Raw genomic sequence first — 288358 nt, 5'->3', positions numbered from 1 at the left:
AAAAAAACTTTTTCCATGGGCAATAGACTACAGCCCACTGTAAACAGATGCAAATCATGCTTATTTTTATCAAAGAGAAAGGTGGTCTATTTTAGAAGAGATTTGAGATGCTGCATTTGGAAATGAAAAGAGAGAGAGAGAGATTCTTTCAAAAGAGAAAAATTGACATAACAAAAGTAGTAAACCTATTTCAGAAAGTTACAGCAATAAGTGATAGTAAAATGAGAACTTCTCAGTAAAAACAAATTGTTCATCAATCAAGAGGCAAATTAGCATAAGGCCACCCTAGGAAAAAGCAAGAGGGAGAGTAGATTGAACCGTAAATTCATACAATATAGGCAAAACCGTCCCCTTATCTGGCTCATAGGAGGAAGGAGAGATGAAGAACAACAGGCAACAGTGTATGTAAATGGAGAATTTAATCCTGGATACATAAAGCTATCTCATCACATTCATCATGGCAACACTGAGGTGATAACTGATCAGCTCTGTCCTGAATGAAATGGGTTAGCTGAAAATCCGGTGTCTATAAGTGTCTACACATACTGAGAGAACAGGCGAAGAGAATAAGTGGCATAAAAGCTTGGAATGAGTGATAAGGACATACTCTGACACACTGTAACATCATTTATTATTTTGCACAGACAAAAGTAAATGTTATCAAAAACATCCTGAATTTCATTGTCTTGTAAGTTGTTTTTCTTGAGGTTTGACCAAGGCTATTTAAAATATTCATGGTCAAAATTACACATGCACATGTGCACAGACAATCCACAAGCGTTGTACTGCTGTCACTACCTTTAGCTTGAACCTTATTCAGGTCAGCCTAGACCCTGTGGGACTGTGCTGTTGTTTACTGTCCGGTAGCTCAGACATGATTTTCTCTGGAGATGGCTGCCCAGAAACAGCCTTTCAACAGAATGGAAACTCTCTACCAAGAAACCCCCAAGGGAACAGCTTGAAGATCTCTGCACTAGCTTCTGGGAGGATAAAAACGTTTAATAATAGAACACCAGACCTTTCCTAATTGAAAGTGTGAATTTGTTTGGTTTCAGTTTATTTGCTCATTTGTTTGCTTAGAATGCCAAACTAGCATTCTTACAAAAGCAGTGAACCCAGAAATTTCAGTTCAGAGATGTGCAGCTTGATAGAGGGAATTGCAGAGGGAGAGCTTTTCTTCTGCTTCTTTGCAGCCTCAGTCTAATTGCTGTATCGGAGGGGGGGAGGGGGTGGGGGTGGGGGGGAAGAACAAAGGCTCACCAGAAATATCTATACATATCCACAGTGTGCAGCTGCTTGCCCTTGACATCTTGTAAATGGTGCTGCAATGAAACATAAAGCTCTAGCATCGTAGGAGATAAGATTGCAATGTAAAATAAGGAAAGGTATTGCCTTTGGTCACTGAAGGAGTATTCAGTTGTGGTAAGTGATGTTGTATAATTAGCAAAGATCAGAGAAAATAAAATGTGAAAGCATTTTACATCAGGAAGAACCTGATGCTGCAACTTTGTATACACACTAGTGCTTATCTCGCCAAGTAACAAAAGCTGTCCTAAAAGCTGACTCCTAAACTGCAGTTACAGGCTGTCTTGGGGAGTCTTTTCTTTTCTAAACCTATTTGTTGCTGCTATTCATGATCAATAGAATTTATAATAATTTAAGCGTTTATTCAAGATTTGAAAGCTTTCAAAAATCTTTTTTTGCTAAGCACATTTAGAGTGGGAGCACACAATGTCATTTTACTTACTAGCTGTGAAACAATCTTACTGAAAGCCTGTGCTTGCAGGGATCTTTTTCTCAGGATCACCATTCACAACAGTGGTAACGAATATCTGATCCCATAATATTGAAAACATACCTTTTGTCTCCACTAGCATCTGGGCTAGATTTTTGTTTTTGCTGTGCAAAGAAACCTGCTATTTTTGCTGTTTCTTTCTCCTCCACATGACTGTGGACTTTTCTTCTTAGTTTCCCTCCTTCCTAGTATTCAAAGTGGTAACAACTACAAGGGAAAATCAGGATGTGTTAAGCACTAAATCACACCTCAAAATAATTTATTCCTATGCAAATAAGAGCATTCATGAGAATTTGTACAGGATTTTCTAACCAGTAGCAATTTAGCACTCTTCACTTAAGCATGCAGGAAAAGGATTCATGTTAGAGACTTTGAACTCAAATGTAGGGCACGTACAACAAATGTCAGAGAGAGCAAGTAGTTCATGAAAATGCTTATGCATTAGTAACCTGAACACATTCAGACTGCAGAACAGGAGCAAAGAACTAGATACAGCTAAAGTAGCTAAATTCAACTACATGCTTTCAGGAAAAGGAAGGAAGGAAGGAAGGAAGGAAGGAAGGAAGGAAGGAAGGAAGGAAGGAAGGAAGGAAGGAAGGAAGGAAGGAAGGAAGGAAGGAAGGAAGGAAGGAAGGAAGGAAGGAAGGAAGGAAGATAAGGTTTCTGCAGATTGAAGAGCTCTCAAGTGCCAGTCTAAAAAGGATCATTTATTGACTGAAAATATACTGTACATACATAAGACCTCACATACAGTTTTGACTGTGAAATCTAAAGGTAATATAAAGGCATCCTCACCATTAAGACAGACCATTGTATGTCAACTCCAAAGAGCACAAAGTACTTGCTAGGGGGTATGCAAAGAAGCAAGAGCACCTTACAGAATGGTAAGAAGCTCTTTAAGGAGTCACCCTCAGGTTTTTGGCCTTCTGGTCCCAGCACCACCCTGCAACCGCAACACTGCAGTGCAGGAACAGCAACCTGCTCAGTTAAATGCAGGTGTGGAGTGAGAGGAACTGCATGGAGCCTGTGCCAGACAGGCAGCCATGGCCCAGGGAGAGGGCCCCGGCCTGGCCATCAGAAATGTGTGGCTGCTAGGCCATGGAGAAACGCTGAGGAGCCTGGCCCTACAGACAGATGATGCTTTTCTCACCAATAATAGGCCCAGTATCAAATCCAGAGAAGGGCAAGCTTGAAAATAAAAATTAACAAACATACAGAAAAGCAGTCAATAGTGGGCTTTATGTAACAGCTCTTTTCAGAGCCAAGTTTAGACCTGTGAATTTCTCCCTGATCTCTTTATAAACAAATAGCTGCTGGTAACAGTGGAAGGTGTGCTGTAAATATTTGAGTGGCAGATGATGAGTTGGCCAAGCGTCTAAACACATAAGTGTCAGAATTAAAAGCCTGAAATATGGACTGGAGCTATAATGGCCCTGTGTCTGTGGTTGATCAAGGACAGAAAGTACTAACCTGCAACAAGAAGGAGACAAAGATGAAAGCAAAATGGAAGGAGCATTGGGAGCAGAAACAGAACAGGGAGGAGAAGCAAACTACATGTCAAGGGAGGATTGGGGGTACAAGGAAATGCAGTGCAAATGAAGAACAAGGTGGCCAGATCAGACAGCCAAGGAGGTGGTGAGGCCTCTAAGTCCTCTAGTAAAGCTGCAGTTTCGTGTGGACAGAGGCAGCAAGGCTGACAGTAATGCAACATGAGCAAATAACACAGGAAAATCGTTACATTCATAACAGGGATAACTTTAAGAGTTCCATGCAGAGGTGGGAGAAGGGAACATTCTGTTTTGGCAGGTTCTCCTGGTTTGAGACACATTGTCATCTTTGTATAATGGTGGATGCCACAGGAACCTGAGGAAACTGGTAACCTAGAAAATCTCTTCAGACCTCCCCCTGCACAGCAGCTCCTGAAAACTAGCCATTGGAACTGTAACCTATTTAACTTAAGTAGGTTAACTTACTTAAATAGTGTGTCACAGAATAAATGCTTGAATTCTTATTTCAGCTTCAAGATGACCTTGGCATGTCAGCGTGAATATGTACGGATGACAGCAGACTCCAGGCTGCAGAATGAACTGTTTTCTGCAGTGAGATGCTTATGAACAAGCCTAGCAAAAGCAGATGACCTGCTCTTACAACATTATTCCTAGTCATTCATATCATTCAATCATGTCTGTGTATACTCTTCATTTCTTCATTTGCCTTCATTGCCATTAGTGATCATCAGGAAACACTTATCTGCTTTACCTCAGATCTACAGATCATCTCTGCTATTACATCATTCCCTTGAGGTCTCTCTGAAAACAAAGCATGTGTGTTTTGCAGCACTGAAGCTCTGTCCTTGAAGGTGAAACACAAGATTAATCTACTTTAAAAGAACAACGAGAAAGAGGTGAGAAATAGTAAAGGATTTATATATCTCTTAAGTCATAAGAAAGCTTTTCATGCCCCCTGTAGAATTTTATACTAAATGCATTTTGGTAAAGAAGCAATGCAGTTGCTATACCAGATGCCTATTCTTAAAAGTAGCAGAAAGTGGTATTTCTGAACTTCTCCAGCGAGCCAAAAACAAGCTAGCAAAATTCAGAAAGAATGCTGTGCTATGTGCTGTAGTGATAGACAACATTTCACTTTCCATCTTGTAACCAGAAAAACTAGACTGCAATTAGGCATGACTCCTTACTCAACCTTCTTCAAAAGAAATCAGAGATAAAATCCTGAACTTCAAAAGGTGAAGACCTTGATGGGAGTTCTGCAGAGGTACCGTCAGAGACAAGAGAAGAGAAAAATAAAACTACATTGAAAGCCACCTGTTGTGCATGTATGATTTAAAATACATTAGTATTCCTTAGATACTGCAAAAGTTTCTCCAACTTCATAACCCTTGCAGCTGATCTACATAACACAGGGCTGCACTGTCCTGTATGCTTTGCTGCAAGAAACTTGAGTGCAGATTTCACACTCTGGTTTGTCAACCAAGGTAGAGAACAATGGGAAACTCAAAAAATCTATAATTACAGACCAGATGCACAAGGCAATGGGCCTCTTCTGCAGTCTGTTGAACTCATCCTTTTTTAATGTGCCCATTTCTAAAGCAACCCTCCTTCCCTGCAAAGTCTGACATTTAATGAGACAAAACTAGTTTAGCTGAAGTGTCTCACCTAAAATTTGAATTTATAACCATTAGTAGAGATACCAGAGTCTACAGATTTTCCCGTTAATTTTTTTCTAATAGCAAAACCAAAGACTTCCTTTCTGCTGAAGCAAAGGGCAATTGAGTATATTTCAGGTAAGTATACCTTGTATATATGATCCAGAAATATGTAATAGCTATTAATGGTCTTTAAAACAGACCCAATATAGATTTACACTGACGTGATTTTAATACATTTTTGATTAAAATTTTAAGACAATATTTCCTTTCAAACTTTCTTTTCCTTCCAATGATTTAAACGAGTTTATCATTTTCATTATTTTCATGTTAGATGCTTTTTCTTGGTGGGTGAGGTAAGCAGCATGGAAGGAAACAAAATTGAGAATGGGAGAAATTGAACACCTCTAGTGCTTAAAAAAGATATTTAATTTACATAGCTCCTTATCACACAAAAACACATTTGTGCAACAGAGTCATCAGTGATATCAGCATGGGTCTGGAAAGAACAGTGTTTGTTTATTAACAGTTCCTGCAGAATTATAGGAGGCGAATGCATAAAAAGTTGTGTTTTTTTTTTTTCTTTTCTTTTATTTGTTTGTTTTGTTTTGTTTTGTTGTTTTCTGAGAGCTATCAAGCTGATGGCCAATGCTTTTCTCATATTCATTCTCTAGTCAAATGAGCAACAGCTATTTTAAAAGATATCAATGAGAGACACTTATAGCCAGATTTTCAGAACTGCTGAATACCCATCCCAGCAGGAATCAATAGGAGCTGCAGGCACTTGGCCTCTAAAAATCAGAGCTATAAATTTCACTAGACTTTCTCAATGTGCTATTGTAATGAGCTAAAGTAGGTCAAAATTTCCACCTACATTGTCAGTGACCTTTTATTATGCATTTTTTCCAACCTTGACATAACATGCTTTTTTTTTTCCTAACAAGCTGAGTTTACCGCAATTGAAAATATATATACATATAGCACATTTGTATATCTATTTAATATATACATAAATACCTGAAAAAGAACGATGAATGTTAGCAATCCTTGCTAGAGTATAAATGTGCCTCACAGAAAGCTTAATTATCATATACCAAAGTTTTATTTTGTCTCAGGGAATACAGGAAACTGATACTGAAACTGATAATGATACCCTGACTGATGTTCACAAAGGACAGCGCTAGTTCTGGTAGTGGGAATTCTGAATAGTGACTGAGATATTGTATTGTTAGACAGTAGAGTCTGTTCATGAGAGCACTTAGAGTTGTGAAATGTTGCTATGTATAGTATGATATCAGTAAAAATGCCATGAACAAAATAAATCAAATGGTGCCACACTCATGACAGAGGAATCATAAATATTAAAACGCAATATGAATTTCTCATAAACATTGTCAATTCTTAGTACATTAGATGGATATCAGCTGCTTGTGCAGACAACAAGCAGCAGAATCTAAGCCAGAACCCTGAAGGTGGAAGAAGAGATTACATCCAATGTTAAATCTTCCTTCCATTTTTGGCCTACGGATAAAAGACTTCAGTTATGAAGACCACAATTTTGCACTAAGTAGCGCCTGACACTTACCTATTTGTCACATATTTGTGACAAACATATTGTAGAATAGACAAATTACATATTGTAGAATAGACAAAGCTCCATTCCTCTCTGTAGAAGCTGTTATTTTGTCCTTCCTTTTATGTTTAGCACTGTGATTAAAGGAGGAAAAATCCTGGTACGTGGAAGAGCATATGTTTGTGTGAAATATATCTAATTAATTGCTTGAATAGCTGTAGGCAGAATTGATGAGCACTGGTAGAATAGATAGGAATTAAATCCAGGGTAGAAGGGATTATGTTCTGAGGAAATCAATGTTTCATATAGATATATCCTTAGGCTTCTCAGCTATTATTTGTGGAATGCATTTAAAATACATCATTCACAATATGTTCACACTCAATTCTCAAATAATTCATAAACGTATTCAAGTCAGAAGACTGGACATATTGTAAGTGTCCTCTATGTAGCTACTGTTTTTTATTTGACCTAAAAAGACAGTGACCTTTGCCAAAGCCTTCACTGTTGTTAGATCTTCCAACATCAAAGTTAAGTGAAATTGGTTTTTCAAATGGATGGTGTTCTCCTTTTCTTTCATGGCTTCTTTTGAAGATGCTTGTGGAATAGTGTGTAAAAAGACAGGCTGAATAGTACTGGCCCTAAAGGATTAGCATCTCCAGAATAAGGAGTTTTGAAATGAATATTGCTTTCTCAGACATATGTGGAGAAGAAAGAGATTATGTTAGTTTGTGGCTGGCCCATCCCAGCAGTAAATTAAAATTGTTTCTGTTCATCTGGTCAGCAATTGAGGAATGAAGCCCAGAATTTTCATGTTCCCAAAGCACATAATACAAAGGTCATGGTATGCCTGGCACTTCACAAAGGTAAACAAAAGTGTTCCTCTACTCCTTTAATATGACAACATGCAATACAAGAGCAGACTTGCACAGGCTAGGTACAAGTCTAATAGTTTCAACCAGGGAGTGTGACTTTTTCCTGATGAACAAAATTTTTCTTCCAATACCTTTATCTCACTGACCTGAACACATTATGTTGTGGGCAAATAAAGCAAAATATTTTAAGATTTTAATATCCATCTATTAGAAATACACATTTCAGAAAAAAATGTTTTGCCATGCGCTGCTTCTGTTTCTTTTATCTATGATGATTTATGAATTTCCTGTTAAAATTGACAATAATGCTACATTCTGAAATGGAGGGAATATACTACAAGTATTCTAGTAAATGCTCTGTATCAAATATGTATTTTTAAATATTATGGGGAATATTTTAAATTAAGAATCATAAGTGCTATACACAGCTCTCTAGGAGAGGTCATATCTCCAAATAGCTTCTCAGATACAGAAACGAAAAAGTCTTTAAAAATGCTAATAGTCTACTATGTTACAACTTTTAGTTAGATTTAGAATTAATTTGGCAGTGAAACAATGCATGTAAGTGCTAGGGTTTTATGGACAATAATTTATTATTTAATGGTAGATCTTCCCATCCTGACAGCAAGAGTAACATCAAATAGACAAAGAACTCTAAAATGTCAATCAACACAGTAGAAAAAGAAAAATTCCAGAGATAGAGTTCTACATTTTTGGGGAAAAGAGCTCAATCTCCATCTTGCTACAACCTCCATTAATGTAACTGTAAAGTACAATCATACTCCCTGCCTCCCGAGAGCATCCTTTCCTCCAAGCTAAACAACCCCAGCTCCCTCAACCACTCCTCATAAGACCTGTTTTCTAGACTCTTCACCAGCTTCATTGTCCTTCTTTGGACCATACTTCAGCACTTCCATTCTTTTCTTGAAGTGAGGGGCCCAAAAATGAACACAGTATTTGAGGTCTGGCCTCACCAGAGCCAAGTACAGAGGGACAATCACTTAGTCCTAGTCCCTAGTCCTGCTGGCCACATCATTTCTGATATAAGTTAGGATGCTGTTGGCGTTCCTGGCCACCTGAGCACACTGCTGTCTTATATTCAGTCAGTGATCAACCAATACCCCAAGGTCCCTTTCCTCACGGCAGCTTTCCAACCACTCATCTCCCAGCCTGTAGTTCTGCTTGGGTTTGTTGTGCCCCAGGTGCAGGACCCAGCACCTGGCTTTGCTGAACGTCATACAGTTGGCCTCCACCCATCGATCCAGCCTAGCCAGATACCCCTGCATAGCCCTCCTACGCCAGAGCAGATCAACACTTGTGCCTAACTTGGTGCTGTCTGTGAACTTTCTGAGTGTGCCACTCAATCCCCTTGTCCAGATCACTGATAAAGACATTGAAGAGAAGTGGCCGGCCACAGTATTGAGCCCTGGGGGACACCGCTCATGCCAGGCCTCCATCTGGATTTGACATGACTCTTTCAGCCCAGCCACTCAGCCAGTTTTTACCAAGTGAGGCATACACCCAACCAAGCCATGAGCAGTTTCTCCAGAATAATGCTGTGGGAAACAATGTCAAAGTCTTGTCTAAGGTCTAGGTAGACAACATCCACAGCCTTTCTCTCATCCACTAAGTGTGTCACCTAGCCACAGAAGGGGATCAGGTTTGTCAAGTAGGAGGTTATGTTTTTTTTATTGTCATACATTTAGAGACTTTTAGACGTAGTTTCACAATTATAAATAGGGAACTTATCAAAATAGAAAGAATAAGCCACCTAATTGCTTTAAAAGCATAAAGGAGATCAGTTTTTCTTTGATAAGGAGATCAGACATCTTTTTATATCATTGCTTATAAACCTAATAGAGAATTAAATGTCTTCTTATCATTTAGTTATATTTCAAGTCCATTTCTCCAAACATATAAACTGCAAGGTGTCTTCAGAGAGGATCCATGAATTTTGCACAGCATAAATTTCATGTTATATTCTACATCTATGTTATGAAATTTAGGGGAGGAAACAAGGTACCTTTATCCTTTTTTTATTATTTATTTGTTTATTCTCTCTTCAGAAGGAAAAGAATACTGTAATTTGTCCATCCAACATCAGACCACAAGATTTTAATGCATGTTATGAACTTGAACAAACCTCCAAAAGAAGTTGCCTGTAGGGCATCAGTATTTCCAACATTATCAGTATAAGGAAGGAGCTGTTCAGTACTTTCATCTATTACCTGGAAGTGAAAAACATACTGGGTGTGCATGTAATACAAAGACTGGCAGAGAGAAATGTACTCATGTACACAAACAATAGAAATTCAGAACAGCCAAATCTAGGGTAAACCAGAACTGTGATAACACCACTAGGATCACAGTGGACAAGAAATAGGACATGTACTTTCAGGCAGGAAAAAAAAAATAAAATTAAATTAAATTAAAAAATTGAATAGTTTAGAGAAAGGAAGACAAAGGCTTTTCCCTTTCCACAGTGCTTTGGTGATATCAATAACAGAGTAATGCATGCAGTCCTGGTCCTACTTAAAATTAAATATCACAAATTGAAGAGCTTGCAAAAATTGAGGCAGTACATGGGAAAATTGATGCCTTTGTAAGAGACTTCACTTGATCAAAAAATATGTTAGGAAAACATGTTGAAAAATGACTTGCTCCTTAATAATTGACCTGGAGAATGCGGTGGACAGCAGGATGCCCCCAGTTCTTGGGGGTCTGGTCTGTGGGAGATACTGAATTCTTTGCAGTCAAATGTCATGCTGATGGTAACATAGTCCAGAAGGACTTTACAAAGTTAAATAAGCAAAAAGGTGAAATAAGAACTTCAGCAGAGATAAATTTACAGTGATGCCTGTAGGGAAAAATAATCTAGATCTTGCCTGAGAGATTCTGAGTTTTAATTTGGCAGTTACAACTCAGGAATAGGATCTTGGAGCTGTCGTTGAGAGCTTTCTGAAAGCTTTGGCTCCATGTCCAGTGGCAAATAAGAAACTCAGGAAAGTGTTGGTCATCATCACAAGGGGCAAAAAGAGACATGTGGTTCTATCAATTCTTCTGCTGTCTAAGACTTTGGCATATTTGCATCTTGGGTACTATGGGCTGTTCTGGTCTCTGCATCTTAATAAGGTGCTAGTGTAGTCAGAAACAAGGTACTGAGGAATGTGACCTAGGGGATCAATGAAATGGAGCAACCACCCCCAAGAGTAGTTGTTTTGCCAGGGAAGGAGGTGGAAGAGTTTGAAACAATCAAAGTTTACAAAACAATAAAGGCAATAGATAAGGTGAATTCATAATAATTACTCAGCAAATCTGACAAACCCCAAATAGGGGACACCCAGTGAAACTGGGAGATCATAGAATCATAGAATGGATTGGAAGAGACCTTAAAGATCACCTATTTCAAATCCCCCTGCCATAGTCAGGGACACTACCACTAGATCAGGTTGCTCAGGGCCTCTCCAACCTTGTCTTGAACACCTCCAGGGATGGGTCATCCACAACTTCTCTGGGCAACCTGTTCTAGTGTCTCACCACACTCTGAGTGAAGAATTTCCTCCTAACCTCTGATCTAAACTCTTTTAGTTTAAAACCATTTCCCATTTTCCTGTCATTATCTGATTGAGCAAAAATTCACTGTCCATCTTTTTTATAAGCCCCCTTTGAGTACTGAAAAGCCTCAATGAGGTCACCCTGGAGCCTTCTCTTCTTTATGCTGAACATCCCCAGCTCTCTCAACCTTTCTTCGTAGGAGAGGTTCTCCAGCCCCTCATGTATTCATCTTCACGGCCTTCTTCTGGACCCATCGTAACAGATCTATATCCTTGTGCTGGGGGCCCCACACAGTACTCCAAGTGGGGCCTCACAAGGGCAGAGTAGAGGGGGCCAATCACATCCCTTGACCTGCCAGCCACTGCAGCAATTTAATGCACAAATAAGTTATTTATTTATTTATTTATTTATTTATTTATAAAAGGGGTAGTGAATATCTGGAACTTGTTTGCTGCAGATGGTCAGGGAGGTGAACAGCTTTTTTTCTATACTCTCAAAAGTTTCATATAATCACCAATAATAAAAACTCAGTCTGATATCTGTATGAAGCTGCCAAAATCAAAAATGAAAAACAAACAAACAAAACAAAACAAAATCATACCAAACAGAGAAAAAAAATAATCTTCAACATATACAGTAGCACTGAAAAAAGAGATCAAGGGATTTCTGCCTCCCACTGAGACTCCATATTTTATTCTCTACCAAATATGAAAGTAACACAACATTTAAAACATATGCTTATGATGATTTTCAGAGAACCTCAGAACTACTCAGAATTACTCTGATGTACTCTGATGATTCTTAACAGAATTACTCAGAGAATAGATGACCTTGAGGTCTCTTCCAACCTAGAAAATTCTGTGATTCTGTGATTCTGTGATATAGCTGGCCATACATAAAACCTGAAACATAATAATTCCAAACCCGGTGATAAAATTTTATAGCTGTAAAATTTTTTATCTATATACAGAAATATAGTAAGGCAGCATTAATGCCCATTTATCCACCTCCTTTACTTTTGTGGTCTGTTTCTTTAATTTAATCTCTGTAATTAGCAGCACCAAATATCTGGATGATAGCAATCAGGTAGTACATTTCAGATAAAAGGCAGAAATCAACTTCCACACAATGACTCATTAAATCATGACTTAGTGGAAAGTCAAATAAAGGCAAATATCATTTGAAAAATAGTTTTAAAACTACTATAAGACATGTGCCACAAATGCAGAGATACGTATGCTACTCCTTTTGTCAGTGTCAGCTCTATTAATCTTCTACATCAAGGAGATACTTTCATGAATATTCATGTTAATATACACAACATGTAAGTGCATTTTATCAGGCTGAGAGAGAAACCTATGGGCAATAGGGTTTACTTCTTCTGTGCACTGCTATCGTGATGTTAACTAAAAACCCAGTTTAACCAATTATAATACCAAACCAGAAACAAATATTTTCATATAGTGATTGAAATATATTTTCAAATGGTTCAGTAATGATTAACTTTCTAATATACTTTGAAAATGAACCTTTTTTATTATATACACAATTGCAAAAGTCTTCTTTTAAAATATCAACAGTAGCTTTATTTGGTAATATATGATCTGTTCTGTGTTATAAGATGTTCCCACGTGGATGTAAGTTACAGTAAGGTAATGGATGTAAGTACAGTAATGGTACTTAGGCCCCAGTTTATATCTTCATGCTAGTCTTTCTCATTTAGAATGTTTCAGGGTACTTTGGCCTACTCTTTTTTTAAGAGAGAGGTGCTTACTCCTTTACATTTTCTATCTTAAATTCAATTGACAAAATTCATGTCACCTTTGTATGGATTCTTATATGACTGCATGCTGTCATGATTGATATCCCTCCTCTCAGCCATCAGGAGAGGTCTGTTTGTATGCCACATCTACACCCACTGTTGTTAATGTTGGTATGCTCCAGATCTCATGCCCTGGACTAGGTGACTAGATGGGTGATAATAAATTGCCTCAGGGATGATCCAGATTATCAGGCCAGGAAGGCACCATTTGGCAATAGCACAGCAATAAATTTCACACCCATTCACAATGAATCAATTGCTGAGCACAAGACAAAAGTCCTAGCTCTCCATCATGCTACACATGTAAAAGAGTGATAAAAGGATGGATACAACCTTCTGTGGTTTCCATGCTCTCATAAACTCTTCATGGAGGCATATCCCAGATGTTTTAACCTGGCTAATGGTTTGTTTGTGCATTTCTGTGTCAACAGGAAAAATAAACACATTTAAGGCAAAAGTAAATATACTTACATATTTTGATTTTCTAATTCTTTTTTACTTTTTTTATTTTTAATATGTGTAACAGAAATAACACATGAAACAGTGATAATCTGAACACAGACAGGTTTATGGCATGATCACTTTGTTAGCAGATTAGTGAAGAGAATCCCATTTTGGGGATTTTTTTTTAATATATAATTGAACCAGAAAAGATTTTTCAACCTAACTTTTTATTTCCAAAGTATGTGGACCTAATGACTTAAGCACTGCAAAAATTAATGTGGATATCTGTTGTTTTATTCAAAAAAGACATTGAAAAGAATAAAACATTTTCATTTTTCAGTTTCAAAGAGATTTCCTTATGATAACTATTTCATTTATTTCACTTATACGTTATTAAAATTTTTAACCCAAATTGTCTGATGGGAACATTTAATTCAACCAAGACTTTTTTTTTTTTTCTAGCCTGCAAATGGTAAAGAAAAATAAAATACAGCCATCTACTTTAATGCTAGAGGATGTGATTAATATCTAGAGAATTCAGTGCTCTGTGAACCTCATACTCATCTTTCTGTTTACTAAAATATGAAAACATGCCCTTAAGATTATACTTTAGCTCTTAATCTCATTAATTATTCCACTGGATTTTGATTTAAATCAGATAGAGAAACCTCTCTTCCAGGAATCCTCATGGAAATGGCAATCTCTACCTAAATACTTTCAGGCATGAAAAGAGTTTCTAATGAAAATCTCTCTGCTTTCTGTCCCTAGAGACATCTCTTTCTGATGTCTTTAACATCTAACTCCTAATTGTAAGACAAGTTTGAGTGTTTCTTTTTTTTTTTTTAAACAACCATATAAACTTTCTGAAGATACAATTTTAAGCAACGTCTGGCTCCTCCTGTAAATCCACTATATATCTTGCCCTAAACACACACAGTTTATCATTTATTTGCTATGTTCTGGCCACAGACCCCTACTTGCATGTGCCACTTCTCCAGCAAGGTCATGAAAAAAGGACCTGAGCACTCTCTGCATGATGAAAGCTCAGGTCACTGCACATCTCCAAGGGATCTTTGTTTTTCTTTTCTCTTCCTCTCTTCTGGAATCTCCAGGCATGTCCTTCTGGTTTTGGAAATTTGCATTTCCCATGTTTCTAATTTTGTGCCAGGTTTCAGACTCAGGGCTCAAGATGCTCACTTGTCTCACTTTCTGCCATAAAATCGACGTAAGTCCTCTCTCAAAACCTTGCCTCCCTCCACCCCTACCTTCACCCCAATGCTCATGGGCCCTATACAGTTCTTCTTTATATTAAATATCATTTATTTTGGACCTGCTCACTTTTTATCCTGCTGTCAGGACTATACTAGCCACTCTCTTTCTAACTGTTCTAAATTGTGTTCATCTGGAAGTTCTCTGAGTGCTTGCATTATGTATTTGTTCCCATGCAAATGTACCATTTCCCACCTTGCCTCCCCTCTCACTGTTGCTACCTGTGTGGTTCCTGCCCCACCAAGTATTCCCTTGACACATGGGAAACACACTTTTTTCCTGTGACAGGTTTACCACATCCTGTTTTACACCTTATCTTTCTACTTGGAAAAAAAAAAATTAAAAGAAATCTTTGTGGTGACATTTCAGAATGATGTCAGCCACTATCTTCTAAGATACGGAGAACCGGAATAGGGAGAAGGTGTGCCATCCAGACACAGTCTTTCTCCCCAGTTTCATTTTCTGATTCCTGACAAAATTGACAGGATCACCCATTTTGCTACCACTTTGCACATACACAGAAACAGCCAAAAACTATTAGACTGCATTGCAGGTCCTCAGTCCTTGACTACTAAGGAGAACCCGGCAGCTAATATACAGTAACATATATTCTCAGCTAGTAGAGAAGTAATCTAAATATCTTAATTGAGCATCTTAATAAGATGCTTTGCTATTATGATATTGGCCTAATTTTTTTTTTTTTTTTTTTTTCAAATTGAACTCTTTCCTGTTTATCAGCAACAGTTACATCCTGAGCTAAAAACAAAATTGAGGCTGAGTCCTAAGGTGTTTTTTACCCAGGGATCATGCAATTATTAACAAGTTAACAGGAAATTCAAGTTATAATTATACAGAGAAGTCTAGTAATTACATCTTTGGAGGCATAATTGGCCTAAAAAATAATAGTGACGTTTTAGCTGTAAAAAAAAAAAAAAAAAAAGCTAAATGGAAGTGGTTAAATTAATTGTGGACCTACAGAAGATTAGTTGGGATCAAAGGACTCAATTTTAGTGTACCATATAAAAGTACCCATAAAGCCACTGTAAAGCTGTGAGTGAATAATTTCACAGCAGTCTTAAACAATAATTGATTGGTGAGATCACATAAAAACTGACTGTGCCATGGAAAAAAAGACTGGCATCTTTTACAGTACAGTCATTCCTTTTGACTATTTTTATTTTAACTCACTTAATTTTTACTACAGAGAGGATATTAATTTTGTTCTTGCATGTTTCTTTTATTAGTTAAAAAGAGATCAAAGAGAAGTGTCACAACTGAAATGAGAAACCATTATTATGAAGTTGTGGAAAACAAAATTTCTTATTACTGAAATCCAAATCAAAATACATGTACTTTAGGTCTTTCTAGGGAGACATCTTCTGTTTGCATATAATCAACTGAAATAATCTTGATCTTATTATTGCAACACTTATATGATCACTTAATGCTACTGATATCTAGATAAAACAGGTGAAGGAGAAAGGTGGGTATCCACCTGTGATCATCCAGTTCAGGACAGCCAACTTCCTACTGGGCCACTGCTTTTCCAACCCCCTGCCCACCTCCCCACCAAAAAAATACATATATAAATAAATAAAAATTCCATACATAGAATTCTCCAACCTTCAGCAAATAGGCTGTATTTAACCCCAGTTCCCAGAAAAACATTTCAACAAATGACTAGTCATTAACATAACTGTAAAGTAGAAAGAAAAGAAAAAAAAAAAGCATATTCTGGATGATAATTTGTCAAGTAACTAAGAACAGTGTTTACATTCCAGGTTTCATTTTTAGGCTTTCATCAAGCAATTTTTCAGCAGGGTTCATAGGATTTTCCTCTGAAAAATTACTTTTTTTTTTTTTTTTTTTAATTTACATTTTAAAATCTCACTGTTTCACTGGCTTGAAAGAAAAGGTATTTCAATAACCTGAAAATTGACTGAAGTAGGTTGGAATTTTAGTTTGCTGAAGCACATAAGACATTCTGTTCTTCCTAGTGTCAATGTGTTCCTGCATACACCTGAGGCCTCACAGATGAAGGGGAAATGAGGCAGTTCAGCTAACCATGCCAGGAGGCACTGAGACATTCAGCTATGTGCACACACACACAAAATGTACAACCAAATCAACACCAGAGGTGCTTCCTGCTGTGTAGCACCTCCACACCATGAGGCAAGAGTGTCAGACTGGAGCATCTGTGCTCATTTCACCTCAAAGGTTCCTTCTCCTAAAAACACATTTCAGCTTTTGGTCCCAAACACAGGTGAAAAGTAAATATCCAAGAACAGAAACACTGATCTGTTTATTCCAGTTAATGTTTAAAAATGCTTCTCAGCAGTATTGAAACTAATAGATTATGCATGGGAGAACACAGGCCAGCCATAGAAAACTGATATTTGGTTATTAAAAATTAATAGGTATCAGTTCCCTTCCTCTTGCTTTATTTCAATTTTAGTGCAAGCAGTTTCCCCTTCTTACCTACCAAGCAAAAGAGCAACAGTAATAATTAGCATAAACTATATAAACTCATAGATCACATTAAGTAATTTACCTAGTTTACGGACTCATTTTCAGTCAACATCCTTACAAAACCATAGTGCTTATTTGATGAGGCAAATGACAACTGTATCAGCTTATTTCATTATATTAAAGTACCAAAAGGAAAATGTAATAATCATTATTGTTGCACTGTTTTAAGTTTCCACTGTAATCCTGATTGCCTAAGTCATAGGCTCATATACCAAGCTATTTTTCAATGTTTGCAAAAACCTAGTATCAGTTATTTGTTACTCATTATTGTTTGTGTTATCATAACATGATGAAGCAGTAGTAAGGCATCAGGACTGCACTGCTCCTCTCCAGATACTCTTAAGCTGAGATAAACATAACTTGCATCAATAACCTTTATTCATAAATTAGTGGTTCATTTTTTAAGTATTTTATTCTTAAACTTCTAACAGTAACTCATTGCCCTAACCTTATATGAAACTTGGATGCATGCAAAACCCAAGACAAAGATTATTTTGTTATCAGGATCACATCACATTCTTTTAACTAAACTATTAAGAAATAACTACTTTTTTTTTTTTTTTTTTTTTTTTTTTTTTTTTTTTTCCCCTGATAAACTCATATATTTGAATATGTAAGTTTGGTATTGTCCTGGCTTCAGCTAGGCTAATTTTCCTCCTAGTAGCTGATGTGGTTCTGTGTTTTGGATTTAAGATGAGAATAATGCTGATAGCGCACCGATGTTTCAGTTACTGAAGAGAAGTGCTCACACAGAGCCCTGAACTTTCTAGCTTCTGGTGCTGCCCTGCCACTAAGGAGGCTGGGAGGAGATGGAACCAAGACAGCTGGCACAGACTGGCCAGAGGGATGTCCCATGGCATATGGTGTCATGCTGAACAATTAATATTGGGTGGCTGGCTGAAGGAGGGTGGGAGGAGTGGAGAAGTGGGGACACCGATGCCCAGGGACAGGATGGGCATCAGGTAGTAATCAATTGCATTGTGAATCACTTGTTTCGTACACATTATTAGTATTACTATTATCATTATTATTATTTTCTCTCCTATTAAACTGTCTTAATCTCAACCCACAAGCTTTTGCCTTTTTTTTTTTTTTCCTGATTCTCTCCATGATGCCGCTGTGAAGGGAAGTAAACTACTGTGTGGTACTTAGCTCCTGACTGTGTTAAACCACAACAAATATACAACCCATTTTTCTTCTTAAATGTGATTTCTGTGAAGGTCATTCCCCGAAGAGAGTCAACATGCACTGTTAGTAGAGTTTGAGAATGCAGAAGAGGACAGAGCCAGGCTCTTTTCAGTGGTGTTTGGTGACAGGACAAAAAGTAATAGAAACACACTGGAGCACAGGAGGCTCTCTCTGAACATCAGAAAGAATTTATTTGCTCTGCAGGTGACAGAGCACTGGCACAGGCTACCCGGAGTGGTTGTGGGGTATCCCTTCTTGGAGATCTCCAAAAACCATCTGGACAAGGACCTGTGCAACCTGCTCTGCATGGCCCTGCTGGAGCAGGGGGTTGGACAAGATGACCTCCATAGGTCCCTGCCAATTCCTCAGCCATTCTGTGAGTCTGCAGAAGTAGACATCCACTGCAGTGGACGTTTCTGAGTTGTTTGTAGGCATAGATTCTGACCAGTACCTTTTATTATTGTATTTAGATGTTGGATTTTTGAGCCCAAATACACAAGCCAAAATCCCTTTCCTTCAGCAAATGTAGATGTGGAAAGTTGGACCTTACCATAATTTTATGCCACCTCACTGTTATTGTAAGTGTGCTAATGATGCCTAAAACTGTTAATAGCTGCTCAATGAGAAATTGCTGGAGTGGAAAACCCAGCAATAATTTACTTTGGAAACATAAAGTTCATTTTTAAGGGGAAAGAGATTTTCTTATAAAGTTCTCTGAATTCTGTTTAAAAAATGATTACTCCTGGCATTAAAGCAATGAAACCTAAAAGTTGTTTTTTGTTTCTTTTTCTCCCTCTCCCTCCCCCTCTTCTCAACTGCTATAATTTCCTTCAAGTTGGTTTCACCATTGCACATGTCCTGTTTATAATTATTCTGCACTCTATCTTCATGAAATACTGTAGAGTTCAGGAATAAGTAGTAATCTTTCCATGTAAGTATTAAGTTATGTGAAAGAATGTTATTGAGGTGGAAAACAGGAGGCATGTAGGGAAAAAAAAAAAAAAAAAAAAAAGCTAGAATGAACACTGTGAGAACAGACCCTATAATTTTTGCCAAGTGAGTATAAAACAAATAATACAGATCAACTTTAGAGAATTTGGTCTTGCTGAAACATACATGAAACTCACGCTGGCCAATAATCTTATAAAGCTCATTTATACTATTTTTGTCCTCAACAAACAGCAAATATTTTATAAGGAAGTCTAGTTTTGTGTAAAACCCCTAAGAGGTCAAAAGAACACTGAATTACCAAGATTTCTCCTGTATACTGCATGGTTTAGGTAATATTAAATAGATATAAAATAAAATAATAATTATCCTATTAAGAAAAAAAAATCAGTTCTCTGTCCTCCAGACAAGAACCTTATTTCCTTCTACTAAAGAAAGAACAGCAATCAATTCTTCAGTGTGCATTCTGAGTTCAGTTCTGCTAGAAATTTCAAAGAAGGAATGATTTTACTTAATCCATTAGGCATAGGCTTTCTATACAAGTGAGATACTTCTTCCTCAGAAGTATATTCTCACCATCAAAAACGGGACTATACTTCTTACATAGAAAGAATGTTAAACGTTTCATGCAGATTAAGGGCAGGACATATATTACTGGATCTAGAGACAAGTTTATTACCCCTTGAGCTTAAAAACAACTAAATAATCACAGCCTAGTCATACCTTAGTCAAGCTGATCAAGAAATTACACCAGATAATAGAAAAAATGGTATAAAGCACAATTGTAATTACATTAACTGGGATGATATATTTTTACTGCTATTTAACTGCTATAAGGGCCACGATGTGTTGAAGCCTGGAACAGAAGAAATGCTGCACAAACATGTCAAAAGAGATGGGTCAAAAAAGAGCTTACAACCCAAGTGTAAAAAAAAAAAAAACAAGTAAAGAGCAATACAGACATGACAAGAGATGTGAATTGTATCTCCCTACCCTTACGTGTACTAGATTTCTAAGAAATAATTAACTACATGTGAACCCACTCAAACCCAGAAAAACAGTTTAGCTGTGTTAACTGGTGATCTTAGCAGGACTTGTTATTTCAAGCACATGTTTAGGTTGCCCATACATTCAGTGCAGATGCCATATCAATCATGCTTCAGTTTCACACCTCTTCTGTAAAGAAACAATATGATTTCTGCAAGACTACACAGGGGACAGGGCATAGATAGAAAAGAATGCAGCTCTGCAGGATGCCTTCCAAAGACATCACTGGTTAGCTCTAGAGATTCAGACACACATTTAAGCTGAGTGTACGTCTTTGGTAAAGTAAAAATGAGAAGCTGTGGTTACCTTTCTTCATTGTGAGTCTCTTTATCTCCTGTACTGACCCCTAACTTCTCTACATACACGATTTTGAAAATCATCTCAGCTTTCACAGTGATTTAAGACACATACAGAAATAACATGTAAGAGCAATACTTTTTGTTTGTTTGTTTTGTTTTGTTTTCTGCTAGAATGAACTTAAAAAATATTTTCAGTACTCTGATAAAGCAAAAGGAACTTTCACAGCAAGGTGTGCTTTGTCCTGCTTTACTGCACACATCAGGGAGGGATGACAGCATCTAGCAGAAGCTGGGTTTTGTACTGCCAAAGCAGGTGAATTGTCCAAAAAAAAAAAATAATAATAATCCAATAAACTAAAATCTTGCACACTTAGACCTGTATTTTTTGTAGTTACATGGAGGCATGACTTGTTCTTAATACCAACTTACTCTACAAATTTACTAGAACATCTGACACACAGTCTAAGATACAAAATGTAACATCACTTTGCCTCCCCATAAACTCTCTCATGCAAAAAAACCCTACGGTGCTTTATGTTAGTCATGATTCATTTCTGCTGGGTGCTGCATTAAGCATGGCAAGAGTTATTAAATTTATTTATTTTTTAGGATTACAAGTATCACTGAAATATGGCACTGTGAATCAATTTCCATCATGAAGGATGAAAATAAAAGGAAAGCAGTTATTTCACTAATTATTTAAAGAAACTGTTGTGACATTTACTTTTCACATAAGCAGAACTAATTGCAATATCTTCTGAAACCAAGTAGGTTGGTTGCTAAGGCTGCACTTAAAATAGTAGGCTTTTTCAAGTTCCCTCCAAATTTCTTTTCATCAAATGGCAAAAGAATGTTGCTCTGGCAATAAAATCATATCAAATCATTACTTCCACCAGTTTCACCATAAAAAAATTGTTATTATTCACAAAAATGCATCCTTTGCACAATTTTTGTGAAAAGGATCAGAAACAGATGTGCAATTTTAAACCAGAAGACTTAGGCAAATGTTTTTGAAAACTGGCAGTAACCTGCTTTCAGTAGAAGAAAGAAAACAAAGAAACTCATTGCATTGACCACGAGTCCCTTCTTACATCTCTGCTATGAGGTGAAATACTGTATTTTTTTTCCACAGCTGCTAATGTAAAAACCTATGAAAAGGTTACATTTTATTCTCTTTTTGTGCAAAGACTGTTCTTTTAGATTTGGATTACTCTGAAATCACACTGTGAATTATAGTAAGAAACAAGATGACAGAGCCCAACATTTTCCAGCCAATTTTATTCTGCTTAAGGCATTTCTGCTGTCAGGAGGAGTAAAATTTACTGCCACAGAAAAAGAATGGAAAATCAAATATGCTCTTCAAAAATTCAACACAACTTGCATATAAATGAGACCACACCCCAGAAGACATTTCTCTCTCTGTTTGTTGAAGTAGAGGTCAAACACCTGTCATACATCACCACAAAAAAAATGGGTGGCAAAGAGAGCTCCACTTATCATCCCTTTGCACAGCTAGGAAAAAAAAAAAAAAAAAGAGAGAGAGAGAAGAAAGAGAGGAGAAGAAAAACCCTCTGTCTTGATAAACAGAAATTGTTCCACTCAGCATCAGGAATAAAGCCAGTTACCCTGGCAACTGCCACATCACATGGGACTCCTTTTGCCTCCAGGCTCCGCATCCTGTTACAGAAACTTACCAGCTTCTGATCTTGAGAAATGGCTTACACTCACACAACACAGACACATGGATACACCAGAAGATGAATGTCTATGCAAGGAGCCCATTTATATTTCTGATTAATGTTTTGTGTGCTTTCCAGTGTTCCTACTTGGTTCTGATGGCCTGTTTGAAAGCTGACTGCAACATTTGTTAACTCTGAATTTGAGATGAAGTTAGTGCTATGTTGACGCAGAGAAAAACAGTACTAATTGAGACCATTAGGGTAATGGGAAAGCAAGAATGCAAAAGAATTACAGGAATAACACATGCAGAGATGCTTCAGAGTACAAGAACTACAGGAGTGTGCCACTCAGTCTAAAATAATTTGTCTCTAAACCCTTTTTCCCTGAGACAGCTCATTTTAATTACTGTAAGTAATAAAGAATTTGTGGTATAAAAATCAATGATAGGTTTTCCACTAAATTTTAAAAGCCACTCCCATTTTATTTACAATTTGGCTGCCATTAAATTTACTGTACAGTATCCTTCATTTATTTATGTAGCAACAGCTAAGGCTAGATAGATGTAACTTTATTGCTATTTCTTCCACCCCTGCCCAATAAAGCAAAATTTTTAAGATACTTAACTATATAAAACAAGTCATCTTGAAAAACCTGCCCTTAATAATTTCCTTTCAACCATTTCTACATTTCTCTGTTTTCATTTGCTAAAAATGTATTGAAAGTGATTTTTAAAAGTAACTTACATGTCATGTGATCCACCCAACAGCTTCTTAGCAGCCAGACATATGCCGTAAAAGTATTAAGAATCAGTCTCTCCCTTCATCTAGATATAATTTGCAAAATTAATGGAACCAAAACCGGAGCAATTAAAGAACCTCCAAAATTATCTTGCAGTTGTCACTAGACTTGAAACACTTATAAAATCTGCTAACAGTTTAATAGGGTACATCGCATGTCTAGAATCTACACAGAAACTAAAAGAAATGTAGACAAGCTTAGTTGAAATCACTTGTACAAAGTTTATAAAACAATAAATACTTAATGTAAATATCAGTTTGAACATATACAAAATCTATCTCAATTACATTTAGCTTTTTATTCAGTGCAATTACTTGTTTCTGCATTAATGCAATTTTTAATTTATGTGTTAATGCAATTTTTATGTGTGTGTTAAGGATAACAATTATTTCATGATGTATGTGTTAAGGATAACAATTAATTTATTTCATGATACATTAAAAATGTACTGATTAATATTTACCAGTAGTCAAACTATTTACTAACAAAAATTCATTAACATCTTTGTTGTATGCTATGTGCTCTTTTTTTCACCTGCATCTGTTTTACATCATTCTAGCAAGATAAACCAGCACATAAGCAACTGAGCAGTGTGACAGCTAACACGAAGTGAGTAGCGGCAACATGTGACCAAGAGACTGAAGGGGCAGTGAGTTAAAGCCTGAATTTATGTGGCATACTGGCCCACAGTATTGACCTGCAAAATGGCAAAATGCAGCATTGTCATGGTTTTGGCAGCATAGAATACCACAACTTTTGTGACATAACAACAATATTAAAACAGATTTATCATAAAAAATAAATAACTTTTTTTTTTTTTTAATTATTACATTCAGTAAATCAGGTGTTGGCATTCACTTACAGGAGGTGTTCAGTCTGAACTTAAATTATTTAAGAATACACTACGAAATAATATCTCACACATGAAATATTCTTTATAATAAAGCTGCTTCCCACAGCAAGCAGAATGCAAGTCAGTGTGTAAGTATTACATAAGAATTAGCCAGAAGAGAGAATCTTGCATCAAACTTCATCCTTAGCTCTGTGATGTTGATGCAGTATTTAATAGGCACAGGGAGTTTTCATACATTTATGAGAGGGAAGCATGTTTCTAACTATGTAGTACGCAGACTGCACCACCATGTAGAAAGCTTTTTGCTACATCTTGCACTACTGAACACCAGCACAACAATTGGAAGAAAACTATCTAAGTAAAACAAACTATGTTTAATCCTGTGTTCAGTCTATGGCTGCAGCTTGGCTCTTGAAAAGACAGGATACTTAAATACTGTCATACGTCTTGCTTAGGAAAAGCTAAACCCTAAAACTACACAATACCGTCTAAGTAAACCCTGGCAATTGTGTGTTTTAAAATTTTGGTTATAAAAAGCACATTCCCATTTTAATCAATAAAAACAGAGCTTCCAATTTAAAAAAAAAAAAAAAAAAAAAAAAAAGAAAAAGAAAAAGAAAAACTGATTTCAATATTATGTTTTAATATTGTTAGTGGCAGTGTAATGAAATGAAGGAGCAATGGCTGATGATGCAAGTTCATCTGAAAATGCCATTCAGTGAGAATTTATGAATTTCACACAAATATTACTGGATTATGTCCTAAAATTGGACTGGACACTATAGTGGTATCTCACAGCCTATAATCTTTCAGCCTTAGAACTGGGAAATGGCAAATGTGTTCCTGAGAGTGGGCTTCCTGGATTTTCTCAGAACAAGCCACTGTAATACCAGACTTCAATCTCACATCATTATATCACTCACATCACTTCATTCTCACATCATTATAAAAGCCTTCTTTTTAGGACGACCCAACCAATTTATATGTTTTGCTTATTCTTAACATATTGAGACAATCCGAAACAAAAAAATGACAACAAACAATATTAACTTTCCAAAACATAGCTATAACCTTTGCTTTCCATCAGATCTGGAAAAAGTTTATGTTTACACTTAGAAGCCAAGTCACATACTTCCTTCATGGACAGCTACCGAAAATGAAAGTTTTGTTTCTAATAAGTATACCTCATAATCATCAAATTTAGTTCAAATTTTCCAATCATATTTACCTCTGGACTGATAACAAAACAAAACAAATTGCAGTTCAAGAAAGATACAATCTGATTTGGAAAGCAAGAAAAAGAGAATGAATATAGAAATTCAATCTTCTATAAGGAAGTTTTACCAGCTCAAGGTTTTGGCCAATTAAAAATATATTTTGATCTGTAGACAAATCTTTAAAACAAGCAAGAATAATATAAACTGTTTTAAATCATATATATATATATATATACATATATATATATATACACACACACTTTCAAGATGGCTGCTTGAGCTGCTTAATTTAATCCCATGTGTGTAATTACTAATTGCTTACTCTAAAATATTTCCTACACCTTCATCCATTATCAGTCAAGGCAGTAAGTCCAAATCAAACCTTAGGATGTTCAAAATACCTTGAGCTATTATGTTTGATATGCGGCAAATGGTACACAGTAAGGAATTTTATTTGCTATTTTCCACATCCAAGAGATTGCAGCTGACATTAATAATTTCTTCTTTTTCATAAATTGCCATCATGTTATCACAAACATACATAAGGGTAACCACCAGGTTCCTTGGTATTTGAGAACTAGACAAATCTTCTCTCACTGGTTACTTAAAGATGTCCTATACCTAAGCTTATGTTCAGTTTTAAAAATCTTCAAACAAATCAATATTTTTCTCACATTTCACTATTAAGAAAAAAAGACTCTGTTTTTTCATTTTTTTCTTTCATGAGGGCTCTCCCCAAAAAACAACAGACTTCCAAAACATTCCTCACTTTCCAAGATCCAGTTCTGCCTCCTGTACTGTGACCATCCAGCCCTGTGGCAACACATAGGCTTTAGTAACCTCAGCTGCACGTTCTCACAAAAGGCTTTCTGAAATCCCAGTGGACTGGATTATTGTATGCTTTCTGACCCACTCAGGGAACAATAAGATGGGATTTTCCTTCAGAGAGACCACCCTGTCCTAACTGACCACACTAAGACGTGTGCTCAAGACTCTCAAGCAAATCCACACAGTCCTGGTGGCTTATTTGTACTGCATTTCTGTGCAGTTCAGCATTTGAATGGGTTTCCTCCAAACAAAGCCAGCTCCGCTGACCTTGCCACTAAGAGGATGCTAGAAGTGGGGATGGCTTAGTCAAATGACAGTCAGGAGCCAGCTCCGCAAGGGAATGTTGCCTGGTATTACCTTAGCAGCTGCCCATCCACAAATACTTGTTCTGACTACAGTAACTTATGAGTGGCTAGAACACTTTTTGAGAAGGGATTTTATCCCCACTTGAAAATGGGATAACTCCCTTCAGTAACCTGGTGTTTCAACCAATTAATTGATTCAGCAATTTAAAAATAAAAACCAGACTTTCAATCAAATTTCCTTGGGGTTAGCTTTCACGAAGTTTTGTCTCATGTTCCTAAATTAAAGACCCTGAATTCTCTAACATTTATAAGCAAATTATTCTTCAATGTTATGATAACTTTTTTTTTTTTTTTAATGACCTCTCTGCTACAAAAAACTTATTGTTTATATGTGAGAATTTCCCCAATATCTCCAGCTGTAAAAACTGACACAAAGAGTTCATGAAGTTTGTCTGTCATGGTCTCATCACCAAAGTGACCTTTTGACACATTTCCTCATGTGGTTTCACTGATCCCACAGACAACATTCTACTGTTGATGTATTTACAGAACCTTCCACTACCAGTCTTTTTCCTTGGCAAAGCAGTTTTAAAATCTTATGCTCCTGTTTACATTTGACCAGTTTGTCATACATTGCCTTGTTCTTTGCCTTTAAGCTTTTCATTCCATATGCATCAGTCTTTCCCCTACAATCCACATGGAGTCTTCTAATGAGTTTTATTGGATCATGTTAGATCACTTTGTTTTCTTTTGAAATGTGGCACAGTTTATGTGGGCCAATAAACTATTCTTAGTGATCTCCAGGTTGTTTGTAGGTTCTTGCTTGTTGGGTACATTACTTTTACACAATTAGAACATATGTTGGATTTATCTCATCTCTCTCCTATTACAATTGTAAACCTAATTAAATTTGTGTGTGTTGCTACAAAGTCTCCCTGTAGTATATCTTGAGGTAAGGTCCAAGCAGCACTGAAGGCTAAGTGCAGAAGCGTATCCTCGCTAAAATGGTCCAAGAACAGTTCTTGTACTAAATAGCTCATGTACTAAGTCTAAAAAAAAAAAAAAATTTTTAATCACTATATTTAATGCACCCTCGAATAAAAGAATTTTCCTTCAGCTACAGTGTTTAGTTTAGCTATGGTTCATGTTAGTGGTGATCACAGAATTAAAAAAAGGTAGCCTTTTGTTTTTCCAACTTCAGGATTAAATTCACATCTGATAGTGGGCATTAATCTTTTCAACAGTTTATACCACCCTGGTGATGTCATTTTATCTGTGTGATTAAGGTCAGATTTAGCCTTCTAATCAGACAAAAAATTCAGTCTCAACAGGAGCTTTAATCAGAACGATTATTTGCTGTGTTGAAATTGCCCCAGTGAACAGTATTGCTGACCTTCTTTCTGCCGGAAATTTAAGCTTCTGTCAATTGACCAGTCAGGATTACTGCCATTTCACCCTGGATCAGGATTAAATATGGACTTCCCAGATCAGAGATACTAGGAAAGAAAATCAAACAAACAAAACCACACAGAATAGGAAGGGACATACAAAGATCTTTAAGTCCAACTGCCTGACCATCTCAGGGCTAACCAAAAATCTTATTTGTACAAGATTTTTACAAGAAATGTAAACTGAAGTATTTGGAATATTGCTGATACCTACTTCTTTTGGTTTGTTTTCCTAAGTAGTCTTCAAAAACCACATTGGATATGGCTCTGGTTATCATCTGAAGTCATCACTTTCTATCCTATGATTAATGACATATGTAATTACTGCTTTTTTTTTTTTTTTTTTTTTTTCCTCCTCCCCTGGCAGGACTATTCTCTAAATTACTAATAAACATTAACTGATATCATTCTAAGATTTCTGCCACCTTCCCATAGCTCACTGTCAAATAAAAATGAAAAGCTACCAAGTCTCAAAGAACAAATTTTCCTGAGATAGGCAAATATCAGCTAAGAACAGTTTTCAAACAGGTAAGGCAAGCAATATTTTTCTTTCTGAAAATTGCCCACTTGAGAGAATCTCTGTTCCAAAAATATCCTGCCTTCTGGCTGAAGTTCTTCTAAATTAATCAGTGAAACCTCCACAAAACAGGAAATACTAAAACCAAAGCCAAAGCTTTGGTTTTCAAAGTCTAGATTCTGCATCATTAATGCCAGTGGTCACTTTCCTATTGGCTTAAATGTGTAAAGCTAAGTAATACAAGTAGGCAACATGATAACATTTAAAGAAATTTCTCTTTTTGAGACCAAATAAAGGTGTTACTGACAACTGCAATTACAGTTTTCATACCAGTTAACATCCTCGATTCAAGACTACTTTAGAAGTATCAGTGTATTAATAACAACTTTGTATTTCTGAAGTCCACCATTTCCTTTAAATAAAAGGTGCTGTTGCAGTTTAAACAGCAAGACAAGCGGTACCAAACAAAAATGAAAAGAGCAACTTCATAAATACATTTAAATGTCAGATCTTATAATTTTATCAAAACTCTTGCATTACTCTGCAATTCATTATATTTAATATAAGAATATTGTATTTCAGAAATATATAAGAATATGGAAGATTTCTATGATTTTGAAAATATAAAGATGTAAGGTGACAGCAAAAAGAAGTGTATCAAGGGTATCATTGAGCTTCTAAAACTAGAAGATACCATTCAAATATAGTAAAATAAGACTTTTAAAAATGGGTTGAGCTGAATGCTCAGGTTTTTCCTCAGTTTCTAACTTAGCTAAATAATCAAACACAACATACATCATCTTGAAAAATACAGTACAATGACCTTATTGAACTAATTCCTTTAATTTATAGGTGTAGCTGATCTTAATACAAACAGCTCCTTAATTCACTATCAACACTTAAAAGACTGAGGCCTTCTCTAGAAGCCCAGACTGGAACAGAAGAATTTGGTTAAAATTATAACATAAGGAAGAAATTCAGGCCTTTGTCTTTTTTTCTTTTTTCTATCCCCAAACAATTTTAAGTATATATTCTGCAAAGTCACTTTCCAAGACCCTAAAATTCATACCTCTAAGCAGTTCTTATAAATCCTATAATTCACCATGAAAAATTCTCACTTGTTATGCTCTTTTCCTTTCATAGCCAGCCATTTATTCTTTGAAGATGCTTTAAAGAGGATTATTTTTAGTTCAGGCTTATGGCTGCTGCAATGCCAGACTACCCTGAGATGTTAGTGTGTGGAAATTGATCTAGTTGATGAGAACTGAGTAATCTGAACTTCTAAAAACCCTTATGAATGGTGAAGATCTGATTTTATGAAGCACTTGATCAACTCTAAAACATGACCATGTCTCTCAGAATTCATAAGTCACACTAGTCTCTTTCTTGAGGTGAAAAAAATATTTTTTGTACGTTCAGTTCTACTTCAGAATGAAGTCATCAGTGAGACTGCCACCATTTACTTGAAGTTTTTTGTATCATTTTAACTGACACCATCAGCATTTCTAATATCAAACAGCTTCTTTATAGTTATCTCTTTACTGAAACTAATTCCGAAATAGCATAAGCAGAATGTCAATATGCTGAAAAAAAAATTAAGAGAATTAAATTCCACTGAAGATGGAATATAATATGTACAGATAGGTAGAAATCTTGCATACAGTCAGATGCATGGAGCTGTAGCTGTTCTTGATACCTTTCAGTTCTCCTTCATTAAAAAAAAAAAAAAAAAAAAAAAAAAAAAGGAAAAAACTATTAATAAAAAAAAATCCTAGTTAGAATCAAAACCATCATGGAACTAAGGCAGAAAAGAAATTGTACATTTACTTCTTTCTTCTCCCCACCCCATCGCATTCTCTCATTCATCTAGCTGAAAATCTTGGTGTTCTGCCAGTAAATATTCTAGCGCTCTGTGACATTCCCTCTCCCTCTGTTTACCCATTTGAAGACTGTAGTTCACACAGCGAAGCTCTGTACTGCAATGTTTCTGGCCTTAAATAGAATTCTAAATGTATCTCAGTACCTAACACATTTCTTGAACATTTTTTGAGTTTCTGAAAAATAGGTTAATGTAAAGCACTACAGAGAATCATGCCTTGCTCAGTTTTTCATAGAGTTCAAGCTGTTAACGCTGTTCTGAAAGTTCTTGCATATTTTAGCACTCAGGTCTCCTTCACCTTCACAGAAATAACAGGTCATCAAGAGTTTGAGGAGGCAAGAGTCTAGCAAAAAGGAAATAGGGCAATAATCCTACCAGACTTCATAGTTGGTACACAAAACCATAGTTGGTACTGGAATACAAAAAGAACCTTGAAGCCTTTTTTTGTTGTTGTTTACTGAAAATAATAACAAATAAACATTACAGATAAAACTTTTTTTTTTTTTTTCTTGCTCTGACAGCTTTCTACACTTAGCTTTGTCAAAGAACAGTGTGAAGTTGCCTATTGTCTCCATGTACAGCTGCAGGATACCATAGACACAGTGCATTTGAATTCAGATCATATCTGGATGGCCTAAAGTATTCAGCTTACTGTTTTATTCCTCCAGAAAACTAAACAAATCCTGTGAAGGTTCCTCTAAATTTCATCTAAGCATATGAGTATGACAGTTTACATGAAAGCTGCACAGCCCCAAGCTCCTCCTTTCAACCTTCACTGCAGCACAGCTCTGAACAACAGAATTTTGCTAAGATGTCCCATGCTGCTCCTCAATTCTCCAGATGCTTTCTACACTAAAAATGCCATCCAGACAGATTCGAGACCAGCACACTGCAACCCCTCTCCTTCCATATCTTTACTTGTTTTGACACTGAAACCATAAATTATTTCACTCTTCTTTTCTTGCAGTACTGCCCTAAGGTTTTGTTTTCACTTCTTCCTCCTCATATATTTTGATGAATTCTTTCTGCCCCTCCACTCGTTACAGAAACAAAAGCACGACAGAAAGCTCCATCCTTTCTCCTTCCCCTTTTTACTCCAGACTATTTCTTCGATAAAATAAAGCATTTATAAATTTAGACAGCTATTTCCTAAGAATCGATGAAATTGGATCAGTAAATATCTTCACCATTTGTTGTATCCTTTTGTTTTCAGTACAAGTAAGGTGATTTTGGATTTTTTCCTCCAGACTGACAGCTGTCTTCCCTCATCTCCTCGAATGCAATCTACTTATTTCCTCTGTGGGTTTGCCTTGATGCCACTCTACCATCAAGCTATTAGAGCTTAAGGAGAAAACAACCAAGTTAAGGAGATGTAAAACAGACTGATTTTTGAAATATTAGGGCAATGTTCCCCTCCTTGAGCTATCCCACAAAAAATGCACAGAATTAGGTTTAGCACTTTCACTATCAGAGCAGCAGCTCTGAATCTTATCTATTGTCACTTGGAAGCAGCCAAACTCAGCGATCAAAGGCAGCTTCTGAGGAAGTAATGTCAAAGACCGATCCTTGCACTCCGGACAAAGGAAATAATGTTGCTTCTGATTGATTTAAGTCATCAGTCTGAAAAGGAAAAATTGACAAAGAATTGCGTATAGTGATTCCTGAGACACAAGATAGTTTGGGTTGCTTTGTAGGTGGGTTATCTGCATCTCATAACTCAGCCTACACTCCATGATTAAAGTCAAACATCTATAAAAGCTCACAGAAAGATTTCTGCACAGAAGTACTTAAGTATTTAGCAACACCTAGATTTTGAGATAAGAAGCAGGTTCTGCATACAACTCAGGATTCCCCCTGCTGCTTCCCCTCCCTTCCCCCTCCCCCCCCCCAAAAAAAAAAATATATATATATAAATAACATATATATATATATATATTTTTTTTTTTTTTTCCATATTCTAGTCCTGAAGATAGAGCTGGATCTTCCCTGGGTGTTTTTATGATGGACTAAAGAGGGAAAATGGGGGAAAAAAAAAAAAAAAAAAAAAAAAAAAAAAAACAAAACACATTATAATCTAGGGGAAGCATATCTGAATGTTCTCAGTTACTCAGAAAATTGGAGTTAACTTCCAGATAAGAACTGCGCTGTGATACAGACCTAAAAAAAAAAAAAAAAGTTACAAATACATTCTTCTGACACTCGCTCAATCAGGCATGTTTTTGTTGCTCTATTGGAGTGTTCAGTGAACCACCCATCATGGAAACTGATGTCCCAGTTAACAGACCAAATCGCTGAAAACCACTCATGCAAATAATCCCCAGAAAAGATCATCAATAAAACTGTATTGGCCAACTCAGTCAACATACAAACATTGTGCACTTGTTCTGTTGGCTGCCAAGTTTTTTTTTTGTTTTTCTTCTTTAAAGATATCATCATTGTAGCAGTTCTACTTTTCCTTCATTTTTAGATCTGCATTTTTTCCTACAGCTGAACTGAAGTACTTTGTTACATCTCTGCAATGTAGCTCCACTTTAAGATTAGTCTTCCTCCTAAACCAATTTTTTTTCTTGTAGGTTTATCGAAGCAAATTTTTGATATTCTTTCTTCTTAGCACACATCTCCTTAAAATGCAGTTTAACATTAATAATTGACTTCAGCTTGACCAAGCTCCCAAGCATCCATAATGTCAAGTTTTGTACAACTTCTGTTTTGTATTATTTGGTACCATTGAAAAGAGTTGGAAAACAATAATTATGTCATGTATCAACAATTATTTGCTTAGTCAATATTGTAGATAATTTTTCCCTTCCTATCACTACAAATATACAGTTGGTCCATAACACTTAATATTAGCTCAACTCAACATTAGCTTAAGTGACCTTAACACTTTAAAAACAAACACCACTGAGTCCTCTGTTTTGCCAAACGAAATAACATTTTGAAACGCATTTAGAGATTTTACGCCCAGTTTTGTGCTCTGAATAGCTTTCTTATCTCTTCAGAAACAAATTATACAGTTTGACACCAAATAGCTTCTCCAATTAGATAATAATCCTGCAGATATTATGGATTTTTTTTTTATATATATCTTTTTATTCAGCTTATGGACTTTCTACTCTTCTAATTCTTCTTAAAAATTATATTGGCCTCTTCTCTTCTATATTTCCCCCTCTAAATAATCATTTACACTCCAACCCCTGAACTACTCAGAATCTTTCTCCACATCCAGACACCAACATCTGCATTTTGAGCAGTGTAAAACACCTCTCTCCATAACTTTGGCCTTCCAAGAACTCCCTGCAGTAGAGCAGCTTTGGAAGGCTCTAAACCCTGTCTGCTACCCACTCTGCCATACAGCCCAGTAGCCCTATTCAGCAGTTAACTGTCCCCACTTACAGTAAATAAGCTCAGCAAGAAAATAGTCTCCCAGGAACACCGATGATAAGTCAGAGCATAATAGATGGATCAAGAGAAGGTAAGTTAACACTGCATTTCCTCTAAGTGTTGTGTACAGCTGTAAATATGAACCATAACACAGCAGGAGTACCTACAATTTTTTCTCCCTGAAAAGGGAGAAAACACTAAAAAAAAAAAAAGGATTTCCTGCCAATCCTTCATAGTACAGTTAATAAAAATAACAGTAATGTGCCAGAACTTTAGATCTGACTCAACATCCCAGCTTATACATCTGTACTTGATACCAAATCTGCTTTGGTGATAATGGATGATTTGTGTTAGTATCCTGTATTGTTTCTGCCATCAGAATTTTGATCCTCTGAAAGATACCTTAAACTGACGATGAAATATTGTTTCTTTGAGTCTTTTTTTTTTTTTTTTTTCTCTCTTAATTTGAAGAATACTGACAACTCTGTGCTCCTGACAGGTAGTGAAGACCTCACTTTGAAAAAGTCATGTTCATATTGTTCATATTAATTTTAATAGCCAGAAACAATCTAATCTATGATTTTAACAGACTAGTGGAAGATACTAGAAACAGCAAAATAAGACCAAGACTTGAGGCTCTCAAATGCTAACACCCTATGAAAACTGCACGCATGTATCAGTCAAGCAAACAATATTTCCACGCGTGAGCACTCCGACAAACAAGTCATAGAGCAGATAAAAAAAATTACATTTTTTATGCTTGAACTTGGCAAAACAGACCAGCCACCATCCTATTAATTCAGCCAAACAATTATGACACAGGACTTCATTAGAAACATGATCAAATAATTAATAACTGCACGTCTTATTTCCTGAAACATAATACTAAAAATTAATTTCACAGAAATCCAAGCTTCCTGCTTTATACTTGTGTTTGCAAATTATTTGACTGAAGTTGTGTTTTTAAATGCCCTAATTCTCCTATACAGCAAAAGACTCCACAACAATAGGTATTTATTACACTTTTTATTTTTTTTTCAGCCAGAAATACAGTTTTATATGGTATTTCAATAAATAGTGGTGTTTATTTCTTAAACAATATCCCCATCTCTTTGGCATCTGACCATATTCTGTTTTTCAAACTAAAGACTATATAGGAAGAGACCATTATTCAATACATTAAATTTGCAGAAGCATAGTTAATTTTTAAAAATACACATGAGTTGTTGCAAAAATTCTAGGAAGTCTAAAAAAGAAAACCCAAACTAGTAAAATGCAGATAACCAGGCTGCCTTCATTTACAGCCATGGAGTTAACTGTCAGAATGAGCAGAACTCTTCATTTTCCACAGCACATGCACCAACTAGTGCTTCCTATTCATTCTGAACAACAAACAATTTTTTTTTTAAAAAAGGCATTGTACCAGAAAGAAGCGATCAAATAAGTTATGTTTCAAAATAACGTGATCTTAATTTTAATTTCTACAGAGGTAATCAACCAAAACCAAGTTACACACTGCTTCAGTAATAGACTGCACCTAAAAAAAGCCTAAAGACCATTTTCCATCTTCAAACATAAGTTACTAAAATGTTTTAAATACATCTAGGAATACAGCTGTCAAAACTGCTTTTGATGTCATGTTTGGATAAAAATTTCCTAAGCAACGAAGTAAGCCAGTGTATTCAATCTACTCTGAATAATCCAGGATCATCTCTTCAAGGCTGACATAGAAATACTTTACTTGCACTCCATCAGAAAAAAATAATCTGCTTTAAAAATCTCAGTAGAAGAGTTCAGTTCTTCAAATCAACTAAATTTTCAAAGCAATGACAGTCATTTCGCACCTTCCATTAACATACGTTATAGAAATCATGATTTAAAATTAAAACATTACTGACACACCAACGCAGACATTACAGTGTATCTACCGGAATCTAAAGTGAATCCTTCATTAGGTGTCCAGATGATGTAAAAAATAAGTTCCACTAACAAAAACTCCTCATCCCCAAAAAGATTTTTTTTTTTTTTTAAATATCCCACATATGTAACCTGAAAAATTTTATAGAACAGAGGAGGCAAAGCACTTACTTCCATGCAGGAACTAAAAAAATAATTTAATAGGATTAAAGTAGCAAATTAACTAAGGTTTATTTTATGAGTAGATCTCCCCCTCATTAGCAGTGCAAGCCCAGTTTCTAAACTAGACTGTTTAAATAACAAGTGATCCAATTTATCATATTCCTCTCAACGATGAAAAACCTAAATCATACCTACATTTTACTGTAGAATACAGTAACAAAAAGTAGAAACCAAAATGCCCCCAAAATTTCAGTACTTATCCAAGAGAAGTTTCTAACATCAAGCCAAAATTAGCAACAACCAAGCAGACATCACCAATTTTTCAGTGTTAAATTACTGTAAACACTAGATCTAACTGCACAAAAAAAAAATCCAAAAGCAAAAAAAAAAAAAAAAAAAGCCTTTTTAAAATTTTTTGTTGTTAAAAGATGTCTAGAGAAATATCCAGCAGTTGCACTCAAGTTTGCATTAGAAGCTGCTTTCTCAGGAAAGATTTCTCCCTCCAAGTACTTCTAACACATTGCATTGTCAAGATTGCATTCAAATAAATCTTTCTGTTAACATTTAGCTGACACAACCACCTATAATATGGACAGTCGTGTACACAGTACAACAGTGGATTTTTGCAGCAACAGAGCAATGATCAGAAATTGGCTCGAAGTTTGAGACAACAGCTCATGTGTTGTTTCTCGCAAACATACGGTCCCCTCTAAGGGTAAGGTGTTGGAGCTGGTATTGTAGCACTTCTGTGTCAGCAGGTTCCTTAATGCTCATTTTGTCTAAATTGAGGTAGTCCAGAGATTTTGAGTGAGCCCTTTTACCTTTTAAAAGGCAAAGAGGCAGAGGACCATGAAGTGCCTTGTAGGGTTCACACGGTAAAGCCTTAGTGCATTTATCCCCTGAGCTGGGCATCCGCCTCCTCCTCCTCCCGTTGACGGCTGGGATCTCGTATGGCTGATAGTACCTACTTCTGGCTTTGTACAAGCGGGAGGAACGCGTGAGTCCCGAATCAAGCTGTTTGGAGCGCAAGTTAGGCCCAGCTTCCCCTTTATTCTCTTCGTTTCCCATACGCTTCTGGGCTAATTTCAGCAGCTCCTCTCCAGTGGTGAAGCCAACCAGGTAGTTTGAATCCATGTGGAGGATCTGGTACCCCGAAACCGTCCGTCGCATGGGTGAGCAGGGCGTACTGGAGCACCGGGGCTTCTCGGCTTCCATCCTGCCCGCAGCGCTCACCTCTGCCAGCGGCACCGGGAGGGCGGATATGGCACTTCTGGACTCTCCGTTTACGTCCACTTCCATTTTAAACGCAGTGCTACCCTCCTAAAAACGAAACAGAGCTTGATCAGAAACAGAACCTTTAACAGTTCGAGGGGCTACGGGAGAACTGCAGAAATGAAATTTCATAGAGGCCAGGAGTCACGACCAGCACTTCTCCACTCAGTCATCTTACACACTGAGGGTGGCCTTGTAATCAAGCTATCAACCAGCATCTGTCTGCCTTTTAAAGTTATCTCAGGAGTTTTTTCAATAACACATACCATAAATATATCCCTAAATATGTTACAGACATTCGTGAGCAGTGTTGTACACAAAACAGATATCTTTTCAATCATTTTAGTCCACTTGATTCCTTACATCCCCCTCCTTTTGGGCCACCTACACCATTAGCATGTCCACAGTAGCTTCTCCCATCCTCAGCTGCATATTTTTCCCATTTACAATAGCCTCAGCAAACAAAGCTTTCAAGAAGTCTGTCTGACAGCTATGACCTCAGGCACGACCATGAAACAGACCTCATCTCCAGGGCACTGCAACATTTCCTTCTTCCAGATGTGGAAACAGCTTGTCTTAGGTGGAAAGGATGGCATCCTGATGGTTCAACAGCTGTCTTTACAGGCTCTCAGGAATTCCCCTCCAAAAAACTGTCACCTTATCCACAGCTAACCAACACCACATTGTTTACTCTGACATATTTCTGACAAAGGAAATGGTATCCTAGTGTTTAATAAATACAGCATGAGAGTCTTAAAAGTATCTTAAGAACAAACGGTGTTCTGATTTCTACAGTACCTGGTTTTTCTATTTGCTTTGGAGATAAACTGTTTTGCCCTACTTCTCCCTTCACAGCTATTCCAAATACACAGCTTGGTGCCTTTCCAGCGCAACAACTTTCTGCCACAAGCCATTACCATCTTTAACTTGGAAAGGTAAGGTTGATATCACAGCAAGTACATGCATCAGATGCCCAAGCACAGAGAAAGCTCAACTCTTCTTTGTTTTCAATGTCATTCACACAATCTCTATGCCACAGCCGTCTTCACAAAATATAAAGGTCCCACATTTCTAAATCCATGCTTCCTTCATTGTCAGCTTCACCTTTACTCTCAGTGGTAGCTTAGTGACTCCCTCACCAATGGGTTTCAGAAAAAAAACACAACAGCATAAAAAACCACAACAGCATAGCTTTGTAGTGTTTATAGGCAATGAGACTCGAAGAAAAAAAAAATCCAGTATGCAAGTGTCAAGCAGAAACAAAATTCTAAGCTGCACTATACATGACTGTTAGCACAGTAAGGTTTTCACAAATGAGACTGACTTGTAAAGTGTGCCATCACAAGTAGCAGCTTTAAAAGTTCACAAACTAGTTGCCATACTGAGGGACTTAGGCCAAAGGCAAGTGAACAAGGGTGCAAGAAGCAAGGAAGAAAAGTATCCCCACTATCTGCACACTTTGTTGAACCTTTTGGAGATAGACACAGAAAATCCCATCAAGATAACTCTCCATTCACTTCTGTTAATATAGCAGGTGAAAGTTGCGTGCAAATCAAACTCACAAAAACAAAATATCTGTCCTCATGCAAAATGTAAGCCTTTTTCCTATTCGGGTACCAGAATACAGCCTAGTCTCAAATCAACCTGCTGCTCCAGTCCTCTTGCAATAAATGAGTAAAATTACTACAGTCTTTTTTCAGCGCTTCTTATAATCATGGCTTTACTTAGGATTCTTCACTACATGCTTTACACAGCATTGCTTTTACAGATACATACACACACTTCATCCAATAAGGGTATCCGATTTAAAAATACATGTACATGTATCACAGCAGAAGATAAATGAAAATTGAAAATATCGTCATAAACCAAACACCCGATATTTTTTACTACTATATAAAAAAATCAAGAATAGGGTCCATTGTCTCTAGCGGACATTCTGAAATATATTTATGTAGTCATAAAGACTCTCAGAATAGCAGAGGCAGTTGTTTGTCTCCTGCTGTAGTAGTGTACCTGCCAGAGAGACAATAACATGGTGAGATTTCGGCCATGGCGTTATATTCATGAGAATTCCTCACGCAGCAATAACATCAGGAACCAAGGTTACTAGAAGCAATAGCATAGAAAAGTCTTGCACTGAAACTTTTGGCTACCCCATGCTCTAGCCAAGAAACATAAATATTTCTTTTAATTCCTAATTTTTACCCTGCAGTTCAAAAATCTTCCCAATAAACTTTAGAAACAAACAAAAATTGTTCTGTTAAAAAATACAAACAATACTAGAAAAAGTACAACTAAATTCTAGAACAGTCATACAGCAAAGTTAGAAATGCATAATTATCAAGACACTTGTAAACAGCAATAACCAAGAAAAAAAAGTAAACACCTGCAACAGTAATGCAAGCCCAAAGGAATGAGAGAGAGGGAAGGATGCCCCCATGAATTTCTTGAGATGAAAAAAAAACACAAAAACAACTTGAGAACTGGAGATTCCTTTCCTAAGTACAGCTTTAAACATTAATTTGTGTCAGCCTGAAAGATGGGTGTGTGCCCGGTAACAAAAAGCAATCAACTTCAAAGAGCAACCAGAAGGTGGGGGAAGAACAACGAGCCTTTACTGGCCAAAAACAGCACAAAGGAGAACCCAGAGGAGAAAAAGCCTTCAAGTCAGCAAGCTTCAGCTTGGTACCTCAGTCTGAAACTGCAGAGCTTCCACGTGCAAGCAGAACAGAAATCCGACAGACATTTGACAACAAGAGTGGCATCAGCAGCCAAATTGCAGGATTTGCTGCCATCAACATCAGAAGCTTACAGGAACAGCACTGCTCGCTGGTGCGAGGCATGACTGGCCAGCTCCACAGGCAGAGGTCCAAAACCCAGCGTGTATGTGTTCAGCTGTTCTTCCCCAAGATTTAATGTGACTTACTCGAGCTGCCATATGGCTTCAATATGCTTTGCTTCCTTATCTGGTAAAAAAGATAGAGCAACATTACTTAGGACTTCTATAAAAGAAAATCATCTGAGAGATTCACAGTGTCTTGTGAATGTAGACACCAGTACCTACAAATGTTTTTAACACTTTCTGATTCAATTTTAGGCCATTTCCATGGTTATACGACCACTACTAAGGAGACGACTACTACCAGGTTTGTTGTTTTACAATAGTGTGAGCTCGTCAGTAATTTTCTGCATCAGTTACAACACTGAAAAACAGCCCTTCAGCTTAAAAAAGGATTGGGTTTTCAGATCACAGTTGCCTTTTCTTCTCGTTTCTCAGAGAATGAGGCCATGTAATCCCTCCTCGCCAAGTAATACCAGATGAAGGTGTTTAACAGAGAGTGATGTTTCTTAAACTGGTACGGCCCTTGCAGCTGGCGATGCCCCTTCCTTGCTGGTTGGAGCCACAGACGAGTGCTGCCCCCTGACCCACCCTCGTTACAGGGATGCTCCCATCCAGCACGAAATGGCCGCTCCCTACCGCTGCTCAGCTAAAGCCTGAGCCCTGTGACACCTGTAAGGAAGCTGACACACGGTGTGACACAGATCACTTTGCTCTTCAGCTAGTAAGAACTGAAGTTAAGTTTAAGTACAACACTGCAATAACAAAGGCTATGTTTCCCTGTACCTTTGATTTTCACCTTCTCGCTAGCCAAAAATTCATTTTCAAAAAGTCATCTTCTCTCAAGTTTCAGGTGAGCTGACTTGGGGGTATAAAACAAAAAAAAGGCTCATCTAAAAATTAAACTGCCTTTTAAATAAGAAAAACAGACAACTTTTATTTATCTATTTATTTATTTATTAATTTTAAAGACAAGTTTCAGAAGCATGATGGATTTCGTCGAAGAGGCACCGACTTTTGCCTTTAAAACCCCCGAGCTGCTGGCGGCAGCGGGGTGCCCGCTGCTCCTCCGTCAGAGCGGGGCGGCAGCACCGCGCTGCCGTGCTGGGAGCGGGGCTCCGCATGCAGCGCCCTGGAGCCGCCGCCGTACACAAACACAGCGCGGTGCGTCCAGGTCCGAGTAGGCAAGGCAAAGCGATCTCTGCAGATCTCTGCGACTGCATTTGCCGGCCGGCGGTCAAACAACACGGCGCGCTCCGCAAGTTACGGGGGAAACGCCACGCGTAATCCACGCAGTGCGCTCTGTCGGATCTGCCCTGTGCGTGTGCTCAGCCCAAGCTCTGCCAGCGCCGGGCTCTTTGTCCCGAGGGGACACAGCCCGCAGCGGGCACCCAGGCGCCTGCAGGAGAGGTGCCATCCACCACCCCCGTACCCCGCAGGTCGCTTCCCCGCCCGCAGCCCCTCACCGGGCTCCTTGCAGCCGCACGACCCCGCGGGCCTCGCCTCCCTCCATCCCAACCCCTCCTCCATCTTCAGCGCCCTTCCCCGAGGAAGAGGAAAATCAGAAACAAAACCCGAGCGCCCCGCAAGCAGCGCGCTCCCGAGGGGCGGCAGGGGCACAGCCAGCGCGGCGGGGCCGCCCCCAGCCCCCAGCCCGCCGCCCCCCGGCCCGCGGCCGCCTCCTACCTGAGGTCCAGGGCGGCGCCGAGGCTGGCGGCGGAGCAGCCGGGGCCCCGCTCGGCTCCGCTCCACTCCCTTCGGCTCGGCCCGGCCCGGCCCGGCCCGGCGCGGCCCTGCCCCGCCCCGCTCTCGGCGCCGGGGGCGGGACGCGGCGGCAGCGTCGGGCCCGGCCCCCCCCCTAGCGGCCGCCCGCGCCCCGCCTCGCCTCGGACCCTGCCCGCGCCGCTCGCCCCTGAGGGAGCCGCGGGGCTCCGCGGGGCCGCCCCGGACAGGCGCAGGGCGGAGGGGGCCGTGGGGACCCCCCCGGCCGTGGCAGAGACGGGGGGAGCGGGAGGAAGCGCGGCGGCAGGGCCTGAGCGCCCCGGTGCGGGTTCCCCCTGCGGGTGACCCTGCGGAGCTGCAGGGCTGGGGCGGGAGCCGCCGGAGGAGCTCTGCTTACAGTCATAGAGTGGTTGGGGTTGGAAAAGCCCTCCAGGATCATCTGGTACAACCACCACCCTACCACCAGGGTCACCCAGTAAACCATGTCCCCAAGCACCGCGTCCAACCTTTCCTTGAACATCCCCAGGGACGGTGACTCCACCACCTCCCTGGGCAACCCGTCCCAGTGCCTGACTGCTCTTTCTGAGAAGAAATGTCTCCCCATTTCCAACCTGAACATCCAACAGCATGACTTGAGGTCATCCCCACTTATCCCATCACTAGTTATGTGCAAGAAGAGGCCGACCCCCAGCTCCCCACACCTTCCTTTCAGGTAGCTGTAGAGAGCAATGAGGTCTCCCCTGAGCCTCCTCCAGACTAAACACCCCCAGCTCCCTCAGCCGCTCCTCACAGGACTTGTGCTCCAGGCCCTTCACCAGCTTTGTAGCCCTGCTCTGGACACACTCCAGGGCCTCAATGTCCATCTTTGTTGCGGGTGTCCCCAGGAGCAACCTAGCAGGCATTGCTCCTTGGGACACAGAACCAGAGTGGTGGACAGACTGACAGACAGGTTTGCAGGACCCCAGCACAATCCTGCCTCATCATGGACACCCACAGGGTGCAGGCTAGTGTAGGACAGTGTCAAATGCTTTAAACAAGTCCAGGGTACCTCCGCTATGTTGGAACTTTACCCCTGAACAAATGCAGAACCCTGAAAACTGGTAAAATGTTTGAAAAACTTGTGCCATCACCCTGGCAATTCCAAAGAGTCGTGAATCACTGCAGCGTGCTGGGGCCTGGCCCATGCCTACTGAGCTGCACCCAAAACTGCTCCAACACCCGCAGTGGGCTCTGTGGCCACTCCAAACCCTGCAGCAAACAATGCAGCCACTCTCTTGGTACTGAAGCACAGCTCCTCCTAGCACCCTGACTACCAGGGCTGGGCTGGATGTTCAAAGGGAGGGTCCCCTCTAAACATCGTGCAACTGCTGCTACGTGGAGTAACTGGGTCAAACTGATCACACAGCGGGCTTGATTAGGAAACTCCAGTCACCCAGGAGTCTTGGAAGTGGTTGTGGACTGGCCAGAAGGCAAAGATTTCAGAATATCGCCACAGAAAGAGGTGAGGTACTGAAGAAGCCCCACTGCATAACAAGCTACCAGAAAATGAGAAGCAATGTGCTCTGTTCACTGATGGGTCCTGACATATTGTGGGAAAGCATTGCAGGCAGAAGGCTGCTGTATGGAGTCCTACAGGGTAAGTCACAGAAACTGCTGAAGGAGAAGGTGAATTGAGACAATTTGAAGAAATGAAGTACATCCAGCTGGCTTTAGATATTGCTGAACAAGAAAAGCGGCCCATGCTCATCTCTATACTGACTCATGGGTGGTAGCTGGTATGGTGCCGTGTTTTAGATTTAGGATGAGAATATAATGCTGATAACATACTGATGTTTCAGTTGTTGCAGAGCAGTGCTCACACAGTGCCCAGGACTGTTCAGCTTCTGGTGCTGCCCTACCAGCGAGAGGCTGGGGGTGCACCAGGAGCTGGAGAGGGCAGAACCAGGACAGCTGGCCCAGACTGGCCAGAGGGATGTCCCATGCCATGTGGTGTCATGCTGAACAATAAAAATAGGGGAGTTGACTGGGGAGGGCATGTGGCTGTTTCTTGGGAATCAGCTGAGCATTGGTCAGTGATGATAAGTAATTGCATTGTGCATCACTTGCTTTGTATATACTTTTATCATTATTCTCCCTTCCTTTTCTATGCTATTAAAATGTCTTTATGTCAACCATGAGTTTTAGATCACAGACTCTACACAAAACTTCTGCCATCAGGTAATGTACAGATAGATGCATGGTGAAAACTCAAATTGTAGTAAGTTTGCCGTTTACTGTGCAACAAAACAATGTTATTTTTACATGATCTGCATAGGTATCAAATAACCGTTCGAAGAATGTTTCCATGTTACTTGGACATCAGATTATACAGATCTAGAATGTTGCATTTCTCAAAAGTGTGTTGAATAAAAGATACATTCAGGCCCCCAAAAATCTAGTATACATTCCTTTCAGGCTAATGTTAACCTAATTTTGTAAAATACACCTGTCCTGCACTTCTCATTCACCACTTGATTAAAAACAGAGAATTTCTCGCTAGAATCCATCAACCACATAATTATGTTTGGATCAGAGCAAAACTGACTCTTTTTGAAAGTAAATATTATCAGTAGACTTAACGTAACTCCCACAGGAGTTCCTCTTTTCCAGCAACTTTATAATAGAAAAACATACAAAGGTCTCAGTATAGTTTGAAGACTAGAACATGATGTCTAGTCATGTTCAGTGTTATTTCAGAAAACTGTTTCTTCCCTTTCTAGCAGATCATATGAAAATTTAACATTCTTAAAAGTTTGGACTGGAGAGCTGTTACTGCATATTATGTTAGGTGGTGTGGGAGATGAGAAATTACTATTTGAAAATACTCACTGAGATTTGTCCTCTCCATGAAAACAGACAATATTAAAGCCATTATTTGAAAAGAAAAAAAGAAACATAAGTAGCTACTAGCCTTCATTTCTTGCACCACCTAGCAATTCCTTCAGAAATGACTTTTTAGGAGTCTCCATTGTTTTTTTCTTCAATTTACTTATGGGTCTACCAACAATATAACTGCTGTAAACCAATAAAGAAAACTGAAATAATAGATCGTTGTTAAATACCTGTTCTGCCACTTACATTGAAATGTCTCTTAGAAGTTTTAGTTACGGCTCCTCTGCTATATTCCTTTGAACTCTACTGATTTAGATGCTATTGATCTGATTGCATGATGAGTTTGATCATATGATTTTTTGTATGCCTCCCTAGCTATGCCTCTCTCTAGGCCTGTATCTATGGATTCCTACAAATTGTGCTAAGAAAGCACATCTGATTTCTCTCAGCAAAATTCACTTACTATAAGTAGAACTCAAATATATGTCTTTATTATAACAAAGAAGCACTAAAAAAAATAAATAAAAAAAAATTGTGCAAGTTTTAGCAAGGATTTTTGGGTTTTGTGCTGTTTGGTATAGATGCTTGCTTGATGTCTGAAGGAAACAACTGCTCACTTAAACTACGTATCAGTGTGGTAGCATTTCAGGAGTTACAGCTGTATTCAACCATTGATTTTCTGTGAATCTTTCAGACCTCTGTCATATCTGGTTGAAATAGGACATGTAGTTCAAAAAGTGTAATGGAAGAGAGAATCTAATTGCATAAAGAATCTGGAATAAAAATAGGTTCTGAAGGTCAGAACATACAGAAAATCAGCTTAGCACAGTCCACATTGTGCCTTATTGCCAGTGTAGTAAGCAGAAACAGAAAAACAGTGGTTTTATGTTTAATGTAATCAGTCAGAGAGGCAGGCACCAAGATCTTCTCGCTGGTGACCAGCAACAGGACCCAAAGGAACATCATGGAATGAGAAGGTAGGGTCAGGCTGAGTGTTAGGGAAAGATTCTTTACCCAGAGGTGGTCGGGCACTGGGACAAGCTCCCCAGGGCAGCAGTCATACCACTGAATCTGCCTAAGTTCAGTAAGTGTTTGGGCAATGCTGTCAGACACATGGTCTGATTTTGGGGAGTCCTGTGGGGACCCAGGAGTTGGACTCAATCCTTGTGGGGACCTTCCAACGTACATTCTATGAATCACTCTGGAACATTAGGAAACACAGCAGAATGTGTGACTACTTGACTGTTTACCTTTTTGAGGAGTGTTTTCAGCATAAAATGCTAAACTCCTATTTCTTCTAAGTTACGTTGCCTACCATCAGAAGTAATTTTGATGTATTTGTATATTAGCAGCATATTTGTAATGTTTTTTTCACTGAGACTACTGATTCAACTACTCACTGCATTTCAAATACACTCTTAAAAGAGAAAATTCAATGAACAAAAGTTGCCAGTGATCTTGTTTTTATTTAGGAGCACATAAAAAAAAAGTTATGCCACAGCTTTGGTTGACTGGAATGATATGCATACTTATATTCAAACAGTATTTTTTAAATGGTAAACAATGTGTACATTCAGTTGTGTGCAAGACAAACACTGTCAATAACAATTACACTACAAAAAAATGAAATGTTTTAAGTATATAGCTGTGAAACCCTTCATATTTTTGGTATTTAACCAGCATTTTTTAGAATTAGTGTGCCAAAGCTATTTCATGTGTGGTATACACTGAAAACAGATCCTGTGGCAAAGTGAATAGAATTATAGTTGCAATGGCTCTGGAAACAAGTGAGAGCCCTACTTAAAAATATTACTCAGAAGCTACCTCTTCTGCAACTTAAACGTGAAAAGAATCATTAACCTGTAGTTTATTAAGTCATTAATTAATAGTCAGCCACTTGAATTTACAAAAGTGGACAATACTTTCATATATTTGGGATAATTAATCATTAAATGATTTGTCATGCCACGGAAAATCTCAAGAACTGTTGAGACCAGATCATTACTCTACATAACCCAGTAACTCAGGGTTCCACTGAGATAATAATGCTTCTCACAGCTCTTATAAAATCTTCATTGTTCTTTTTCTTTAATGAGAGCTGTTGTTCACCCTGTAGATTGAAAGGACAGAAGGATGAAAATTCCCATGCTATAATGAAGCCTGAGTATTTTGCACCATTAACCACTGAGTTCTGGTAGAGCAGACTCTCTCTACTCTGAAGGGATGGGAATAAAGTATAGATGGAATATTTACAATTTTTATGATAAACCTACTAGCAGACCAGCTGTAACCATTTCTCTTTTTATAAATCCTGCTTTTTAATATCACCTTATTGTAGAAACATATGGCAAAGCAAATAAAGCTGTCTTTTTAGTAAACAAAAGAATTTTTTGATAAAAACATATAAAAGACAGTTTTATCTGCTGGATGATAATACAGGTACCCGTATACAGCATGTATACTAAACAACAGAAGAGAAGGTATATTTGAATGTTACAGGTCTGATGTAAACACAGAGTAAAAATAAGGAGACTCAAAAGTGAAAATACATTGACTCACTCCATCATGCCTAATTATTGCAGCATATATGATATAAAATTATTCAAATGCAGAAAACACCTGCTTATCTTTAAAAACAGGCAAAAGAGATCTCTTTGGAAATGTAGTTAAATTAAAAAAAGAAAAAGCTTCTATCCAAGATGTGTGTTAAAATTTCAGCCAACAAAATAAGTTCACAGGCAAATTATAAACTCCTGAAAATAGAAGTTTATAATGACAACAGACAATGCTTCATTATAGTGACATCAGCAGAGCCACTGTAACACATACCACTGGATTGGGATTTTCTCTTTTGTACAAGTTTACAGTAGATATATGAAGACACTGAAAAGGTTCATGTGCAGCTTTTCCATTGAAAGTGTGCAGTTCAAATGAATAAATATATTTCCTGAAGTTTTTTTTAGAAAATAAGACATTTGACCTAAATACACAGAATGCACATTAGTTAACCTTGTATAAACAAAAGATTAAGCGAACTATAAACTGCAGACAAGAATGGGTTCTGCATGATTAATAATTTAGTTAAAAGCACACTAAAAATTGTTCAGGAAGTTGTTTCCAGTTTTGTCTATCAATTTCATTTCTTTTCAGAAAGAGTGTCGCCACTAAGTTCTACATCTTGTGAGGCCTCTTCAAGCTTAACATTAGATACACAAACAGAAGATCCACTGGAAGCTGTACAGGTAAAGAAAAAAATCTATTAGATTTTACACTTAAGAATATCCATGCTAAAACACCAAAAGCAAGAAAATATAAGGAAAGTGTTACTTTACATGAAATGGAATACTGCCTTGACATTGGCACTGAGATACAGAAAGAACTAAGAGAATTACTGTTGATCTCAGCATGTCACTTTTTCAACAAAACATTCCTGCCTCCAGTACCACCAAGGGAAGGTGAACTTCCTCACAGAGGCCTGGAAGATCCTAGAAGACGTACTCTGCATTTTCAAACAGCACCTTCGAGAAAATCTTTGATCTAGTATTTCACATTTGTTTAAATAAATGCTTTTCATATTATAATATTAAATTTTAAAGACCCATTAGCACATCTGAAAAAACTAGTACTGAGCCAAAAAAAACCAATATATATATGTGTGTGTGTATGAACATATATATATATATATCATAAACATACTCCTAAAGCAAATACAAACAGGCTTCAACATAAAACTGTTTTTCAGATAAAGCACTATTAGATGAAAGTATGCAAAGCCAAGGATATTAAAAATAAACTGTATCCATAAATAGCGTAAGTGAAAATAAGAGAAAAATGCAACATGGTGATGTTTTAGTTTTAGGTGAAAAAGGTGTAATTTTTTTTCTTTTTTGCAAGTATGGTTGCAAATTCCAGGACTGTGTATGCCAATAAGCAGCAAAATAAATAAATAAATAAATAAAAACACAAACATTTTAAAAAAGAAAGCTTTTTACTGTAATGACACACATACTGTGTGTGTGTGTGATTTTAATTAGTATGGGAAAAATTTCTTGCACGCAGCAAGCTACTGTTATTAACAAAGCATTAACAATATTTTCAGCTCATTTTTATATATTTTCAATTTCTGCATCTACAAGTTTTGTGGGGAAGTTTCTCTTTTCTCTCTTTCAGCTATCAAAGCCCACATACAGTCTCTGTTTAAATTATCCAGGATGTTTTTCTTACTTCCCCAGTTTTGTCAATAGCAGATCTTCATTTAGGAATGGTTAACAGTTTTTGTCAGTTCATTATTATGCTTCATGGTGGATAATTTTTCTCCACTTGTCTCTCTTGGGAATAGCTAGAAATACTGTCATACTTGAAAACGAAACAAACTCCCATGAATTTAGATGCCACAGAAATACTTTCAAACACTTAGAAGATAAAAGAAAGTAACTATTAGTACAGTTTAACTGCTAAAACAATTTGTGCAATGCTGCTGAGTTCTAGTTGACTTGTAAAATGATCCCACCTACACAGACAAGTAAAGTTAAGAAATAGCTGCCCTAGGAAACAATGAAAAAAAATTTAAAAATCCCTACTGCTGGAAATAATTTTGTGAAGTTAGTCATTCTGCCTCTGAAAGAAGTTACTTACATGGGCTTGGTTTCTCTATTGCTAGCCTTTCAGGCAAGGTTTCAAGTGGTGTTGGTTGAATTTTTGCAGGCGTGTATGTATTTAAAGAAATTTTTTTTCCTGACAGGGGACTCATATAAGTTGGAGAAGCTAAAAAGCAAAACAAAAATAAAAGAATACACATGCATTAATAATAAAAATACATTAACCTTAGCAAAATGCTAAAAATAGCAGCCACAGAACTGTTATCTGTCCACAGTTACACAACCTGCAACTCAGTTACAAATTACTGACTGTAATTGTAACTTTAATGCATGAAAGACAAATACCGCCCTTTCACCTCAGTAAATTGACATAACTTCCAAGTGGCCCAGAAGGTTAAGCCAAATTTCAGTAATAAATGCTTTGCCAGAAGACTGGCAACATCATTAGTGCTTCTTCTCATAGGTTATGAAGATCGCATTGGAATAATTGCTTTTAATTCAAAACTTCTATTAAATGTGCATACAATAGACTACCGTAGACAACTGCAAATGTTAAAAGAAAGCAGAGGGGGAACAAAGTGCCTATGGCCTCAATTCTATCAAGTCAGATTTACAGCTACTCCTTTATACAGATTATATGGAAGTATTTTAAAAATACTGTCTTGCGTACTGTAAATTCTGAACTGATCTTGAAGTAATGCTATCTTCCTAACCAGCATAACAAGGCATTTTAAATAGCTGAAAACTTTGAAATGCCTATGAGACTCTGAATTCTTCCAGTGACATCAATTTTCTTAAATTGCTTATCTTCCTTCTCAGATATAGAAGTTCTACCCTATCAAATTAGCTACTGATTCAAATCTAAGATGTAGAAGCCTAAATAAAGCAACAGTAAAAAAAAAAAAAAAAAAAAAAAAAAAGAAAAATCCTTAACATCCACATCACATTTGAATCAATGTTATGCACAAACTTTCTTACTAACAAGTATAATTTTTTCTCACCAGAGAATGAGTCTTTAAGCATTTCTTCAAGACTGTTTTCCAGTCACCGGTTGTACAAATTGTAACAGATCTAGTAAGTGGTAAATCTAACCTAACTGAAACTGTTTCCAAAGAAAGAGCAGCACACTAAACACTGGTAAACCATCTTCCTGGACACATACCCGTGTATAGAATTCAGTTTGGATTTAATTTCAAGATAACTTAAATATTAAACATACAGCATAAACTATTATAAACTAAGTAACTGCAACTCTACAGTGAAACACTAAGTAATATTGAAAGAAACAGGGTATAACACAGTTTTAAGATATAAAAGGCAACACTCCTCTGCTGAGGTAAAACTATAAAATGCAAAGCCGGAAACACTGCATGCTCATTAAAAAGAACTCCTCGTCATCTAACTAACAATGTGGACCGTACAGTTGAGTCCTTAATGTGCTATTTGTGTGTAAAATAAACAAATTATATTTTCAGGAAGTCCTTAACCTACTATACCAGTATATATACTACTATAGCAGAGGCATTACTTTAATTGACTGTAACAGTGTCCTTACAGCAAGATGATACTGCAGAAATTAAAGTTATAGTTTACCTAAATTATTTCTTCCTTTTTTTTTAAACAAAATTCTTAGGTTACTTGTTACCTGTAGTATATTTGAAAGATTAACTAGACATAAGTTATTTAATAACTTAAAATGAATATAATTACAAACAAAATCAGTACATGTCTCCTGTAGACTTTCCCTTGATGGAGCAGCAACAGAGGCGAGAAATTCATCCACCTGCTTCAGAGACAGGGAGTTGTGTAGAGTTTCCAAAGGGCAAATAGAAGGCACCATGGAATACAGTTCAAAACCTACATGAAAAATAATAAAAAAAAGAGATTTCGAGACTTAAGACAGGATTTAAGCTATTGCATTGACAATTATTAATTCATGACAAAAAGTACTTATTTTAAATCAGCACGTGCAGACATAGTACTCTTGAAATCATGGTAGTAAAGGTTACAGGAGTTGGAACAAAATGTGCCAATTTCCAGGATCTATTAAATTCAAGGTACCATGTAGCATACTATGGGATGCTACACGTGCACAAAAAGCACCCTCCAAACTTTACAAATGTATTTTGGCAGAACACTAAACAGGTAAATCAATTGACAGCTACATTATCAACTGTTAGCAAAGACAAGAACTAAAAATGCTAGAACTTCCAAGAAGAATTATATTTGCAGAATTCACATTCTATCATCTTCATTATTCTGTGAAAAACTGTTGCCTTAAATATGAAAGGAAAACCACTATTACCACCTTTGTACCTTGCGGTTACACGTTTTATCTTTGTAAGACAGTTTTACACCCACCTTTTGGCATTTAAAAACAGTATTTAAATAGTGTAAGTTTCATACATTTTAACAGGTAAGTACACCAAACCAAAATCTAAAAACTTACTGGACTTCTCTATTAGTAATGATTATAAAGCAACCATACATATCCATACTACTAGTATACTCAAAAGCATTTAAATACATCTTGGAAAGAAAGACACCCTGCAGTTCTGTAAATTGATGCACATTTGAAAACTCAGTGAACAGCTCTTCATCCAATTGCATTTCAAAAGAGGAAAATACATCCATTAGTGTTTTCAACATACAGCTGTAACATTACAACTTTGCAATTCAATATTTTAAATTTACAGTTGCTACATTTTTATTTTTCAATATTTAAATGAAGAGACAAGAGTGAATGAAGTCATGTTTAGTTTCAGTTCAAGGTACATTTATTAGAGATACCATTAAAACTATGACCTGCTCCCTCCCCCAAAACAATAAGCATCAATATTCTTCTGGTATGCCGTGTTAATTACCCACTCCCCATTTAGTGCTTTGGATAGAGAAGTAACCAAAATTTCCCCCTGAAAATATCTGTATTTATATTCGGATCCATCTTGGCCATAAAATTCAAGGGACGGTCACTCCCAGTATACAATCATCTGAAGTATATTTATGTCAGCTTCACTTATACTACAAATAAAACAGTGTCTTTCATGGAAACTTTGTTTTCATGTATAAAAGAAACACCACCACATACTTCATTTCTATTTTCATGTAAACACAACAGCTACACTTCAGAGTAAGCACTAAAATATGTTTGGCATACATGTTAACATCCTAAATAACAATGCATGCATGCAAAGCGCAAACCCTTTCTTTGCATTACAGTAAGGTAAGACTTAGCTCTTTATGCTGACAGAAGAGTCAGAGTCATTTGGATGGTATATTTTTAAAAAAATTTATATTGAATGCAGTGGGACAATGTCAGGTTAACTTTTTAATAACTAGTACTGTTATACTGCAGTTTTACAGAAATCCAGAAAGGAATTTCAAAATACACCCACACCCTTTTCTTTCAGGAATTTGACCTTCTACATGTTTTTTTTTTTGGTTTTAACAATTCTTTTATCTGATAGCCATATTCCAGCATGTTGTTGCAACATTTTTGCCTCCGATATGACTGAAAAGTTATCCTGGAAATCTATCTGAACTGTTTTACAATAAAGTATACATTTATAATAAATATTTTTTAATTTTAATGATGAAGAACCCTGACAGTATCCCTTTAAAAAGACAATTTCCTGTAAACTACCAGCCTTTTATAGTTTTGTTTATATTGACTCATAAAGCGCCGTCCCCATCAAAATGCAAGACAATGAAAGGGTACACGCGGCATTTCAAAAAGCCTCCCTGCTGTCTTACATTTAAAAGCAATAGAGACATACCACTGGAGCCTAGCAATTCCACAGAGGAAATGGACCAGCACCTAAAGAGGTGTCGGTGTTCTGCACAAGAGGCCCAGAAAGTAATGTAAAGCACTGTCAGAAGATACTTGTTTCACCATGTTCCTTGAACTAAAGATGGCAGGGAAGGGGGGAGTCTGAAATGAGTTAGAAGGTATGATAGTAACATAAAAGTGAGAAAGAAACAGAGTGAAAGGGACAAGGAGAATCAAAATGATAGTCCATAGGACAGACAAAACAACACCAATATGTCCTCATGTTAGTAGAGAAACCTCAGAAACCTGCTATGTATTTAGGTTCCATAGGAGCTCAAAGAGCATGCATTAATCTTGTAAAAGATGTGTGGTAAAACATCTGTATTAAATGAATCAGAACAATCGATGCATTCATTAAAAGCAATTTAGATCCATTTTTAAAGAATGCAGCCACAAAAAGAGAGCGCTAAACGGAGCAGAAAATAATCAATTATTAGACACTGGTATTCAAGTGCAGCTCTTACTTTCTGACTTTGACTGTTTGGGAAATATTACTTGATCTGATTCTAAAGATAAAAAACAGGTTCCTATCTTTCCTACTGTATCAGTTTTCCTTTGACAAGCACCGCAGTGCAGAAAACTGACTATGGATTCCAAATGAATATCATAAAGGACCCATTTGCTTCTCAAGAAATCAAAACAAAAATCGCTCTTTTTCTTTAACCTTGTCTCTAAAGAAACACGTTTTGAATCTAACAGTAAAACGCTGGTGGTTTCCACTGCAGTTTCGATGACATCATCATCACTGTACTCGGCCAGCTGTCATGCATATTTTAAAAATGCAATTAAGAAATCTGAAAAAACTACATTAAGATTGGGTGGATTCAGAAGACCGAGTTTGGTTTTCGTGAACAGGATATATTTTGGGCATCTTTAATCAAGTAGAAAATTATGTTTTGCTGAAAAAGAGAAAGATGGACCTCTGTCACGTGTTAAACCAGACTTTTTTTGTAAATATGGTAGCCTGAAGACAAATTAACTCTCAAGTTAAAAGGCAACTCTCTCGCTGTGACTTTTTAGTGCAATATTTAAGTAATTTGCACAACCGATGAACAGAGAAGCATGATAAGGTAAAACAAATTTTTGTCTGATGTTAAATATAGTGATTTTGCAGGTAGGTTAAGTGAAGTGTCTGCTTTGCTTTTTTAATTTAGTATCACTTCAAGAAGATAATCATAAACTCCAGTTGTCAATTTAGTGATTTATTATAGAATCAGAAGGACCAGGGAAACAGTTCAGCAGGAGAAAGGTGAAGAAGAAGCAGTAGTAGCTATCAAGATGTGTATACCCAATAAAGATCAGATTTAATTCTGTTTTTATGTTGTATTCATACAGTCTGATCACATGAGTAATTGGGGAGAATAATTTGTTACAGGAATCATGATTAACAGTAAGTACCACTTCAATTTGTTTCAAGGATTTTTCTGAGGAATGAATTTTGATGTTATATTCAGACTAATGAATGGTAAAGAAGGGATTCAGGATATCTAATGATTACAAATATATTTGGAATTGTGCTTGAAGTTAGGAATGACAGACGGCTGGATGATATTGTACACCCCGTATTTGAAATAAAAATAAAAGGGATGAAGCAAGGAACCTTTCGTTTTTGTTTTTAAAATAAAAGCAAAACGTACCATTGGTTGGGTGTCGAGCAAATGAGATAGAAAACCTTTTAACAGCAGAACCGCGTGTGGTGTCTAAGAAAGAGAAAAACAGGTACCTGAAATTTGTAACAGCTACCAAAAGAGGGACATTTTTAAAAAGGAAAAGAGGAGGTAAGAAAAAAAGAAAAGATGAGAAGGTATTAGAACTGAGTGGCATGCAGAAGGGACCAAGAAAAGGGGCTAAAATCTAAATAGAGGTTAAAAAGAAGAAAATTTGAATTGCTGGTAGCTACAAGATGTGTAATGAAGTGTATGAAAACAAGCAGAATGAGCTGGTGATTCTGGCATACAACATTATATCAGGTTAGAGTTGAACATTGAGTAATGAATTGGAGGGGAAACAGCATGAATACTGTTTCACCTAGGAGTTATAAAAGGTGTGCTTTTTTACATTCTGAAATCTAGTGAAAGACTTTGTTCTCTACCCCAGATTATTCAAAACTGAAAATCTCCTGCTCTTTTGTATTCCAATCCCCGGTGAAAAAAGGTCAGGAATCCTAAAATTTTCACCATAAGTATTTAAATTACTAGTTTGTCATTTCTTTCATTCCTTGTATATGCTCCAAGATCAATAATGAATGATAAAACCTGACATTTAAAGAACAGAGAAAAGAATTTCAAAACTAAAATTTTATTTTACTTTATAAATGCATTTTCTGAAATATCCTGACATGTATAACAAGTTTGTGAGCTAATGTTCAATTCAAGACAGACACAAGAATTAACTATGCTATTAAGTTAAACATAAGCAAGCTGTGGGCAATAAGGAAGGAATAGAAACTCATACAATTAATACTAAGGCAAAGGATTCTAGGATTCCATTAAAATCAGTAACCTACGACTTATCTTTAGAAGTTTAATGTGGCACATGGATTTGTGCGTGCATGTGCGAGAGTGTGCACATACCATCTATGAAGCCAGAAGAAGTCAGCTTTTTACGATGAGTACGAGCATAATCCTGTAGGTTAGGTGCACTTGAAGAACCCCCGAGCACTGAGGTGCTAAACAGGCCCGCACAGTGAGACCCTGATGGGAGTTAGAGAAAATACATACAACAACCAGGTGTTCGTCCATTCACATTGGGGATGCATGCAGCATGCAAGCACATGGCTCTTACCACACAAAAGGCAGCTTTTGGCAGTGCCTTGGACAGGTTCACAATATGCTTGTAATGTCAGAGTGGTACTTGTAGGCTGAAACTATCATAATTTATTGTGCTTCTACTCATGACACACCACTCTCTGCCATATGTGCAAAGAGAGGACTGACTTTAACAAAGTGACTTCTTATCCTGTTTTCACATTTGGTAAAGAAAAGTTACCAGTTAGCATTAACGTAAACATAACTAAAACAACAAAACAAAAGCAAGATGATGATGTGAACGTTGTGTGTTTTAAAACCGCAGTTCTCAAACAAATATAAACTGGGAAAATACTACTCATTGCTTTCATCCAAATAAAATTTTGAGATGACAGGCTGCAATGAAGTATGCATGCATTTCCACAGACATGGAAACACCTCCCCTTTAACCCCAACAAAATGTTAACCAAGTTTGAAATACTCTAGTCATATTTCAGCTACCATCATTATTAGAAATTGAAAATATCTAAAAGTTTCATAGAGTTTAGCTTAACTTCATTTCCAAAGATGACTTTTGTATATCTCCATGCAAGTAAGAGTACTTTTGTTACAGTTTATATGATCTTGCCACTGGGATGGGAGTGTTAACAAATCACTGAAAGCTACATAAAGAAAGATGAAAATAACTTTTATAATCCACCATAAATTAAATTTACATAGAACAGTGAAAAAAATGGAAAAAAATGCTGCAAATTTTTCCCTTGATTCTTCATTACTAGTTGAAAGGAAAAATGGTTTCACTCATAACTTATCTTTTCCATTTTAGACAGATCATTTTTGAAGACCAACTATCTATCCAGTGATACTTCCTTTCATTACTTTTGATGACCTAATGAGAGGAAACATTACTAGCACATGTGACCAATCACAGCCAAAATAAATTGGTGCCTGGTCTGTGGCAAAAGCCTTTGACATCAAATGTAATATCTTCACCTATGCACAGAAATAAACTTCCACAAGCCACATCGTGTCATACTGACAAAAGAAAAGTTGTTTAACTTTAGCAAGCACACAATAAAAAAAATTACTTTAATAAACAAGAGCACCTGATGTATGCATTTTACTAATGGAAAAATATAATAAGGAGAAAAGTATCACAGGAAGATTAGACATGCAAAAAAATACAGATCTTTGCAGAGAGTTGAAAAGCTACTTCTCAGTTTATGCATGTACCTTATGCATTTTCTACACTTCATTTTTCCCATAAAAAGACACACTTACAGAAAAAAAAATCAATATTAATTTATAGTAGTGCAAGATTTCATGTTTTTACGTATCAGGCATGTGAATGTCAGTTCCAAAGAAGCAACAGAAAAGCACCACTTGAATTAAAAGAATTTGAAACAAGTCATTGAATTATAGCATGATTCATTCAAATGCTGAAAAGAAGAAATTAATTTTTGGAGAGGGAATATGTGCAAAAACCCTAATATATCAAGATACTTGAGGTTTGTTCCCCCTTCTCCTTGGTAAGACACCTTCAATTCCATCAATTGCCCACAGTAGGAAATGCTAGTTTTTCAAGAAACATGTTTTAACTGTTTCCATTGTAGGCTATTTCAATCCAAAAGATTCTTGCAAAAACCCCAGTCAACTCAGTCATGAACTACATTTTTTTTTTTTAAATCTACTTTACATTAAAAATAATCCTGTTTCAGTCAGTACAGTGTCAGTAGTGTGAACAGCCTCAAACAATTTGTGATTTATTTAGAAATTTTTGTTGTAGAAAATTGACCAGTTCAATAGGCACACTCATCATATTATTGATAGGAAATGCTACCAGGTCCTGTTCACATCAAAGTTTTTTAAAGAAAGTACAACTGTGCAGAACAACAGGCAGATGAAAAGCTACTAACGTGGAACAAAATTTCAACTGTATGCACATACCTAGACCACTCTGCTTTTGTTCCAGAATAGTTCTCGGTGTTCGTAAGTTACTATTGCTTTCTGATAGGACCTGGATATATAAAAAAAAAAACAACAGAAAAATAAGGTAAAGTAGGACAGTGGCATGAAAAGTCCATTTAACTTGATACAGCAGCCTGCTTCAGACAGACAAGTGTTAATAAGCTATATGATAAGTGTTAGTAAAAATATGTAAAGGAAACATGAAAGATCATGCAATATCCCCTTCTGAAGGGAGTCCATTTCACATATGAGTTCCTTGCAATGAAGTGGTGCAAAGCAAGCATTCAGAATGAGAAGGGACACAGACCAAGACAGATATGAGAACAGACATTTGAGACATTTTGTTTTATTTTACCAAATGCACTCTCCTAAACTGCGCCTGTATTGAAAAAAAGGAGGGGAGGGAAGGAAAGACAGACAAACTATTGAGGACACCATACAATCACTGATCCATGCACGGGCTCAATCAGTGTAATCTTCAGATGCTCACAGCCTTTACTGATATAAACTTTTCCTATGCAAATAGTTTTATAATCTTCCACAACAAAAAGAAATTATGAAAAATTTCAAAGAAAAAGGATATGATTAACAGAACACCATCCATTGTCAAACCGGTAAACAATATCTTGAAATACAAAGAAACTTTTATCTTCACTGGTACGTTAAAAAAATTACTGTTTTTTTTTCCTGCTTCCTCCCCCACATATTTAGGAAAATCTTCAAAATATTGTCAATGGATACAGTCAATGGATGATGTACTGTGTTGGGAGTTTTAGATACCTCCAGATACAGAACGCAAGAATTATTAGTGCTAGAGTTTGTTCCCTGCAATAGTTAATACCAGGCCACTGAAAATATGATATATGCAAAACAAGTTTTGAATAGCAATATGAAGTTCCAAATAAATTATTTTAAATGGTATTGGTTGCAATTATTAAAAAAAAAAAAATTAAATTTAAATTTACCTACCACCAAATTAAGCAATGCCGTTTTTAAAGTCTTAAAGGACAACTAAGCCAAAGCAGAAATCTGTTTTATTATGCAGTAGACTATGTCTTTTCTACTGTGGTAACATTTGTAATTCCTATAAGGAAACCAATTTTTCAAGACAGTGTGTAACACATTCAGTGGAAAAACATGCACTTGCTCTTTTTCCCCCAAACATTCTCGGGAAGTAATTTTAAAAAGTGGAAGAATTTGCTTCAAATGTAATCCATAACAAGGGATTAGATGTCCTTAAAGACAGTTGGTTGTTGCTTGGAATGCATAATAATGTTTAATGAAGTAAAGTTTAAAAACCTGTTGCCATGAGCCAAAAATACTGGATGTGAAAGCCAATGATTTAGGGGAGACAGGGGAAGAAGTGATTTGTTCCCCTGATCTGCGTCTTCGACGCCCAGTACCCACACCACTGGTGTAATGCAGCCAGGTACCAATACACTCTGGGCTAGACACACTCAGGGGGCTCTCTTCCTGGAAGTGAGAAAGGGGGCAAAAAACAGCAAAGCATGCAAAGTTAGATTCAACAGAGCCAAATGAACAGAAAAGAAAAAAAAAATACCCAGTCTGCTTGCACCCTTTTAATATACTGCTTCTAAAACTATTAAACAGTGAGTAGGGAAGGGAAGTATTACAATATGAGGAAGTTATCACTTCCACTCAATCAATTATATTTTAATACATTCTAATCACATTTCTGGTATATTAATTATTAAATAACGGCATGAAAGAAAAATAATGGGCATCAATAATTGGTTCATAATTTTTAGAATTCCTCATGTTGGAAACGGAATATCTTTTTATCCTTGACATACTGTTTAATAGTTTTCCCCCTCTAAGTACATAAAATTTTCCTATTTAGTACTTAATAATTTTCATTGATAAGTCTATAGCCTGATCTAAGAGACTCTGATTTTTAGAATCACCTTTGACTTTACAACTGACTGACTGTTAAGTGACACCAATCTGACTGATAGTAGTTTTCCAACCTTAAAAACACCCTAACGATTATCTGAAGCTGGACAGCTACAAGACTTCAAGGGAAGACAGTGTCAGGCTGAGTCCTGCATGCCCTATATTACTACGTAGCATTAGTAAACAACATTTTTTGCAATAAAGAATTTGATTTCCAATGCTAACGAGCCTTACTTTCTCATTTTACTCTTCAAAATCTTTTTTTTTTTTTTTTTTTTGCATGACTCAGTTACAGTAGCAATGTTTCTCTAAATATTGCTAACTATACCCCAAATGTAAACTTCCATCTAATCTCACACTTGACAGTGTCCCTTCAAATTAATGGATGTAAGGGAAAAGAATTGCCTTACAGGAAAAAAATAAAATAAAATAAAAAGGTTCAAGGCAGTTGCAGTTTAAGTTGCAGTAAAAGGACTTTTTTTTAAAAACACTTGAAAATACTATTCGGTATAAATATTCCAAATACTGGTTTTGCAGATTTCAGTGGGCCAGATGAATCTCTCAATTTTCCTTTTGGACAAAAAAAAAAATAAAAAAAAATCATAGTGTATGTTTTCTTTAAATATTCCAGCAAATAAACAGTCACTGAATGCTGGAACCAATTCTATTAGGAGCCATATTATACGCACAGTTAAAATTTAGTAATTGGTGTTACTGATACCTTTTGAAAGTAATTCCCACACAATTTATGAAAATGAAAAAGGTTAAAAGTTTGAAGTAAAAGTCTATTAAGCTGTGTGTATATGAACTCATAACTAGGAGGGGAGCTTGCATGATCGTACTGAAAAGAGCATTTAAAAATCCAAAATATTGATGTTGTGAGCATTTGTTTATGATAAAACTTGGAAATAGAAAATGTCAGACATTCACATTTATTACCTATGTTAATTTATGAAAGTCACGTGAAGTTATACAGATATCCTTATAGAAGGAAACCATGCATCTTTTTCTCTCCATACTACCAATAACCAAATAACTTGCAAATCTTACTTCTGTGATACTTGCATTGCATACAAACAGTCCATTGCCAACACAAACATGAAAGGAAAAGCTTTTGGTGTGAATCTTAAGTTCTGATGGTTTTAAGCAACTGAAAATGAGGCAATAAGAAGCTGTTAGTCTGCTTCTAGCATTAACGTCATAGAAGTGCCACTATGCACCAACTGAAGCTTTGCCAATCAACTGTACAAATGGTATCAGTGACAATGCTCTGCATCCCCCACCTCTGTGACATTAAAGCTGTATCTGTGAAGCACACCTAGACGTCATGGCCTTCAAGACAGGAGACTAGACTGTTCAAGCTGTTATCTAGAGACTTAATGAAAACACAAACCCCACCCATTTAAAAAAACACAACTTACAGTCTATTGTCTTACCTTCAAATGCTGAATGAGTGGAGTCACTTCCACTCCACATGAAAACAAATACAGATGAAGACATTTATCTCACCTCCTGCATCTCCCCTATAACCCCGCAAATCCCCATCCCCTCTCAGTATGATGACCCTGAAGGTTGGCTTACTTTCCAACACGGGCTGTCTTGTAAGGATGGATACAAAAGCAATGTATGTTAGCTGGAAGATGTAGGTTTAGATTGAAAAAGTCTTCATTTTCAATTTTTTTTTTATTTTTTTTTTCTCTAATATGGTTTTATAAAACAACAAGGAAATAAATCTTTTACGGGAAAGTGATCATGCATTTTAAAAAACTCATTCAGACAAATTATTGCCATGGAGGACGTCTCACAAAATAAGAGGAACCCTTCTGTGAGACTTAACACCATACTGGTTCTGTGTAATCGAAAGCAGAATTACCTTTGCTATTGCTTTGTTAAAATAAACAGAAGTTAATTTCTGTGAAAGACATTCTCTGAAACATAAACACTTACTTCAACAGAACCAATCTTCCTGGATCGTGGAAGGGGTGACTTTCTGTGTATGTGAATTGGATCTGATACCATTGGCTTGAACATCACTACTGACCGATCTGTTTCATCCCTTCTAGAAGCATGTGCCTCTTCATCACTATCATTTCTGTGGGAGGTTTTCTTCGAGCCTTCATTCTACAAACAATATAATTCCTTTTCAGTTTAGATTCACACCTTGCAACACATATAGAGAAGTGGCTACTAAATGAATCTTCTGCATAAACACAAAGCAACAAAGATATCAGTAAATTATATACTATTGAACAACTAGTTATAAAATACATATTGATTTAGACTTAATAAACCATGTGTATTTGCTCCTACCATGCCACTGCACATGACTGTATGGTCTTAATTAGCCAGACTGTTCAGTCTACATATCTTATTCCAACTTCCTGCTGACATAGTAGTAAAATTCTAGCCCTGCAAGTCAAAATTCCCACCAAGTTTTGCAGGATTCATTTCTCAAAAAGCATGTGACAGACCTACACAGACCTACAAATACAGTTAGAGTCCTCAACAATCTGTTGAGCCATCAAACCAATAAGCATGACAAACTATCTTATTTTCTTAAATATTTATTTCAGTTGCCAGCATGTCATTAGAGTGACACTGGTGTTGCTACCACTTTCTTACAAAGAATAGTTTGTACTTGTAGTAAAAACTCTAGCAAAGCCATAGGAGACCCACATTATCTATGTACATTCCAAATGGACCCCCCCAAAAATTACACTTGTATTTTTTAACCTAGTAATTCCCACTGTTTATTTTAGGTATGTCTGTATCCAGAAAAAAATAACTTTTGCTTTAAAGAAAGATATAATTATTACCTCTCGGGAGGCAGGCCTGTATCCATAACCAGCTGGTAAATTTTTATCTTCCTCACAGCCTTTGGCTCCTGGACTAAAGTGCAACTCTACATGGAAACGTTCTTCTGAAGAAAGTTCCTAAAGAAAATAGTAAATAGATTTACACTTTAATACATAGCTTAGCATTACTCATTTCTGAAGACATTCGTCCATTTTAAATACCTTGTTTGGATCCTCATAAAGCATGATAACAATCTGTGTCATGTAATTGAGTTCATTGACAACATTTAAATAATCCATAGCTCGTTTCCATTGTTCATCTTTTGATTCCTTATGAAGAGAAAAAAAAATTAGCATCTCGACAAATAAAAGCTAGCAATTTTCTTTAGAAAGACTGATGATTTCAATTTTCTCCCATTTATATGGCTTTTACTTTCACAGAAGCAGTATGAAGCTCTTTATAGCTAACGAAAAACCTGAGACACAACTGGAAAAAAGTGAAGCAAAATTACTCATCAAATGAATGGGAAGTGGAGATCAGAACTTTTCACATTTTATTTCAGTATATCTTTTATGTTATTTTGTTAATACATTGTAGACAGAAGCACCATTTTATATTCTCCTTATGAGAATCTTGGACTCTGCAATAAACTTGCATCAAATAGTATATTGTGGGAAATGTTTCTAGGTATCTTTATAGTAGTTAAACAGACACGGGGTACTTCTAAAGTATAGCAGAAGAGTAAGCATCATATTCTGAGTTACTTAAAGTGAATATTCACCTTTTTCATGCTCTAAAACAAAGGTTCACTAATTATGAAAAAAAAACAAACTATGGGTGTATCTGCTGTAGCATGTCACAGAGGTCAAGGATTAAAAATGCTTATTGCACCAAAGAGTTTACTCATCTGTCACCAGAAGCAAGTATATATATGTAGCTATTTCAAAAAATATTGCTTTAATCACAATGTCTCAGAAACATCTATGTAGACTCTGTGGTGCTACACTGTCCTCTGTCCATGAGCTCAGCTGGTTAACTGCTGAATCTGAAGAGCTTGTTGTTTTGGTCTTAGGTTGCAAAGCTGATCAGATGGAGAATAAAGCAGCACCTTCAAAGTATTCTACACCAGTATGGGAAAGAAAGACAGTCCACTGAACAGCAGGAACTTTGCCCTACAAGAGCATTCTTGAAGCCAAGTAGAAAGTTCTTGACAATATTCCAGTAACCAAAAATAAGCCAATCCAAAAGTCAATTCAGAGAAGCCCGAATAAGATAATTTGATCAGAAAAAAGTTGGTAATAATAACAGGTGACAACAGAAGACAAAAAAAAATATATATCTTTCCTTTGCAACCCCCTTTGAGACCATAACATATATAGCTGAACACACCAATGGAACTCATTTTAAAGGAGCATGCTGTTTTCCAATGATCACCCTATGAGTTTGAAATATGTCTCTGCATATTAAACAAGAAACCAAATGTTTAAAAAAGTGTGATAATTTCCAAAGCCATTTTAGAAAATTAAGCTTTCAATTAATACATCTTCAGTAAAAATTGATCTTTTTGGTTCCTCATAAAATACCACAGCTTTCACAGAAAAAGTGTTCAACTTACATCACATAAGGCACCATAACGAAGGGTGGACAAGAGGGAATGGACATGACTTTCACTGGTGAAATATAGTCGTGTACGAACATGGCGTTCAGGGGACATAACACCCCTAGAGTAACTTAAAAGAAAAAGAAATCTAATTAGACCATAATGAGATGTATCCCTATTTTAGAAATAGCTGTCGACTAATAAATGAGTCATATGTTTTAAATCATTCTGAACTAGTAAGATGTCTCAAGTATGAAAGCTATGGAGTATCTCCAGTAAGTCTAACAGAAATTAACATAACCATATAAAAAAAAATAAAGACTTACAGAGGGTGAAGCTTATTTACAGTATCGTCGTCTTGAGTTCTCTGAAGGTCAGAACGTATTTTTCTAACTAGAGGAGTGCAGTAACCTTTGGCAATCTCTAGTTTTTCAGCCTTAGAAATACCATATTCCTGCATAAGAAGGAATTGACTTTTAAAAATCAGTTAAAGATCAAAACATCTTCTAATTCAAGGCTTGTATATTAAATATAATTAGCCATCTATTACTTTTCTCTGGCTGCAAATTGTTTTGTTTAATGTTATTTTAATCAAATACTGACCTCTCCCTTCAAGTAAAAAGGGGTTTGCCTTTTTCCTGTTTGAGATAACACAGAAAATCACTTCTTCATGCACAGGATATTACAATACAATTTCATATCCTGTAGCCTACATCATTTAGAGATAATCTGAATTACAGTACATGCAGTACATGGAAATTTAACTTGTCTACACCTGGCCTTAAATTCTGTGAAACTTAAGGTGTTTTTATCAGGGAGTGTTAGCACTTTGAAGCAGTAGAAAAGTCCTTTAAAATTTCAGTTGCTTAAGACAAGGTAAGTTAGATAGACCAGGATTCAGCATCAATTGCAGAGAGCCTGAAAATGAAGTTGTTAAAAGCAGCAAGAATGAAATTACATGTGATTTAAGAATATACAGTTGATCACACGGTCTCCACTTAAATCTGTAAATAATGGCTGTGATGAGACAATTCACCTTAATACACTGCAGTAGGAAAAGCAGACATGTTCACAGTATCAACTGCCAGAAAAAAACCACTGTGAACACACTTCAATGAATTCTGAAATAAAATCTTTCTAAAACAAAACAATCTGCTTCCTACCAGAAAATAAGATGTGAAGTTAAAATGACCTTCAGTAGAAAATACAAAGTAGACATCTTTCACACAGTTTGGTAAAGCATTAATTCTGCAAGTAATCCATTTAATAACTGAAAATATTTACCTGAGGGATCACAATGTCAGCTAAAGCCTTTGAAAGCCTGTATAACTCCATTGTGTTTTCCAATTTTAAGGAGCCATTGTGCTGTACATCATACTTTATACAGTCATAAATATCAGGAATTTTGCTAATATCGTATCTTCCATTCTTTGTTTTGAAGTCTTTTTCCAGCTTGGCCCATCTGCGCAGCATCAGTTCTAGTGTTTCACTGTGGTACAGCTGAATATCTGGATAAATACATATCTCATGTAAGTAATTAGCAGCATCCAAATAACAAGAGAAAAAAAGTAATTGCATGGTAGTAACTGCTGAAAACAATTTTAAAATATATTAAAGAGATAAAATAAATTAACTCTACTACTTCCAATAAGAGGGAATACATGTGCATATGGTTAATTTTACTGGTAAAAACATCTAGCCACATCAAGACAGCAGAAAGTTTCCCTGTAGAACTGCACCCCTTACACTTAGACAAAGCTACAGCACCAAGAATAAAGTGTCCTACAGCACTGGTCATGTAATAAAGTTGTCAAAAGCAAAAGCCAAGAGACTGGTAGACAGGTTGGATTATCTCATTCATAAGACAGCAGACTAGACCAAACAAAGAACAGTGATACTACTTATGCATGACACTTTTATGCCTCAACTTCAAAACAACAGATGTTTGCATTGCAACACACTGCAAAGAAGATTGATACCAAATATTCCAGTATTTAGTTAGTACCAAAAAAGCATTGTGGCCAGTTCCAGCTCTAGTTTTCCTGTATTGTTGGTTCACCACCATTAATACAAAGTATCTTTCTAAACAATATTATTATGCATCAAATAACAAACAACAGATATTCAGCAAAGACACTTAAATACAAATATGTACCTGTGTTAAATAGTTTTATTGGAATCTGTTTTGCCTTTCTTTCCATGGACCGCTGCATTTCAAATAATTATGCCAAGAATTTCTGTAAATGTTTGAGAACTAACCTGAACTTCCGAACACCACAAAGAGCCCTTACCTGCAATATGACCATGTGTTTCTCCTGTTTTTTACTGTAATATTATGCACAGTGAATCAGATTGTAAAAATCCATATGCCATTGTTGAATGAAGTTCAGCTAAAAGCCAGTTTACTACAGAAGGGCTACATTATAACGCTCTCAAATGCAAACAAGAGAAACTAAATACAGCTACAAACATGTTTAAGTACCTGCAGACTTTGGATCTTCCATTCTTTGCCTAATCTGAGAAGTCAAGCTCTGGATCAAAGAGTAGACCTTGTCACATGTCTTTACAGGATTTTTAATAAACTGCATTGATTTTATCAATGAGATGCTTCCAGATGGAGTAAGCTGCAATTTGAGATAAACACAAACTGATTAGATTCAAAAGAATGATAGAAATAAGATGGAACGTACTAAAGATTCCAAGAATCAGGTGAAAGGTATTCAAGTAGGCTGTTAGTGATTTTTGAAACAATTTCTTAATGATTTACACCCTCTGAGGAATTAAGAAATAAAAATATATTGAAAGGTAATACAATTTACTAGAAATTCAAAGGTGATAAATTCATAGAATAACTACTTCCATGTAATAAACATGAGCAGTTTCAGGAGTTCCTAAAACTCTTCTTTGTTCTAAGACATGAAAATTCCAAGGATATTTAAGATCTGTATATGCTTAGCAATTTTCCATAACTTTCGTTCAAGTAACTGTTGCATTTAAACACTTACCAAAACTTTCATAAGAAACATTATAGTTAGGCTACATGTCTCACAAAATACATCTTTCTCTATAGAGTACCCTTCTTAACATAACTGGAAGGACGAAGCAGGTATCTGGAAAAAAAAATTGATTCTTTCTGGTTTAGGTTTTTGTTCTACGGGACTGCAGCACATGAACACAGACAAAAAAAATATTTAAGTGCACATATATTACAAGATGTCCTTCAGACCTGACTGAAGGAAACTACATAGAAACTGTAGAAATTACACATTATCTTCATTAAGCTGGTGTCAGTAAAGTAGTTTATGTCCATGTACAGAAGCTTTAGCCTTATTTTTTCAGAAAAGGTCTACATAAACTGAAGTATGAAAAAAACGATATTAAAAATAATTTAGCTATATAATATACATACATATTTGCACTCTCTCCACAGTTTCCTCAAATGCATAGGATAATCTGGAAATAGAAAGCTTCTACTTGCTACCTAATAGTAAGCAGTCCCTACCTCCCTATCATGACAAACTACATCAATAAGAACAGTGCTCTGGCACAGGGAAAGAAAAGACATTGTTTTTTCAAATTGCAGGTAAGTGGGGAAAAAAAAAGCCAAACAAACAACAGAAAAGATGATATCACTTTTTAATTTCAAAGGTTAGTTACTTTCAGTGACTATTTTAGAAGAGAATGTTATATAGTTTCAGTCACTTTTCAAATTCCCACTTTTAGCAAAAATAAAGGTGCTAATGAAGAAAAAGAAATCTTTGAAACCTCGAACCCTCTCTTTCCTCAGAGTACTGCTGAATCCATTTTATGCAGTGGTTTGGATGATTCTTTCAATCCACATAGAGCAAACATGTAATTAGTAAAATTATTTTTCAATAATTTGCTCTCCTTTAGAAAGCATCACCTTTTAAAAAACATCAGTTTTAAACTTAAGGGACAACATTTGAGGACTTGTTTTTTTACCTGTTATACCAGACAGGGTAAAGGCAATTGAAAGAGAAAAAAAAAAAAAAAGAAAAGTTTCTTAACTATAACAAATAGTACTTAAATTTAAAACCATGAACAATTATGTGTGTTTTTGTACTACATCAGCATTTTCTTTCACTGATTAGGAACTATTCTACTGTTTTTCTGCATTTTAGTATTCTTATAGTCAGTAAAAAGGCCTTGTAGGATGTAGCTAGTACATTTTGTAATATTAAATACAAAGTTACAATTAGAAAAAAAAGTATAATCTTTTGAATAATCAAAAAAAAAATTAATTGAAGTGAAGATGATTTACTAATGTGGTCCCTACCAACAAGTACATGTATATTCCTATTTCAAAGTTTGTAACTATTCTTATTACTTAAATTACAAGACAGATCGAAATACCTGATACCACAATTGCTACAGCTACCTTTTTAGTTCAAGACTATTTGCAAACACAAATGATTTTTCAAAATAGATACATAAAATTACTGTTTGTTAACTTAATGCAAATATTTTGTTGTCTATTTATTCCATTTCATTGAAAACTAATCATATTCTAACCTTATCATAGTCGTCAGCTGTAAATTCTCTGTCTCTCTGGAGAATTTCATGGAGCGTTGCTTTAACACGATGCTGACAGCTGCTTAAAGAATCACTGTCACTGTCCAACAGACCATTCATGTTAGCACTTTTTACCATCTGGACAAGAATAGGAGTCAGTTCACCCTCTAAGGCCAGTAGACCCTGAAGCAAATAATATAATTAATCAGACAAGCATGAGAAAGTAACAGTATCTTAAAAACAAACAATCAAAAACCCACTCAAAATACTAATTTAAATTCAAGATTATATCAGTTGCTTATGTACAAGACTTGGCCCTGCCATGCAGCATGACCCCCATCATGAGCTCAGGTAATACTGGCATCTCAGAAGCGCCAAAGCCATTCATGCCTTGGGTTGCAGGGAGTGCATGGTGCCTCTCCCTCAGGCTGGAAAGCAATAGTGTCCTGACTTAGGGGGGGGACATGGTCAGGGTCAGGTGCTGAGTTACCAGAGGAAGGTACTATGGGAAGAGATGGAATAGCATCGGGGAAGACAGACTGGACACACACAATCTCTTTGCAGAGACCCTACAAAGCCCAAACCCTGTGTGGCATGGCACAACATTCAAAGAGTATTGTATGAGAGTATTGTATAGAGTATATGTAGTTGAACTACAGGTGGATGGAGACTTCCAAAATGGAAGTGGCTAGAAACTTTTGTAACTCTTCTGGCTACTGAAGGGTTCTGGGATAAGAAAGGAAATGGAGTGATGTTTCTTCAATCCTGCTAATGGAAGAGAAAGAAGGACAGATGGATGAAACAACAGAACCATAGAAGAGTCTAGGTTGGAAGCGACCTTAAAACTCGTCTAGTTCCAACTGCCTTGATATGGACAGGGATACCTTCCACTAAAATCAAGCTGCTCAACACCCCATCCAGTCTGGCCTTGGTTGGATGGGGCATCCACAACTTCTCTGGTCAACCTGTTCCAGTGCCTGTACAACAACACATGTAGGACAGAAACAAACAGGAAAAGAAATTCTGAACACTTGCAAAGGTTTAATTTTGCAAAGGTAATAGCGATATGGCAGAACAGCTCGCATGAATGGATCTCTGCTATAGCTACAGGCCAGGAAGGCAAGGAGGAAGAGTTGGGTTATATTTAAAGGAGTGGCTTGACCACTGAGAGCTTTACTTTGGAACCTGTAACAAGAAAGCTGAGACGTTATGGGTAAAGATCAAAAGATCACGTAAGAACACGGCGAGCCTCTGCTACAGACCACCCAACTAAAAGCAGAAAATAGATGAAGCCTTATTAAGAAAAGTGAAGAATGTCTCCTGATTGCAGGTCCTGTTTTATACTGGGGCCCTTAATCCTGGATACCTCAATGCATGGGCAATATTGCAGGGGACAGGTGCTCCAGATTCTGGAGATATTCAGGACAATTCTGTGACACAGGATACTGATAAAATATCTATCTAGCTGAGGCACTCTCCTCAATCTATTTCTCAGATGTATCAGGAACGTGAAAGTCAGTGGCAGCTCTGGTAACAGAAACCATGATATTGTGACAGATCCTTAGAGAATAAACAATTTTACCAGAAAGCCCTTCTGATGAGGAGATTTAAGCTTGTTCATGCACTCCCATGGAAGAGTGTCCTGAATGGCAAAGGTGCCCAGGACAGCTGTCTCTAAGGACAACCTCCTCAAAGCACAAAAGCAGTGCATTCTGACATGTGGAAAGTCATACAGAAGGTTATCATGGATTAAAAGGGAACACACTGAAGGTGAAGAAGTTAGGGATGTGTTACTGTTTTTTTTTTTTGTGAAAAAAAGAGATTACCTGACAATGAAGGAGTGGGATTAAAAACCTGGAGAGGCCATGGAATTTCCATCTTTGGAAATATTCAGAACTTGACTAGATACAATGATGAGCAACATCATTCAAGCTGACGCTGTTTTGTGTGCAGTTGGACTACATTACCTACACAGGCTTCTTCTAACTCAAACCACTCTAACACTCTGTATTATTGCTGAAAATCATTCACCTAAGGAAGTCTTTCTGTAAAGATTGCACTGTCCAAGTTCTCTTACACAATTCAAAATCCTTATCACTGCCAGAAGGAAGTGAATAAATTACTAAGAAGTATTATAAATGCAAAAGGCTATTTGGAAGGAGCAGCAAGAGAGAAATTTGCCTAGCATAAGGAGGGGTAAAGGAACATTTTAGCAAACATTATAGATGTAGAAAGTTTTTCTAAATTGTTTTCAATTAATATAAGTTTTTCTAAAGTGTTTTTTTTTTTCCTAAACAAGAAGTTTTTCTATTATAGAAGTTTATCTAAAAATGTTTTCTATTAATAATTATTTTAAAGTCATGTTTTTACTCAAAAAAAAGTCCTTATTTCTTAAATCCCACCACAAAATGCTTATTTCACAGCAAAAATAATAAAAAATAATTACCTACAATACATCAAGATGTGGTATTGTCACTACATATTATTTACTGAGAAGCTGTTTTGACAGGCTAAAAATTAAAAAATATCCTTGTAACAACTTTTAAAGGAATTATTTCTATTAATACAAAAAAAAACACATTTTTTAAAAAAAAATCCCATTTAAAAATTTTCAAAGTAGTTTATTAAGTCTACATTTCTGATAGGTTTCAAACTCTCTCATTTCCTCTGTAAAGTTACAAATCAGTAAGAGAAAGATGGTCTCAATGTAAATATTGCTTTTTGAACTCCAGATCTTTTGATCCAAATCACTGAAGTGACTGAAAATTGCAATTTATGCTCATGGAAAATGAATACATTACCTCAAATCAGTTATAACACCTGTGCTTTTACTCATCACACACAAAATTTGTCAGGAAATTCTGACAAAATTCTTGGATAATTTCAGAAAATAAGTACTAAACAAATAAGCAAGGTGCAAACTAAAAATGTTTCTCTATTATGGAGGTGATTACTGAAAAGGACTAAAGCATATTGCTACAGCTCTATAATGAAACTATGTCTGCAATGTCTGGCACATTAAGTGAAAACTTTTCCACCTATCACTAAACAATCTTTGAGAGCAAGTTTCTTTGGAAACACAGCCTCTGTAAACTACAAATCTCCATCAATTTTTAGAAGAAAAAAGTTTGAGACTATCAGCTTTTTTTTTTTTTTTTTTAACTGGAAACACACAATTTGACATAGTACCTTTGCAAAAGCTGCTGCAGTCATCTGAACTCGTCCCTCATCAGAGGCGTAGATTTTGAGATCGTGTCGGTAAGTGCTATGTAATCTAAGTAAACCACATCCAGGAAATCCAGCATAATCTCCTACCAAACAAACAGATTGCTCAAATTCTCATTTTACATTTTATTATCCTCAAAAGGGATCTATGCCATTCAACACTTTTTTTTTCTGTTTTCTTTTTACCTTGTCCACCTGGATACATACACCTGAAAGCCCTTCCAAGCTCCTCTGCTTGAACCCTGCCTGCAGGGGTCAGTTCTCCTCCCCATTTTAGAACCAGAAGCAGGGATGGCTCATTTCTTCTATTATCTAATTGTACACAAAGAGAGGAGTTTAGTAGCAAAGTATATTATAATTCCTTTTTTTTTTTTTTTCATATAAACAAAAATACTGTGACTACAAAGGGCTGCAGTAAATGACCTCTTCTGTATTAGGAACCTTTAATAGTTTTCTAACATTAAAAAAATACTGAACTAGAGGACTAAACAGGTACTTAAACAGTAAAACCTAAAGTAGTTGAATTAGACAGAAAACATTAGTGAATAAATATTAAATAAGAAATCTGAAACAAATATGAAATCAAGTCAGAAAATTAGAACAGATTGGTTGTTAAATGATGAGAGCTATTGCAGTCAATGAATACAGATCGAGGACCAGAAAACGCTTAGAAACATTTTAAAATCATCAGTAAACGATGAGTGGGAATTCCCCATCTTTCCCCCCAAGATACCATGGTTGATGAATTACTGAATCTTCTTAACCTCTACTTTCCCGTCACAGAAAAACAACGTTGGAATACAAATTTAACGCATTAATTTGTGTGCAATTCAGTAGATTAAGAGACTGGTAAGTGTTTACCATCAATAAAAACATCCATTTAAATCAACATATTGATTCTTAACATCAAGACATACTATAACACTAGTCATTTACTAGGTAAATACACATGATATTAAGTTAACATTCATAAAAGTAATACTACACCTTCCTCTTCACTGGAAGTCTTTGGGCAACCATGAGGAAGATATGTTAACTGAACTTTGCGATTTATGCCTGAAAAATGCCCATACCTGAAGAAGGAACAAGAAGTGAGAGAGGAAAACAAAGAGGGAAAACAAACAAACAACATTTAAAATATTTTCTTGTACAAATCTAAATCTGCCATGCTCCTGTAAACAGGATATCATAAAACCACACTGGTCATTGATTTAAGTGTTTAACCACCTTTTAGCAAAGCAGTCTTAAAACAAACTGTATTCAACAAGCACAGAATGACTACAGAAATATCAAGCACTCTGTGATGAAACACTTCCAAATATGATTATACAATACTTGTTCTCACCACTTTGAACATAAAACTGAAAAAAAAAACACAATGCCTATGCATTTGCAGGTTGCATGAATAGTTAATCTGTTTAATTGTTTTTCAGATTCATAAATACATGGGCTACCAGTATCTAGAATCTGATCTGGCAATGCAGATGGCCACTGCTTTACTAGCCAAGGAAGTTCTCAAACAGAACTCAGTATCTTCATAAATTTCAAGAACAATTGCATTTGCCCCAATTTCTAAAAAATTTCTGCTACCATTTAGAGTTCTGAGATCCCAACTCCTTATCAATCCTTGAAGACTTTTTTTCTTCTGTTAAATATTTCAGACTTCATATACAAAATCATATAGGGAATCCTCCAAGTTTGCTATAAGGAGACAGTACACACAGTGAAAGCTGCTACAGGTTCTAGACTTCACACAACTGCTAAGAGGCAGACCCTATACCCAGGTACTTATGCAAAAAAAAATAAAATTTGAGAGCACAGAAACTAGTCCTTTCAAGTAGGTAGCACACTGAGACACTAGGAAGATAGATAAACTGATTGTTTAATCAATTCCATTAAAAATTCCATTAAAAATATAAGGAGAAAACAGGAGCTCTGGTCTCCCTCAAGATGTCTGGTCTCCTAATCCATGACATTCTTTCTAGTCCTTTCATGACATCCCAAGTGCTTCAATTAATATATCATAACATATTTGATAACCATTGCAAATGAAGCAGTAATTGTCAAACAGGACAAACAGCAACACACATAGCATTTTGCAAATTAGACACTTACATTTCTAACACAGTTTTCAGCTGTTCAAGCTTTGCTTTACTTTCTTCAATTTCAGAATCATTGTTTTGCCCAAGTTCTACAAGGAGTTGCCTTGCTATGTCAAGCACTTCCTAAAGAAAACAAATACAGAACTAACTTAAAATAAATAATTTTCTAGTTATGAAACACCAAAGCAAGAAAATAAAGACATACTTACCTGTAACTGTTTTGGTTTTTTCAGTTTTAGTTTTCCAGATTTATATCCATCACATTTTTCAAAAAGATCAAAAAATCTTTAGGAGAAAGAATATTGATTAAAAAACACAATGAGTTAAAATATTACTTGAACAAGTGGCTTTTAAACTTAAAGCAGCCTGAAATTAACAACTTTATTGGAAAAGCATGTTAAAATCCGAAGTCCAGAGCTCAAGTCAACCTTTATTCGAAACCCATTTCTCAAGAATATCTTCAACATAGTAGAGAAAGTTGAGTACAAAACATTTTCTTATTCACTTACTAATTGATAAGAAGGGAAGAAATTCTATGTGTCAAATGACATAATATTGGAATATACAGCTACATGTATTCTTAGCCTTCAAGAATAATCCTCAACAGAAGCATACAATATAAAAAAATGAGAAATATCATGCAACCTTTTCTGCAAGTATCTGTGAACACGACTCTACTCCCAACACAAATAAGTGCGTTTTATTGAAACTGCACTTTATGAATGCTAATTTAAATTATCAACCAGAAATACACAGTAATAAAACTTAGACAAAAGACAAAAAGGTGGTGCAGTAAGATGACAGCTGACTGGAGAACAGTAAGATAAAAAGAAGGCCAGAATTCCTAGTCAAATGGTGAAATAGAAATATTCTATTCTGATTATGAATAAGGACATTTATAGAGATAAATGCATTTTCATTAAAATCACACAGGAATGTTTACAAGGCACATAATGTGATGAAGGAAGTCTGCACAACTCGTTTGGCAGTCTTGTTAGGAAGAGATGCATGATTGTTAATTAGCTGGAAAGACATCAGTTACATTAAAAGAGAAAAAAGTGAACAACAAATAACTCATGATGCAATTTCTGCTTAAATTCATTGCTTGCACATCCCCAAGAAATGAGCTTTACTCTAAATTCAAACTCTTTTTTTAAAAATCAAAATTCGACTTACTTCTGATGTTTTACTTCCATTTTCATTTTTTGTTTTGGTGTTCGGTCCCCATGACGTATTACGGCAATAACACATCTAAGCTCCATCCTAAAATTTTAAAGGAGTTATATTTCACAATTCTATATGCGAGGAGTTTTTATTTATTATTAAAACCACCACGAATCAAAACAAAATTGTCATTATCTTGCATAACTACAGGAGTGACAGAAGGATATGCAAGCATATAAGGTTAACTGAAAATGACATGAGGTATAAAATTGAAATATTGATTTTAAGACTTGAGTAACTACTTGGGTAATATTTATTTTAAGTAGTTTTTAAAATGATATTGAGGTTCATTAAATGAGAGAGCATGTTTATTAGAAGCGCATATTAAGTTGGTGCTGGAACAATGATTAGCAGTGAAGGAGGCTATGCACAGAAGACGCTACACTTGAAAATCTGCTGTTCTATACTCAGCTTGACTAAGGATCAGAAACTCTGATTGCTGGCATAGCAATTGTGATTTCTTCCTTGTTTTCATCACACAAAACAAGCGTTCATAGGCCAAAGTGGGAAAACCTTGTGAAGAGAAAAAAAAATTCACACAAAAGTTACATTAGGGTTTTACAAAATTCAGGCATAGCTACTATTCTCTTACATTGTTCCAGAGGTGGTTGGCACAATAGGGATGTCTTCTGCTTCCAAAGGAATTGACCAAGGTATCTGAAACTGGGGAGCAAGTTCTCTCATTATGATGTTTCTAAAAAGGGGTTAAAAAGAAAACAACACTAAGTTTAAAGAAAAGCTTGTAAATGTAAACAAGATCCAAAACAAATATATTTATATACATTTACTTTCCTAGATGTGGTTTTAGAGTACTATCAACCATAAGTCTCTAAATACATATTTTTCTTTTAGTTGTATTTAAAAAAAAATAAATCACTGAACAATGTAAAGCTACTATAACTGCTATAGAGACAACACTAACCTAACAGCCCAGGATACCTCAGAAACTTCAGTCTTTCAACTCCAATTCCTAGAAGAATTACTTGGATATGACTTGGTCTGGTTCATTTAAATATTCAGATATCTGGCTATTATCTAAATAAAAGTCCCTGAAAATCAGAAAGCCATTCTAACCCAAGAGTTACTAGTAGCTTTAGTGGTAATTTCATTTCTCAAAAATTCACTGGTAAAACTGGAAAAACCTATAAAGATGATAACTACAAAATGGTAACACTGCATATAGAAGGTTATTAAATCTTGATAATGTTCTATTGCCCAAGTGTTTTGTCAAAATATAGTGAACCTCAAACTGATATCTACATTAAAAAGCAGCAACACCACAAGAAAAAAGTGCACCTTGAATTAGCATAATCTGAGATTTTATTTTAAAAAGTGAGGAAAAAAATCTGCCATTTACTTCTCACTGTATCATATTACAATTCCCTGCATGAACAAGGAAAAAACTCTAAGATAACTTCTTTTTTCAGAGAATTCAACATCTATAGCAACTTGAAATTGTTACACCTTCTTTCGCTCCCAGTGCAACACATAAATGCTTCTCTCCTTTAAAAAAAGTCTCAAATACTTTTAGAACTTTAATCCTGCTTTTGAAATACTTAGCTTCCAGGGTTTGCAAAACACCCAGACTCAGGTGTTTCAGATGATTTTAGAAATAAGGAATTAATTGAGGGCTTATTTAGAGATTTAATAAATATTTTACTTATTTAATTTAACATTTAATTTTAAATAATTATTTAGGAATAAGGAGTAAGTAGTACATAGGCTATAGTTACATACAATAGGCAAAACTCCTGAAGTAAATCAATAAACTCTTACCCCAGGATCTTAGCACAATCATCATAATATTTCATGGAGTTTTTCACAAAACTGAAGCCATTCACATCACAGACATATGACTGTCCATTAGCACGCAGTAAATCAAAGCCACAAACTGTTTGCTGTTTTTAAGGAAAAAAAATTCAAGTCATTGATCATCTTCCTTAGGTTTTAATATTCTAAATACATTTTAATATGTTATTCACCTAGAAGCATGCCAAAAATTATATTGATTTTTCTAAGGATATGTAGGAAGGCTAAAGTCGAGAGTATAAATTTAATAAGTAGGAAGATGTTTGCATATCATGAGTGAACCTAACATGGAACTCGCAAAAGATATGAGAAATAAATTCTGTTATTTTCGTCAAGTTCACATATGTGCTATATTAACTTTCAAGACCTACAGCTTAGATAACAATGGCAAATTCCCCTTCTGACTACAGACCTTCCCGCTATGCGCTGTTTTTATGGATGGCACACAAGAAATAGTAATGCATCAATGAAAATATTATTGTCCAAATTTGAATTTGACAGGATAGTTTTGATACAGACACAGTACTGACACTGTAAGCACAGGACGTTAAACAGTATTTCAACAGAGCTCAAAGCCCTTTTGCAAGGTGACAGCTGTTCACACACCCTCCAGAGTACTATCATAGTTACATGTTATGACAAAGACTGAAAGACCACCTTTTAATAAGAAGGCTGAAGTGGGAGTAAGAGACTGAATGAATGATGTTTTAACAAAATAAACTTAAAATTACTCAAAAATAGAACATATCGAACACTTAAAGAAAAACTATGTCAATGCCAAATTAGCATTTATTTGGACCCAGTGTAAACACTAGGTAAATAAGAGTTACAAAAATTTGATTAGTGAAGTTGCATTTCCCTAATTAGAAACATTAACAAAATGTGGGACCATATTATGCATAGAACAGATACAATGTGAACTAGCAAAGCACAAGAGTAACGTGAGGAAATATACACAAAGCTCATGCAACATAAGTAGCCCTCCAAACTTGTTAATGCATTAAAAGAATTTTTATACACAAAAAAACGTGAATGTGGAAGTTCAACTTCTCACCTTCTGCACAAAGTCTACAATATACCCTATTATGGATGCAGAGCCTACAATACATGTATCACCGCTGACTCTGCACATTTAAAGTCTACATAAGTTTCAAGTAGTAAACAATTAATTAGCACTAAATGTTTGATCAGATAGGAAAGTAATCGGCTTACCTTAAAGGCAAGGCATACTTTCCAAGCAATTAACTTCTCTCTTGCGTTGAGGATGACTGGATACCTCACTTCTTTTCCTTCACTATCTCGTTCTACCTTGCCATCCAGAGCCGGAGATTTTCGGGCTTCAGCATGAGCGTAGTCTGGACCTACCGTGTACACCTTTATTGAAAAACAGGAACTTTTGATTTATTGTAATTAAGTTACACTACTGCATGTATCCATGCATCTTGCTAAATTTATCTCGAATGTGATAATCACTGCAATCACACTGTTGCTGCTTGAGTAGGGGGTTGGACCAGATGACCTTCAGAGGTTCCTTCCAACCTTAGCCATTCTGTGATTCTATGAAGACACTAGCAGCTGTCATCACTAATAATTTTGCTCTCAAGTGCCTTCCTCAACAGCATAGCATTCACTGAGCATCTGTTATTTATTGACCTCCTAGGATGAAGTTGAAGCACAAGTGAAGAAAATAAACCATGACATTTGAAGAGTAAAAATGAATTCCATAATTATGGCAATACAGAGGCAAAGAAGAACATTTTCCTCTCCAAAACATCTGTGGGACTTTGAGAGCAGATTAATTCAAGGATGATTTGAGTTTAGATGACTGTGGAAACCTGGCTACAGGACTAAGTGATTCTCTTTATTAAAAAATATTTTCATATTTTAGGCAAGACTGAACAAAGCAATATTCTTCCCAGTTCTAGCATTACAAGACAGGTGTTTTCAAGAATGAGTGCGCTAACTACTGTTACAATTTTAATGCTCACTGCAAGCAAGTACTGGGTCCTGTACTAGAACAGACTTGTCAACAGCTCTCCGTAAATGGGACAGTCACGTGACTTGAAAACAAGACTGTTCTGTTTCAGTTGAGTTTTTTGTTTTTTTGTTTTTTTTTTTTTTTTGGTCAAAGCTTATGATAGCAAATACTGCTGAGCATTATAACCGATTTTGAACAGAACTGAAGAAAACTGTTATAAGAACTCTCATACTATCTTGACCATTCTTAGTTCTTATGAAATAGAATAATGCCTGGTTTAATCAAAGAAACTACACTAGCTGTGACTTTCCTCTTGCATGAAGGCTAGAAATCTACACTGACATACCTGTTCCATGCACCTTTGATGATTTGGGATTGTAAAGTGATATTGAAAGTGTGCTAGACATGGCTAGTCTGTAGTGGGTTTTCGCTTCTCTTTAAATTTAAGGGGGCATCTGCAGGCTTCCTTAGATAGCTTTCAGATGCAGTTGTGCAGGACATCATTTGAAAAAGAGAAGGTAACAAATACGTCTTAGATAACTATTGTAAGACATGGCTTATTATCAACATACTCTACAATCTGAATGTGCATCTCTTGCATGAACAATGAATGTAATACTTCAGCTACTAGAAAACTGAGATTAGAATACAGATGACAGGAATATCAGATATAAGGTCAATTCAGGTAAGTGGCTGAGTTGGGTAAAACTGCTTAATGTAAGGTTAACAGTCTTGTTAGTTGAAGAAAATCCATTATTTATACAGAGCATTTAAGTCCACAGATGCTGTTTGATGCCTGCAGTATAATAACAGTCAAAACAGTCCCCGCCCCTCAAGTCATATGCATCTCTTCAGGTTGCTTGAAACTTTTATTTTTAAAAACACGTTGCAGAAGTCTCTTACACAGAATTCTGTAAACCCAGATTAACCTCCTGCACAGTGTTGCACCATATGAAGAATCTATCTCATGAAAGTAGAAAAGATTAAAAAAAGAATTGGGGGAATTTGCTTGTATCTCCAAGTGGAAGAAGTTGACTGCAATTGATAAAAAGGCCTCTTTGGCCTAAGACTGGATTAGATCTTACACTCTAACTTCCACTATTTGTCTAAATATGTTGATCTCATGCATACGAGAAAGTATTTGTTTTATGTGCTCAGTGATGGTCTTAAAATAGCCTGAATTAACACAAAGCAAGCAATCTCCATAGACTTCCAATGTCCATAGATAACATTTATTCCATTAGTGCTTTCTATTCTATCACTCTTTTATGGTGCCTAATCTTTGTATCTGTTAAGAAAATAAATGAAGAGTAAAAAAAATAATTACAGGTGAGATCAATGCATTACTTTATATAATTTTAGTAAGTTACTTTTTATAAATTAGAGGATTTCCTTATTCGGTAAAAATATATTTCAGCTACAAATTTATTATTATTTTTACATATTCAGACAAAAAATCTAGGTAACATCTATTGGTCTACACTGGGAAGTACATACTGTTCTAACATTAACACAAAAAGCAAAGACAATGTGCCAGGTAATAAGCTTCCTGCACTTGATTCTAACAACATATGCTAAACTTCTCTATATCACAACTACTGTGTTTAGATAGAAAAAAATGACATTCTTTTCTTATGAACTGTATTAACACTTTATTAAAATTAATCCTCAACATGATGATATACTTTCATCTTTAAAACTGACAAAATCTTGAAGCACTTGATTGTTCTATATATAAATCAGAACACGCCGTTGTCATACCTTCACATCAGTGCCATCTGTAGGCATAAATTCCTCATAAATATAGGAGCCTGTTTTTCTCACACTGCTTTCAGGGGAATAAACACTGCTTCGGCTGCCAATCTGAAATGAATATTTTTCTATTAATAAACTCATATGCTACTACTTGAGAAACAGTAAAAAGCCTTAAAATACCATACCTCTATTGATAAAACATTTCCTGTAACAAACAAAGCAAGTAGATTTTGATCATTCCGAATGCACTGACAGTGTATGCTTCTTTTATCCTTAAGAATTGGCAGTTACTGACAATCTACTGAATGGAGCATTCATTCTTAAAGTTTTCCTGAAATATACTTCTCTGATCTGCCACTACTCTTATGCAGGCAGGTCATGACAAAACAAGTCTATAGGCCAGAAGAGAACTACTCTGCAATTCTGTTGGACATCTACAGCTTAAAAAAGAACAACAAAAGGGGGGGGGGAGGGTCTATATTTTTGCTTTCACGTTCTACATGAATTAAGTTTGTCTTTTATATAGTCATTAAAATACAACTAAGCATAGAGTCACTTAGCAAGATGCAATTTCCGTAGTCTTATCATACTATCCTCACCTTTCGAAAAAGCCTTTGGCTTCCACCCCCAGCAGATGTTGGATAATAAATGTAAACATTGTGGTCCTCAGCACTAACTGGCTTTTCTACAAAAGGCTTTTGGAAAATTTCCCCATTCACTTCCACATGATCTTCTCCTTCAATCAAGTTGCATTCTGAAGAAACAATGCAAACAACAGATGTAATAATATTTTCATGGAACTAAATTATTAGAGATTTGGAGTAATTTTGGAGGTTAAAATAAAAAGACTACTATGAATCTTTGGTTCACTGATTTGTTATTGATGCACGAAGAATTAATCATAATTTGTTGAATGTCTGCTGTATCAAATCTATATTGTGTTACATTAATAATGTGTTCCAGGCTTTCTGCAGATTTCTGCATCGGACAGGAAAATGTCTCCTGCAGAACTTGAATGTGATGTATTTTTTGAAAATGGTTTTAAGACAGGGGGTAGGGCTACGAGTTGGGCTTACTTAGCAAGGTTTTGGTAGCAAGGTGAGGCTGTGGGGGTGACCTCTGCAAGAAGAGCCCAGCAGCTGGCTCACGTTAGATCAGCACCAGCTCCGGTCAGCTCCAAAAGGGACCTGCCACTGGCCAGAGCTGAATCAACAAGTAACACTAGTTGCACCTCTGTGAAAGCTGATTTAAGAAAGGAAAACTGCTGTGAGACAGCAGCTGGGAAAGAGGAGTGAGTAAACATTAGAGAACCAGCCCAGTACACCGCAAGATGAGTGCAGAAGGAGGGCAAGAGGTGCTTCAGGCACAGAGCAGAGGTTCCCCTGTGGCCTGTGCAGGGAGAGGCTGGAGCTGGGTGGAGCAGGCTGTCCCCTGCAGCCCATGGGTCCCACAGGGAGCAGATCTCCACGCTGCAGCCCCCCCATGGGTGGAGGAGCCCCCGGTGGAGCAGGCCCCGGGCCGGAGCTGCAGCCCGTGGAGAGGAGCCCACGCAGGAGCAGGAGGTCTGGGGGGAGCTGCCGCCCACCCGTGGGGGACCCGTACTGGAGCAGTTTGCTCCTGGGGGATGGATGGACCCTGTGGTACAGAGCCGTGTGGGAGCAGTGCTTGAAGAGCTGCTGCCTGTGGGCAGCCCCTGCAGGCTTACTTTGGGAAGGACCCCACATGGAGCAGGGGCAGAGAGTGACCATGAGGCAGTGGCGAAGACAAAGCATCAGGGGCTGACTGCAGCCCCCTGTGCCGCCTGGGGTAGGAGGTAGAAGAGGGTGGATGGGAAGAAGATGTTTTTGGTTTGCTTTTAGTTTCTCAGTGCTCTGGTCTGCTTGTGATAGGCAATAAATTATATTAATCTCCATGTCCATAGTTTGTTTTGCCTATGCCTGTATTTGACAAGTGATCTCCCCATACTTAGGTCAAATCATGAGCCTTTTTTACATCATATTTTCTCTGCCTATTCTTACAAGGAGGAGGAGTGAGAAAACAGCATGGTGGATCTTGGCTGCACATCAGCGTGAAAACACAACATGCTGTTTGTCTCTTTCTGCAGTGACCTTCTTTGAAACATCAGAGGTAGGGTAGTTGGACAGTGAACACTGTGTGGTATCAAGTGCAATACTAGTTTTAATAGGCTAAGAACCGTCTCAGTGTCTGACTGAAGCACCTTTCACAGATGACTAAGATCTCTGAAACGAGGGTTTGGGAATCCTTCCACAAGTGGGTGTCTGCATGCAACAGCTTTGACAGCACAAGTCCTTTTCCCCCGTGATTAAGCAGAGATTTTCATCAAAATTTCTCAATCCCTTAAAAGTTACACCATGGGAATGCCTCAGTTGTCTCTATTGTTAATTTGTTAAGTTTATGTCTTGACCTGTTATTGTAATCTCTACTTTTGCTGGAAGTTTTCCTTTTAGGAGAAAAAGCTACTGAATTTGTTTTCAAGTGCAGAAAAAAAAAAAAAAGAAAAGAAAAGAAAAAAAAGAAAAAAAAAACACATTGCAATTGATATTCTGAGCAGATTATCTGCAGATCTACCTAGACTACATTCCTTTTATATGGTTGCTTGTACTTTATATGGATTCAAAGGGAATTCCTGACTTAGCATTCTGATCTCCTTCTATGATAAGGTGACCTGCTTGGTAGATGAAGGGAAGGCAAGAGATGTAATCTTTCTAGATTTCGTCCCTCACAGCATCCTTCTGGACAAGTTGTTCACGTGATGCTGGCTGATGAACTGGCTCAGTGGTAGGGCTCAGCAGGTTGTAGTGAATGGAACCTGGCTGATTGCAGGTCACCAGAGGTGTTCTCTGTGGCTCAGTTTTAGGGCCTGTCCTATTTAACATTTTTATCAACGACATAGATGCAGGAGTAGAATGTATCCTCATTAAGTTTGCTGATGACATGAAAATGGGAGATGCTGCTTAGTCCCTGGAGAGACAGGAGGCCTTGCAGAGGGTTCTACATAAACGGGAGCTCTGCATGATTAGCAAAGGCATGAAGTTCAATAAAGAAACAAGCCAGGTTACACACAGGTACAGACTGGGCGATGAGTGGCTGGAGTGCATCTCAGCAGAAAGGCACCTGGGGGTGCTTGAAATGACAGGCTTAACATAGACCAGAAGCATGCTCTGGCAGCCAAGAGAAAAAAAAATGTATTGTGGGGTATAGTACACACAGCATTGCCGGCTGGCTGAAAGAGGTGATGCTCCCACTACATTTAGTGTTGCTGCAGCCTCAGCTTGAATACTGTGCACAGTTCTGGACTTCAAAATATGAAAAGGATGTTAAGATAATATGAAAAGGATGTCAAGATAGGATGTTAAGAGGTGCTTGAGCGGGTCCAGAGAAGGGTGACGAAGCTGATGAGGGGCCTGGAGAACAAGTCCTACGAGGAGCGACTGAGGGAGCTGGGCTTGTTCAGCCTGGAGAAGAGGAGGCTCAGGGGCGACCTTATCACTCTCTATAGGTACCTCAAGGGAGGCTGTAGCGAGGTGGGGGTTGGTCTGTTCTCCCACGTGCCTGGTGACAGGACGAGGGGGAATGGGCTTAAGTTGTGCCAGGGCAGTTTTAGGTTGGATGTTAGGAAGAACTTCTTTACCGAAAGGGTTGTGAGGCATTGGAACAGGCTGCCCAGGGAAGTGGTGGAGTCACCATCCCTGGAAGTCTTTAAAAGACGTTTAGATGTAGAGCTTAGGGATATGGTTTAGTGGGGACTGCTAGCGTTAGGTCAGAGGTTGGACTCGATGATCTTGAGGTCTCTTCCAACCTAGAAATTCTGTGATTCTGTGATCTTTGAAATCAAACAGAGGAGGGCAACAAATGTGGTAAAAGGGCTGGAAGGCATCTCCAATGAGAAGAGGACAAGGACACTTGGGTTGTCTAGTCTGGAGAAAAGGAGGCCAAGAGGTGACCTCATGTCTCTCTGCAACTTCCTGAGGAAGGGAAGTGGACAGGGAGGTGCCAGTCACTGCTCCCTGGGAACCAAAGACAGGCGCATGGGAACAACACAAAACTGAGCCAGGTGGTTCAGACTGGACATTATGAAAAATATATTTACTGTAAGGGTGGTCAAACACTGAAACAGGCTTTCTAGAGAGGTGGTTGATATCCCTGTCGGTCAGTGTTCAAGAGGCATTTGGACAAAGCTGTCAATAAAATGCTTTAGCAGTTGAAGTTTAGCCTTGAAGTGGTCAGGCAGTTGGACTAGATGATCTATTCTAGTAAGGGAAAGATTCAACAGCCTGAGTTGCTTCTGTCAACATCACTTTTCTGAAAAGTGAAATTACTGTTCATTGTAGTAATGTAAGTTCATGAATGCTGCTCTCCTTGGTGACATATTTGTGTCTCAGTGTGAGTTTGAAGGCCCTCATGTTCTAGTTGGTCTATACAGGCTCTGAGAGGACTGTGAGCCCAGAATTCAGAACCATGCTTCTCAGATGCATACTTGTACAACTTTTGGCAGGGATGGAGGTAATATTCTTCATGGAAGCTCATATGAGGCTACATTTTGGATTTCTATTCAAAATCAAAACAACATTGCTAAGACATATATGTTTGAGATACTGCTGAACAGTGTTTGCACAGTGGGTTGCACAGTTAACCCACAACAAACTTAACTAAATACCACATGAGAAACCAACCCCTGAGCCAATGAATATTAATTCTGTAGGAAGTGAAACTCAGCTTTCTGCTATGTATCTACTGCTGTCCAGTGGAAACAAAGACATCAATGGTTAATATTTTTGTCATCAGTTGTTTTTTTTTTTTTTTTTTTTTTTACCTTGTGGGTTGTTTGGATCACGGTTCAGAACTGCATAACGAGGAAGTAAAATGCCTTCAGATTTAAGAATACCATACACTTCCCTCCTAGAAGAACAAAAGTTCCGTAGTAAGACAGCAAATCCTGATACGATTTGTATTTTACAGTACACAAGTAAGAAAGGAGGAAAAATTATATATTTTCCTACAAAAAATACAACATAAGATTACACATATTATTATACATTAACATGCATGTTCTCTACTTATGAATATAATATTTTAAAGCTCACTGACACAGTGGTACCTTTGCAGTGCCTGCATCTGTATCAACAAAAGTGTCATTTGCTATATCAATTCTGTCCTCTCCTCTCTGGTAGGGTAAAAACAATTTGGGCAGAACAATTTTCTTGTTAAATGATTTTAACAGTGAAGAAGGACTGCAAAAGTTTATACTTGACAGAAACGAAAGGAATCCAAAATAGCAAGTCTGCACACTGTTCAGAGGCTCCAATGCTTATGTATTTTGTTCATTATTGTTAATATTTGCTATACATGATTGCAGCCACACAAAAAAAATCACTTTGAATTACCACATGATCTTTGGATACCAGCAACTCCCAGAAGTTTCCACTGAACAGAAAAAATAACCCTTAAGTAAGCTACATGAATTCTACAGTTATGGAAAGCCATGTGATTGCTATACATACCTCTGCTATACTTATTTTCTAGAGCTTAAGCTGTTTATTTGCTAGCTGTTATAGAAATGTATTACCCAATTACTACTTCGGTACATCTTCAGAGCTATCAATATAAAATCAGTAAAATGAAAAACACACCTAAACACATACCACAGAAAAATATTAAGACATTAATAAAACAAAATTCACTGTCATTTTATTTAGACTACTGTACAATGAATTGGAACTGCTGCTATACAATGCTAACAGATCCTCACTGTCTGGCTGAAAAGTAATTTGCTCTTTAAAAGTAGTTAATCATTACTTACCTGTCTTGTATTTGATACTGCATATTCAAGTCATTGATTATGAATGGATTCCTGAGTTTTGCATAGGCAACTGCTTTGTCCAGTGGAAATCCTAAAATGTTTGTTTAAAGAAAAATAAATTAAAACTGTAAGACACAACATCAGTAAGCAGTTTGGAATGTTCTTTTTCAAACTTTAGATACAAACAGCCATGGCTTAAGTGAGAGGATGTTCCCTCCCTCTCCTACAGACACATAACATCTGCTTAAGACAATCTTAAAACTGTAGCCTGATTTCAGTGTACATTGTCAAACGTAGCAGTCATCTCCTGTTCCATCTCCACACTCTACATTCCCTCCACTTCCTTAGAGCCAGAACTAAGGTTTCTATCATTCCTGCCTGAAAATATGTTTTTTAACTTTAGTCCAGTCACTGAACAGTCCCACAAAACCCCCCTAGACGTTAGAGATACACAAACACATGGCAAGAGATCCAACAGTCCCATTGGGAAAGGAGCATGACTTCACAGTTATTGGACCAAGTAAGCATTAGTTCAACGCTTACCATTTCTACTGGCTCCACAAATATTTGCCAATGGAGTAGTTATTTTAAATACCATGTGAGACAGGACTTTCTCAAGCTATTAAAACAGTATCATTTTAAAAGCTTGTATTTTTAAAGTCAGTTGTATTACATTAAACGAGACAAAGGAGTAGCTTCCTAGGGCAATCCAGTGAAACAAAAAGCAAGGCAGAAAAAAACTTAATAAATACTCAAATTGGAGAAAGTATTTAGATGTCAAAATATTTCTGGTATTATTAAAAGATTTACCTTTAGAATGAAAAGAAATGAGACAGTCACATAAAGGCCAGTTTTCTACTGGCTCATTCAAAATTACATCCTCTTCAAATATTACAACAGTTATGTACTTAAACATGGAGAGGCGTTCAAGAATTTCTTTCATTGGTTTGGATTTAGATTTCTTAGCCATTGAACATATCCCAACTGCAATTTGTCTTTCTGGTGGCTGAAGAGGGGGGGAAAAACAATTATTTTAAATCTTCTCAGAATGTAATAGGTGTTTTAGCAGCATAATATCACAGCATACATTTTCTGTTAAAATTAGTTTGCTAACTCTAATTCAGTTTCAGTCACGTAAATATCTAGCAGGCACCAAATTGCAGCATGCCACTGCACTTATGAAATTAAACTGTTTAACAGCACTACACTACTTTTTGTGAGTATTGTATCAGGAGCAAATACACAGAAGAAAAATTAAGTCATAAATGTCTGAAATCTTGCTTACAACTTTCTGTGAAATTAATCAGCGATTAATTTTTAAACTGTATAATTTTTCAAAATCTAGTAATCACAAGGCTTCTCACCTTGTTACCTAATATTAGAAGTGAATTACACTAAGAAAAATTAGCCAAACAAAATGTTACTCTAGATTTCTGAATGAAACTGTCTATGCACAAAATACGTTTTCTTGTGTATAGTCTATATTTTCGTTTATGTAATGAGCCTTTACAAATTTTATTTCCCACTAAACAGTCATTTCCTTGCATTTAAATTTCCTAGGCACACTAGCAGTCAGTTAAAATATAACATAATTCCCTAAAGTGGAATGTTGCAGTGTAAAAAGAAAAAATACTACCAAAAAAAAAGGTATGACATGGTAACTCATACACGATAACATTAGGAGTTTGTCAAAAGAAATGGTAATAATATCCAGTACACTCTGCAAGTATATTAAACTAAATTATAATGTAAGATTAATTTAGCATGCACTTTCTATACACCAAGGTAAAGAATAAGAATAAAAACATGTTGGATCTTAATGAAAACAACAGTAAGATGAAAAAAGAAATGTGATTTTCAGTTTGAACAGACTCTTCAAGGGTAACTCTACAGCAGTTGACAACATACACAAAATAAAAACTGTCCATCTATTTTTGCTATGAATTATACAAATAAAAATAACAAAGGCTTAGGCTATCAAGTTCAGTCCCAGAACCAAATCAAGCCTGCAGAGCTTGGCTGCCCTGAAACTCTGTATTAAGGTACAGCACATCCACTTCCAAACCCAAGGTAGACCTATTTTTCAAGTTTGCTGCAATTCTAAACATAACCAATAGATCATTGTCTGGATATGAACAGGTGTTTTTTTAATTTCAGAACACCATTTCAATATAACACTTTCCTGATTCAACATCACTTCAAAATAAAATAATGCTAGAGAACATACAGTATAGTACATGCATGCCCCTACAGTACATACAGAATCATATTCTTCTTCCTCTTCTTCCCCATGGTCATAAAAGTGTTCATAGTCCGTAGATCTGGCTGAATCCAACAATTCTTCTCCATCTTCTCCACCCACGAAGAATCTAGGAGGATCATTCTCTGTTGCGCTAACAGACATGATTACAAGATCTACAGAGAATTATGTAGAGAATGCAGCCACTTTGGCAGCTGAGATATTGGGCATGTTTCCCAGTGAGCTAGGAGCACAGAAGTCCTGTACTTGTTGATACTGCTTGAGCAGTGCTGCCACTGTGATGACGTCCGCCAGACACTGTTTAACTGGTATCACCTGCTCATTACTCGTTTGTGCTGTTGCTCCAAGAGACCCACAATTGGCTACTGCTTCCCTGAGATGACAGAACAGTTTTTTAACCTACAAAAAATATTAAAAAAATCCAAATAAGCATCAACAAGAAACAAAAAAAACAAAACCCACACTAGAGACAGGCACATAAAAATAGAAAATGCATTTGAACATCTATATACCTCTGAGAAAAGCATCAGAAATAAAGCACTACAGAGTACACAGTACTTATATATGTATGTTTAGTGCAAGGATAATACTTTCAAGGTATTTTCAAACGACTGACTCACATTTTAAAACGAGACAATATAACTCAGGAAAGTAAAACCATCAAACACATTTTTTCTACCTTAAAAGAACAGTAAAGTACAGCCCATATATTTTATACAACAGATGAAAGAAAAAAGTCTCCAGTATTTCTGCTACTTAGCTCCCATTCCTGTCATCAGCTGATCTTCCTCAACGTTTCCTGATCAAATGTGTAATAGCAAGCAGATGAAAATGCTAATGAAAAATATGAAGCCACCATTAGAACTATTCTTAAACATAATCCTATTCTTCCAAAAACAAAGTGACCCTTCTGTTTGAAAGCAGAACGTATGCGCCAACTTGATGTTATGTGCTTATTTATTTGCAACAAAGTGTTGCTTTATTTTCACATGGAAAAATTAATATTTACAGAGGTATATACTACCACTGCCTTCTATCAAAAGTACCTCAACGCAGTAATGTACCAGTGAAATGAGCACACATTGTGCCCTTTTAACCAGTCATGTGAAAATAAGATCTTGGCCAAGTAAGTTGGCTGCAGAAACAAAGACTTAGCACTCAGCCTTCTGTCATATTAATTAGTAATTGTTCTTGCTGTATGTTGTCCATGGCTTTATACCATTAATTACAATCCATTACAATTATTTAGAAAGTTAATAAGCAGCTAGTTGTTCAGAAGATCATCTGATCAAGTGCTTTAGGTTAAGTTGTCTATTAGTCAGGTCATTACGTAAGTGCCATTCAAAAACAATGCCTCAGCAGAACTCAATTTGACTTTAAATATCCGCCAAAATGACTGTTCTATGAACCAAGTGAAGCAATAGTAAATTTCCAACTGTGATCAGCCATTCAGCTTCCTCAGAAAGAGGGTGGTAAATGGAGCAAAAGTTACCTAGAAAGGATCTGTCATAAGTCAGAGAGCAATAGGTTAAGCATTGGTAAACAATATAGTTGCCTCTATCTCTGAGGCTGAGGTCTGAGCAACAGACACACATGGATCCAGGAGTGACAAAAGGCAATTAAAAACCCCTGTATCAAACATATTTCTTACACATCTGTTCTCCTCCAGTTTCATTAATAAAGTTACTTTCACATATCATATAAAATTGCAGCCATTTGTCCTTCAAGCAACAAGAGCATAATGAAACTTCAAACACCTAATTCACCTTACTCCCAAGAGAGTTAGAAATTAGATTTTATAAGAAATCAATTCTGTTTACAAAAGTGTGAAGAAAGCAAGTTTTACAGGTCCTATTTCTAGAAAGCTTCAGAAAGGTGAAGGTTACTTTGCCAACATATACTGGCAACTAATACAAATTTAGAAATTGTATTAAAGATTAAAAATAATAATAATAATAAAAAAAAGGTAGTGTGAAAAAGAAGTTTAGCAGTTCTCTTGGAACAGCTTCTTCTGCTCCTTTCTCCCTATCCAAAGTCTACAAACATAAAACATACATCTTAAGAACTTTTTAAAACTTAAGGTTTCCTTAAAGAGAAAGAAAATCAACCCCTTGAAGGAGATAAAGAGAAGGTCATCTAAAGGATTTGTGTTTTTTTTAAGCTTTCTTTTCCCTACATATTCATACAGTGCACTCTGTGACAACAGTAGAGGTTGTGGAGTTAAGCAATTGATGACTAGTTACTTCATGAGAACTTCCAGCAGTAGTTGAATCTTTAATTGGACGTGATTACTTCTCAGAGCAAGTTGTTAACAAACCATACAACTAAAGACTGAAAGAAAAGCACATCTGTGTCTACAAATTACAAAAAAGATAAACTGACATGTTTAACTCCCTCACAAACCTATCTGAAATTTACTGGTTTTCTACCTTCCTAACTTAGAGTCTGGAGAGCGTTCTTGTTGTTGGTGGTAAGTAAACCCATTAAGCGGAGCTTCGCTTGTGAAAAACAGACTTTGGAAAATCACCTACTCTGTTTGAAGTTAATACATCATTTCCTGCAAGGTTAATCATGTTGTTCACCCCTCTGAAGGCAGTCTGGTCTCTATTCCACTACTGTCTTTTAACAAGTAGCTTGCAAAGCACAAGCTTATCTCAACATTAGAGCTATGCGTCATATGTGTCACTCTTGAGCCAGTTTACAGGACTTCCAAGATACTAGTTTCAAGTAGAGAACTCTTTGTCATCACATAGTTTTCAACTGCAAACTCCTCCAGTTGTCGTGGAGGAATGTACACTCAGCATTATTGCTGGAAGACTGTTCAGAGTATCCACTTATAAACCTAGAGGAACACAACTGCGAATTTGAAACACACATTCTTATATCATCTTTGGAATAGATGTCTGTCTACTCCAGACCCATGTGATACGCAACTTGGTAAAATACATTAGGAAGGTATATGACACCATGAAACCTGGCAGAGCTCCAGCTGCTGTTTTGGATTCTTCAGGATTAGAGAGACAATGCAGGCAGGCATTTTCCGCATAGCCACTCGAATGCCAGCTCAAAATACAAATTACTTCTCAGCTGAACCAATACAGGATGAAGGATAGGATGCAATTCACTCTCTCCTATGGAGAGAAAATAAGTAGAAGTACTGCAGATGGAGTGAAAGAAATCTTGTAACTGATTTCTGCACTAGCTGTGCAGGTAGATAAGTTACTCGATTGTCATTTCCTAGTATTGCTACTGGGTCCCAGGGTTTCCAGACAATTTGTAAAAATACGACCAAAGACATAGGATCAAGAAAAGATACACTGACACACTTACAAATTACTGCATGGAATCATTGAATTACATATAAATTGGCATTCTAATTGCTGGTGGTTACCAGCTTATCTTCCACATAGCAGATGCTGCAAGCTACTGTCATTAGCATAAATTTGAGTCAGGATATAAATGAATACATTATTTATTTTCAGAATAAATGCTTTCAGAAATAGGAATTAAAGCTCTTTCCCTCCAAGTGTTTTGCTGCAGCAAAACCAAAGGAATCCACTTCTTTCTTGTGGCATGTGAAATAACAAGTGTCCAAGAAAATAGACATGGAAAGAGAAATCTGAGCGTAAGAAGCTGTGACTACAGCAAATAATTTACAGAAGTCTCCCAAAACTTCTACTGTAACCTGAGGTCAAAAAGGCAGTTATCACTACATGGTAACTAGATGACAGCTGGATTAAAACTTGTTTCTCAAGTTGTTTATCAAGGAGAAACAGCAAACTGCAGAGTACAGAGATGCAGAGCTCTCTCCTGAAACACAGTCACAACTCCCTCAGGAGGACTGTTAGCGAGATGCTTCAGCACTGTTGGGAGAAACTCCTACCACTGTTTACTAAGGAGGCCCCAATCTTGATGCCGCGGGCAGCAGGGATGATTCTTTTCAGCTACTATTTTCCTGTATTAATGAGTGTCCTGGTTTTGGCCAGGACTGGGTTAATTTTCATCCTACTAGCTGGTATGGTGCTGTGTTTTGGATTTAGGATGAGAATAATACTGGTAACACATCAATGTTTTAGTTGCTGCTGAGCAGTGCCTGCACAGAGCCAGACTGTTTCCTGCTTCTGGTGCTGCCCTGCCAGCGAGGAGGCTGGAGGCGCACCAGGAGCTGGGAGGGGACAGCCAGGACAGCTGGCCCACACCAACCAGAGGGATGTCCCACGCCATAAGGCATTGTCCAGTAGCAGCAGTGCAAGAGCAGAGACGCTCTGTGCTAGATCCTCTCCTACCTGGTGCATGAGCATACATGTAAGTCTCAGACAGTGAAGACTAGATGATTACATGGATGCCCCAAACAGAGAAGATTGCAATCTAAGCAAGACAAAATGCTAGACTTCCTCTTGGAATACACGCTGACACATTCCTAGAGAGATTAAAGCAAGAGAATTCAGGCAATGATCTCCTCCTGTGCAATGACCTTTCCAGGTAAAATTAATTAGACTATGTTGCCTTTCAACCTCAGCTGTTACACAAGGGTTTTCTTTTACAATTCACAGATTGAAAATCTGTTATTTTTGAAAAACTCAATTAAACTGAGTGTTGTTTCTTAAGAGGACTTTCAACTAAATGTACAACCAGTTCATTCTGCCACTGTTAAAGCTTCTTATTCATGAACACTGCATGAGATATTGTGGGAAAAACAAACAAACAAACAAAAACTAACCACACACACAAAACCAAAAAACACCATACCAAAGAATAAGAAAACAGTAAATTTGCTTATTTTAAATTCTCACCTTAAAATAAATTAATCTTAGGTTTTACCTGGCTAGCTAGGTAGCATTAAAATAGTACACTGCAAAGGAGAAGTAACTCTAAGTTTTACTACTATTAGTATCACTTACTAATAAAAGGTATATAAGAACATTCAAATTAGATAAAGTGATACACAGCCAAATTTAACATTAACATACAAATAGGGCTGTATCTGAACCACACATTTTGACAGCCACTAGGCACTCAAAATCTAGAGTTCACTCCAGCAGCACACTATATTCTTTTTCCTGACAGAACAGTTCCACAGCTTCCACAGCTATATTCCAACACAGGAATTCAAGAACAAAAAGTAATCTGTTAACACTTAGTAAGGACATTTCCACAAAGAGTTTTCCTGTCCCCACTGCTACATGTTTCAACAGCTCAGGAATCCAGCCCTGGTATTTCCATATTTACTTAGACCATAAAGATTAGCATTCCAGTAACTGTCAGCAACAAATCAGCTCAGCATAGCAGCAGTGGTGTGAACAGGCATGCACAACGGGCTCAAAGTTTTAACAGCTATGTTATGAATACTTATAAAAACATACTCAACTCCTGTAAAACTGAAGGCAAAGCATTTCACCAGATTTTCTTTTGTGTAGTGACCACTACCAGAAGAACAAACACTGCCTCTACTGCACTCTAATGGAAGTAATGGAACAAAAACAGCGTAAGAAACATTTCTCATCTGTTATCTCACAGGAAAAAAAAAAAAAAAAAAAAAAAAGAACAAAAAACAAAGACCACATCATACACTAAGTAGCTATACAACATTTCTAAATCAGGAAACTCAGTAGAAAACTACTTTTGGAAACATAACAAAACTACAAAAGACTTTGCAACATTTGTATGTTCACATTCAACTGTAAAAGCAGCGTAACTGTTGCTCATCTGTTACAGCATTCTATACATGAAACATACAAAGATACACAAAACAAGTCCTTTCCTTGGCCTGCCCCCTATACTGCTCTTTTTAACAATTCAGCTCTTACTGCTGTAGGCATATTCAAACCACTAGGAGACAAATACCAGTTCCATCCAATTCAAATTAAGCAGTGAAAATATGACTGTTTTAATAGCAATTTTTCAGGTTGTCTCAGAAAGATGTTAGTTATAGCAGCTCTAACAGGAAGATGTCAAAAAAGCTGCTATAACTAACATTTTCCTTACCTGCACAAATAACAGCAAAAACGATTGCCTCACTACCGCTAAAAGATATCTGATCTGTTTTGTAACTCCAATTCTGCAACCCAATTTAAGGTGCAAACAAACCACAAAAGAAGGTTTGTTCGTTGGGTTGTCGGTGGCGTAGGAAGTACATGCAGGAGGGAGCAGAAGAGACACAGAAAGAAGGACAAATTGACAGAGTTTGAAAACTGGGAGCTAACGGCATACTCACATATGCGACTGTCAAGTGTAAGAACACAAGTGCTCCAAAATCAGACAGAGGTGACACTATGAGAATTACACAACAGAGAAGCTGAGGAGTAGTCTGCATTTGTTGCTTTTAGTAAGCCACTCGGCTGTACCCAAAGGCCTACCACAGCTCCCACACTGTCAGATGAAAAGCCATGGCCTATGTTAAAGACAACTGCAAACAGGCCAAATTCCTTCCGTTTACAGGAATGCCACAAATATTTTGTACACTGTTCCAAAACCATTCTCATATAGTACTTCACGTATTACTCAACCAGAAAAATTAACAGCTCCCTTTCCACAACTGAGAGTGACCAATCTTTCAGTTTCACTTCACTACTCTACTAAAACCTGAAGAAGCATTCTGAACAACCAACAAGAGCCAGTAGTCTTCCTTGACAGTTATTTGCTCCAAATGTTTTCCCTGTCCTGTTAATTATTGCACTGTTACCTGCACTCCATCTTCAGCTCTTAAGTGCACAGGTGCTTTTACTCACGCTTTTTTTTTTTTTTTTTCCCTGCTTGGTAACCACAAAGACGTTTTTCTGATAAACCCCTTGAAACCACTGAGACAGGAGGGAACAGAAACAGCGTTTGCCCTGCTCCACTCAAATGCTCTGACCATTAGGCTGCCATAATCCAACTGCATGATCCCCGTTCACCAACAGTTTTCTTTAAAGCTGTGGGTTTCTTCTAACAAGAGAGAGCTCCCTGCTCCAGGTTCCAAGTGGAAAGTACCTACTGTGCCAAAACTTAACAGCATGATGCCTATGCTCCAGACCAACAGGAGTCCACCTTACTGGCATTTTCTACCAGAAACAACTGTGGCTGGTGCTACTTGCAGAGGGGCTTATATTTCTTGAAATAACATAGTTGGACTAGCCAACGAACTACAGTTGCCCAAATCTGCCAGATACATGGATGTTTTTACCCAAGAACCGTACTACCTACATGCTTGTGCCTAATGTGGGGTTTCAACCTGACCCTCCGTATCAACGCAGCATAGCCCTGCCGACTAAAACTTTACAGCTGCTCACAACCATATGAACCAGGGTTCTGTTAAAAAGCCAGCTTACAGACAGCAAAGACATGCGCTTTATGTTGTTGAAGAATGAGGTTTCTAGTCTTAAAACACAACGGCCATAGTTTTCAGACAGTAACCTGTTGGCTGACTTACCCGTGTTTGATTTCATTCCTAGTGATTCTGCAGTTAAGCAAAATATTTCTAGACATTTTGTGTTAACAAAGTGAAATATCTTTTCAACGCAAATATCTTTCCCTCATCAAATTATTCACTTGCAGAATCGTTTTTTTCCTAACATCTCATTGTTTAAAAGTACTACTCTTCTGCATGTGTATGGAGGTCTGCTGAAACCTACTCAGAGTTTTAAATTGAGGCACCCCGAATACTGCATTTACCACAGCCTTCAACCCCTTAGCAGTCAGAGAGTGGAAATGGGAAAATCAACCAGTAAAATAATTCAACACAAGAGTCAGAACTACCTTAAGAGAAAAAAAAAAAAAAAAAAAGCATTCTGCTGAACATCACTGTCCTCCCTTCAAGACAGAAAAGGAGAACTTTTTAAAACAGGCAAACAAACCGAGGTTTGGCATGCACGGCCAGCGCTCCCGCACAGCCACGGCGCAGAAAACCTCCGTGCCACGAACCGCCCAGTCCATTCCCCAGCCGAACCTGGCCGAACACACCGCACGCAGCCACCGATGCTCTTAGCGACTCCGGGCGTTCGGAGGGAAGGGCGCCTTTTGGCGGAGACCCGCTTCGGGAACGCGAAAGCAGCCCCTCCTCCGCCTTCTCGCGGGCAGAGGCGCCTCTTTCTCCGACTTTCGACTTGCAGAGATGCGACAGCCCAGCCCAGCCCAGCCCAGCCCCACGGCCCCGGCAGCCCCTGCAGGCCCGCTCCCCTCTCACCGCAGCGGCCCGGAGCACCGCCCAGGCAGCGCACGGGAGCCGCCCCCCCGGCCCCACGCTCCTCACACGGTCGCGCCCCGCCAGCACCGGCTGCACCCCCGCGCGGCTTTGTTACGGCCCGAGCCTTGGGCACTGCGGCGCTGGGGGGGACCGGGACGAGGGGGGCGGGCGCTCCGAGGGCCCCCCAACCGCCGCCAACGGCCCCCAACGGTCCCCAACCGCCGCCAGCCTCGCCTCGCCTCGCCTCACCTGCGCGTGGCGCCGGCACCGCCCCCGCCCCCCTCCCATGGAGGAGCCGCCGCCGCCCCGTGCTCGTGCCCGTGCACGAGCGCCCGCGCTCTTTCCCGCGCCCCGCCCCCCGCGGCTTGGGCCCCGCCCCCGCCCCTCCCCGCCCCATACTGGCCGCCGCCGCCGCCGCCGCCGCCGCCGCCGCCGCCGCTGCGCTTCCGGGAGCGCCACATAAGTCCCGCCTGAGGGGCAGCAGCCGCCGCGGGGAGCAGGGCGGAGGGGAGCGGCCGCGGTACCTCGGCTGCAGCCGGTGAGTGCACGGCGGCGGCGGCGGCGCCCCACGGCCGGTTGGGGGCCCGGGGGCGCGGCGCGCAGGGCGGGGAGAGGTGGGAGGGGGGAAGGAAAAAAAGATCGCATCGGCGCCGCTCTGCGCATGCGCGGGTCTTGCCGCGCTGAGGTGCCCGCACCCGGCGTGGGCGGCGCGGTGGCTGAGGGCGGCGCGGTGCATGATGGGGGTTGTAGTCTGGAGGGCGTGGCGGGAGGGGGGTGGCGGGGGTCTCTTCCCGCCCGGTGGGCTGCCATGGCCGCGGGCAGGCGGCGCCATCTTGGCAGCCCCCCGTGGCGCCCTGGTGCCGAAAGGTGCGGCCGGGGGTGCTGGCTGCGGGGCTGGAAACCGCCTCGCAGTTACTGTGGTGTTCATGGGGGAAAGTGGGCGTTAAAAAGCGAATTAGCCGAGTGTTGGGAGCCACAACTGCTTTGGCTAAGATGCTGAAACAAAGAGTTATAGGGAACTTCCACCTTGTGCTTTCTTCTCCTCCTCCTTAAAAGGTGTTGAGAACTGATTAGCACCTGTATAATTATGCCATTTTTATAGAGTCCCATATACAAGTAATGGCAGAGGTAGCACGTGAATTACCTGTAGCAATGATTTTTTCTAAAATAAAACTGGAAGATCATGTAACTTGTTGTCTTCAGATTTACTTTTTTTCCTAGGATAGAGCAAAACAAACTATAAAGACCTTAGCACAGGGGGGAAAAATGAGCAGGGACACAGGAAACCAAATATACAGGCAGGAAGCACTCTTAATGTCTCCCTTCTGGGCAGTGATCCAGCAATCTGCTCCAGTACTTAAATCAGTTGCTTTAGGTTCCTGCTCGGTACACTAAATGCATGTGGATGCTACATGATGTGTTCTTTCTTCCCTGGTTTATGTGCACTCCACCCAGTTTTTATAGCAGAAACTGGCACAGCAGGAATGAAGACAGTTTCTCCTCAGCTGAAAAGAGGTCCTGCTCAGGTGTATCTTCTGGATGTGCAACATTGTTAATTTTTTTAGAGCCCACAGCCATGTGCTGCACAGGAAACATTCACTGTCTCAAACAAGACATGCACAATAAGCAAAAACTACAGGAAGAATACAGGCTGTTCTGGAATGTGTTTTCTTGCCATGTGTGAAAATCTGTCAAACCAAAATGGTCCATTATCCCAATGTTTCAGTGAGGAATTATACCTAGCTACTTTTGACTTCCAGATGTGCTTGGGTAACTGCTGATTCACATTCAGGAGAAGCCCTGAGCGAAGCTTAAGTGTGTATCCCTTGTAGATAGAGTGCTGGTAAAGAACAGTTAAAATAATCTTTTCTTATCAGATATACTAGTTAATCAACTGCTTTAAAACAACAAAAATAATACTTTTATCATGGTAGCCTCACCTTCCTTCCTGCTCTTATCCAATTTACCAACTCTGTCAAGTGTTTTGGCTTGTACTATCAGCTCTAAGTTTCCAAGAAACTGCTCTGCCAGCCAAGATTGCTAGAAACAGTGCCATGTTCTGGCTTCACTCCTTCCTATTCTGAAACACCCTCTTTCCTGGTAGAGAGGGTTGTACTGCTAAGCATTTTATCTGTACGAGTTCTCTCAATTAGGAGAATTTTGCTTTAAAATTGTAATGTTGAATGACAAGAGACTTGGCTGTTTTCGAAAGCCAGGTCTTGGTTATGTAAAACAAAGTATTCAGTGGGGCAAAGGTCTTGTCATTACTTGAATGTGAAGTTCCTGGCATTCATTTGGCGTTGATAACACAGCCCAGCTATATACGAGGAATATGATATTCTATAAATAACATACAGTATTTTACTTTCTGGGAGAAACAGTGTGACTAAAAGCAGACATAATCACAGTAGAGCTCTTTACCTCTTTCCAATTCCCGGTGTAGTAAAGGCAGGTGAGAATCTCAAAATTGGAAAATAAATATCCCGACTTACACATTAATCTTTCAAATAGCATCACTGCATGATGAAATTGCATGGATGCTGGAGTGACTGGATATTGTCATTATCCCTACAGTCATGTGCCACTTAGCAGATAGGGCAGACAGCCTGATTATTGCTTTTAGCAGGCTATGCATTGCCATGCTGTGTAGTCTTGGGACACTGCAAAGATAAGAAATTTGGCGAATGCTCTGGATAACCAGCATTCATTAAAAAATTATGACATGGCAGACTCCGAGTCTGATCGTGCTCTTGTAGGAGGCAATTAGAGCAGGATCAAAGAGCTGCTTCATCTACTAGTTTATTAATGCAGGAGCAGACCTTAAAAAACAACAACAACAAAAAACAACCCTGAAATCACACAGTGTCTGCATGAATATGTCTGCCTATCATTAATTGATAATTATTTTGAGGCTACTCATGGTAGACCTAAACTTTTCCTGTGCCAATGACGCATTTTCCTAATGATATTTTAGTTTATTAATATGATCAGAACAGTCAGCCCATGTCAGGGAATTAACTGCCTACTTATGTGCAGAATCACATTTGGGACTTCAGAATCCAGATGTCAGACGAATTAATGATGAAAATAAATTTGTCAGTCTCTGTCTGGGGAGTTGGTTTCTCCTATTTGTCTGTTTTCTCATCAGGGTGTCTATTTGGACACATTTAATCCCCAGCACAACTGTATGGGGAAACTATCCAAATGTTTAAGAAAAGTTATTTCTTTCTGGTTTCATTTTTCTCCCCACTCTGCAATGAATACAGTGGAAGACTCCATCATTCAGAAGTTTTAAAATATACATTGACAAAACTAACCTTGTATACAACAAAGTAGTGTGCTCAATAGTGTTCCTTATCCTTATCTCTCATGTTGATGACAGCATGGGTTATCAAAAGCAGTGCAGTGCATGGTGTGATAGGCTCTCAGGGGCACAAAGCTTGAAAGATATGAAGCAATTCATAGGATTAAAATACAGCTGCCCTAAGCTTTCTGGAGAGAGAGCTCAATTGGATCAGTCAACATGCTGCATTATCAGGATACCTCTGTCTAACTACAGTAATCCAGTAAATTAAACGAGCCTAAACAAGGAGAAACTTGAAGATATGCTGCTCTGGCAGTTGCTCAATCTGACAAGTATTGTGCATTTTGTGCAGGTTAGCAATGGTACGCAGTGGAAAAAATGGTGGCCTCCACCTGAAGCAGATTGAATACTACAAAAGAACGGGGGAATATCATCCCACCACGTTATCAAGTGAAAGAAGTGGAATCAGGAGAGCAGCCAAAAAATTTGTTTTCAAAGGTAAACATATTATTTCAAACTAATTGGAAATTTTAATTTTTTAGGTGAAGATGTACTGATACAAGAATTGAAAGTGCTATCTTGCTCTGCAGAATGCTATGATGTTAATATACATCCTTCATGAAACACACAGGCTGCCTATCCCACGTTAATATATAACAGAATGTTTGCAGAAACACTACCTGCTTGAGTCCTTACTGGAAAGGTTTTATGTATCTGTCTGAAAGCCAAGCCTTGTTTTAGATACTAGATTTGTATCCATTGCAACCCACGATTCATAGAACTGCAGGAGGACAAGCCCTGGTCTGCAGCTATTGACAGGGAACATTTGACCCTGGGCTGGAGCACCCTGGATGTGGGCAGCAATGCAAGCATGGGTTTGCTGTCTGTCACCTTGGAGCCTCCACACCCACCCTAGCTTTGTTGTATCCTCAGGAAGAAATCTGCAGGTATTGAGCCTTGGTGGTTTGCTTTGTGCTCTCAATCCCATCAAACCTGCCCAGCCTTTGCAGAGAAAAAAAGCAGGAAGGAGTTAAAGCTGCGGATCACAACATACAGTTACTTGGCAGGGAGGCAATATGCCTCATAACACATCCTGCATTCCCTTCTCACTCCCAGCACTAGGTTTAGTTTCTGATGGACTTCCCATGAGACCATAGTTTGCAGTCTGACTTGACCTTGTAACACCTCATGTCCAGGTTAATAAATACTGGTGAATGCTTGGCTCTTGGGAGAAAATAGTTAAAAAGAAAATTCAAACAAACACACAGACAAAAACAAACAAAACACCAAAAACAAAACAAAACCTACTTTCACACAAAGGTAAAATGAAGATGGCTTATTAAATTCTATACTGGGTCATGCCCAGTAGTTTACTAAACTAAACAACTGAAGAAGGCAAAGCACTCATGTACTTCCTGGTATTTTTCTTCCAGAAAATAAATTGTTCTATGTTGGAAAAGACAGAAAACAAATGCGCCTGGTAATTGTTTCAGATGAAGAGAAGAAAAAAGTGCTTGCGAAATGCCATGAAAATGCTGCAGGCACACATCACGGTATATCAAGGACACTGACTTTAGTGGAATCTAATTACTACTGGACCTCTATAACAAATGATGTCAAACAGTGGGTATGGTTTCATAGCTACAGAATATTTTTTTAATGTAGTCTGTGTTGCAAGCATTTTGTAATCATACGACTTTGATACAGTAATCACCCATACTGCTTCATGATGAGGAAACATAAGCTAACAATCAAACTGTAAATTGACTGTATGCCGAAGCACAGTGCTTTCTTTTTCTTTTTTCTTTTATTATTGACCTTGTAGTTTGCAATATGTTAGCCAATGGTAGGGAGCCATACTGCATTTCAGTATGCGGGTCACATGGGGTCTTTTGGAGGGATTTCTTTGGCAAGCTGTATTGCCTATCTGCATTAAGATGCGGTGTACAGCTGGCCAGAGTGGCTGCTGGCGGATGAAAATTGGCTTCTGCCTTCAAACTAGGTGTGTTTGGGAAGCAGGTAAGCAAATTGATGCTTAGGACTGTTCCTTCTCCTCCTTCACCCAAATATATGTTCACATAATCCCTAGGCAGAACATGATCCATGAGCAAACCCTATGTAAAAATGTTCCTTGTGGCAAAATTATTGCTGCTATCAGCTTGCTGTATCACCTAAGTATTTAGAGTCCATGTGCAACTGTAACATGAACTGAAAATGAGTCTTTGCTTTCGCTTCAGACTTAGAAAAGTCTGGTTCTGTCCTGTAGCTAAAGCTGACCCGTGTTCTGTATGGCTGATGGTGCTTACTGCCAATGTTTGACAGCCACAGCATACTCAAAAGAACCAAAAGGGAAATGATTGGGATTTTTTTCCTTTCAATCCAGATGTTCCATACTTCCTTTAGCATTTACAGATTATCGTTTTAAAGTTTATACTATGGACCTGAAAGAGCGCAGTGCTCTCAGGATGAGCACAGTTCATCCTGAACTGCTGTGCATTTCCTTTCCCTGGCCTTCACTATTTGATTTTGTTTTGTTTTTATCCTGGGGCTGAAAAACCTAATGACAAAAAATCATAGGAAAAGATAAAAACGAGTTCATCTGACATTGCCTGGGTCTGACCTGACCTAGAGAGGAATAATGGAGATTTATGATATTTTGTTGTTGTAAACCTTCTATATCACTTTTTATTGATAGCATCTCCCCTGGTTTCTGCACTAGGTATATGCATGCCAGCATTGCCAAGTGGCAAAGAATACAACCACCACCACGCCCAAACCACACCCTATCAAAGCAGAGGACCCCTGGACAGCAGTCACTGTAGCCCTAATGGGACCTTTTAATGTTACCAACAGAAGCCACAAGTATATCATAATCATGATAGATTTGTTCACAAAATGGGCTGTTATTTTGCCTCTGTGTGACACTTCAGCAGCTGAAATTGCTAAGGCAATCATCAATGTATTTTTCTTATATGGACCACCTCAAAAAATGCCTATTGATCAAGGGAAGGAGCTTGCTCATCAGGTATGTCTTTACATAGGTTTTGTTTGTTTGTTTTTGAGAAAAATACTTTTTTTTTTTTTTTCCCCATAATAATTTTAGGCCATTCTTGTGGGGAAAAAAAATACATAAATCCGATACCCGAATGTTTATTTTCTTTAATCAAAAAAAGTAGGTTCAGAAATTGACAAACTGATTATTTGCAATTGTAATTGCAAAATATTAATTGTAATAATTGTAATTGTAATGCAGCATTTCCCAGGGTTGTTTTCTTTTGGTAAAGAGCAAAAAATGCATAATGTGTATCTTGCCACTTAATTGGAGTGGCTCAAGCTTTCACATACCAACATGTTGCTGTATTTCGTCTGTCAAGTATTTCATATTGCTCAGTATAGCAGATAGGCCAATGTCAAAAATATCCTTAGATACAGTGATAAAGAAGAATTACTCACTCTTTGATCCCTTCAGAGATCATGAAATCATGAGGCTATGATATGGAAAAAATGACAAATTGTGTTAGTGGCAGAAGTGCTTTTAGAAACCATCTATTACTGGCTCCAGAGCTATACTGATTCCTTTAGCTCTCATTCCTAAGTCTGGACTGTTACGTGGGAATATGTATAGAAGAGTTTTGCTTGGCCATCATCTTACCAACAAAGTAGGTAGAAACTTTCAATAATTGTCTTCTTTTTCTTTTTAAGATAAACAAAGAACTATTTGCGCTGTTTGGAATGAAACAAATAGTATTGTCTTATCCTCAGACTGATGAAGTAAATGAAAGAACGTGCAAGACAATCAAAGCTTTCCTTAACAAATACTGCACAGACCATCCAAATGATTGGGATGAACATTTGTCTGCTATTGCCTATGCATTCAATTTGACTAATTTGGTAAGTCAAAGTTCTTCCTTTTTTGACTGAAGTCCTCCAAAATGCCTGCAAAATGGTATGTTAAATTTGCTTGCTTTTTGCTCCCCACTTAAACAGGAGCCAGATCAAACCACTCCCTATTTCCAAATGTTTAATCGTAACCCATATGTTGTTGAACCAATGAATGTATGTATGGAAGAAGACAATATGTTTGCCAAAATATTTGAAGCAACCAAAAGAGCCAGTCAAGCACTGGAAGAAGAGAAAACCTCAGACTGTCAGGTAAATGGTATAATTTCAAATTTTCCTAGGATGGGGACAGAAGAGAGAAAAGATGGAAAGACTTGAGGTTCAAAGTATAACCTTTAGCAATACATATTTTTTTCTTCTCTTTGGCCTGGGATCTCTAGATTCCAGCATACATATGCTTGTATGCATATGGAAGGAGTAAACTTGAGAGGAGACCTTTTTCCAGGAGATTCATGTTTGACTTTGAGGGCTAAGTATGCATGGAAGCTGAAAAACATTGCCTATGGACTATTGACTTAGAACATGAAGATAAAATCCCCTTCTACAGAACTCTCCAGCTTTACACATTATGAATTACACACATCTAAAGACATCTAATATTTTTGATATTGCATTATTAACCAATGTTATGAAAATACATGATTACTTCTGGAAAAAGGAAATGTACTTCATATCTATATCTTTTGCAGGTGGAGAAAACCTCTTCAGATGAACAGAAAACCAGAAACAAAATCACTGTCAAAAAGAAGACAAAGCAATTAAATACCCTTCAACTTAAAGTTGGTCATGAAGTTCTCAGACAAAGAAAAAACTGGTGGAAAGATGGTCGTTTCCAGTCAGAATGGGTTGGTCCATGTATTATAGATTATATCACAGATAATGGCTGTGCAATTTTAAGAGATGCTACAGGATCCAGGTTGAAAAGACCCATCAAGATGTCTCACCTCAAGCCATACATAAGAGGGTCCAATGAAAAAGGTATTTACATGTGTATTTTATGTGCGTGTATATATGTTTGTATGTATTTTTGTTAAGTTTTCCTGTCATGTCTTGGTGTTAGGTGAGGTAGTGAGCAAGTATCATTCACTCACTAGTGTGAATTAAACCACTGGGTAGTAATTACTGTAATCAATTTTCAGTAATGAGAGCAGTGAGTGTGAGTGGCTTTAAACCTATGCAGAGCATGGAACAGAGCTAATGAATCATGTTTAAAGCCTGTGTAAAAATAGTTTCCATTACAGTTGCTTTTAATATGTGGTTTGGCCCTGTTAATGCTGGCTGGCCCAAACATGTGAGAAGTATAATTCAGCTGAACTATATTCAAAAAGCATTTTTTAACTCCTATGTTCCTGTTTTGATATAGACAGGATTCACATTAATTTTCCTCATGCAATGGGAATGTAATTTCTTTTGCCTTATCTGACTAGTATATATGGTACCTGTTTAGGGTTTATTTTTGAGCAACCAAAACAGCCTATTTGCTAAAACCTTAAAAAACAAAGACTACCTCAGAGAGCTGATTTTTGAAGAGTTAGTTTTAAGTTTCAGTACTGAAGAGGTGAACAGATTTCTTGTCCCAGAGCAATAAAATGTCATGCTCAAAAGTAGAATTTGCGGAAATTCCCAAACACTTGGGAAATCAACTGACAATGTTACTCTTACACATTCAGTGTACTCTTTTGCAATGGTGCTGCTTTAATCAAACAACAGCAGCTGTTTCTTTTCTGCTGATGCTATCTTTGGGTCACTTCAGGCATTTGGAATAAAACAAGTACTCAGTGTTCGGAAGACTTTTGTCTCAGAACTGCTTTGTTCAGGGTTCTTGAAATGAAATTCCTACCCTCTTGGCATGTGTGGTTAAGTCCTGATTCTTCAAAATGCATAAACTGCATTGAGACAGCCACCTCTTCCATCACCTCCTAAAACTGAGGAGCTTGCAAAGCTGAAACTAATTCTGTAATTTCACATAGGAAGCTGGTATTGAGGCCACTTGTCAGCCTCCATTGCAGTTTGAGTAAACAAGAACAGCAGTGTCACATTGCTTCTCCTGGACACTGCTCTGCGTCTCATTCTGCATCTTCCAGCTCTTTGCTGAATTACTGAGCTGTATGGAGGAAGTCACATACGTGTCCTGCAGGCAGGTCCTCTCCAGCTGCTGCAATGACTTTGGAATGTGGAAAAAGTGCATCTTAGGTGAGGTATCTGTGGTCTGTAGGTGTTATTAAGTATTTTGCTTACACTTCAGATTTTGGAGCAGCGTATCTTCTCTGTATAACACTAGAAGCATGGATTTAGACTCTTTAAGCAGGAAAGACAAGTCCTGGAAATGGAGTGCTTATTTTTTTTACATGATTTGAAAATCTTCTGCAGGTAAGAAAGGGCAAATAGAAGCAAGGTATTTTTCAAACCTTTTGTAACAATCTTGACCTAAAGATTACTCTTGAGTCAGTGCATTGATATATGCTCTTGGTATAGGCATTACAGATTAAAAGTCTGTGTGGACCTGGGTTGTTGCTTGCTACCCAGATGTTTGTATAGCCTAGTAGAGGTTGCAGGACACCATGCAGATGTACGTAAGTACATCTGTGTGTCTGAAGCAATACTTTTTCTTGTTTGAGTGTTGTTTATTTTAAATATTAATCTCAATAGAATCCCAGTGGCTCCAGTGCTCAGACAATTCAGAAGTGCAAATACTTTGCACTTCAGATTGAGGACACATCTGTCAAGAAACATAACTTGCGAAGGAATTTGTAGCCCCTAAAATACTTGATTTGATGTAAGGGTCCTCATGTGAGTAAGAAAGTTGGCCCTAAGTCATCTTCCAAAACAAAAGTATAAACCCCATGAGGACAGTTACACATTTAATTTGGCTGGTCAGACTATTTTTATTTTATTTGAACTCACTTGGAAAAATCAAACATAGCAAGCATATGCTAGATAGAAGAGAAGTTCAATAGTACCATACAGAAGCAATCAACATTATGGCCTTTACATTCTATAAAACTGTTTTATTTCTTTATTTCTTAAAGTCTATTGTTTTGAATTGTGATTTCCCAGCAATAGTTAGGAGATGACACATTACTTTGTGAGTTGGTGTACAACATGGAAGAATCTGCATGCCTGTTCTTGTTTGGTATTATTAGTTCAGTAGCTGACTATGACAGGCCTCAAGCTAGTCCACTGACGTAGCAAAAAAAGAAGAAAAAAAAAAGGCAACCTTCTTAACATGAAGTACTGCAAGCATTATTTTATGGATATATGAGATGCAACCAAATATTTGGTGCTTAGTGAAATTAGCACCATGTAATCAGATTCCTGCCACTCAAACTTTCTTGTCATCTTACAAAAATAGTTTTGAAAAGTAAGTTGGCAACTCACTATCATTTTAAGTATGGCTTTCAGTAAACTAGGACCATCTACTTTAATGGGTACTTTTATTTTGCAGACAACCACTACTTCTTACAAGGTGCAGTAGTTGTTGACCATGACTACATTGGTGTATCTGAAAGATCATATACTCCAAGCCAGCAAGACCCTATTGCTGAAGGGGAAATAAACACCTATGCAAGAGGTGTCATGTCTGTGGCGCAAATGCCACCTTCAGCCTGCAAAGACCAAGATCCAACAGATGGCAAACATCAGTCTGAGGCAACAGAAGATCATTGCATTGAACCAAACAATGCAAAGCCAGAGCAATGGCCTTCACCTTGCTGGACACTTCCGACCAAGATAGAAGACACTTAAGCAAGCTGTCTCCTGTCATAGTTCAGTGGCAGTTTGGAGCACCTGTGGCAGACTGAACAGTTCTAAATTCCACAGCCAAATCCACTTTACTCTATGAATTTAAGAATACTGCAGGTATTCAGTGGTTAATTTATATGGGCATTAAGAAGCAATCACTCTGTTAACAAAATGTAGGCACAACCTAGTAAAAGCACATGTTCTACTACTGTTTGAATTTAAGAACACTATAAGTGTTCTTAAGTGTAAGTGGTTAATTTACGTGGGCATTGAGAAGTAATCACTGGAGTACCAGAAATACTGTCCCAACCTAGTGAAAGTGTAAGTAGTTTTCATTGTGCATTTGAATTCCAATTTTTGCTGGTAAAATGGCAATATGGCCCAACCCTACTGTCACCCTCTCAGGACACAGCACATCCTTTCACAGTAATGACATTTTCATTAATCCTTACCTGACTCATTGCTAATATGTAGACGTATTGTGGGATAAATATGAACTAAGCAACTTAAAATCTTTTTTTTCTCCCCTGTACAAATATAAAGAAGATTATGTTGTCATTTTCTTGTTGAAGAACTGTTTCTCATTCTTTCTGAGAAGCTGCAAGCTTGGACTTTCACAGGTTTTAATTTGTAGTCTAACTCACCGCTCTAAGATCTCACAAAACAGTAAAGCCATCAAAATCAAATACAGCGAGTATTTTGCATATGAAACAGTGCGGCTTTCGCTGCTCCCTGCTCATCAAAGCTCTGCTAAGGAGAGCAATTTCAGTTCCTCACATGTGGCAGAATCTTAGCAGTGGTCAGCATTCATTTGTGCTTTCCTCACAAACATCTGGTTTCCCTGACTTCTTCCCAGATCTAGCGTGGGTTTGGAGATTTCCGCTGACAGTTCTCTAGGAAAGGTGAGGACCAGCATTACTTATTCTCTGAATTCCTTGAGTAAGTTATTACAGGCTTCCTGCAAGGAAGACTCTATTTCATGGTAAGATGAAAACATATCTACTGCTAAAGTTACGTGAACAGGAACTCTTTCACGTGTAAAACTGAGGAGGGCAAGCTGGTTCTATTTATAGGGGAGTGACAGGAAGAGGAAGAATGCTAGTAGAGAGCTGAATTTAGAAATGCAGCAACTTATGTCACTTGCTGAGGAGGACTTGCTTATCTTGCTCTCTGAATAGCTGTATTCTGTCATCTTTGCTGCTGGATGTCATGTGACATAATACAGGTGGCTTTTAGTTAGCTTAAATGGCTGGATGCATTGCTATTGTCTCTTGTCAAAATCTAGAAGAAGAAAGTATTGTTTATTAAAGGTTTTCAGCTAATCTTAGGTAAAAAGACTTTGTCCTCAAGGCTAATGAGATATCTAGCTTATGCAGAAATTCACACCCATTGTGCAGTATGCCCACAGTGTCATGGGCCTGAGCTGTGTAAAAGAACAGCGCAGCACAATGGTGGTATTCCAGCATCTGATCTTAAAACCCCTCTGAAAGTGCTTAATTCTCAGTACTTTTTCCCCACTGAGACTGAGAAGGCAGTTGCGGGGAGGCAACTGGGGATGTGGGCTGTACAGAATGGTGTGCAGCCCACAGTATTTGCGGTGGGTGTGGACAGCAGCAAAACATATTTATTAACTGCTGCTACCTGCAGGCTGTGCCGCCCCCTGGGGACTGCTGCTCTTCGGATCTCTGCTCTAGTGCAGTCAAGGTACGGTTGGGGAAATATGCCTGTTGTCTTTTTTGTTGTTGTTGTTTGTTTGTTTATTTTTATTTTTTTATTTTTTATTTTTTTTAAGAAAAAAGCTAGGGAATTCTGTGAAATTACATTGAAATATTTGAACATTGAATAGAAAAAAAAAAAAAAGCTTGCAAAGGGGATGTAACTGGAGCATTGGCCTTACTTGGATTTTATTTTTTCCACCAGTAGTGAGCGCTGTGGTCACACGGTATTTTTTTTTTTTCTCCAGAACAGCAATTTAAAGAGAACAGCCAGTTCAGGTGCTGTGCCCAGTTTCATGGGCAGCGGCAATTCAAGTCCTGAACCTTCCTGAGCAACCAGAACGGTGGCTACCAGATCCTTTAACAGAGACCCAGGTTATTTAAACCAATCCCTCCTCCTTCATATCTGCCTTTATTTCTTCCACTACCCAGAATAACATCTGCTAGGATGGCTTTATATTGTTAGATGCATTGTGTGTGTGTGTGAAATATATATATAATTATATATTATATATATTTTTGCTTTACCTTCCCTGTTCCTTATTCAGACGCAGTTCAGTGGAGCCCTTTTCTGTGGTAGGTGTGCAGGGGAGCTCTAGGGTAACGAGTGCTGTGTACTTGTTATAGCTACATTGGAGAGAAATAAAATGCTAAACTGGTAGTGGATAGGAAAAACAGCAACTATTTAACAAACTGTGTAATGCTGATCATTCAGGTTTCCTAGTAATTGCGATATACTGTGTTAACAGGCAGCCATTAGTGCCTCTTGGATGCTCCCAAATGAGACCTTCTCTGCACATGGGAGGTTTATTGAAATAAAATACAGGAGTTTCAAGCTAGCAACTCAAAAAGCAATCACTGGAAACTGAAAAAAGATGCCACCAGGAAAACTGAGACATAGCAAGCAGCATGCTGTGCTTGGTAAGCTGAGGGAAACCTCACACCTTGGCCTAGTGAAGCATTCCTCAGTATGTCCCTATGCCCACAGTGAGTTGTCAGCACCAGCTTCTGGCTCATGTTTTGACCAACCTGTATAAAATTACTAATGCCCATCTGTAATCGTCTTCTCCACTGGCACACAGGTCTGATTTACGATGGGATAGTAGTGGAAGACTACTATTGCTGTAAAAGCGTTCATGGAAATTCTGTTTTCACATAGAGTTTGTGCCCCCTCATGGCCTCTTTCTCAGAGAAGAGAAATAGAAGGGAGCACAGCATGAAGGAACTGACAATTCCCTTGTTTCTTCCAGAGCAGAAATATGAGCGTTTTTCCTTTGGGTTTGCTACTACCACTAATTACCACCTCCTGTTTGTACTGGGTCTGGCTGGGATGTTAACTTTCCCTGCAGCAGCCCATACTGTGCTGTGCTCTGCACTTGTAGTTGGAACAGCAGTGTTATCCACACCAGTATTGTGTCTACTGCTGAGCAGCACTGGCACAGCATTGGGCCTCTCTCTAACCCTCCTAGGGGGTGGGCAAAAAGTGAGAAGAGAAACATCACCAGGGCAGCTGACCTAAACCAACCAAAGGGATATTCCATATCATGTGGTGTCACACTCAGCAATAAAAGGTGGAAACAGGAAGAAGAGGGGAGGGGTGGGCTCTCGTGTTGAAAATGTTGGTCCTCCTCCCAAACACCAGCTACGTGCGTTGAGGCCCTGCTTCAAGGATGTGGTCAATCATCGCTCATTTGTGGGAAGTAGAGAGTAATTTCTTTCCTCTGCACTTCCACATAGCCTTCATTTGTTTTATTTGTTTGTTTTCCTACTTTTTTTTTTTTTATTTCCCCTTTCCCTTTTTATTTCCCTTTAGTTAAATTGTTTAGTTCATAATAATCTTTTTTCATTATTATTATTTCCCTTTAATTAAATTATCCATATCTCAACCTGTGAGTTGTTCTTTGCTTTACTTCTAAAAAAGATTTTCATCTAAAAAGAGGGGGGAGTGAGAGAGTGGTTGTGGGGTTTAGCTGCCCAGTATGGTAAAACAACCACACCGTTTTATTAAATTTAAAACATCCCAGAAAACAACAATCTTTCACTAAAAGTATTCTATGCAAGCACTCACAGTGTTTCAGTATGAAATAAAAACGTATCTCTCTTATACGTATCTCTCTTATTTGAATACTGCCTGAACTTTTGTGTAGCATTTGCCCATTTTTTGCTGAAGTGCTCTTCCATTCCAGCTTCAGACAATACTTGACATTTTAAAGTTTTTTCCCTCCATCTCCCTAGAACTGAATGTTCCCTGCTGGAGGACGGATGAGTCATGATTTGTTTTTCACAATAAGCAGTTAAATCTTCTGGAAATACTGCTTTTGAGATATAGATAAGTTTCCTTTATGCATTTGGGTACAACATCTGTCTGTCTCAATGACCTTTAGTAGCTGTATCATTTCTGTAATGACCTAACATCAAAATCTGTTTGCACAGTAACCTTGGTATTTTCAAAATAAGTAATGGAATATTTTATTTTTATTCTCATGGCAGTTGAGTGGATGCTTTCAATTAACTTATTGGAGTACCTGAAAATAAAACATGCAAGCACCCCCAATGCCAGAAACTCAGCACAGCGGCAGCTGTCCATCATGGCCTGAGAGCGTGCTGCTTGCCTGTGAATTCCACGGAAGAAAATGACACCTTAGAAGTCTGTAAGACAGGACACTTCAATTAGAAGGCTGAATAAATGAGGGGGAAATAGCAGTGTCTCCAGGAGATAATGGGTTTTACCTCTTCTACGCATACTGGAGGACCTATGGGCCTGGTGCTAGGCCTGCTATATAGGCCTGCAGGAACTGTTAATCCTGACAGGTGCATTCCCCTGCCACTTCTCCTTTCCTCCTGTGCTTTTACACTTGCAAACACAGTATGGGGCTGTGTAAGTTTGCAAACCACTGTATGTGAGTTGTTTGAGCTGCCTGTGAATTTGTCCCATGTATTGCTGCAGGCTCTGAGGGTCTGGGTGTCTAAACCACAGGGCTCCTGGCTGTGGTCTGTGCAGTGCTTCTTGCCCTGGTGCTGTGCAGAGCGTGATGGTGAGGAAGGGACCTGCAGCAGCTTCAGTAGCAGAAATTGCTGTGCTGTGAGCAGGGCAGGTCATAGGAAGTGCAACAATCTCCGTCTGCAAGGCAGTGCTGCCCTGCTGCAGATTGCCAGTGCAGTGGCCCACAAATCACATGGATAAAACTTTCCATAATTTACAGGTTGTAATGTATGTGGTCCTTTTCTGGTGCTTGGTAAGAATTGCTGAGCTTTGATCAGAAGGAAGGGAGTACCCAGAACTGCAGCTGACAGCAAGAAGCAGTGCCTTGAATGTATAAAGTGATATGCAAGTGGGTTAAAAAGGAACAAATCAGATTTCACAAACTCAGTACTTCAAAGTATTTGACATTTTTTGACAATTTATGCCTTAAATCTCTCTACGCCTCACTGCTGCCTTCTGTACAAAATGAATAGCACCATGTCATTTCTCAGGCATACTAAAAAAAAAATAATCATAACTTCACAAAGCTGGCAGGCACAGCAGTGAAAACCTCCTAGAAAAAAAAAAAAAAAAAAAAAAAGTCCACAAAAAAATGAGTTCTGTATTTTGCGCAGAATTTCAGTGATAGGTGGTTAATAATGCACGGGGTTCCCCATCAGAGGGATTAACTTGACTTTGAATGTTTGTCTTGTCAGATGCCATCCATCATTTCCACAGATTAAAGACCTAGAAAAAGAGCAGGAACTGTTCCTGTAGCAACAGGACAGGATTCGGCAAACTTTCAGCGGTATTTTAGTTTAGTTTTTCCATTTAGTTTAACTTCCATGCTCTGCGGGCCCAGGTACCTGGCATGGTTGTGGGGTGGCCGCCTGTCCTGGAGGCCTTCACACCCTGCACCCGGCACTGCCTCAGCCTCTGAGGCACTGAGAAAGTGGGGCAGCTACCAAAACTGTTTCTCCAGGAAGGCATTTCCTTCCCAGACTATGCTCTCATAAAAGGCTGCACATCGGTGTTTTGGCACTGGCTCTGTAGTTACACAACAGTTTTAGCATGTCAACTGAAAAAGAATTAACAATTTAACGCTTACTTCAAATGTAACTGTAGCCATATACACAGGCTTAGCATTTGGCTGAGTCAACACATTTCTGATTTTGTCAGTGGGCTGTAGTTCATTGCAGGTAGGGAAGGGAAATCCTTTGGAAACAACGATGGGAGGAAGGTTCTGGAAGCCACCAGCAGGTTAAACGCAACCTGGAGCATGCTGCCTCCTGCTGGCACATTGGTTTGGGGGCACTGGCAGCCACTAGCTCAAGGACTAGTTAAAAGACATCTGTGTGTGGAGGGGCAGGGAGAAATAAAGTATGATTGAATAGGTAGAAATGTTCCTGGGGAAATAGCACAGGCATCTGCCTGCCATTTTTGTGTCACTGGCTCTTTGCTTCTTCATGCAGAGGGAGTCAGCAAAACCTTAGGCAGGTAATGGAGTGGGAAACATCAGAATGTTAACTGGAGCCAGATAATTATGGAGATATAGATGTATTTCTGGGAGCAATGCAACCAGCGTTGTTTGAATGCTGCATGCCTGACCTTTCATGTAAGATATGTATCAAAATAGTCTGCTGGAGCACTAGGTAGCTCACACCATAACTGCCACTGGTGACAAATATTCAGTATAGCTTTGCAGTTTCCTGAGATCCAGCCTTCTTTAAGTACCCATTGAACTTTGGTGGCTGTGATCATGATCTTACAGAGAAGTGCCTGGAAAAAGCCACCCTTGCAGTTCAATGTGAGTGGTGCAGGGTGGGACCTAAGAGACACAACTTAAAAAGAAATGGCAACATTGTGGGATCCAGTCCTTTTTGCATTAAGACTTTTTTTTAAGCAAACAAGTCTCTCCTGAGCTGCAGCTTTAGGACATGCCAAGAAAGCAATAACAAATGTTGTGGCAGTTGTGGTTATCAAAGCACTGTGGGCTGGACCTGCAGTGGCTGGGACAGGGTTCTGCTCTTAACACCCGTGTATTTAGAAAACAGATTCAACCTGCTATTGCTTGTGATGGCTAGGAACATGGGTTGCCATACCCCATTCTTACTTTTTTGTTTTGTTTTGTTTTCTTTTCTTTTTCTTTTACATTCTAATAATAATACTAAAAAGATTTTAGTTTCTCATATTTGTCAGTTTGAAAACTAACTGTAGTCAGCAATTAATAATTGTTTACCAAGTTTGCTTAACTGTTATGCCTATTTGCTAGGAACAAATTGTTCCATGGCGTTGTTAAAATGATACTTTTGGCATAGGTCCCAACAAAAAATTTGCATCTACGTCTTTTATGTTTTTTTTTTTTTTTTTTTTTTTTTTCGTTTGTTTGTTTTTTTGTTCAATGAAATCACTCAAAGGATCACTTGCAGAATCTGTTGCTTCACATGCAACAAATTAATCGAAACACTAGCAGAAAGGACCTGAAGAAAAGATCAGTTTAGTATTTAGAAACATCTAGAGCAACTTGCAAGTTGTGTCTGATATAGCTCTTCCATGCACCTCTCCAAATACTTGTGTAGCAAAGCCAGGTAAGTGCTTCTTTTTGTTTTGAAAGCCCAATGTCCAGAAACAGCAAGAAGTTTGCAGGTTTTGCTTGGTTGTGCAGATGAATCTCAGTATTTCACAGGAACTGAGGAGGAATTTGAGAGCAGTTACAACATAATATAAATTTTGCTAACAATTTTTGGTAATTTGCAATGACGAAAACATATTTTCACTTTTAAGAATTAAAAACAAACAAACAAACAAAAAAAAACAGGCTTGCTTATACATAAAGGAAAACCAGGGTGCTAAAACTTTAGGGTTTACTACCATCTATTTTACATAGAAAGTGCACTGGCATAATTTCAGCTTTTAACTGACATGAACTTTTTTTTTCTTTCAGTACATGGTTTCTGTACTGTGACCAACACTTAATCCTAACCCACTGTAACATGACAGATATTACTGACCTAAAAGTTCTGATAAGACATAAATAAATCTTTGCCGAGAAAGAAGCTGCTGCCATTTATTGTATTGATCTATAAATCCTCATTAACTACTACAGTGCACAGCATAATTAGAAAACCCTACTTAATCAAGATGCTTCCCAAGGAATCAATTAGCACCTAATGATACTTGTGGCAAGGATAGCCGCTTAATTGGGGTGGTAATTCCATTAATTCCATTTAACTGGGACACCTCCAGGTGACTTGGTGTTACCTGCCCGCTACAATCCAGTTCTCCCCATGACCGCTTGCAGTTACCTCCATGTGCCTCACGTGCAGCTGGCACACAGATGGCTCGCAGCTGGCGGCTGAATCACCCTGCACTGGTAGCCCGCTCCGCGCAGCCTCTGCCTTTCCTACCACTCCCAAGGGCCCCTGTTCAAAACAGGGAGATACGCTTGGTACTGCACCACCACAGAGAACAGTGCCTTGCTGGCTCATCAGCCTAAGTTGAATGGCAATATTCAGCCCCCAAAACAGCCAAGATTCTTCCATCTCAAAGCCATCAGCAGCTCTTGAAAGTTAGCATCATGTCTTTGGAGTTTTAAGATGGGCAAGTCTGTGTTTATTAAAAAACATGGTCTTACCAGAGACAATTGCTGTAATTTAATTAATCACAGGCATTCCAAATCCACTAGCTGAGACCAGATAACCAGCATTCAACACTTAATATATAAATAACAGTATTAGCGGCTATAACCTGCTAGGCTAGAGGATGGTCCATTCATTTATTAAAATCCTAGTGATGATTAAAGTCTTCCTTTATTGTATTCTTAAGATGCATCTTACTAAGAGTAACAGAGAAAGAACATACAGCACCTTTAAGCAGGTTCAGATTTTCTGCCACCGTACCTGCACAAATTTAGAGGTGCACCCTTCCCTCAGAGGTACTCGCTGCTGGGAGGCAGTAGCTTGCCTGCCAACCCAGCTGTCTGCCCATGGCTTCTTTTAGAAACCAGCCTCTGAATTCTGGCGAGCAGGGACTGTGGCTGGTGTTGAATTACTCTACCCTCACTCATACTTGTCATTGAACTGTGTTCAGCTACTCTTCTCTCAATATTTTTTTTGTTTTCAATTGGCGATAAAGATAAAATAAATGTCAGGAGGAAGGAGGTAGCTATATATAATCTTCAATAATCTAAAACCTGGAAGCAAAGAACACCCAATATCAGATTGGCATAATGTGAGCTATTCACGTGATAGAAAAACACATCCTCACTGATCACGTCTGATAAAAAGCTGATGATCTTTTAGATTTGATGACACATATACCACCTATGTTAGCAGTGCCACCACAGCTTTAATAGCTCTCATCAGAAACGTCCTGTAAACTAGTAATTACTTTTTTTTTTTTTCCAGAAAATTTAAAAAAGATCCTTCCTACCTTACGTCTTTATCCTTATATAAGATGACCAAAAGCCACAGCTAAAATAACATTGCCTTGCTTCCAAAAGCAAGACAGAAAAACTCTGTTTTCAGTGTAACATTAGGAAAATATAAAATAGTTGGAGAGGAAGCAACACTGAATACAGGCTATGAAATGGAGTTCTTTTCATCGCCAGCACTAGTCCGTTACAACACCTGCAATGACGATAATGAAGCAGTTTCATAAAACCCTGTGGCAATTACAGCTGTGTACACTCTGCTCATAATACAGTTTTTAAAAGAAGATTAATCATGCTCTGATCCTCAAACTAGACTGATAAATCGTGACAGCGTCACACAATGATTCACACCTAATTATCCTGGCTGTGTGAGTCATCTATCTAGCAGCTCTTCCAGAAGTCTTCTATTCAAAGAGGGAGTACATTACTGGAATCGGGACTACTCTTGTGTGAATGAAAAAGGAAGAGAGGAGAAACAAGAAAATCAGTACTACAAATCAGGTAGCACTGATGCCTACCCTGACTAATTTTCGTATGTAATTTGAGACACGGGTTTCCTCTTAGCTGTGACCATGTTTTATTAAAGTAAATACCCTGCAGTTTTATAATACAAGTATATTTCCTCTTTCAATCTTTAAGCTTGACTTTGTACATGTATATTAGTTATTAGTCTTAAAAAAAAAAAAAAACAAACAACCCCCCCCAATAAAGCAAACCTTGTGACATAGCAAAATATTTTCCAGCTTCCATACAAAATAGCACGTTTTATCTGCTAGTAGAAGACATTAAATCTTTTACTGTATTAAGTGGTCTGTGTAACTTTTACAAAAGTTGTATACAAAAAACTTAGAAAGTATGCAAAAATTCCAAAGTACACTCTGACAGCTAATGCTCTGCGAACACTTTATTACACAAATTACATTCAGCTTCTGAAAATAGTGTTCTAACAGTGGTACCATCTAAAAATAAGACATCCCAGAAACACATCAAGTCAAGAAGAAGAAAAAACAATTAAATAGATACTTTTTTTTTTTTTTCTTCAATGCAATATAATGCTAGTGATTTTAAAAAAATAGAAGAAGATTTAGCAGCTTCATTTTCTTGTGGCACTGTATTTTCTCTGTACTGCAACAGGTTAAGGACATTGAAGAGGAAAGGCACAAAAAAGAAATTGGCAACTGAATATTTATAGGAAAAATACTTTGTTGAAGCAGGTAATACGACTTATTTACAAATACAGAAAAGATCCCCAAGTTGATATGAGAAAATACTACTGCTTTAAATCAGTGCTGCAATTAGAAGAAGACTGTTTGTTTTATTAAGATGTTCACATAAAAAAAAAAACAACGGCACTGATATGAAACTTCCATACACTCCTCCACTTAAAAAACAGAACGAAAACCAAACAAAAATTAAAGAAACCAGTGTACAGCCCCACACAGACTAGTACAGTTTACAATTAAATACACAAAAATCTTAAACGTGCTTAAGGGAAATGGAATCTGACATTCTGGATTGAATCATATAATGGAGAACGCAAAGGTTGTCTTCATTCAGGATGATGAAGGTGCTGGTGGGGGTGGAGGTGCCGAGTACTCTTCTTCTGAATCTGTGCCATCATCTTCATCCTTCTCTTGGTCACTTCCTTCCGTGCTGAGTCGGTCAAACCCTTTTCGGCTGTAGCCTTTATGACTTGCAAAGAAGTTCCCCAGGTTAAGGCCACCACCACCTTTCCCTGTGGAAAAGAAACCCTTGTCAGAAGCTTTGCTTTCTTGTATGGGGGAATAAATATCTACGCAGTCAGCACTTCTTTTAAGTATCCTTCCAGAAAGTTTTTTTTAAAGGTCAGTAAAAGGCAAAAGAACTAATTATATACATTATGGAAGAGAAGGAAATTCGTCTTTAAAATAAAAGTTTCAAATGACTTTTTTTCCAGCATACATTGTTCCATTAAGAAGAGTCTTTATGCAGGTATCTGTGTTCCTACCACCTTGTCATTTTGACCATAATCTCAGAGCACTTCATCCCATTCACCAGATACGCTATGAGCACCACTCATCTTCCAGTGGTAGTGACACATCCTTTTCAGCAGGCAGATACTGACAGATGAGGAGTTTTAAAAGATACTTCCACAGAACACCTGTGGTTTGCCCCCGAGTCCTTGTTCTGAGAAAGTTCCATCAAATCTCTTGTTCGCAAAAAGTGAACAAACGAAAAAGCCTTCATTTACTGAGTGCTTATAAGATCTTAACTGTTTCTTACCTCTAAGTCTGCCTAAAACTCTGCTCGAATTTGAGTCAAGTTTGTGTTCCCCATCAGCTGAAAAATAAGGTAGATTTAAAAAATGAGCTTAAAAATCATACCCTATGTTTAAGTAATTTTCTCTATTTTCTGACACAGAGCACAGACATTCATAAAAATTGATCAACAGCACTAAGAACACTGAATTTTCAGCTTCTTGATTAAGGTGAAGTTATAATTCCTAACAGAACAATCATGCAACAAATGCTTATTTTATGCCATTCAGCCATTAAGAAGATTCACATGTAAGTTATTTCTGAGAATTTCATTACTTCAGCTGTAACTTATAACATGCACTACATTCTGGCACACTGAAAAACACGGTGTGACATTTGAAGGTGGTATATATTCCATTCAGGCATGACTGGCTTTCTTGAAAGACAGCGATCTGTAAATTTCTTCAGATATGTTGGAGGATATATACTCTTGTTCAGCAGAGTATACTCTTCCCTGATTAATATTGCTATCCTTGATTTGAAGAAAAATAAAATGCCACCAAACTGTTTTTCTGTATATAGTACTCAGTTTCCACAAATTTGTGCAAGTTTATTTTACCAGTGTCACTCTTCGACACTGTAAATTTAGACACAGCTTCAATCAGAATCCAATGCGAAGATGCTGCTGTAGATCACAACCATTAATGACAGTACTGTAACAGTCTAGAGCATTAGCACACCAAGTGCTTGAACACTGAAAACAGTCTGAAGCAGATTTTAACACAGCAAATAAACATCCAGCTCAGTTACACTGTTGCACTATCAGACTGCTTAATTACCTAGTCTTTTACAGTATGTCCTAGCCAATGACAGTGCTGTTATTTGCCAAAATATATATATTTTTGTTGTTTATCTTGATAAAGCTGTTTATGGCATACAGAAAAAAAAAGAAGAAAAAGAAGTGTAATGATCAAACTCGACTACAGTCTGTCAGTGTCTCAGAAACAATGCTATTATATAATATGAATTAAGAACAAATTTACATAACATTGTAATTATCAAGCAAAGATCTCATAGCAATGGAGAAAGGTGCATCATGGAAACATCTCAAAATTCATAAGATGGTAGGGAATAAGAATATACCATCTCAGAAATTTTATCTGTTTGCATTTTTTATGCCTCTCTAATACCCACAGAGTCCTCTGTTGTCAAGAATTTAAAGATCCCAAGCTGAATAATCAATTCTGAACTGAGTATTAAAATTAATGCATTCTAGACAATAACATGAACGTATTTTTGATGCCAATTAAAGGAAAGCATTTGACACGTTGTGAAAAAATGGTGGCTTAAGGTGAAAGGCATTGTTGTGTGCATGCTGATGGTTAGTTTGCATGCAGCATCACCACAACTGTGTACAAGGGAAAAGGGACAGCAGGCCTCTTTCTTCATACTGTTGTCCCTCAATATTCAGCGATGTGTTTAAATGAACAATAAAAGACTGTTAGTCATGGTTACCTCCATAGACTATTGTCTTCCTCCAACGAATAAATACTAAAATTGCCAGCAGGACAACAACAGGGATAATTAGAAGAGTCGTAATAAGAACAAAGGAAACTCCAGTGCTGGCCTGTCGGACCAGATGTTGTTTTTCCTGCTTCTTTAGAGGGTCTGTTGGTTCTGGGTTGTTTTTCAGTCTGGCTTCTACAACTGTCTCCGATCCTTTAAAAAGAAGACAATTTAAACAGGCAATCCATATGCATCAAGCAACAAAGAACAAGGAGCTAAAGAAAAAAACAAGCTAGAATATCTAAAGAAAAAAACAAGCTAGAAGTGATGAACAACAAGGAAACAAAAGGCAAACATTTATGGAACCAGTTTTAGCTCTTGCTGATGTTATCCCAAATATAAGACAGAGTCTGAGCGATACCACTCCAGCAAGAATGCCCTCTCCTTTTCTCAGATGGGGAAAGGAGAAGTGTCACGGAGATTTTTGCCTTAAAAAACATCTACCATTTAAAATATGGGCAAATTCTGCAAAAAGGCGTATTGGCAAATAGTGATCTAATGATAGTGATCTACTATCATTTAAATATCTCCTTTTGGTATTAACATTTCCACAATAAATACAGAAATCCAGTGTGTGTTGTATTATCACGGACAAAAAGGAAAACATTTATATTTATTTTCAATAAGTTTGTGACAGAGAGTCAAATTCTCCTAACAGCTAAATCCCATGAAAGGCCTTTGGCTCTGAAAGTCTGTAGAGCTTTAGAAGACTGCATCCACTCACTCCTGGATATTTTGTTATCACTCCATCTACCGCAAGAAAAATAATTTCAGTAAAATCCTCTACACAGTGTTGTGATTGTGTATAAAAGATCATATTCTTCATGCTAACTTTTAATGAATAAAACTGTCCTGCTATGTATTTTAACATTTGATCTAACAGCAGATCTTAGCTGCATTGGAGACACTGAATACAATTGTTAACTCTGTAACAAGTTTTAAATGACGTTCTGTTCTGGATGAACAGTAGAGGCTTCAATTTTCATATAACACTACTACAAAGATAACCTGCTGTCTGTTCAAGTAATAGTAACACACTTTTTTTCCACTAGCACCTTGCCCAGCTCTGAGGAGTGGTTCAGTTCTCCACATTTTCCCTTTAGAGCTTCTTACTTAAAAACTGTTTCTTACCCATGTGATACTATTTCGTGATTCCCTGTAGCATTAGAAATGTCAGCCAGCATGGTATCTTCCTAAAGAAAGCTGAAATGCATTGACATATCCCTAGATTAGCTATACTGTGGATGCTGTGCTGTCCACACTTGCCCTTTTGAGTGCTTCAGGAGGACTGATGTACCAATAGGGATAAAACAGAAGGACAACAGTTCTCACAGTAAGAATTTCACTGTTTTATAAGGCCAGCCTAGTTTATTCTACTATATGTTGTAATTGGCAGGTGGAATCTTTGGTATATTGCATGAAGCAAACCACAGAAACACTGAATTCAACCAAAGAAAACCACTTAAGAACTTCTGAACATTTTTTTGGTATCTGAGAATTGTGGAGCAAGGGAAAGGTTGCTGGGGAGTAACATTCACATTTCAGAGCTTTCTCTGCATCTAAGGGGGCTAACACACATACCAGATGGTAATGTGGAGTTAATCTACTAGTTAAATTTTCATCTTAGTGTCTGTGAAGCACATCACCACTGAAAAAAAAATGTTGCTTGGTTGTAAATTAGTGTCTACTAGGTACAATGGTTACAAGCTGCTTTGTCTTACTACCTGTGGCAGCTTGGTTTATGTACAGTAACTGTATGAAACAGTGGCGAAAAACAAAACAACAATCAAACTAGTTAGCATTTTTTCCTCCAGGGTGGCAGAAACAGTCATAGCCTATGTGAAAATAACAGTTCCTTCATTTCTATTCAGAATCAGACTAACCTTTTATTTCCTGTACCTCAATACCAGCCTTTTTAACTGACCGATGTTCCAATTCTGTAAAACAAAATTATTCTTCAGGACAACTGACATTTTGAAGACACTCAGTGACATTTTCCTGCTAGCTCTGTCAAATGTACAGTACAATCCTACAGTAAACAATCCTATTAGCATCTGAACTTCACCAAGCAGAGCCAATGTAAACTATTCAATAGCTTACAATACCACGAAAAAAAAAGAGAGATGTTGATTCATAAAAGCTGTTTGCAATAATTAACTCTTAATGCCACAGAGACACTTTATGGGCATGTGTAAGGGTTCAGGGAGTCCCATAAAAATATCACTATTAATTACAATCAAAATCATGACGGATTAAAGACTGGTTGAATCAGGACTCTTTAGCTACTGCAATGTTATACTGCAGTTTCAGTCAAAAAGAAAATAAGATACATGGACTTTTCTCATCTAACCTCTAAGTGATGAAGAAATAAATTATTTTTTTGTTTTTATGTTTCTTTGAATAGAAGTCTAGAAATGCTCTTTTTCAGGTTAATACATTCAGAAACAAGCCACATCCAGTCAGACTTACAATTTATCTGGTCCAGTGTCCTGTTACTAACAGCATCTGATACCAGATGACCCATAAGAAAATCAATAAAATATAAACAGACAAATGTGGAATAACTGGCTTAGTCAGAAGTTTATTTATAATAGCAGGTTGTTACTGGTTGACTAACACCGTGAAGCCTGAGGCTTTCTCCCTCATACATTTTTTATCTGATATAATGTAACAGTAGATTATATTTTTATTCCTTTAAAGTATATTTGTAAATCCTTACATACTCTTGTTTCTTTTATTCCTCTCTCTGAATCCTACTAAACTGATGCCTGATTCATCGGGTTCCTCTCCCTGATGTCAGGCTGTTTGGCTTGGGGGTTAGTGGATTAAAACTGGGAAGTGTTTCCCCTTGATCGGAATAGGGTTTCAAATTATACTAGATTAATTTTCTAATGATAAATATTCCCAAAGAAGTTTAAAATTGACGTCTGTTTTTATTTCAGCCCCTGAGAGTTTCTGATATAACTTCAAAGAAAGCAGTGAACTTGTCAGCAAATGACACATTAAAAGACCTAAAATGCAAAAAACCTCATACTTTTAAGCATATACTGATATGATAAGGTACAAATCTACCGTAAGGCAAATGCATTTGGATTTCTCCTCCTGTGAAAAATCAGCTCACACATCCTGGACTCTTCTTTGGCAGAGTAATGCTGAAGAACAATCACTTTACACAACTTCTGCAGTTGTTCTGTACTTAAATCATTGTCATTAAACCAGTACCAGATAAGTGACACTGATCTCAAGATACAAAATGTGAAGTTGTGGCATTAAGAACAAAAAACATACTTTCTGTGGATGCAAACTTCCACACTGTTCTGGCATGAACATCTCCAATGAATACTGTTTTGTCTTCTGAAGCAACTACATCATGTGGCATCTCAAAGCTCTGTGAAGAAAAGGAGTGACAGATTACTTTTAGCTATCTACACATTGTCATATCCAGTCCTGGAAAAAACAGCAGGTCTAATGTGAGTGAAGGGAAGAGGAATTACATTTCCATTATATGTTTGCCTTCTCAAGGGATAATATCTTAGAGATTATCAGATACATTCATGCTAAACAATTCACATTTATGTTCTTGCATTTAGTTTTATCCTGTGAAATCTAATATGCATAGTGCACATACACAGTGGTAAGTAAGTTATTATGTTGAGAAAATTGAAATATCAAAAAAGGTGGACTTTTTGAGATACTACACAGTGATGTACAGTGTATGTACTCCAAGAGCAGCTGTAAGCATTGACACTAGACCATTCATTCATTCATTCTCCACCAAATCTAGCAAAGGTCTGAGCTAACTTGTTCTTTTTTTTTTTTTTTTTTTTTTTTTTTAAATCAAGGAAGCATATTGGAATGCTATGCCAGTTTATTATTGTTTACAGATATAACATTTGGAACAGGTGAACAGAGGATCCTATTTTGCTATCTAGGAGTGTAATGAATGAAACACCAGAATTTAACAAAAAATACATTGCAATTTTTGTAGGGCAGATCAGGAGAAACAGATAATAAGTTTGGCCATGTTGCTTTTAGTTTATCCAGAATGGTCTTCTCATGTCTTTAGAATTCACATTTATTCCCTGACCTGAGTTATTGTCCTTGATACCTACAGACTAATTAAGTGAGAAACTTCAATGAGAAGCAATAAGCTGCCACATGACAAGCACATTCCAAAGCAGCACCTAACCCATCTGCAACTTAAAATTAGTAAAACTACGAGAAGAACAAAAAAATCATCTGACTCTGTTTTGAATAAATGTCTCTTCCCTATTTTTTACTCTTTTTACTATTTTTACTGTTCCCAGAAAAAGGTTTCAAGAGTAAGGGGCAGTTCACTTTCCTACCACTGAGAAACCAAAGAACCTGGAATAAAAACCTGGGATAAGGCAGTATCTTTGTAGTTAACATGTGTTGTTCTGGCCTAAATACCTTTCCTGAGGATGTACTATTTTAGTCTAGATTCCTCCCTAAAACAAGATTCTCAACACTTCCAGATCTATTTCAGCAACTATGGCTGTCATATTAAGAATTTTTCCTTTTCGTGAGTAGACTGGAAAACTGAGTATTGTGAACTACCTTACCAGGGTAAGTTCTGGTAAGTGGTCTATTTCAGATCTCAGGACTAAATAGTGCATCCTGTATACACCATTATCACAAAGAATTGCTTACTGAAAAAAAAAACAAAAATCAAATACAAACCACCAAACCAAAAAAAAACAAACAACATCAAAACAAAAAAAAATAATAATTAAAGAAAATAATCCCTGTAATCCAAACTATATTTCTTTATGTGAGAAATTGTTTGTGAACCAAATAGGATGGAAGTGATGTATATAACAGATGTTATGTATTAGCTGAAGATTTCAGTACTCATCCTTCCAAAACATTAATAAATGAGACAGACTTTCATCACTTAAATTTTGTTTTTCATTATCTTTCTTATAAGTTTTTTTTTTCCCAAATCAAGGAAAAAAAGTGAATATTTTACTTGTATGTATAATATTCCATAAATACATGAAAAACAATTCAGAAGTAAGAAGTTTGAACTTGGAGTATTTTCGTTTGTCTTGTGCCAAGCTATTCCTGGTTTAAAGACTGATCTTGGATCACCTTATGAAAGCTGTACACCTGCTCTACTGTCTGAAGTCAACATTTAATACAGTAATTTTCTACAGTGACCTGTAACTGTGCACAGATAGTTAACATTATCTAATCCCCACTGAATTTCAAAACAATGATAAATCCACTCTCAGTTTTTGTCAGTTTGTAGACAGTACAGCTATTTGCTATACTTAAAAAGAAATATCTTTCTGTAGTATCCCTTAAAACTGGGCTGCAAATCATTGAGCATATGTGCTACCCAGAAATGGGAGTCATTCTTTAATCTAAGACAATCTATATATTTTTTAAGAAACATTTTTAAACTTTATTTTGCACAACACTTTATAAATAACATCTAGCCCTCAAACTAATCTTCTACAAAGAACAGATGTAACCATACAACTCAGTTTTATTCCTGCATAGAAATACACTTTTTTGGACATGTAATGGACATTAGTATCTAATTCTATAAATATTTCTGGACCTTTATTCTTCTTTTAAATTAGCTTTTAATAACTATCTGCCAACAATAAAGTGAACTTATCCTAACTAAAGGTATTATCTGTAGGGATCATCTCAAAGGTGGTGTAATTTTTGAGCATTTAATACATGTAGAAACTAAGATCTGAAATTCTAGCATCTCCACTAAGTTTGGATTATGAGGAATTCCTTTGAATACTATACATTTTAAAACACCTGATTTCCTGTAATAGTTGTATAAAAGTTAGAGAAGTAGGATGTTACCAACAATCTCCTGTACATAATTACATACACCAGGCACTCTGCAATACTCTACCTTTCTAAGCGGAACGAAAGTATCAATTATTTCTCCAGTAGAGAAGTTCATCACAAATCCTTGCACTGGTTCTGCTTCTCCAGGGTAAGGCATTCCATTAACAGCGAAGAGGAGACCACCTGCAACAATATTGGATTTTCTTTAACAACCCACACCTTGCAAACTACAGTGCAGGTCAATAGTAATTGTATTGATGTAAAAAGCTGTCTGAGAAAATTGGAATGACTGACAGAGACAGAGGTAACTCAACAGGAAACTAAATCACAACAGAAAAGTTAAGTAAGGTATCACAGGGAAAAACTGTGGACAACCAGTCTATAGAGAGATGCTATAAAGAAGTGGTCAGAAGCTACTTCCTAACAGTCTTAAATAAACTGGTTGTGGGTGCATGGGAAGCAGGAGAGGAGTGGATTACAAAATGGAGTCAGACTTGCTCACTCTCCCTACAATGCATCTCCTGCTGTCAGAGACAGCAGTGGGCTACAAATACTGAGTATCCTAACTTGTACATCATTTCTTAAATTCTAGGCAAACGCATCAGAGATTACCTTGATATTAAATTTGATATCAACTACAGAGTCAGGAGACTGACATTCCAAAATTCCTTGTCCAGCTGTTGACATTCCCACCACCTTCAGTATTGGTATTAAAAATCTGACTACAACCTTTAATACAGCTATTGTATTAATCATCAGATTTTGATAATAAACTACATAACTTCTAAATAAAAACTGTTTGTTTTCAGATTTTATATTTTAAAAAACTCAACTCTTGATGGCTTGGAAGCTCGTTAAGTTTGCTCTCTTCGATGGAGTTTGAAATGAATATTTTAAAACATCATTACTAACTAATTATGGACTGTGCCATCACTAGGAAGCAAACAATATAATCTGCTTGTTGACAGTACATTTAGAGAGTCTAATCAGTCATTTCTCAGGAGTAGAAATTATATGAAAGCTTCTTTCATCCCCCCCCCCCCACTGCAAACAGGAAAATAGGATAGTTCTAAAATTTTCCATTACATCAGCACTACTTTGAAAAAGAATAAATACCTGGCTAAAGATACATGATATCACTCTTTATGAAATGACATTGTACACAGTGACATACTGGCATTAAAGAACTACTTGAAATCTGAAGAATGGGGAAAAAAAATATTACCTGGAACATAGGAAACTGCAAACAACTCTCTTCCAAATGATTTGTGCTTGATCTCTCTTATGAACTCCCCAGTTCCTAATCTGAAACACTGAATTCGACCATTTTCCCTGTCTGCAACACAGAGCTGACTGAAGTCAGAGATCAGGGCTAAGCTGTGGGGGATATGAAACTGTCCAGGTCTGCCTGAAGAAGTCTCTGCAACACAAAATATACACATTTGTGTTGTATTTTAACACGTTCTGCTTAGAAATAGCAATATTTCACATAATGCAGCATAACATTAGGAAAAGTTTTTTGTTCTCCTAACAGTTTTACTCATTTAGGTAAACTCTTGTAGACTTTTGCATTATCTTTGTAAAACCTGAATTTGTAAATTAGCTATTTCTCTATAATAGCATAATCCCCGATGCATAAATCTGAGTTGGACAGAAATATAATTATTCACAAAACTTAAAATAGATGGGATCATGGCATAAATCTTAGAAAAAATGGTAAAGGCTTACCATTTGACCACACTTTTAGAAAAAGATATTATTACTTTTGAAAGTTTAAATATTTTATTGCTAAGAAAGGACATGCTGATACTTGGGTTGAATGCATGCTAACAGACTCTTATTTTTTATTTTTTTAGAGAATATATAAATACCCACTACAACTAGCTGTATAAACATTAGAGAAAAAACTGGAATTTGATAAGAAGGGCAAAATTGAACTGGGACCTTGATAGTATTACTATAATAGACGTTTATAAATGACACTAATAATAGTATCAACAATCTCACAGCTGATGATAACATGAATTCATGATAGCAGAGTATCAGTGAGCTCTGACCTCCTCCCCACTGCATGATGTACAATCCATTTGGAGAGAACTGGATGATTCGGCTGTTACAGTAGCCGTCAGATACATAAACGCTGCCGGAGATCGGATCCACAGCCACATCAGTTGGTTGACAGAAATGATTTTTGTCAGTGCCTGGTTGCAAAGCTACTCCTAGGGTCAGTAATGGCTCTTTCGCATCTGCTCCCAGTTTGAAAACCTTTTAAATCAATAGAGAAAGATAAGAGGTTTCAATTATGGAGGGTGAAATACAAGATGGATGTCTGCCTATGAAAAGGATAACTATTCACTCTGTATAAAATAAATGTATATACTGAACACAACCTTAATATCTTGACTATGACATCTATTATCAGTTTTATAACCATTCTGATTGTGGGAAATTTATGCATAAAATATAATTTCCTGTGATTACAGCAAACAAATTAGTTTCATATTCTGAGCTTGAATGCATAGGAAAATTGATAAGCAAAGACGTAGCAGAAAAATCTGTTCTCTTTCAAACGAATTGCTGTTTTAAAACAGGTACTTTTAGTTCTAAATACTTTGCTCAAATTATTCTACACAACTATTTTCCAAGAAGGCTATAGGCATATAAAGCTATAGGCATATAGGCATATATTTCCATACGCATATTCTTAATGTTTGTCTTAACAAGCCTACATAAACAGTTTACATCATAATCGTAAGTTTATGTTAATCTCTAGGAGAACAAACAAACAAAAATGGCAAAACACTAAGTCCCTTGTGTTAAAGGTTCAAAAACATACCTGATGGAGAGCTACATCAGTGACCCAGTAGTTACCATTCTTATCTATACTCAAACCATGTGGTAAGTAAAACCTGCAAACACAAATGCAGAAGAATCAAGTTAAAGACATCTTTCAGGAAGAATAATATAAAGTAGATTTGAAGATTTCCTTTTTTATCTACAGATCCAGAAATGCTCTAAAAATAACAACCTGTTAGTATTTCACAAAAAATATACACTATAACTATAGAATTTTCTTGACAAGAGTGTCTCAAATCTGGAATTCACTTGATCTCTACTTTCTCAGTCTGACTAACATTTGGTATCTTTAAAGAAAATATACAATACTCTTCAGCTCTGCATTTCTGTTAATCTGGCTGGTAGATGAAATTATACGAATTACCAGATAACAGATGTAGTGAAGATGGCAAATGATTGTTATTATTGTTTGCAGAGCTTTTTTAGTTGTTCAAATAAACACAAAATCATATAATGTAATACAAAACAGACATGTGAAAATGGCTTGGTGACTTTTGAGGCAAAATATGTAGAAATTGTAATAGTTCTATTAATAAAAACAACAACAACAAAAAGAAAAACAAAAAACTTACAGACTTTTGCCTGTGGAATGCAGCAATTTTGCAGTACTTGGATTCAGGACAAGAATTGTGTTCTGTTCAATTGGTCCAAGTCCTCTTTGTTGGTAAACAAATTTGCTGTCAAAAGAACTACACAAAAATATGTAACACAAAGACAGCATTAGAGAACAGTCCAATGATGACCACTACACATGCAACTTCAAGTTAGGTTTTGTAGTTTAATTCCAGTGTGGGTTACTAGCACCTTTTGTTTTGTTTTTAAATAAGCATTGTAACATTGTATGATCATAAGGGTTCTAATGTTGGGATGTCTGCATTTCCTACTGAAGTTATGACTTCCTAACTAAAGGAGTACCAAATCATCTCAGCAATAATTAAGACAATCCCAAAGCAAGCAAGCAAACAAAAAAAAAATCAATTTTTTTTAAGTTGTTAGTTTGCTTTTTTATTTACTGTGGCAAGTTAGAGGTGGGAAATAAAACAATTTAGTAAGAACATAGCAAGAACATAGCTATAGAACATAGCTAATCAGCAGGGCAAAATTACCTCTATGAACTTGTATACTTTGTACTAAGGTAGGCTGTGTTCATGCTTTTTTTGTTTTTTGTTTTCTTTGCAAACATAATTTGTTATTTTGCCAGAACCTGCTACAGTAACATTCAGATCTTAAGGTTCTAATCCTTAAGAACCTGTGCCCTTGCAAGAAACTAAAGGACATGAGATGTGTTTCTCTTAACCCCACAACTCCACATGTAATTTTCAAGGTACATGGAATATATTAATAGAAACATTTAAACATGCTGCTATATAATTCAGACATAAAGAATGAGCATTGCTTAACCTTCTAGAATGCACTGGCCAGGTGTAAAATTATCATGCACTTAACAAAGAATAGTTTAGTCATCTGTACCCGTACAGAGAAGCTGGCTATTACAGTAGCCTGTTGAAATGTGTTCAGCCTTCAGTGAAGGTAAATAGAGCACGTAAAACATTTTGAAAAACAATTAAGCCTAAATGTTGGAAAAGGATATTTGATTATGGATAAAAAACACGTGAATGCATGACACACTCTTCCCTCCTGTCTTATATTTTTAAAGCTGTTTATTAATCCCCCCAAGATAAATCCAGCTATGACTGATGCAACTTGGTAAACAGGAACACGATTTTTAGTCACAGACCAGACTATGAATAAAGCTATTAAAACTTTATATGGTACAGTACTGGTAGCCCAGCCTCTCCATAACATTAAATATTTACATGTCTAGAATTTTCAATGCGGAAAGGCAATACTGGTTTCATATATAACCAGAAAAAATCTGACAGAATGTGTTCTAATTCTTCCATGGGCTACAATTAGAAATAGTGTTTAGGTATTATCTTTATCTATGGTAACTATCTGTGCCTATTTCTTCAGCCTCTGACAGGAATCAATATACCCTTGTCACTGTGACTGGTTACACACAAGGCATTACTAAATCTCTCTACTGCACTGTCCTGAACACTCTGCCGTGATGCTGTGATGAGACACACAGAATGGTTGAGGTTGGCAAAGACCTCTGGAGGTCATCTGGTGATAACCCCTGCTCCCACAGGACCAGCAGGTTGACCAGGACCATGTCCAGATGGCTTCTGAAGATCTCCAGGGAGGGAGACTGCCCCAGGCTTTCTGGGCAGCTTGTGTCACCCATACAGCGAGGCAGCACTCCTGGTGTTCAGAGGGAACCTGTGCTCCTGTCTGTGCCCACTGCCTCTTGTCATGGCACAGGGCACCACTAAAACGAGCCTGTCTCCATCCTCTCTGCACCATACCTTCATGTATTTCTACACATCAACAGCTGAACCTCCTCCAGGCTGAACTGTTGCAGCCCTCTCAGCCTCTCCTCACAGGAGAGGTGCTCCAGCCCCTTCGTCACTGTCATGCACTGTACACCAGGTGTGGCTTCACCAGCACTGTGTAGAGGAGAAAGGCCACCTCACCCCTGTTGATCTGCAGGTAGTACTCTGCCTAGTGCAGCCAGGAACAATGTTAGCTTTCTTGGTGGCACAGACACATTGATGGCATGTAGCTAACAAGGGTACTACATTGTGTGCTACTGATACACAATGCCATACTGATATTTATTTGCTTATTTAATGACGGCCCAGTAGATTTTGGTTTTTATCATTATTGAAAGTTATATTCTAAGGCAAGTTATTTTGTTTTCAAGCGTTGTTTTTATTTATTTATTTTTTTAAAACAAAAACAAACAAAAGATCCAGTAACAAAAGCTCCCACAAAATTAAAAATAAAAAAGCCCCAACCCACAATGCTTTTCAGTAAATGACAGGGGCCCAGGAATCTAACACTCCTAAGGTACAGATGACCACAACTGTAAGACCAACACTGGACAGATTGAACGAATGTTTGGCAGCAGAACAGAAGCTTCTGAGGTGCTTGGCTTATGTTATACCTTTATGTATGCATGCAAATAACTGGGCTTAGAGTCAAATATTTTACTCCAACACATGGATGATTTTTCTCCTTTCCACAGCTGCATGATGAATGCTTGCTTGCTAGCTATTTACCTTTGCTAAAATGTTTTAGTTTATCTTACGTTAATGGATATGGATGAAAACAACCTTTTTAGGCTCAAGCTCTGTGAAGACTATTATTATTAATCAGCACAGCTAATCACAGATGAGAATCTTAGCGAGGGTAGGTATTGTACAGAAACAGCAACAGCAATAACAAGAAGGAAACAAGATTCTACCTCTTTGCAGAACTGACTAGGTAGACAGTTTAAAAACTGATTGTTTTTCCTTATTATTATTCCTGATCCTAGTAACGGTCCTGTCCAGACTTCTAAGCATTTCCTGTTAACAACTACCCAGCTCTGCTGGGAACCGAGTGCTTTCAGCATAAGTATGAGATTGCATGGTATTTTCAGCAAAGGAAGCTTAGTGAACTTTGAAATGAGGTTATGGGACTGATCTTTTGTGTGTATTCTCCCTGACAAATATCTTTTTCTAGCAGTAAGACTGGTATGCTAGAGAGTCACTCTTTCCTTTCCAGGGCTTATGAACATTTTCCAAGCTATTCTGTGCTTCTTTGTTTTATTTGATAAATGAGGACCCAGACTACACTGACTCTTTCTAGCTTAAAAGAAGCAAAAGCAGACCAAGAAAAGAATTAAAACCTTACTGTTGTATGTCATATTACTCTGCTCTCAGCATGGCTTTCTAATAGGTTCTAAAGTTTCATGTTAACGGACAACTGAAACATGCTGCATCTGTCACAACTTCTAATTTCAAGCTCCAATACAATTTCATAGCATGTTTTCTACTTCAGCTGGCCACTTCACACTAATGCAAACAATTTATTGCTACATCTGCTTTTCTTCTGGTGTGCTACATATTAAAATCTAGATGGACCACCTGATCTCATAAACCTTGAAAGTATAAGCCTGAGCTCTACTCTTAATCAATAATCCATCACCACTGTGTCATCGTGCTCAGCCTAAATTAACCTACCTAGCTTGTTAAGAATGCAGCAGCAGATGTTCAAGAATGCATTATATATTCTGTATTATGTCTTTTATAAGTTGCACACATGGTCAATCATTTCTCATCACAAATTCCAGAAGAATTCTCAGCTGATTCATTGCTCAGCCTGTTGAATAGTTCATATATATATATATATAATAGTTTATATTTATATATAAACATTTACATTTTGAATAGCACACACTGAATATGGTACGAAAGACATAAAACTGAGGACAGTGTGTGGTAAAAGAAGATGACTCATTAAAGGAGTATTTTTTATTATTTTTTTTTTAACCATGCCCAGAAGGAATGTTAGAGCCGCTGAAAAGCTGATACTATATTACAGAGCTTGTCATTTTGTAACTGTTTTTGCTCTCTAAAGCAGACTGAAGTTGCCTTACAGGAGCACAGACCATTCATCCAGCTATATTTAGTTGAATGAGGATCCAGCTTTTATGGCATATATTAATAATGCATTGGAAACATTTGCACAGTGCCTAACAGCACAGATAATTTTATTTTATTTTATTTTTAATTTGTTTCTGTACTGTGACAGAAGCACTGAAACAGAGAAAATATATTCTGGGCTTTCAGGCTCAACTCATGTTTATGTTTTGCCGAGGAATATTATACTTTGTTACTTGTGTATTTGCTGCTAATGATAAACATTAACTTACAAGCCTGATAACTTCTTATCCCTCTTCTACATATAAAAGCCATGATAATTCCCTTTCAAAATAATCTTTTTCTATTCCTTCTTAATGAAAAATAAGAACAGATACGTTACTTTTTTTTTTTTTTTTTTTTTTTCAGCACAGCCCATGAAACAGTCCCCAAACTATTTCATATGCGCATGAAATAAATGAAAATAGAAAGGGAGGCTCACTGGCTGAGCACACAAAAGTATGCATATTTCCTATGCAACAAGATTTGGAACAAATATTTATCTTCAGTCATGTTTTCAACATACATTGTTTTAAAATCACTCTAAATATAGGCCCACAGAATTTTTAGTTTATCTATTTTAAGGGCTCCTAACAGCACTAGGCTTCACAGAATCGCAGAATGGCTCAGGTTGGAAGGAACCTGAAAGACCATCCAGCTCCAACCCCCTGCCATGGGCAGGGATGCCACCCACAATATTGGGTTGTTCAGGGCCCCATCTGGCTTGGGCTTGAACACCTCCAGGGATGGGGCATCCACAGCTTCTCTGGACAACCTGTGCCAGTGCCTCACTTCCCTCTGAGTGAAGAATTTCTTCCTAACTTTTAATCAAAATCTCCCCTCTTTTAGTTTAAAACCATTCCCCCTTGTCCTGTCATTATCTGACTGAGCAAAAAGTCACTCTCCGTCTTTTTTATAAGCCCCCTTTAAGTATTGAAGTGTTGCCATAAGGTCATTCCAGAGCCTTCTCTTCTTTGGGCTGAACAGCCCCAGCTCTCTCAGTCTTTCTTCATAGAAAAGAAATAAATTTCATATGAACTATTCAGCTATGCTCCACAAGAGGAAGAATAAAACAACACTTGAGAACAAAACAAGTGAATCCTTAAGTGAATCAGGATTCTACACATAGATATCTTCAGTCAGGATGTTTTACTTTTTTCCAACTCCAGTCCGTGCATGATGGCAAATAGGTGAGCCTCCACACTAAACTCACGTGCAGATTAACACGTGATATTTTACAATTACTACGTGGAAACATTTAGCACATTTCATAAAATAACCAGGTTAATTAACAATTGACAGAAAGAAGCTGTCAGCTGTTAGCTCTAAGGTGCTAGCTCAAGGCTGACTACTCAGTGGCAGACAAACGAGTGAATACAATGTTATACACTATTCAGAAAGAACAAAGAATGGAAGAGAGAAGGTGCTTTAAACCTATAACCCTGAAGCATACTTCCTTTCCCCCATTTCAGGAAGTAAGAACTAGAAGAAGATATAGAGATGACAGTAATAATGATGAATTATTTTGATATAAAGGGGACCAAATGCACTGGGACTCTCATGGAAATACCTCACTGGAAATGAGGGAACTGATAGGGATATTAAAGAAGCTCAAAGAAATTATGAGTGTCAGGAGAAGATAAACTGGAAATGATTGTGTATTGTTGGCAGAAGCAAAATGATGAACATAAAATGAGTGATGAGGTAGCAGGTGCAATACTTTTAAGACAAGGTCTTTTTCACACTTAGTGCAACAGTCAAAATGCAGAACTCACTGGTAAGGGTGTAAAGGTTTTATACAAGTTCCAAAACCATAAATAACCTGGCACATTTATTGGTGGGGAAACTCCCTAGAGATTATAAACATAAGTAGTTTTTTGTTTTGTTTTGCTTTCTTCCCCTCCTAGGAAGTCCCTTAGTCAAGCTTCTAATACTCAGAATATGGGCATCTGCTGTTGTCCAGGACTTGACTGGAATAAGTCAATCTTTAGTGTGATCCAGCACAGGTATTGGGTACATCAATTTCTAGATTTCAGACCACAACTCTGATCCTCTGCACCCGCACCATAAGAAGTTTTTGTTTTATTTAGAATCACAGACTCATAGATTGGTTTGGAGGGGACCTTAAAGACCATCTAGTTCCAACCCCCCTGCCATGGGCAGGGACACCTCCCTCCAGACCAGGCTGCCCAAAGCCCCATCCAGTCTGGCCTTGAGCACCTCCAGGGATGGGGCATCCACAGCTTCTCTGGGCAGCCTGGGCCAGTGCCTCACCGCCCTCAGAGTAAGAAATATTTCTACCTAATATCTGATCTAAACCTACCTTCTTTCAGCTTAAAACTACTTCCCCTGGCCCTGTGACTACAGGCTCTGGTTAAAAGCCTTTCTCCTTTTTATAAGCTGCTTTTATACACTGGAAGATGGTTATATTGTCTCACCAGAGCATTCTCTTCTCCAGGCTGAACAACCCCAACTCTCTAAGCCTCTGTGCACAGGAGAGGTGCTTCAGCCCTCTGAACATTCCTGTGGCTTCCTATGGACCTGCTCTAACAGGCCCATGTCCTTCTTGTGCTGGCCACGATCCTTTCGATGCAGCCCATCAGGATACAGCTGGCTTTCTGGGCTGCAAGTGTACATTGCCAGCTCGCATCCAATTTTCCATCTACCAGTATTCCAAGGTCCTTCTCTGCAGGGCTGCACTCAACCACTTCATCACCCAGACTATATTGATTGTCCTGACCCAGATGCAGCATCCTGCACTTGGCCATGTTGAACCTCATGAGGTTCACCTGGGCCTACCTCTCAAATCTGTCCAGGTACCTTCTGGATGGCATCCCTTCCCCAGTAAAGTGTTAACTGCACCACTCAGTTTGGTGTCAACCGCAAACTTGCTGAGGGTACCTGTGTCATTAATTAAGATAATAAATACTATTGGTCTCAGTATGGACCGTTGAGGGACACCACTGATTACTGGTTTCAATTTGGACATTGAGCCATGGACTAACTCTTTGGATGAGGTCATCCAGCCAATTCTTTATCCATCAAATAGCTCTTCCACCAAATTTAAAGTTTAAGTTTAACCTCTGTAGACTTCCTACAGACTGCTTGGTCCCAAACTCCAGTTTTGTGCTCTGGGCTGTGGGTATACCTCAGTTGTCAGAATCCCCCAAAATATACATTTCAGAAGTGAGAAATGAACAAAACTGCCAGATTATTTTCAAATGTTTTTTCAATACTTTCTTCAATGACGCAAAGAAGAAAATTTATATTCATCTGTAGGAGGATGAGAAAAAACAAATCAATACCAGCTTTTAGTTGAAGATTGAGTAATACAAGTTGCAGTATGCATCATCCTTTCAAGTTTGACAGTCTACACTTGCATACTCTTGAGCTGGAGAGATCACTGATACCATGCACAAGAAACTTAAATGATTGCCTTACCTTCTACATTACATTACTTAGCCAAAAAACAACTGATTTTTCTCCACAGAAGAGTATTCTAAGCATCATTTTACTATAACACTGAGAAAGCTGCCTCCTCTAATTTTCAGAAAATATCTTCTCTTAAAATATATTCATCAAGAGTTGGAAAAAAAACACCATACTGTTTAGCCTTGTAAGTATCAAGAACAGATACTTAGAAGAAAGATTTTAAAAGCACACTTACAAAGAGTACTATATAGTATTCTGTTATAAACTAGCATTAATTACTCCCAGTGTTCTGTTGCAGTTTCACGAAGTGTTTTTTTTTTTGGCAACTAAATGGTTAGATATACTGTTTAAAAGCTGAAAGACATAATGAGATATATTCCAGGTCTCTGGAATGTTCTGCTTTTAAAATAATAAATAGCCAACATAAAATCTTGATTTTGTGATGACACTAGTTTTTAATGATGAAAGTCTGTTTTGAATGAATGCTCTACATGCCCCCCATCCCTCCCATTTGTTTTTTTCAGCACTGAAGCTAGCTTTGCATGTCTTAAACCCAAGTATTAATAGTAGTGTACCTTACTAAAACAGCATTCTCCCCAACCTATTGTTCCAGCCGAAGACATGGACAAGCAGGGATAAGTTTTGGGACATAATGTACAATATTTTTTTTTCTCTGGAGACATATTCTTACTGTCTAAAGATCTAGCAACCCTATAGCCCTGACGACGTCAGTCAACACTTAAATTCTGAGTCTCCTGAAGGCACTTTCAGCCAAAGAGCTGAATCTTAAACAGAAAGGAACTGCAATCTATTTTGTTTCTTTGAGAAGATGCACAAGATATATACACTAAATTGACCTTTTAACAAGCCATTCTGCAAAATGTCTACTTACTTTTCATCCCAAACATGATCACCTCTGTGGAAGACAACTAAGTTATTTTCAAGGTCCAGAGCCAAGCCAGAAACTTGGCCCAGCTTGAGGTCTAACCCAGGCCACTCCACAGCCTCTTCTATGTGGAAATCTGACCAAAGAAACGAACAACGACAAAAAAAGGCAGACATTAATGTAGCACATTTATACTAATAAAACACACACGCACACACATACAAAAGAAAGAATATAAATCTGGTTAACTGGCTTTTTGCATGTATGGACATACTCTTGCATGCAGAATTTCCATGAATGCATTGCAATTTAATTCCAAGCATAGCTTTATGCTTTTTAAGTAAAGCATGCACAAACATTGGTATCCTGCTAGTAGTCTGGAAGGACGATAGAAACTTCACAGCTTTGTTAATACTTTCTAATATTGGTTGATTGGTTGATTACAGAAACATACAAATACTATCCAAAATAAGCAAGCAAATTTAAATAATAACCTATCAGTATTTTATTTAAAAAGCATAATGGAAGAATAGGAATCACTAGTCTATCTATAAATCTGAAGTGGCTGATTCACAACTTTTTTCAAAAAAGTTTTTAACACAAAGAAAAGAAAACCACAATGCAGAGAAGCAAGATAAACAGCAAGATAAACAGCAAAGAGAAACAAATAAAATAGTACTTTTGTGAAGTTTCTTCTCCTATGACATTTCTTAAAACAAACATATGCATTAATTAGCTGTAGTTAGTGTTTGTATCCTAATGCAAAGATTACAGGCATGAATAGGAAATAGATGTCTAAACCTGATGAAAGAAATGAAGGAGGGTATCTGTCACTGTTTATGTATTAGGGCACTTTTTAAGAACATATGCTGGAAGTTTTTGAATAACACAAATGTGATTTTCACACTAAGCCAAAAATACAGGATTTAGCAAGGGAACCACTACTAAAAAAAATGGATACTTTCTGTTTTTGTCTTAAGTAGTAAAACTCCTCAATGAAGGGAGAAAAATATAGCTGCAAATTAAGATTAAAAAAAGACTGAAATCAGACTTTTAAAAAAAAAGTTTGCTTCAAGCTAAGTATGCTTTATATAAAAGTAGACTTACAATGATTAAATGTGTGAACAGAGATGTCCAAAACTTGGAAAAGCAGCAGAATGTTGGCTGCAAGGATTAATTTCTTACAAATAGACTGCTTAATATGCAATTTGAAAGAGGTTGGTCTGGATTGCTCTTGCATTATTGACAGATAATTGAACTGTATTCCCCAAAATAAAAAATACAACCACAAGAAAAATGTTACTAAAACTGATAAAACAAGAAAGAAAACAAAATCTGTTAAGAAGCTTTCTATATGTTAGAAAATCCATCACTCCTTTCTTTTGGATGTGAATTTATTCAACATAATTCAGATATTTCTAAGGTAAAGGCTTTGTATGTAGGTACACACTGACAAATTGAAGGTGAATAGAAAAGAGTTTTTTTTGCAGTTATCTGAAACTGGAGTTGTTCCAGTAGTATTCAAACTGTCTGCTAGCATCTTTTTTGGTATTTTCAGTTTTGCAAATTTTAGCTCAACCTGAAGTTTGTGTATTTTGCTGTGATCCTCAAAACCAATCATTGGGGTACAACCTAGCCACATGTAATACTACATACAATCTCCATTCACAGAGTGCTGAAAGATCAGTGTTTTGAAACAAGTTCTCAACACAAATTACCCAAGGAATACAAGAGGCTTCACTTGGAAGTGTTATTCTCATGAAAGGAAAAATAAAAAGGGACAATATCCCCAAAATCTTAATCGCAACCTCTGCAACCCGGCTTTCTGGTAAGTGTAATTCCCACTTCCTTTTTACTTGGAAGAGATGCAGTCTGAGGAGAAAAAGCAAACGTGGTGGAGGAAAAAGTATTTTCTACAATCTACACAGGGAAAAGAGAAAAACAGTGCTGAAAACTTAGCACAGACTAGGAGATATTTTACCTTTGTAGTTCTAGATACCTAGCTGTGAGTAGCTAACAGAGAAATTCTGTTGGCTAAAGCAAACCTAAGACAAATCTAAGATAGTCACCACCAGTGAATATAAAAAAGCAATCAGAAAATTCAAAACCAAGAATCCTAATGCAGCAGTTTTAGGTGAAAAAAAGTTCCAAACTAAGAGAGGATAAAAATAAAATTAAACATATTCATAAAAACCACAGTACTTTGGTACTGTTGAGTTGGTAGCAGCAGGTGCAATACCAGGTATGTTCACCTGTATCAGGACACCAGGATTTTGTAAGCAATAAAAGGACAGAAAGCCAGTGTCTGCTTCATCAGTTGCTAAAAGTTAGCCTGCATGAAACTTACATACATTTAATGTTTCAGTGCCCCGTGGTCATTGAGACTTTTCCCAAAAACATAGAAAAATTAAAGTCTCAATACAGAAAGCCTGTATTTTGTCCTTTGTAAAATTCAGTTTCCAAAAAGGCATGCAGAATACACAATTTTTATAGGACAAAAATATTTCTCATAGATGAAAACATTAAAATCATAGAATCATTTAGATTGGAAACACCCTTCAGAATGAAGTCCGAACATCAAACAGTGTAATATAGTCTAATTACAAGAACTCAAGCTACACAACCTTTGGATTTTCTCAGTTTTTCAGAACTGGTTTACTGTTATTTTTTCTTGTTCATGTACAGGTTTCATATTGAAAGTCCTTCCATGAAGGGAATTAACTTTTTACATAAGCTTACTTACTAAATGTATGTATCATATATTCATATATCTAAGACTGGTTGTTAATTCCCTGCAGAACTAAGTAGTCCATAGACCTTAGTTCTATATATATGAAACCAAACACAATTACATTTCCCTATTAAAACAAATTAAAGTTACTTTTTCAAGTATATAGATACACAATCATTGCTTTTGTTGTAAATGAGATTTCTAAACTAAAAGATCAGATCTTCTATACTGTAATTTAGAGTAATTCATTTGGTTCAATAAAACTCTTAAGAATTAAATAGCATTAAAACACGCAAGTCAGATTTTAATCTCCCTACAAGTGAAAGTCTAAAGCCCCTATTTATTAGTAAAATTGCAACTTACTGTCCGTAAATCCCTAGCAGCTATTTTTTGTTCTTATCTACAAGTTTTATTCATTTACTCCCTGCCATCAGAGTAGTCATTTATATTTTGACAAATGTAAATAAGCACTGTAAAAGGAGTTTTAAAACTTGGAAAATTATACTTCTTGCTGTAATTAGAAGGTGTAATTGTACCAGTTGCAGTGATGTTGAACAACTCGCTTGACTAGTGTTCACTCACAGGGTGGTAATATAACAGCAGTACAGGAAGGTTATAAGTAGTATAAAGTTATACACATAATATGTATAACAATCTTAATTAATGTATTGTTTGCTTGCTATTTCAGGTCTGTTACATGTTAGAAAAATGAGGATTTCTAAGACTAAAAATGTTAAACTTTTGGAATTCTGGTAATTACTAAATAGTTAAATGAAGTTAATACTATAATTTAACACAAGCCAGTCTTCCTTTTTTTTTTTTTTAATTCAATTTAACAAATAATTTTATGAAGGGTGCAATTATTTTTTTTTAAATTAAATCAAGACAACATAAAACCACTTCACATTCCACTCTTTCCTCCTTTAAATGAAAATCTGTTAGAGAAGCAGGTTTGTATTCTTCTAATATGTAAAATTCCAAAACAGAATTTAAACGTATGCTTGAAGATTTTTTGCAATAAAAGTTCTTTTGCCAAAAGATGGCGCTGATAGCTTCTGAAGTTCAGAATTTCTGTAGTTAGTATCAGAAACATTGGAAAAGAATGCTAAGATTATTTCAGTTTTGCTTTTTGCTGTATCTCATTTCAGAGTCATTTCAAAGTCCATTTATTAGCACTCCACCAACAAATTCCCCCACCAGATGAATATATAACTACTAAAGTAGCAGAGCAAACAATTTCTACAGTCAGAATTCATGCCATATGGTGTTGCAACTTAGGTATTTATTCAGTTCACTGACACTCCCTTTTCTGAATCAGTTAAAACAAAGAATTTTCTTAGCTTTTTTCCTCTCTACACATCACATATGATTATTTTGAGGTTAACAAACTTTTTTTTTTTTTTTTTTTTTTTTTTTTTTTCCAGAAACATACATATTACTCTTCCAATCATTTAATTCCAGCATTGCCTATGGAATTTTTTATGATTATCACTTGTCAAGGCACATGATAACATTGCGCTGGTTTTTTTGCTTCTATGCCAATACTTTGATAGGTTCTCATTTAACCAACTAAAACAATACAATGTTGGAAAGTCCTCATTTTTGGCCTTCTGTTAAATACAAGCCCAGAATTAAACTGAATTTGAATACTGTGACAGAATCTCATGTAAACAGAGATACTACATATTCACATTTTGAACAGAAATAAAAATCAAATGGATGACATATGATGTGTATTTGTATACTACAGTACTTGGAAACATCAAGCTGGTTGGTTGCAACATAAAAGCAAGCATGTGTTGCTACAGCTTATGCATACAGATGACTTGCATGCATACGTATTTTTTTTATGAGATACTTATCACATACTGTATTATCTGGCTTTCCACATTAGCAAGACTAAGCACAATCAATATCACACAGACGAAAATGCAAGTAAAACAAACACAACACTTCCACGGTTTCTGCTGTCATAGAAACCTGAAGGGAATGAATTATAATCCTAGTATAATAAAACAGCCAGCCCAAGAATATTAGGATAGCCAAAGCCAATTTGAAATGAATATGCACCATGTTTTTCTTCTGAAGAATTTTTCATGACTCTTCTGAATGAGAGAAAAACAGCCGATAGGATTACAGCAATAAACCTCATAAAATCTTGTGTCTGACAAACCAAGGTAAATCAGAAAGCTCATAAAATACATAGGTTATCCCAGTGATCATTTCACAATCATTAATCGTATTAAAAAAATCCATGGTCCCTGACTTTTATATTCTCTTGTGTTTTGCTTGTTTTATAATTGATATGTTTTATAATTGATACCAAATAATTAAGTACAAGTCTTGAGAGTGGAAAAAATACTCTATATTCCAAACAGTACTGGCATTCTGCTATTGGTATACGTTCCTTCTTCACATAGAGAAAAGAAGCCACTGAAACAGCTATAAAAGAAAGGCAGAATATTTCCATAATTAGAAAAGCCATTATGTAAAATACTTCCAAGCATCAATTGATATTCCCTTCAGATTTTGCTAATGTGGATCACAGCTCTTACATTGCATTTCACTGTATAAAATTAACCCCTAACCCACCTCCTGTATGTTCTTTATCCCAGCTTCCCTCACCATGCTTAGGATGCTGTAAAGAGAAATGTCTGCTTTCTGGTGGCCTCAGAGTAGACTCTAATCTGTGAAATTTGTGAATTCTGTCTCTTACAAGAATAGCATTGTCCCTCTCATCATGATTTGTGATTTCTCTGGCAAGGTCCTTCTTTTGGACTACATTAGCAATCTCAGCTACAAGATCTGTTTCTGCCTTTTCTGTAGGGTTTTGCTTATGCACACGAGCAACATCTTCCCTTTCTCCTAGCAGCTTGGAAAGAAGTGAATAGAAATCACCTGTACAGAAAAGAGAAAAGATAAGAGGAAAGGAAGGAAAACAAACAAACAAACAAACAAACAAACAAAAAGAACAAAAAAAACACACACAAAACAATTATAACAGATCAAATTGTTTTAGAAAACTTCAGCAAAGCACATGTAACATAACTAGTCAAACAATCGTCAGTCGTAGCATTAGAGTGAACTGTGTCTTAGGAATTGAATGAGCCAAGTCTGTGGTATAAAAAGATAATGTCAAATCATTATAATCTTCATTTACATAGAACAGTCCACTTTTACCTGACATTTTGCCATCAAAAAATCATTACCTCTGTGCAGATGTTCTTGAGGAAGAAAAAAAAAGGGTGAGCATAATTTCAGAAAATAATATTTATGACACAATTATCTAGATTTGCCAGGTTACTGCTGCATTATTCTATTTTTATATAATAGAGATGCAAAAACTCCACAGTTTTATCAATTTACTCACTCATAAAGACAATCATATACTTAGATGCATGTCAAACTATATTCCTTTGAAATCTGTCATCAAATAAGGAGCTTAGGCTGAAAGAAAACAAACCTTTACAGATCTTATACAGCATACTGCTGAAAGAAGACTGCCTAGTGAAACTCTGAGTGGTCCACTACATTTTTGATGCACCAATTTGGTCTGGGTTCTTCCCCTCCTCTCCCCACAAACAGTAACAGCCATCAGCCATGATATCAGCTGGCAATGCAGGGAACAGTACTTTGTCAAGTTGCTTAACATGGTCATCACTATAGATTTCTTAGAAACTAATAAGCATTTCAGTAAATTCCAGAACAGCAGCTAAAAGGATACAACCTGAAATGCAATAAATACAACTTGCCTCATAAAATATACAAGTCAACTGAACTGTTTTTGAAGTCCATTCTCAATTCATGACATGCCTACTAACCAGCAGGTTAACAGTATAAACCCTACTAACAAGCAGGTACCCAACTTGTTTGAATTTACTAACCAAGAATCTTGGCTGTCTGAAACTATTACAAACTGCAGTTACACCATTGGAGTAGAATGAGTCATTCAACTCACATTTAGATTGAATTCAAATAAGTGCACTTCTATTTCATTTTAAGTACAAATCACTCATTGTTAAAAATCTGTATTATCTTATACCGATTTCAGGATATATTAAGCACTATTTAGACAAGCAAACTATAAATAATAAAATTTTCATGCAAAAAATCACACAGAATCAGAAACTATGATCTGCAGCCCAGAAATGTTGTCTTTTGGAAATGTCCTTAAGGGGGTCTGTCATGTTTATAAACAGTTTGAGTAGCCTTCTATTCCTTGCCCATGCAAATGGAATATTCCAGGTGAAAATGTCTGTCAGAAAATAATTATTGAAGTAACAGGGCCAATTTTAATGAAATTAAATGACCAAAGCAAATTAGGTAAGAGAAAAAAATGTTAAGCTATATTAAAAAAAAAGGCAATATTTGCTTCAAATATAATTATGAAGCTAGTATGCCTCAAAACCCTCATAGCGTCATTCAGCTAGTTCAACAACTGATTGAACTAGTTCAAGAAGTATGACATAATAGAAGCTTTGGATACAAAACATACATATTCTGATAAAGTTTTATAACTCTGTTAATCAAGTTTTATAGTCACTAAAAGCATCCAGGAATTGGTGCTGATATAGGAACACCTTTGGAATCTTTACTTAAGGAACAACTTTTGGTATTAAAATAGTTTTCATTGTCTTTAACTATTTTTTTTGCACCATTTTAGAAATTAAACAGAATTTGTAAGTACAAGAGTTTTTGGTTTTATCCATGGATTGAGATCTGCAGATAAGAAAACTTTTTTTATATGCAGTCATTTCTAAAGGTGAGGTTTGAATGGTAAAAGCAGTGTTCGTAATGTAACTATGACATGTCTCCCCACAGCAAGCAAGCCTGGTGGTGTTTTAAACTTCGGACCTTTTTAAGGCACCTTTAGTGCTCTTTGACCAGTTCACTCTTTCCTAGTTGCATATCAACAGTCAATTCAACAGATTAATTTGCTTGTAATTCTTTGTCACAATGAGAAAATGTGACAGTTTGTATAAAGGTTTCAGCTTCCTAACTCATAATTCATATGCTCATTCATTTTAAACAAGTTTTCCAGCTTCTTGCTTTTGCCAAAGACACCACATTCTACGTCTGATGTGTACTGTTTGACTTAGAACTATTAATTCACCCTCTAAGATTTATAGCACTTGCTGCTTTTTCTTTCTTAAAAAAAAAAAAAAAAAGAAAAAGAAAAAAGCTTTAGTTTACAAAAAAGTTTCAGTTTACCTGTCCAAAACTAGCTTTAATTACTACAAAGAATGCTGTGAAATAGGACTCAGTGGATTACGAGAACTAAGAAGAAAAGAGGAATCTAACTTAGAAACAACAAAAGTCAAGGGAAAACTGTCAGAACAAGGTGCTTTCAGGGAGAATTCCTGTGGACTTCTCAGGAACTACTAATCAGGGACTCAACTTCAAACAGGTTGATCAGATTTAGTTTACTCCCAGGACCAATCATAAGAGATGTTAGGTATTTTCAAGCACTTTTCAAGTACTGGTGTACTAAGTAAGGGAGGTTGGACAGGTCACTATCAGTGGCTGTAGACCAGGTATTTTCCAAATTTCCTGAAAGGCTTTCAGTAAGGAGCAGGGTTGTAACCACAATAGATATGAATATTCAAGAACTGCCTGCAAGTATGGAAAAGGGCATGACTCACAGAGTGAAGGTGGTGTGAAGTGCAGCTGCTCTGAAACTGTGAACTTTAGCCTAAGTAAATGTGTTTCTTTGACAAAATAAATATGAAATCCCTATACCTAAAATTCCAAAAGACATCCACGAGGCTTACAATGTATTTGCCCAACATCTCTATATGCTTGGCACAAACAGCAGGCTGAAGTCTTCTGTCAGTTTCTTGGCAACTTTACACTGCTCACAGTATTTACAAAGCGTGTAGATACCAAAGATTCCTAATTACTCAATGTAACCAACCGATTCCTGAACTCCACACATTTGAATTCCAGTCCCATATAATCTGGAACCAGGCTTTCTCAGCTTTGGTTATGAACCACAGGCAGACTCCAATAAACTTGTGAGCAGCATCATTTTAAGAAGTTATTCAGAATCCACTACAGATAACTTACAAAGAGTAGGCTCATGTTGTCTCTGATTAACTGTTGGCTCTCTGCAAAGTCGTATCCAGCAAATGTCAAAGCAAGAGCTCATGCTGCAGCTTTACATGTTTTGTAATAGCTGGAACAGCTGAAGGATGCTGCTTACCTGAAGATATTCAGTGTGAAAGGCACACCAGCAAGATGTACTGTGTTACTTGTTTGGTTTTGTTTGAGATGAGACAACCTGACCTTTAGAATGACTTGAAGACAACACGGTTGAATGAATCACTTGCTTTTGTTGAAATAACTGAAATCTAGCATGAATAATTTATTTTCTTCCAGTACTCAGTCCAGTCTCAGGGATGCTGGCTGATTAGGTGAGTTTCAGAGAGGATACTTACATGTACTTATTCTTAAGCTATCAGGACACTTCCCTCTATGTAATACAGTATAAGACGATTGGCTACAAATAGCTGGAGTTAATTCTGTTCTGGAGGAATCAAAGCTGTTAAGACCAACAACTCCAGAATTAAAAAACACAAAAGCTGTTAGTTAGTTTAACCTTAAGTTCTATGGCACTTCTATGCTAGTCAAATTCTTTTACAGAACCTGACTTGACCTTGGTGTAGAGCTGGATTAGTTGAAGACAATACAACGGTTTAGTATGTTGACCACAATGGTCTGGGTAGAATCCTGAAAGAGTTGAACTGCCCATGAATAAAACCAGACTTCTTTTTTTTCACCTCTATGTTGTAATCTTCCAGACTTTCAGAGAACAGTCTCTGTCCATGGTTCTTAAGCTTCACACCATCATGCAGTTGGAAGTACCAACTTCTTGTCTGTAGGAAGTATCTGGCCATGGTGCTGCAAGATCGAGCTAAGGGATGGATAGAAAATTCAACCTTTCAAACACCAAGACTTTTGGCAGAATGGTATCTTGCCAGGAAATAAACAGAATTGAAAGAATTGAGAGCAAAAGCCTGTCTATGGCTTATCTACATAGACAACGTACTGCTACTGCAAAGTTGATTTGTGTGATGCTACAGTTAGTTTTAACTGAAGTGTGAACACTTGCATTGAAAGTCATCTCTTTTTGAACACGTCTGATCTGATATAGAATCAGTATGACGGTCCTTCTAAACTCCAGTGTTTCAGTCTATTATGATTGCAATAAGAGACAAAACTTCATGGTTAGCTTTGGTTTTCCAAATTATATCTGAATAAAATCTAGTGTATTCTGAAAATACATCTCTGTCTTATCAGAAAATGTTTCTTTTTATCCTGTTGGTCTGGCAAAAATAGTGACTGATTTTTATTTATTTTTTTTTATTTGTTATTTTTTTTGGAAAGTCATGAAATCAGGGTCCAAATGGTATGAACTCCAACTATGACATAGCCTCATTGTAAATTTCAGCCTAATAATACCTAAGTGCTATATCAATAGTTGTATCAGAGAAATGCACCCTTTAGATGACTAACTATTCTATCAATGAAGAAATCAAAATCTGTCTGTCAATATCACCTTCATGACTGTGCCCTCATGACTGAACGCCTTCCAAATATTTATCAGTATTTGTTAAAGCAAAAGTTCCATTTTCTGTATCTGTTTAACCATGCCTTCTTTGACTTCCACATGAAGCTAGTGAGCGTGCTTGAACAGACATACATGAGATAACACTGCTGGTAGAAAAGAGAGAAGAAAAGCAGGGAAAGACAGTGCAGAAGTGTGCAAAATCCAATGTCTGTTTATTTATAGTAAGTTATATTAGACACAGTTTGACGTAACGACCCAAATCAATTTTCAAAATGTTTTCTAGTCTAATATTTTTCACAAATCCTACTGTTCTGATTTAATCTGCTGTTTTGATGAAAGCATTGGAAAGATTCCTCAGAACTAAAAACTATTAAATAAGAGTGTTTCTTTATGAAGGAATATGAAGGGGCGGAGGACAGAGGTATAACTAAGGAGGAAATGAAAACTGTTAAGTTACTCTAAAGGTTGTTGGTCCCCATCATTGTGCCCTAGGTGATGTACACTTAAAGCACAAACTGACATGTTTGAAGAAATGGAATTGCCTCTGTTCTCAAGCCATTTTAAAGCAGATTAGAGAAGAAAAATGGTGGAAGCAAAGGTTGCAAAATAGTATCATTAGCTTTGGTTGACAGTAACACAATTTTCTGTTTTGTTCTATGTCTGCATGTTCCTAAGAAGGGCTTTTACTACTATTCCAATGTAAATCTGGCTTCCTTTGTTTTTAATTCAACCATCAAAATATTTTAATATACAGATGAATACAGTTTATAAAGTCACTAGGTCGAAGGATTTTGTAACTGCAAAGACAGAGATAAGTGTTAGAGAAAACATAAAAGAACTTCCACTTAAGAACCACTCTTTGGTACAGATGGGGGTTTCTTCCCCAGCAAGTTGGAACTTGACATTCAAACCCCAAGCTGGTCACAATTTATTCTCCAGACAAAACAGTACTTCCTCAACTTCATGAGCGTATCAACATAGCAAAGTAAACTTCTGCCTGTTATTACCAGGACATATATATTTATAAATTACGGATACCTAAGTATCCTTGTTTTTGGTCATTTTTATTTAAGATCTATCATCATCATTCTTCAAGATATGCAAATTATAAGAAAGAAACATTTTGCACAGAATAAAAAAAAAAAGTATTCTGTTTAATGAGTTTTATATTTGTGCTACAGTTTTATTTGAACAACTATGAAAACAGCTCAGAATTCTCTGAACTCTTCCTAGACTAACACAATGCCTATTTTCAATTCTTCAGACACGTTGATATTATAACCAGGTTTTGCAGCTGTTCAGTGTTAAATAAATATATATTTTTTTGGCATTACATAAAATACCTAAGTGAAGCCCCTCTGTAATTCAAGAACTTAAACCATGTGTTAAACAGTGAAGACTGAAACACACAATTTAAAATAGTTTCTTTTCATGCTTGTTATATTCTTCTCCTGCTTAGGTAGCCAACCCATACCAATTGCCATGTTTTGCTTAGATCTGATGCTCCCTTTTCTACTGTGCTGAAAATGTTTTTGTAAAGATTATGAATAATCCTATTCTAACCTAATTTGAGCCTCATCTTTTATTTACAGCTTCCAGCAGAGTCTTTTAGTGCTAAAACAACAAACAGATTTTTAATCTTTGTAATTCTACTTCGCTAACTGTAAATATTGCTCTTAGTACTTCTTAGTAGCATTGTCTTCCAAGTTTTAATGCAGATACTTTTATTGTTGCACCCTATTTAAGGAACCTCATCCAATCTCTGTGCACCAAAGAAACATTCCAGGGCTAAAATATGTGGAATTTCTCTAATACTTGGCCTTAATCTAAAACACATCCATTCTATTCCATTCCACATCAATACTGGAAAATAAATTTGTCTTCTCTTTCAAACCTCATATTTTCTCCATCAACCTCAAGAATTTTAGCCATCTACCATACTGAACTCCTCCCTTTTCTTAAGAACAGCACACAAGCTAGAAAAAGTAAACTTTTAAGGTAAACTATGACAACTTTATTTTAGAAAGGAATGTAACTTATGAGTACATGTGTTGGCATAAACATACATCAGGTCTCACAGTTTGACACTATCATTACGTAATATCACAGAAACATGCTACTTCATGACTTGAAAAAATCAAGAATCTGCTTGCATGCTGATTCTGCTTTGTTTCTCCTTTCACCCCACCTCTGCTTGGAAATCATAGACATTTTCTGCTTTGTTTCTCCTTTCATCCCACCTCTGCTTGGAAATCATAGACATTTCCTCCCTTTTTCATTCTTATAAGAAGGAAACAAAACAGAGGTAAGACAGAAAGAGGAAAACTGTAAGCTCTCGTTTCACTTAAATCATTAATTTCTATCCCAGGTATTAAGAGACTTGTTTAGTATATTTTTATTGTATAAAATTTCATAGAGATGCACAAGTAAACAGAAGAATACTACACAGTAAACAGACATTTCAGCTTCTCAACTCACAGATCCTGCTACAACCTAGCAAAATATTTCTAGCAGTGTCACAAAAATGTTGGGGAAAAATATTTATCCATGTGTGGATGTGCACACATGCATGTGCGATTATAGCTTACAACAACTGAAAATGATTTAAAGATCAGGTAGGCATCCAACAGGTAATAAATACCAGAATTATATGTAACCTTAATTCACCTCCCATTTTGTATGGATTATGGTGTCACTTTTTCTTACTTGGATGCATACTATTTTTCCAAAGAATTGCTGTTTTACAATCAATGGGCAGTCCCTATTCACTATATTTAACCTCATCCAAAGAATACTCCAAGCACCCCTGAAAAAATGTTTAACTGAACAGACAGACTTCTCCTTAACATTTCTGTTAAAAAATAAATAGAAACTTTTATGAAACACACTAAATTACTTCATTACCATAGCCTGTCCCATAAAATTAGGATCCATAATTACTACTATTTTGCTAGAGATTCCAGCCAGAATTGCCATTTAGTATCCATTAATTTTGGGTGTTCACCTAGAAACGTCTCAAAAAACGATTTTACAGGATACTTAACATTGTATTTCACATCATATATTCAAACCATAACTACACTGAGTTTCAGCAGGAGCTGTCTATATGAAAGAGAGATTTAATTGTTTCTGTACAACCGATCTTACCACCAGGTCTGCAACCATGATCACAGACTTAAAGCTCTCCTTTATAAAAACTAAAATCTGTTTGTTTGTTTGCTTGTTTGTTTGTTTGTTTTTGACATCATTTTAAATATTAGTTTAAATGTAGGAGGTTTTAATAGGATTTCAGTTAACACATTCAACCGTGCAAAGGGGATAGTCTGGCTGGGACATTCAAAAAGAGATTTTGAATTCTCTTGTATTGAACTTCACCATTCAAGCTCCCGGAATAGCCTGTGTTCATAGTAATCATGAAATAATGGGGGATGAGAAAAAAAATATCCAAATGTATTGCCAATACAATTCATCAATTCTGAAGGCAAATGAATGACTTCCATGACTTCCACTTCAGATTCCAACACAACAGGCAAAATGATAGGAGCTATTTTTTGGTACTAATTTCTGAATTCCCTACGCCTGACACAATAAAAACATGTAGATTTTTATTTTTTACAGTATCACAGTAAACATTAATATAATAAGAAATAAGATGAAAACCGCTTCCTTTTTGTCAGCTGTACATGTGCAAGTAACACATACATGTGTATGCAACAAACCCTTCTGAAACAAAAAATCAACTTTGAATTTTGTTTTATAGGCTGCAAATGAATTTTCAGTTCAAGCCAGCCTTGAAATATACAAACTGTTTATGCATAATTATATTGGCTTTACTAGAAAAAATATTTGCCTTTTCTGCTTCAAAGGAAAGTTTATTACCACATCTAATGCATACAAAGTGCACTATCAAATCACGAGCCACAAGCCAACAGTTTAAATAATGCACATTTGATTTACCATCACCTGTATATTCCCTCTTGTTATTGAGAAACAACTCCTGCTGTTGTGTCTACACAGCTTTCAGGTATAGCAGCAACTGACTGTCTTGATAGTAAGGCAGCTTTACTGCTTGCATATCAAAACAAACCTACGCTGCATTATACCATACCACAGTCTATGGCAGGGATAATGTTGAGCAAACAATGAAAAACATTTAAGCCTTTTTTCTACAAGGAAAGATGAGACATCTAAAGATGTGGGAAATATTATGAAAAGATAATAGTTTTTTCAGTACTGTATCTGTTGAATCTAATTTAATTAAACTTCTCTTGATGAAAAAAAAATAATGTTTTTGTGCTGGAGAGTTTGTGCTTCAGCAGGAACAGAAAACACTCAAATATGCACAAGTGTTTAAATCAACTGCATTTCCTGCAGTAAGTAACTTTTTATGAACAGTTTATCCTTACCAGGCAATGACACTGTTGCTTCAGAAACAATATAATGAGGTCAGCTTCATTAATGCAAGTTCATTTTAATTTTGACATCAGAGGGATTTAGCTTTGTCTTCATGCTGAGTGATGATTCACTGTGTGATGAATACTACTTATTTCAGTATATTTACAGCATTTCTTAACATGCTTCTCACTGAAGATGTTGGAATCAAGAATTTAGAGTAAAAGCAATGGTAACTCCAGGAGGTATCAGTAATATAAACCAGCTACATGTAGAAGTAAATCTGCTAAAACTATGTCCAGGTAATCATGTAAATTATTAGCAAGCTGATATTATTAAACAGCATACATTTATTCTTTTTCCCTTTTGAGGCAAACACTTAAATTTAATACTAGCCACACCAAAATTTGTCCCCATCATCATCATGTATCTATCTCCCTGGATTTGCTAATATTTCCAGGGCAATGTAATTACTATTTGAATTTTAGTGAAGTAACAATGTTTATTTCAATTACCTGAAAATAAGAAGAGTAAAATGAAGTTGCTCCAGCATGAGTGATGAAGAAAAAAGTAAAATGCAAGGGTAAAACACAGTTGTGGAAAAATCACTGAAGTATTATCTTCAGAGTGAGTGAAAGGCTGAATTTAATAAGCAACAGCTCAGCAGCAATAGAACTAATCAAAACCTAACTCTTGGTGGATCTGTGTCTTGAAGATAAGTTTATCATACAGAGTATTTCACATCACACCATAAATAAATTTTAAAAAGCTATAAACTTTACCTCAGTATTTATTTGCTTCTGTGTGGGTTGGGGATCCACCACCCCACGCTGTGCTGTAGAACTTTCATTCTGTCACCTATAAGACTTTGTTCCAATTTGGTTGATACTGGCTAACTCACTAAGGTTATTGCAGAAGATAGACAAGACCACTTTCAGGTCATGATTTTCCCAGTGTGTTTTACCAAACAATCATGTAGACCCAAAAAGCACTTCTAAAAAAAGCCTTACAACTTCCTCTTTTTGTAGACAAAAATAAAACCAAAGTCTTTTAATTATTGCTTTTGCTTTTTTTTTTTTTTGGCTTACATACATATAATTGAACTGAAGTTTCAGGTGCCTCAATGCAAAATTGAAGCCAGGGTCCTGTAAATGACGGAAGAATTTATCTTAAGCTAACAGCTAAGAACATGAAACAAAATTTGCTCATTGGAACTACTGTGTTTTGATATTTCACATCACAAACCTACCTAACTTCAAACAGACAGCGCAATGAAGTCTGTTTCCATAGAAACGTGTTAGATGAGGATGTATACCAACTAGTGGTCTAAGCAAACAAAACTGCACTACAGAAATGTTGCTTTGAAACACATCTCAAACACAACTGAAAAGTATTTTAGAAAGAGCATCTTGTTTCAAACATTAATGAATTCAATAAAGCACATGGGTAACATCCTCAACCAAGGCTAATACACTTTCTAGTAACATAAGGGTGAAGCTGCTTATCAGCATAAACTTTCATATATATATTTGTAAGCAGCTAGCTCATACTGGTCTGGAATAGGCTTAAGAAGCAAATATTTTTTGAGTTGTATTTATTTGTAAAAAAAAAAAAAAATCTGTTTTAAATTTTTTAAGGTAAGTTTCAAATTTGCAATTGTAAATATTGCCTATAGTAATTTACAATACCTTAAGTAAAGATGCTCTTACACTCCAGAAGCTAGTTTTTAATGTAACTGTAACTTAATTATTTGAGTTAACTTCACAAAATAGCAGTGCATATAGAAAGCTTAACCCCTTTGGGAGATGTTAGTAAATTTCCTTCCACCTTTAATGAAAACAAAGATTAGCAAGTGCACAGATTAACATCTCCCAAATATTCAGACTATTCCCTTAATACCACAAGAGTACAGCTAATACTGAGTACATTAAAAAAAAATAAAATTGTATTTGATATATATTTTATGAATTCATTCTTCCTTAGCAGTCCAGTTTCATCATAGGCATCTGACTTTAATTTTACATTTTATACTAGAATCATAGAATCACTACAGTTGGAAAAGACCTCCAAGATCTTCTGGTTCAACCGTCCCCCTACCACCAACTAGGTAGGTACTAACAATACTAAGCGTAAGGCCCATTCAGCATGAAAATGGGTGAGAATAGTCAACATACACAGAAGCTTATCCAAAGTCCTACAAGCCTCAGCAATGTTCAATTAAAAGAGAATGAAAGTATACCTGAAAAGGATTTCTCCTTCTGAAAAAAAACCTCTTGATACTAACCTAGTGTCAGATAATATACTATCCATAAGAACTTCAACGTACAGCCATATTTTAATAACTCTGAAACCTAAGTAACAATCAGCATATTTCTAGACACATTAGTCATGCTTTTTGCTACAACTAAATATTGTACACATCCATGCATGAGTTGTTACGCGTATATGAAGACATACATATTTCGTGAAAAAGATTTAGCATTAAACATTAATAGCACTCAATCCACAGCATGTACTACCAATATTGAAGCGTAGTAACATACATATGCACAGCAATACAAACCAAGGAATAGGAGGAGAGCTAATAGCACATTACATAAATCACCACATTAAAGAGTGAATGAATTCTCTTTCTATTGGACTGCTACAACTTCTTCGTGTCCATTCTCCAGGATTGCATTTACAGATAAATTACAACCTTCTTTAACAAAGTAAAACAAAATCAGAAAAATCTAATGAGATTATAATGCACTAATAAATTTTACCTACAATGTCTTATATAACTTCCAATATTGTTATCTGAATAGAACATTACATACTGCATCAGATAAAGGAAAAAAAGATTTAAAACTTCATTATCATCTACAATCAGGAGTTTTAATTTATCACAATTTAACATTAATGAGTTCCTTACTTGAAAACGAAATAAACAAGTACATACCCTGATCCAGAATCTCTCCCTCTTCTCCTTTTGACAGTTGCAAAGAACTTTTATCAGTATCCTTGGTTTCTAAAAAAAGGAAATTTAGAATATGTTATTCATTTCGGCATGCTAATGGGACTAAACATCATCTACTAATGGAAATAGTCCTTCTGAACCGAATATGTGTTGTTTTTTTTTCTTCCCCTCCATCATCTATAGTAGGTACACCAACCAGTGTAGCAGTAAACCAACTAGAATAAATAATTAAGATTTTCACAAGTAACAGGATAGAAGGAATGTTTAGATAGAAATTTAGAACACTACATCCACCTCTCTATCCATCATAATCTAGGCAGACACATTACACAGTTGTAGTAAAATCTAGGGTATTTTTTTTTTTTTGAAATTCTTAAATTAAAAACAATATAGGTAACTGATATGAAATTTTGTGCCATGCAAGTTTCATAAAAACTTTGTGAAAGGGTAGCATAAACCTGCTTGATCAATGGGTCAAAGCTTAATTTATATAGCAGTCCCAAGTCAATGAAGTCAGCAGAAAAAAAAATAAATTATTACTCAGTAACTAGGATGAAATACATTCCAACTTTTATGACTTGTAGTGCCTAAGGATTGCCCAACAAAAATGCAACAAATGATTCCAAGAGAACTAACTACAGAATGAGAAATGATCTAGTCCTGTCTGGGCAGTATTTTGCCATAACTAGTTATTAGCTTTCCAAGCGCTTGTTAAAGCATTCTGCCTCTAATACCTGCTGCCCTGCATGGAACTGTACTTTACTACACTGACATATGTGCCATATTGCTTCTGAATAATACTGTTGTGCCAACATATATGCACAGCAGTGTTTAACAGACATTTGATTCCTTCCATATCAAGGTACTAGGACCTAGAAAACTGGGATCTGGAAATGCTATGCTTCAACTTCACAGGAAATAGAAGCTAAAGCAACTATTAAAAAAATGTTAATGTTAAGTGCTGATATTTACCATAGCAAAGAGGTCAATCTTTGGGGTATATAGCTCAGTTAGCTATAAAAGTATGTAGGAAATTGAAAGATGACAATAGGAGAAAATAGGCAAAAGTCTTAGAGACATTTTTCACCAAAATCAAGAGTAGAATCTCATAATGCTCTATAATAAACAATTTGGATTTTATTCAAAATTGCATTTCTTTTCTATGAAAGTTTATCATAATAAAGCAACGCAGACAAACATATCAGTCAGCAAAAAAAAAAAAAAAAAGGCCTAAAATAAAATGGATTGCAAGTTTTGTTTTTCACCTTCATGATGTCCATGAGTCATCTTTAGCATATCAGGCTTGACTGGAATAGGGATATTTGCTTCCTGTGGTATGTTTCTGAACATCTCAGGGTTTGCATTCTGTGTGCAGGTCATATATGAGACAGCATGTTTGGCTTCCATATAGTACATAATGTAAAAATTGCACATTTCATCATTGGCTGTTCCCCTATACAATACAGAAAAGATGCAGCAGTTAGAAGAGGAAAATTAGCTCGATATAGAAATTATCTAATTCATCTAAAATGCTTAACAGAATATTAAAAAAGTTGCAATTAAATGTTTAGAAGTCCCACACTAAAACACTTCATGGCTTCACCAGTATCAGAAGTTTCTCTAGAAGAGAATGAGTCTCATTAGGAACTACCAGCTTGCACAAGCTCCTCTAGTATCTCAGGAATTCCTGAGAACTAAGTTTTGACTCTAGAGAAAATGGCATCAGTCATTTAAACTGCTCTTCCTTCTCCTCTTTTGTACAGTACACTCTTCATATTCCCCAATGTGTCATCAACTATGTACATGTTCTGATGAAAAAGACAGAACTGTAACATTCATTATAACATATATTTTTGACTACCTGGGGTAAACGTGATTTAAAGTCACTTGATTTAAAATCATTGGAAATAACTTCTATGTTTAATTTCAGCAGCTATCATTTAAGACAGTTGTTTTCCTCCACATTCAAGTACATGCATTCAATAGCCAGTAACAGTGGTTCCAAAACAGCAAAACTTGATTACATATTAAGATACCATAAATAACTCTTAAAGAAAATATATCATTATCATTGCCATCTTGAGAATAACTCGATCACAAGCTTCTGTACGAAGAAACATGACTAAACAGTAGGCAAAATCTAGTTCTTTGACAGCTGTTATGCATGTACTTGAAACAGAAGAGGCTCTTCTGTATTGCTATATAATCCTGCCTTCAATAAAAGTTCAGCTGGTATGAGAAAGAATTTTCTCTGAAAAACTTTACTTTATGCAGCAGACAATACCGGGGCTGTTTGCAGCTGTGATCTGTTTCTGTTTATTTATGCCATATGTGTTGACGCCTTTTATGATAGAGATATAGCCCTGACAATGGAATAAGCTATAACTTAAAAAGAAAGGTTCACAAAGTAAAGGGTTTTATGTTAAGACTTTTTAATCAGCTTTCACAATTAACCAGTGAGCCCACACTCATAAAATGACACGGGGGTGGCCTATTAGCTGTTCGCAAAAGACGTCAGTGCTGACTTTTCCAGCAGCATACTGCAGCATTCATTTATTCACCATAGCAACAATAATGACACCAGCCAGGGGGGGGGACAGAAGGAACATGGGAGAAGAGACTGTTTCAAAAGGGGAATTGGTATTTTTCCGTGGATTGAAAATTTACTGTCCCTTGGAGACCACAAAAATCAGACTCTGACTTGGCAAGCTCTGCCTAAGCTTTTAGAAAGCATTCACTTCACTGTTGTACTCCAACTATGATGGTTGCTATTACAAAAAGGGAATGGGGAAGTTGCATGAACTCTGGTTCACCTGACATATAACTGTAAAAAATTTTAAATTATAAACCCTGAAATGCATAGACACAGTAAAAAACAAACAAAAAACACTATCAACAACAGTTTTAGTAAATTCATAGAAAACACAGAATCCTTCCATTAAATGCTTGAACTACTAAGAAATCCCGTTTTGTGAATGAGTTTAATGAGTAGAAATGCTAATGTACAAATTAAAATTAAAATCACATAAACCACCTTCATATCACAGCCACAGATATCTAGAAGTATGTCTAAAAGTGTATTCACATCTTGGTATATGATCAATACACAGTGAAGTGAAACTAAAACAGGATGTAGCATCAAAAAGCAAGATAATACAGTTAAAGAGTCTTTAATACTGAATATGGAACATTTTGCTACAGGCACATGAACCTTCTCTGGAATGGTACAATGCTTGTTTATTTTTGAAAATTATAATTTCTGAAATTTATATTGATGAAAATAAAAATGTTTATTTTTGAAAGGGAAAGATACAGCTTATATGGTTTTCCATCCATTAAGAGTTCTGTGCAATACACTGAATTACAACTGGATAAAAAATGGTCAGTGGCACTTTCCTCTACAAAGACATGAACCTTACATTGACTGGGCTCCAATTCTTTGAAGTTCTTTAGACTGCCAAATTATATATTGCTTGACACAACATCAACTCTAATTTTTACTCTGAAACATCATTATGTTATCTGTTATAAAACTGTAGTGGGTCTTTGCATGGAGTACTTACTGGTTTCTAGGAAAAAAAAAAAAAAGAAAAAAAATCCTTTGTAAATTAGTAATTATTCTTATAGTTGTTGATCATACTTGACAGAGGATAATTCAATCCTCTGTTATGAAGTTTGAGTTTGAGGAGAAATACAGATAAATGAAACTGTTAAAGAGATGACTCCTGCCTCACCTATCTACAACGGAGACTTTAAGTCTGTGATCTTGCAATTACCTTGAAAATATACACTGTCAACAGCACAAGCAAAATCAGGTTTCATTTCTAAAACTTTTTTAGTCAGAGATACATACGTATACGCATGCCTCAATACCACATTTGATTTTTTCAGACTAGGAGAAGAGAAGGCTAAAAAAGGCTAATGCGAGCAATGGACGTAATGAAATAACAGAACAAGATAACAGACATGAGCTAGTGTAACTAAATGAAATCATGGAAAAAAAATCTAACGTGCAAAGAAACAGACAACACAGCTATGAAGGGTCTAAATACAAAACAAGAACATCTAATACTACTTCATATGTAAGTAGAAGAGGAAGGAAAGACTTGGGCAAAAATGGCAATTTCAATCTTAATTGGATAAAAATGCAAAGAAATTGAGGTAAAAATAAACTAAGCGAGCATTGCATTACAAAAAAGACAATCGCTCAGCATTTTGAATGACAGTGCACTTGGACATTATAGACAAAATGTTAAAACAGTAAGTGCACAACAGCCATTGAGAAAGGCAGCAAGAAAGAATATCAAAGACCTATCGTGGACACAGTATTCATCAAGATAATTTGAGTGAAGCATAGAACACAATAATGTGATAAGGTGTCCACTCCTTCAGAAATTCAGAATATAATGAAAGTAACATAAAGTAACTCAAAAAATGTCAAGCAAAAGAACGAGTGCATTCATATGCAAGGCACTAGTTGGCTATTGCAGAAATTACAACACTATTAAGGAACTATAACACTGAAAACATGATTTAATGACAGGCAGAAAGCATATACTAGGAATAGTTAAGCTTTTTTAATAAGTTAAGCTTTGAAAGGGGGAACAGACAAAGCAAATCCATAAGTTTGTTTTAGCCCAGCTTTCTATGTATATTAAAGATAAATCACATAAGGAATTTAAGATCTTTTTCAGATAGTTCAATAGTTCAAAGATAAACAAAATAGTTCAAAGAAAAACAAAAAATTCAAGCAGAAAATTACAGACCGGGAAAGTGAACATGCAGACTTGATCTGATCCTTTTCAGGTATGTATTACTTCACAGTTTTCCTTTCACACTTGCATTTACTGTTTATTTTCCAGTGTACATTTGAAGCTTAAAGGATGGAACTCAAAAAAAATTTTTTTTTGTGGGGGAGGGAGTGGGCGGATGTGTCATTCCAAACAGAAGTAAGACAACGGCAATATAAGGAAAACACTTTCTAAGATTTAAACAACGCTCATACATTTTAACTGTTACATATACCCATTATTGTTGGGAACACATTCCTTTTTATCCTTCCATTTCATATTTATGGTGATAGTTATTTCCCCATGTTTTTATACATAGTTCCAAATTTTGCATTACTTTTTGTGTATTATTTTAATTTTTGCTTAAAATGTTTGTGTATTTTTTCCTCAAAATTTACAAGCAAAAATTACATAATAAAAGTTCCTATCACTTCTTTCTCATTGGAAGGTTATCAGCACATTGAAAATGAAGATCATAATTCTCCTGGGACTGTTTCTTATTCAACAAACAGAAAGTACTTTGCACGATGTTATAGAAACATGACAGAATTTTAGAACTTCAAAAGGTCTACTGTTGAATGTTACATAAAGGTTTTGGATATTACTGTTATGACCTTTGTAAAAACCACTTCTCAAACAATTCATTTTAGTTCAGCATTTTAACTGCCAATGAAAAAGAGTTAAATTTGTGTTGAGCTCTTAAACCTACACTGAGATGTAATCTTAGCATGCGTAGAGTGTGAAACAAGTCATCCCTTGAGGTGCTGGTGCATTTACTTCCACTAAAGAAAGACTTCTGCAAGGTATGTTCATATCTCTACATATCCAGTAAATTATAGTTTAGAGAACTGGTGCCAGTTAAGAGAATATTAATATTGCATGTATTTTTAAGGATGAATTTGTCAGCTTGACCTTATAGGGCCCTCTCTGTCATCTTTGGCTAAGCAGCATCACTAACAGTTCAGATTTTTCTATTTGTTATTAGTCACTTAATTGTTTTTCATAAAAACATGTAATTTTTTTATATTGAGAAAAAGGCAACTGGAACATTATTCTGAGCTTTAAGATTTGATTTCATGATGGGTCAGAATTTATCGCTGTTTTATAAACTTACAGAAATCTTGTTTCTGAAATAGTGAAAAGAAATTGCAAAGCTTTATTATTTTATTTTAAATGGTCAATAACTTCAATTTATTAAAAATACTGTTTTTATAACTGACATTCTGATCATTGCTCTAAGCGCAGAACCACCCAACATCTGAGTAAGACCTTTGGTAGCATAGCTTCAGCTGAGAGATGTTCTGAACATTTCAGAAAAGTTATTATTCAAAAAAGAAAGGCTATGAACATACTGTAGAGTTAAATCCAGCAAACCAGACAGCAAAACAGATCGCTCCAGTGGAATTTAAGTTTCACAGAATCACAGAATCATCTAGGTTGGAATAGACCTCCAAGATCACCAAGTCCAACCTCTGACCAAACACTAACAAGTCTGCCACTAAACTGTATCACTAACCGTATCATCTAAACGTCTTTTAAAGACCTCCAGGGATGGTGACTCACCCACTTCCCTGGGCAGCCCATTCCAATGCCTCACAACCCTGTCAGTAAAGAAGCTCTTCCTAAGATCCAACCTAAACCTCCCCTGGTGCAACTTTAGCCCATTCCCCCTTGTCCTGTCACCAGGCATGTGGGAGAATCCAACCTGGCTACTGCCTGCTTTATGATACCTGTAGAGTGCAATAAGGTCACCCCTGAGTCTTCTCTTCCCCAGGCTGAACAAACCCAGCCCCCTCAGCTGCTCCTCGTAACACTTGTTCTCCAGGCCCCTCACCAGCTTCATTGCCCTTCTCTGGACTTTCTCAAGCACCTCGATGTCCTTCTTATAGTGAGGGGCCCAAAACTGAACACAGTACACCACGTGCAGCCTCACCAGAGCCAAGTACAGGGGGACAATTACTTCCCTAGCCCTGCTGGCCACACTGTTGCTGATACAAGCCAGGATGCTGTTGGCCTTCTTGGCCACCTGAGCACACTGCTGACTCATATTCAGCCAACTATCAAGCAATACTGGTTGAGTATCAACCACGTCCTTCTCCACCAGGCAGCTTTCTAACCACTCATCTCCCAGCGTGTAGCATTGCTTGGGGTTGTTGTGCCCCAAGTGCAGGACCTGGTACTTGGCCATGTTGAACTTCATACAGTTGAGTTTGTTAGAACTATGTTACAAGAAGACAAAAAAAAATTATTTCTGCACATAACCAATACCTTGGATAAAAAAGTAGTTATAGAAGAATCGGCAAAATAGAGAAGATTTACCCTATATGTGTTTCTGTAGTTCTGCCTTCACCACTGAACACACATCTAGCTGCCAGGATATCATCATAGCTAACATCAACAGGATGTTCTACTGGATAAAATGCCTGAAAGAGAGGATGATTCACTCTAATTAGTAAAAGTGTCTCATTGACGTCAGTTTGCACACAAGAAGGACAGTACTACATGTCTGAAAAGTAATTTCAGAAAGGTTTTTACATCATAATGTAATCACAATAATACTTGTCAGTATTCATGCTTAGTGGCACAATAGTGCGCACCAGTGGAAACGTTATGATGCAGACCTATGGGCACATGACTGTTAGATAAATTTCTTAGTTTTAAATAGAGACAATTAAAAATTTAAAGCTATAATGACAAATAAATAAAACACAACAACAACCAACCTGCGGTAGCTGTGGACTCTGTCTACCAATTAATGTCCATTGACCATTTCTCACTCTGTATCCACTCACTACTTTTCCTGTAATATACAAATGTGCACAGGGATATCAGATACACTTCTAGAAAAACATGTTTCAGGCTCAGTATTTTTCTATTAAATACTTTAAAATCCTAATGTTGCAATAAAATTCTTACCTAGTCTGTGTGTATGAACTCTGTAGGCAAAAAGGTGCATTGGAAACCTTTTGTAATGGCAGGCAATGTCTGCATCAACCACTGTTAAAATATAATGGCAATAAACACATATAAACATATTATTTACTAAACAGAGGAAAGCTACACTACTGTATTTCATTCAGCATGAAACTAGTTTACAAAAAGCACACCTACACTGGACAGACAATTTTAAAAGAGGATGGATAATATCTTTTATTTCTGTAGTATCTATCTCAAGACATCTTAAAATAAAAACAAGTAAAATGTATTACATATACTTACTTTCTGTGATGATCCAAAAGTTGCACTTTTTACTGTGTACACTACCACTATTTAATGAAGTATAATGCATTTTCTTACAGAGTGCATTCAGGGACATTTAAGATATGCTATGATAAACAAATAGTCTATTCTGGGAGAAATTAAAATAAACATAATTCTAAAACAATATAGTTTATAATGAAAGCCTGATTTTAAGATCATATAGTTATAGACCCACTCTTACAGATTTAGATACAGACATTGTCAAAGAGGTGCGGTACAGACAACACCTGCAAGCTAGTAGTTAGGTGCAGGAACAGTAGCTAAGGGGTAGTCTACAGAGAAATTCCTCTGCAGACGCCTCATAGAGAAGTACAAGGGGACTGGCTGATGTTATCCTGTGTGTATCAAACTTGACGCCTTACTTAAGGACAGCAAATTTGAAGGAACATGAAAAGGCAGTAACTACTTGTTACTAACAGGTATAGAACTGGTTTTGTTCTCCCTTCTCTAATCCTATACAACTGAAAAATTCATTTCTACGCTAATGAAGTATTTCAGTAGAGGGGAAAAAATAGTGGGATGTTTTTAGATTAAACAGCAAAATAGCTAATTTTCAGTTCAAACTAAAAAGAGATTTCAAGTTGCTCAATTCATTGAATAGATGGGAGTCAGTTAACCACATCATCCTATTTGGGCAGCTAAGTTGTAACTGGGAAAAGTGGCATCTTCAGATATCCAATTTGAAACTCAAGCATAGCAAAAGAAAATGCAACTTCTATGTTCAACTTAGAACATTCCAGGCTAGCTTGAAAAAAATGATATTAGGACTATTTAATCTGAGTTTTAGATACATTCTACCAAGCATGATTCTGAATAGGAACTGATCAGAAATTTCATTTTGCAGGTTTTTTTTTTTCAACATTTTGGCCCTTTAACCAACAAGGAATATAGGAATAAAATTTTTAAAGAGCAGATCCTTCCTGATAGAAATTCATTTATTGAAAACGACCTTTTAAAAAAAATCACAAATGTATAGCATGAATGATAAATGTAGATAAAAGAGTCCAAATTTTACGGATTTATGGGAGAGGGGAGAAAATAGGTAGGACCTTTTTGGTAAAATATTGCTTAGGAGGACAATAAATCAAGCAAATACTTTTAAGAATCCTAGTAACGTCAATGCTGCATGGATCATTGTTGTTTTGTACAGTATTACTTTCTACAATATTGACTGCCTCTGCAGATATAGATGACTAGGAAATAGTGATAATTGTAAAATTATATCCTATTTTTAATTATTTGTTTATTTTAACAATTAACTCTTCCATCAGCTAGTCTCCAAAACTATTTTCTTTCACAATCGGCAGAAAATAAAAATCATAATGAAATTACATGGCATTCTGTAGAATTACAACTTACCTTTCTCGCCTGGTGGTATTACAGTGTTCACAGACATCATGAGATACATTCCAGCAATCAAAGGCTGCCTGCAATTCAAAACCCAAGCTCTTCTAACCAATCTTTTTGTAAAACCAGACTGCAAGTGACATGATATGTTCAATACCATTAATTTCTAAATGTTGGATTACTTTCAAAACTGGTCTACAGGAAAAGAAGCCATTACACAACACTTACTCTTCCCTCCTTTTATATTCTGACCTACAGTTTTTAAAGCATCTACTACAAAGTGTATGAAATAGGGCAAAATGATTATCTACATAATTGCTATCCTCTTCCCACATTTCTAAATGTGAACCTCTTCAACTCTGTCCTTATAGCAACCTATAACCAGATCTCATAGCAGGAATAAAACTTTTGCCAGCAGATGACACATGGCTTCATATTGTAAGTACGTAATATTTTTATTTCTTTTTTTTTTTTCCAAGAAATCTAAAGGTTTCAAAGTCTTCTCTATTGATGAAAAAAAAAGTTGTAATAGGTATATATTTTTAAATGTACTTACTTTTGATGTGTCAGATGTAAAGTTACACCAGAGCAATCCTTGTGCTTATCTGTACAAATTACAAAACAGTTTAATCATCGGAAATGAACGCATGAAAAAGTACTGCACATAGATAATATTCTTCTGGTGTATAACAAACAGCAGACAAAATAAGTTTTAACCTTACTGTTTTCAGTAAAACATTCATGCTGCATTAATATTACTCAAATTTGCACAAACCTGAACATCACAGGGCTGTATTTATAGCAAAGTCTGTACAGTTATTGTGGATGAAAAACTAAACTTGTTTTTTGACACTAGAAACTGCAGATCTTTGTGAACTAGCATCTGGGAAATGAAACCATGATGTTTTTACAATAGCAAGAAAAACTACTTTGCATCAAAAAAATGTATTTTGACAAAAATTAGAAAAAAGATTTGGGGATAATTTTTATTTTAGCCATTTATATATGCTAGCCAACAATGAACAAAACAGAAAACCTTGTAATAAAATTGGCATGTGAACTTGAGATATCTGTACATACAACTTCATTTAATGTTGGATAGCCTACAAAGGCAGTAAAAAACCCCCTCACAGATATTAGACTTTACTTTCAATACATTCACAAAATAGACAGTCACTATTTCTACGTAATATAAAATTCAGTATATGTATTATGAGAGTGAAAAAGCTGCTGATCCAATCTCACTAGATTTCCATAATGTCCATTCTCATGTGTCCTGAGAATTCTTACTTTCTCCAGTTTTGTGTCTCTCAACAAACACTTCTTTATCTAATAATATGAACCAATAAGCGACAGCAGTGATACCTTTAAAAATAGCAATGAAAAGAAAAATCCAGTCTTTGTTTGTATGGTAGCTCTTTCATTTAAACTACTTAATCCTGTAGCTGCATTGAATGAATTAGGAAGGCATGCCTAATTAGAATTTTTGAAACTAGGTGCAACAAAGCAGAAGGAAAACTGCTGGAAATTCAAGTGGCACTGCAGAAAGAAAAGAGGATCAATGCAATGCAGACGGAATAGAGTAACAGTCAGGGGACACGAAATCTGCATGGATGAGCAAGTAGCTCCTGGCAAGACACAAACAGAAGAAGGAAGTATATGGAATGTGGAAAAAGGGACAGGCCACTTGAGGGAAATATAGGAACAATGTCAAAGTATGCAAGGGTGTGATGAGGAAGGCCAGGGTCCATTTGGAATTAAATCTGACAAGGAATGTCAAGGACAAGAAGAAGAATTTCTTCAAATACATCAGTAGAAAAAGGAAGATGGGAAATGTCAGCCCGCTTCTGAATGGGTGCCCTGGTGAGAAAGGATACGGAGCAGGCAGAGTTGCTGAACTCGTTTTTAAATTCAGTCTTTATTGCTAAGATCAATGCTCAGGAATCTCAGACCCCGGAGACAAGAGAGGAAGTCCAGAGAAAGGAGGACTTTCTCTTAGTCAAAGAAGATTGGGTCAGAGATCATTTAAGCAAGCCTGACATCCACAAATCTATGGGCCCTGATGGAATGCACTCACAGGTGCTGAGTGAAATAGTTAATGTTATTGCTAGGCCACTCTCCATCACCTCTGAAAGGCTATGAAGCACAGAAGAGGTGCCTGAGGACTGGAAGAAAGCCAATGTCTCACCAGTCTTCAAAAAGGGCGAGAAGAAGGATACAGGCAACTACAGGCCAGTCAGCCTTACCTCCATCCCTGAAAAAGTGATGGAACAGCTCATCCTGGAGGTCATCTCCAAGAATGTGGAGGAAGAGAAGGTGATCTAGAATAGTCAGCATGGATTCACTGGGAGTCAGTCATGGTTAACCGATTTGATAACCTTCTATAATGAAACTGACCGGCTGTGTAGATGGGGTAGAACAGTGGCTTGAGTTTGGCAAGGCTTTTGACACTGTCTCCCAGAACATCCTCATAGACAAGCTCAGGGAAGTGCTGCCTAGATGAGTGGACAGTGAGGTGAATTGATAATTGGCTGGATGGAAGAGCTCAGAAGGTTGTGCTTAGTGGTACGGAGTCTAGATGGAGGCCTGTAGCTAGTGGTGTCCCCCAGGGGTCAGTACTGGGTCCAGTCTTGTTTAACTTACTCATCAACAACCTGGACAATGGAACAGAGTGCACCCTCTACGAGTTTGCTGATGGCACAAAGCTGGGAGGAGTGGCTGATACTGCAGTGTGTCTCCACTGGTCACAAACCAAGGCAACAGAGCCATCAATACCTTAACAAGCTAGTGGAAATTCATAAACTAGAGACGTGAGACCCCAAATTATGTTCAGTTTTTGTACAGAGTGAATCCACTGTGATGTTTATGCTGCTTGTGTCACATGTGTGTCTAGAGTCCTTCGGCAAATGCCATCCGTAGGATAATCCTGTAATTATTTTTTAATTAGGGGATTGTTTCCTTTGGTTCCTTTTTTTTTTTTTTTTTTTTGTGCTTGCATGTGTGAACAGTAAACCACAGCAAGGAGTTCAGAGATCTGATCTGCATATTGAAGAAGTGGGAATTACTGCAAAGGTTTATTTCCTCTCTTTTAGCATGCTTGTTCAACCCACTTCATGGTAAATCAAGGTGAAAAAAAATAAAGAAAAAAGACAAACAAATCAAAACACCAGCCTAACCCAACAGTCTTTGTAACATCTGGGGTAAGGTGCTACAGGCCCTGTGGGGCAGATGGCCCATGGTGATGTCACTGAGTGAGGGGCTGTGACCCTATAGCCCTCACTGCTTATCTTGCGGCACCAGCAGAGGCCACGTCAGCCTGGCTCATAACTGGCCTCCAGCTGAGCATGTGCCTGAGTCTTGGAGCGTTGAGCAAGGGAGTGGTGGAGCTGTGCTGTGGGGCTGCTGGCAGCCTCTCACAGTGCCCATCCCTGCAGCCATTCGCGTGTTTCCCTGGCCCTGCCTCGCTCAGGGGTGGCTGGTGGGGGGCACAGGACAGCGAAGGTGCAGGGCCAGGGGGTTGTCTGCTGAGGGGCTGGGTATTGTGCTGGGGTGGGCAGCAGCAATGAGTGCCTCTGGCCTCTCTCCGTTGTGCAGCTTGGGGCAAACCTTCAACAGCTGCAGTGCTGAGGCAGGCGAGCAGCTCCTTGACCTCAGCTCTCCCCAGCCCACGAAAGAGTCTGATGGTCATGGATGTACCATTAGACTGGACCTGCCCAGGCTGTGGGCACAGTCGGGACGATGTCGCCTATGTGACCCCCGTCTCCACCAGCTTTGCTATGGCTGTGCACTGCGGTAGGCAAAGAAAAATCCAAGTTACCCCCTCTGCAGGAAGACAATTAACAGGACGAAAGAGTTGTTAGGCATTCGAACGCGCTGCCCAGGGTAGTGGTTGAGTTACCATCCCTGGAGGTATTTAGAAAACGTTTAGATGCAGAGCTTAGTGATATGGTTTAGTGGAGGACTGGTTAGTTTAGGTCAGAGGTTGGACTAGGTGATCTTGGAAGTCTCTTCCAACCTAGATAATTCTGTGATTCTGTAAAATACATCAGTAGCAAGAGGAAGATTTGGGAGAATGTGGGTCCACTACTGAATGGTGCAGGTGCTCTTCTGATAATGGATGCAGAGAAGAAAGTTACTGAAGCCCTCTTTGCTTCACTCTTTACTGCAGATCTCAGGAATCCCAAACCCTAGAGACAAGACAAACTATGGAGAAAGGAAGATTTTCCCTTGTTTGAGTAGTACTGGGTTAGAGATCATTTAGGCAAGCCTGATAGCTTGCCAGGTTGCATGGGGCTTTGAGCAACCTGGCCTAGTGGGAGGTGTCCCTGTCCATGGCAGGGGAGTTAGAATTAGATGGTCTGTAAGTGTGGAGGGAGCTGATGGATGTTACAACTAAGCAACTCTCCATCATCTTTGAAAAGTGATGGAGAACAGGTGAGGTACCTGAGATCTGGAAGAAAGTCAATGTCATTTCAATATTCAAAAAGGGCAAGAAGGAGAATGGGAAATGACAAGCCAGTTGGCCTCACCTTCATCCCTGGAAAGGTGATGGAACAGCTCATTCCTGGAAGTCATCTCCAAGCATATGGAGGAAAAGAAGGTGATCAGGAGTAGTCAGCACGCATTCACCAAGGAATGCATGCTGACGCTTAACGAATGACGCTTAATGAATCTGATAGCTTTCTATGATGGGATGACTGGCTGGGTAGATGAGAGACTGTCTGGGAGAGCAGTGGATGTTGTCCACCTTGACTTCAGCAAGGCTTTTGACACTGTCTCCCAGAACATCCTCAAACAAGCTTGAAAAGTGTGGGTTAGATGAGTGGACAGTGAGGTGGATTGAGAACTGGCTGGATAGAAGAGCTCAGAATGTCATTTCAATATTCAAAAAGGGCAAGAAGGAGGACATGGGAAATGACAAGCCAGTTGGCCTCACCTTCATCCCTGGAAAGGTGATGGAACAGCTCATTCCTGGAAGTCATCTCCAAGCATATGGAGGAAAAGAAGGTGATCAGGAGTAGTCAGCACGCATTCACCAAGGAATGCATGCTGACGCTTAACGAATGACGCTTAATGAATCTGATAGCTTTCTATGATGGGTTGTGTTGAGTGGAACGGAATCTATTTGGAGGCCTAGAGCTAGCGGTGCCCCCTCAGGGGTCAGTACTGCATCCAGTCTCGTTCAACTTATCCATCAATTACTTGGATGAAGGATCAGAGAGCACCCTCAGGAAGTTTGCTGATGATACAAAACTGTGAAGGAGCGGCTGACAAACTAAAATGCTGTGCTGCCAGAGAGACCTGGACAGGCTGGAGAGTAGGCTGGAAAAGAACCTCATGAAGTTCAACAAAGGAAACTGCAGGGTCCTGCACATGGGACGGAAAAAACAGGACAGGTTAAATGTTGACCTGTTGGAAAGCAGCTGTGTGGAGAAGGACCTGTGAGTCCTGGTGGACAACAAATTAAGCATGAACCAGCAATGTTCCGTTATGGACGAGAAGGCCAGTGGTATCCTGGGGTTCATTACGGAGTGTTTCCAGCAGGTCAAGAAATGTTATCTTCCCTCTCTACTCAGCCCTAGTGAGGCCACATCTGGAGTACTGTGTCCAGTTCTGGGCTCCTCAGTACAAGAAAGGCATGGAGTTTCTGGAGACAGTCCAGTAGAGTTATATGATGATGATGATTAGGGGACTGCAGCATATCTCTTAGGAGGAAAGGCTGAGAGACCTGGGCTTCTTCAGCCTGGAGAAGAGAAAGCTGAGAGTGGATCTTAATGAGGAATACAAATATTTTAAGGAAGGATGTCAAGATGATGGGGCCAGACTTTTTGGTGGAGCCCAGCAGCAGATGTTCCATCTGAATGTAAGGAAAGACTTCATTACTGTGAGACTGAGAGCGCACTGGAAAAGGCTGAACAGAGAGGCTGTGGAGTCTCCTCCTTGGAGATCTTCAAAGCTTCCCTGGATGTGGTGCTGTGCAACATGCTCTAGGTGACCCTGCATGAGCAGGGGAGTTGAACTAGATGACCTCTGGATGTCCCTACCAACTTCAACCATTCTGGCATTCCATGAATTTCTGACTGTCCTTCCTAAGGTACATGTAATATTGCCTCAGATACAGAGATTTAGGTACCTATATTTCATACAATGGAGTGAGTATTGGTTTGGTAGAGCACTGACAAATGCACAAGTTCACTTGCAATTACGCTACAAGTATTTTAACTACTAACACACACACAAAGCTAGCCAGCCAGTTATTGTCACTGTATTGACCATGTTTTAGCTGTTTTATAAAAACAGCCAAATGAACAATGCACTGTATAAAATAGAATTTTTCAGTAAAATACAACACAGTCTTGTATACAGCATTTCTGTGCAATTATGTGCAGAAAAATATTAGACACTAATAAATTAATTTGAACTTTAAGATAAAAATACTCTTATTTAAAATAGTCCTTAAAACACATTTGAAATACAGTCTTTGAGCACTTTAAGTTACTTTTTAAAACCAAGAACAAGTTTTTTTTTAGAAAAACTCTGCTCTGCTGGGGGTGGCAGAGAGAGAGGAAGAGAAGAAGATGATGAGGATGAAGTAGAGAAGGGACTGGACCAAATAAAAGACTAAGTTACAGCAGATAACAGCAGGTGACAAGAATTAATGTATTGTCAGAACTGGCTTTAAACAATGAAACAGGTTACAAAGATAGCAAATGATGGAATGTGATTAACCTGTTTTAACTGGTTCTGAAAGTTATTGATAACTACTTTGATTCTAGAGAATAAGGTCTATATTCTCACATCTGCTGGGAACTACTAAAGTAATAGTACGACAGGTTAGAAACAACATTAGTCTCTGTTACAAGGGCAGGAAAAAAAATCTAGGGATTGGAAGAAAAAGTATTTTTTAAATCAGATTTGAAATCACTTATACAGAAGAATGAATCATGAATAGTGTGACAACTTCACTTTATATCACTAAAACCCAAATTTTAAATTTTGATAGCAGAGCATAAAATGCATACCTAAACATGGATATTTAAATGTGGATTATAGCTAAGAGAAAAGTAAAGCATAATTAGCTTAATAACTGGTTAATGAAATGAAGAAATATCCTTTTTACAAATAATTGAAAATGAGTGTTGATAAATTTTAACTATATTTTTCTCCCTAAAGTGGATAGGAGGTAGAATTGGGTGCTAATACATAAACAATTACTATTTCAAGCCAAATATTTTATATTTGCAATGATTTACAGGTCAGAAAATTAAACTCTGAACAATGCTTCTGAATTCTTGATACACTACTGGAAGCATAATAAGGTAACTGAGTATATTTCATCATTTGTCATCTATTATGAACTGCAACAACTGTGCAATGATTATGCAAAGTGTAATGACTATATTCTTACATTTTGAAAAGCCACATTTATCAACAGACATCTCATTCCACACAAAAATAGTTTCAGATAATTCCTGAAGTTTAAAAGTATCTCTAAAAGTAGTCTAAGGTTCTGTATTATATATTCTTCAACACAACAGTCAAGGTTTAGGGGACTTTAAATTACTAGGACTTCAATTACTTAAATTATATTTTCTCCTCTGGAATTTTCACAGGCAGAATAAATTAGAAGTATCTTCTCACAAAAACAGTAAAAGAAATGTAATTACTTTTCACTTAAACACAGTATCAGACTACCAAATAAAACAGCGAAAGCACCAAAACTAAAGCAGAGTACATCCTGTCATACTCCTCATCTGCTGAAACAGTACACGACACTAGTACTGTCTCATAAACTATATCCTTCTTAGCAGCTCACACTTCTTAAACTTCCATCTTTCTGCAGGTTTGTATCCCTGACATCAATTCACAGTAAAAAAAAAAGGAAAGATGCGCCATGCTAGCACACCATTTTTTATTTCCAGTTTTAACTTATTTCACTACTTTCTCTCTTTGAGCAAGAGGATTTTTTGACTATAAAATTTCAGAACTACATTGATTTATTAATAAAAAAATTCTAACACATCCTGAACTAATGCACAAGTTATTCTTCTAATTTACTTCATTTTTTTAAAATAACAACATAGACATAAATTATACTTACGAGTGAATATAAACATTGAGAACTCTCACAGTCCACAGGCAATAATGAAGACAAGGTTCTCAACTAACATGTTTTCTTCAGAGGTTTGTAACTTTAATTATTTGTGATTTGAGCAGGCAAAGAATTGCACAGGATGTACAAGTCCATGAAAATAAATACTTTCAACTTCTGGTCATGCACTTTTGCACATGTGCTCCATTTAAAAGGTCTGGCACACTCAGTTCCTTCCTCTTTGTCCTTGCCCAATAGCATTACTGCCATTAAACCACAATACATCTTCGTATCATGAAGTAAACTGTACCATCAACCTCAGACAAGTAATAAAGACATTGTTACCAAAAAATCTAGATGAGTATTGCTCAAACTTGGCAGCGAAGAGGTGTACCTAAGAAGCTGCATTGCACAGGGAAGCCGCTAGCTAGCGGCTAACAGGGTTACTTCTCTCTTCAAAACCAAATACAGGTGCAAACATAAAACCTGTACCAACGTACAGGTTTTTTACCAAGGTACCACAGAAGGATTCAGAAGCCATGAGCATAGCTCAGGAACTACCAGTGTAATGCATATTCCTCGCTGTTCCTTCTACAGCTGTAACTTTTGTTTTGTGCTTCTGGTTTATGGTGTTTTTTTTTGAAGTGACTTTTATATTATCCTCTCATTATTAGGTAATCAGTCTCACAGGTAATGGTACTGAAACCAAGACAGATTTTTAAAGTATATTTCTTGCTATGCATATTTTTAAAAAGGCTATAACTTTTCCTTTTTTGTGTGGTATTATTCAGTTTACTTTCCCTTTCTTAAGTCCAACATTTTTATTATCAGTTAGTGTATGAGAACCTGTACATCCTAGTCTAAATTCTACACAGTAATGTATTACAGGAGAGCTCCCAGAGAAAGAAGATCCACAGGTTTCTTCGTTCTTCAATGCAACAGAAGCCCTTATGAAAGATTCGACTCAGAATGTGATTCACATAAATAAAAACAAGAATTTATGCCTATCAAAAGTGTCAGAATAAGGCACTTGATGTTTAAAGAACATACTGCAGCATGAAATAAATAATAAAAAAAGTTTAATAATCTTTTTCCAAAACACTCAAGTCAGACAGAGAGGAGCAGCCTCATGTTCACAAGCTGTGTCCATCATGGGCAACTTCAGACACCCTGATATCCAGTAGGAGGTTAGAAAGACAGGTAATAAGCAATCCAGGGGTTCCTGGAGCACACGGATTTAGAGAAGTTAGAGAAGGAGCCAACATGGAGAGCTGCTATGCTGGATTTTGTTCTCACCAACAGGGAAGGATGTGTGGGGACTGTGAAGCTCAAGAGCAGCCTTGTCTATAGTGACTCTGAAATGGTGTAACAGTGCCCTAGATCCCTAGGGCAATAAGGAGGGCACACGGCAAGCTCACAGCCCAGGACTTCAGGACAGTGGAATTAGGCCTCTTCAGGGTTCTGCTCGTTAGAGTACCACGGGATAAAGCCCTGGAAGAGGAAGCTCACTAATATTCAAGGATAACCTACTCCAAGCTCAAAGGCGATGCATTCCAATGAAGAGGAAGTCAGGCAAAAATGCCAGGAGGCATGCATGGATGGACAAGGAACACCTGGCCAAACTCAAACACAAAGAAGCAGCCAAGGTGGCTTCTGCAAAACAGAAGGCAGAAAGAAGAGGTAGCCTGGGATGGATATAGAGAAATTGTTCAAGTAGCCAGGGATCAGGTTAGGAAAGCTAATGCCCTGACAGAATTAGATCTGGACAGGAATGTCAAGGGCAACAAGTAAAGCTTCTCTAAGTAATCAAAGGAAAAATAGGGAAACTGTGGGCACTATATCTAGAAGGAAATGGGAGACCTGGTTAGAAGTCGAGGCAGAGAAGGTTGACGTACTCAGTGACTTTTTTGCCTCAATCTTCAATGGCCAAGTGCACTAAACATACCACCCAAATCACAAAAGACAAAGGCAGGCACAGGAATAATGAAGCACCAACCACTGTAGGAGAAGGCCAAGTTCAAGACCATCTAAAGAACCTGAATGTGCCTTCAGGTGCATACCATGGGACCTGGTAAGGTACGGCTAAGGGTCCTGAGGGAACTGGCAGATGAAGCTTGCTAAGCAAATATCCATCATATCTCAAAAGTTGCAGCAGCCCAGTGAAGTTCCCACTGACTGGAAGAGGGGAAACATAACCCCCAGTTTTAAAAATGGAAAAAAGGAGGAAAAAAGGAACTACAGGTCAATCAGTCTCAACTCTGTGCCTGGCAAGATCACAGAGCAGATCCTCCTGGAAACTGCACTAAGGCACATGGGAAATAAGGAGGTGATTGGTGATGGCCAACATGGCTTCACTAAGGGCAGCTCTTGCCTGACATATCTGGTGGCCTTCTGTGATGGGGTTACAGCAGGATAAGGGAAGAGCAACTGACATAATCTACCTGGACTTGTGCAAAGCATTTGTCAATGACTCCCTTGATATCCTTGTCTCTGAATTGGAAGGACGTGCATTTGACAGATGGACCTCTCAATATGTAAGGAACTGGCTGGATGGTTGCACTCAAAGAGTTGCGGTTAACTGTTACATGTCCAAGTGGAGATCAGTGATGAGTGGTGTTCCTCAGGGGTCAGTACTGGGACCAGTGCTGTTTCACATCTTTGTTGGTGCCATGGACATGGACAGTGAAATGGACTGTACCCTTAGCAAGTTTGCTGATGACACCAAGCAGTGTGGCGTGGCCAACATGCTGGAGGGAAGTGATGACATCTAGAGGGACCTGGATAGGCTTGAGAGGTGGGCCTGTGCCAACCTCACAAGGCCAAGTACAAGGTCCTGCACCTGGGTCAAGGCAATGCCAAGCACAGATGCAGGCTGGGAAGAGAATGGATTGATAGCAGCCCTCAGGAGAAGGATTTGGGGGCACTTGTTGATGAGAAGCTTAACATGAGCCAGCAATGTGTGCTTGTAGCCTAGAGAGCCAACAGTATCCTGGGCTAGATCAAAAGATTAATGGCCAGTGGGTCAAGGGAGGTGATTCTCCCCCTCTGCGCTGCTCTTGTGAGACTCTACCTGGGGCACTATATTCAGCTCTGGGGCCTCAAGCACAAGAAGGACATGGATGTGTTAGAATGACTTCGGAGGAGGGCCACGAGATGATCAGAGGGCTGGAGGCACCTTTCCTGTGAATACAGGCTGAGGGAGTTGCAGCTGTTCAGCCTGGAGAAGAGAAGGCTACCTTATAGAAGACTTCCAGTACTCAAAGGGGACCTACGGGAAAGCTGGGGAGGGACTCTTTGTCAAGGACAAGAAGTAATGGCTTTGAACTAAAAGGGGGTAGACGAAGAAATTCTTTACTTAGAGGGTGGTGAGGCACTGGAACAGGTTGTTCAGAGAAGCTGTAGATGCCCCATCCCTGGAAGTCTTCAAGGCCAGGCTGGATGGGGCTTTGAGGAACCTGGCCTAGTGCCCACGGCTGGTGTGTTGGAACCAGGTCTTTAACGTCCCTTCCAATCTGAGCCATTTCATGAGTCTACAATCCTATGACTTTTGGAATGTGCACTAATGAAAGCCAAATGCCCTCTCACAATAATAAGCATGATTTACGACTTTTAGAATTGCAAACACAGATACTGTATTTGACTGGCATATATACTGTATGTCATCTTCCCCACTAGCTATTCAAGTGTGGTTAGCCGTTTTCATGTGTGTTTGTTCCAACTTCCTTAAATACAATGCTGAATTATACAGTCACAAAGGCATTTCTCCCTAAACTTAAGATTATTCATCTATTTAATTCACCTGATCTCGATCTTTAAAACAAATCTGTTCACCAGAAATAAAGCAAGTTTATAAAGAAATCAAATTAATATACAACCTTAATTACAAATATGCCAGATGATGTTTATCTTTGTGGATGGTACTAACAGAAAAAATACTTTGTGCAGATTATGTAAATATAAAGACATTTATATTCTGAATTTTTCTAACTGATACAGCAATGAACGAAACTCAAAAATACCTACCTCTAAATGCACTGATATCACCATAATGTACCTGGAGTACAAAAAACTTGCCACCTGTTTCTCCCCCAACTCTGAATCCAACACCTAAGGGAAGGAAAACACATTAAATAAAAGGCAGGTTTTGCCATCCCTGTAGGATTTGGTAGAACTTTCATCTTCGAATCTCTTACAGCTTGTAGCCTTCACAGTAACACTTACTGTGAACATATGAAAATTAAAAGGAAACAAAAATTCAAAGTAAAATATTTTTAGTTGAAAATTAACATTGTACACTAAGAAAAATCTTGTGGAATTTATGAAGCTCTGTTGCTTGCTGAGAGAAATAACAATAGGCACAAAAAATGGAGGAATTTGAAATAAGTTCAGTAATTGCAAAATATCACCATCACCAAAGAGATTTTTCTAAACTGGTCCTACAATTAAAATTCCTGGAAAGAAGCAGTGAAAGCAATTTCTACTTAGAAAAATACTGAGTCCCACTAGATTAAAAACTGCCAGTGGCAAAAGTGGTAAAGTGGACTGCAGCCTCTCTGTGCACAAAGGAATATCGTTATGATAAAAAAAAAACACTCCATACGTGATATTTACGAGCAGCTTAAAGACAAGAAAATTATTACTAGCTGAGGTTTAACAGCAGAGCAAACACCAGGTTTTCACAGAATCCTTGAAGTGTCAATTTTTTTAATTGACATTTTAATAACCAGATCAATCAATATTTCTGGTGTAAAAATTGATTATTTAAAATTAACTGCTTCATGATACTGCTCCCAATTATGAAATTAGGCAATAAAATATAAGAGAAACAGAATTTCAAATTCCAGGTATTTTACATGTATATACATACATTTATTTATATATAAACTAATAGATGCTGGATGTTTCTAATACTACTGGAGGTAATTAGAAAAAAAGCACTTCTCCCTGTCTTCCTAGTAGCCTACAGAATTTTTATTTTGAATCAGCAAAGTGATTCATTAATTCATCAAACAAAAGTGAAAATAAACATGTTCAGCTACATGAAAACATCAAGAAATGAAAAAAAAAAAAAACACAAAATTATTCAGTATATTTAACACAGAAAAAAAATAAATCAATATTTAGATTGAATTTGTTTGTGCTTTCTCAAACACACAAAAACATTGTTATGCAATTTCAGAGAGACGGCATAAACTGTGCCATTGACAGGTATATAAATAGTACCTTTCAAATAACATACAGTTCAAGATTAATGCAATATATATTATGCTATTAATTCCTCATCACCTTTTCTCCCCATAATGATAGTGCAATTTTAGCACTATTCCCAATTATATTTCCAACTATATTCCCAATTTATGAAGTTAAAGTTTATACAGTTTCCATCAGCTAAACACAGTTTTATATAAAGTTCCCAGATATGCCAGCTGCTTATTTCCACATCCTCTTTTCTCCCCTGCACCTGCACAAGAAGACTTCACATTAAAGGCACGATACCTTTGGGCAGCCTGGTGGGTGGAGCATTTCTTGCCCAAGCATACAAAATGTTTGATTTGTCTTTGCATGTTCCTTCATCACAGTCCCTACAAACATGAAAAAAGGATTATTTTTTTTTTTTTTAGTTCTGAAATCAGAAAACAGCAAGTGAATTACATGGAAGACACTAATTTTAAGATCTATGAAGATGTTTTTGGTTCTATTTTGAGTAAATGCAGTTCTTCTAATGAAGTCTGCTTTCCTGGCTATCATTCCTGGTGGATCCTACACCTTCTTCACTTTTTTCCTTCCTCTGCTTTAAGATAATATTAGGCAAACAGACTCAAAACCACAAAATTCTTACAGCCTCTTGCCAGTCTAGTAGCCACTATTAAGAAATAAGGAACCTTTTTGTGAGAAAGACCCATCTGGAAATTTCTAGCATTATTAGCTCAAGTGCCACAAAATGGCAACAGATGCCATACTTACACAGAGGGACAGAGTTATAAAATACACAAAAATGCAAGACACGGAAGTTTTAAGTCAAAACTGGTATTTAAAATTCATCTAAAGATTGTTGGCAAAAAAGAAGTATGCTACAGGCGGTTGTATGTGAAGCAAGTAGAAGGTATTCATGCTCCTCCCTTTCACAGAAGGAAAAATATGATATCATATAAGATATGCTATCATATAAGATATGATTTTCTAAGATTTCCAATAGCCTTAGCTATTATGTTTTCTTCTAACTGCCATAAATACGAGGCTTCCATCAGCGAAGGGCACAGGATACTTCTTTCCCTTTGCTAATTTTGCTCATAACACATATTTCTAGACCTTCACGATTACTAATTTGGAGATCACTTCACTACACCCTCCACCCCCTGGCTCCCCAGTGAAACATATCTAAAGAGGAACTTCATTTCTAGACAAGACAAACAGATTCAAGTGTAAGTGAATCGTCTCATCACTAATGATTCATACAGCTGCAGATAAAATCTGCGCAGCTTTCAAATGCTAAAAGCTAAAAATACAAAAGACTCCAGGGATCTAACCAGCCACTGGGCTGCACAGGTCAGAAATACATTAATGATATTGGCTAGGAGGATCAACAGCAGAAACCACAAGCACAGTCACAATTCCACCACCACAAAGCGGGCCAGCTAGCCTTCATTTATATCACAGTATTTAAGACCCTAGCAAAAAAAAATATTCTATCACATTAACTAGGTAAACCAAAACAAAACAAAAGGGTAGGCTGTTCCAAATTTTCCTCCTGAGGCACCAGGAAAGGAAAGAATGAAACATTCATGCTGTTCTTTCATTACATTTTAAAAATGGTCAACTTTAATTTAGGCGTAATTGCTGGTCTTGAAACTTCAAGTTTTCATTTTTTAACCAAAGTCAAAGGAAATTCAAAAAAAAAGATAGTTGAGGAACAAATTTAAAAGCAGCGAAAAGCACTAGCACTAACAGTAGCTGGTAAAAGCTAGTAAAAATATGTTTACAAGCACAAATAAAACGACCTGTCACTTGGGAACAGGGCTTCTTGTCCATTTCCTCCTATCTTCTCTACTTTTTCTAAATTCTTATGGACTTTCCAAATGCATTCTCCTGAGCCTTGAGTAAGCTTAGGAGCTGGAGTTTTTAATGTCACTTTGATTGAAATATGAAATGATGAGTCTGAAAGCAAAATATTTAACTGTCAACAAGACTAGTATTTTGCCATCTTTTTAGAATACCTACATTGTTTAAAACAGCAAAGATCTTTTTCCATTTCTTTCTCTATTATTTGAGGTTATTGAGTAAGAAAAATTATCACATCTAGTTCTCAAGCTGAATAGTGCAGAACATTCTCCATTCACCACTAAGCAGTGACGGTACTAGTAAACTATGCTTGGACATATAAATCTTTATACTGTTCTCCCTCTCACCTAAGCAGTGAAATACTTAGCTTACGGAACCAGTCTTGACATCTGTTGCAACCTTTTGCTGGAACTATTGATGCAGTTCTTCTAGTCAAAAGCTGCCAAAGCCATGCTCTGTTGCCAACAGAAGCACCTAATCTGATAGAGGAATTTTTGGGTGGTGATCTATGGCCTGTTCTTTTACATTCGTTTAGATTAGATGAGCTATATAAAGTTGCCCTGCCTGATCTCAATAAAGACTATGCCTATGAATCATCTGAAATGGGAGCTCATTTCAGTGTTCAGTTTGACACAGCGTGAGGCTTGTCTTGCCAGGAGGGTCTGAAGTTCCAAATAATTCAACAATTTCTTTAAGCCATCCAAGTGTATTCTTGATTACCCATGAATTTTAAATGAATCAGCTCAACCATGCATCTTCAATATCAGTAGTTTATCAGCTCAGATAAAACCGGTGAGAGCAGCTGAACTGTTTTAAGGCTGACTACAATCAAGGAGCAGAAGCTGCTACCTGTTGATTTTTTGTTGTTGTTTTTGTTTGTTTGTTTTATGTGCTGGGCAACAGCAGAGCACATGAGCCCTGTGAATCTACTTTATTTCTGAGGGAATTTTAACAGCCTGTACTGTTTCTGTTGAAATACCAAGCCCTAAGGTAGGGAAAAACAGCTGTGCATCTCTTCAGCATTTGTTCAAAGACTCTCCCACGCTGCAGTAAACATGTCACTCTCTGAAGAGCCAGTGCAGGTCCAACACTGTAACGCAGCCTTACACAGTCTATACACATACATACTACATTATTCATATGCATACACAGATGTATACCAGCTATTTACACAACATTACCTAAGTGTGCCAAAAAGGTATGAATGCAGAACTCTAAAGCCTATTTTCTGTAGAACTGAGTGATCACCTTTCTTTCTAGCCTTGCAGATTACCACGGGCAGAGCGAAATGAAATGGTACAACATTTTGCAACAATAGTAATATGAAATGATGAGACAATGAACGAAGAGTTTTTAAGAATATAAAACAAATATTAAGCTTCAGAAGCTACATACAGAAAAAAGTAGTAAGATTTAATCAAAATCCGGATGTGAAAAAATCAGAAAGATCACAAAAATACAACACTAATTATGTGTTTCATCATTTGACAATCCGCTTTTTAAGTACAGCAGCCAAGAACAAATTCAGTATCAACTGTTATGCAGCACACACTGCCACTGCTGAGTCCCTCTCTGCTGGGCAATCACTCTCCTCCAAGAAAATGATGATATAGTCAGGAAACAAAAAATACCTCAACCCTAGTCTCAAGCCTGATTTGTGTCTGATTCAGCTCTGAAGAACTTTAAGACTTTCAAGCTTTTGATCCATCTGATCTTGTACAAGCTCAGGAAGTAAACATTTAAGTTAAATCTTCAGAACATCAGCTAGATGTGAGTTTAGCACAAACAGAACAATTTCCAGACACTTTAAAACAAAACACACTACAAGCAAAGTTTAGATGGTTTTAAGTAACACACTCAAGATGTAAACTGGTTTTCAAAGAACACACAGTCTTATGTTGGTATAATTTTGACATAAATTTCAACTCTTTAAAAAACACATTCCACTATATAACATAAGCCTCAATAAAAAGAATTAAAAAGTCTGTTTGCTGAGAAAATAAATCAACAGAAAGTAATGTTTTCATAGCGTATTTTTTACCTGAACATTTTTAGCACCTACTTTTCTTGCAAGACAAGATTGTAACATTTGTAATCAGTAACAGAAATGTTAGTTAATAAGTAGTAGGTAAATATAACTTTTGATGAATGTTTGTTATATGTTCAAAATATCAAATTATCTCCCCAAATCATGTAAAACGGCTAAATTATTTTTAAAGAATAAAATATACTATACTACTAAAATCCATCTCTATTTATCTTTTTGATAACCTCAAATTTTCTCTTAAATGCTTACAGAGCTCTGTCAGAAATGTTTTAAAACTGCTACACAGATAACAGTAAATTGTACGAATTTTGTAGTGTCAAACTATCCCACCTGCTCTTCCCTGAAAACTTGGAAAAATTGTGGGAAATTTCTGATAGACTAGTGATTTCCCCAGACAGCCCCGCCTTTACCTTCTCAGCTGTTTGGCTCCTACATCAGTTTTAGAAGCACTCAGAGCTTGGCTCTCATAGGTTAGGCATTTTGAAAGGTAAGTCAACTACCACATTACTTGACATAGAGTACCTTCTTTAGCTCACTTTTTGCTTAGTTTCCTTCTGTACACCTGATACTATAATTTTCCATACTCAGAAGAGAAGCAACCCACACATAAAGATGGATCTCTGATCTTAAACTACCACTAGCATTTCTCCTGTAATACACTGAAAAATGATGAAGATAAGAACAATGAGGAATGCATAAAATTATACTTGCGCAGAAAACTATAATGTAGGAAAAATTCTACATGGATCTTTATTTATTTATTTATTTAAAGTAAAAAGTGGATACAACCCCACTTTTAGAGAAATTAAGGCATGAGGTTTGGTTATTGACTGCTGATGCTAACAATTTGAAAGTTGACTACAAAAGTCAAAAATAACACAAATAAAAAATAAAATAAAAGTCAAAAAAAAACAAAAATAATGGGGGAAAAAAAGAGAAGGCTTTGTCATATGCCTATTTAACTCAAACTGACAATTCATATACATGTGGTAACTTCAATTTGGCTTTTGGTTCACAAGATCTGTCAAGAATTAGGATTACAGAACATCTTTTGAAGTCTTCATGACCAATCTCTCCAAGGTACAGAACCTTCTCAAATTCTTATTTGAGAAGAAAATTCTTATCTTCAAGAATTAAATCACATTCATCTTGCTAGGAACTTTAAGCACAACTTTACATCTGTTCCAGTCCACAAAATCTTTTTTAGGTAAAAAGGTTTCTCATGATTCAGGGGAGGAGGCAACGTTATCCTGAAACCAAAAAAAAACTTATTTCAAGAATGCTTTCTAAGCTCATAAGAGAGAACCCCTTAGATACAGATTTACTAATTATTTGCAGTAACTTCATCTAGATACTGTAAGTGGCATGTTTGTCATAACAAAAAAGTAAACGCTGAAATTTTGACAAAAAGCTACATATATTTTTGTAAATTTTATTTAGCAAATTTGTCTCTTAGCACAAGAACTCTTTACATACACATATATCTTTGTACACATAGCTTCATATATATATCAATTATATTAATAGTACACTATCTCATTAAAATATTGAAATATATGTAATTTTATATATGCAGGTGTGTGTATAAATATTAATTAACTAGAGAGACTACAGCTACATTAAAATCCACTGGCAACTTATAATAAACAAACAAAAAGCTTAAAATTTTTATCCTGACCAGGATAAACCATCAACACAGAAATCTTTTGGAGAAGAAACTATAGTCTGCTTAACAGTTGCCATCAATAAGGTCATTTCCTTAGTGACTCCTGATATGCCTCACAGGATTTGTTTCTTTTGAAGAGCAGGTTACTGAAAAACAGGTTACTGATTTAGTCTTCTAAATACAAATTAGCAGCCTAGATTTCTTGGTATCCAGTGGCGCCCTGCCACTATAGCTCCTGTCTCCTTCTCAGAGATAGGGAATTAGTCATAACGAATCAGAAAATCTTTTATCCGCCTTACAAAGGAGTCAGCTAAAAAAAAAAAAAAGATAGGTGTAGAAAGACAGGAACATCATGAATTTCTTCTTCCTTCTAAGTTTTTCTACTTTTCAAAAAACTGTGACACTGGAAAAGGTTTTTGTGGAAACAAGCAACACAAGAACAATGTGGTGATTTTACACAGCTGGGCAGCTGAGCTGCACCACATCCACTCTCTCACTCCTCCTCCTCAAGAAAACAAGGGAGAAAATACAATGGGTCAGGGTTTGAGATAAGGACAGGGAGATCACTCAACAATTATTGTCATGGGCAAAGGAGACTTAGCATAGGGAGATTAATATAATTTATTGCTTATCACTCGTATATTAGCACAGTGAAAAACTAAAAGTAAACTAAAAGCTGCTCCAGCACAGGTCCCCCACGGGTGGGCGGCAGCTCCCCCCAGACCCCCTGCTCCTGCGTGGGCTCCTCTCCACTGGCTGCAGCTCCGGCCCGGGGCCTGCTCCTGCAGGGGCTCTCCATGGGCCGCAGCCTCCTCCAGGCCACATCCACCTGCTCCACCGGGGGCTCCTCCACCCATGGGGGGGCTGCAGCGTGGAGATCTGCTCCATGTGGGACCCATGGGCTGCAGGGGGACAGCCTGCTCCACCAGGGGCCTCTCCCTGCACAGGCTGCAGGGGAACTGTTGCTGCCTGCCTGCAGCACCTCCTGCTGCACTGACCTGGGGGGCTGCCGGGCTGCTTCTCACTCCCCCTGCTGCTGTTGTGCAGCTTTCCCCCTCTTTTTTAAATCTGCTCTCACAGAGGCGCAAGCAACACCATTTATTGGTTTGATTCTGGGCAGCAGCAGGTCTCTTTGCAGCTGACTGAAACTGCCTCTTATCTATCATGTGGCAGCTGCTACATTCTTCTCACAAAGGCCACCCCTGCAGCCCCCTGCTATAAAAACCTTTCCTCAAAAACGCACTACAAACAATTAGATACAATAACAAAAGCAAGTCTGCATCTCTTACCAGTAATTTTCGGTAGAAGAGGGTTCATTACATCCAAAGAGTAACATGTGATGGACAGTGTCCATGCTGGCATGAGGTTTAAAGTCAACTGAAAAACAAAATAAAAAAATATCCTTACTCTCACGATGATTTACATAAGGAAGAGCATTTCATGCTATTATTTCTCTGTAATACTGAAAAAATTGGAAATATCCCAAACCACAATTTTTGTTGTAACCAGCCTAGTACAAATCTTAGCTTCAAAATCTGCATTTCTGCATTCGTGATATAACAGAATTGTGTTTTTTTTTTGTTTGTTTGTTTGTTTTTGACTTCTTCAAAGATACAAACATTAAATTACAGTTAAGAGCAAGTAGTACCTTGTGCATTGGTTGGAGCAATATCTTCATGATGTATTTCATTTTGTTTACGCTTTTACTGCACATTTCTTGGGACAATAGCTCTAAGAATAGAATTATGATTTATTCCCACTAATGTGACAACCCTTTTGGAAAGGAAAACAACGTCCGCTTAAAGTCAACACACTCGTTGCCCAAATATTTCTCATTATTAGAAACTTAGATGAAGGTGAATGTATGTCAGCACTCCAATGTCTCTGTTCTTTATCCAATGCCACAAAACCACTATTTTTGTTTCTCAAATATTTCAGTTCTGTTCAGTACTGAAAAAAGTTTACTAGATCACACTGTAGTAATATTGATCATAAATGTACAATACACAGCATTTCTAAAAATAAAACAAGATACATTGTGCAACTTCCTCTGTTATTACTGTGCCTGCCAGATGCAGGGAATGTGAAGGAATTTTTCTTCAGGCGAGACAAAGAAGAGGGTTGGAGGTTTTTAACCTTATTTTACAGCAGAAATTCCAAAACTGAGTCACTCCTTGCACTACATGTACATAAGCATTTAGGAGCCTCCAAGTAAGTGTCTTTTAGCTCTACGAGTGTTAGTATAGGCATATCAAGAAGCTGTAAACCACAGAAATGATTTCTACTTCAGAATTTTGCAGATTTACTTGCACTCTGAACTCAGTATGTTAACAGCAGCTAATGCAGAGCTCCTGAAGTGAATGATGACGTGGATTATTGTCCTAGATTTTGAGAGGGGGAAAAAGAAAACAAAACAACAAAAATGGCCAGCTTTCAACCCCTACTTTTTGGAGCTGAGATTTACAGTAAGAAATGAAGTAAAACAGCCACATGTTAAAGCATGGAAGTCGAAAGCTAGCTTGAATACATAAGGCTAACAGGTAGATTGTAAGAAATGAGCTTGTGGGGGGCCTGGTCTGGGAAATAAGAGATGCATCCACATGACCAGGGAAAAGAGGAAGCCAAAGTTACTTTAAGTGCTACATATTTTTAGGAATGAGTTTGCAGAAGTGATAAAGTCAGCAGCATGAAAGTCCAAAGATTGTGTAACATCTTTCTTCCTACTAGCAAATGTTACTCATTCCTTAGCCGTAAAACTAATCTGTGTTACATAATGATCTTATGTTTTGGTATTTTTATGACTAACAATTAGTAGTGAAACCATGATTTACTCTTGCATGGGGCAGATAATGCATTATGTTATATGGACTTCCTATCTTAGTTTTCAGGTGTTTTAAGCTACTATTGCCAATGCAAGCAAGAGAGGAAATTTCTGAAGGCATTCATCAGGAGTTTGTTCACAGATGTGAAATTTAATGATCTTTATTGCAGAACTCAATACCTGTACAAAAGGTACTGCAGCAACACCTTGAAAAACAGCCTTCAATAAAGGTTAAATTAAAGATTGGGCTTCTCATCTGCTGGAGACACTACCTCTTCTACTGTCTTAATGTTTCTCTTTAATCTCCTGCCACTCTCTCATTCTCTATAATTACTGTAATGAGTGAGTCAAGAGGTCTCTTATTCTTTACACAGTGTCCACCTACAATGACATTCTGGTGCATGAATGGGACCTTCAAGCACTATTATAAAACTTACTCTTAATAGCATAACAAATACTACTAGTATAAATAGAAAATAGAGCACTACAATTAACAAATTAAAACCAGATTTCTATGTGAACCACTTACACATATTACTCAAGCTTACATTTCATCATTCCTTCTGAAAGAATAATAAAAATGCTAGTGAGCTAAAGAAAGCTTTGCAAGAGTCAGCTACTCTTTTCTGGTATATATATTTTCTTGGCAACACTGCCAGGTTTATAGCAGTTTTCCAAAAAAAAAAAAAAGATATAAAAAACTGATATAAAAAAACTGATATTTTGACCCTGGGGGGTCAAAACTAACCACACAAAAACCATCAACCCAAAACAATAACAAATAAAAAATGGTTAAAGCCATAAAAATTAGTGTCAGTTTCAAACCAAATACAATACCTGTTACAAACAAAGGCTTAAGAAATATCAAACAAAAGCCTCTAGTTACATTTCAAGCCTATACATTTTGTAAAAAATGAATACAACACAAATCAATATGTAAAAGATTTGATTTCCTGTAGAAGAAAAAAATCATAGTTTTGGAAAAACACAGTATCAACACCTGAGAATGGTATAAGTGGTATAGTTGGACAGCACTTCATACTTGAGAGTTATACAGAAGATTGAGAAGAAAGCCTGAAAAGACTTTTACAGTTCAAAATTAGAGAAATAATAAACTCTAGAAGAAACAGGATAGGAATGAACAGACAGGACATTAATTAAAACATAACAGTATCTAGCTGAGGTATGGTCATAAAAAATAGATTTCTATGAAGTTTATCTTTACAAACAGCAATCCAATGATTGTTGATATTCTTTAAAAAAAACTAGCTCTTTCAGTATAATTGAGTTTAATCATATCAACACATCAATGTCCACAGTTTGACAGATTAGAGGTCTTCAATACAGTCAAGTCCCTATATAAACTTTGCTATTGCCTCACATTCCGCTCTGGGGACCCTACCACATGAATCACAGAATCATACAATCATTAGGGTTGGAAGAGACTTCCAAGATCACCTGGTCCAACCATCACCCTACTATCAACGTCACCCACTAAACCACATCCCGAAGAACCACATCCAACCTTTCCTTGAACACCCCCAGGCACGGTGACTCCACCACCTCCCTGGGCAACCCATTCCAATACCCGACTACTCTTTCTGAGAATAAATGTCTCAGAATTTCCAACCTAAACATCCCCACTGGAACTTGAAGCCATTCGCTCTAGTCCTATCACAAGTTACCTGCAAGAGGAGGCTGACTACCAGTTCCCCACACCTTCCTTTCAGGTAGTTGTAGAGAGCAATAAGGTCTTCCATGAGCCTTCTCTTCTCCAGACTAAACAACCCTCAACCACTTCTCATAGGACTTGTGTTCTAGGTCCTTCACCAGCTTTGTAGCCCTTCTCTGGACATGCTCCAGGGCCTCAATGTACTTAGGGGCCCAAAACTGAACACAGTGCTCAAGGTGCAGCCTCACCAGAGCAGAGTGCAAGGGGATGATCACCTCCCTGGTCCTGCTGGCTACACCGTTCCTGATAGAAGCCAGGATGCCAGTGGCCTTCTTGGCCACCTGGGCACACTACTAGTTCATGGTCAGGCAAGCATTAGTCAACGCCTCCAGCTCCTTTTCCTCTGCACAGCTTTCCAGCCATTCTGCCCTGAAACTGTAGCGTAGCGCTGCATGGGGTTGCTGTGGCCAAAGTGCAAGACCCAGCGCTTAGCCATGTTGAACTTCATCCCATTGGCCTCTGCCCATTGACCCATCCTGTCCAGGTCCCTTCTACCCTCCAGCAGATCAACACTTCCACCCAACTTGGTGTTGTCTGCAAACTTACTGAGGGTGCTCTCAATTTCCTCATTCAAATCATCAATAAAGATATTAAAGAGTATGGGCCCTAGCACCAACCCATGGGGAACACAACTGGTGACCTGCTGCCAGCTGGATTTCACTCTGTTCACCACCACTCTCTGGGCCTGGTCATCCAGCCAGTTTTTAACCCAGCAAAGAGTGTACCTGTCCAAGCCATGGGATGCCAGTTTCTCCAGGAGAATACTCTGGGAGACCATGTCAAAGTCTCTGTTGAAGCCTATATAGGCTACATCAACAGCCTACCACCTCATCCATCATGCAGAAGGACATGTTGGGTGAGTTAGGGCTGTTCAGCCTGGAGAAGAGAAGGCTCCAGAGAGACCTTATAGCAGACTTCCAGTTCCTAAAGGTGGCCTACAGAAAAGCTAGGGAGGGACTCTTTGTCAGTGGATGTAGTGACAGGACAATGAGTAATGGCTTTGAACTAAAAGAGGGTAGGTTTAGATTAGATGAGGGTGGTGAGGCACTGAAACAGGTTGCCAACTAGTAGCTGTGGATGCCCCATCCCTGAGGTAATTTATGCAGCTAAAACAACAAGTCCTCTCTTCCAAAGCCCTTATATTTCATCAATATACAACAAAACAGTGCTGCTGCAGGTTCTTTTAACAGAACCTGCTCTTCCATGCTCTGTTGGAAGGAGGAGGAGAGAGGCCAAAACCAGGAAAATAAAGGAAAGCATAAAAATATACACCAAATTGAAGAGAAAACATTTACTTAGTGGTATTGAGTGTAAATAAATTGAATTGGAGGCAGAACACAGATTCTGGTCTTAGATTTATCACTATACTGTCTCAGAAACTCATTTTGTTTTCATTATTCATATTCACACCTATTGAGAGAACATATTGTCTTTTCAATACATTACTGAAAAAACAGCCAGTATGTCAAATCATCTTTTATTTTTTTTAATGCTGTCACAAAGATAAACAGGAATTAATGAGGGTTAATTATGTCATCTATTTGCAATGCAATGAATGCAGATTTTGCTTAAACCATTTAAAAATATAGACAAGATCCTATTAGAAAGATATATTTATTTTTCTATGTCAATATAATGATTATTAAAACAACACAAAATACTTGCATGCAAGTAAGTAAATACTAGGTTTTGTAGCACTTGAAGATATTAAGTTAAATTTCTTGGATGACGCCTATTGTAAAAATCTCTTTCCTGAGAAGAAGTTGAAATTTCTATTTATGTATTTTGTAAGATAGGTCAGTTTGTGTTCTTTGTATTTGCTACAGTCAGATATGTTTGAGTCTGGTCCTTCCAGTAATTAGGCAACTTGCATTGGTTGTGAAGACTCTAATCTGACAAACCTTTTCAACGTGAAGTCAATGAAAAGTGATTTCACTGAAGTCAGATGGAACTGATCACATGCTTAAGACTGACCCCAAGCTAATAATACATATTGGTGGAAGTGACCAAAGAGGAAAAAAATAATTTAAATTTATTTTCAAAATATCCAAATATAAGATGTTGTAAGCAATACTCTTGAGGGAAATCTTCATGTTCACAGAACTGGATTTTCTTTTTAATTTGCTGATCATGTTCCTATTGCTCTCCAAAGCTTCATATAACAACTAGAATGGTTTTGTTGCCCAGACCTTGTATTGCTTTGTATTATGTGTATTCAAGCACAGTGATCATTGGAAAGATGATTAAATCTGGTCAAAATCTGATTAAAAAAAGGAAACATGAAAACAAGAAGTTTCTCAGTTTCTCAGTTGTCAGAGAAAAAATTGGTTTTCTGGCTGAATCACATTGAGATTTTGCACAAATTCCATTTTTAATTATTTTAGTAGGTCTTTCTAAACGTATACACCACTAGAAGTATTTTGTATGGATTTAATACATGTAAACACCAAATGACAGAAATAAATGTGCAGCAATCTAATAAATAATTAAACTATGCAATTTTGCAACTCAATGAAGCACTAAAAAATAAACTGTTTAAACAGCAGGTTAGTGGTATGCCTTTCTATGAATTACTTGAAAGCAGAAGAGTCAATCGCATGCATTGCATGGTAAGCTGCAAAGTTTATCAGAGAATGAACATTCAATTCCTTTCATTATTTATTTTTTTTTCCTGGGGTCAGACTCACACATAAAACGTAATTTCATGGTCAGGGGCCAACTTCTTTGCTAAGCAGAAATACAGGGAAAGCATTGAAGAAAAAATAACTTTTTTTTTTTTTTCAGTTACCAAAATGTAACATGAAAGACTGAAAACAAGACTCCATATCCTAAAGGATTTCCACATAGAAATCTACATGGAACAATAGTCTCATAATACTCTAAAACAAAAATACAGAATTTCTATCATATTTACTATAAATGCAGATATTCTGAAAGACAACAAGGGATAATAATATAGACATTTTCAGTTTAAAGAACATACTGATAGTGAAACTATCTAAAGAAAAATCATCATGCTTTCTCTCTACTTGAACAACTGCAGGTTCACAAGCAAGGAAAACAAAATTGAAAGTACCCTCAAAAACCTTCTGAACAGATGGTATTGCTTTGCAGATCTGTATGATCTCTGTGCTGGTACACTATTTCCCACTGTTTGTCTGCCACCTTTTTCAAGCTACAAAATTAAAAAAAAATGGAGGGGAGAAGTTTTTTTTTTTTCCTCTTTTCTTTCCTTTTTTTTTTTTTCTTCTTCTTCTCTTCCCTGGATAAGTAAAATCTTACTGCAGCCAATGTAGACTGTAAGTGCAAAGGATTTACAGCCTCCACCAGTAGGTAAATAAACAGTGTGTTCAGTGGAGCAGAATTAAGTATCCGGCCAGAAGACAGGAAACCAATACTTTACAAATGAGGCTGTTTGATATTGACTGCCAGAGGCATCTGCATGCAGCTCCTTAACTACTATTACTCATGAATCTCTCCAGATACAGTTTGTTACCTTGACTCTAAGTAGCGCTCTCTAGTTTGTTTCTGCATTAGTCATGATGAATGCATTTTAGAAACTTTGACAGCCAAAGATTAAGTCGATATCAGTCAAAGAAAAAAAAAAAAAGAAAATTCTGACCTTCTTCAAAATGGTTCGCTTAAGTTCTTATAGTAAACCAATACTTACCTACATAAGCTTCATCATCCACTGGCAGGGGTACTGACATGCAGAGGTAGGTATCAGACTGTTCAAAGAGAAAAGAAGAGAAATTTTCATTTAAAAATGAAAAGATGAAATCAACTTTAGGTCCTACAGAAGTGCCATCAAGGAAAAACACCACTTGCTTTACCAAGATATTTGTCCAGCAATTATGTAGGATGTCTAGATTACTGTAAGAAATTAATTCATTGCTATATTTATATGTAACAGAGATTACTCTATAAGGTCATGGATATGGTTTGTAGGTTGACAGTTATGCTACCATCTAATTTAAATTTTATTTTTCATACTTAAGGCTGTTTAAGAAAGAAAAGATCATCAAATACTGGCATTTGTCTACAACTATGAACTCCAAATCTGACAGGACTTTCTCTTTCATGAGGACTGGGCAAAGCAGACAAAGAAAAAATTCCTCCTACAAGAAGCTTCAAATTAATTAAAGATACTAAAGATAGGCTTAAACATTTTGGAAGCCACTGAGAAGGAAAGACAGGTACAATGGTGATAACAATAAGTGATTACACAGGGCAACAACGTGCACAGATAAGAAACTGACTTTGGTGTTTTTGATAGATGATGGGAAGTATGAACACAGGTCAGCTTATGCAACTGATATGAATGCCTTTGTGAACTCTAGGTATATGCATCTACACAGTGAACATTGAACATGCAAACTGAAAAGGAAATAGTCTTTTTTTCTATTTTGCCTGGATTTTGAAGTAATTAAATATATATATATATATTTTAAACTTCATTTGAACCTTATACCCAAACTTTGAAAGTCAACAGCAGAAATGCTTCACAGAGTGAAAGAAATAAAAAACAAAGAATCTGCTGTTTATTTGTAACGCAAACTTGAGTTTAGTCACGCAAACTGCCTGGACCAAAAATAAAGACAAAATGCACTTTTTTGAAAGCATTGTTTACCCAATTGCAAATTAAATTAGTTAAGGACAGAGTATTACGAGTGAACAGAGACATAATGGAATGAGATTTTATAACTTGTGACTTAATGTCTACACAGATTATTAGAAGTTTAAATGAATCCATATTTTTGTCTTTCTTATCATAATCAAAGATTGTCATCTGGAAGTTGCAAATGTATTAAAAATGGTATTGTGCTACTTATTTACGTGAGCTGTTGCAGAACTGTTACGTCTCTTTGGCTTGCTGTTCTAACACATCTACAAGTAGCAACTGTCTCAACTGAACATCTTTCATGCTCTCTGTTATCTCTCTTCAATGCTTATAATCTCTCTTACATAGTATATATATAGTGTAGTTTAGACAGTCTTTGTTAATCTGATCTGCATTTAGGAAGGCTCATGTATTAATCCAATGGATGAGTGAAAAAACAGCAACAAAAAGACTTCCTGCTTTGCAAAAAAAAAATTAAAGAAGGAATATTCAAAGTCTTTTACTTCCATCTATCTGTTATCATTTATATTGCTGTAGGATAGCCACTTTCAGATTGTTCTCCAAGGTAATCCAAAGCAAATTCCTCCAAACAATGAGTTTTTAATGGTTCTTTTAACACGCTGAGCCTAGAGATCATCAGTACAGGCAAAGCCATGAATTGTTCCCAACCCATTCTATACAAGGCATAGTTTCATATCCCTTACCCCTGTCCTTAAAGTAGTTCCATTCCACAACCCCATATTATTTTCAGTTTGTCCCCCTCTTCTTTCCTAAAAGCAGAGAAACTAAGAAACAAACCTGCTAAATTACCCTAAACACAACCTCCGCTTAAAATATTTCCAATAGCTGTAAAATAAAAAGCACTGAAGCACATTTGAAGAAAAAATATGCCAAGATAATAGATGAATTAAAAGTAGTATTACAAATTAATAACAAAGAACTATCATTATCTGTTAAACATAACAATCTGGACTAAAACTCCAAGCCAATAGACCAGGTTGCCCAGGGCCCTGCCCAGCCTGCCCTTGAACACTTCCAGGGATGGGGCATCCACAGCTTCTGGCTGGCAACTTGTTCTAGTGCCTCACCACCCTCCAAGTGCAGAATTTCCTCGTAACACCTAGTCTAAATCTCCCCTCTTTTAGTTTATAGAGTCACAGAACATCAATAGTTGTAAGGGACCCATGAGGATCATCAAGTCTCATGGCTCCACACAGGACCACATGTCTGAGAACATTGTCCAAATGTTTCTTGAACTCCGACAGACTCAGTGCTGTGACCACTTCCTTGGGGAGCCTGTTCCATTGTGTGACCACCTTCTCGATGGAGAACCTTTTCCTAATATCCACCCTGATGCAGTCTCATGCCATTCATATTCTTGGGTCCTATCACTGGTCCCCAGAGAGCGGAGCTCAGAGCCCGCCCCTCCACTCCCCTTCTGAGGAAGCTGTAGGCCACAATGAGGCCTCCCCTCAGTCTCCTCTTTTCTAGACTAAGCAAACCAAGTGACCTCAGTCACCCCTCATGTATCTTGAAATGCATGCTTCAAGTATAAAACTGTTCTCCCTTGTCCTATCACTATCTGCCTGAGTAAAAAGTCACTCTCCATCTTTTTTACAAGCCCCCTTTTAAGTACTGAAAGGCCACAATGAGACTGCAGGGAAACTTGAAGCTGTCTTTTCTCCAAGCCGCACATGTCCAGTTCTCTCTGCCTTTCTTCATAGTAAAGTAACTTCAGACCTCTGATCATCTTCTTATGCTCCTTTTATATGCATCTGCTGTTAAACGTAGTTAGAGAAAAGATGACTTGTTCAAATAGATCATGCAGTCAATTAATGCAATCATTCTGAAGTCTTTGTCATTACTGGTGTGAAAACTCATGCTGGCATAGTTGGAGGGATTTTCCATGTAATTTATTTTATTTTATTTTTTACATACAAGTCAGGTTTTATTTAGATTATAAAGAAAACAAATGAAAAATCAGCTAGTGTATTCACAAAAGAATTTCTGGTAGTTTATCTTGAATTATCAGCACCACAGTTTTTCCCCTTCCATCTCCTGCCCTCCTTCCCCTCTTCTATTCATTAAAGGAAGAACCCTTGTCATTAACATCCATTATTGACTCATAATTGCATTATTTCTCATAAAGCTCTGGTATTGACATTCACTGTGCCAGGGTCCAGATTGATATTTAACAGAATTTTACTTTTTGCAGAATTTCACCATAAGAAATAATCAAGTCATTCACACAATTTTCTCCAGAGTCAGAGTCAGTCTTGGGATCTTTGGATGAGGTCTCAACTTGACTGTCTTAGATAAACTAAAGAGGTGCCAGTAATTTATGGGTATCTGACATAGGACATTTACTCCCTGTTTTATGTATTGTTATCTGATACAGTATACCCACACAAACTGGAGATGAGAAATTATAACCAAGGATGTCAAACTTACTTAGTTCTTAGAAATAAAACTACAAACTTGGGTATACAGGTATTACAAGTCACCATACTGGCAGAAGTTCGAGATAAGCAAAACGTACAAAAGATGCTCAAGATCACAGAATCACAGAATCACAGAATTTCTAGGTTGTAAGAGACCTCTAGATCATCGAGTCCAACCTCTGACCTAACGCTAGCAGTCCCCACTAAACCATATCCCTAAGCTCTACATCTAAACGTCTTTTGAAGACTTCCAGGGATGGTGACTCCACCACTTCCCTGGGCAGCCTGTTCCAATGCCTCACAACCCTTTCAGTGAAGAAGTTCTTCCTAACATCTAACCTAAAACTCCCCTGGCTCAACTTTAGCCCATTCCCCCTTGTCCTGTCACCAGGCATGTGGGAGAACAGGCCAACCCCCACCTCGCTACAGCCTCCCTTGAGGTACCCATAGAGAGCGATAAGATCGCCCCTGAGCCTCCTCCTCTCCAGGCTGAACAAGCCCAGCTCCCTCAGCCACTCCTCGTAGGACTTGTTCTCCAGGCCCCTCACCAGCTTCGTCGCCCTTCTCTGGACCCGCTCAAGCACCTCGATGTCCTTCTTGTAGCGAGGGGCCCAAAACTGAACACAGTACTCGAGGTGCGGCCTCACCAGAGCTGAGTACAGGGGGACAATCACCTCCCTAGCCCTGCTGGTCACACTGTTCCTGATACAAGCCAGGATGCCATTGGCCTTCTTGGCCACCTGAGCACACTGCTGGCTCATATTCAGCCGACTATCCACCATCACTCCCAGGTCCTTCTCTGCCTGGCAGCTCTCCAACCATTCCTCTCCCAGCCTGTAGCTCTGCTTGGGGTTATTGCGCCCCAGGTGCAGGACCCGGCACTTGGCCTTGTTAAACTTCATGCAGTTGACCTCAGCCCATTGGTGCAGCCTATCCAGATCCTCCTGCAGAGCTTTCCTACCCTCAAGCAGATCGACACACGTGCATAGCTTGGTGTCATCTGCAAACTTACTGAGGGTGCACTCAATGCCCTCGTCCAGATCATCGATGAAGATATTAAAGAGGACCGGCCCCAGCACCGAGCCCTGGGGGAAAGATATATATAAAAAAATCACAAAAGAAAGCAAAAAACTTGTAGAATCCATTAAACAAGAGAAACTCTACACACAGCCTTTCCACACCAACAGTATCTCACTAAATTACATCTTTTATCACTTTTTGCACTTTTAGCAGTGCAAAGTTTCAAATGATTATTTAAGAACTCAACCAATACTGTACCAAACTAATGTAGAAAAGAAGAGTTCGTCCAGACTCAAATACAGTAGTGATAAATTAAAAAAAATCCCTATTTTTAATCACACAGAATGACTTGAGATACAGTGTTAATTGAACTGCAATATATTATCAGTATTTCTTACTTGCTTTGTAGCAAACACAGGTATTCACAACAGCAAAAATGTATTACTGGCAGAGTAAATGTTTACCTGCATTCTCAATAACACTTTCACAAAATAGCCTTCACTTTGCTTAACAATACTGGTTTTGTATTGTGTTTGCTCAAATTTAGCTGATCCCATCCCTTTTTAGAAGATAAAACGTGCTGCTTCACATTTAAATAATCAGTCCTTGAGTAGTATTAATTTACTGTGAAGAACAATAATTTTTATACCATTCTCAAGTATAAGGAATGATTATAGAATGTTTCCCTCAGATCTGCAAAAGCACCACAGCCGTCCTCTCCACAGCTCCTAAATTTCTTCCATCCTTCAGCACCACACCAAAATTATTCTTCACATGACATATTAGCGGCAATTTTTTCTTACTGTGCAATTAGAATAAGCATTAAGAAAAAAAAAAAACAAAACCAGAATATTTATGTACTGCAGGTATTTTTCCCCCACATCTAAGAAGTGGTAGCATTTGAAAGCACCAAGAAATATAAAATATTTATTAACCAAGTCAGAAAACTATTCTACTTCACTGGTTTTCCGATTTGTATTGCTTGAATATACACTTCAGTGATGTTGTTCACAAAGGCTGCTTGGAACATTTTCACAGGCATGTTTGTGTTTGACATTTATGCCAAAAGAATGCACAACCCAGGGGCAGATTCTCACAGTTAGCAAACTTCCAACCCATGTAAAGTAGATGGTTCTCTCTGATTCACTCACAGGGCAGCAGGGCAGCCAGAGCTACAGAACATAAGGCAAAAAAGAACTACAACAAAAAACAACAACACAAAGTCACTGAGTATAGGTGATCATTAGAATAAAATGCATGTTTTTCATAGCAACCTTTCCACTGCCTAGACAGCATAAGATACATTCTCTTAATGCAGGGGCACACAGATAACCTAACAATACAAGGACAGACTTGGTTCCAGACATGTTCAAATCTTTCCACCAAGAATTACACCACCTTCATCATAATATGGAGCTACCTGTGCAGACCATACAAATGGTCGGAGTTTCTTTCTCCTCCACCACCTCCTGCCATTTGGAAGTGTGTACCTATTGCTCTGTGAGCCACCTGTGTATTTTATATGTTAGCTGTAAGCTCCTACATTAAGAGAATTCAATGATTCCTACAAAAAAGGCATTCCAGAACAACTATGTGAATATTCATAATCCACAAAGACTCTTCATGGTATTAACAAAAATTCACGTCAATTTCAGAGAATACATACAGATGGTTAGACTTTCCAGAATCCAAAAAGTTTGTTTCATTTTTAGCATCTGTTTTCAATGAGAATTACTGAGAAATACAATGGACTTTGGAAAATAAAACTAAATGTAACTGCCTACAGAGACACTATGGAAGACCTCACTTCAGCGGCAGAATTATTTCAGTAGTTCCCATTCTTTTTCAGGTCTGGGGATATTTTTGACTAAACAAGCAATAACTCAAGCCCTTCTAGAACAATTCTTATGTTACACAAACCTTCTGATTGCAGGTCTATCACAGGTCACACAAGTCCACTGGTCATGAATTATAAACAAAGCACTAATTAGTTCCATTAGACACCTTTCTGCTCACTGTGATTCTAGACAGAAATATGACTGTCACATTTGTGAACCACCAACACAGAAGGAGGACAGAATTATGTTTGTGACATCTACTCAAGGTATCAAGCTGTGTCCAAGCAGGGAATTCAGCAAGTTGTAATCCTACATGTTGCTGGGAAAAAGAGAAAGCTGGCATTGAAACTTTCACTTTACCTGAGTTTAGAGTAGTCACAAAAATTAGCACTTTACAGTTTTAAGTCATGCAAGTAAATTTAAAAAACAGATAATCTGAAGACACAGCAAACACAATACAGTTTTCTGAACAGTTACTAGTGTGTATAATAACACTAGTGTTATTATAGTTAGCTAAAGTTGTGCTGTCTAGTCTCCAGCTGCCTTACTCTTTTGAAAGCACTAGCTTCCAGTATGAGTTGAATCCTATTTGTCAACCTCTCACAAACGTAGTTGTTTCAGAAAATTTGAAATGGTGTGTGGTACCTACGTTTATTTAGCTAAATACATATATTTTTGTGAGGCTGTGTTTTAATCATTCAGAAAACTGAACTCAAGCTTACTTAAATTACTCGACATGCATGTTCAAAATAAGATAGTTGATTTACTGAGAAATGGTGAAATGAGAAACAGAACTTATAAGATAAAGCATATCTCAGAAATTTAGGATAAAATCTCTTAACATAACCTTTCCAGCATTTTTTTGTGAGCAGAACACACTGACAGAAACTCTTACTAAGAAACTTGCAAAGCTGCCCAGTATCAGGTTTCTCACCTTTAGAAGGTCCTAATGCTATCTAGTTATTTAAATTAAAAAATAGTATGCAAGAAGCAATTCAAAGAGTTTTGTAGAAACAAGTATTTCAAATGTCAAAGAAAATGCTTAAGAGCAATAATGAAGTTAATTGGTGGCAGAAGGAGGCGGAAGAGCTGAAGTTGTTTCGTGATACAATTCATGGCTTACAGAAAATATCTTAAAATTGTAAAAATTCAGCCACTAAGTTTGTAGAAACAAGTGGCAACTGGGCATTTAAATGTGATTTACAAATACCTTTTTCAAGAAGAAGCAAACAGCCCAACCCCCCCCCCTTTTTTTTTTTTTGGCTATTAGGCAACTACTGAACAGCCACAGTGCCTTTTTCCATACACACTATTATTTTTATGTTCTTTGTGAAGGACATGATGTAAAAGAAGAAGTCTTTCACACCACAAAAAAAGATATCGCTCAGTTTGTCAGATTAACCATTTGCTTATCTAAATAAAAGTTCCACTTCTTTGCATTAAATCACAGCTTAATGATCTAGCTGAAGTGTAAGACATGATGAAGAACAGACCATATGGAACGTACTCGTGTTACTCTACAGATACTATTTTTTTCTCTAGAATTTAACTCATTCACAACTTCTCTAATAATTTCTGTTCATCCTCCTTTTTATGTTTTTTTTTTTTCATTTTTACCATAAAAATTGTTAAGATTCAGAACTCAGGAACTGAATTTAGTCACAACCAAAATAACAATGCATCTCCAGAAATCTGTTACCAAAGCATTTTAAAAATTGCACTTGTCCCCTTGCTCATTGGCATCTTTCATGAATAAAGATAAACTGACAGATAGGCCCTGGAATTACAAACCTGTATATGCTTCTATGTAACTGTTAGTATGGACAACTTGCAGATCTGCAGTCACTGACCACATAAATCTGCCAACAATTAGGGCCAAAAGACACATGAAGAAGATAGCAAGGTAGTAAACTGCTACTACAGAAGAATTTCCTCTCTAAAGATGATTATTCACGATTAGCCACAAGTGAACTAACTGCACTGAAACTAAAAAGCTGTTGGTTAATTCCTTTTGTGAACCACAAGAAAATAAGCAACAATGACCGGAAAGGCAATCTTTGCTGTGGATATAAGAGTTTAAGCTGCCTAAATAGCAACCAGGTTTCCTGTTCAGCTACTGTGGGGCAGTGTGGAAGGAGGAGGGGAAATAGAGGGGGCAAGGGGAAAGAGTTGGTGAAACAAAGAAAGGAAAGTATGAGCTGGACAGTGGCATATAAGGCTAGGAATTATTATTACCTTTTAAAGAATTAGTTTGGAAAGTTGCTTTCTATTGCTGTCTGTCTTCTCCATCCCTCCCCCAAATCTATACTACAGCGTAACATTTAAGTTCATGTAAAAGCTGTTGGATATAAGCATACAGGCATGTGAAGAGAATTATTTCCCAACAACTATTATTATAGCCTTAACTAAAACTTATGTAATTACAAATGTTCACCTTGAAGAATTCAAAGTACTTTTCACTCTCTCAGAAAGGAATGTTTAATGTTTTGTTGCAGGTAAGTTAGATAAAATAGAAGAGCAATACTCCTGTTTGCAATTACTGGAATGACATCACTTGCTCTAAATTATATGTTCCAAAGGGGTGGTCCCCAATAACTGAAAACCTCATTTTCCCTTCAGTATTTTTTGAAACTGCTATCTGCAACAATGAGTCATCAGCTACTGCAGCACAACATCCTGCTCTTTCCAAGCATCTGCAGCCCTTTAAAAGGGACGTGGTCTTTTAATGAAATATATAGTTCCCTGCATTGCCTTACTGAAAATTAAAAAAACAAGAAGCCACGCATTGTTTATCTTCCTTAATGAAACTACACGATAGTAGAAACACAGACTTTTAAGTGAATCTTAAAAATGTTGATGTTAGAACTCCTAACTAGTTTCCTTAACTGACTTGGCTCAATAGATAAGCAACTTCAAGCTCAAAAGAGTATGGAAATATAACTGATTTACAGTAGCTGTTCTGGAATATTTTAAGGCTTAAAATACTATGTCAAAAGTATTAAGCTTGTGAAATGCTTTCTGTTTTTTCTCTCAGTTTGTCAAAGTTGCAGCAATGTTCAATTTCATGGAACTAAATCCACTGAGGATTAAATCTGAGATTTGGTTTAAGCTCAAATTCTAAATTTTTGTCTCAATAGCACAGCTGCATATGTTTCACTTTAATAAAACTCATTCTTTTAATAAGCTTCAGCAATTCAGCTTATGAAACCAACGTATTACAAACAACACTAGTCAGATGAAAATTTTTCAATCATTTGAAATTACTTTTCAGATTCCTACTTTCCTCTGGACATACACTAATCTACTAAAGTTACTGTTTTCTTTGTTCAGTTTATATTAGTGATATTTTAGGCAAGGATGCATTTTTCTGGCCTACAAGGAAAAACAGTAAGTGGCAAAAAGAAAAAAAATCATTTTTCTCACCTGCTTAGGCGTCACTCCAGGCATGCGAATGTCCAATGCAAAATCTGACAGTCCAAGTGAAATCACTGGCCTGTCACTTCCAAGGCATTCACTGGAAAGAGATCTAGTAGCATCTTTATACCTAAAAAGGAGAACACATTTCAAAAATACTGATTTTTATTCTACCTTTCTGGAAGAATAGGCCTTAAGAACTAGAAAAGAAGTTTGACAACATGGGAGTAAAACTGGCAATTTCACTTCTTCATGTGCTCTGGAAAACATTTTAATGAACCATCAGATGGACTAGTCTGGAAAACATTAGCTGAAAATGTAATCTGTCATTTCATCTAGGTAACTGTCTGAGGTAGATGGATGTACAGACAGAATTATTTCACTAGAATAGGTTAAGTAGCATTAGTCACTCAAGACAGAAGTATTTTTGGTTGTTTTTGTTTTAAGACTATGTATCTGTTGCATAATTCAATACAAATTAAATTTAAATAATGTGTAAAGGGGAAATTTTTTAACTCTAACAGCATTACATATATAGCAATCCCCATTACAAGCAGAAAAGCAAAACAGCAGGTTTTGCCAATTCACATGAATATCAGTATCTATATTGACTGCAACATATAAACAAATTAAAAAAACAATATAGTAAAATACTTCCAGGAGAGAAAAAAGGCTATTTCTCTTGTGCACCCTACATTCAAGTTTGCCTATGCAATTTTACATTCAACCTCCTCCTTTAAAGTTTCCCAGATTTCCCAAAGTAAATTTGTTAACACTTTTTTGATAAAAAACATCATTTTAGAGTGCTAGCTATCTAGGGTAGGTAAAATGTATTTACTCACCATGTAAAGTCTGAAATATACCCGTAGCATTACGTAAAATGTTACTAATTAATTATAATTAGTTATAAATATCATTAACAATATTGTTTTTATCATCCTGATGATAAGCATCCTAAACTCCCATTTTAGAACTACCTGTGGAAAAAAACAGTTTCTGTCATTAATGACGAGAGTGCCATTTAAATTTTTGCAAATAAAACTCAGAACAGATGATCAAAACCAAACAAATAGCATATACTTTTTTGCCTAGGACATGCTTTTTCATACTTTCATTATATAATAAGTGATCGCAGCCCTAAGAAGCATGCATTCAACACGTCTTCTTGCATAACCCACCTCTTGAAAACAGAAAGTGGGCTTCTGAAACCCAAGCAGTTGTTTTGAAAAACAAGAAACAGTATTAGCAGGTTGTTAACGAGGCCAGCCATGTCCACCCTGCTGTTCCTGGCCCGATTAAGGGAGCAGAAAAAGGGCAGTGCAGCTCGATCAGCTGTGATCCTGACAATTAGACAGCAGCAGCAGCATCAATTCACTACTTCATTATTATGTGCTCTGCAGGCATCCTCCAGCTTCTGACAGACCATCTGTCTTGGAAGGTGATGAACTGTAAATCAGGAAACTGGATGACGCTATGTTGTCTTTATTATTAGCTGTAAAAATCTGTTGAAGGATCTTCCCTTGGAGATCGATGACACCGTGCCTTCGTTCACTTAAGGTGCTGAAACGAAGTAGCACTCCTGTTCTTTCTCCCCAGGTTGTGCAGTTAAATCTGCATGTTCTTTATCAGTCCACGGTGCCAGAGACTCCCAGTGGCATCACAGAGACCAGCGTCAGTCATCTTTCAGAACCTGTAAAAATAGAAGCAGATAAAGGATGACTAACAGATGACAGCATTAGTTCTTAGCAAATCCCCATTGAGTATTTTTGACACATTGGGAAGTACTTTCACCAGACAGCCCAACCCAGTGAAGAATGCTCCACGTCTATCGATTCCTCCCCCCTCCTCCACACAGAATCCAGAACTGATACGCAGAACTCACTCTGGAACACATTTTACATCTTCGGAAAAATCCCCAACAAAACATTAACAGGTAAAAGGCAAAATTTGGAGCATTTTGTGTATATTCTATAAGCAGTTAAAAAAGCCAAACACTGATACAGCAAGAACCAAGGTCTGCAAATGTTATCAACTATCACTAAATGATTCTGCATTTATAGCAGGCTGGGATAATGTTTTATTTTTAATACAACCTGTAATATACCATTATGTCATTAATGTATCTGCTCCTTGTGTACTGTAGTTATTATTGTTATCCATTTCAGATAATTGATACTAACAAATCATTTTCAGAAATACTAAAACAAGAACTACTGAGATCAGAGTGCTTTATGTTACTTGAATACTTATTTCTATATTTTTCTCTTATGGTTATTTCAGCTTCAGCCATTACTCTCCTCATTGCTTTAATTAACTTCAACTTTAACTGCCTTTATCTCCCTACTTTATCTGATTACACACTCAATTTCAAAAATTTAAAAGGTTTTTATAAGTATGTTAGAAAGTAATAGTGTGTGTTACTGAAAATATATACAAATGGTTGGGGGTTCTTTTTGAGCATTACTACTCCAGCAAAGAAAAATTTCAAGTCACTAATAAAACCGATCTTTAAAATGTATTATTTAGTAATTCTTTAAAAATTAATATTAAATACAAAACCAATGTAAATAAGAAGAAAACTACCTTCCAGCCCCTGAAAAACATGGACAAAATATTGCTATAAGGATGAAGAAGCAAAAAACTGTTCTGAAATGAATTCCCATTTCAAGAAAAATCACTTCCATTTCAAGGCATACTCACTGAAAAGGTTTCAAAAAGTGCTTATGGATAGACTAAAATCCATGCTGGCAACTTGCCTGATGTTTAGCAGATATGCTGCTTTTGCACTGAACAATTTTTAAGAGATAACAATTTAAAAACTTTATTAAATTAAACATTATTAAAGATTCTATTCTTTATTATTAAAGAATCTATTCTTCACTGAAGGATGACACAAAAGATTCCATCACAACTAGAAATAGACTTAGATTTCAGCTTGCCAAAAACATGCCAAATCTGTCTAAAATTCATGCAAGCGTTGAAACGAGACTAATTCTTTTTGTTTATGTAAATTCTCATGTCTTCCTTTCTGTGATCTTTATCTTGACTAGTGAACTATGGAAAACTGCAGAACATGTCAAGGACTGCACTACGATGAAAACTGAACATTATTTTAAAAAAAGAGTGAGATACACTTCACAAAAAGTAGACAACTATAAAGATGGAGGACTTAATTACTTTTACTCTTGAGGGCCTAATTATACAACAGTAACTGAGTAGCATCTTCGCAAGTTATTTGAAGTTCTAGCATAGCTTCAGTACATATGCAAGAAAGGAAAACTGGTCATCACAGACAGAAAAAAAACACATACTTACGACCTTTTCATAGACATGCACACATACAAAATTATTTCTTATCAAAACTGAAAATTACATTACACTGACACACCTAACTGTGAGATTCAAATCCAAAACAGAACTGGGGGCACTTTGCAGAATACTGATTCAACTTGATACATTTTTTCTAGTAAGTTAAAAAATGAATATTGACGTACTACAAACAAACATTCTTTGATTGTTTTGTTCCCATGTGGCAGTTCTTTTTGTGTAGATTTTCATCAATATATTCAATATTGTTTTTTTTTTTTCTGTATTACTTGTGAGCACAAAATTGTTAAAAAATTATTAATATTTACCTAGATATACCTACCTTTCAGTTAACTTTTCAGTTATTTAACTTACTGTTTCGTTATAAAATTTGAAAAGTTGAATGACTGAATAAACCTGAAGGTTTAAAAGTCTACTTAACACATTTGCTAAAGACTAACAGAGTAGATAGTGCTTGTGTTTTTGTTTGTTTGTTTGTTTTGTTTGTTTTGTTTTTTAATCATATTACTCAAGAAACTATGTCTTCATTCTAAAAACTTGCTTGTCACTTGACAAGCAAGATCTGTGAAGAAAATAGGCAGAAGGAATACACTGGACTTTAACATACAGTTACAATGTTCTAACTTAATTTTCTGGAACGTGAAAAGATACTTTCTAGTGACTAGAAATAAAAAAAACAAAACAACTGTTTCTTCAGCTTTAATAACTCTGATATTATTTATACCAAGTCTGTTATAAACATCTACCTGCTACATGAATTAATAAAAGGAAGCTATTGTGAAACCTCATCAATTATAGTCCTCCCTCATCCCAAATATGAGTTTCTTTACAGCAGCTTTCAATTCTCCCCATAGAGTTAAACACGGTAATAGTGAAAATGACTAGAATACGTCTTAATATTGCAGCGAACTGCCTGATGACTCATGTGTAGCTTTTACAACACTGATCACTGACAAAAAAAAAAAAAAAAAAAGGAATAATACTCTGGAATTATCCAACAAAGCAAAGAAATCTCTAGTGAGATGAATATATATATACTTAATATCTGTATATTCTTGTTAAAAAAATGGGCCAACTTATTCTACAAGCTTTGTTATCACCTACAGTTTCATCAGCTATATGGATATGGACATGGTTAAAAATTTAATGCATCTGGTACTTAACATTAGGCTCTTGCACAACTTTATTTAACATCTAGGGACATGATGAATTAAAAAAAAAAAAAGGAAACTAACCTGAAGAGATCTCAATCTAATTTTAGATATGATGCAATAAGCAAGAATGCCAAACAACAAGGGAAAAACTGAAGATGAGAGATTCAATAATAAGATTACATGGTTACTTAGGTTCATTACGTGGACATCCTGATGCCACAGTTCTGCTTTCAATTTGGAGTAAGAGAACCCAAAGGAAGAGGAAAAAAGTGAAGTAAAAAAGATGTAATTAATTACAAAGACTGTAGTAAAAGGAGAGAAAGGTAGATGAAAATTAGCTTGAGCAACATAAGCATGATATTCTAACCCTGACACCCCCATCAGATACTATAGAGGACAGATATATATATTAAAAAAAAAAAAAAAGGAATGTAGAAAAAACAAGGTAGACAACAGCAACTAGCAGCAAGACATCTTACTGAACAAGCTGTGAAAAATCAGAAAAAGAAGGGGTCAAGAAGATGCAATTAAAAATACAACTGAAAATAGCATGAAAAAATAAAAGTAGTAATTTTTCAGTGTGATTGCATAAAAACTAAACAGTGAAATTTCTAAAAGAGTACTAATTAAATGACCAATTTCCAAAAGGAACTACTGATAGAGAAAGCGTTGCATTAATCACAGTTCCACAAAGCATGCTGTAATAATTTTTTGTTTGCAGTTTCATAATTAGAACATTTTACACAAAGTAGAAAGTGAGCATGCCACAAGCAAAAGTCTCATCTTCAACTGCCACTACCTCCAAAGGAAAAAAAATTAAAAAAAATGTTCAACACTAAAAAGTCTTGATCCAAAGGTTCATCAAGGGCATTAATTTCTCACAGATGAATCTTGTTTCGTGTTTCCCATTTACTGAGATCACGGAACTGAGAATGGACAACATGATTTCTGTCTTCAGCTATAGCACGGAGTCAGTGTTTTATCTTTGACTAAGTGTCAAGCTTAAACAACTCAGCTTTGCCATCTTTAGATCACAATTAGATCACAAACAAGTATATTTTGCAACCTCTGTTGTCAAAAATGAGGTTAAAATTAATGTTTACGAAGTAATTTTTGAATGCCTGTCTGAAAATGCAGACTATTTGATGAGGAGTATCCATTTGCTGACATCCTCATAAAAGAGGATTTTATTTATTTATTAAATTTTGGAACTTTTAGCATGTGTTGTTTTAGAGCTGGGATAACTCTGACAGTAGACAATTTTGATTCTCCAAAACTCAAGAGTGTGACACTGAGACATTCATATATTGCCTACTTTTGTCAAGGGGACATCCTAGCTCTTCATGAAATAATTACAGAGAACACTGAGAAGGTATCTGATAGTTGGATATACAGGCATGCTGCTGTACCTCAGGTATACAAACAAGAGCGCCAGTTCAACATACTGAGGCATTTTATTTCTTTCTTTGTTATTTCCTTCTTTCTTTCTTTGCTATTACACTGCAACATCAGCATGTTGTGGGATCAGCTTTGGTCACATTCATTACTGCACTGACTGCCGCCACTCACAACACTTTGGTCAGAGATGCATACAAAAAGTGTTTGGCACAAGACCATCGAATTAACCCTTCTCAACAGAACCTAAAACACCCAGGAAAACAGTCAGATACAGAGGAGATGGGAGAGCTGTTGTCAGGAACATGCACATATATGCAGATGACCCAAAAGTACCTGAGGGCTGTGGTGCCCTGAGGGGCCTGGACAGGCTGTGAAATGGACTGACAAACCTCAGGATTCAGCAAGGGGACATGCAAAGTCCTGAAAAGTTGCTTTACGCTCATTTCCAGCTGCAGTACAGGTCCCAGGGGTCACACTTGTGGACACCAAGTTGAGTATGTCCAATAAATGTGGTAGATTCATCTGTCTCAGTGACCTCTGCAGTAAGATTTGAGAGAAATACATGGCAGGTGAAGGGTCTTCCCTATGAGTTTTAGGGATTAAAGTTCTAGCATTCTCTTTGATACAAAGATAAAGGCACCAAGAATAGATGGTACCAAGGATTTTCTCTGTGGATTTTGGCAGGTAAAAGTGAAAACTTTCTCTTCCAAACTGAGGTCTCTTGGTCACTTTTACAACCCCAATGTCTTTACAGGGGAATGAATCAGTAAGATGATGGCCAGAAGCACAGAAAAGTCTTCCCCAGATAAGCTGGTTTTACAGTTTATATAATTCTTTGGAAAACAATGAATTCATGATTACAGAAAATTACAGGAAACACATATCTTTTAATGTTATTAAGGTCAGATAAATGTAGCCCTGCATTTAGAGATTTAAAGAAAAATACATACAAAACCAAAAAAAAAATATATTGACTTCTATGTCATATTTTACTAAACTTTTAGAATAAGTAACACACCAGCTTAAAAAAAACAAAACACTTTTTTTTTTTTTTTAATGTTTTGAGATGTTGTTTTTGTGCAGAAATTTCACTTTCATTGAAACAACTCACCTTTAAATAGTTTTACAGGAAAATATTTAGAGCATGATTATAAATAATTCAAAAAACCTAAGGAGCTTCCTATAGTAGAAGCTGCTGCTGCAGCAAACTAGACTTCATTGGTCTGTTCCTCCAAAAAAATTAAGATGAACTTCCATCATAACCTAAACACTATTGTACTTGTACTCTGTCTTATGTTTGCTTCCTCTTCTTGCTCTGGAGTTGTTCATCAAGCTGATGCCCTCCTCATCCCACCCCAGCAGAGTGCTACTTTTCCATCCAACCGATCAGCCAACGTGCCAGTCTGCACTGCTCTACGTCTGTCTGTCAGTAAAGAAATGGTGCGAGAACACAGCTGGAAAGTATCCCATTTCAGCAGCAGTCCAAACCGGATTAGGAGTAATATAATACTCATTTTAAAATCATTTATCTTCATGAGTTGTCTCATATAGTTGGCCTCTTGGTTAATTTAGATTTTGCAAAATTTTACCTTCTGCTACCAAAAACTTTTGCAGATATGGATATCCAAGAAAAAACAAACAAAAACCCTACTATTGTTTTTATGAACAACTTCTTCTACGGTTTGATCAGCTGAGCATAAGTATGGTGTGCATTTTTAAAATAAATGTTTGTGATGACAAGCAATCTACTGTTCGTTCTATGGAAAGAAATACAGCATTTATACTTTGAATGAAGAACTGTGACTTGATTTTTCTTCTATATATTACAGCAGTTTAATTGGATGCTTTCTAAATGGATTTACTCTGCATGCTTTCAGAATATATTGAATGTGGAAGTTTTTTCCGTCTTTTTAACTGTAAGTATTAAATTCACACAAAGAAGTGCAAAAGAAAAAAAAAAAAAAAGAGAGAGAGAGAGAGACTGCCTGAATACTTAAATTCATTTTGAGGGATTTTGCTGATCTGTTAGCATTTTTGTTGGTATCCTATTGAGAAATGAGTTCCATATATACATTTATGAAAACAACCTATCTATACCAAGAAAAATCCTTGCAATTTCAGTAGGTATTGAGAGTTTTACCTACTGGACAGCTTTCTTTTGAGATTAATTGAAGCTTTCTACAGCAAAGGGATAGGGGATTAGAAACTGTCATTTACACTCTGCCTTTCATTTTTGGAGATCAACAGGTTGACAATACAATTTGTAGGTTCTTAACCACTGTAAAGAGCGAGAATCTCAAATATCATAAACCTTATCATCCAAGCCGTAAGTACACCCTTCTTAGTGAACAATAAAGGAAATGTTTAAATTATACTTAGTAGGCTACATGTGCAGCAAAAGAGGTTACAGAAATTAAAAATAAAAGGAGGTATAAAAAACAATAAGAGATCACAGAATCACAGAATTGTCTAGGTTGGAAAAGACCTCAAGATCATCAAGTCCAACCTCTAACCTAACACTAAAAAGTCTGCCACTAAACCATATCACTAAGTTCAACATCTAAACGTCTTTTAAAGACCTCCAGGGATGGTGACTCCACCACTTCCCTGGGCAGCCCATTCCAATGCCTAACAACCCTCTCAGTTGTAATACACAATAAATGTTTGTTCATTGTCTTTTGTATTATAAAACAAGGAGTTCCGTTTGAGGAGCAGGAGTCGCAAAAGCTTCCTGCTGAAGTAAGGAGATGTATAATACTTGGCTAGACGCTATGAAAATTCTTTTGCTTAATGTAACAAATGAGAACCCCCTCCCCTTCTCTCCTTCTGCATCTCAGTTGCCTCTTTTGTTCAAAGACACTGCTGCAAAGTTCATGTAACCATCTCCTGATAAGTTGCTAAACTAGTGTATCAACATCCTGCATTCCTGTCTCATGCTGGGCCAGCATGACCAAATAAAAAAAGAAGTTGAACCACAACGCTGAGGAAGACTACAGCCTTTATCTTCACGACCACCAGAGGGACAGAGACGACCCCCTAGCAACAGTGCGTGCAGTCGCAGAATATACCAGGATGTGCTGCGTAATCCCGGAATTACCAAGATATAAAAAGGGACCCTGGCAGGGGTGAGGAGCGCGCCGTTGGTGGAGCCGAGACTCCCCGGCCGCCCAGCGCTGTTTTGCTTGCTGTTGCTTACTCAATAAATTCCTCAATAAATTAATGCAATGCTCTCTGAAAATTAATTAAGGGGGCAATTTATAACATCAGTAAAGAGGTTCTTCCTAATATCCAACCTAAACCTCACCTGGCACAACTTTAGCCCATTCCCCCTCGTCCTATCACCAGGCACATGAGAGAATAGACCAACCCCCAACTCGCTACAGCCTCCTTTAATCTTTAATAAAGAGCGACAAGGTTGCCCCTGAGCCTCCTTTTCTCCAGGCTGAACAAACCCAGCTCCCTCAGCCGCTCCTCATAAGAATTGTTCTCCAGACCTCTCATCAGATATACTTATGCAAAGAAAGAATATGGACATTAATTCCAGGAGGGTTAGGTTTATTATTGTCTGCTAATTTACAAAATATGATGACATTAGAAACAGGCTCAGAACTCTCCTGCAAGCATCAAGAGATGCTTGCAGAAGCATCCATGAGGAAAAACAGACAAACCAAGAGAAGCGAAAATTTAATTTACTGTCTAACATTTCTTCCCTCATTACTTTAAGATTCATGCAGCACATTTAAATCAATAGTTAAATGATGTTCGCAAGCACAGATGTTTAAACTACATTCCTGTTTCATCCTTGACATGGATGGACAGCATCTGCGTGCATAACTAAGACGGAACAGAAGCTTTTTGGAAAAGGAGTCACAGTGACAAAGTCAAAAACACACATACTGAAAGTGTCAAAAAAAAGTTTAATTTCTTATTTATAAAAAATGATTTATCACAAGTGTTTTTTACATAGTAGAAGATAAGAAAACATGGAACTTTGTAATGAGACAAATGCCACTAAGGTGTTTGATGACAGCCAGTAACTCTCAAGAGGAGAATGCTGAGAGACTGTGAAAGCTGAGCAAGCTGGACACTGAAATTACAATTCTGTACCAATTGTTTTGGGATGCAAACTGTCAGAATGGCTGCCACCAGAGGCTCTGAGTCTGCCCACAGCTGCTGTCACAAGCTCCTAGAGGACAACTGAAAGGGGCAGACTTCAAAGTCCAGACATCTCTGATTTTGTCAGAACAACTTCTAAAATAGTCAATTTCATAAAGAGTGAAAATTAATAGAAAATGCATATTAAAGAGAAAGCAAAAAATATTTACCTGCCGTTTCACAGAGATCTTACAGAGCAGCCCTTGCTTAGCTGCCAACAAGTAGATCTGTCTCACCAACCATATTTTCCCCTTTCCCAAAGTTTGGGACATATGCATTGTTACCACGTCCTTTTCTCCAAACAAGATTTAACCTATGTTAGAAACTTGCTATAGAAAAACCAAGAAAAGATACAAATTACAAATGCTACTTCTCAAAATGATGGAAAAAGTTAATTATGATATCACTCAGATGTGAGACAAATTTCTGAAAAGAAGGAAACATAACATTATGTATCCTACAGATACGCATTGGTATGTTTCAGGCCAAAATAAAACTAACTTTCTTGGAATTTATTCATTTTCTCCATCATCACACCATGAACTATTGGGTATAAACTTGTTTAAGAATGCAAGATTGTACTTTTGCTACAGAGATAAGCAAAAAAAAAAAAAAAAAATCATTTCCTGCTCACATTAATGTATAAATATTCTAGCATTACTAATGTGTGAGAAGATTTCAAGCAGGAGTTCATTTTTATAACCTGATTTTTCATTCTTCCACATCCACAGACAGAAAACACCATAGTAAAACATCAGGCAAATTGCACATCTTTATTGCACATCTTTTCAGAAATTCTTATAATGAAAGGCTTCTTTTTTATTTTTTCCTTATCTTATAGAACTAATTAGCAATTATCCAGTTTCGAAGTCAATAGTCCTTAATAAATTGATACTAAAATCTTACATAATTCTCAAATATCTGCTGGTGAAACTGCTTGAAACACTCTAATATGAGATGCAAGAAGTCTTTCCCTTCTTGTGGGAGTCATGCCTTCTCAGAAGCTTGAAGACCAAAGAGATTACATTTAAAATGGCCATTCTGCATTTCCATGGCATTTGAAATGCATTTTATTTCAAAATAAACCACGTTGTAATCCTTCTGCTTTGACCAACCATCAAAATAAGAAAAGTTCTCTTGTCAAGGAAGATCAATGCTTTTAACTGAAAGATGACACCTTCGTAAATACTAATTTCATACTCTGAAAAAATGAACAAGTTGGATGGTACTAATTACTTGCTTAAAAAGGGAAACACTTGAGAAGCTTCCTGTTTCATTTTAATATTTAGATCACTATCAGTAGCAAACGCAATAACGATAAAGGTTCACTGAAGTGTCCTTTGTTTTCCCTTTGCTGTGGAAAAAAAAAGAAGAGAAATTTACTAAAGGCAGGATGTTTAACAGAATTTGGATTAGCCTCCAAGGATAAAGCAAATGAGAGATCATGAGGAATATTTAAGTTGAATAATGCTTTACAGATGGATGAATTAAATTAATCGCATGTTCCTTCACTAAAAAGGACTTCAAAACATGCTCACTGAGTTCCTTATACATATATATATATATATATATATATATATATATGCACTTGTACAGGAACAAAAGCAACATTTTTTTTCAGTCACAACGTGCAGAATTTTTTCAGCATAGCTATTTGGTGTTTTTCAAAGGGCCTCGTTCCAAACACTTGTGGGGTGGCTGTACAAGCAGGCAGCAGGCCCTGGGAGCATCTCCTAGCAGAGTATTTCATTTGAGAGACACCAAGGACAGAAGGCTGATGGTATTCTACCCCCAACCCAACCAAACATTTTTTTTTTCTTGTGCTGTAGCAGGACACTCTTGACTGTGTCCTACTGCAGATTAGAACCTGGAAAGTGCCAAAGTGACACAGTCAAACTGCAATTTGTAGCATTTTTGCTTCATTAAAATCACAAGCTACTTTAGATTTGCAATACACTCACACAAACTTCTTTAAGTTATATTCATTAATTAATCTGGTAGTCGTTCCTTGTTCCAAAAAGCTCAAATAGTAACACCTCTTAATGAAAGAAGTGATAACGAAAAGAGTGAAAGTCATTGTATCTAATTCAATTTATCATTAGTTAACTGAACAAGATAAGATGCAAACAAAAAACAGGTAAATGAATTCTCTTACAGTTCCTATTTTATGGCACAAACTTTTTCCTAATGTGTGTGTGTGTATATATATTTATTTACAACTAGCATCAATGGAAGTGAAAATGATTCTGCAATCATCAAAAATGGTTGGAAATCTGGTAATGGGAAGTAACTTCAGATTTTCAGTATCAAAAAAATCTAATAGAACTAATTAGCAAGGTTGTTTTATTGAACACAATAAAATAGACCAGTATTTCAACTGAACACAATATTAAGTGGAATTTTTAAAGAGCAAAAAGAAAAGTAAAAAGACGAATTGCCTGTGATTACACAAGCAGCAGGCTTTTCTATGAACTGTCTACATAGATGGGAGTTGTATAGGATATAAATGGATAATCAAGTAGCCCAAGTTTCTTTTGTAGAAGTCACCACTACATACAGAAAAGCAAAAGAAGATCACATGAGAAGACAGAAGAAAAACAGAGCAGAAGGAGAAAGGAAGAGTAAAGAAAAAAAGCAGAAACCAAAACCAATGTGAGAAACAAATACTGAGAACATACTAGGCTCAGTTACGCTGGAAGAATCAGTATCTATTCTTTTCAAGCAAAGAGCAAGTCAGATGAAATAATTATCTCCTGTTAAAGCCTAATCAAATTTAACAGAACGAATTCGTGCTCAGAAAAGGTCAAGCCTTCCACAGAAAAATAAGTTTGTGTAATAGGTATCTGTTGTTAAGAATGATGTCTGAAACCATGCACTTGAAATTGCAATAATAGTGCTTTCAAAAGGCATCCATAATACAACAAACCTGCCACCATAATGGGGAAATGCATTTACTATAGAACAAAAGTCTCATGAAAATTATTCAATACCGGAAAACAGTAGCTATCAGTTACATGGAAAACATACAGGTTGATCCAAAGATTTTAAGCTTAGAATTAGTAAAATGCAAAAAGATTGTACAAATCTTGGCATATATACATAGAGCTTACACTAAAAATTTTGCTGCCTTAACTGTGAGCAGGATCAGTATGAACAGTACCACGTAGGAAAGAGAAGGCATTAGGCAATACTGTATTGCCTAATGAGAAGAGAAGAAGTAAGAGAAGGCAATACTGTATGCTACCTGAAAAAAAATAAAGGAGGAAAGAAAAATGCATATCAAAATAAAGCTCCCCTTTACATCTGTGCAAATGTTGGGCAATATTCCAACTGTCAGCCAACTTGATAACTTAATGGGTAATATTAGCAAAAGCTACTCTCAATAACATGTATTTTGTCTTTGTATGAAATGTTGTAAGAAGCAAAAGGAAATTAGCTGCCATTTGCCTTGAGAGAAGAGTATAAATGGTGATGAAGTTTATGACTGATACTTTTTTTCTGTGTTTGGTGTCTCAGTCAAGCAAAATAAGGCAAAACAGATATAAGCTTTGGGGAAAGGTGCGGGGGGTGCAGGAAACAAATCATTTTCAGTGTCTAAAATTTCCCTGCAAACACGTGCCTTACACAACTACTGGTCTAAGGGGAGGAGATTGCAGGGTGTGAATGTATAGAACTTTTACTTCACTCAAGCCTGTTCATTGAGTCCAGTGCTCCTGGTTGGGAAATGCTATTCAGCTGTACACCAGTAGGACTAGGAAAGGCAATACAGGAAAAATAATATGGTGTTTTGTTTTCTTCAAACTACATTTTAATTTAAGACTCAATACCTAAATAAATGGAATCACTGCCAAATAAATAATTAAAAAGGAAATATTTCTAGGAGCACAGGATATGAAATTAAATCTATGCAGGATTGGAAAAAATAGCTTAGTCTTTCTGTGATTTTAAAAAAAACATGTTTTAAAATGTATTAATGTAGAAGATGTTTTCAAAATGTAGGATTTTTCCATAATTCTGCTAAATGGCAGTTCAAATTATTCTTAATCTTTTTGTTCGTTTGTTTTTGTTTTTGGCAGAGGCAGAAAACCCATTTTAGTCCAAGATATTCCAGTAACTCTATTGTCTGCCTTAGCTCATGCAGCAGTCAATTTGACTTAGAAGGATGGGCATTTTTAATTCACATTTCTTTTTCTTCCTTTATTTGTTCAGACAAAAGCATATATAGGCATCAGGGAAGACTCATGTACCTTTCCTCTCCACTTAATAAGCTATTCAAACAATTACTTATTACATACCTGAGATCAACGGTACATGCAATTTTAAAAGCTTACTGACGTACTGGTTATTCCAAATTGTGAGTAGCATTAGCTTACATTTATTCTCAAAATCATGGCTGGCATTTAAAACAATATTCTAATTATACTCTATGCTAACAGCCATGGGTCATACCAATTTTTTCTCTTCCAAAGTCTGCTCACTAATTTCATAGGCAACAAGTTACCTTAAGGATAAACAAAACTAATTCATTATTGCTAGTGTACTTGCAACATGCAATCAAAAAGCAAACCTGTTCTTGATCAAATGAACAGAAATCAGATACCACTGAACACACAAGAAGGAGGAAAAGGCTACTACTGAAATAAAGTCTTTCATGTATCAAGAGGTCCTTGTGAGTGCCAAAATTAAAGATATGCTCTCTTTTTTAAAGATCTGGCCTCCCCTGTCTGATACAGCAAGCAAATGCTCTGAACCTGAAAAAAATATATTAGCTTCCTTATTAGAGAAATAAAGAGAACATTTTAATAACAAATCTGTGAATACACACGCATTCTTTTAGTTAAATTGTGAACTGTGAAAAAAAATCATGACTATCTAATGTCACAATATATCATAATATTTCTAATGAATGAGTGTTAACAGACGAGCTCTTGCTGTAAAGGGCAGACAACTGCACACTGCTGGAAGTAGAGAACTGCTGTCCAGGGGAGAACAAATCCAGAAAGTACATACGAAGCTGTACTGTGCAATTCTGCTCAACAACGTTCAAGAGCAACTTAATTTCTCACATAATTGAAATTCAGGTTTAGTAGATACACACAGATGTACAGTGCTAATATCAAAATCCTCAAGCTTTGTGTCTTCTGATTCCAGCAGGATGGCTGTGATTTAAGAATGATCCACTCTAATAAAAAGGAAAACAAAGGACAGAAGACTTAGCTTGTCCTTACTGATTTCAACAAATTAATTGAGAAGCACTTCTGCTTGTACAGAATCTAAGAACTCAAGGCCAGCTGTAAGGAAATTTCTTCAGCTTTAAAAAAAGGACTTAGTTCTTCGACTCAGTAAAAGTCTCATTGTTTATGGCCACTCTTACAGGCCTTATATTGGTATAGCAAGGAATTTCCCCTCACCTCTCATTCAATACAACACTGGCAAAAGCTGCAATTTGGTAGGTAAATGCAAAGTTTAACCTACTTTCATATAAAAAGATTACCTGAGAATCACTGCATGTATGTATTTTACGCTGATTGCCTTTTTCTTCAGAACTCAATCTCTCCCCTATCCTATTCCATTTGTCAGGTGATAATTTTGATTCTTGGAGAGCAGAAATTAAAGCAGCTGTGACTTATCATGTCAAAACACCGTCTTTTATTAAGTATGATGTAATTGATTTATGCCAGCAGACCATTCTGATGCTTGTTAAGTAACAGCAGCTGTGAAAGGAGGTAGTGAACCAGAAAGGACTCAGGACCCCAGAAGTTATCAGGAAATGATCAGTTACTGGTAGCACAGCTTGATAAACCAATGGCAACAGATAAAACATCACAGAAAGCAAGAGTTTAAACACCTTTCAGTAATTTTAATAACCTATGACTTCTCTATTCTCATTCTACTTGGAGATTTCTTATTATGAAAGAGAACTAAGATAAACTCAACAATACTATAACTTAACAGCCTACAAAAAAAAATTATGGTACTTTCTTATTTGTCCAGTTTACCTTTCCCCTGATTAGTCCACACTTCTACTTGAGTATAGCTTAGTGTCCTTTGTCAGTAAACAAATATAGAATAAAAGTAGCCAGGCAGAAACTTAAACATTTATCCCATTTTTACCAATCTACTTTTTTTTTTTTTTTTTAAATAATCTGATTTTACTTTCAGAGTGTGAAAGCTAGAGGGCTGGAGATAGAAGAAATAAATACAAGTCACTCATATTCCGGATAAAAATAGCAGTAGAAAAGCTAGAACAACAACAACAACAAAAGAGAACAATGTTGAATATTCTGTTCAAAAATCCCAATTTTATCTTGCAACATTTTGTTGTTGTTGTTTTTGTTTGTTTGTTTTACATGTAAAATATAAAAATGTCATTTTGTTTTCCTGCCTAAAGTCCTCATGGGGCACGAATATGCATTTATGCAGGAAAAGAAAAAATAAAAATCAGTATAGGGTTTTCCGCAATACTCATTTAAAAATATATTTATAAAGTACTACATATTGAGCTAGTATACAGCCAGAAACATCTACCTCTCAAATGCTAAGCAGAACATTATAGCAATTTTTAGCATAAACATTATTTCTACTTTCAGACGTACTTTCAGAAGTAAATTATTCAAGCTGAATCCCCAAAACTGAAACCCAAAAGACTTCAAAAGTGCAGTACTTGAAAGTATTCAGATTGAAATTTTGGTACTTTGCTTACAAGTCTAAGATTGAAGTTTTTAGGTCAGCATTAAAAATTGTTTACAGAAATATTTCATTGTCCTGTTTTAAGTCCTCCTTAACCATTGATTAAAAAAAAAAAGTGAAAAGAAATGAGACCTTGTTATGTATCTTGGTATGAAGTATGACAATTTATAACAAAAAAAAAAAAGTGCTCAGCTCACAACAGGAAAAGCAGACTTGAGCACACTACCAGAATATATAGGTAATATATATTACCTATATAATATATAGGTAATCTGTACCTATATCACTTGTTGGGAACAGCTAACATTTTCAACACCATTACTATCTTAAGTGAGGAAGCATTTTTGTCCAATGGGTTACTTTAGCTGACAGCTTAATATAACACAGATTATTTCACAGACTAATAAAATAAATAGGTGTAAAGTAAAAATTAGCTTGCAATCCCAATAAAGTGTTCTCAAAAATCTGACCACATCAGGTAGCCCATAGAAACTGGACAGCATAAACAGTGGTCACGGATAGAGTAGAAAGGTTTTAGCATTACATATTCATATTCATTCATTACATATTCCTTCCATTTCTGAAATTCGTAATGCCCATATGGAGGTATACAGCTTAGCAGAGAATGTGCATTACTCCAAACTCAACTTGGAATATACAGCTTTCCTGCATTTACCACTTGAAACTAACCTTATAATTTCCAAATTTGTCATAAATCTGTTGGTTCTACCTGAACAACCTTGTGGCACTTCACACTTGAAATCAAGGTACTGAAGAATCTATTGTAACAAGGCAAAGATTAACTTCCAAGCCAATGATGGAAGCTAGGTGACAAAATAACAAAGATAGACAGTAATTCTGGAATTTCATAATTGACGTCGCTTTTTTCAGATGAAATCTTCAGACATCCTAAGCGTTAGAAACAGGAGCAGAACTCATACAGCTGAACCTTCACACCAGCAGGACATCTTTTTCCTGTGGTTCAAATCAAATCCTACACTTTTTTACAAAATACAGACGTACAAGAGATGCTAGCAGGCACCTGGTCCTTGAGTCTCACAGACAGGTATAATGACATTAGAAACTGAAACATGGGAAACGTCACGTCTGAGAGAAAGAAACTCCATGGGCTAAACTGCACTTTGTACCCAGAGACTAGGACATTGTAAACTGATTGTGAACTAAAAACAAGGAGTATTGATTTTAGATACAAACATCCTTCTGAAAATTAGGCCTCAAAACTCAATGTCAATTTTCTCTACTCAAAGCTGGATTACTGTAGCAACTACTCATGCCAGTCCACTGAGCAGTTGCAATTTTCTTTGGTAAAATATTTTTACAACCCTCCTTGTATGGCTGTTTAATGGATTATATAAAGTCTCATTGTTTATGAGCAATGAGGAATTATCACACAGTGCTGTTTCTCTGCAGTGAATGAACGTCATTTCTAACTAAAGCTTTCAAGAGGTAAATCTGTGTTCTGTATCAGCAAAGACCTCACATCTTCCACTTATGTGAGAATTAATCACAGCACTTTATCAGATCTTTATAAATCATATTAATGGTGTTTTTTCATACAATACTTGAAAGCAGAGGTGACTCAAATGCCAAGCAATTGGCTAGCATCTCATCAAAAAATTACACAGTAGACTTCTTTGTGCACTTGTGTAATAAAAGTTTAAGAAATGCTTATGTATGATTCTTATGAGATTACCATATAAAAATAATCACAGTATTTATTATTAAGATAAGACTGACAAAGTGAGGATAGCTGGTCAAAACATTGAAGAGAATGAGGGAAAAATGGCTATTACCTTGTAAAGGTCCTTGTAACTCCCTCCTGCATTACACCTTCTCACACTCTGAATTATGCCATGCCTGTCCCTGAGCCACCAGCATCTCCCTGCAGGTGCTCAAATGCACAAAAATTCTATGACATATTTTAGAGTTAACTTTTAAATATCGTATCATTTAACCCTTAACTATAGATACAGATTTACAACAGAGAGAGATGTACAGAGAGGGGGAGATGCAGAGAGGTACCAGGGGGTGGGAAGGGTCAGCTAGGTAAGCAATAAGGAAACTTGTTACATTCTTTATCCAACTGTTACCTGATGAAACCTGCTGGGAATTTTTCAGTTTTCCCACACATAGCAACTGAGTGTTCTCACCTTGCTAATGAATAACCTACACTGTTATTTTGTACAGTGCTCTCCTTAAACCTTCCCTGCATTCTGCAACCACTGCATGTCACTATTAAAAAGACTAAGGAAGATTTTAGTAAGGTTTATGTAGATGGAGCCTGCTGTTACAAAGGTAAAAGCCATGTTAAGAATATGAAGCTGACACTGCCTGTTTAAAAACATTAAATAAAAGCAAATTAAAACAACAACAAGGAAAAAACAAACAAACAAACAAACAAAACAACACAGACATGTTTTGGTATCTAAACTTGCAAACAGGAAAGCTGAAGGTCTTTTAAGTTCTATCTGTATGGTATTTAAGAAAATATGAAGTAAATAGACATCAGTTGGGACACTGCTTAGCACAGAGTAAGATAACGCATGCTACGTGTATTGGGAGGGGGCCACCCTACACAGAGATGTGTCAGTTCCAAAGCCTCCTTCCTCTCCAGAGCAACAGAAACAACGGTTTTAACACCAACACTGAATGCTACTCTTTTGTTGAAGACAGGTAATGAATGAAACAGAAGTTCGTACTGGAAAAATAACTGCCTTTCAGTTTGCACACCTGATTTATTCCTTGCAGAACTCTACAGAAACAGTGTAAGAAATTAATACTCACTCTTGGAGAAACATAACCCTCCTTACTCTCCATTTCCAAAGTTATGGTTTCAGTCTACTGAAACCATACTCATATATCTGGAAGCACAGCTCCCCATCTAGGTTTGTATGCAGTTTGCTACTTTCTCAACGCAAGCTACCTGAAACAAACAGTAGAGATGGCCACCTCTTTGGAGCTGCGCCGCAACTTGTGTACAAGCACCATGAGACAAACTGTGGCAGACTGCCAAAAGCCTGAGCCCCACGGTTGAGGTAGGTTTACACAGGATTTCAATCACAGATAAAAGCTTTATTTATTAGTGCTGTAATGGCAGAAAATACATCAGAGTCACACAATGCGTCACGTAGCTATAGCTTCCTAACAGGCAGCCTTCGGAGGTGTAACAAACCCTATGGGCCACGCAGAAATAAGCCCCTTTGAAATACCAGGCAGCCAGGTCACTACTCCACCTGCACCCAGATGTCTCTCAGAGGACCTAGACAGCACCATTTGTGCTCCATGCTCCCTGTGAGGGTGCACAGCCATGCACAGAGCTGGGCTGGAGGTAAGATGACAGAGGCAGAACAACTGTGGTGTTGCCATGAGGAAGCCCAGTGCCACTCAGATGCAGGCACTCACTCCTTACACACCCATAGTTACTTACATAACTCACTCCTTACACACCATAGTTACTTACATAACTACTAGAAGGTCAGCTTCCTCCTTACCATGCAACCGCCACGTGGAGGAACTTTCCAGAAACATACAACTAGCAGTGGAGTTACCTCCCACCGGCTTTCACTCTGTTTTAACAGATTTTAATGCTGGCTAAGGAACTGAGCTTGAGGTTTTAAAGGGAGATGCTGCAATCATTCTCCAGTAAGAATATATAAAGTTGGTTCTAACATTGCTTCTTGTTTTCCCTATATGCTTGATTTTTTTTTCCTTTTCATCCCTTTCTGAAAGGAGGTAATTCAACTTGATTTGTAATTACTTATCTAGATTATGTTTTCGTTGGTGTTTTGTATCAAATGACAAAACAGCTGCATCATTTACAAGTCTTGTCACTCTGCTTTGACTCAAGAGAATCAATTCAGACCCTGCATTAAGCTGCAAAGAAAAACATGTTCTCAAGTTGTTTACCAGGTAGAGAGGCTTGATACAATAATTTGAAGATCACTGTGATGTTTTGGGAGGAAAAAAAAAAAAAAAAAAAAAAAAAAGAGTGTCCTTTTCATTATTAATTCAGGCTATATATGACATTCCATGAATAAAAGCCAACACTGTGCTCTTTCAACACAACTTTGGCCATATCAAGTAGAGAGTCTGACAGCTTTCTGGAGGGCTAGTTTTGACTAGATGAGAGATAAAGAAAAAAAATCTCACAAGGATTCAGTTTAAAAATAAATAAGTTCTCCATTGTTTAAAAAAAAAAAAAAAAAAAAAAAAAAGGCAAGAAACACCAAATAAATTTTTATACAAACATTTCATAGGTCTAAGCTTAACTTAGAATTTTCTCAAATCCTGGAATAGTTCTCCTATGTAGACAAAATTTTAAAATATGTGATCTCCAAAACAAAATGTAATAATAAAAATTAAGAATCTACATAAACCAGTCCATGGTATTGCCTAAGATTGGAAACATTCTTGCTTTGATTTTATTGTGCTACTAACTAATTATTAGACGCATCAGCGGGCACAAATATTCAAAAAATTTACTGACCAATGTTTTAACTAAAATAATCACTTTTTCCATCTCATCCAACAGTGGAGATCTGTTTTCCAATTATATTTAATATCTTTGGGCAGGAGACAGATATCTTGCTAAGTAGGAAAGTTAAAATTACCTCATAATAATCACAAGAAATTCTCCTGAGACCACCCTTTGCAATCAGGCTGAAGACAGATGGTGCCCATGTTCAGCACCAAGTAACACTGACCACAATATCTGCCACTCAAAAACACTTGAAGGATGAGCTCCATCTGCGTCTTAATTACTGCTATAGTAAAATCATCCACTGTAACGGCAACAGCTCCACGATTTTGTAACATTAAAAGATAAAGCATTTTATAGCTAAAGGATGTTACACAGGACTAGCTATTATGAACTATTTACAGTGAAAGAGGTTAAAATCTTGAAATATGAACAAAGTTGAATAGCTTCCTAAAAAAAAAAATAAAGAGAGAAAGCAATACATCTTCTGTGAAAGCATATGTTTTAAATACATCCTTAAATAAACTCTCATTCACTCACTAAAATAAAAAAGCAAATTTTAGGCTTATATTTTGCATGGAAGTATTGCGAATAATATCATGTTTAGAAAAATGTAACAATACTGTATTTGTTTTCATTTTTGAAGTGTTCTGTAATATGAAGCATAAAGCTTTTAGGCATACAATAACACACCAGAATTTCATACTCTGTTGTCACACAAACTTGACAAATAGAAGTAAAAGATAAGAGATATAACCTACCTCCGTTATATTCAACATAACACAAAGAGCAGTGTCAAATCATACTTGTAAAGCACACACATTATGGAGCTCTGAAATAGCAAACAAAGCTATGGAAAAAAAGTACTACTGGTGAGTTACAAAATCATTCCTTAAGAATACTTACGATGAAGAATACAAAACATACATAAAACAACTGTCTGGGTACTTCTGTAATACATGGGTATTTATCTCAACAGCTAGTTATATCTAAACAGATCAATTCACAAGCATCACTAAATTCTTTTCCTAGAGCTTCCATGACGTTAGGAGGTAGCTAATTCACCATACAGACTGGAAACTGAAACACATGACCCTTCACGGCATCTTGGGACCAAGCCAAGAACTAAATCAAGTCCACCGGCACCAAAGTGCTGTTCACAACCCATCATCATAACTGATTCTCATAAAGTCACAATGTCCTCCATAAAACTCGGAGCTAGAATAGCCCATAATTTGACTGGACATTTCTAAAAGCTTACATTAGAGCTATGAGTGACAGATGTGTATTTTCCTATTATGATATTAAATTCTAATTACAGGAGGACAGAAATACAATATTTATCATTCATAATTTTTACATGGTAGCTCTTCTTATTGTCGGGCTACTGTAACTAACAGGTAAAATAACACGGACATTGTGTACTTCATTCCTAGGTATCATGACCAGAACTGTTTCAAGATCTTTCTTCTTTTTTTTTTTTTTTTTTTTTTTAAGCTGATGAATTGAAAAGGTTTTGTATTAAAACAAACTTGAGACTTTCTCAAACAAATAAAAGAAATTGCCTACTGTTGTCTTCTCAGGAGGAGAGAAACAGGTTCAACCCCTTTTACTGACACAAATGCAGTGGCCTTTCACCTCTCACCTCCCAGAATAGAAGCAAACTTTGTACTGTCACGTTCATAGTTTTTGAATATAAATCCCAGTTTAAACTCCAAGTCACTGCCATACTGATGTTCTACCCTACTTTTCTGAAGAAGATGGCATGCTCCTTTCTTGCCCTTCAAAACTAGTCTCACTTCCCTTTGACTAACCACAGAGTAAACTACAACCCTCTTTTCATGGATGCCTTACTGATAATGTAAAAGCATTAAATTTACACTGAATTTATTATTTTTTTTTAATAAATAAAGTCAATGTAGCTAAAAGGTAGAAATCAAATCTTTCTCCTTCACTAACCCTACAATGGCATTTCTCTGTGGCTGAAGCACTTAAGGAACACAGTGACTGATCTTTCACCGCTCAATTCTTTGTGCACTGAAGCTTCTTTCAGGTATGTTTTAAGGACACAAGCAGGTGGCAAGAGACCCCTTACACACTATCAAGCGAATTTAATTAATCAGGCTGATCAATGTTTTAACTATTGGACTTGCTCAGAAAGTAACAGAAGTCAGACACTGATATCTTGCACAGGTACACAACTGCTTTATTTCTGTAGAAGTCTAGGTTTAGTTCTGGAATTAAAGCACCCTTCTGACTCCCACTTCTTTCCACTGTTAGTCACTTACAGACTTACATTCTGACAATCTCAAATTAATTTCATCCCTAGTTTAAACTGTGCAGCTTTCACTAAAGTCAACATGATTTTTCAAGCATGATTCTTGCAGCACCCCCAGAAGACCACCATTTCCTTTTATATAAATTTTAGTGCACTAAAAAGAATGGTACTGTTTTAAAAAGAGAAAAGAAAAAAAAAAAAAAAAGAGAGAGAAAAGAAAAAAAGAAAAAAGAACAAAGAATACATCCCTCACCTACAACCTCTCTGAGGTAATACATGATGGTACTACAGAAACAAAGGTACTTAATTGAATCATAAATTAATGTCTCTGTTAGAACCACAGCACTGCTTCTGTTCTGAGGTTAAATAGTCAAAAGACAGAGAGAGAGCAAGAAAGCAAAATAATTGTGTGGCTTCACCATTTTGACTTCTATTCAGGTCACAAACTAACACCACCACAAATTGAGAGGTGAAGAGGAGGAGGTTTGAAGACCAAAACATAAACAAAAACCACATAAACCCCAAATGAAATCCTACAAAAAATACTGCAGTCCTACTTCCCCCCTCATGCAGAACATGCCTAATAGGAATTATTTTGATTTTTAAAGAAGTTCTCCAGAATTAGGTGCTGCAGTTAGACACTGGAGACACAAAATACCCAGCTCAGGATAACACAAGCTCTACTGAATGCTAAAACATTTTTCTCAGTACACTATTACTTATATTTTCTACTTGCCTTTATACACTTCAAAGAATGATCACCTAAATTACCCACCAGTGCAGAGTAATCATATATACAGGATATCATAATAATCCCCAAACCCGGAAGTCATAGTTTTAGAACAGAAGAATATCAATTTGAAAATCAGAACACCACTGGAGCAAAAACAGGTTAGTAGTCAATATGTACTGAAAGTATGTGTAAACCCCCAGAACTTCAAGAATCCCTTTAAAAGAACAGAAGTTCTAACTACTATTTCTACCTCTTTTATCATCATTTTGTTAAACACGTTTAGTCACAAATGTTTACATGGTTTCAGGCAAAAGAAAGGCATACTGAACTTGAAAGACAGACAGTTAAAATAATTTTATGCAGATTGTTTTTCATTTTCATATGGCTACAGAGGGAAAATGCTACATCTTCAGGACAGAGCAGAAAAGTTTTCAGGCAGATTTTTGGAATAATGCAGAAAAAGACACACAAGTGTTGCACATGGATTTTTCTACCTTTGTAGTCCTCCTGACTGAAGGATCCAAGCTTCTAAAAATCATACATGCTTATCTCTAAGTCATTAGAGATAGAGTCATTTATTAAGACTAAAATACTACACACATCCTGTCAGTAAATCTTAGCCAGACTGGGACACAATTTGTCCCATATTGATTTAAATGCAAGCTGCATAGCCTTCATCTCCGCATTCCACATACATCTGTACAAATAAAGCCATAACAGACAGGATGCAGTTGAGTAAACACCAGTGATTGATTCTCAAAGACTACACATTTCCTCCATTATAATTAACTTCTGTGGAAAAAAAAAGGGCAGATGCACCATCCCATGGAGACAAAAATACGCAAAAGAGCTTAAAAACTTTGTGTTAAGGGGGAAAGTCTGGCCAGAGATAGAAGGCTGAGAAAGCTGAGGCAGCTATGGCTCCTCATCCACAGGAGTGGCCAGAAGTGAGATCAGGTGTGTCTTCTCAGGAGGCACACCACCCTGTGGCCTCGCCACCAGCCAGCTGGCCTCTCCTGGTCTTTTAACCAGCCATCTCCTCCCACGGCCTCAACCTCACAGGTACTTATACATCTGCTTCCCTGGGCACCTCAACCACCCACCAGCCAGCCTGGCTTCACCTATGGTGGGTCACCACAGGTGGTCCCATGGCCCCACACCCCACTCCAGCTGCCAGCCCTTAAACCCACCCACACATGGGCACCAAAAAGGGAGGGTCCCTCCATCCTGTGGTCGGACCCGCGTGGTGGTGCCCTGGCCCCCTGCGTGCACAGATCAGAGCCCTCGCCAGGGAAAGGGCCTGAAGGGAATCTGACAAGATGGCAGGAAGCAAGGTGCTTCGAGACCATGGTGCCAACCTGCATGCTATCTATAAACAGCTGGCCCTTTTTAACTCCTTCCACCCTGTCTTTGCTTGAAAGATTGTTTTTTTTGTTTTGTTTTGTTTGTTTGTTTGTTTGTTTTATTTTTTTTTGTTTTATTTTGGTCATCATTTAAGAACATCATGCTCCTTGTGTCAGATCTTGAAATGGATTCTCTTGTTCAAACAAGGTCAGAAAATTACCTGTGATTTCTATCTGAATAGTAACTTTACAAAATCTTAGTGAAAATATTCAGAAATTTGCAATTCAAATTAAGTAAAAATCAATTCACTAAAATCACTTGTACCAGCTCTTGTCTTTAACAGCTGTCTCAAACAGAGAGATTTTAAAAGCCACAAAACCCCACCAAAATGCTAGGGTGTGGTTTCACTTTACAACTAAGCCAAAACACAAAACAAAACAAACAGGGCATGCTCAGGTGCCTATGCTCTGTGTGCCAGTTTGTTGTGTCTTCTTGACTATGACAGAATTTGTGATTCCACAGATTAAAGTGGAATAGGTTCATCTTGCTAATTTGGTGGAAAACCTACTTGTTTTGTTACAGATTATGTTTCTGTTGTATCATCCAGACAGTCAAATTTACCCTATGAATGATAGTGAGAGAACGGTACCAGGAGAGTGAGTCCAAGGAAAGCAAGAGCAAGACTGCTCTTTTCTGCAGCAGCCAGACAATGAATTTTGATGTTAAGTAAATTTAATATGTCATTATGTTTATTATGTAACCTTGTTTTCTTGTTATATAATAGAAACAGAAAGGGCTCCTAATTTACCCTGCTCAAGTCTTTTTTGCTTAATAACTTCTTCTTCAGTCCATTTTTAAGGTATGTATCTCCATCGCTTCATTCTCAGTATTGTTTTAAAACTCCCCATAATTCCACAATGTCCTCAAGCTGTATGGCCTGTATTAAACTTTGTTTTTCTTAAAAAATAAAAAAATAAAAAAAATAAAGTGTACTATTTTTCCTTTCCCTTATTCCCCCTATTATCTTACTTGTTTTCTACTCAGAATACTGAGAATGGAGAAAACATGCCAGTGATTAATGATGCCACTCTAATAGAGGATCTCAAGTACTTTTACAAGTATTACAACACAGAGTCCACCCAAACGTGAACCCCTATAAACGACCTTACAGGATTATAGTGGAAGAACAAACACAAAGCTTGTTTTCATTAAGAATTGTTTGACTGTGACATGTGAACAGAGTCTGGAGCTCTGGTGGGAAAGAAAGGAAAGGAACAAAGAAAGGGAGAAAAAAGTAAGAAGGTCACAAGCCCAATCTACTGCTATCTCCTTAGCTGGGGACATTAAACAAACAGTTGTGCATTGGACAATCACCACTCCCTTGCTACATGGGTTATGTACTGGACGGTTGCATCTAATCTACCAAAGCAAAATTTTTTCTTACAACTGCTCCTCAAAAGCAATACTAAATAATTTATGTTGGGTGCATAAATTCATGCTGCCTCCTATGCCAAGGATACAAAGCAGGAAGAACTCCTGAATAGGGATAAAAAAATAAAGTCAGGTTTCCACCCATGTTGTAGCTGCCAGGTATCTGCCACTAACCAGACACAACTTAGTTTTCCTTCCTTTCTAAAACCACTTGAGTAACTATTCAAGATGCCATTACCCAGAATTAAAATGAAATAGGACTGGAATTTAATCTCCATCTATGTATATGATCATCAACAAACTGCTGATGTGAGCTGTGGTCAGATCATTAATCTTTACTACAGCATCATATGACAAAATTTTCCCCAATGACTTTAAAAAATAAAACAAAAACCAACAAAAAATTGTTTCCTTTCAGTGATAACCACGTAACATTGTTTGCATCCAGAAGACAATACAACCAAAGCAGTTTAAAAGCAAATTTAGGCAGTAACAATTGATAGCTAATTGTCATTTCAACCCCTTTAAGACATGTTTAAAAGCATGTTGCTTTTAATTGGGACTGTAGTTAAGAGCAAACGCATATGCTGGAGAGAAACGACAATGATACAGAAGGTAATTAATACAATGCTGTCTTTTGGGACAAGAAATACTGTTCTAAAGATTAGAAAAATGGCTATGTCATCACCATTAGCCCATACTACAAAAAGTAACACTTGAAACTACTAATTCCCTTTCAGAGGTTAAATATGCTACAAGAGTATTTGTTAGTATCTAGATTAATTGTTAGTATCTGGCTTAACTAGTAGGGTAGAATTATAAACTCAATATATATATAATATATAATTATATCAATGTATAATAATATATATATAATAATTATAATCAATATATAATTCAATGTCATGATCTGAAAAAGACATTTTGAGTAAATAATGCGCTATAACAATTTTCCCATTCCCCTCCCTCCTCCATACCCAATCAACTTGTGGCCAAAACGGGGCTTATATACATATAAGTGTAGTAGGAACTCCAAATTAGAGTGTAACTGGACTGGCAAAGTATTTATGTTTGTATGCAATTTTTTAAAATTTATTTTGTCACATTCAAAATGCTTATTCAAAAAAGCTAAGCAAGTTAGAACTTCTAAAATTAAATTAATATCGTAATCACTTTTACCTTAAAAATTACAATTACAAATTAACTTCATGCCCAGTGGAGAGTATTATTTTTTTTTCTTTAAGAATCTTTCCTTTTTCTTTCTTTTTTATAAAACATTTGATATGTTCTTTAATATATATAATAAACTAATATATATTATATATGTGTATGTATATATATATAGATAGATAGATAGATAGATATAGATATAGATATATATAAAAACCTAACTTGCAAATCACCTTTTTATGTATAGATTCAAATTGGCCCACTGAAAAGTATACAGAAACCTGTTCAATTAAAAGAACTTACAAACTACAAGTACAGTCTACTACAGAAACTACAGTCTACTGCTCTCATATGTACTTCAGATATTCATTCTTTTTTTTTTTTGTTCTGATTGAAATCTGTTTTCTAATACAGTTTCTGGTTAAAAAAGTGTTCCCAGTATTTTTATTTTATTTTATTTTTTAATATTCCTAGTGTTTGCATCCTAATCTTGTTTGCAGTTAGGCCCACCATTAACGTTCTTAGTTTCATGAGAAACTGCAATAGGTAACAAAATATATGCAACTTAAAATATGTTTCCTTATTTCCATAATACGGAACTGCTCACATTGAATTCAATTGAAAAAACACAAAATCCTCATAATCAGCTCTTTTCCCATCACTTTTAGAAGGGAAAATTATGAGTCAATCTTTAATCTCAATTGCATGTGTCCAAACAATATAAATCTTTTGACATTTAATACAAGTAGTGTCAAAACTTTGACTACGGAAACTTTGAGTGTATTTTTTTTTTCCAAAACAGAGCACCTAAAACTGATAAATAATAGAGTATACTGTGATCAATACAAGATTGCTTTTAGAACACACATAGATAAACAATTTTTTGTAAGTACCAAACTTAAAAAGTTAAAAGACATCAACACTGGCAGGGAAAGTAGCTTCTTCAGTTTAACTGAAATAATCTTTATTACAGTAGGCAATATTTAGTCAGTCAAGTAGAAGAAAAAATAGCACATTTATCTTTGTATTAGAAAGGAAAATCCTTAGTCTACATGAGCTTAAAAAAAATCCAAGAAAAGACATGATCATCACTAGACAGTCTAATTTTTCTAGTGCATCTTGCCTACAATGATTAATAAGTTTCCAGTGATCTTACACACAGCATTAGACTGCCTAAGTGCCTTATTTAATAGCCAGTGCATACTAAGTACTTTCAGGACCCCACTCCCAGACAATTTAGTATCTAAATAAAACAATGGACATTACGGTCAAAACACCCAGAATAAAACAAGAAGAGAGGGAAAAATATATGTAAGTATTTTTAAAGTACGCATGCTGTATAGTTAACCAGAAAAAAAGGTAAATTGACTTGTACAAAATTCACTTCATGTGCATTAATGTATGTTCTCCTGCAACACCAAAATCTCTTTTTACAAACTTGTTTTCACTTGTACTAATAGTTATTTCCTCACTGCCCACCCCAAACATTTTTTGTTTTAATTTTAAGTATTAAATACACAGATTTTTATTTTTAAACAGATAAAATCCCATAGAATTTTCAGGGTGGAGAAATCAAAGAACAATAAACCCAAAATGAAGTTATACGACATTACATGAAGACACAAAAAGAAGACATTATTTATTATAATTCTGCAGCTCAGCTCCTCCAGTTGTTTTTTTGTTTTGTTTTGTTTTGATAGAAGACTGAATTAAAAACTAAACACTGGGCATAGCCAGTTGCAACAATGTAGATGTAAAGCAATGCAGAAAGTGGACTGGAAAAAAAAAAAAATCCACCTGTGAAACCAAATAGTTCATGGCTTTTCATCTTGGGCTTACTAATAAACTTAGCTTGTAAGACCAAAATGTACAAGAGCCTTGTCAGTTTCTCATAAAAATCAGTGTGTTCAGTGTTTTATTACACTTTTCCACTACTCAATATAAAAACCAGAACCTCTGCTTTGCTGAAGAGTGACAACATAATTTCAATAAGAATTCAAAATTCTTGCTATAACCAAAATTGCATACAGAACAATTGCATGTGTACTCTGTTTATCCACTGCTCCATTATCCACATAACTAACCCACAATTCAAATTACTTTTTTTCCCCTATTTTCTTTATCTTTATTTTTTTCTTATTAAAAGCTTCATCTTGTTTCTCTTAGGTAATGCTCCCATTACATATTTTGTGTTCTCTTCTGTTGATTAGAAATAAGAGCTCAGGGAATTTAAATTGGTAAATAGAAAAAAAAAAAAAAAAGACAAAACAAAACAAAAAACCAACTAATTACTTAGTAAAGCAGTTTTTAACTTAAAGAATTTTTAGTTTCTATTCTTCATATTGTTGAAGATTATTTAGACTTTGCCAAGTTTAAATTACACAAGCTATGCAATTAGTTCACATAAAACACACTTTATGTATTTTGTGGACGACTGCAACAGAGGATAAAAAAAGCAATGCCTCACAGCGTTAGGATATAAAAAAAAAAAAAAAAAATTATTAAATATGAAGCAAAAGCCACTTACCTTCCAGCCTCATGAATTTCTAAAATGATGCTATACAATAGAACATATGGAGGGGCGCTTATGATCTTTAGCAAGGGCTGAATCATCTTTATGTAGATGCTCTGAATAGCCCCTGTATGCATACTGACATCATCAGTAAAGACTTGTAGGCAGAGGATACTATGGTAACCATGCAATGTGCTGCAAGAGAGAAGCCTTTAATTGCTTTAACAACTTCCTGAGGCTCTTGCTACCAGGCTTCGATTTGCTAAGTAGGAAATGAAGGCTGTCACAGAGGCAACGAGTGTGACACTGTGCGGGAAAAAACCCTCACTGAATCCTGAATCTCTTAATTGCGATGTGACTTTTTAAGTGACAAATGTCATAGCCTGAATCCATTACTGACATTTTCTGACACCTGCAAACTCTGCCAGAAGCCATAGGTCAAGAAATAATACTGTCAGGTAGCAATTTTATAAGCATTTGTATTTTGCTTTCTTATTTGCACATGTTGATACCGATGCATCGAGATGTTATTTTCTCCAAGTAATGTCACAGCATTCAGTACAGGATGCTCTTCGCTAACAGGGGGTCAACGGACCAGTCACAACAAAATCTGAAGTCCAGATACTGCGGCTCAGGTACAGCATTGACTGGCATGCTGTAAAATCTTAAGGCCACCACATATTTACCCCACTGTCTCTCAATTTCAGTAACTGTCTGTCACTATATCACATATGAAGCACAAAGCTCACATAAATATTAGCAGCAGTAACATGATATAACCAACAAATAGCTGTATATGAGGTTTTGGCAAAACTTTCAAAAGAGCTGTAGTATTTTCTCTTAATTTTGCATATAAATAGCTCAGCTCTTTTTTTTTTTTTTTTTTCCTTTTTTTTCCCCCCCTATTTTAAAAATTAAAAGCTAACAACTTGAATAGCAAGAATTACACAAAACCAAAAAGCAAGCCTTGGAGCAGGAATGGGATCCTACCCAGTCACATTGTTTTTTGTTTTCAGTTCCAACCAGTTTGGGGTTTTTGTTTCTTAAGGGGCATGACGGATGGGGGAAAGAATCATTGTCTGTAGGTTTGACTTAAGCATGACAGTGTTATCCTGAAATCAATTTCACTTCTTTAACACAAATATGACACACATTGCAAAACAACAATACCAACACTGCAGTTTTGAATCCCCCAGGAACTCAGCCTCCCCTTCTTGATCTTCTCCCAAGCTAATGCTGCGCTTGAGCACTGAGATCAATTAAGAATTATTCTAGATGAAGCGTGATAGTTACCCAGAAACGACAGAATCAATCATTTACATCTATTGCTTTTGGCTCAAAACTGCAAGATAGAATTTTATTTTTCTTCCCTTAAAAATGCAACTATTGGGAAATCTTTAACAACTTCTGTTTCAGTCTAGTCCTCAACTCCCATTTGCCACAAGTATTAGATATTTAAAAAAATAAACAGTAAAAAATGCTTTCTTAATGTATAAATACATTATACATTGGAAGAGTAATGCTACCAAAATGTCATTGCTTCTGTGAATACTTGGAAGTCTAAACCTATACATTGATTATAGATGATTATAGAAGTACTTCAACACCACAGCTGAGGTGGTCAGTTCATACTCTGTACCTGTGGAAAAAGAACAGCATACCATGCTGAACTGTACGGCCGGCAGTCTGATCTCCACACACACCATTATCATATGGTATCAAGCACAATTGCCAATTAAAATGTTCAGGTTTATGTTTAGATTCCAGTCTGCCAATGCAGAAACATTTCTTTCTTTCTAGAGAAATCAAAACTACTTCCTGTGCAGGAGGCTGATGTCAGCTTCCCACAAACACACGGAGATCCTAGGCACACTTTATCGTTAGGATTCCCCCTGATATCTGAAACAAATGTCTAGAAGAGCTGCTGAAATGGGTTGTTTAATAAGTGCCATAGTTTCAATTCTAACATTAATCAAATCCTTGCAAGGAAGCTGTGCTTCCCACAGGTAGGTAGAAAATTCTGACATGGTAGATTAAGAAGGCTTTTAAGGCCTCATATGCCATCCACTTCCACAATTAGCTGTCATTCAACAGATCAAATTTTGTACTTTTTAAAAAACAACCAACCAAAGAAAAGCTTGCTGGTCTTTTTTCAAGTACAAGCACAGAACACATCTATTTTACACACACAGACTGCTTTTCACAGCAAACTTTCTGTATGCACGCCTGGTTTAAAAACTACTGAACCACGGTACAAAGAAGCATATTGCTCTCCATCACAGCCTTTGCTACTTCATACATTTAATGTTATGTAATTGGTAGGAAAAATGTATGGAACAGTTGGAGAACTGTCATTATCAAGAAGTTAAATATACAACACTCAAACAAGTTCCCGCTAACTGCAGCGAGGCAGAAAGCCATAGCTAGTTATTTTCCTTATTTCTCTGCTGAGGCAGGATTAGGACCCTAATGGACACTAACAGCCCTTATCTTCGTAGGTGAGCGGGTTCAGAGACAAAAAGCAGCTCAAAGCAGAAGCAGAAAATAGCACAGACACTCTGCCCCCTCTGGCTCTGCCATCAGACTGGCACAACAAGCTGGTTAGCGCAGGTGAAGGTGCCCGATCAGAAGTCAAAAGGGCCAGAAGAGTGTCAGGAGTGAAGCTCCTTCTAAAGCCAGGGTGTGAAAGGTGCATGCCATTTCCAACTGGTTCTTGAATGACTACAGAGAAGGAGGAAAAAAAAAAAAGGCAGACAAGTATGCAACCAAATATAAAAGGCCTGTTCTAGAATGGAAGAATGAAGTGCTAGTATCTTGACTGTGTAGTTGAAAATGTAGTTGCACAGGACAAAAGTGAAAAACCTACGCAACCTTAAACTGCTAAATGACACATATGGCATTTCAAGTGACATTCATCTACAAAACTTTTCCCACAACACCCTTTCAGTTTTGGGATGAGGAGCGACAGGCAGTATCTGGCACCTCGAAGAAATTAAATCCATCCCCTCAGAAGATGTAAAAATAAATAAATCCAAAAAATCCATTACCTCAGAGTCTTGATTTAGTAACTAAGTGACTGTGTCAGTTTCTTCAGTTAGAATATCTTATGAAAAGTATTTTTCTGGGAAAATTCTACAACCTCCTCTTCCATCTCAAGCTAACCCACCTACAACTCATTTAAAAAGAAAATAAAAATAAAGGGTAGTCATCTGTTCCTTGAGCATTCTTGTAGCTTAATTTGATATGGAAAGTTGATACTGTCAGCCATAAAGCTTTGTCTGTATAATGTTACGTTTTTTAATCTCCACCACAAAAAAAAAATAGGCCAAGAAAGTACAAGTATCAATTACAAGGAAACAACAAAAAAAAGAAATAGAAAAAGAATAAAATTCCAAGTAACAGTTTGGCATGCTTGTTCAGCTCAAATCAAGCCTCTAAGAAAGTGTGGGTTCTAAGAGGAAAAACAATAAGCAATCATGTTATTTTGGACTAAGACTGTAGACAGGCACAAGGTTAGGGCATCGGCATATGTTAGAATGGGATTGCAAATTACAATGAGAGACAAGCACACAAATTTCTTCTTAAGGTCAAAAAGCCAAGTACTGAAATATTAAGGTTGGTGTATATAAAACAGCAATCTTGACTTCATTTTTGCAGACACATGCAATTGTTTCCTCATATGTGTAAGCTTCTAAGACTCCATAATCATCCAAAAATCTCATTTCAACAGCAATAGAAAGGATGGAGGAAAAAAAATCTGTTTGCATTCTTTAGCAATCATGACAGCATATTCTGAAGTACTGTTCTTATTAAAAGGCATTCCAAACTGCTTACATCTGTATATTTCACTAACCTCTTCCCCCACACCCAATCTCTCTTGAAAGAGACCAAAAACATGCACACAAAATTTACCCAGAACATAGTGTTACATACCCAGTGTTTACCCCTATTCCTACTGAAACCTGTGCATAAGCCGTGTAAGTCAGTAGGTGTTGAACAGGTGGGTACAGGACATGCTATAAGAGGTATCACCTCTTATAGCATGTCCTGTATAAGCTATAAGAAGTGCTGAATATTCAACGCATTAACACCTAGCAATAGATCAAAAATAGCTGAAAATAAGCAGATGGATTTAAGTTTAAAATATGTGAAAAATATTATGATGCAATATAAAGGATTATGAATAGAAAATTCAATTAGAAAACTTTTGAATTAGAAGATTACTGTGTTTACTTCATATATATATACATATATGTGTGTGTATATATATGCAAATATAAATGAATATATATATATATATACACACACACACACACACCCCTCCAAATTTAGGAGTTGTCTATTCCTCTATAGTCATTAACACATTGAAATAGAGTAGCAATTCTTATCACCACTAACACTAGTGGTAAAAAGGAAGGCAAAGAACCTCAGGCAGGATCTCCTTACTCTATCACATGGATTCCTGAACCTAGCCACATCACTGAGTGTACGAAGGGTAAATAACACACACAGCCACTTCAGGCCAAGCAAAATATTTTTAAATGCTTCACCTGGTTCTACCACCAAACCTACTCAAATCTAGCTCTTACTTGGCACCAGCCCCACTTAAAGTCTATTATGGACTGCATAGTCCTAGAAGGCTCTCACAGAAGCAGGGTAGTATCAAACTGCTATCATAGCTTTCTCTTTATAGACTGTGCCTGGATGTTTGTTCTTGCACTCAACTCCATAACAAACATCTTTCCTGATACTGGGAAGGGACCAACACGTGCACATGCTTCAGGAATGACCACCACCACTGCTGCCCATCTCTTCAATGGTCTCAGAGCTGACAAAAGGCACTCAACCATCCTGCTACCTGTTACAAAACACCCAGTAAAAACAAAAGCTATGATCACATTACAGCTGGGAGCAGTGGGGAGTGGGTGTGGGGAAAGGAAGATAAAAATGAAAAAAAAATAAAATAAAAAAAATAAAAGATGCACAGCTATTCTCAACAAGTGACTTTGTCTCCAGATACCCAACTCTTTCTCATTTAACCACCTAAAAAATGTCCTATTTTTCTCAGTCTGTGCATCCCTTCAGTTAGGGTCTGCTGCTTGGGCGGGCTTGCTTTATGCAATACCCAGGGATTAGCTACAAAAATAAAACTCAGAATCAGGACTAGGCATTTCTGAAATAGTTATGGCACAACATATTTACAAACAGCATGCACCCGGGCACTTGTAGTGATAGATTCGTATTTGAAAAACTGTAGTAAAAGATGCCCCACAGATTATTCCTACAGTTCAAAGCTTAGCTTTGAAGATTAACATCTAAATACAAACACTGTACTACAATACTGATTGACACTCAATTAATGCTTGTAAATACTGATACATGACACATATGAGCAGTTTTCTTGTAGAAGGCAAAAACTTCTCACATCTGATACATTTCCTTAAAAGGAACATCAATGCACACAATGATATCTACTTACATTTGTAAGGGTGGAATAGTTCACCTTGAGAGCGAAGAATGAGGTATATAGCAAGACTAGTCCTACCGTTCATTTCATTTTACATTTCTGCATTTCAGACAAAAATTCCAAACTAAACCACAACTTTCCATCATCTAAAAATACCCTAGTGTCGCTCTGTCCAAATGCTCCTCACAGACACAGAAAAAAAAAAAAAAAAAAACATTTTAATTTCCTTCCACTCCCTTAGCTTCGTGTATTCATGGTTGTCAGGTAGATTTTGCAGCTCTGCCAATGGAATGTCAGCACAGCTTTTTGTTCAATCCACAGAAAGTTTCCTGCTTTGCCCTAAAATAGTGTTATCCTTCAGTCACTGTATGCCACCATTTCTTTACTGTGTTACTGCCCTAAGAGCTAATTAAGCAAATCGAAGGCCAGCTAAACACTAGACAGAAACAAATATATATAGAATCATAGAATCATAGAATATCCTGAGTTGGAAGGGACCCTTAAGGATCATCAAGTCCAACTCTTGACACCGCACAGGTCTACCCAAAAGTTCAGACCATATTCCTCAATCCATTCCACTGTTGTCCAGTAATTTTAACACTTCCACTTCAGGGGACATACCCAGTTTATGCCATTTGCAAATCTCAAAAATGTCTTGGTGATAAGTGCAGACTTTGTTTTCCAAAGTTGGCAACTTGGCTCTAGAAGAATGACTTTGCCAGATTAACCACATTTTGAGATGCACACTTTTAGGACCTAAAGGGGGTCCCTAGAAGAAAGGTAGGAACTCTTTGTCAGGGTGTGTAGTGATAAGACAAGGGATAATAGCTTTAAACTAAAAGAGGGTAGGTTTAGGTTAGATAATGGGAAGAAATCCTTCACTCAGACAGTGTGGTGAGGCCAGGTTGCCCAGAGAAGCTGTGGATGCCCCATCCCTGAAGTGTTTAAGTCCAGGTTGGATGGGGCTTTGAGCAGCCTGGTCTGGTGGGAGCTGTTCCTTCTGTCCATGGCAGGGGGGGTGGAACTGGGTGTTCGTGAAGGCCCCTTACAACCCAAACCATTCCACGATTCTATGCTTCCAGCTTTTATTATAGCAAACTGGGTTATGGTATGATCTCAGACTGCTTATGGAACAAGAGTTGTGTATTTGCCATAGATGTTCCCAGCCTCAAACACTGTCACTGTTACACAAATAGAGTCACTGTCCTGAACTAAGTGGGTCACTTTTCCAGGTAAGAAAATCCCAGCTGAAGGGAAAGATGAGGAAACTTAACACGGTAATTACAACCTATTTCCTGTTTCATGCTGAAACACGATTTACTGTTCATGATTTACTGTTTCATAGCACTATAAAACTTTCAAATTTCAGCACCGAATACTTCACAGCAGAAGTGTACTACATCTGTGATACCCACTAGCTCCTGTCAAGCTTTTAGACAGAAACACAGAAGGTAAATTTTGATCAAGAAAATTTTAGTATCTGCTTAGGACAAGATAATGCTTTATAGAACATCTGGCAAGCAAGCTTAGCAAGGCAAGCACTCCCTAAATGAGCTCAGCAGAGACTTCACAGTGAAATCTTACACCTTACACTGCCATTTGTTTTTCCATGTTGGCCTTACAGGTGAGCAAACAGATTATGTTGACAAGTTTATTTTTATTTAAAGATGACTCAAAGCATCCAGCTTTATTACAAGTCAGAGACATGCTTGAATTAGTCAACTAAAATAAAGGATTTGAATCATTTCATTAATAGTGAAACAAAAACACAAAATCATAGCAAAATCTACACAAAACACTTAAAAGGCCAGTATCCAGAGCTGTAACATTTTCCTCAAGAAGAGTTCACATATTAAGAAGCATAGATAGAAGAAGAAAACAGAAACCATTGCAAATGCATCACTTTTCGTTATTGATTCATTTATTTGCCCTACGCATAAAGTACCCAGGTAGGCATAAAGAACACAGATTTATAATTCTATGTCAGAGCACAAAATGAATAGGAAATTGCTTCTGGTGGGGATTTGTCATTTTCGTGGAACCTCCTATAGCAGTGTGCAAAAGAAGTAAATAGTATCAGTGAAAAGATTTTCTTAAAAGTATATTGAAAAGACAGAGCATGCTAAGTGAAGCAGTTTAACAAGCCTTTAAGCAAAGCACTTTTTGCTTATCTACATGTAAATCCAATTTCTTAGCTCTCCTTTGAAAATAAACAACAGCAGCAGCAACAAGCACACACAGAGTTATAATCCTAAACCCATATCTACTGGTAAAACATGCAACACTTGTCCTTAACAGCAGTTTAAATAAAAACAAACCACTCCATTGTAACAGTCAGTTTGAGTTTCACCATGAAATAGCAAACAGTTCTAACAAAACAATAAACAACGGATATGATGCTACCACTCTTGATAATTATCCCAAGTCATAGACTGCTTGGAAGGCAAAACAACAAGCTACTGTAGTAACCAACTAACTGTACAATACGGTTAGCATATCTAATATATCTAATCCAGTCAATCATATTTTGGTGTGGTTTGAGAGGAGAATGATGTTGTATCAGGTAGCACCATACAGAGATACTGCTGAAAACTTGCCCTAATGCCTCAGCGGAGGCAGAAGTTCACAGCAAATGCTCTCATTATCTCCCAACAACAAAAAGGCTTGAGGCATTCCTCCGGCAGCAGGCACCATACCAACACCCGAATATCTCACCCCCAGAAAGTTTCAGTGTTTCTTTCTAAGAGCTGATGCTGCCATGTCAACACAGCACTTAAGGGAGGACTAAAAGCATGGGGTACTTTCTATGTCTGTGCATAGTCTACAAAATGAACACCAAGAAAATGCTATGGAGATGTGCATTAAGATTTTAGCAAAATCGAAGATACTAAAGAAAAGGCAGTTTGACATAGCTCATAAGAACTTACAGATGACAAACCAACTTAGATTTTGATACAAATGAAGGATGTATGGCAGAGATCAGTGTACAGATAACAGGTGCATCACATTCTTCATGTCCACGGTGCGACATGACTGCTTTGTATTTTACTTAACTGTAAAATACAGTTATGAATATATAATTACTTGTATAAGCATAAAACGGGAACATAGAATAAACGTAACTATTCATTACATTGCCAACTTTTAGTTACTTTTCTCAGTCTGAGAACATGACAGCCCCCACTGTTAAAGTTCTGGCTTGCAAATGAGTCAGAAATAACAGTCGCAAAGTTGAATATCCTGGGCCTAATCCTATCTGATTGTGTGTGATTAAGATGAAACAATGTGATTTTCCTTAATCCTCCTTTGAAAGAAAGAAATAACTCAGGGTATAGTTCGTGGAAATTTAGTACTGTAATCACTTAAGACCTGCTATGGACACCTCAGAGTTTAAGAAAATTAAAAAATAAACAACCCAACAGCTTATGTACAGCAAAGAGAAAAGGCCTCAGAGAATTCATATATGCAAGATGCTAGAATTGTATATAGATGAGAAACGGTTTGCTCCTTTACAAAGCCTGTGTTACTGTCCTTTTTCCAGAAGCTTTGTTAAATCAGGGACAAAAATACAGGCTATAATAATATTTGCTTTATTGGGTTCAGAGTGCATTCTTTGAGCAAACACTAACAATGTTTAAGTTTGAAATTGGAGGATAGGTAAGAAGCAAGACAGTTTTCTGTGTAAAAGTGCAGCTGACAAGAGCTGCAGGGGCTGAAATAACTGCCCACCGATGTGCCTAGGATGTGTGTCCTAGCCTAAATATCACATTTAATTTAAAAGTATATCCGTCTACCATCAGATCAACATCAGTGTGACAGGCAGAAGAGAGCTCCAAGGCAGACAGCTGGCCACAGCTCTACTCTCTCATGTACTAGAAAAACGCTAACCCAGAGCAGAGCAGGAGCTGATGTGGCTAACAGCAGCACCCACCACAATCAAAATAAAAAAAAACCTATTTAATCACTACAGAATAAGTTTTGTGCCCACATAGAAGCAAATAATTAAGCTTATTCAAACCAATCTGTTGGCCTCTTTCTACATTAGAAAACGTGAGGAGACATCATATTAAACATAACCACCTCACAGGCATGGATGCCAGTACAAAGTCTGAAGCAAGGAAAATGCATCCTTGGTGGAAGAGGACTGGGTCAGGGAATACTCAAGCAAACTGAACAGACATAAGCCCATGGGCCTTACGGGATCCACAAAAGTGCTGAGGGAGATGGTAGATGTCATTTTAAGGCCACACTCGATAACGTTTGAAAAATCCTGGTGACCCAAGTAGGTATACAAGGTCAGGAGGACAGCAAATGGTCACTCAAATCCTCAAAAAGGGTAGGAAGGAGGACCCAGGGAATTACTGGCTGGTCAACCTCATCTCAACCCCTGGGAATATTAGGCAGCAAATTATGGAAACCATTTCCAGGCAAAAGAAGAAGAAAACCATCAGAAGGATTCAGCACAGATTCACCAAGTAGAAGTCATACTCAGCCAGCTTCAAAAGCTTCTACAGTGAAATGAAAGGCCTGGTACATAAGGGGAGAGCAGTGGGTATCATCTACTTTGCCTTACTTCAGTAAGGTTTTTGAAACTGTCCTCAGCAAGATTGTCATAGACAAGCTGTTGAGATGGATAAGCAGACAGTGAGGTGGACTGAGAGCTGGATGTAAGGATAGGCCCATAGGGTGGTTATCAGTGACATGATGTCTAGTTGGAGGCCAGCAACTAGTGGCATACCCAAAGGGTCAATACTATGTCAGTCCTGTTTAACATCTTCATTAATGAACTGATCACGGAGCAGTGTGCCCTCAGAAGCTTTGCTGATGACACAAAACTCGAAGCAATGCTTCATACACCAGCGGGTCATGCTACCATCCAGAGGGACCTCAACATGCTGGAAAAATGGTCTGAGAGGAACCTCATGAAGTTCAGCTAAGGAAAATGTGAAGTCCTGCACCAAAGGAGGAAAGAAGCTTGGCAGAAAAGAACCTGTGGTGCATCCATATGGACACCAAGTTGAACATGAGCTCTCAATGTGCCCTTGCAGCAAAGAAGGCCAGATGTGACTGCACAAGGAACAGTGTCATCAGCTCACCAAGGGAGGTGGTCCTTCCCCTCTCCTCAGCACTCGTGAGGCCACATATGGAGTATAGTGCCCCATTCCAGGCTCCTCAGTACAAGAAAGACATGGGCATACCAGAGGGAGTCCAACGAAGGGCCACAAAATTGAGTCCAGAGAAGAGATGTCTCGGGGGGTGGTTCTTATCAACTTCGATAAATACCTGAAGGGAAGGTGCAAAGAGGGTGGAGCCAGACACTTTTCAGTTGTGTCCAGTGACAGGACAAGAGGCAAGGGGCACAAAATGAAACACACAAGGCTTCTTCTGAACATTAGGAAGCATTCCTCTACTGCGCGCGTGACCAAGTACTTCTAGATTTTGTCTTTGTTTCTCAACAACTACTCTATTTTTAAGTGGCAATTATCTTAATTTTCCAAGCCTAGTCTGTTTTGCTTGTAATAGTGACTGGTAGGCCATTCACTTGTCTTTATATGGACCCACAAGTTTTCCCACCTTATTCTCTCTCCACTGTTGAGGAGGCGGAGAGAGAGAGTGGCTTGGTGGGGGTCTGGTAGACATTGAAGTGAAGTGGTTATGCAACTCTAAAACAAAGTAGGCCAGTTTTAGATGCAAGTATACCATCGTAACTCCAAGAGTAACATCAGTTTGCAGTGCGTAAAAAGGTCAGCATGTGAAAATTCCTGCCCTTGAGTACTACCATCCATTCATTTTAAAGATTAAAAAAAATGAAAATAAAAAACAACCCTCCCCAACAACTTCAAATAAAATGAATATCCCAAATACCATACCGCTTGATAAAGATCTTACCTCAAAGATTGATTTTATAGATATTGTCTCAGTGTCAGTTCTGAGGTAATAACTAGATATATACTACTTTGATTGAAAAGAAATTATATATTCAATTCATATCTCTCTCACACACACACACATAGAGTAACTCAAAAATTTTTCCTAAGCCAACTGACATAATTGTATGTAGGTCAAGTTGTCCTGACAGTGATGAAAAAGATGAAATAAGACAGAGATAGAGATCTTCATAATTTAAAAATCCTCCAAAAGAAAAAGCCCTGGTGCTTACCAAAACCAACCACAGACACAGTCCTGTTGTGAACATACAGTTTCTTCATCACTGTGTGACGGAATATATCTTGCATATTAATGGAAAATATATTCAAAAAAATTTTTTTGAAATACTTACTCCTAGCACAAACTTGAGAGTTCAGGTCAGTCTGTATAAAGAGGGCATACAGTTTTTGGCATGGTCTTCCAAGTTTCAGTAAAGCGTTGATTTCCCTAACTCAACTGCTTAAAGAGAAAAGTACTCTGTATTAAATGAAAATACTACCTGACAAAAATTAATCAAGTGCAAAAGAGGGCAAAAAGCTAATTAATTATAAACAGAGAAGAAAAATGAAGCAAAAACTGTATAAAGACAGTCCAACTTAGAAAAGCCAATTATAGATAAACAACTGTTTTAAATAAGTATTTTGAAGATGTAGTTACAAAGCTGAGAGTTATTTTGTCTCAAAAACAGAAAAAGTTTGTCTTGAAGTGACAAACCAATGAGATAATCCACTAATATTTAATGATAAACAGTTGTTATAAATAGGAATGTTTAATAAATTAATATTAAATTAAATTAAATTAATAAATTAAAACAAACCAAAAAGCATACAAGTGTCAAACACGACAGCTTTAGTACTCTCTCCTTGTGAGTTAGGATAGTATTGTCAAAATAGCACACTTCCCCTCCCCAAAATATTCAACTTGATAGACATAAAGGTTTTAAAGAGACCTTTAGAGAGACTGGTCTGGTTCCACGTTCTGTTATCTGACCTAGCAGTAGGAAAATACTTCCTGCCCCCCACATTTTTTTTTTAATTTTTTTTTAATTTTTTTTTTTTGCAACTCCCTTACCATCATAACAGAAAAGAAATGCCCCAGTCTCAGATCAGGTGGGACAGATGCCTGGGTATTGCAAAGGAAGACATAACCAGAAGAACAACGTTCAGAAAAAATGGTCTACAATGAAATTTGATAGGTTGAAGAAATGAAAAATGGAGACTGGCTAAACAGTGAGACAGGAAAAAACAGATAAAAGGTTCAGGCTGGCTAAGACCTAGTGCGAAGATGGGTTTCCTGTGTCTTAGGGTCAAGAATCAAGAGGCAGGAGTGGCAGTCAGCTCTGCCCACAGCCGGAAAGGTCCATTATATTTCATCTTGGCAGCATTAAGAAATTCAATGACGTGGCTTTATGCCACAGTTAGCTGCCTTCTGGCACACTTTTTTCCATCAAGTTTGTATCAACAAACCTTAGTAACTACAGACAGTACCTTATAGGTGAAGCTGCCAACACTGTAAGAAATTAACCGTGAGAAACTTTCATATTGTATTTCACAGTGAATAGAAATTCTTCAAAAAGCACTCAAGTGTAACAAGATAATTATTTATAGTCTATTTTGCAGGCATATTTAGTACAAACATGTCCACTAAATGGATAGTCAGAACAGAGTATGAATAAAAGAGGTCAAACAGAATAACTAAATAACAAGAATGCTATTTATAGCTGCAAAAAACTGCAAATTGCCTGAAGATGACAGGAAACTGCACTTATGCAAATGAAGAGAGTTGAGCTTGAGATTAATTAAATCATTAATCCTTTTTGTTTGCAACTCATTTTCAGAAAACACTTCAGCTTGACATTAGGAAAGTACTGTATGTGCAATAGTTTATACAAGTCATCTTGAACATTTTGACATTGCTTCTGTATTCATAAGAAAAAATCCTTAGTTTGCAGTTTCTGAAGCTTTTTTCTACCTTCTTTTTGTTGTTTAAGCCTGTTTTCCAGAGCAAATTCATTCTGAAATCTCCTTGAGACCACCTTATTTGTTTACTTCTTGCTGTCATATAGGATCCTGAAAAAGCAAGGTGCTACATGATGAAGCACTAGAAAATAGGTCTACCAAAAATTAAAAAAAAATTAGTGAAATACAATTCACCAAGGCAAGGTGGTTCTGATTCACTTTTCTAGGCTTTACCATTAGATATTACAGAATACACCTAACCTCACCCAGAGGGACCTTCCTCCTGCAAAAACAAAACTTCCAGCTCTAAGTAGGAAATGTATCATAACAATTCTAAAAGCCTCAGTACAGGTATTCTAAGATGTCTAAGCACTAATATACACCCAAGAGCATTGCTTAACATTGCTACACTGTGCTGAAGCTCTGTTTCACTCTTTTTTTTTGACACACAATACCAGTGTCACTCTTTTTAACCTTGTAATGTTTGTTTTTTTTTTTTCAATTTTAATTTTAAACAGTTGAAATATCAGAAATGGCAGTAAAGGAACTGTTTGTAATGAAAAGTTGAATTCTTTTCCCTAAAGACACAGAGAAGCATTGGGTTTGTTTCCTACCTGCACAAAGCTTCTGGATCTACAGCACAGCCATTTCAAAAATAAATGAAACCATTTCAATTTAACTGATAACTAACTAAAGGTAACTACCCTGGATTAAGTAAAAAGTAGCAAACAACAACAACAAAATCTATATTCTACACAATTATTTAGTTTAATTTCTGTAATGAAATACATTTTTAAAAGAATTTACAGACTGAATGATACAGGTCTCATAAGGTGCACTTCTTTTAAAGCCTTGATAATAATTTAAATCCCATATGAACTTAAAAGCTCAATCTTGAATACATATCCCCTCAAAACATGCCACTGGAATGTATGCCTCCTGAAAATATGCCCTTGAATCTCCCACCTACAATGTACTGTAATTTGACTGCAACTGTAGACTCATCTCTGTAACTGTTGCGTAGCTAAAAAGTTTTATATCAAATAAGTTTGAAGAAATCCACTGTTAAAGTATGAAGATATTTCAAGTAAAGACAAAGATTAGTAACAGAGGAACACCTCTGTTTATATTCTCTATAAAAGCAACAAATAAAATGTAATTTTTTAGGCATTCTCTTGAAGCTCAAGGCTGTAAAACACAGTAGTAAGAATAAAAGGTTTCCATAACATATCCACTGAGAATACTAGCTACATTTCTAGTACTTACCTAAAACTTCCAGTACTTAACTGGAAAGTGAGAGAATTGGTGCTAAAATCTAATTATTTACTCCTAAGCAGCAAGAACAAGATAAAGACGAACCTCAGAGTGAGCCAGAGGATAGCTTTGGGATGACCAAATGACAAAAGAACCAAATGTTTCCACAGATCAGATACTCTTTCACAATCAAGTGGTGGTCTGATACTAAGCACAGACATCTGAAGAAATCTACATCACTTCAAAGTGAATTTTTCAAAATAAATTGATTTTAATTCTTCTGTAGTGATAGTTTGTCAAAATTGTATTTGCAATTAATTCCTGAATCAGCAGTTATTGCAAGTTATAACAGCAGGTAATTAAACGAACAGGTAATATCCTTGATACATTAGATAACAATAGAATACTTTCACAACAGGTCAAAAGATGTCACAGAAGCAACACGGCCTCCACATGAATAATTCCTACTATGGATGAACAATCCCACAATGCTGTCGTAGTGGTAGAAGTACATCTAACAAATTGGTCTGACTTTTGCATGTGGCCAAAACAACTTTCTCAAATCCTTAACTTGGTGCTACCTCTGATCATGCCCCCTTTCTCCTTCCACCCCCCCAGCCAAAAAAAAAAAACAAAAAACAATTCTGCTTCCCCTCTGATTAGATTCAAATGCCAACTATGGCAAGAAAGACTGAATTTATCTTCAGTTCAATACAAGTGACCCAAATCTCCACGGAAATATATCATGAGTGCAATGGCAATTCCCTGATACAGTAACACAGATAATGTAGCATTGCTACCTGTATTATCCTCACTAACTCTTAAGAAAAAAGGCTAAGCAGCACATGACAATGAAATCACTTTTAGAATACCAACCTGCAAATCACAGCCAGTCTTTTGAAGATGTTTATTGAAAAAAAAAATAAAATAAAGACGTCTATTTGCCAAAAGCAAAACGTCTATTTGCCAAAAAAAAAAAAAAAAAAAAGAGAAAATTTTGTAGGTATTCACTTCATTCAATTCAATTTGCTCTGAAGATGAAATGGACCACGTTAGATAAAAAGCAGTGAAAATGAAGAAATGGGTATTTCATAAATCCCATGGGATGTGGTAGGGAACCAAAACAGTACTATAATATGGACCAAAACAAAGGCAGACGAATACAATGTCCTTTTGTTTGATCTTTTCACAAAGAAGGGTAAAAAAGCTTCACTCTTTTTCATGGTATCTGGCTCTCCTCGTTTTGTTTCAAGACATGTATAGTTCTAACTGTAAGAGTTTTTTGACCGTACAGCATCAACACATGAATATGCTTCATGGGCATTTCTGCTTTCACAAGTTTTGTGACTATGAGCCTAAAAAAAAGACCTATTTTTTTAAAACAAACAAACAAAAAAAATTATGAAAAGAAGCCTGCTCTGAAAAGTTTAATTCCCTACCTCTTCTTTAAACTTTGGGCCAATCATTCCAAAAACACCACACCATGATGTTGTGTGCCACGCAGCAGACATTTTGTCCAAGATCACCAACTCCTCAAACAAGCCACACCTGCCCTACTGGGCCTTGTACTCAAGGCATGGGAAGTCTGAACACCAGCATGAGCAGCTGCTGTAAGGGAACATGATGGAGTGCCCCAGGGTGGCCTGTGCTGCACACTGGTGGACTAGATGAAAGAGATAACATTACAGCATGTTAGGCAATGATATGTCATTATATATAAATTCTGTAGATTAGCCTCAAAAGTGCTAACCAAAAAAAGATACTTTTAGCTTTACTTCAATCTGAAGTCCCAAATGACAAAACTGTTGGAACTCTACTTTATTTATGGGAAAAGTATAAGCAAGTGAAAGGGAAAAAGAGACCACAGGACAGTGGATGGTGCCCTCTGCTTCCACACTCAGCTGAGAAAAGGAGAACACACTAGAAGCAATTAATTACCCCTACCTTTTGCAGTGATTTTACCCTTCCGGGCAACTGAACTCCACCACAACCACTCCCTCACTCCCCTTCCTCAAAGGGAAAGAGGGAAAAAATATGATGAAAAGGGATAAAGGGGTGAGATAAGGACAGGAAAGTCACTCTACAACTATCATAACGGGCAAAAACAGAGTCAGCACAAGGAGATGAATAAAATCTATTACCTATCACTAGCAGACTAGAGCAGTGAGAAATTAAACTAAAACCCCCTTCTCCCTATCTACTCTCTTCTACTTTCTCCCCCCGAGCAGCACAGGGAAATGGGCAATGGGGGCTGCAGTCAGTGCCTAATGCTTCGTCTCCACCGCTCCCCCACAGTCCCTCTCTGCTCATGCTCCCCATGGGGGCCCTCCCACGGGATACCGTCCTTCCCAAACTGAGCCTGCGGGGGCTGCACACAGGCAGCAGCTCTTCAAGCGCTGCTCCCACATGGCTCCGTCCCACAGGGTCCATCCATCCATCCCCCAGGAGCAAACTGCTCCAGCATGGGTCCCCCATGGGTGGGCGGCAGCTCCCCCTAAACCCCCTGCTCCTGCATGGGCTCCTCTCCACAGGCTGCAGCTCCAGCCCGGGGCCTGCTCCTGCAGGGGCTCTCCATGGGCTGCAGCCTCCTCCAGGCCACATCCACCTGCTCCACCGGGGGCTTCTCCACAGGCTGCAGCGTTTTTGTTATCACTGTGCAAAAGGTGGTTATGGGTCCTGGTGGTTTGGGCCCTCTCCCAAACAGACTGCATCGAAACAGTACAGACTGCCCTGAGATCACTCGGATGACCACACATCCACCATTAGAGGCTGGAACAACTGGAGAGTTCAGCCTGCTCCTCTCTCATTTGCCCCAGTTGGTCAACAAAAACACCTGGCAGCTTCTGACAAAACAACAACAGGTTATTGATTATCATATCAGGTTCCCACACCCCCACAGCTGTAGCACCCAGCATTGCCATTCTCCTTGAGTTAGTTGAGTCTGAAGCCGTGGCACCATCCAGACAGAAAAATCCTTGGCAGTCCAGCTGCTAAGGAACTGCAGGAGCAACCGATGCACTCCTGGCATGCTGCTGCCCTGAGCTATTGACACAGCCCCATCATTCACAATGGGTTGGCAGCCCCACATTTGGAAGATTTCAATGTTTCTCTCATGCAGTAGATCACTCAACTGTGTGGATTCTGTTATGCACATCGCTCGTCTCACAGAGGGAGAAGTGGGAGAAGCACTGAGTGATACTATGGAGACTATGCAAAATCATGGTTGGGGAACTGACAACCAAAATATTCAGAAATATAACAAAGAAGTAAAATTTGGAAGGATAACTTGGCAGGGCCATTGTAGAAGTATACCCAAACCAGCTACACAAAACATTCTATAGAGCAGAAATGCAGAGCAGAGTAGAAGTACAAATTTATTAGTCTTTGGGGTCTTGGAGGCAATGTATGCCATATTCAGTCCAGACATTAATACCATTATAAACAAGGAAAAAAAAAAAAATACCCTTTCAGGAAAAAATGGAAGCAACCACCTCTGATCAAGAAAAACAACTTTCTGGAGAACAAGTCCTACGAGGAGCGGCTGAGGGAGCTGGGCTTGTTCAGCCTGGAGAAGAGGAGGCTCAGGGGTGACCTTATCGCTCTCTATAGGTACCTCAAGGGAGGCTGTAGCGAGGTGGGGGTTGGCCTGTTCTCCCACGTGCCTGGTGACAGTACGAGGGGGAATGGGTTTAAGTTGAGCCAGGGGAGTTTTAGGTTAGATGTTAGGAAGAACTTCTTCACTGAAAGGGTTGTGAGGCACTGGAACAGGCTGCCCAGGGAAGTGGTGGAGTCACCATCCCTGGAAGTCTTCAAAAGACGTTTAGATGTAGAGCTTAGGGATATGGTTTAGTGGAGGGCTGTTAGCGTTAGGTTGGAGGTTGGACTCGATGACCTTGAGGTCTCTTCCAACCTAGGAAATTCTGTGATTCTGTGATTCTTATTAAGCAGTGTTAGCCCAAAAGCTAGCCAATAAGCCTTTCAAGCTCCAAGCACTGGATGAGGCTCATTGGAGCCTGTGACAGCAAAGAAACAGGCTACATACACAGTTGGTATTTTGTTCATAGAGGTTGCCCCCATCGGTGCAAAACTAAAAACTTGAGCTGTTTTTTCAGCCCTGGATGAAACAAAGAACCACCCAGTTGGCCAAGGTAACTAATAGTGGGGCTTCTGGCTTTGCAGTGGGTACCACCAAATGATTGTATTCAATAAATTGGGAAGACATAACAGACTACTACTATGAAATGGAAATGGTGAATTTCTGTGTGGCCTATACCAGTCCAACTACAGTGAGTGCTTTACAGGAGAAAATAGGACAAATTGGCTTGGGTAATGACATTTTCTATCCAGTCTGGTCTGCCTCCATCTTGGCTGCAGTAGGCTTCACCATATGAGCAATTAACCCAAGAGCAGAAGCAAAATGCATGGTTCACTGATCAGTCAACAAGATAATGCTAAAGAGAAACAGCAATGGAAAGCAGCAGCTTTTATAATGGCTCAACAAGCCTTCCTAAACTACCAAGAGAACAGGAGGAGCAGCCAATATGTCAAACTGATAGTCGTGGCTATGGTGCTGGAAGAGCTGACAGCCTCAGAAATCTTTATACTGGCTCTTGGGCAGTATATAAAGGTCTCACACTGTAGTCTAGTGATGATAAGCAGATGACTGGATGATATGCAGCAAACCTCTCTGGAGTCAGAATTTGGAGAACACCCAGCCACACCCAGAAGACAAATCATACTGGGCTACTGCCAGAGTCAAAATTTATAGTCAGGTGATGGTAGCGAACAACTAGCTGTATTTCCTCCTGTACATGCTGACCAGAAGGCCTCTATCAAAGGTCTTTGCTTATTAAGCCAATGGTGAGGTATTTCCACTTGTATTCAAACAGTTAATGGCTCGCAAGACAAACAGTCCAGAAGAGTGGTGAAAACCACGTAAAATAAGTTTATCACACACTCCATCATCCTTGGGGAACCAGTTTAGTAGAGCATAATAATATCTTACTAAAAGAACATTTGTGAATTCTTCCACCTACGCACACCTTGTAGAACCAGCCAGCAGTGCTGGCACAAGCAGTAGTAAGTCTGATTAGAGGGGGGAGAGTCCAAGGCTACACCACTTACCAACTATTGTTAGGTCACCACCACACAAATGTCTACTGGGTTTGTGTCTGAAACAGGAGACAAATTTAATCTCAGCACAGGACAGATGATAATATTTAGAGAGGACTCTGTCAGGCAAACTTCTCTCTTCCAAAATGCTGGTCCAAGGGCAGGAGGCTATATTCTTAATCTTGGAATGCTCAGCCAATACTCTTTAATATGCTCCACAGACGTGATTTCAATCTATTTTGCACAAAGTGGATATGGGTAGTCTCCTTGAGAAGTCTCAGTATTGCACAAATCCACAGCGACATCTGTCGGCAACCTTTGGATTACACTGATGCTCCAAGTCTTACCAGACCAGAATATTTTGGGGGGTCAATGAGTACTATGGTTGGAGCTGAAATACCCACGTTTAAGCAGATGCCTATGCTGGTTGACATCTCAGGGTGTCGGGAATGGGAACCTCAGAAAAGTGTGTGTAAGTTGGGGGTAGAGAAGGCCCAACGTGGGAAGGACCTCCATGTTTTGACCCTTGCAGATTGCTATATATTGCTGACCACTTAGAGATGGAAAAACAGATTATATTCATCAGTAACAGTTTCACAGAATCACAGAATGGCTGAGGTTGGAAGGGACCTCTGAAGATCATCAAGTCTAACCCCCCTACTGAGCAGGATCACCTAGAGCATATTGCACAGGACGGCATCCAGGCAAGTTTGAATATCTCCAGAAAATGGGACTTCACGACCTCTTTAGGCAACCTGCTCTAGGTTCACTCATCTAGGCTGCACTTCTCAAGCTTGTTTATGAGGATGTTACAGGAGACAGTGTCAAAAGTCTTTCTGAAGTCAAGGTAGACCACATCCACCGCTCTCCCCTCATCTACCCAGCTAGATTTATATGAAAGAAAGCTAATAACTAACTTTAAAATATCTTTAGTACAATAGAGTTATTCATTGAGTTATTGTCATTCGACAATGGAAAGACTGTAATAACTCACTGCTACTACCATCACAGCTTGTGACTTATAGAAGATACAAAAGATAACTGTCTTCCCTGAGTGAATTATATGGGCAATTTCTTATGGGAGTTACATGGTGTTATCATATAATGCACTGTCTTAAAAATTTAAACAAACTTTAAATGTTGAGACCTTACTCTAAACAAACACATTTTCAGGCCTGCAAAGCTACTGCGAGCAAAGAACAACCTCAAACTGTTGCTGGAGTTGGACCTTTACCATGCAGCAGCAGATTCACTCAGAACCCCCATATAAGCACTATCATTCTCCATGAAGTTCCAGAACAGCACACTGTTTCAAAGAACTGTTATTTTAAGTACACAGTCTAAATCACCCAACCATGTACATTTTGCACAGTTTTTCATAATATCCTCATAGACAAAGTGATGAAAAACAGTCTAGAGGAATAGACAGTGAAGAGGACTGACTGAGCTGCCAGGCTCATATGTGATCAACAAAGACCAGCCATAAGCTGATCACCAACATTATACCCCAGGAATAAATACTGGGTCCAATCCTGTTCAACATCTTCCTTAATGATCTGGGTGGTGGGGAATACTGTACCCTCAGCACATTTGCAGATAACACAAAACTGGGAGGAGTCTGTTCTCCCACGTGCCTGGTGACAGTACGAGGGGGAATGGGCTTAAGTTGAGCCAGGGGAGTTTTAGGTTAGATGTTAGGAAGAACTTCTTCACTGAAAGGGTTGTGAGGCACTGGAACAGGCTGCCCAGGGAAGTGGTGGAGTCACCATCCCTGGAAGTCTTCAAAAGACGTTTAGATGTAGAGCTTAGGGATATGGTTTAGTGGAGGGCTGTTAGCGTTAGGTTGGAGGTTGGACTCGATGACCTTGAGGTCTCTTCCAACCTAGAAAATTCTGTGATTCTGTGATTCTGTGAGTGGCTGACAGGGAAAGTCCTGCACCAGGGGAAGAACAACTCTGTGCATTGGTATAGGCTGAGGACTCACCAGGTGGAAAGTAGTTTTGCAAGAAAGACCCCGACGGTTCTGAAGGACAATGTAGAAACAAGACAGCAACTCATTGCACTTGTGGCAAAGCCAGCCTGGGACATCCTGGTCTGCATGAAGAACAGAATGACCAGGTCAAAGGAGGTGATCCTTCACTTCTAGTCAGCCCTAGTGAGGCCACACCTTGAGTACTGTGTCCAGTTCTGGGCTCCCGAGAAGCATGAACATACTGGACAGGGTTCAGGAACAGGCTAAAGAAATTATGATACTGGGACTGGAACATCAGTCATGTGAGGAGTGGTAGGACTGTTTAGCCTGGGGGTGAGGAGAATCAAGGGGGGAGAGGGTGGAATCTTATCAGTATATATATAATTATCAGATTGATGCAGATACGGGCAAAGACAACAGTGCTAGGTTCTTCTCAGCAGCACCCACTGACCAGGCAAGAGGCATGAACTGAAACACAAGCAGACACCTCCTTATGAGGGTGGCCAAAAATGGCCACACCCTGCCCAGAGAAGCTGTGGAGTACGCATCCGTGAAGGTATTCAAAAGCCAGAGGGACACAGTCCTGGTCAATTTGGTCTAGCTGAACTTGCTTAAGTGGGGTGGGGGATTACATGTATTAAATTACTTCCAAAGGCTCCTTCCAACTTCAGCCATTCTGTGATTTTGTATTGATCTCTCTGGGAAAAAGGCATTCCTCCAAGCGGTAAGACAAGGAAAAAAAAAAAAAAAAAAAAAAAAAAGCACTAAAGCATATTTTCGCTGTCAAAAAAGAAACGAGAAAAACAAAAATAGACATCACTTTAATTAACATTTTCATCAACTGTCAGGAGTAATAAAAGCTATGTAACATTATAAACTGTTTTTTAAATGTATGTATCACAGAAAGATCTTCTGAAAGGACTACTCTGAATTAACAAACTTTAGGAAACTAATAATTTTGTGATCAAAATATATTAACAGTGTTCCAGCAAAAACATCAGTAAGCAAGTAAAAAGCAAAAGGTATTTTGTTTAAACCACCATAAAGATTTATTAAAATCCACCACAGAAATCCTAATCTCTACCATAATGAGATTGGAATTCTTAGTACCATGCAATCCAGCTCCTTAACTGAGTTCAGAGTACAACACACATAGAAAAGAATTAAAATCCAACCACTCTAAATATAAATAATCCACAGAAAACCAAGTAATATAACATGGAAGTCTGAAATAGAGCACTGGTGTTTTAAAATAAAGTATAGCTTTTCTCTCTCTCCATCCATCCCCCTTCCCTTTTAAATGCACTGTTTAGGCATGAGAACTGATCAAGTCAGCTTTGCAATTTTCTTCTCTCTACTCCTTAAAACATCTAGCTTTAGGACCCATGAACGACGCCTAAGGAGAAAATAACTCTATTATAGCTGACTTGTAAAGCAAAATAATCACTGGGATTCCAGAATCAAAACCAATCCCCAAGCAATAAGTAAGCACTGTTGTTGTGGATAAAACATTGGGCTATAACTGACTTCAATACCTGAACAGATGTAAAGGTGTAGTTTCACACTGAGTAGACTCAACTGAGGAGGGGACAGGGAGGAATCTGCTTCCAAGAGAAAGTTCTGTGGCTTCCTGGAACAACGCAGACGGTAGTATAACAGTGCATCGCTGATGTTGGATTGTGAATGCATACTAATGAACATCACAGAGCAAAGCATCCAGTTACACCCAATAATTATTGATGTCATCCACAAGTACAGAAGTTGGGAATGTTTTAAGCACCTGTTAATGAAGACGTGAGAAGTAACACATTTGCTGCAATACAAGTTAGATACATGAGCCTGTTCTTGACTGCCTCCTGTCTTCTACCCCACTTCACATCAGCTTCCTCTTCACTCTTCCAGTGACACCACATTTCTCTGTACACTGGCTTGCTTCAGGGCACTTACCTTCATCTCAGCTTCTCTACTTCTCAGTTCCCCTACCTCTATTCTCTTCAGAGCAAAGCTACACCTCAACCCCAACATGGAATGGCTCACCACCAACACTTAAATTTGTCCATACTAAAAGCTACTGACCTCTGAAACTTACTGTGGGAAGCACCAGACAGACAACTTTTTGGTTGACATCATCCTGTAGCTTAGAAATATACTTTGGAACTACTTCTATTTACTATCTACATACCTGCATGTAAGTTCACTTTAGTTTCACTGAAGGTACATTTAATAAAACAGAATCAAATAGAAGGGGAAACCAAACAGATTCTTAAGTAAGGAATAACTAGAGACAGAAGGAAGTGAGTAATGGAGTACCAGAAGAAATTAAATATTAAATTATTTACGTTGCATTGGCAGATTATGCTGTTGTTCTTTGATGAAATAAAAGATCCTCCCTCCAGACAAAATAAAACACAGAAGAGTTGGTCTAGTGGGAACTGTGTATATTTTCAGACATACTATAGCATGAAAGATTATTAGTTAAGCTAGAATACACTGCATTGGAAGATAGATTAAAAAAAAAAAAAAAAAGTATGAAACTCATCAAGGAAGGACAACCACAACCTTCATTCAAATAAGGATGATGTGACAGAGTTCCATTAATTTGGACTAAATCAAAAAAATATTCACATAAATATTCTAATATTCACATAAAGGAGACAGAAACAAAATACAAAGTTCTTCAACACTGCATCAGCAGATTCCATAGACGCAGAGGAATCTGTAGAGGAATCTCATTCACTGTAAGTTCAGAATATGATAAAAAAGAAATGGACAATTTTGTGAATCCAAACAAGTATTTTTAAAGTTTTGTTCTTAAGTCAAACATGTAGGGATTTTCTGTTCTTATCTACCATTTTATCAGCTGTAAAGAGGAGATGTAACTAGTGAGCATATAATCGAAGCTACTATTATGTATTCATAACAACAAATAATAATAAAAAACAATTTTATGGGTTATCCATTCCAATTTATCTCCATTACCTATCTGTTATACTAGCGTCATTGTGTTTGTCTGGAAGATCAGGTACAGTCCCAGTCGTTGTGTACAAGAAAGATACATTCAAGCTGTAGCCAGCAGGAAAAAGGGCAACTAGGATCACAACAAGCTCTTAATTTTCCTGGTATAAAACAAGTGAAAGCCTGAATCATTCAACCTAGCAGTAAAAGGTCTAAGACAAAACATGATTGTTCTTTATAAAGAAACCAGAGTAAATACTACAGGGAAAGAAGTAAGAATTAAACTACTGCATCATATTAAACAAGAACAGGTGAGTATATGAAGACCATGAACAATTATATGCTGGAAACTAGATGGACATTTTTGAAACAATCCAGAAAACAAAGACAATCCACAGTATGCCCTAACATAAGTAAGTGTCTTATTGTAAAGATTGGAAGACGTGATTTACAGGCCTACAACACAAAGCAAATGCACAGATAAACAAAAACTCTCTTGTGTCCTTGGAGGATAAAAGCAAACCAAACATTTATAGTTTTACAGTGGTCCTCTAGGTTTAATCTAGTACCACAGCTTTAAAAGTCAAAAACCTTTAATCTGAAAACGAATAGGCCACTTCCTACACTCAATGGGAGTGTCAGAAGCAAATACACATATTCACTTTTAAGTTAAGCTTCGATTAACCCATCACACTAAGGATCATGACAGAATGATAGATGATTTTAAAAGGGAGCACGAACAAATGTTCAGATTCATAAAATATTCCTTAAACCAACCTTCTGAGATACCCTTCTTTTATAGAAATTTATATAGTAAACATTATACTGGCATACCAGGAGCATGAATGCAAAACAGCACAGACTAAAAAATCAGAGCAAGAGGAAGAGGAACGGCATGCACGCTGCAAATAAAGAAATCAAGAACAGCCATAAAATCCAAGAAAGAGTATTGATAACAAAAGGAACTGTCAGGCTCCGATGGAACATGCAGTAGTATACCAGGTTATGTAGAACCACAAGTATGTGGCATGACTCATCCTCTTCCTTCTTTGTCAAAAGCGAACATAAATGCAGCAAAGATCATGCAACATCATTACCAGTCACAAATAACCCGAACAACATGATAAGGACTTGGCAGGCAGCATCCCTTATCCCTGGCCAGACCGACAGGATACCTCCATCTGCCCTGGTATTCATGAACATAGGAGCGTGAAAGAATGAGTACAAAAGGATGAAAAAGACCTATGAGAAAATAAATGCAAGTGACTGAAGTGGGTTTTGTTCAAAGTAAAAGCTTTATGTCTCTGTATGCAGTATTGCCTGTGAACTGCTTTCACCTGTTTGACTTGCTCTGATTACAAACTCTGTTTGGCTGTTACAGAACCACAGCATCTTAAAACAGACTGTTTTTGTTGAGATGGCCGTTGTGTCAAATGTAGTAAGTTCAACTCTGCAGCCAGAATAACCTGGGTTATCATTTGTTGCCTTTCAGTTTCTGCAAAGCACAGATTTTTTTTCTTCTTTGTGTTGAATGGTGGGATTCCAAAGATTTGAATAAAGATAATAAAATACATGGGTAGATAGAGGGAGAGAGAGAGAGACATCTTTCACTGTAAAAACTATGGTTTGTGCTCAAGATACATGGAGTGCTGCTGAGACAGAGCACTTCAAACTCATTACTGCCAAGCCTCTCCCTTAGACATAAGTCAGTCAGCTTGATTCAATTAACTAAATCAGAAAAGCTTCCTTCCCATTGGCATCTCTTCATGCATAATCTCCACACATCCTCTAAACACTATTTCTACATTTCATTCACTTTCTCACATACAGATGAAAAAGATGCCCTCTGCACAATTTGATGCAAACAAACACACAAAAAAAAAAAATAAAACAAACAACAGTACCATCAAGATTTCTATCCAAAGAATGGTGAGTTTCAAAAGCCAGTACTGCACATGAATTGTGTTTCTTATTTATACCCGTGTTACCTTTCTTTGTCAGTACTTTTCTCATGTGGTCACAACCTACATCTCAATCCACACATTTATTCCCACATAATTCTAGTAGCAAATTTGCAAAAGCTGGTTTTAACACAAGTTACAAAGTAACCCATAGTCATTATGAAATACTCAATTGAAATATTTTTCAATAACACCTTTACATCTTTCCATAGCAATACACTGAATCACTATTTAAAAAAATAGTAATTCAGAACATTAGGAAGGATTCCTCCATTATCACAGAGAAACAAAGAGGATTATTCATTAAGGAGAAAACCTCACTGCCTTTCAGCAGCCCAGTGTATGTCCATTTTATATATTCTCATTTACTGCCTTAAAAAAAAAAAAAAAAAAAGGAAAGCAGAAAAAAAAAAGCTTAGAAGCAGAGAGAAGGGAAGGCTACTGTTGGACAGATCTTAAACCTACAAATATTAAGAGTCTCAATGGTTACACCACTTTCCAATTTGCAGTTTTCTGTAATCGGAAAATACTTAGTTGTGCCTTGGGAAAACACTCTGCATTTACTTGATGAAACCAAATTCTGCAGCATGAGAAAAAAAAAAAACAGAACTTCAACAATACTATGTAGTTACAGTACATCCAGTGTTTCTTTCTGTCTCTTTAGCATTACACTGAACTATGATGCTTTAACTGTTTGTTTTCTTTTTTTTTTTTTTTTTTTTTTTAAATTGCTTGAAATACTTTGACATGAAGAATACAAAGTGTTATTCTAGACCAGACTTGTAAGCCAGTCTAGCAACAATTCAGCTGCATGGCCAATTCCAGATATCCTTCTGAAGACACAAGAACAGAGTAATACGGTATAACCTGCTGTACGGAACATGGAAGGTACAGTATAATCTATAATCTTGTCCATGAAGTGTTTAACCGTAATTGTTAGAAGTTATTTTCACATGCAAGTCAGACAATTTCTCTAGCTTGTTTGGCTCAATTTGTGATCATTTACAAATCTTTGTTTGTTTGCACTTGCAACTCTAAATTTAGATATAATTACACACATAAGTATCCCAGGAGCTCTACTAAATTCTTCATCTCAAATATCATCAGTGACAGTCAGATCAAACTGTTATGTGGAAAACTGGCAAGTTACACAGTGACTTTTAAAAACAGTCTTCGTTTCACTGCACACGCCATTGTTCTTGAGCACGCAACATGGGTACTTCCCTCAACCTGTCAGAGGAGGACTGCAGCAGAAATCCTGAGCCATGACTACTTGTAAAACCAGGCAACATGCCAGGAACAAGATGGTCTGTAGTACGTATGCCTTTATCACCACAGTTCCTTAGGATCTACACACAAGGAATCAAGAAGAAAATTTCTTTCAAACTTAACATTTTCCTGAAATCAACCACATGCAGGGAAATAATATCTGAAAAAGCAGATTAGTTTGTATGCTATTCTATTCGACACACAGTGCGTTGGAGGGCATCTCACTTGACTAGAAAACTGACAAAGCAACGCAGAGGTGGACCTGTACTCTGGGTCAGATCTCTCTGCCTCCACGAGCCTGAGGGAGAAAGGTATGCGTGATCCCCACATGCTCTTGGCTGCACCCGTGGGCCTCTCCTTTCTACCTGCACCCGCACTGGGACCAGCACAGAAACTAGACAAGTTCAGGACTCAGAGTTCAAACCAAATTCAACATGCTTTCTATTTTTTCTGCAAGCATGAGCTGGCACATGCTCACCAGCCTCTGTCAGAATTATTTTTAATCTCCTGATGTTGAGGTGCTGCCACAGGTTGCCCAGAGAAGCTGTGGATGCCCCATCCCTGGAGGTGCTCAAGGCCAGGCTGGATGGGGCTTTGGGCAACCTGGTCTGGTGGGAGGTGGCCCTGCCCATGGCAGGGGGGTGGAACTGGGTGGGCTTTCAGGTCCCTTCCAACCCGAGCTGTTCTGTGACAACAGGCACTGAGTGAAAACAATAACATTCTACAGAAAAAAATCGGTTAAGAAAATGATATTTGGGGACTGAGCTGTAGCTGCCTGAACGCAGGATTTGTCACCAACCCTGTTAACACGAAGATGCAGAAGGGCCCCCCCCCACGCCCGGGAGGCAGCACAGGGGACGGAGAGCGCCGGGCTCCCGCAGCCACAACTTGCGGTCCCCGCGCCTGCACCCTGCCCACACCGCTGCCTGCCGGCGGGGGCTGCCCGCTGCTTCCCTCGTTTTTCCCTTTTCTCCTCCCGAGGAGCCCGGGGCCGGCGCCGGTGTCACCGGGGCCCCTCCGGCAGCCGCCGCCGCCACCAAGTTGGGGAGAGGCGAACAAACCCCGGACGGGTGCGTGCGGCACAAAATAAGAGACTTATAAAAATAAATAAATAAATAAATAAATAAATAAAGGAAAGGAAAGAACAAGAAAGAAAGAAGGAAAGCGGCAGCCGCCGCCGCTCGCAGGGCGGTGGGAGCCATAACACCGCGGCTCTACACACCCGCCTCGGGGCGGCAGCGAGCGGAGACCCCCCTCGGTGTTTTGGGGGTCCCCCGGGGGCTCAGCGCCGCCGTCTGCGGCGTCCCCACGGCCCCGCAGGAAACTTCGCCGGCTGGGGAGCGGCGCCGCCGGGCAGCCGGGACGAGGCACAGCCCCGGCCCCGGTCCCTCTGGCAGCTCCAGCCTCGCCGGCCGGGACACCACCCTCCCGGGAAAGGCGGCCCCGTCCCGCCCGGTCCCGTCCCGTCCCGCCCGGCGGTGCGCAGCGCCCGGGGCCCCTCCGCCCGCAGCCACCAGCCGCCTCCTCCTGCTCCTGGCCGCCCGTCCCCACTCACTTACTCACTCGCTCGCTCACTCACCGCGGCGGCCGCACTCCGCTGGCGGCGGCAGCGACACCCAGGGCTGCCGCGCTCCGCCGCCGCCGCCGCGACCCCTTCCTGCCGCCGCCCCGCACCGCCCCGGGGCGGAGACAGCCCCGCCACCGCCCCCCGCCCCGCACCGCCCGCCCCGCACCGCCCCGACCGGGACGCGGCGCCGCGCACGTCGCCCTCTGCCGAGCGGTGCCCGGCGGCGGGGCCGGGCTGCCCCGGGGCGCTTCGCTCCCCGGCGGCGGCACGACCGCATCGCCCGGCGGCGCTTCTCCCTGTCGGCAGCGCCTGACTTGGTGCCGGGCTGCTCGCCTCCCGGCCGGGAAGCTGAAGGCCCGGCCGAAGGGCTGCGGGCCTTACCCTGGGCCATAAGCTCGCGATGGGTTTGGGGAAGGAGCCCCAAACAGTCCCGGCGACGCAAACCTTCCCTGGGGCTGTCTTCAGGGAATAGCGGGGTCCTCCAAAGCCGGCCCTCCTTGTGAGAGCAGCAGCTCTGACCTGAAGGTATTAACACACGGAGCCAAAGCCTCTGAAAAGGGAAATTAAAAAAAGCACTGAAGAATTAACGCTGTCGCCTTTTTGAAAAGGAAGGGGGAAGTTTGAGGAGGATTTTCTTTAAGACGTTGCTTCGGATTTTTCAAAGCGCTGTCTTCAAAGTTGGAGGAAATGAACATTTCAGCTTTTTGTGAATACCTTTATATAGAGGAGGTCACTAATTTAACTCCTATAGTAAACATCATGCAATCTACCTTAGACTTCATGTTTAATGGCCCTCTAAATAATTCTGCTGTACTTACTTCCATTTGCCTATATCGCTTTCATTACTTTGAGTGTTGTTTGATTTTTTTTTTAACTTTAATCTCACTTATGTTACTTGTCTCTTTGCCAAGTGAATCCATACTGATTCACAAAGGCCATAAAATGGATACATTAAAACATGCTGTTTAACTTCTGCCTCCTCATCTTCTGAACCCTGAGATTAGACTTTCCATGTCCTTTTCTTTGAATATGATATATCCTGGCATAGAAAAATAAAACAGCTTTTTTTATTTTGCAACTTAAACTGTAGCCTCCTAGCATGAAGTGCGGAAAAATAAATTTACTACACATTAGTCCCTCTAATTTCCTGTAAGGAAATTAAACCGAGTTTTAAAAATATTTGTCATCATATGTGATTGGGTATATACTCTAACATCTTTTTAATAAAGTCAAAGTATCCCAAATGTTCTTTTTCATAAAAGATAATTTATTATAAGGCTTTTGTGGGAAATAAAACTGTGTGTATGGTTTGGGGGGTAGGGAGTCCTTTAAATCTATAGACTCCTGCATTAGGTCCTAATTCAACAAATGCTTCAAATATTTGGAAGGTACATACATGCTTAAGTAACAAAATTTGAGGTGAAATTTATATCACATTGTAGAATGATTTCTTTGGTCTGTGGATACAATGTCATAGTAATGCAATTGGACTTCTTAGTATGCAGGAATGGACTGAATTTTATGTCCTAAACTTTGTGGCAAGTATACTCATTCATCTGTCAGAGATGTTCATTATGAATGCCAAGTGTGGAGTTGCCACATGCCAGTTATAGACGTATGAGAAAGTATTATTTGAATGTGTCCAAAAAGCTTCTGAGTCATGCAGTCCTCTCGTGTGCACTTCCAAAACACAGTAGTATTGGCACCGACAAACAGCTATAGTAAATGTTAAATCATAAATGCTGCTAGCATATATCTTGATGAAATATTTTAGCTGGATGAATAAACACATAGATACATAGATAGATTGAATGGTTGAAAGCTGTTTTGTTCTTTGTTTTGAGTATCATCTCCTCTGTTTCTGGCAGAGAAGCTCATTTCCTTTTCCTCCTCCCTTTTAGGCAGAACAAAATGCCACCCTTCCCTTTTTTATCTAGCATATATAAAAGTGTAGACAGCATATACACTGGAGAGCAGCGTGGAGATTTTACTTTGCAAATGGAGCAGCATGCTGGCAGCATAAAGGATGAAAGTCTTTGAAGAGCTCTTTTGAGGATAGAAATCAGCCCATGAACTCCTTCAGGCTGCAGTCTTATTCATCGTTATTTCCAAGATTTTTTCAAGATCTATCTTTTTCAAGATAAATTCCAATTTTTAAAAAAAGAGAACCACTGAGCTGGATATGTATTATATAGATATATAACACAGACATACTTAGTGTACTTCTCATACCTCAACATAATGCAAAAATACCACAAAACAAATACCTTTCCATTGGAGATTTAATTTTGTCTGGGTAAACAGGGAAATATTCCACAAATTCAATTACCTCTGCTAGCACCCTTAACTTTGCTAAGGTTAACACCTTTGTGCAATAAATGGTCTCTGTGGATTGCAGAGGATGTAAGCTTTTTGTGGCACTGCTGTCTTTCCTATGAACAGAAGATATTAATCTTTAGCTCTGCCAGGCCAATAGCTAAAAAACTGTAAATAAAAATCATTCATAACTATTGTATAGAATGATGCCATATTTTACATACAGCAGAAATTATTGTTGGATCTCTCTGATCTATTTGGGGTTTTGCTAGCCCACATATACACTAGTCTTTGATCATAAGGCATATGAGAAATCTGACATGACTGAATGTGTGTGCCAGTGATTACTGGTGCCCCAGTGCTAGCAATTCAGTTGTTGTCATTAATCTGAATGTGCTAACACAAATAACCATCCTTGAAAATTATCCTAAGGCCTATGATGTGTCTTTAAATAACCTTACTCTTGCCCATTTGCCTCTGGTCTCACTAAAAATGTATTTGAGACCTACAAAGGTCTCACTAAAATGTATTTATTTGTTTATTTATTACATGTATATATACATTACATGTATATATATATATACTCAGTTGTTTTTTTCTCTTTTCTTTTCTTTTTTTTTTCTCTTTTTTCTCAAAACAATTGGATGTCTGTGATAATAATGAAGGGAGACTTGCCAAAGTGTTAAGTAGATGTGAACCAGACCTTAGACTCCATCTTAGACTTTGTCTAAGTATTTGGTGTAAAGAAAACAGTAGTTCAACATTCATGGCTGGTACTTGACTGTGTTAAGCTGTGACTGATGCCAGATACCAGCTCACCACTTATTTCTGCCGTACATACCTGATGACTAAGGTGTCTAGTGTCAGTGAGAGTGAGTGATTAGTGATTCTAAAGGTTATCTAACGTCATTCGAAAAGGTTACATCTTCCTAATGTAACAATGCTTGTTTATAAAAAGGGAAGTAACAGTAAATTTTTAAAGTGTTTTGAGCAAATCTGGCCGTAGTCCTCTATGCTTGACGGGGAATTGTGCTGCTGCTACATTGCAAGGATTTAAGAAGTCTTACCATTACTCAGTTTTAAGATGAGATTCCAAAATAGTGACAGATTTCATAAAACTTACCATAGGCCCACTAATAAGGAGGGAGACCCGGTACTGTTATGAAACCTTGAAAGAATAGCTGTGGACAGAGGATTTGAAGGAAGATAAAGAGAGAAGACTAGTGATGCCAAATTGTCCTCTGCATATACTTCCGTAATTGACTGTACCTATAAATGTTTGTTTGCATAGAACAAGACAAAATCTGCCAGCAAAGTCCACTGAACAAACAACAATTGTTTAACTTTTAGAGGCAATTTGTTCTATGCTAACATCATTTTTTTAAAGGTAACTGCAGCCAGGGGCACATGAACAGAGCAGCAGTTCTTGAGGCCAGAGCAAATCATACAGTGGCAGCTATGTATAAATAAGTAGATTTATGGTTTAAAGTGTGAGAAACAAGTACTGCAAAACAAACAATTGAAAAAAAAAAAAAGTCAATGTTTAGCCACAATTCATCCAGGGGAAAATTTACCAGTGTTGGGCTGGAATTAAAGCACTTTTCGATGGGTTGAGTCATGCATCCACACCCTTTTAAAATCTAAATAGCTGGAGTTGTCATGGGCTAACTGATGGTAGGTTCATTGCAAGCTAATTATTACGCACAAACAATGTAAAATGTCACCAAAGTTACCGTTCTGGACAAGGATGTAGCTTCAGAATGAGTGCTGGGCAGATCATTCAATCACAAATACAGATCATGGCCAAGTCTGTATGTGCTATGACAAGCAGTAGGATGCTGGATGGGTGCCAGCTCTTACTTTGCTTCAGTTACTCAGTAAAATCAATAATATCCTGTTCAAAATTAATGCGAAAGAATGATGTTATGACACTGGTAAGAGAAAGAGTGAAATAATTTAATATTTACTTACTACTTTAGGTTTATTATAGAGTATTTAAATGCTAACTAACTGAGCTTTGCAACAACAATGTAAAGAAGATAAGGCATTTCCCCCCATTTCTACCATGTTCCACAGAATCTGGTCAACTATTCGGTTTTCTAAGACTAAAAACAAAGATACCCAGTTGTGGATATAGAACTAATTAGATAATCTACCAAACTCCCAAGGTATTGCTCTTTTATTAAGCTATCAGTCAATAACACTTAGTTAATCTATTTCCCTTATTCTTCTTTATTCCAGAAATTGTTTGTCTGAGTTCTACAAGTATTGTAAAGCAAAAGAGTCACTAGGAATCATCTCAGAAAGCAGAGTTCTTGAGCTATCCCCCTTTCCCAGAGTGAAGGAGGCAAGATCCCATCACTGTGAAATGTTTGAGGGTGGTGGCCAAATTACTTGTTCTTGAAAAGAGAGCATCCAGTTCAGACATCCAGTTTCACTTTGTGTGACAAAGAAGACAACCATTACTTGAGGCCTCCGAGGAAAGGAAGATATCTAAATTTTTTTTTTTTTTTTCCCCAGATTTACTCCATCTGCTCCAAAGAGACCCTTGGAAATTCATTTAATCCTTAAAACAGGAACTCATCTTCCCCCTCCTTGTAATGTGTACATTCATTTTCCTTCCTTTGTCTTGGATTGATCTTTGCTACCCAGAAGATTAGCCCTGGAAGCACCTCTAACCAGATGAAGAAAACAGCAGGATAAAATGCTGAAGTCTGGCAGATGGCCTTTGGGTTAATAATTAGATATTTCATTGTGGAGGTCATTGTCCCTCAAGTGTACAATGATCACCTACAGAGAATGATAGCAAGCCACTAAGTGAATTTGGAATATGTGGGGGATATGACTGCACAGCATGCCACCAAGACCAATTCTTTCTTGGCTCACAGGCAGAAAGCTGAGCAGAGTATGCAAACCTACCTGAAATTCCCCCATGCATGACATGCTTTTGTCTGTGTCCAGTGAACCCAGATTTCCAGAAACTGAATCCTTTCACTTGGTCCTGCAGCAGAGCAGATAATAACATCTGAGTCTAATTTTTATCTTGATATATAATTATTCTGAAATAATTGAGCATAGTGTTGCTAGAGCCAACTACATTGTTTTTCATCCATTTTCGTTTCTTACATTGTGGCAGATATATCCACTCCTATTATGTTGCTGGAGTCCTCTAAATATAAACCCAAAGGTTTAACTCCATTCTATAATCCATTATAAATTATATATATAAATTTCCTGTTTTTATGGGGAAATGCTGGACTGAAATGAGTATTGACTAAAATGCAGATAGTGCTTTTGGCACCTGCCACAGACAAAGACGCAGAATAGTTTTTAAACCATAAACAAGATCTTTTTTTTTTTTTGTTTTCCTTCTGAAGGACATAAAATCCAAATATCTTGTGAAATACCTGTTCGTGTCTTGTAGATTTCAGTATTTTTTCCTCTGATTTTTGTAGTCCTTTGATATATATAGTTTGATATATATACATGTATATATGTTTCTAAGATGCTACTAATCTGCCTTCCTTATGATTTATAAATCAAGGAATTCTATCTCCAAGTCTAAAATCAAATTCAGTCATTGGCTAGATCTGCTGTACATCACGACTATATTCACATGGCATGAAAACCCAGAACATCTATGCAAACAATAAACATTTGAAGTACCACATTATTTCAATCCCTATTGAATTTCCTTTGTCATTTAGTGCAAATTCCTTAAAGTGAATAAACAATGCAAAAGCAGGAATGTTTCAGTAGTGCTTTTATATGCAAATACTCTTTGCATTCAGAGCAGACGTGTTTGTATACATGTAAATGCTTATATGAGATTCCTCTGTTTCTGTACCAAAACGGTGTTTTGGTACACCATGTGTACCCCACATCTTCAGTCAGCCTAATGCAGCAGAGATATAAAGATTTCCACCATGGAAGCTACTTGTTATGGATGTAAACTTCAAGCACAAACCACAGTTGTAAATATGTATGTAGACTGCTAATGACAGGTTATGACTTATCCATCAGAACAACTAACAGCAATTCTTGGAGCTTTGTCTTTTTTCAAGAATAGGTGAGAAATACTTATCAGAGTCTTAGTAATTCCCGTCCATGTCACTGAACTCCGAAGGAAGGAGCCTAGATGCTTCCTTATCAAACAGCCAAGTCAATCTTTTGCTGAATGCATAGAGTTTCTAATGAAAATAGTGTAAAGTTAGTGTAACATACAAGTTGGTCAGTAGAAAAATTACGTGTGCTTAAATAGATCTTCTGGTTCTTATAGGAGCAGGTTTTTGGGGGGAGGAGTGTGGAGAAAAAATGTTTGTGAGTTAAAGCTGCTGTTATACTATTTGTCTTATAGTTAAGTAGAAGTTCAGTGAAACACTAAAGTAACACCATTGTCTGTCTTCTGATCCACATGTGGTATGGCTGAAACTTGTCCAAGTGTCCAAATGATCTACAGTTGCAGTAATCATCCCCAGGTAGGTCTCATGGAAAATATGAATGTGGCAGAAACACCCTAGCATGTATGTTTGATGGTAAGTTGTGCCATGTTCCATCAATTAAATATACATGTACATATAATTAAATATACATGTATTCTTAAGAGAGGATTTCTTCTTGTCTCTATATTCTTGAATTTACATTTGACTTCAGCCCTGATTCAGGCATACGAACAGTGAAGAACTGAAAGGTTCAGTATGACTGCCTTTTGTCCTTTCCTTTTATTTTCTCTAGTTTAAATTTAGAGGATTTCCTGCTCAGCATGTACATGTTTCAGGTCACCTTTTATAGTTTGCTGTTTTTTTTTAGGACATCTGACTCATTCCCCATATTATATATGGAGCCCAGAAGGCTACCCCTAATCCTCTGTTTTGAGGATTCACTTCCACTAAGTGAAATTCTGCCCTTGAAATACTGCATTTGTACAAGTTTTTTTTTTTTTTTTTCTGTTTTTTTTTTTTTTTAGTCAGCTTTCCCTCACTTGAACTTTCCTTCGTACCACAGATATAAACATAATTTTACGAAAGAAAATATTTGTTCTGTTAAACCGCATTTTCTAATAGTGGCCCTGTTGTTTGGGATGGCAGAGTGACAAAAGACTTACAGTCAGGCTCTTTGTGAGCTTTATACTGTAGATCATAAAATAAAGTAGCTATATTTCCATTAAACTCTCTTAACAGCAGGGGTGGGGTTACATTATTCAGACAAGCTACCATTAAACTCTTCATTTTAACCATAGCAGAGAGGGCAGTAGAAAATGTGGGGCAGAAGGTTATTCTATTCATAACTATGAATTAGTATGGCTATTAGTATGACTTTTGTGTAAGAAATAAAGAAGTATTTCAAAAGAGGTGGTGCCCATAGTGTACAGTGTGCTGATCTTCATTGAATAAGAGTGAAAATATTCCCTTTAGGAGACAGTGTCCCTATTGGAGAAAATTACTAACTGCTTTCTCATAAATAATTAAATAAATAAATAAAAGCATGCACAAACAAGCCAAAGCCAGGTGACACACTATAATAACTGAGAAATGCTTTAACATTTTGGCAAATATCCTGAAAATACATACGAAGAATTCTAAGTGTTCCTGCTTAGAATAATAATAGTGGATGCTTACTTGCTTTTTCACTAGAATTCTGAAAGAGAAAAGCTCCTGTAAAACTTGTTTCTGGGTTTTATGGTTTACTTTAATACATTTTCCCAAAGGTGAAATACATATTTCTGTTCACACACTGCAGAGATTTCAAGAAAGCCTGGTCTTGCTCCCTGAAAACACACAAGCATTGCACTTGATATGTTAGGAATCCTCACTTATTCCTGTCCACAAACTCTACCTGGTAATGACTTAATATATATCAGGAAATTGTGAAAATACAGAATGCAAATTGCAGATAATCTTCCAGTCACTGCTGTGTCTTTGTGTACGAGAATGTACTAAAGTTATCACTGCTAGTTTCCATATTTTTTTTTTCAAATATTCTGTTGATATTTTCTTTTATGAAATTCAAAATTATTAGAAATATGTCTCATTTCAATGCCATTGCTGTCTCAGAAGTTCCTCAGAATGCTGTAAGCATTACCTTGTTAAAGAGAAGTTGAACGTGTTTGTTGATGTCACGTATATAGGTCCTTTCATTAAACTAATTTGAAAGCTTTATTTTAAACTAAGTAATATTATAAGAGAATAATGAATATACAAGGAAAACAGCCAGGTCTTCTTAAAGCTTAGGAGGAGCTGAAGGGTTAGCTGAGGCCAGCTCAGACTCCCATTAGTGAGTTATCCACAAAGCCAGACACAACCAACTGAAGTGAACTGTCTTGAAAGAACCCATCACTGGGACAAGGGGATTCGCTGTTAAGGACTTTGGCTCAAACTCGTGAGGTTGGCAGCCTCTCTGAAATGCACATGCCTATCCTCACTCAAATTTTGCTGTGTCATCACAGGTGTAGCTGTGCTAGATAATTCAATTCCAGAATGCTATTATAAAAATCTATGTGAATCTATGTAAATTTATTTATACTTCTGTGTTACAATGAATTAAAATGACAATAATTTATGTAAATTCTAGTAATCAGCTGGACAGATTTCTTTGGGTATCCCTCTGATATTGTTTATCATGAAATGAAGACATCCAACATAAAGCAAATCCATCAGCTTACAAATGCATTTTTAAAATAATTCATTCCGTATTTTTTGTTATTTGTAACTGAAGTATTGAGAAGAGTACTGATGTTATGTATATCCTTTAGAGACATCTGCCAGTACAGCTTATTTGGCACAAGGTATTAAAGAAAATGAAAAAATTCACAGAAACAGTAATTCCTCAGTAAAACTTTAATGTCTTGTTTGTGAAAACTTTGTTCATATAGTGGAGTGAAAGAGAGCCCAGAAAGTTACCTGTTCCATTACACTGCTACAAAGCAAGGTCATTATGTCTAAAATGAATACTTTTTCAGTTAAGTACTTCTGCGGGTTATAGACAGATATATCTTATATCTGTCTTCTTTCAAATTAAATAATTTTGGAAAAAAGAGCTTTTTGAAAACTAATGTGATCATAGTGCATATTTATTAGTGTTTCCATTAACATTTTTCTTTGACAGTATACCAGCAGGCAATATTAAACATACTCCATTTATTTTATTTTATTTGACTTTTCCTTTTTACTGTCAGCACCTGGGCACATTATCACATTATATACACTACTAGATAAATACTACTTTTTTTTTTTTTTTTTTTTTTTTTTTTTTTTTTTTTTAACTCATAGCAGACGGTAAATGAGATAGGAAGGTGGCCCTTTGAACGTTTTTGACCTTGGACAGCAGACACTGAAAAATGCATGCTGTTCTAAAAGCAGGTTGTCTCAATTTGTTTACTAATGATCCAGAGGACAAGGATCGTGTGTTTATCTCTGGTGCATTATGCATTGGATTCCTGCTCGTGATCCAAGTGTAAGTGTGGCAGTTGCGACATATTTTTAACCCTTCAGCATAGACCTGAAATTAGAGCACCCTAATCGTTCAACCACTAAAAGTAATTAAGTAATTTTTCCTTATTTTGGGATCCAATTGGAATTTTTTATTTTTTATTATTTATTTATTTGTTTGTTTGTTTGTTTGTTTGTTTGTTTTAATATAGTACTGCTGGAAAATCAGATTCACTCAAATGGACTAAATAAATAAAACAATGCTCTTCATTCATAAGCTGATGCAGAACAGTAAGGTATGTTTGAAGATCTATAAAATAACTTCATGCCACAAATGTCTATCCACTATAGTCTGAATACATCGTATCCCTCTGAACTTCAAACACTGAATCATAACCAGTGTTTTATGGTGCTGTGAATGGTGTGAATGGTGCCTACAGGCTAATGAAAAGTAGATGCAACCTTAGAAACTTTTCCTTCCTGTTTGTCTCTTCATCACTTTTCATGCTAAATGCATACTGCTTTTGGAGAATATTTAGAAATTTTGGGGAAATTCAGAGACTTTAGTTCCCTCACTCCAACACCCCCATAACCTGCATATGTTCATACTGGTGCTTGTTTGAATACTTGTTCTTGTGCTAGGAATAAAGCAGGTGGGTTACCTGATTTACAAAGCATGGCAGGTTTCCCAGGGAAAGCTGATGGGCAAGCCCTACTCTGTTGCCACCTTTCTGAATGCCAGTAGCTTGTTTCAGGGCATGGTTAGTCTTACTGCCTCCAACCAACAGCAGATGGCCACAGGTGTTTTTAACAGTGGTGTTTTTACAGCCTAGATATTGTAGTAGCACACAATTACCTGCTCAGGAGAATATAGGAGGTCAGAAACAACACTACCATTGATGAGTTGTATTGTAAATGTGCATGCCAAGAGTTTCCCATTGATGTAAGGCAGAAGAGAACGTGAGGACACGTTTAAAATTGACACTGGAAATACATGTATAATGTGATTCTTGATGCTTAGGAAATTTGTAGCGCAACTTAACAAACATTCCATTAGCACTGATTTAAAGGGCAATGTATTCCCAACCTTAATGATATAATCGCAAGGTTATTTGCCTTGGAATATGTAAATACCCAGCAGATTTACTCATTTAGGATTTTGGTTCATTTAACAGATTAGGCAGTAGTTCAGTAATTACATCACATCATTTGCTACATGGGGTTTCTAGTTATATAAAATTTTAATTGTTTTTATTTCATATTTGTTTGAGATTTTATAGGGGGAACAAAACTTTAATAATCTAGAAGAGTGTCTTGCCTAACAAACATTTCTTTTTCTTAGTAATTATGCCGATGCTATATAGCTGGCATGCTTACCATGTGTGAAAAGTGACTGTACATCATAAAAATCTCTCCATGACCGAGAAGTAAATTCAACCTTGACATCATGGAGACTGAAGCTGAAGAGCAAATTAATTGTTCATTTCATCAGTCAAAAATACCTTCTCTTGGAGGGGCTTAGCCCACAACGGCAACCAAGTCAGAGCTCCTAGCCAAAATGAGAAAACGTGCCCTTCAGAGCTCTGCAAATACCTCTCCACTGAGCTGTCAGGTATCTTTCTTCCTTTTGGAAACTGTCAGCGAGACTCATACCGGTGCATTGCTTCCAGGGATCAGGCTTAACCACATGCTGTTCTGAACAAAGCACAGACCCTTCAAAAGGGGAGAAAGGAGGGGGAGGAAATGACATGAAGAACAGCAATACAGAAAAGAAGCGAGGTTTTGCTAAAAGGAATGGGAAACAGGTATGAGTGATTAGGGGACAGGGACGATGAAATGGGCAACACAGTGCCAGCAGGCAGGCATGCTGTGAGTTTACCACCCATGTTGCAGGGCGGGTGCTGCTGGGTTGTCCCTGGTGCCTGTGCAGGATGGTGAGAAGCCACAGTGCAGTGGCTGGGGCAGTGAGACCACAGTGTGGGGCTGCACCATGCCCAGGCAGGCTGTGCTACAGGCCCTGCATGGCCCCTTCCTGCTCATGGCCAGGGTGGCCTGTGGCCTGCTCCTGGGAGGGGAGAGCGAGGCACCACGACCCTCCTTGTGTTCACACCTCCTTTCTCTTTCTTCCTCTCATCTCACCCCCCACCTCATCCTATTACAAACAAATGCCCTGAAAGCGGAGAGTATCCTCGGTGCCATTCTTCTAAGTGCAAGGGATTTGCGCAAGCTGCTTCATTCGTGTTTTAGATCCTGGATAGGATGATGTTGGGGTATTGAGGATATTGTGGGATAAAGATTATTTCCTGAGCTGGATGTAGAAAATCAGGCAGATGAGATGATATGGAAAGACTTCTGATGCTCTCCATCTTACTCTCTCTGTATATATATACAAATGTGTCTGTTCTGTTAGTGTGTACGTGCATATACGTGTGTTAATAAATCATACCTAAAGGCAAAAATTTCAAAAAAATCATTGTTTCTGTCAATCATTCCAGGGCTGGGGCTTCTCCTAAGGACCTGCAATTGCACATGCAGCTGGGTACATTAAGGAAAATACACATTCAGAATATAAATTATATTTCTGTGTGTAGATGGAGCGTTAACTCTAAAGCTAGTTAGCTGGCCAGCAAAGTATGGAAATAGTGGATTTCACTGTGTCAAAATGGAGTCACTTTGTTATATCATTTTACACAATTCTACCTTCATGCTTCATAAACTGGCATAAAACCACTCCCTTTTGGTCAAGCAGCCTATGTGGCCGTTCTCCCCAGCAATGTACTTTTGCCCAGATGATATGCAATCATATACAGCTGAACATTCTTTGCTTTGCATGAACTCTCTTCGCTTTTCAGGGCAGAGGAAGCTTTTGCCATTGGAATAGGGCAGAGGATAGGAATGAGTACAGAACAGGACCTGTTTTGAATTTAAGAAGGACCATGCTAAAAAGGTTCTTTTACAGCTTTCCTTCCTTGTAGCCCATGGAAACCAGAGTTTCTCTTATTTTCTTTAAATTTTATTCATGTGTTAGAGAGCTAACTGCTCAGTGCTCAGAGAATATGAGTAATGTGTTTCTTTAAACAGAGGAGGCAGAAGGAAAACTGACAAAAGGGACTGAAAACGAAGGAAATAAGAGGTCAACTGGCTTACTGGCTTTCCTAAGTTCATACTGCTTCTAGTATTATTGGTAGTATCCACCTTCCCATATCCTTCAAGTCTCTCAACAGTATCTTAGACCAGAGGCCAATGCTGCTTACTATTGTTATGACTTACTGCTTGTTTGTGTCATGGCAGGCAATTCTACCATCTTCATTTCCTAGCCATGTATCCAGTCCTGTCCTGAACTTACCAATTCACTCGTCCTTTATAATTACAACTCTGAATGAAGCGGATAAATTAACCTTATAATTATCCCCTCCGTTTTAATAATAATAAAAGGAAAATCTTGCTATGTTTACAAAATCAAAGTCAATGGAAAATTCCACAGCTTAAATAAATTAGACAGAATAAATTAGACCAACAAATACCATTGCGAAAAAGATTTAAGGAGAATGCAGCTAGAAGTTATGCTGGTTACAGATGCAATATGTATGATATTTTATGAAAATTAAACTGCTGTAAGGTCAGAGACAAGACTTATTTTTCCCTTTGACCTAGACTGATCTTAATTGGGCAATTACAGGACAATATTTTGCTCAGGCTTCAGCTGTTTTCTTTCTGTTTCCCTGAGATGCTATAAGCACCATCTCTATTCCCATATCCATTATTAAAATGTGCATTTTTTTTTTTCTCTGAAGATGTAAGTGGAACCAACACTGAGGCTTGTAAAAAGCCCATGCCACCACAGCTGAACAAAAATATTTTAGCAGGAGGCCAGGTTTACAAAAGAAAGAGAAAAGTCTCCCCAGGGGTTCCTGCTTTATTCACAGCTTGAGTGACCTAAAAATAACATATTACTGCATAGAATCACAGCCATATTATTCCCCATGCAGTTCTACTAACATTTCAAACTAAATTAAAGAAGCCATTCTAAGTTTAGTTTCCTGAAGCTGTTTTCCAGCTCATCTTTCCATCTTCTCTGACTTCCACTTTATAACCACTCATTTTTTCTGCTTAATTAAGTGAATACTGTTTTATTCCCCATATGACTGTCTTGATAATGAATATCAACATTTTCCCCTATTCCCAAATCAGAAATATATTCCTACATGCACATGTTCTCCTGTAGTTCTGTTTCCAGAAACCCACAAGATTTGTTGACGATACAGACAAGAGTTTAATATTTTCCTCGTCTCTCAGCAGTAACTGAATAAAATAGTTTGAAACATATCAAGGGCATTTCAAAGAATCTTTGGGGCTTATTATATCATAGACGAGGTTGTGTTGCCAGATGTATTTTCTTTATTTTGATCCTTAGTATTGCTTCACTTATTAAAAAGAGCAGAGCAAGATGACACAGTATGGCCCTTTGTCGAAGGCTAAATTTATATTAAATTAATCTTACACAGATATTTGTGTTGGTCAATTCTTTCTAGTTGATTACAGCTACAATGCCAATGGCAGATAGAAATAAGTATGTGTATGCGAATTAATGTTCATTGGATTGTTTTGACAATGTAACCTCTCATTTCCAATTTGCATTATATAATGCTCATCGGTCAGTGTCGGGAGCTGTATGTATGGTGGTAACCATACATACATACATCTGGAACATTAGTTGCTGTGCAGTGTGTGAAAGCTAGTCATCCTCTGTTAGGAAATGGAAAGACTGTGTCATTGGGTTGTGATCACATTCTCACTCATAATAAAGTGGACACAAAAGTTCTTATCAACATCTGTATCTAATGAAAAATAAAATTTTTGCTGGAAATTGAGAGTTAGGAAACAACCATCTTCTATATCTTTTTCAGCGTTCACAGCTTTTCTCTCAATGCTGTTGCATATGCATGTTTACTTCTTTTAGAAAGGCCTTATGAAACTTTAAAAGAAGAATTATGAAAAGAAAGGGTATAGACTTTTCCCCAAATAGTAGAAGACCTGTCAGTTTCTGTCAATGTGCAAACCATGTATTCTATGGATGGAACAGAGGAACCTTTGGGCAAGGCTGCTGGGGAAAGCAGAGAACTTCTCCAGGTTCTATACAATTGCCTCTGCCTGAATGAGTTGCCAAAAGTAAGAAAATGCTAGCATTTAGAACATATAGTGCAGCTATATCTGCTTGTGTACTGTATGCTATATGAACTTCCCTTGCCTTCAGGTTATTTTCGTTCACAGTACTCCAGTACTGCATAGTGCTTTTGTCGGTTAAGAGAAGGAAGCATTACAGCATTACCACCAAAACAGCTGCTTCTTGCAGCAAAATGAGCCATCAGTAACCAGAAAGAGAACACATATATATGTGTATATATATAAAGAAGACCAGAATGCAATAGCTAATAATGTTGATGTTTAAATAATAATCACTAAGCACATGTATTAATTCGTTAAGGAAATGAATGAAACCACTCCATTTCCTTCAAGTGTACCACATTCATCCCCTATTTGGTCTCATTTACATTCTGAATTGCTTCTATGTAGAAAGAAGAGAGAGAGAAGACACTGGAGACTAGAACAGTGATTTCTTATAGAAAGTTTGTAAAGATAATATTAACTGTATCAAAACTTAGCCTATTATAAGGCTGAAACATGATCTGAGACCTTGATGCCTGAGATGGCATTAAGCTTGACATTTCTAGCTCTGCCTGAAGTCCAGATTAATTTGTGTTTTGACATTGGTTACACTGGTGGGGGTTAAAGGAGAGGAAGAGCAGTTGGAAAAAACAAACAAAAAAACAAACAAACAAACAAACAAAAAACAGGGAAGAAGGGGATTGCAGGTAGTTGCAGCACATCAAACTGATCAGCTTTTTCTTCAAGTGCTAAGTGTGCAGAAATTTGCTAGAACGAACTCATTGCACTGGCGTGTGTGGAAATTGGGAAGCTATAACATGACTTTTCAGAGGCAGACTGTCAGTTTTGTAAAATACTTTCTGCCAGTCCAACTCTAATTTACATAACTCGGTTACTCAATTATGCCTCCAGAGGACAGAGCTATAGTTTTTCTTCTTTGAAACAAGAATCCACAAGCACCTTCATCATATTGCTGTTGCTTATTTAACCTACTGCCATTTAAGGAAAGGGTTTCTGTTGCTGGTTGTTAGCTGCTGCAGAAATGTGGTTTGGCAATATATACGAGCTTCCAGACACTAGTAATGCAACTGATCTCACCTATTCTATCCTCTTTTCATATAATGACATTTGGTTTCCATTAATCTACTTCTATTGTGTTTTTTGTTTGTTTCTTTGGTTGGCTGGCTTGTTTTGTTTTCTTTTGGAAAAATTAATAGTTTATTTTACATCACCTTTAAAAAGTTTTGCTTCATTGAAGATTGTATTAAATATATATATACATATACAAATACAAACAACAACAAAACAAAAACACAAAAAACTGCTTTCAAAAGTAACCACATCACCGTATCCTTTCATAAACTTTTCCATGTAAACTGAATAATTCATGATTCAATTTCAGGACACTCCCCAAAGGTTCAGGATCCAGTCAGCCTGAGCATTATGTGGGATTCTGGTCTTCATTTATGTATAGATTCTTTACAAAGATTTTTTTCCTTCTCATGTTCTCAAATACATAAATATCCATCCTAAGACCATACATTTTGGACTACTTTTCAGGGATAGACATGATTTGAAAAAGCTGGTGAGAATCTGCACCCTTGAAAGCTGTTTTTCTTGTGCTACTCACTGTTTCCATCTTTTATGTAGGCCATTATAACCAGGCACAGAAGAGAACACAACACACACTGTAGAAACTTCACGTAAACTTAAGAAACTAAGTGATGGTTATTTGTAGATGCTAGTAAAAGTTTCAGTAAGGTACATTGTGAGTATAAATAAGATTGTGTTGAATGTTGCCCACTCTACTCAACTGTGTTAGAAATAAATATTTCCCATATTCTGATATGAGATTTACAGGGCAACATGTTATATAATGCTGAAACAATTACTAAATTTAAACTTCATAATAGACAGAAAGCAAACCAAGAATATAGTGAGAACAGCAAAAATGTAGAACTTACACATTAAGTTAGTTGTTTTCAATATGAGAAGATAATATATTATTAAAACCACTCCACACAGTGCCATTGCAGACATAAAGTTGGTGACAGGCAGGGAGTTTAACAGAATGTCTTCCACAAGAACACACAGCTATAGAAAAAAACTTTTAACATAAATATTACACGTTTTTCTTCTCAGTAACAGATCAGTCCTGGAAACTTGCAGGATACAAAGCCCCAAATAGGCACAAAATGGCTGTAATAGAAAAAAAAATAAAGAAAAGTTGTCCTTTTGGGAATATAAGCAAAAGACTTAAAAACTGGAACAGCAAATTAGAAGGCAACTGGAACTAAAAAGACGTTTAGATGTAGAGCTTAGTGATATGGTTTAGTGGAGGACTTGTTAGTGTTAGGTCAGGGGTTGTACTCGGTGATCTTGGAGGTCTCTTCCAACCTAGATGATTCTGTGATTTTGTAAATGACAGCAAGTTCTGAAGTTGAATGATAGCTGTACTCAGTGTAAAGATTCAGGGATTCAGTGACTTTCCATCAGTTTTCCATGGAAAACTCATGTTCTCACTTTAGGCCTAAAGGAAGCTTCTAAACAGAGAAGAGACACATGCAGCCATTCCTCCATTTTAAAGGTAGTGAATGAAGAAAATGAACCTTTGACAAGTACCTGAGTCAGTGAAAATGCAGCATCTAAAGCAGCTCTATCCTCTAATTCTCTCAGTGAGTGTTCTCTCGTGCATGCCATCTTGATAGTTTTCAGAGAAGAGATCTTGGTGTTTGTTTTGTTTTGTTTTAACAGAAAATTACTGTTATTTAACTAATAAGAACATTAAAAATAATGTGTTTTGATTTTTATGATTACCTCTTAAAAAAGTATCAATTCTAATGTAGAAATAAATGGTAAATTCTGATATTTCTTCCCTTCATTCTTTCAAAGCTCTGGTCCAAATCGCTGTGATTATCTTTGCTGGACAATCAAGATATCTGCAGGTCAAGCACAGCAACACAAATTCCTCTTAAAAAACACAGATGTCAGTCTCAGTATCTCTTCTCACTATTCCTTGTATAATCAAAAGGGCTTGAAGAACAAGCAGGATTAGACTTTTCGAAGATATTAGTTATGCTATTGTTCTGTCTGTCCCACCTCCTGCTGCCGGGTGCAGTACATGTGTCTGATTACATGTCAAGAGAATACCTGTGCACCCTCTCTCATCCATTAGAAACAGCCCTGTATGACAAGCACATAATGTGTTGTTCTTGCCTTTATTTATTTTAACTTTGAATCTGATATTCCATTTCAAAAATAAAATAAAATACAAATCTTGATTTATGTATCAAGCAATACATAAACTGATAAAGTGATAATTTCTAAGAAGAAAGGAGGAAGGGCTTTTGGGGTTGCCTGTTGCGACTCTTGGGTATTCTCATAATATTTTAAAATGTCTGAAACTTACGCAGTGGTAAAATCAATGTGCAGGAGGAGAGCAGGCTTTTGCTTTTGTGAAACAAGACATTCACACAGGTGTTTGCCTGCTTTCTGTCTAAGTACAAACAGCACACAGTGCATGTATTCATGTCATGGCCTTCACTACCTTTTGAAATGTTATCCTGGAAAGATTTAATCAAAGGATTAAAGAAACCACTGGGCCACTTCAAACTGATACTGGACAGTTTATAAGCAGGAGATGCCTAAATGGTGGCAACACTGTTAAACACTTTGCATCTTTCTTTACAGAGGAACACAAGAGATCAGATCAGTTCAAGTCAGAGATCAGTTTACGTGTAATGACAGAGAATGAACTAGACCATGTACAGATTAGAGTATTACTTCTTAAAGGCTTAGATCCACTTAATGCAGACAAAGCAGGCTGCCCTGATGGCATGAGTCTGTAAGTCTTAGAGGTTACAAGTGAGGAAATGAGCAAAGCAGTAGCTGACTTGTTCCCTCTCTTTGGGATTTGTTTTAGGGGATTAGCAAGTAGATTTCATTATTTAAATTTATTTGAAAAGATAGGAAAGCAAAACATAACAGTAAGTATAAAGAGTTATTTTTTTTTTCTTTTTGGAGAAATCCTGGAATTTGAGGCAACATTAGGGAATCAAAAGAAACGAGAGAAGAAAAGGAAACAACTATCAAAATCACAGAGGGAAGTTTAACTTAATAACTGCTATGCTCCTTTGATTGTGATAAAATACCTGCCACATACTTGAACTCCAAAGAATACGATAGACTGCAGACAAATAAAAGCAAAACAGACTAGCCAGATTTCCTACTTTGCGTAAGTAGGTGCCCACCCCCTGTATCCTTGTGGGCGCATTAAATGAGGTGCCACATGCTGCACTTTCTTGCGAGGTCACCCTGGAGCCCATCATATGAGAAGATGAGTTATGACATGATGCTGCCAGTGATGGGGTGGAAGTCTCTGACAGCTTTTGACTTTTTCAATGCAAAGTAAAAATCCTGCTCACTGGCTCTGCATCAGAAAGTAGCAGATATTTGGATCTGTAGGTGAAGAGGGCTGATGTGGGCTCAGGCCTCATCTCCCTGAAAGCACAACAGCTTTACAGCTGTTCTCAGTCCTGCTGGGAACATGGTGCAGAGCAGAGAGCAAACCAGCCCATCTATTTTAAAGGCATTTGGAAACGTGGGTGAATGAGTCATGAGGGAAAGGATGTTTCTCACTAAATGACCAGATTTTGTGTGTGTGTGTTTGTACTTGTTGTTATTATGTTCTCATTTTAATTTTATTGTCACAATCGTATTCTCAATATTTTGTTGTGGTGCCTTGGTGCTTCTCTGAAATCGAGGAGGAAATGACTCTGGAGTGCTATGAAAATATGACAAGGTCTGTTTCTACCCAAGACTTGATTCACTTCCAGGTTGTCCTGTTCATTTTCAGAATAGCAGGGCAAAAAACAATGCTCCAGTTAACAGTTTTTCAGAACTTGTAGTTTACACAACATAGACAACATGTTAAAAAAAATATTATTATTATTATTTTAATTTTGTATTTTTGTCCTAAAGCTGTGGCAATACTGGGAGAAATTATGAGTGGTTAAACTGTTCTGCACAAACCAGAAGCAAGTATATAAGAATATGAGGAACCCAGTAGGAGGCATGAACACATTGTAGTTAAATGGAAGTGTAACATTTTATCTATTTCCGGCATTTCTTTGTTTTAGACAATCCAGGGAAAGATCTGGAGGCTGTACCTCTGGGTTGATGAAAGATATTTGAGTAGATCTTTAGGTCACCCATGTAGTTTAGCCACAAATGCTGATGCCAAAAATTACTCATTATTGATGCTGAAGGAGGAACCTCTTCTATATTTCCATTACAGCCCTAGATTTTCTTGTCATGGAAGCACCTACCATAAACACACATGGATAAACCATCACACTGGGACAAAACTGACAAGTCTAGTTTTTCTTGTTAGCTTTCAGCCTTGCTCAGTCCTCTTGCAGCCTCTCTCCTTGCCTTTCCATAGTCACACCTCATCCCTCTCCTCTTGCACAGCCAAAACACGTCCCAACTGCCAGCATATCCCTGTGGCTCTTGCTGCTGTATGCCAGAGTGGCATCACCTGGTAGCCTATGAGATAGGTGCTGGAGGTCCCTGCTGTGGCTGCTCCTCTTTGACTGCAGCAACAGAATGGTCAGAAGCTGATGCACAAAGTTGTATTTAGTTACATGATTCAGGATGCCCCATAGGCTTCCTAAGAAGGAGATGCAGTAAGTTAGAATATATTCAGCTATGTTGTGTTTTATTTCTTATTTTCTTCCTTTCCTTACATTGCTTCCTCCTCTTCATCCTGCAATTTCACAGAATCACAGAATCACAGAATCACAGAATTTTCTAGGTTGGAAGAGACCTCAAGATCATCGAGTCCAACCTCTGACCTAACGCTAACAGTCCCCACTAAACCATATCCCTAAGCTCTACATTTAAACGTCTTTTGAAGACTTCCAGGGATGGTGACTCCACCACTTCCCTGGGCAGCCTGTTCCAGTGCCTCACAACCCTTTCAGTGAAGAAGTTCTTCCTAACATCTAACCTAAAACTCACCTGGTGCAACTTAAGCCCATTCCCCCTCGTCCTGTCACCAGGCACGTGGGAGAACAGGCCAACCCCCACCTCGCTACAGCCTCCCTTGAGGTACCTATAGAGAGCGATAAGGTCGCCCCTGAGCCTCCTCTTCTCCAGGCTGAACAAGCCCAGCTCCCTCAGCCGCTCCTCGTAGGACTTGTTCTCCAGGCCCCTCACCAGCTTCGTCGCCCTTCTCTGGACCCGCTCAAGCACCTCGATGTCCTTCTTGTAGCGAGGGGCCCAAAACTGAACACAGTACTCGAGGTGCGGCCTCACCAGAGCTGAGTACAGGGGGACGATCACCTCCCTAGCCCTGCTGGTCACACTGTTCCTGATACAAGCCAGGATGCCGTTGGCCTTCTTGGCCACCTGAGCACACTGCTGGCTCATATTCAGCCGACTATCCACCATCACTCCCAGGTCCTTCACCGCCTGGCAGCTCTCCAACCATTCCTCTCCCAGCCTGTAGCTCTGCTTGGGGTTATTGCGCCCCAGGTGCAGGACCCGGCACTTGGCCTTGTTGAACTTCATGCAGTTGACCTCAGCCCATCGGTGCAGCCTATCCAGATCCTCCTGCAGAGCTTTCCTACCCATTATTATTTCCTACCCATTATTATTTCCTACCCATTATTCCTTATTATTTCATCATAAGGAGCTCACCACAAGGTGATGAATTGAAATCGGTATGTATACTCACAGCCTTTAAGGTTTCCTCTGCAACTGAAGTTGGTAAAGTTGTTAAGATGCAATGTAAATGAAAAACAAACAAACAAAAAAAACAAAAAACAAACAAACAAAAAAACCACATATCTCCTGTTGATCTAGCTTCCTTCATAGTAATCAGCTAATAGTTGGTAAATACATTAAAATTGTTTTAATAATATACTCATATTGAATGGAGTGTCTTATTCCCTGATCTTGTAAAAAATTCTGTCTACACAGCCATGTCTTATTAAGGACAAGCTATGCCATAGTGTTATTTATTATCTAAAGCTATTTATTTTTTTGGAATCTAAATATTTCAGATGTGTTTTATGACGTGATGTCATTACTAAGAAGGGGCACATTGTCATCCATTGTCTCCATTTTTAAAACTCCTTGTCAAATTTATAGAAGTAATTTTTTGTGACAAATTATTTTGGATTTGTTGCCTCTATGAAGAAGAGTCTGACTTCTTACATGAAAACAAAACTTTGGACAGCAACCTGGCTGTCACCCATGTTTATATACTGGAGAACTGAAACACGGAGTTACAGATTCATAAAAATTCTGTAGGTAAATTTTCAAAAGTTTCTTAACTAGAAAATATTATAATACCTTCTTGTAGTTACTTTGTATACAATGGATGTTAAAAAGTTAATGGAAGTTTAAAAGGGTGGTTACACAGTTTATAATTAAGATAGTAATATTCACAAAACAAAACAAAACAAAACACCACCACCACCGCCAAAAAAAAACCACAGATATACCATAACACAATATTTACCCAGCCATATTTTCCACCTGAGCAAGTAATATGACATCTGGATAAAGCATTTTGTGCCTCAGAAGAATAACTGAATAGCTAAAATTGCATTCACAAGAAAAAAGGTATGGGGGTAGGCACACATGCATGCACATGCGCACACACACCTATGTATCAGACATTACATTATTATCTGAAGGAATGAGACGAAATTGCAAAGCTGTCTTGAAGAGCAGCTTCTAACTGGGTTAAGATATTTGATCTGGCTTTGCTGTCTTTATCGTGAGGTAACATGGATAAAGACCTGTTAAGCCACTGACTCCTGGCTTAATGAGATCTGTATTCTAGGAGCAAACCCCAAACACCATCTGGCTAGCTCTCAGCAGCATAGAAAAAGTCAGCCAGAGGAAATGGAGGATTGAATTTAAAGAGTTGAGGCAGGAAAAAAAAAAAAAAAAAAAAGGAAAAGACATGAGTGTTGTTGGTGAATTTATTAGCAGGACACTGAGTGCAAATTTAAGTGTTCTCCCAGATACATTGAAATAAATAATGAACGATCAAATAATAATAGTATTACAGAAGAAACTCTGCAGTCACATTCCCATTTGAATGAATCAAACACATTTTTTAACCAAATCATTGAAAACAATGCTCCACAACTCAATTGCTCTAGAAAGAGCTCTTTCTGCATGTTGTTCCTGGCAGTCGCCAGCAGGTCAGGATAGAACATGCTGAGCTCTGGCTGCCTTGTGCACAGGGCTTTAATTTCCAGTACACATTCCCTGGATAAAGATTTCTATGTTGAAATGAAAGGCATTAGACAGCAGTTGAGCCCTAATCAGTGGCTAATCGCCCCAGTTTTTCTTCTGCTAGAAAAAACAGATTACGAGGTATCATATTTATGTAATTAAAAATATGATTTTTTTTTGTTATTAAAAAAAATGAACCGAAGTTAAAAAAAAAAAAGTATGCTATACATTGAGGTGGAAGTAAAAGAAAAAGGAAAAGATGTGCAGAGTCACTGCAAGTTTTCCAGTTTTCTGGATTTTGGAGCAAGTGTCACTGCAAGACTGCAGTAGCCTTCAGTGGTCTGCAGACCAGCCACAGTCCCCAGCGCCCCCCAGACGTGGCAGAAGCACCAGACCCACAGCAGCCACATCCCCATGCCAGAACACTCTGGCAAACACAAGCAGCCCAGGCTTGCTCAGATGCTGGTTCAAGTGGATTTGTGCTTCATTTTGCTAGCAGAAACCACAGAAACAAGCCACACTGGAAAGCAGAATTAATGAGAATGTGTGAGATTTGATCATGTTCCAATTACTGTAGAAATGGAAACTTTCACAATTCCTGAAGTGCTTTTATCTTGGTGACCAATGTAGTAATTTGTGAGGTGGTACACTTAGCCAATATGTTTAAGGAAGGAAGCGTGGTTTTGTGGTAAAGACAATGGACTAACCTTCCATTTCTTGCTCTGCTAAAGGCTCCTTGTTTGACCCTGAGAAGGAATTTTACTCCTGCAATAAGACTTGTCCTACATATTCCAAACTTTTAATTTGCAGCACCTGCAGCAGAGCTTCTTGAAAATTAACAGAAGTGCAGTGGTTTGTAGTTAATAAAGCCCAGAATATTAGGTGGGTGATTTTATACAGTAGAAAAGGTGAATTGGTCATTGGTTGTCTGGTTTAAATTAGGAAAACTTTGACAGGAACTGCTTTCCAAATTCATGGAGTTGCCCTTCCTCTTTTTTTTTTTTTTTTTTTTTTTTTTTTTCTCTCCTCAGGGGAAAGAGAAAGTATTTTCTCTTGAATAGCCTGGACTCATCAACCCTGACTAGTTTAGCTCCTACAGTGACCTAAGTTAGTGGTAAGCAGTGGAGAATAAGAGCTGCCTTTCAGTTCAGTGTGAAAAATATCAGAGAAAACTACTGCTGTATGTAACACATATACTACAGTTGTTACTCTAGCTAGTGCTTTACATTACAAAATACATTTGAACTCATTGAGCCATATGAAGCAAATTTTTAAAATGCCAAATCTGTAGTAGAGGATTGTCCCTAGAGGCAGAGGGGGTGACATTTGTGCTGCTCTGCTGGCGTTATCAGCCAAGGAAGAGGAATACATCTGGCATCACATTTAGACTGATAAATATGATGATAACAAGAAAAAAAAAATCCTTAAGCATCAGCAGCATGTATTTACTGCTCCAAACCCATCATGGCTGTCATATTGTATAAAGGAAACAGAACAGAAGAGTTGCAGGGAATAGGCTATGTAAGAAGATTAGACCAATAGCAGTCAGGCATCTAAGTATGTCCTTCAGCAGTACAGATTGTCTCCTTGTCCATAGGATTCCATTTTCCCCTTTAAATACTCACTATATCACCTACAGCTACTGTAAGACCTACCTGTATGTGAGGATAAATCACAGCAGTCCTGGGCTCTGCAGCACAAATTGCAGAGGGTTTCTTGAGGTAAATCTGCAAGCAGGAGAGGGCTGTGCTCATGTTTCTCCTTTCTGGCATTTACAAAAAACAACAGCACAAATATGAACATCTGATGTTTGAAACAGAAAATCACTCAACTGATAGAAGGATCAGGAGCTAATGAAGCAGGAAAATACTGAGTACAAATGAATACAGCTTCAGTGGCATTAGTTAGATAATTGTGCACAGCAAAATTAGGGAGATACCCAGTAGGAAATCTCTGTGTGGAGGGATGTGCTAAGATTTCCATTATCAACTACATTTTTCAGGGGTCAGAAGTTCATCATCACCATCTTTTCAGGCAGAGATTTTCTTTTGATATTTTAAGTTCAGTTTTTTATCAGTTGGGTGTCAAGAATAAAAAACCTTGATTTGAATCATGTGGAGGCATTAACAGTAATAAGCACTTTGACAGTAATTTCTTCTATCCAAAATATGGAATTATTTCACAGTGATTAAGGACAACATATTTAAAAGCTTATCTGAAGCCAGCCACCTGGGGACATGAACAGTGATTTTCAAAGGAGCAGAACAGGTAGACTTTCATTGCATATGTGCTTTTGCTTGGGTGTTCAGTCTGAAAGAAGGATGAGATTATTAAGGCGCATATGGGCTGGTTTACTCATATCTCTGTTCTCCTAACTGTAGTCAAAGTTGTGGTATGTAAGCCATGTTAAAATATTTTTTTTCCCTGAATGACATACTCCTGGGTAAGGGACAGGTTTTTCTCTCATTCTTTCTCTTTCTCTCTCCATTTCTTTCTTTTCCTTCCTTCCTTCCTTCCTTCCTTCCTTCCTCCCTCTCTTCCTCCCTTCCTCTCTCTCTCTCTCTCTCACTCTCTCTCTCTCTTTTTTTTTTTTCCTCCCTCTCTCACTCTTTTCTCTCTTTCCTTTTATTTATTTATTTATTTATTTATTTATTTATTTATTTTTAAACTATTTTTTTCCTCCCCTCCTCCCAGCAGATAATTCCTCTGTACAGTGATTTGTAGTGGCAGGTTTACAGCCTTCTCAGTCAGCTCCATCGAACACTTTGAAGTGCTGATTCTGTGGCTGGGCAGCTTTCTCCTCTTGTCTTGAGCTGAAATGTGTTGTCTAGCAACAGACAGCTCTCTTTGCCACACTAGAAGAAATATGATGCTTATCTCACCTGTTGCCTTTTCTCTATTTTTCTATCTGACAAAAAGAAAAAAAAAAAAGCTAAGTATATGAAAGTTTAGCAGGGAGTGCTTTATGTACTGAGTCAGAGACTCATGCAAGAATTTCAGCTGTGCTGAGACTGTATACTCATGCAGTAACATTGTAGGTCAGTCTGAATCAAATGCTTTTTTAACTGAAATCTGAAACCTTAGAAAGGAGTAGTCTGTGAAATAGTTTAAATTAAACTATTTTTCTCTTATTATTAAGATTTCTTTTCAGGATTAATAGAGTTTTTGATGATAGCTATCCAGGATAACAGCCTATGGAACATACGGCTGTACAGGGGAAACATTTGGATGGCAGACAGCAGAAACTGCCTTCATACACAGTGAATACAGTCACACCCCTAGGCACACACAACTCTCCAGATTTTATGGAGAAATCAAAATATTACAAATGTTCCCATGTTC

At 37.4% G+C, this 288358-nt stretch overlaps 4 protein-coding genes and 1 long non-coding RNA gene across 32 annotated transcripts; 1 reads left to right on the top strand and 4 right to left on the bottom strand.

Moving 5' to 3' along the window:
* Window positions 1-34425: 34425 nt before the first annotated feature.
* On the bottom strand, window positions 34426-41536 carry MACIR (macrophage immunometabolism regulator). Of its 5 annotated transcripts, none has more exons than XM_084503906.1 (3): window positions 41296-41386; window positions 39583-39736; window positions 34426-36815 (listed from the first exon to the last, which is right to left on the bottom strand). In XM_084503906.1, exons 2-3 carry the CDS (start codon window positions 39706-39708, stop codon window positions 36171-36173), a joined length of 771 nt encoding a protein of 256 aa, XP_084360032.1. In that variant the 5' UTR covers window positions 39709-39736; window positions 41296-41386; the 3' UTR covers window positions 34426-36170. The 5 variants fall into 5 exon arrangements, with proteins under 5 accessions (XP_084360032.1, XP_084360035.1, XP_084360033.1 ...); XM_084503909.1 differs by having other exon boundaries at window positions 39697-39736; window positions 41296-41343; XM_084503907.1 differs by lacking the exon at window positions 41296-41386 and adding an exon at window positions 37289-38783 and having other exon boundaries at window positions 39460-39725.
* Window positions 41537-45648: 4112 nt separating this feature from the next.
* PPIP5K2 (diphosphoinositol pentakisphosphate kinase 2) lies at window positions 45649-97066 on the bottom strand. Of its 13 annotated transcripts, none has more exons than XM_084503284.1 (31): window positions 97047-97066; window positions 88362-88760; window positions 86912-87107; window positions 86102-86192; window positions 85115-85200; window positions 80880-81034; window positions 80287-80388; window positions 77760-77921; window positions 76515-76636; window positions 75331-75432; window positions 74691-74777; window positions 73724-73799; window positions 73528-73637; window positions 72400-72485; window positions 71599-71724; window positions 71377-71498; window positions 68188-68370; window positions 66137-66278; window positions 64939-65162; window positions 63981-64108; window positions 63670-63784; window positions 62276-62383; window positions 62075-62191; window positions 61206-61379; window positions 58644-58817; window positions 57324-57393; window positions 55203-55322; window positions 54267-54329; window positions 50526-50657; window positions 48838-48966; window positions 45649-47436 (listed from the first exon to the last, which is right to left on the bottom strand). In XM_084503284.1, exons 2-31 carry the CDS (start codon window positions 88503-88505, stop codon window positions 47339-47341), a joined length of 3744 nt encoding a protein of 1247 aa, XP_084359410.1. In that variant the 5' UTR covers window positions 88506-88760; window positions 97047-97066; the 3' UTR covers window positions 45649-47338. The 13 variants fall into 13 exon arrangements, 12 of the variants coding, with proteins under 12 accessions (XP_084359410.1, XP_084359408.1, XP_084359409.1 ...); XM_084503282.1 differs by lacking the exon at window positions 97047-97066 and adding an exon at window positions 96772-96852; XM_084503283.1 differs by lacking the exon at window positions 97047-97066 and adding an exon at window positions 96523-96615.
* On the top strand, window positions 96924-108025 carry GIN1 (gypsy retrotransposon integrase 1). Of its 5 annotated transcripts, XM_084503298.1 has the most exons (9): window positions 97032-97060; window positions 98283-98337; window positions 100179-100324; window positions 101260-101453; window positions 102546-102851; window positions 103529-103717; window positions 103814-103978; window positions 104416-104704; window positions 107172-108025. In XM_084503298.1, the coding sequence occupies exons 3-9, from the start codon at window positions 100186-100188 to the stop codon at window positions 107468-107470; spliced, it is 1581 nt and encodes a 526-aa protein (XP_084359424.1). In that variant the 5' UTR covers window positions 97032-97060; window positions 98283-98337; window positions 100179-100185; the 3' UTR covers window positions 107471-108025. The 5 variants fall into 5 exon arrangements, with proteins under 5 accessions (XP_084359423.1, XP_084359425.1, XP_084359426.1 ...); XM_084503297.1 differs by lacking the exon at window positions 98283-98337 and having other exon boundaries at window positions 96924-97060; XM_084503299.1 differs by lacking the exon at window positions 98283-98337 and having other exon boundaries at window positions 96948-97060; window positions 103589-103717.
* A 9437-nt stretch (window positions 108026-117462) lies between these two features.
* Window positions 117463-261952, bottom strand: PAM (peptidylglycine alpha-amidating monooxygenase). 8 transcript variants are annotated; one of them, XM_084503289.1, is made up of 26 exons: window positions 261864-261952; window positions 202897-203408; window positions 201728-201848; window positions 192055-192112; window positions 185121-185208; window positions 178556-178641; window positions 177083-177166; window positions 165524-165572; window positions 164980-165047; window positions 163276-163356; window positions 163083-163159; window positions 162679-162782; window positions 156835-157022; window positions 155552-155620; window positions 143241-143546; window positions 137924-138053; window positions 129643-129759; window positions 129051-129123; window positions 128272-128479; window positions 127440-127634; window positions 126279-126397; window positions 123668-123767; window positions 122263-122316; window positions 120329-120532; window positions 118839-118895; window positions 117463-118311 (listed from the first exon to the last, which is right to left on the bottom strand). In XM_084503289.1, the coding sequence occupies exons 2-26, from the start codon at window positions 202986-202988 to the stop codon at window positions 118130-118132; spliced, it is 2910 nt and encodes a 969-aa protein (XP_084359415.1). In that variant the 5' UTR covers window positions 202989-203408; window positions 261864-261952; the 3' UTR covers window positions 117463-118129. The 8 variants fall into 8 exon arrangements, with proteins under 8 accessions (XP_084359415.1, XP_084359416.1, XP_084359417.1 ...); XM_084503290.1 differs by having other exon boundaries at window positions 261852-261931; XM_084503291.1 differs by having other exon boundaries at window positions 261848-261925.
* On the bottom strand, window positions 212510-220355 carry LOC311427433. The gene is made up of 3 exons (XR_014687355.1): window positions 220257-220355; window positions 219133-219221; window positions 212510-213106 (listed from the first exon to the last, which is right to left on the bottom strand). It is a non-coding gene; the product is annotated as an uncharacterized lncRNA (long non-coding RNA).
* Window positions 261953-288358: the final 26406 nt, after the last annotated feature.

This window comes from Aythya ferina (assembly GCF_964211825.1).
Source record: "Aythya ferina genome assembly, chromosome: Z".
NCBI lineage: Eukaryota > Metazoa > Chordata > Aves > Anseriformes > Anatidae > Aythya > Aythya ferina.
This window is presented reverse-complemented; position numbering and strand designations above follow the sequence as displayed.

Excerpts from the sequence above, each read along its gene's own strand:
- MACIR (XM_084503906.1), bottom strand. The coding sequence starts at position 39,708 with ATGGCAGCTCGAGTAAGTCACATTAAATCTTGGGGAAGAACAGCTGAA. Across the intron at positions 36,816-39,582 it reads CAGCGAGCAGTGCTGTTCCT|GAGGGTAGCACTGCGTTTAA; the intron begins GTAAGCTTCTGA and ends TTTCGTTTTTAG.
- PPIP5K2 (XM_084503284.1), bottom strand. The coding sequence starts at position 88,505 with ATGTCTGTTAGCGCAACAGAGAATGATCCTCCTAGATTCTTCGTGGGT. Across the intron at positions 73,638-73,723 it reads AAAAACCAAAACAGTTACAG|GAAGTGCTTGACATAGCAAG; the intron begins GTAAGTATGTCT and ends TGTTTTCTTTAG. Across the intron at positions 68,371-71,376 it reads CTGCAGCAGCTTTTGCAAAG|GGTCTACTGGCCTTAGAGGG; the intron begins GTACTATGTCAA and ends TATTTGCTTCAG.
- GIN1 (XM_084503297.1), top strand. The coding sequence starts at position 100,186 with ATGGTACGCAGTGGAAAAAATGGTGGCCTCCACCTGAAGCAGATTGAA. Across the intron at positions 100,325-101,259 it reads CAAAAAATTTGTTTTCAAAG|AAAATAAATTGTTCTATGTT; the intron begins GTAAACATATTA and ends TTTTTCTTCCAG. Across the intron at positions 102,852-103,528 it reads GGAAGGAGCTTGCTCATCAG|ATAAACAAAGAACTATTTGC; the intron begins GTATGTCTTTAC and ends TTTCTTTTTAAG.
- PAM (XM_084503289.1), bottom strand. The coding sequence starts at position 202,988 with ATGGCTGGCCTCGTTAACAACCTGCTAATACTGTTTCTTGTTTTTCAA. Across the intron at positions 123,768-126,278 it reads CTTTCGTTCCGCTTAGAAAG|AGCTTTGAGATGCCACATGA; the intron begins GTAGAGTATTGC and ends TTTTCTTCACAG. Across the intron at positions 120,533-122,262 it reads TGAGGTACAGGAAATAAAAG|GATCGGAGACAGTTGTAGAA; the intron begins GTTAGTCTGATT and ends TTCTTTTTAAAG.